General features: G+C 46.9%; 9 protein-coding genes and 2 long non-coding RNA genes across 26 annotated transcripts; 5 read left to right on the forward strand and 6 right to left on the reverse strand.

Annotated features, from left to right (window-relative positions):
- Positions 1–270: 270 nt before the first annotated feature.
- On the reverse strand, positions 271–10671 carry NME3 (NME/NM23 nucleoside diphosphate kinase 3). 2 transcript variants are annotated; one of them, XM_074965824.1, is made up of 6 exons: positions 10503–10671; positions 8331–8372; positions 8029–8159; positions 6110–6211; positions 5659–5771; positions 271–2975 (listed from the first exon to the last, which is right to left on the reverse strand). In XM_074965824.1, exons 1-6 carry the CDS (start codon positions 10546–10548, stop codon positions 2858–2860), a joined length of 552 nt encoding a protein of 183 aa, XP_074821925.1. In that variant the 5' UTR covers positions 10549–10671; the 3' UTR covers positions 271–2857. The 2 variants fall into 2 exon arrangements, with proteins under 2 accessions (XP_074821925.1, XP_074821926.1); XM_074965825.1 differs by lacking the exon at positions 8331–8372 and having other exon boundaries at positions 10503–10669.
- A 13772-nt stretch (positions 10672–24443) lies between these two features.
- MRPS34 (mitochondrial ribosomal protein S34) lies at positions 24444–29000 on the reverse strand. Its single transcript, XM_074965826.1, has 3 exons — positions 28493–29000; positions 27737–27779; positions 24444–25831 (listed from the first exon to the last, which is right to left on the reverse strand). Exons 1-3 carry the CDS (start codon positions 28808–28810, stop codon positions 25548–25550), a joined length of 645 nt encoding a protein of 214 aa, XP_074821927.1. The 5' UTR covers positions 28811–29000; the 3' UTR covers positions 24444–25547.
- Positions 29001–29044: 44 nt separating this feature from the next.
- Positions 29045–39712, forward strand: LOC141995054 (uncharacterized). 2 transcript variants are annotated; one of them, XR_012641244.1, is made up of 3 exons: positions 29045–29194; positions 38089–38493; positions 39151–39712. It is a non-coding gene; the product is annotated as an uncharacterized LOC141995054 (long non-coding RNA). The 2 variants fall into 2 exon arrangements; XR_012641242.1 differs by having other exon boundaries at positions 29046–29194; positions 38399–38493.
- A 1563-nt stretch (positions 39713–41275) lies between these two features.
- Positions 41276–72057, forward strand: EME2 (essential meiotic structure-specific endonuclease subunit 2). Its single transcript, XM_074964883.1, is given in 10 exon segments — positions 41276–41287; positions 42319–42559; positions 42591–42845; positions 47619–47755; positions 50664–50756; positions 70767–70821; positions 70931–71057; positions 71682–71766; positions 71769–71809; positions 71811–72057. Coding segments are annotated over 10 exon segments (1293 nt in total).
- A 5213-nt stretch (positions 72058–77270) lies between these two features.
- Positions 77271–94486, reverse strand: SPSB3 (splA/ryanodine receptor domain and SOCS box containing 3). Of its 3 annotated transcripts, none has more exons than XM_074965827.1 (7): positions 94401–94486; positions 84995–85143; positions 83264–83441; positions 81794–81981; positions 79786–79888; positions 78800–78925; positions 77277–78336 (listed from the first exon to the last, which is right to left on the reverse strand). In XM_074965827.1, exons 2-7 carry the CDS (start codon positions 85121–85123, stop codon positions 77984–77986), a joined length of 1077 nt encoding a protein of 358 aa, XP_074821928.1. In that variant the 5' UTR covers positions 85124–85143; positions 94401–94486; the 3' UTR covers positions 77277–77983. The 3 variants fall into 3 exon arrangements, with proteins under 3 accessions (XP_074821930.1, XP_074821928.1, XP_074821929.1); XM_074965828.1 differs by lacking the exon at positions 94401–94486 and adding an exon at positions 90940–91152; XM_074965829.1 differs by lacking the exon at positions 94401–94486 and having other exon boundaries at positions 77271–78336; positions 83264–83385; positions 84995–85002.
- A 324-nt stretch (positions 94487–94810) lies between these two features.
- Positions 94811–128929, forward strand: NUBP2 (NUBP iron-sulfur cluster assembly factor 2, cytosolic). 4 transcript variants are annotated; one of them, XM_074965833.1, is made up of 8 exons: positions 94852–94911; positions 98774–98843; positions 100870–100988; positions 102469–102667; positions 103875–104029; positions 104333–104443; positions 104957–105026; positions 105747–106755. In XM_074965833.1, exons 4-8 carry the CDS (start codon positions 102514–102516, stop codon positions 105890–105892), a joined length of 636 nt encoding a protein of 211 aa, XP_074821934.1. In that variant the 5' UTR covers positions 94852–94911; positions 98774–98843; positions 100870–100988; positions 102469–102513; the 3' UTR covers positions 105893–106755. The 4 variants fall into 4 exon arrangements, with proteins under 4 accessions (XP_074821932.1, XP_074821931.1, XP_074821934.1 ...); XM_074965832.1 differs by having other exon boundaries at positions 94877–94911; positions 98691–98843; XM_074965831.1 differs by lacking the exons at positions 98774–98843; positions 105747–106755 and adding an exon at positions 128578–128929 and having other exon boundaries at positions 94811–94911.
- Positions 114948–120741, reverse strand: IGFALS (insulin like growth factor binding protein acid labile subunit). 2 transcript variants are annotated; one of them, XM_074964697.1, is made up of 2 exons: positions 120615–120741; positions 114948–116815 (listed from the first exon to the last, which is right to left on the reverse strand). In XM_074964697.1, the coding sequence occupies exons 1-2, from the start codon at positions 120655–120657 to the stop codon at positions 115005–115007; spliced, it is 1854 nt and encodes a 617-aa protein (XP_074820798.1). In that variant the 5' UTR covers positions 120658–120741; the 3' UTR covers positions 114948–115004. The 2 variants fall into 2 exon arrangements, with proteins under 2 accessions (XP_074820798.1, XP_074820799.1); XM_074964698.1 differs by having other exon boundaries at positions 114948–116812; positions 120615–120657.
- A 7779-nt stretch (positions 128930–136708) lies between the features above and the next one.
- LOC141995058 (uncharacterized) lies at positions 136709–152189 on the reverse strand. The gene is made up of 7 exons (XM_074965834.1): positions 152137–152189; positions 149419–149527; positions 147663–147783; positions 146541–146630; positions 141822–141908; positions 140699–140794; positions 136709–136779 (listed from the first exon to the last, which is right to left on the reverse strand). Exons 1-7 carry the CDS (start codon positions 152187–152189, stop codon positions 136709–136711), a joined length of 627 nt encoding a protein of 208 aa, XP_074821935.1.
- A 47201-nt stretch (positions 152190–199390) lies between these two features.
- On the forward strand, positions 199391–226812 carry CCDC78 (coiled-coil domain containing 78). The gene is made up of 15 exons (XM_074965836.1): positions 199391–199489; positions 199767–199898; positions 206058–206144; positions 206465–206644; positions 209969–210142; positions 210424–210474; positions 212690–212778; positions 214233–214311; positions 215203–215328; positions 216581–216792; positions 217587–217761; positions 218754–218797; positions 223518–223584; positions 225016–225116; positions 225846–226812. The coding sequence occupies exons 1-15, from the start codon at positions 199412–199414 to the stop codon at positions 225970–225972; spliced, it is 1722 nt and encodes a 573-aa protein (XP_074821937.1). The 5' UTR covers positions 199391–199411; the 3' UTR covers positions 225973–226812.
- On the reverse strand, positions 226631–232393 carry ANTKMT (adenine nucleotide translocase lysine methyltransferase). 4 transcript variants are annotated; one of them, XM_074965840.1, is made up of 7 exons: positions 232257–232363; positions 231913–232076; positions 230825–230929; positions 229735–229875; positions 228512–228562; positions 228118–228164; positions 227278–227397 (listed from the first exon to the last, which is right to left on the reverse strand). In XM_074965840.1, the coding sequence occupies exons 1-6, from the start codon at positions 232345–232347 to the stop codon at positions 228153–228155; spliced, it is 564 nt and encodes a 187-aa protein (XP_074821941.1). In that variant the 5' UTR covers positions 232348–232363; the 3' UTR covers positions 227278–227397; positions 228118–228152. The 4 variants fall into 4 exon arrangements, with proteins under 4 accessions (XP_074821940.1, XP_074821939.1, XP_074821938.1 ...); XM_074965839.1 differs by lacking the exons at positions 228118–228164; positions 232257–232363 and adding an exon at positions 232372–232393 and having other exon boundaries at positions 226631–227397; XM_074965837.1 differs by lacking the exon at positions 228118–228164 and having other exon boundaries at positions 226632–227397.
- On the forward strand, positions 232382–241645 carry LOC141995061 (uncharacterized). Of its 5 annotated transcripts, none has more exons than XR_012641246.1 (4): positions 232382–232640; positions 237727–237825; positions 237922–238301; positions 238873–241645. It is a non-coding gene; the product is annotated as an uncharacterized LOC141995061 (long non-coding RNA). The 5 variants fall into 5 exon arrangements; XR_012641248.1 differs by having other exon boundaries at positions 232382–232595; XR_012641245.1 differs by lacking the exon at positions 232382–232640 and adding an exon at positions 234170–235685.
- Positions 241646–285163: the final 43518 nt, after the last annotated feature.

The raw sequence follows: 285163 nt of genomic DNA on the forward strand, positions 1-285163 counted from the left end.
AGGGATACCCCTATCTCCCCAATCTATAGAGCAATGATTGGAGTCTCTGTCCATACTTTCTCAGAACATTATGTGATCACTGAAGATTTGGCCACTGACGCCATCTTCAACTCCACAGTACTCGCCGTAGTAAAAGACTCTGCTCCGAAGTCCCAGCCTCCAGTGGTGGGTACTGCTCCGGAGTCACCTGAAGTGGAGCACCCATAGGGACACTACTTGAAGAAGAAGAGGAAGTTACTCACCTTGTACAGTAATGATGGTTCTTCGAGATGTGTGTCCCTATGGGTGCTCCACAACCCACCCTCCTCCCCTCTACTTTGGAGTTCTCTATAGGGCTCTGTGGTAGAGAAGGAAGTGAGGGGGGTTCACCTGTGCCGTGCTAAATAGCCTCGAGGCAGACCACGAGGGAGGGAGAGCACATGCACGGGCTCAACGGGACACTGCTACCAAAAATCTCCAATTAGAGGTGCAGGGGCACACAGACACCTAAAGTGGAGCACCCATAGGGACACACATCTTGAACTATCATCACTGCACAAGGTGAGTAACTTCCTCTTAATTGATTTATCTCGTTAGACTGACCGAACACTTGGTAAAGCAACCCACATCCTGTCATGTATTTATACCTGCTCCTGAATCTTTTACTTCATACATCTGATGAAGTGGGTTCTAGCCCACGAAAGCTTATGCCCAAATAAATTTGTTAGTCTTTAAGGAGCCACAAAGATTCCTTGTTGTGTGTGGTGTGTGGTTTTTTTTTTTGTTTTTTTTTTTGTTTTTTGCTGATACAGACTAACAAGACTACCACTGAAACCTATCTTTATTAATGATCTGGATGATGGGATAGATTGCACCCTCAGCAAGTTTGTGGATGACACTAAGCTGGAGGGAGAGGTAGATATGCTGGAGGGTAGGGATAGGGTCCAGAGTGACCTAGACAAATTAGAGGATTGGGCCAAAAGAAATCTGATGAGGTTCAACAAGGACAAGTGCAGAGTCCTGCACTTAAGAGGGAAGAATCCCATGCACTGCTACAGGCTGAGGACCGACTAGCTAAGCAGCAGTTCTGCAGAAAAGGACCTGGGGATTACAGTGGATGAGAAGCTGGATATGAGTCAGCAGTGTGCCCTTGTTGCCAGGAAGGATAACGGCATATTGGGCTGCATTAGTAGGAGCATTGCCAGCTGATTGAGGGAAGTGATTATTTCCCCTCTATTCGGCACTGAGGCCACATCTGGAGTATTGCATCCACTTTTGGGCCCCCACTACAGAAAGGATGTGGACAATTTGGAGAGAGTCCAGCAGAGGGCAACAAAAATGATCAGGGGGCTGGGACACATGATTTATGAGGAAAGGCTGAGGGAACCTGGGGTTCTTTAGTCAGCAGAAGAGAAGAGTGAGGGGGGATTTGATAGCAACCTTCAACTACCTGAAGGGGAGTTTCAAAGAGGATGGAGCTTGGCTGTTCTCAGTGGTGGCAGACGACAGAACAAGGAGCAATGGTCTCAAGTTGCAGTGGGGGAGGTCTAAGTTGGATATTCGGAAACACTATTTCACTAGGAGGGTGGTGAAGCGCTGGAATGGGTTACATAGGGAGGTGGTGGAATCTCCATCCTTAGAGGTTTTTAAGGTCCAGCTTGACAAAGCCCTGGCTGGAATGACTTAGTTGGTGTTGGTCCTGCTTTGAGCAGGGGGTTGGACTAGATGACCTCCTGAGGTCTCTTCCAACCCTAATCTTCTATGACACAATGTGGGGGCATATTATCCTACATCTGCCTACTGAAGGGTTCTAATACCATCCTCTAAAGCAACTTATTTTGGCCCCTGTCAGAGATAGGGTACTAGAGTAGCTGGACCAGTGGTTGATCCAGTCTGCAGTTCCTATGAGCTAGAATGTTCCCTGGCTGTATAAATAGGACTATTTACTATGAAGATAATGTTACCTCTGTATGTGGGATTAGTAAAACCACTAGTGGAATACCGTGTCCAGTTCTGGTGCCACAACTTATGAAGGATGTTGGAAAATTGGAAAGGGTTTGGAAGAATGCAACAAGACAGATTTGAGGGCTTGAAAACCCACCTTACAGTGAAAGACTGAAGAAGCACAATCTATTTCACTTGTGAAGAGGGGACTTGATCACCACTGCTAAGTACCTGCCCAGAGAGACTTCCGACAGTAGAGCAGTCTTATCTCACAGGCATAACAAGATCCAGTGTAGGTACACAATTTGAGACTGGAAATAAGGTACACATTTTTAACAGCAAAAGTAATCTTTAAATCAAGATTGGATATGCTCCAGCTCAACCAGAAATTATGGGCTTGATGCAACAATAACTTGATGAGGTTTCCTGGCCTGTGTTATGCAGGAGGTCAGACAAGATCATCCCATGGGTCCCTTCTAATCAAAATCTTCAAATTGCTCAACTTTCACTCTCTTACTTCTTGTGATGTCGTCATATCAATAGTTCTCCAATCACCAAAGAGTCTTCCATAGTAGACAGGACCTAAAATTCTAATGTAACTTTCAGGCCTTTTCTATACATTATAAAGATGCCAAAGGCACAAGCTCATTTTTCTTTCCTTTGCAGGTCATCTTGAACCCCTTGGGATTTTAGGATGCTGCAGAGCATCGACAGAACCAGACCAGCAGCACCAAGTAGCTACTATCCCAGAGAGCTGCAATTTAGTCAATTACCAGTACAGAATAGACTTCCCACTACCCTTTCACCCACCCCTAGATAGAAACACCCAATGAAAAAACCACACTATCTCAAAGTCCAGTGTGACTCTACAGAAGGAAAAATGGAAATAAATGAGTTTTTACTGTGCCTGAGTGTCAGCAAGATACCATTCTTATTACTCATAGATCCAGTGCTCAGTGCTGTCCGCCCAGCAGGTCAGCTTGTCTGTGTGGAACCAGAGCGAAATCTCCCGCTGGGCACTCTCAATCGAGTCGCTGCCGTGAATCACATTCCTGTGAGGAAAGAGAATGGGTACTCTCCAAATCAGACACAGCAAGGAACTAGAGCCGGAAGTAATTTCATCTTGGCTAAAATAATAAGTTTGCTGAACAAGTGCCATCTTGTTGCATTCCTACCTGAACGATCCTCATGTTCCTTACCATTCCTCAGAGCCCTACCCCAGAGCCACCCATCTTCTGGCTGAGAGCAGGACTTGCCAGTTATCCTGTGGCATGTGGGAGCTGCCAGTTCCCATCAGTCCCCTCCCCTAGATCATGTCACCAAAGCAGCAACAGTGCCTACAGCTAACCCATCTTCTGACTTTCTTAGGGTGCTCCATTTTTTTTATACAGTATAATCTCTTCTAATCTACAGTAACAGCTGCTTCATGAAAGGCTGAAAGTGCCTTTTTTACCTGTAGTGCTGCTTGTTTTTACATTAGAAATTCAAGTCTTCTGACCCCTGTTTTTCCCCTCCTGGAAGACTCTATGGAGAACTGGTAAGTTTGACATCAGATGCCAAGGAAATGAAACCTATATAAGGAGGGATGTGAGCTTCATTTAGGCATTGGCTACACTGAGAATTAGCCCTGATTTCAACCAATTGGTGTAGCTTCATTGCTGCAAACCCCTAGTGTAGCCAGGGCCTCAGACTATTCAGGACTCTTGCTTGTCTTTTAACACCTAACTAACTCATATGCCTGACTAAGGGCTAGGAGAACAGCTCATCTATTACACTGAGCACTACCACCACGTCAATTAATGGCTGGGAGTGCTCCTCACCATGGTTCCCCACTCCTGGAGAACAGGAATTAAAAGCAGCAAAGATAGGCTGATTGAGGAAGGCAGCCACACCTGTGGACCGCTCAATCAGGGCCTAGCTGGCCCTTATAAGAGGGCTGGGGGCCAGGAGCTGAAAGAGTTTCACTCTAGCCCTGGAGTGGGAAGGGCTAGCTGCCTGGGAGCAAGGTACCTAGAGCCAGAGTAGTGCTGGGGAAGGGCAAAGGGAGCTGGGGAGCTCCAGCCTGGTAAACCCCCAGGCTGCAGACCTTGGTGAAGGCTACAAAGTTACTGGGGCTGCAGAAGGGCAGCCTGGGAATAGGCAGCGGCAGCTGGTCCTAACCCCTTGCCAATGATGAGTGGCCATTACACTGCAGTCTGCCCCAGTGAAGGGTTAGATGATGACTGGTAGTAGCCACTGAGGCAAGGTGGGTTTAGAGGGTTGGGGGTTCCCCAGGGAGGGGAGATGCAGAGTGGGGGGGTATTGCTGGGGCAGAACCCCAGGGTAAAGGGCACTGGGGTCTGAGAGGGACATACCAGTGAGATACCAGCCTGCACAGGGCGCTCCGTAAACTGGAAAAGAGCTAATTGCAAGATGACCAGCAGGAGGCGTGCACCGGTGAGTCGTCGCTTCACTACAGGGCTTCAAGAAGCGATGGCTTGACATTGCTGATAGTTATACGGTAAAAGCCAAGCAGAACACCCCTCACTTTTTTGTTTTAATAGGAAAAAGCATAAAGCACCAGGAAAGATCTCCTCTGCTCTCCTCCACAGCTCATCCTGAGACCAAAGAGGCAGTTTAAGCATAGTGCTCTTCATGGCCAAATGTACTATGCAAACTGTTTTGTCACAGGAGATGGGCATGGTCTGAGCACAGGACTGGGAGCCAGACACTCCCAACGTCTAATCCTGGCTCTGACGCAGATTCCTTCTGTGGCCTGGGGCAGGTCCATGCACTCTTCCTGCCTCATAATCCCCACATGTAAAAAGGAGAGTATCCTTCTCTCCCTCAGTAGGGTGTTGTGAGGATCAGTTGAGTGCCCGGGCAGCATACTGAAGATGAAAATTGCTATGGAAGTGTGAAGCAGCGTATGATGGGGCTGTCTCAGTCTAGAAGGGGTTAAAGAGCTCCCAGGGGCACAATCAGCCCCACCCCAACGCACCACACCAGTGAGTCTTGTCAAGCCTGGAGAGAGGCAGGGTCCCAGTTCAGTTTGGGTGGCACTCAGAAAGAAGAAGGGCTGGAACTCAGAGCCTCCCCAGGCTGAGGAAATAGGAGTTGCTGCCCAGGCCCTCTTCTCCTTTTGCCTTCAGAAGGCTCTGGACTCTGCCTTTTGTGAGATATGACAGCATCCTGACTTTTTTTATTTGGGCTACTTTATGTGGCCTCCCAACCACCCCACTCCTAAACAGCACAGTCAGAGGACTGGACTCTGGGATGACCCCACAGCAATGCTGTGGTCCAGGGAGGGACCACTGACATGAGAGGTGCCTACCCTCTCCTCAAGGGGGCACCAGAGAGTTATGGTTACAACATGGTGGTGTTAGTTTTGGTCCCAAACAAGAAGATCTCAGGTTTAACTCCAAACTGACCATACCATTAGGGTAAAAATCCCTAAAATGCAGCACAAGTGTGGCTACTTTACACAAGATGATGAACTCCACCCTGCCACAGACCGTCTGGGCATTGTTCTCTTGCTGCCTAGGTTGGGAGCCAGGCAAGGTAAGGTGTGCTCATCCCTCACAAGTGATCCTTTGACAGGAGCATTGAGAGCTGACTCTAAAGGCACTCCCCCATCTTCCCCCTCAGTCAGTGGGAGAGTAACTGGGACATGGAACAGAATGCAGAAGGAGCCTCCTCCCACCTGCAACAGGGACACAGAGGATTCCCCAGCAAAAACAAACCCAAGGCTCTCACTTGCTGACTTCAATGCAGAAGTCCCCTCGGATGGTGCCAGGTCTGCAATCGGCCGGGTTAGTTTCTCCAATCATTGCGCGAGCCGTCTTTACCACATCCAGCCCCTGCCAGACCTACAAGACAACACAGCAAGAGTCAGCTTCCGCAGCTTGCTGAATAGCAAGGCCAAATCCTACCCTAAGCACCCTCCAGCTAACTCCACTTCCTTGTATGAGTACGCCTAGAGGTAAGTCAGGGCAGAATCTACCTCAAGAAAGCCTATGATTATCTGTTTGAATAAAATAAAGATATGCACAGGTTTCACTTTTACATGCAACAGTATAACGCTTCAGCCAGAGGATCTGGCAGAAGGGTATGAAGGGAAGATGGAATGGCCTCAAGTTCAATGCTAATTGCACTTGCATTTGATATCCGTTTCAAGGCATGAAAGGGGCCCCTGGCCAGTACTCACCATGGCTACAATAGGACCCGATCTCATGTACTCCACCAGACGGCTGTAGAAGGGGCGATCACAGAGGGCTATATAATGCTCCTTCAGCAAGTCTTCCGAGGCCTGGGCATAAACACAGCATGTGATCTAGTCTGCTAGATGGGACTGTCCTAAAATAGCTTATAATGGCTGTTCTAGTGGCCCAAAGAGTCCACTTTAGAAGTGGCGTTTAGGGACCTCTCCCTGCTCTGAGGGCTGGATTCCTAAATTCTGCAGTGCAGCTGGGAGGAGGAAATCAAGCTCACCAGGAAGGAACAACTGCCAGGTGAAACTGGATCAGTGTTCATTCCTCATCTGGGGAATCCCATTTTCCTCCTTCAGTTCAGTTTGCACTCGCTTTCTGTGTATAGCCTCACAGGACCTTTAGGGATTCAGGTAATCAACAGGGGCAGAATTCAGGCTCTGTTCAGAAAAGGCTATTTGCAATGCAGCCCTTTAGATAACAGCAAGTGTCTATTACACTGATGATGAAAAAATAGTTTCCATTATAGGTCCATAACAAATGCTGCAAAACAGACTTACAATGGAACAGCCTATAGGACAGTCCATTGCACAAGACAGATTGGGGCAGGGTGCTCCAAAGAAAAGAGAGACAGTAAATTCTCAAAGGTGACTAAACGATTTTGGATCCTAAGGTGCTTCAAGTTGCTTTTGGAAATGAGACTTAAGAGCTCAATTCCCCTGACTGACAATGAGATTTAGGTGCCTAAGTCATTTTTGAAAATAGGACTAAAGTGCTTTGGAAAACTTGACCCTGAATGGTGGTGGCCAGAAAAAGATCCAAATTAAATTCCTCTAGCTGGGCTGGCTACCTGCAAGGAGACAGGAGTAGGGAGCTTTCCTTTCGTTTCCTGTCTCCATCTAGTGGTGGGAGGATATCATAGAATATGAGGGTTGGAAGGGATCTCAGGAGGTCATCTAGTCCAACCCCCTGCTCAAAGCAGGACCAATCCCCAATTTTTGCCCCAGATCCTTAAATGGCCCCCTCAAGGATTGAACTCACAACCCTGGGTTTAGCAGGCCAATGCTCAAACCAAAGATCTATCTCTCCTCCATATATATATATATATATATATATATATATCACTAAGCTGAGCTCCCATAGGAGGGATGTTGGAGAAATGGCCTCAGCAAGAGACTTTGCAGCAGCTCTGATACCAGGCATTTCTGAACTTTGTTATTGGTGGTCTAGTGGATAAAGCACTAGACTGTGACTCAGGAGGCAGGCATACTTAATCCTGCCCCAGAGCAAGGGGCTAAACTAGATGACCTCTTGAGGTCTCTTCCAGCCCCACATTTCTTTGCTTCTATGGATTCTATTGCCAGCACTGCCTCTGGGTGGCTGGGTGACCTTAGACCAGCAGTTCTCAACCTGCAGCCCAATTAGCCCACGGTCTGGGGTGGGGATCCAGGGTCAGGGCAGCCAGCCCACCCCACAGGAGTGGCAGGGGTCCGGAGCGGGCTGTTGGCTGGCCATGCACAGCAGGAATCTGGGGCGGGCTGCTGGCTGGCCCCGACACCCAGCCCCTGCAGCCCAGTTAGCACATTGTGGGCCGCATATGCAGCCCACAATGTGAAATAAGTTGAGAACCACTGCCTTAGGCAAGTAACTTCCCCATTTTACATATGAGGAAACTGAAGCACAAGAGAGGGTATCACGATACTGACCTATGCAAAACGCTTTGAGATTTACTGATAAAAAATGCTATATAAAAACTAGGTATTATTTACAAAGCACCATCAGCAAGCAGGATGCAAGCAGGTCCCTGCTGCAAAGATCTAAAGCCCCAAGACAGAGCATACACAGAGTGAGGCAGCATGGACTGGACCTTTAGAGACAAGGGTGCCAGGGCAGCCGTTGCTCTGCCAGCTCCTCTCACCTGCATGAGTTTCATCCCCACCAGTTTGAAGCCCTTCTTTTCAAAGCGCCTGATGATTTCCCCTATGAGATGCCGCTGCACCCCATCTGGCTTGATGGCTAGGAAGGTGCGCTCATTTACTCCAGTGCAAGCTGAAAGCAGATGAGGAGGAACACTTAGGGCTAGAGCAAACCTCAGCATACATTCAGGATCAGAGGGGTCACTACAAGCAGGATCAAGGAATTAAAAAATAAAACCAGAGATAAGGGAAGAGGCAGATGCTGCTAAGGTAGGGACTCAAATAGGAATGGGGCATAGCTTACCATCAGTTTGGATTGTAAAACTGGTTTCATATATGGCAAAGGCTGGTGGAGACAAAAGTCAGAGGTTTGCAGACAGCCCCTTTCCCACTGAGAGACAGACAGTCCAATACTGGACTGAGACAGGAGCGCTCTGGGGGTTAGTGGCACACATACAGCAGGGACTCTGGAAGTTAGAGCAATGGAGATAACCTCTTTCCCCATGGCAAAGACAGGGAACTCTGGGAAGGAGTTGTTTCCAACCATGTAATCCTTTGCAAGGGGTAGCAGGCAGTCTGGTGGGTAGGGGGGTGGAGCAGAGGGATGGAGAGGACATCCTCCTGAGGTGGACGGGGAAAGCCCTGGTAGCTACAGAGAGCAATATCCAACCACAGACTTGCATTAGATTTTAGTTCCTTTGCTCCTAGAGAATCTGGGTCCACTTGTCAGGACGACATCCCTCCTGATACCCAGCAGTGAGCTTTCCTGCTCCAGTTCCAATCCTTCTTGGACTGAACACAGAGAAGATGAAGAGTCAGCAGCTGTTACATTTATCAGCATTTAGTGCACCCTAATCAAGTCCCACATATTTTAATAAATCCACTTCCCTTAATTAAAGAAACAAAAATAAAAGCCACTGAATGCATGGCCTTTTTAATTAAAAAAATCCACCATCACAGACAGACTTGCTCTGGGTTTCAAAATGTGGGCAAAACATTATGCTATGTAATCTCAGTGAGCATCTAACAAGTCTGGGAATTTTCCAGCCCTAATATTGCCTTTGAATTTGAAATCAGGCCTCCTAAAGGGATATGAATTTGAATCTAAACAAAAAAGCTTGTGAAAATAATCAGGGGATCTGACTGAATGATTTTTTTAAACCACACTAGAGAGCTGATTTCACCTATTTGGCTGTCCAGTGGTCTACACTGGTTTGTTAGGCTGTGGATATGTTTTCTTTTACAACCCTTTAAGTAAGTGGAAAACAGCCTAGGGAAGGCAGTCAGGGATATTCTTTTACACAGAACACGCAAGCTGATAGTTGGGACTTAACCTTGCAGAGCATAGATCAGGGGTGGCGAAAGTGTGGCTCATGAGCCACATGCAGTTCTTTTACCATTAAAGGTTTCAGAGTGGTAGCCGTGTTAGTCTGTATCAGCAAAAACAACAAGGAGTCCTTTTGGCACCTTAGAGACTAATAAATTTGTTAGTCTCTAAGGTGCCACAAGGACTCCTCGTTGTTTTTACCGTCAAAGTGCAGCTAATGGAACCCCCCACATTCCTCCCATTTTCCACCTACCCAATGCTGGGGAGCTTGGGACCTCTGCCTTGCAATGGGGTGGTGGGGTAGGGGTCTCTGCCCAGCGGGCAGGGGAGTCTCGGGGCTTCAGCCCCACAGGGCACACTGGCCAGGCCTCATGGCTTCAGCAGGAGTGGTGCTAAAGCCCTGAGCCCCAGAGGCACCTCCCATGGAGCTAAAGCCCAGAGCCCAGTCAGGCTCTTGAACTTCTGAAGATTGTTATACGCAGCTAGGAGGATCAGTAAGTTTGGCCATTCCTGTCATAGATCACAGAGGCAGGCAGTGTGTGGGCTCAGAGTTAGAGATAGGAGTCAAGAGAGACAGACTATTTCCAGCTTTGTTAAGGGATGACTATGGGACCTTAGGAGACTCCCTTCCCTTCTCCGTACCTCAGTTTCCCCACTTGTAAAATAAACTCCTATGGGGCCTCTTTGTTCCCTCCCTGAGCTTGATTACATGCTTTATTCAGAGTGAACCAGCTGCAGTGAAATTCACTGCCACAGAGCAGGGTTGGGTACCACTCTGCTCTCAGTAGTGTCTCATCAGCAGAGCAGGCACCTTGCCCCAAGCAGCCACCTCTGTGTCTATTCCCCCCTCACCCCCGCTCCGTGGGAGTGAGTGGAGGCAGAGCTGTGAAAGCTGAAGGAGCTGAGTCAGGGGAGGCAAAGGGTGAGGAAGGGAGGGATCAGTGCCCCCACACCTGCTGTGTCCTCCCCCTGCCTGAGGGTGCATCCTCCGAACAACCCCTCCCCCTGCTGGTAAAGGACATCCCCTGACCCCGCCCTCCCCTTGCCTGGGGGGGGGACAACCCCCGAACTGCCACCCTCCTCCTCACCCCGCCCCGGGAGGAGGCATCCCCCGGACAGCTCCCCCACGCCCTGGGAGGGGGCACTCACCGCTGTGGAAGATGTTGGCGAACAGGATAAGCACCGAGCAGATCATGGTGGCAGCCGGTCACGAAACGCGCGCGGGCCCGTGGGGGAGGGAATGAGGGCGCGCACGTTACTCCTAGGGTCCGGACTTCTTCCCGCGCTCTGCGTGCTTCTGTCTTACCCAACCGCCCGGTCTGCCCATCCCCACAACCAGACCGGCCGATGTGGTGGCGCCCCGCCCCCCATCCAAATGCCCTTCCGCCCAGACCGTGGCAAACCCCATAGGGGCCTGCAAGAAACTGGCGGGTTGATTTTGGAGTGGGGTTCTTATGTTTTTTGAGCACTACCTTTCCTCCGCCCCCCAGCACTGTGCCAAACAAAGCCCAAGAGCAAACTCAGTTTATTGTACACTACACTCCCTTTAGTCCACTGTCAGCCCAGATCTCAGAGGGCCAGGTCTGTCAAACGCTCCAGCCACCAGGCCACAGCTAGGGTTGCCAATTTTCTAACAGCACAAATCGGAACACCTTGCCCCTCCGCTTCCCTGAGGCCCCACTCCCTTCCTCCAGGGATTTCGCTACACACACACCCCGAATTCCCTCCCCCCCGCGTTTTGTGAACTAGTTACATGCTGTGTTGCCAATGTAGTGATTGGTCATATGAATTGAAATTGAAACATTAATACACACTTATACACAATATAAAAGCATATAAAGTGTATGATACAATATGTGTATCTGAAAAAATATAAAGAACAGGAGTACTTGTGGCACCTGTGAAAGTAGAATGAATTATATTGAAATTATAATTCATTAAAGAAATGCTGCTTGAAGGGTTTGTTGAAATATAGTTGTAAGGAAGAGAAACATTAAGGAGTGTGAGACAATGGGTCCTTAAGCTAATTAACTTAGAGCTCCTACTGAGCTAGGATATTGGTAAACGTTAGTATGCAAATAAGATATGTATGTTTCTGCTTCCTTTTTTCTCTTATGTTAAATTGGCTTTCCCTTATCTGTTTAAATAAGTTAGCTTGAGCTTTTGCAGGAGGCTCACATATCTGGGTGTACTGGCAAAGCGCTTTGCTAATAAACAGAGTGGTCTGACAAATTTTGTGAGTCTTGAATCTGACTTTGACAATTTGGAGGTTCCACCGAGATGGCATCCGTCTTCAGTGGGGCCGTGTGACTCCTGACCGTTCTTAGGACGGCCCTGGCAAGCCGGCACCTGGGCATTTGGCCCGAGCGGTCCTCCGCCAGAACGGAAGGGTGCATGACCACAGTGAAGTCTATGCCATCGAACCTGTTGGTTCCCACTCTGTTTTGGTAGGGATCCCGGGATCTGACATCAGGAATCTGGTCAGGTAATTATTTCTGTGTTTTGTCCGGACTGAGGACTGTCTTGTCTCTGTGTCTATCCGTCCTCCCTGTGGTGTGTTTGAGTCTCGGCGCCGTCTCTGTCCTGGGATCGGCTGACCAAAGGGTTCCTGTCCCCATGGTCTGAGTGAGTGAAATCTGCACAATCGCAGCCGCACTGCGCCTTGGGTAAAACCCTTGGTGTGAAAGCAAGGGCGATTGAGGCAGTAGCCTGTGGGCTCCTTTTGTGTGTTGCACCGGGCAACACACAAAAGGACGAACCCGACTTTCCTTCTTGTGTGATTGGTGTGTAAAGTCCTCCTGTATGGGTAACCAGACATCTAAGTCAGGACAGTTCCCTAAAGGAACACCGGCTCATTTTATGTATTTTAGGAAGGGTCTGGACTCCAGTAAATTTCTGGAAAAATGGTCTAGGCTAACTCAGGAGAATCCCAAAATTCAGTGGCCACTGTTAGGGTCTTGGGACAAAGACCGAGTAGACGTCTTAAAAGACAAACTCGGCCAACCTAAAACTAAATTGGCAAAAGGAGAGGTTGATTGTTTCATGCAGTGGTGGGAAGAGGCAAATCATAGGTGGACAGAATCAAAACTTGCCTCTCTCAAAGATTCAAATGATAAGTTAAAAGCTTTATTAGAAGCCTCCTCTCCTGCTGCCAGACCGAGCGCTCCCCTTTATCCCGTTCTCCGAGAAGACCAAGATCGATCCCATCCCCCTTCATACTCCCATCTCATTGTGGGAAAGGACGAAGAAAACCCCTTGTTAAATTCTGGGGATGACGATGAGGAAGATGCATTAATTGGCCTGGCATCCTTGCATTGGATCAATAGGCGGTCACAACAACTTCCAGGGGTCTCCAGTTCAGACCAGTCCGGATCATCCAATACCACCCAGGCCCATTCCTCCGGTACCACTCAGACCTGTAAAGAAAAACCCCCCATTCCCCTGAAACCCTCCAGTCTGTCTGACTCCTCTGTTTTTCCCCATACATACGAAGACAGCCTGGACACTGACTGGGCCCAACGCTTATGCTCTGGCTCTAAACCTATCCAGGCTCCCCTCCGAATCCTGCATACTGGGGGCCAACAAGAGGGTCCCACTTGGAGCTATTAACCCTGGACTCGTACAGAGCTCCTTTCCATTGTAAAAGACTTTCCAAAGCCCCTGGAAAATCCTACCACATTTGCAGAGGAATTTTTGTTAGTGTGCGACACCTATGAACCCTCTGAGGCAGACCTCCTGCAGCTGTGCAAGCTACTTGTAACCCCTAGCGAGCATGAAAAATGGTTCACAGCAGCCAATTGGCCCATCAGTGAGCGCCATTCAACTTTACCAGACACCGGTCCTGACGCTGAATACCAGAAAAAGTGTAAAGACCGAGCTAAAAACCTACATGAGGCCATCCCTCGAGTATGGACTCCAAAAACAAACTGGACAGTCATACATTGCTGTAAACAGCAACAGGGAGAAAGTCCGGGTGACTATCGCACCCGACTGACTGATGTTTTTCTGCAACATTCTGGTATACAGCAACCGGGTGAAAATGGGAAGGGCGCCCTGGCTCATGCGTTTGTTAATGGCCTCCTACCTGCTATTGGCAGTATGCTAAAGCGAATAAGTGTTGGGTGGGAAACTGAAACCATGGATAAATTGCAATCCGTGGCAGAACACTGCCATCGCACTCTAAAGGGAAAGGAGGAACAATCTTCCCAAAAGTTAATGGCCCTGCAAATACAGCATTATTCAGGGCAAGGTAAACAGTACCGGGGAGGGGGACGTGGTCACGGGAGGGGCCGTGGAACTGGATTTTTGGGTTTTGGGGGTGTTTGTAATTACTGTAAACAACCCGGACATTGGAAAAACGAGTGTCCGTGCCGGCCTAATAGCTCTGTAAACAACCAGCTAGACCCCCTTTTGGCACAGCCCAACAGTCCCCAGACTTACTTTGTCCCACAGCCATGACAGAACACCAGGGAACCTCAGGAAATTTTAGCTCCTTTACTACGTCTCACTCCCATGGGTGAATGTGTTTTGACTATTAATGATCTTTCTCTCCCTTTCCTTGTTGATACGGGAGCTTCGCTCTCTGCAGTTCATACTGCCGACCTGCCTGAGGTTCCCCTCTCTGAAAAAAACCATATCCGCTGTGGGCATTACGGGAGTCCCAACCCCTTATCCCCTTTCAAAACCTCTACCAGTCCAGGTTGGTCCCCTTTCCGCGGACCATGCATTCCTCCTCTCGGATTCCACTCCGGTGAACCTTTTGGGTCGGGACCTGTTATGTAAACTTGGCTGTACCATCTACTGTTCCCCGGATGGTGTCTACTTACAAATCCCCCAGTCCTCTCTGAGTGATTCTGTAGCCTCCCTGCTGTCTGAAACTCCCCTTTCCACTCCGGTCCCCTGCTGCCCATTGGTCCCGTCCCTTGAACACCTAGTTTCACAGGTCCCATCCTCTCTGTGGCCAACCCACCCGTCTGAAGTGGGCCGTTTACATACTGACCCTGTCTGCATTATTGTTGATTCCTCCAAACCTCTGCCTCACCTGTCTCAATACCCTTTAAACCCCGAAGCAGAGGCTGGAATTGCTCCAGTCATGACCGCCCTGTGGGAACAAGGCATTATTATCCCTGCTCCAGCCCCTGTAACACCCCTATCTTCCCAGTTCGAAAAGCTGATGGTAAATCGTGGCGGTTTGTTCAGGATCTTCGGGCCATTAACCGCATTGTCATACCTGTCTTTCCCATTGTCCCTAACCCAGCGACGATTCTGGCTTCTATCCCACCAGATGCAACTCATTTTACTGTTGTTGATTTGTGCTCTGCTTTCTTTTCTGTCCCGGTTCACCCTGACTCCCAGTTCCTGTTTGCCTTTTCTCACAAGGGGCAACAGTACACATGGACCACACTGCCCCAGGGGTATACTGAAAGCCCGTCATATTTTTCCCAAGCATTAGCCTGAGACCTTGCTGACCTTGTTTTCCCGTCCAGGTCCACACTAGTCCAATATGTAGATGATCTACTCCTCTGTTCCCCTTCATTGTCTGCCTCTGAAACTGACTCTTTAGTGCTCCTTACTGCCCTAGCAAATATGGGTCACAAAGCTTCTCGCTCTAAACTACAACTCTGTCAAGCTTCTGTCACATACCTTGGCTTTCTCCTCTCCCAGGGTTCCCGTGCACTTTCTCCCACCCGCGTCCAAGCTATCCTTAGCTTTCCCCGACCCCGCTCCCCACGCCAGGTCCGGAAGTTTTTAGGCATGGCTGGATTTTGCAGGCAATGGATTCCCCAATATGCCTCCCTTGCAAAACCTCTCCAGGAACTCACTCGATTCTCTGTGCCTGACCCCATGCCGTGGCCCCCTGAGGCCAATTCTGCCTTTGTTTCCCTCAAACAGGGTTTGGCTTCTGCCCCTGCCTTAGGGCTGCCTGACTATTCTAAGCCTTTTACCCTTTTCTGCCACGAACAATCTGGGTGTGCACTTGGAGTTCTCACTCAGATGCACGGAGAAAAGAACCGCCCAGTGGCTTATTTCTCTGCCACTTTAGACCCTGTTGCCCAAGGCTTACCCCCCTGCCTGCGTGCTGTGGCTGCTGCAGCGCACCTAGTCGAAATATCTGATTCCCTTGTTCTCCACTCTCCTCTTACCCTCCTGGTCCCTCACTCTGTAGAAACTCTCCTGCTACAACGTAACACAGGCCACCTCTCCTCTGCCCGCCTTACCAGGTATAAACTTTTACTACTATCAGCTTCATATATCACCATAAAGCATTGTTCTCAGTTAAACCCTGCCACTCTCCTTCCTTTGTCTAATGACGGTGATCCCCATGACTGCCTTGCAACTGTCTCTGCTGTCACCGTCCCGCGCTCTGACCTTTCTGATGTCCCTCTCCCTAACTCTGACTTTGTTTTATTTACTGATGGTTCCTGTTTTCGAGACGACCAAGGTTGTCTCCTTGCAGGATACGCTGTAGTTTCACTCTCTGAAACCCTGGAAGCTGCGCCTTTACCTTCTGTAACCTCAGCACAAGTCGCTGAATTAGTTGCCCTCACCCGTGCCTGCTTTTTTGGCGGAGGGACGCTCCGCCACCATTTACACTGACTCCCGCTACGCTTTTGGGGTTGTACATGACTTTGGTACCCTCTGGCAAACTCGGGGTTTCCTTACCTCTGCCGGTACCCCTATTAAAAATGGGCCCTACATCCCTGCCCTTCTGTATGCAGTTTTACTTCCGTCTGCTCTAGCTATTGTTAAGTGCCCTGGCCACTCAATGGCGGATACTGATGTTGCTAAGGGTAACGCATTTGCTGACGCCTCTGCTAAACATGCTGCTGCCATAGAACCTTCCCCAGATGCATTTCTAGGTTCCCTTTCTGTTTCTATACTGCCACCATCACTCACTGACCTCACCCTGCTCCAAGACTCTGCCCCAGAAACCGAGAAAGAATCCTGGGTTGCCCAAGGTTGCTCTCTACATCCCGATTCTCTTTGGCGCTCGCCTACTGGCGCCTTTGTAGCCCCCTTTTCACTCTACCCGTCTCTGGCTGCCCTGCTACACGGTGTTTCACATGTCGGAAAGGAGGGGATGGTCTCTGCTGTAACTAAGACAGGATGGTGGGCCCCCCATTTTAGCTCTGTTGCAGCCCGCCACTGTGCGGCCTGTACCATTTGCCAAAGCCATAATATTGGTAAACCTGTAAAAGTGGTCCAGGCGTTCCAGGGCCTGCCTCAAGCACTGTTCTTGCATTGGCAACTTGATTTTGTACAACTGCCTAAGTGTCAACAATATGAATTTATATTGGTTATGGTATGTTTATTCTCCGGTTGGATTGAAGCCTTTCCTTGTCGCAAGGCTGACTCACTGTCTGTTGCCAAATGTTTGTTAAATCATATTATGCCTGCCAAGGGAATTCCTGCTACTCTGTCCAGTGATCGGGGTACACATTTTACTGGACAACTTGTTCAACACCTGGACCGTATATTGCATATCAAATACCTGTTGCACTGTTCTTACCGCCCACAGAGTGCAGATGCAGTTGAAAGACGAAATGGTGTACTTAAGAATAAGCTTGCTAAAATTTTGTGACTCTACAGGATTAAGCTGGCCAGTAGCCTTACCATTAGCCCTTATGGACATGAGATCCACTCCATCCCAAAGGCATAAATTAAGTCCCTTTGAAATTGTTATGGGACACCCTATGCGAGCTATGTCTACCATTACTCCCATTCCAGATTTGAACTTGACTCACAGTGCGCTCCTTCAGTATTGCAAGGGACTAATGCAAGCTGTAAGTCACTTCCATTCACAGGTTCGAGCCGCCTGGCCCACGGAACCCACCTCCGACGCTTGCCACAACCTCGAGCCAGGTGATTGGGTCTACATACGGCGCCATCATCAAAAGCACACCTTGGAGCCCCGGTGGAAGGGTCCTCATCAGGTACTGCTTACTACACAGACGGCTGTTAAACTATCTGGCATCGCAGCGTGGATACATGCTTCACAGTGTAAGAAGGCACCATCCCCAGAGAACCAATCATCACCTCAGAACAACGCAGAGTCAATTTTGACTCCAGAAGACGATGTAGAGGAACTGTCTGCAATACCTTACAATCTACGCTCTTGTAAGGGTTGCCAGATGCAGACGACGAACAAAAAAAAGCAGTAGCAAGCCTAGCGCCTACTGCCTGGTGGGCGTAAAACCGTGACTGCGGTTCCCTCAGTTGAGGTTGTCAGAACCAGAAGAGCCTTGCCTCCAACATGCGCCTCTGCCTGTTCCTCAGCTGCTGGTATCTTACGGTTTGGGGAGACCATGATGACAATTCTTTTATCCAGCAGCAGGTGTGGATAGCTCAGACCCTTAATATTTCTAATTGCTGGGTCTGCAGCCACATCCCAGCCCACTCTCAAACTGGTGTTCCTGTCCTGGCTGTCCCACTCAAGTCCCCAGACCTCACTGGAGGGCCTCGTCCGTTTAACAAAATATGGAACAGCAATGTCACTTGGAAAGCGGTGGGAATAAATGCATCTAAATGGATAAGTGTGGTGGAGGGAAAAGGTCATTGGTGTTGGGTGTGTAATGGGACAGGGCTGGACCTGGGGAAAAGCCGTTGCCTTCAGCATATTGTGGCCAATGGTGTATGGGATTATTCAAACAAAACTAAAAAGTGGCGGGACGGGTATGGAGATATGAATTTTTTCTCAACCTGGGATCAAACAGAGAAATCAATCTCATGTTCCCCCTACAGTAACCTTAGTGAAAACAATACAACTTTTCAATGCCATGCAAATAACACCACTCCTTGTAAGGAGAATTACCCTGTACCCTTTGGGGGATACTACTCCTCCTTTGCAAACACCTATATGACAAATGGATGCAACCAACCCTTCCCGGCCTTAATAGGCCATCACTGGGTGTGTGGGACCAGAGCTTATACCATACTACCAGCTAATTGGTCAGGAATCTGTTATCCCGCCCGACTCTTCCCAAAATTCCAAGTGCTAGGAACCTTCCCTCGAGAACGCCTCCGCAATTTAGGCAAAAAAGAAGGGACTTAACAGATGCCCACTGGTATGTAAATAACATAAGCCCCTTAACCTGGGAAGAGGCCATTGGTGGTTCCTTAATACCATTGGGGGAGTAATACACCATGCAAAAAGGCTCCTAAGGTTACAAGCAGTAGTTGAAATAATGGCAAATGAAACTGGAGAAAGTTTAAGAGCCCTGGCCAAAGAAACAGGGGCAATCCGACAGATGGCCCTCCGAAACCGTCAGGCATTGGGCATAGTGCTGGAGGCAAAAGGAGGGACTTGTGTTCTCATTGGAAAAGACTGCTGTGTGTATATACCAGACAACACCAATGAGATAATAGATCGTGCTAGCCACTTAGAACAAATCGCATATCTTCCCCACGAAGAGCCAAGTTCTTTATGGAAGTGGCTAAGTAACCTTTTCAATTTCTCTGGCATAGGAAACTGGTTGTTTCAGGGAGCCCTAACTCTCCTGTTTGGAATCCTAATAATTTTTGTATGTTTTCAGTTACTTTCCTGTTGTATCCAAAATTGTGTCAGGCATGCTACACAGATAGCTGCCCCAAACCAGAGTGCTAATTTGATGATTTTAAATATCACTGATGAACAAAGAGATAAAGAACGATTGATATGTGGAACCCAGTAATTGTTGGTCATTGCGTAGCTTGACTAAAAGGAGGGATTGTGAAAGTAGAATGAATTATATTGAAATTATAATTCATTAAAGAAATGCTGCTTGAAGGGTTTGTTGAAATATAGTTGTCAGGAAGAGAAACATTAAGGAGTGTGAGACAATGGGTCCTCAAACTAATTAACTTAGAGCTCCTACTGGGCTAGGAGATTGGTAAACGTTAGTATGCAAATAAGATATGTATGCTTCTGATTCCTTTTGTCTCTTATGTTAAATTGGCTTTCCCTTATCTGTTTAAATAAGTTAGCTTGAACTTTTGCATGAGGCTCACGTATCTGGGTGCATTGGCAAAGCGCTTTGCTAATAAACAGAGTGGTCTGACAAATTTTGTGAGTCTTGAATCTGACTTTGACACACCTTGGAGACTAACAAATTTATTTGAGCATAAGCTTTCGTGGGCTACAGCCCACTTCATCGGATGCATAGAATGGAACATATAGTAAGAAGATATTTATACCTACAGAGAACATGAAAAGGTGGAAGTACCCATACCAAGTGTAAGAAGCTAATTAATTAAGAGGAGCTATTATCAGCAGGGGGAAAAAAACCTTACAGTTTTTTTTAACAAATTTTTTAACAAATAAATTTGTTAGTCTCTAAGGTGCCACAAGTACTCCTGTTCTTTTTGTGGATACAGACTAACACGGCTGCTACTCTGAAACCTGAAAAAGTATAATATTTGAAAAGTATGAACATAGACTAGCTTCCTTATACAGCTATTGTTTTTATGACAATGTCAGTGCATTCATTTCAGTGATGTTGGCCAACCTAATAATTTCAAATTATGATTTGTAAGCAAAGTCTAAATGAGCTCTCTCTGACAGCTAGTGATGAGCTGGGGGCTGTGGGGAAAGGTTTCAGGACTAGATTGTATTTACATTCACACCTAATCTAGGTATACAGCAAACAGAGCTGTGTTGCCCAAGTGATAGATTTTGGCTGGGGTTGGGTTACAAATCACTTGAATGTGGGGGATGGGGGCTAATTAAATGTTATTATTCTTATTGTATGAGTAAAGGGCAGTAGAACTGTACTTAGCCTGTGCTGATTGAGGGCATCAAGAGAGAGGGTGGGGACAGGTGTTTTGCTTGATGGTCTGCCTGAGTCACAAGTACTATTTGACCTGCCCCTCTCCACTGTTTAAAGACAGAGCTGAGTAGGCTCCATAGATAGTCTTTTGTTTTGTTAAGTGACCACTACAGTTGAAATCACTGATAATCAGCTCTAAGTGCTTAGACCTGCTGTGGGACAGTGTTTCTGTGGAAGAGACGGCCCAGTCTGCACTAGCAGTGAAGTTCCCCCACTGAGAGCTCAGCTGAAATCACTGAGAGCTGGGTGGAACCTCAAGAGACCAACTCACAGAGGTCACAGTGGCAGGTGACAGCAGAAGGTGACGGCGCAGGGCCATTGGCAACAGATCGATGGAGTGAACGGTGGCACAATGAACAATAGTGTCCAGAGTGAACAGTGAGCAGCTGGAGGACTGAGCAAGGTGCCTTCTTGCCCCCCACCTGGGAGGTGAACTCATGTGAAAGCACCTCTGAGTCTCCACTGGGTCTCCACCAAGTACAACACTGGTGAGTGTTAATGAGCCTGTTAAGAATCCTGGAGACACAACACACTTCATGCAAACACACATGGCTGTGGCATCATACTTTCTATTTAAGCAAGAGATACCACACACTACAAACTGGAGCCCAATGTTAAATGCATTGTCACTTGTTCATCCTGAAGTTGAACACTGGCTCCGAACAAGACCAGCAAATGCTCACTATCTTTCTGCAAGAAACTCAACTGACTGGCTAGAAGCATATCGTGCAACAGTGAAAGACACAACAGTTGAAAAACTGAAGAACTCTCTCACCACATTCAAAAAATTTGCATACATGGCTGATGAATGCACCAATGCAAATAGGCATCAAGTATTAAATCATTGTGTATGTTATCCTGATGTCCATGGTAGGCCAATAGATTCATTTCTAGATGTTCAAGTTAGAGAAAACACATTGGCTGCATCTGTGACAACCCACATCTTAGAATGCTGTCATTACAATGCTTGTCAGTTGGACCCCAAACAGATGGCTGCTTGTGCATTTAATGGAGTTGCAAACTTCTCTGGAAGACATGGTGGACAAGCTCTGCTCAGAGAAAAGTGTAACCCTAATCTCTCCTATACATCCTGCAGAGGCCATCTACTCCAACAAACGCTAGTATGAGCTGCAGACTCTTCAAAAGACATTTTAAAAGCTACAAATTTAATGTTTTGTTATATTCTTTTTTCCACAAAAAAATATAGAAAATACACTGGAAAATATAGAAGATACACTGGGACTGAAGTTCAAATTAGTCCAACCTGGGAAAGCCCTCTGGCTTTCTCATGAGCGATCCTTGGCTGTTGTCTTGTTACTCCAGCCGTTATTACTGGCTTTGGAAAGTATCAACCAAGATGGGATGGATCTAAGTAGTGAGGCTGGTGGATTACTTTTGCTACTATGGTCAGAGAAGACTGTTGCCATTCTCCCTCTTGTAAGTCTACTGTTGAAACCACTTGGGTCATTAAACAATGCCATTCAGGCATCTGCTACAACAGCAGTAGATCTTTGATCCAAATGTAGCTTCTACTGCTGGACAATCAGAGAGCTATCCATTGAAAAACTACTGGAAGAAGCAAAGACTTAAGTCCAGAAGTTGACTAATGAAGGCATTTATATTGAATCCTTAAGTGAAGAGGACAAGAAGTGTTTGTTAAGACAACTGAAAAAGTACACAGACTTGATTCTTAAAAATCTACAACAACGACTTCTAGATTCTACTCAACCTCTACATAGCTTTTACAGATCCCTCTCCTGTAAAACACCGACAGTTGAGTGGAGTGAGGCACTACCAGCAATGGGGCTGCCATGTGCTCAGGACAGAATAGAGAATTTGAACACAGAGTGGAATATCATACGACAAATGAATGAAGATTTGACTTCAACTTCTTTTTTATCATCACTAGTGGCTTGACCCGATCTTTGTGCTATGTTTTCTGGGATGAAAGAAGTAGGAATTCATCTCTTGCTACTCCCAGTCACAATAGCTACAGCTGAGCATTCTTTTTCATCACTGAATAGAATTTTGTGTTCTGAAAGAAGTTGCCTTCTGCCTGATCATGTGAATGAACTAAAGAGCATATCAACTGAAGGAATGGAAGTACCGGACACACAAGAAGCCACCAAAGATGAACGCATTGCATTCAAGAAGTTCATTAACAGAGTTGTGCAAAATTATAACAAGAAACCAGGAAGAATGTAGATGTAGTGCTTCATAGAAGGCTTGAGTAGCCAACTTTAAGTTGTGTGATGATTTTTAAAACATGAGTTAAATCTAATAAAATGGTCATGAAACATTTTTCAGTTTTTACTATGGTGCCATACAGCCCACCTTCACCCTCACAGTCTCACCCCCGCCTTTCAATTCCTGGGGAAAACACTGCCTCCGTTCCTCCCAAGCTCCTCCAACCTCACTCACTTTCACTGGGCTAGGGCAGGGGGTTGGGGTGCGGGAGGGGGTGAGGGCTCCAGCTGGGGGTGTGGGCTCTTGGATGGGGCCAGGAATGAGGAGTTCCGGGTGCAGGCTCTGGGGTGGGACCAGGGATTAGGGGTTTGGGGTGTAGAAGGGAGCTCTGGGCTGGGGCCAAGGGGTTTGGGGGCTCAGGATTGGGGCAGTGGGTGGGGGTGCAGGCTCTGGGGTGGGGCCAGGGATGAGTGGTTTGGGGTGCAGGAGGGGGCTCAGGGCTGGGGCAGGGGGTTGGGGTGTGGGCTCAGGGCTGGAGTGCAGACTCTGGGAGGGAGTTTAGGGTTCAGGAGGGGGTTCCAACCTGGGGCAGGGGGTTGGGGTGTGGGAGGGGGTGAGGCCTCCGGCTGGGGGTGTGGGGTTGGGCCAGGAATGAAGGGTTTGGGGTGCAGAAGGGGGCTCAGGGCTGAGGCAGGGGGTTGCAATGCAGGAGCAGGTGTGGGCTAAGGGCTGGAGTGAAGACTCTGGCAGGGACTTAGGGTACGGGAGGGGCTTCTGGCCTGGGGCAGGGGGTTGGGGTGCAGGAGGGGGTGAGGGCTTCAGCTGGGGGTGTGGACTCTGGGGTGGGGCCAGGGATGAGGGGTTTTAGGTGCAGGAAGGGGGTCAAGGTTGAGGCAGGGAGTTGGGGTGCGGGCTAAGGGCTGAAGGCTGGGGTGTGGACTCTGGGAGGGAGTAGGGTGCGGGAGGGTTTCAACCTGGGGCAGGGGATTGGGGTGGGGGTATGGGCTCCAGCCCGGCGGTGCTTACCTTAGGTGGCTCCCAGTAGGTGGCGCAGCGGGGCTAAGGCAGGCTCCCTGTCTTTCCTGGCTCGGCTTGGCTCCCAGAAGCAGCCACCATGTCTAGGTCTAGGGGCCAGGGGGCTCTGTGCACTGCCCATGCCCCCAGCTTCCCTGATCACCCCTCTGCCTAGGGGCTGCAGGGACATGCCAGCTTCTTCCAGGAGCTGCGCAGACCCAGGGCAGGCAGGGAGTCTGCCTTAGCCCCACTGACTGGACTTTTAACGACTTAGTCAGCAGTGCTGACCGGAGCCGCCAGGGTCCCTTTTCGACCGGGCACTACACAATGGGAATGGTTTGATCCAGGTCACAGCAAAAGAGCTTTCCAGCAAGTAGATATAAAAGGGGGACGGAGCGCAGAATGCCATCATGGGGGCTCAGTATCCCTACAACACCACACCTGGAATCACCTGAGGAAAAAAGACTGGGAAATAATTGTCTCAGGCTAGAGGGATTTCTAACCTATGAAAACCTGGAAAATCCAAGCTGCAGAGCCAAGGCAGCTTGTGCCTTAAGAATCTTCCGGCCTGTTTATCATTCAGGGTGATTAGTATGTTAAGATCAGTTTGTTGTTTTGTTTATTTACTAGGTAATCTGCTTTGATTTGTTTGCTATCACTTATAATCTATTCTTTTGTAGTTAATACACTTATTTTATGTTTTAATCCAAACCAGTGTGCATTCGACTAAGGTGTCTGGGGGAAATCGCAGCTTGGTTACCACAAGTGTGCATGGTCCTCTTCACATTGAGGGAGAGGTGGACCAGGTGTTAAACCGGTATACTGGCCAGATTTAACCAGGGCAGGACGGTACGGATCTGGGGTCCCAAGCTAGGAAGCTGGTGGTTAGAGAGCCTGCATGTAACTGCAGCTGGGTGTGTCCCTACCTCTATGAATGCTGGTGAAAGTGCTGGCTAGGGGGCTTTGCAGCTTGTCACAGCAGTACAGGAGGGAGCCCAGGCTGGTGGGTCATGGGGCTCAGTGGTACCCGAGTACAGGTGAACCCATCCACATGCCCCTTTTTTTGTTGTGAAGAAAAATGTTACTGACATTTCTTTATTGTATCACCAATACCACATAAGATCACAGAAAACGATAGTAAAAATCTAATATATTTATCATCATTTATGTTATTGGTTTAAATATATCCACTTTGCTCTTCTTGGTTGGTTTCTAGCAAGGGCTGAAGTCTGATGGCCTAGAATGCTGCAAACGCTGCAGGGGGAGGGTCTAAGAGTAGTTTTGTTCTCATAAGTGACTCCAAAAATAGGATTGGGGCATTCCATGTTTATTGTCTCTGTGACTTCCACGGCAAAGTGCTCCCACTGAAGCAAATGGTAGCTTGCCACTGACTTCAAAAGGAGTTGTACCTTTTACTCAGTTTACAAGAAAAAAAGATGGGTTCTTCTTTCCCACTGCCAACTTGGCAAACAATGTGGCATCAGAAAGTTAAGGTGGGTTCTCTTCATTTTGCCCATCAACTTCACAATCCTGGCTGAAGTGAGTGGTATTTATAGGCTTGGTTCGGGTGCAGCTGAGGTGATGCCTTTATGTGTCAAGGCAAAGGATTCTAAAATTGGAATTTAATTAACACTTCTGCTGATGGTCCACAAGACAGACTAGAATCCAACTCGTGTCCTTGCAACTGTGCTAGAGGGATAACAGATGTAAAAAAGAAATAAACATGTATTTACTGAAGTCATTAGACGGGTAGCAAGGTCTATAGATAAAGAAGGTGCCATTTTTAGAGTCATTCTTCTGACCATTATTGTGCTTTAAATTAATTGTGGGGCTAAACTATGACAGTGTCCTTTCAAAAAGAGTCTCATTTGTGGTCTTCCTGCACAGAAGGATGGTAGCTGTCATTGGGACCTGGACACCAGGAGGCATACATCAGGAGAAAAGGCAGGGAACCAAAAGGGAGGACACTCTGCAAACAAAAGATTGCTAGAAATCCTGAGTGTCTCTACATCTTTCTGAATATATGAGAAAGTCGCACACCTGCATGTGCACGGTACTGAGAAACCAAGGTATAGAAGTGGGCATGTGGCTTATGGTCCTATTCTTCATTAAGGAGATTGTATGAGCTGTCAACACAGAGAGTATTAGAGAGCATTTCAGAAGCTCCATCACACTCAGCTCTAGACCTTCACACTGGTGTCCCCTTAGCTTTTTTCTGATTTTGAAAGTAGTCCTTTGTGAAGGAGATGATTTTCTCCAGATCAATCAGTGGTTCCTCTGTGTTAAGGTTTCCTTCCTTCTGCCTTTGCGCAAGGATCATGGCTCGGAGTAGAGGGGGGTATGGCACACACTGAATGGTTTCCATGCACACTGGAGTACATTTCTTGAAGGCCTCCTCTTCATGTTTGGGCACCATCCTCCAGTCATGATACATCACCTTGTCAATCTCTTTCACTTCATTATACGTCTTGCCTAAGGAAAGATGATGATGAATAGGTAAATAATGCTATGAACAACAAATCCCATATTGGTGACTATGCCAGTGCAATGTCTCCAATGCTTCAGCTGGCCATAGCACTGGATATTTTATGGTAGTTACACTATCTCCTAAACTACACACTCCCACTACAGGTTGTATAGCAAGTAACACAGGCAACTGACTGACAGAACATCTGGATAGTAGTCCTGACTTTGCTGTTGACCACTTCCGTTAGCTTGAACAAGTCATTTCACCTCTCTCTGATTTAGTTTCCATATCTATAAAATAAAGATAATTCTTCCCTGCTTTACAGGGATGTTGAATTCATTAATGTTTATAAAACACTTTGAGATCCTTGAATTAAAGATACTAGAAGTGAAAAATTTTATTAAATAAATTATAAACCTCATACATGGTCTAAAACAGCTTTCAGAAAGTGGGGAATTTCCCCTCTTCATCTCAATGAAGTACTCATTCTGAACCCTAATGATGCAACTTAAAGGACAACACTGCTATTTCATTATTGATTTTACCAGGAACATTCAGCTAGCATGTTTGTCCACTGTTTTTAGCTATTATAGAAGTTAGAGATGGAAGAGACCTGATTTGTCATAGACTCCATTTCTTTGCCAACACAAATTGTTCACTATGGTATAGCCTCCAGGGTTTTCTTCAAGCTAGTTTTAAATGACGAGAGTAATTGGACTTAGAATCATAGACTATCAGGGTTGGAAGGGACCTCAGGAGGTCATCTAGTCCAACCCCCTGCTCAAAGCAGGACCAAACCCCAACTAAATCATCCCAGCCAGGGCTTTGTCAAGCCTGACCTTAAAAGCCTCAAAGGAAGGAGATTCTACCACCTCCCTAGGTAACGCATTCCAGTGCTTCACCACCATCCTAGTGAAAAAGTTTTTCCTAATATCCAACCTAAACGTCCCCCACTGCAACTTGAGACCATTACTCCTTGTTCTATCATCTGCTACCTGAGAACAGTCTACATCCATCCTCTTTGGAATCCCCTTTCAGGTAGTTGAAAGCAGCTATCAAATTCCCCCTCATTCTTCTCTTCTGCAGACTAAACAATCCCAGTTCCCTCAGCCTCTCCTCATAAGTCATGTATTCCAGTCCCCCAATCATTTTTGTTGCCCTCCGCTGGATGCTTTCCAATTTTTCCACATTCTTCTTGTAGTGTGGGGCCCAAAACTGGACACACTACTCCAGATGTGGCCTCACCAATGTCTAATAGAGGGGAACGATCACGTCCCTCGATCTGCTGGCAATGCTTCTACTTATACAGCCCAAAATGCCGTTAGCCTTCTTGGCAACAAGGACACACTGTTGACTCATATCCAGCTTCTCATCCACTGTAACCCCTAGGTCCTTTTCTGCAGAACTGCTGCCTAGCCACTCGGTCCCTAGTCTGTAGCAGTGCATGGGATTCTTCCATCCTAAGTGCAGCACTCTGCTCTTGTCCTTGTTGAACCTCATCAGATTTCTTTTGGCCCAATCCTCTAATTTGTCTAGGTCCCTCTGTATCCTATCCCTACCCTCTAGCGTATCTACCACTCCTCCCAGTTTAGTGTCATCCACAAACTTGCTGAGGGTGGAGTCCACGCCATCCTCCAGATCATTAATGAAGGTATTGAACAAAAAGCTATTGACTTCTACCATTTTCCTTGTAAAATTATTCCACAGTGGACTAGATCAAACTGTTAGGAAGTTTTTCTTTTCTTAATTTCATCCTATTAGCAAGGTGAGTGGCAAGAGAGAGCTACCAGTGGAGGACTGCTGAGTGGCAACAAAGCCACCACCTTTTTCCTCCCATGTCAGTCCCTGTCCCTATCCATTAACTTTTTTCTCTAATCCTGCTTGAGAGACATACACCAAGCTCTATTTACCTCTGAATGTCAGGTATCCCCAGGCTTTCCCATGATCCAAACTCTGCAAAGGAAACAAACACAAATTTGCTCTGATCAGTTGAAGAACTATTTCCATTCACAAGAAGGACAAACTCATTTTACAGTCTTATTACTCATGATCTACAAAAAGTGAGTCCTACACCTGGGACCTGAATAACTGCTAATCGTGGCCACTACTATCCTTCAAGAATACTAAGCAAATGCCATTAGACAATCCCTGTAATGAATTTTGTGATGAAAAATGCAGCATAATGTGTCTCAATACTATATACTGCCTGCTATCAGCCCTGTAATGACTCCATGTGCCACCATTAAGGTCCTGATCCTTATGTTCATGCATAATCTGTATTACAAATACTAATCAGTGTTCTGAACTCTGAAGCATAGTGGCTCAGACTGATACCATTGTTTCTACAGTGCTCAGGTACTATCATACCCTCCCTCAGGCCTTCCTAAATTGTAGGTTTTCATTACATGGTGCCTGCTCTGAATCCATGACCTGGTGCTTCCTGGGGCACGCATGACGAGAGGAGATTCAAGCGTTTGAATATGGAGTTGTGATATAAGAGAGGCAACAGGGTTGCACAATAGTGTTTTGAGAGCCAGCTTTCAGGAGAGCAGGTCTCACTGGAAGGCCTCACTTCCACCGGCCTTGTCTCTATCTATGGTGCCTGTTATCATAGTACAGTATCTGAGTACCTTCAAACCTCAACGCCAACAGTCAAGGGCTCTCACCTCAGCTGTGTAGTCCACCCTGACCTTGGTAACGACCCAGTAGCAGGGCTCGTCATACTGCCAGAGCCAATACTTGCGGGTGACCATGCGGCCGATGCCAAAGAGCCGCAGCTGGCAAAGCAGCGTGAAGAGGCGGTTCTCGTTCTTCACATCCTCCCAGGCCAGCACGGGCAGGCGTTTGTTCGTGAAGGGTCGGATCATGGTCTCGTAATCCAGGGCGAAGCGCTGGGAGTCTCGGGGACGGTTCTTCAGTGCCCGATACTCACGAATCTTCTTGGCCATGGCGGCGATTGGGCGGTACAGCTTCTTACGAGCCATGGCAGTGGCAGCTCACGGGCCAGACCGGCAGGCTCAGCACAGACGGCACCAGAGAGATGCTGATGCTACTGCCCCCCCGGTCTCCTCTTCCTCCTCCCCCTTCTTTCTTTCCTCCACTCAGGCACCAAGCTCCCCAGCCCGGACTAGTTCCCAACGCACGAAACCTCACACGAGTCTCCGCCGCCCTAGGGCGTACACCGCCCTAACCCGGAACTTCCCGTAGCAATGGAAACACACCCGCCGCCAGCTCCCCCGGAAGCGCTCGGCTGCTCAGCCGAGGGGCGCGCTCCTTGGGCTGGGGCAGAGCCAGGCTGCTGTACGGAGAGGAACGTTTCTGCTGCACCGGGGCAGCGGGGGACTGCTTGAAGCGGCGCGCTACAGCTGGTGCCTAGATCTGTCTGAGTTGGGAAGCGGAGTCCGGGAAGGGGGACCAAGGAGAAGGGGGCTCCCTCCGTGGGAAGGGGTCCGTAGGGGGATGTATGTCGGGGCGGGAGTCTGTGTCCATCGGTGAATGGGTTCCCGCCGCCCGCCCTTAGGCTGCCCGAGGACTCTGTTTGGGAGGAGCTGGCGAGCAGTGGGCCCACCTCGAGCTAGAGCTCTTCGGACGCCCAGTCTCCTTGCGGGCAATGTCCCCGAGGCTCTGCATAGCCCTGTGCGTCTCAGAGCGGACACGGCTCAGATATGCCCCAGATCTGTGTTTGGCGCTTATTGGCACCACTTCAGGCTATTTTCAGTCGTAATTCTAATTTCTAAAAATGATCTTTCCCTTGAATATTGTAATGTGAATTGAGCACTTGTGACAGGTGCCTAATGCCAGGCCTGGACGCTACAGGAGCGTTGCCCGTGATTTTATTGCAGAGTTTCACAATATGTGGTGTTTTTCTTAAAGCTCTAGAACCTGGGGTTATGGGAGAATCTCAGCTTTCCTTTTATTTAAAAAAGAAATGTCTTACCCTTGTGATTACAGATTAAAAACTTGAAAACATGACCTGAATGCATTCTGTATGATCAAAAACCACAAAGAAAAGGTTTCAGAGTAACAGCCATGTTAGTCTGTATTCGCAAAAAGAAAAGGAGTACTTGTGGCACCTTAGAGACTAACCAATTTATTTGAGCATAAGCTTTCGTGAGCTACAGCTCACTTCATCAGATGTGTCACTCTCCCTAGCACATACCTAATTTTTGGGAAAAAAACTTTTGTATGTAGCACATTTTCAAAGGGTTTACCATTACTATTAACATCTTTGTCTTCACCCATAAATGGAGTAGCAAAAGACACAAGATTAACAGCCAATTTATGACAAACAGATGCTGTTCACACAGTTTGGCTTGTTCAGTGTCTATTGCATTTCCCAATCCCTTTGTGTACCCCAGTGGGTGGTCAGATACAGATTCTCCTGCCTCTTTGGAGAAGGTTCTCAATTCAGGCACGTTTCAGAGTAGCAGCCGTGTTAGTCTGTATCCGCAAAAAGAAAAGGAGTACTTGTGGCACCTTAGAGACTAACAAATTTATTTGAGCATAAGCTTTCGTGAGCTACAGCTCACTTCATCGGATGCATGCAGTGGCAAATACAGTAGGGCGATTTTATATACACAGAGAACACGAAACAATGGGTGTTACCATACACACTGTAACGAGAGTGATCAGGTAAGGTGAGCTATTACCAGCAGGAGAGAGAGAGAGAGAAAAAAAACCTTTTGTAGTAATAATCAAGATGGGTCATTTCCAGCAATTGACAAGAACGTGTGAGGAACCGTGGGGGAGGAGGGGGAAACATGGGGAAATAGTTTTACTTTGTGTAATTACACATCCACTCCCAGTCTTTATTCAAGCCTAATTTAATGCTGTCCAGTTTGCAAATTAATTCCAATTCAGCAGTCTCTCACTGGAGTCTGTTTTTGAAGTTTTTTTGTTGTAATATTGTGACTTTTAGGTCGGTAATCGAGTGACCAGAGAGATTGAAGTGTTCTCCGACTGGTTTTTGAATATTATAATTCTTGATGTCTGATTTGTGTCCATTTATTCTTTTACGTAGAGACTGTCCAGTTTGGCCAATGTACATGACAGAGGGGCATTGCTGGCACATGATGGCATATATCACATTGGTGGATGTGCAGGTGAACGAGCCTCTGATAGTGTGGCTGATGTGATTAGGCCCTATGATGGTGTTCCCTGAATAGATATGTGGACACAGTTGGCAACAGGCTTTGTTGGAAGGATAGGTTCCTGGGTTAGTGTTTTTGTTTTTCTCTCCTGCTGGTAGTAGCTCACCTTACCTGATCACTCTCGTTACCGTGTGTATGGTAACACCCATTGTTTCATGTTCTCTGTGTATATAAAATCGCCCTACTGTATTTTCCACTGCATGCATCCGATGAAGTGAGCTGTAGCTCATGAAAGCTTATGCTCAAATAAATTCAGGCATGTGTTTGAGGTTTTGGCAAGGAAAGGGTTCACTGCAACCATGCCTGCCCTTGGCCCCTCCCTCTGGAATCTCTTTGTGTTGGGCCCCACCCCCTTGTGAAGCTTCCCAAATGCAAAATTTTTCTCCCCCTGCCTTGAAGAGATAGTGTTATCTGTTACACGTGTAGCGAGAACAACATCTTTCAATGGAGTTGTCAGGGTTCCCTCCCCACTCTGAACTCTGGGGTACAGATGTGAGGACCCGCATGAAAGACCCCCTAAGCTTATTTCCACCAGCTTAGGTTAAGACTTCCCAAAGCACAAATCCTTTCCTTGTCCTTGGACGGTATTGCTGCCACCACCAAGTGATTTAGGCAAAGATTCAGGAAAAGGGCTACTTGGAGTCCCCGTTTCCCCAAAATAGTCCCCCAAGCCCCTTCACCCCCTTTCCTGGGGAGGCTTGAGAATAATATACCAACCAATGCCTTTAATAAAAGTACAGATCAGACCCTTTATCTTTAGGACACTAAAATCAAGCAGGTTCTTAAAAGAAGAACTTTATTGTAAAGAGAGGGTCTTTGACCTGGTCTTGGGATTTTCCCACTCTTTGGCACACCTCACAAGACCGGACATAAGTAGAAACATCCTTGCCCATTCCCTCCCAGTGGAAGGACTTCCCCAAACGGTCTTTGGTCCTGTTCACCCCAGCATAGCCACTAGGATCATTGAGGACTAAGCACAAGAGCTTTACCCAGTACTTAGTTGGAACTACCAACTCTCTTTGAGGATGCCAGTTCTCCTGGTGCCCACCAGAAAGAGTTTCTTTGTATAAAAGTCCTCTTTCTACAACAAACCGGGATAAATTAGAAGAGCTGAGAGGCGGTGGGTTGCTCTGTGCCACCGTCCAAGCTCCCTGGAGGCTTTCATCTGCTTCCTTCTCGGACTGGAGCTGTTCCATTGATGCTGGAGACATCAGTTCCTCATTGGATTGTGGACTTGGGCTTGGTCCCTCTGGAAGCGATGTAGGAGATGGGGGTTGTTTCCGTTGTCTGTGGACCGCTTTCTGCTCGTGCACTATGTTTCATTTCAGGCTCTGGCTGAGCCTCTTGCGTAGGTTTATCTGCTGCTGCCGGGGCAGGCTCGGTGGTGCCCTCTGGTGTTGGAGTTGTAGATGGGGTTGCAAGTGCTGGATTCAGAGCTGGCAATGGTTCTGATGCTGGTTGCTCCGCCCATTTTGGTTCTAGGACTGGTTCTGGTTGGGTCTCTGGGACTGGATCCACTACGGCTGTTGCAGTCGTTGGCAGGGTATCCGGTTCAACCACCTCAGTTTAGGGCTCTGGTAACACAGACGGGGCCCGGGTAGAACGCTCAGAAACAGCGGTAGGTGTGGAGGCTCGCTTAGCCTGGCTACAGGTGACCATTCCCACCCTCTTGGCTAGTTTCACATGGTTGGCCAAGTCTTCCCCCAGCAGCATGGGAATGGGATAATCGTCATAGACTGCAAAAGTCCACATTCCTGACCAGCCCTTGTACTGGACAGGCAACTTGGCTGTAGGCAAGTTTAAAGAGTTTGACATGAAAAGTTGAATCGTCGCTTGGGCCTCTGGGTTGATGAATTTGGGGTCCACTAAGGATTGGTGGATAGCTGACATCTGTGCTCCAGTGTCCCTCCATGCAATAACCTTCTTCCCACCCACACTCACAGTTTCCCTTCGCTCTGAGGGTATCTGGGAGGCATCTGGGCCTGGAGACCTTTGGTGTGATTCTGGTGTAATGAACTACAATCTGTTGGGGTTCTTGGAGCAGTTGGCCTTCACATGCCCCAGCTCGTTGCATTTAAAACATCGCCAAGCTGACTGGTCACTGGGGCGAGGTGGGTTGCTGGAGACTGGTGTGGTGGGACAATAAGGTGTTTGGGGTTTTCCTTGGGGTGTAGGTGGGGCCTGGGCTGCCCCCAGTGGTAGGGTGTTGTTTCGGGTTGCCCCTTCTGATATCCGCTCCAACTGCTACTAGCTTTTTTCTTTTCGGCCACCTCCACCCATTTGGTTCCGATCTCTCCCACCTTGATTTCAGTTTTGGGCTTCCCATCTAGGATATGTCTTTTTATTTCCTCGGGAATACCTTCTAAGAACTTCTCCATTTGCATTAGGAAAGACAGATCTTCCAGAGATTTAACACTTGCTCCTGATATCCAGGCATCCCAATTTTTTACAATGTGGTAGGCGTGTCGGGAAAATGCCACATCTGTTTTCCACCTTAGGGCTCTGAACCGCCGATGGGCATGCCTGGGTGTTAGCCCCATTCTAATTCTGGCCTTTTTTTAAAAAAGTTTGTAGCTGTTCATGTGTTCTTTAGGCATTTCAGCTGCCACCTCTGCTAAGGGTCCACTGAGCTGCAACCTCAGCTCCACCATATACTGGTCTGTAGAGATGCTGTACCCAAGGCAGGCCTTTCGAAATATTCTAAGAAGCCCTCTGTATCATCGCCTACCTTGTAGGTGGGGAATTTTTTGAAATGGGGAGCGGTACCTGCAGAAGGACTGTTAGGGTTATCTGGTAGACCTTAGATCTAAGCACTTCAGCTCTAACTCAGTATCCAAGCGTTTCGCCTCTGCCTTCAAGCGGTTTGCCTCCATTTCCATCTCTAAGCATTTCACCTCTTTCCTCTCCTCCGCTTCCAACTCCAAGCACTTTAGGGCCATTTGTCTTTCATGTTCTTTCTGTCTCTCTTCAGCTTCCAATCTGGCTAATTCTAGTTTCTTTTGGACCTCACTTTCCATCATCCTAGCCTTCCTGCACTTAGCCTAGCCTAACCCGAGAGCTAGAAAGAAAGAAAAAAAAAACAGCTTGTGAATTCCCTTGCAGGAACTTAACTACTCTGCCCTCAGGCAAAGAAAAAAAACTCCAGCTGCTCTCAGCTTAAAAAAAAAAAAAGTGTCCTTTTTAAAAAAACCTCCCTGGTTTTCAAGTAGCTAAAAGAAAAAAATGTGTCCTTTTAAAATCCTGAGGTCTGTGCTTCTGGTTCAAAATGATCCCACCATGTCAGGGTTCCCTTCCCACTCTGAACTCTGGGGTACAGATGTGGGGACCCCCTAAACTTATTTCTACCAGCTTAGGTTAAAACTTCTCCAAGGCACAAATCCTTTAATAAAAGTACAGACCAGACCCTTTATCTTCAGGACAGGTTCTTAAAAGAAGAACTTTATTATAAAGAAAAAAGTAAAAGAAGCATCTCTCTAAAATCAGGATGGAAGGTAATTTTACAGGGTAATAAAAAGATTTAAAACACAGAGGATTCCCCTCTAGGCTCAACTTCAAAGTTACAAAAACAGGACTAAACCTCCCTCTTAGCATAGGGAAAATTCACAAGCTCAAACAAAAGATACTCTAATGTCTTTTCTTGCCTTACTTACAATTTCTGTAATTTTAGATGCTCATTTCAAGTATGTTTTTAGATGTTTTTTCCTGCCTGGCCCTGGCCCCTCTCTCCATCCAGCGAGGTAACAAACAAAAAGAGCACAAAGAAAACCTCTCCCTCCCCTCTTGAAAGTATCTTCTTTCCTTATTGGTGTCCTTTTGGTCAGGTGCTAACCAGGTTATTTGAGCTTCTTAACCCCTTACAGGTAAAAGAAGAATTTTATGCTATCCTTAGCTATGTGTTTATGACAGGAGTGCTTTGGATTGGTAAGATCCCCTTGGTCACCTCATTCTCTGTTTCCAAAAGGTCAGCTGGGTGGACTGTCCCCTCCAGGAGATCTGACCCCCAGTCTTCCCTTAAAACCTGATCCACAGGTGAGGGGTCTGGCATTTCAGATGCAGATCCTTCACCCTCCTCCTGGGGAAAAGCCTTCCAACAAAAGGTGGGCAGACCTTCCTGTCCCCCCTCACCTTCCATCTGGACTTCCCTCTCTGGGCTCCCCTCTGAGGCAGACACTGCTGTGTCCCCCGAAAGGGAATGTGACCCTGACCTAGTTGTGGGCTCACAGCTACCAGCTATGACAGACCCTTCACTGGCCAGCAAAATCCCCCCTCCCCTTTCACTCAGGTTGGGCTTGCTTCCAGCTACAGAGTCCTTGGAGTCTGTTCCCACCACAGCAGTCACCAGGACCCCAACTTCCACCTCCAGGATACATGTCTCTGTGCATCTCTTCCACTCCATTACAGCAAGTTCATGCTTTTGGGTCTCAGTTTGTGCTTGTCTCTGGACCTCAATTTCTTTGTCTTTTAAGTCCAGGATTTGCTGGTGAGCAGCCTTTTCTTTTTCCAGGCCAGCTTTTTGTGCTTCAATTTGAGCCTGTTTCTGGGCCTCAAGATCTTTGTCATTTAAGCCCAGGGCTTGCTGGCTCTCTTTCTTTCATAGCAATTTTCAACCTGTGCAGTTCTAGCTTCTTCTGAGCTTCAATCTCACCTATTTTGCGTACTTTTCTGTCCCTATTCCCTTACCCGAAATAAGCAAACAGAAAATAACAAACCAGTAACCACTTTGTCTGTTCTCCAGGCACCACACTTAAAACTCACTTAAAATCACTACCAGCATCTTAAAGCAATCAGCTGTGCACAGATCCTGCCAACTATGCCACTGTGACATGGTTCGGTCATAGAGACCCCCTTGGGACTGTCACCTGATGTACTGGAAATACCTCTGATCCCGTTTTCCCTGCCAGCTTGGGACTCCAGAACCCTGCCTTGTTGAGCCAGACACGCTAGCCTGCTGCAACACAGACCCAGGTCTGGTCCATGCCCACAAAGCTGCAGACTTTAACCAAAAACTGGTCAGCAGGTCACCTATCTCCAGCACCCAGACACCCAGTTCCCAATCGGATCCAAACCCCAAATAAATCCATTTTACTCTGTATAAAGCTTATACAGGGTAAACTCATAAATTGCTCGCCCTCTACAGAGAGATATGCACAGCTGTTTGCTCCCCCAAGTATTAATCCCTTACTCTGGGTTTACTAATAAACAGAAGTGATTTTATTAAGTACAAAAAGTAGGATTTAAGTGGTTTCAAGTAATAACAGACAGAACAAAGTAAGTTACCAAGCAAAATAAAACAAAACATTCAAGTCTAAGCCTTATACATTAAGAAATTGTATTAAGGTACAATCTCACCCTCAGAGATTTTCCAATAAGCTTTTTTCATAGACTAGACTCCTTCCTAGTCTGGGCCAAATCCTTTCCCCTGGTACAGTCCTTGTTAGTTCCAGCAGCCATCTTAGGTGTTAACTAGGGGTTTTCTCATGACTGGTAGCCCCCTTTCTTCTCTTCCATCCCTTTATAGCTTAGGCACAAGGCAGGAATCCTTTGTCTCTCTGGGTCCCCACCCCTCCTTCTAAATGGAAAAACACCAGGTTCAAGAGGGATTCCAGTATCAGGTGACATGTTCACATGACCTGTGAGACCCTAGCCTCCATTCTTCCTGGGCTGGCTCACACAAACACAGGAAGGCTTGCAAGTAAACAGAGCCATTTACAACCAGTTGTCCTAGTTAATGGGAGCCATCAAGATTCTAAACCACCATGAGTGGCCCACACTTTGCATAATTATAATAGGACCTCTGAGTTATACTTTATATTTCTAGCTTCAGTTACAAGAATGATACATACATAGAAATAGGAGGAATATATTCAGTAGGTTATAACCTTTGTTATGATACCTTACAAGAGACCTTTTGCGTAAAGCATATTCCAGTTACATCATATTCACACTCATAAGCATATTTCCATAAAACATTATGGAGTGCAACATCACAAAAGGAACCCATTTATTTTTTTTATTTTTAAAAAAATCATGATTTGTAAGCAGTCTTGATTTAAAAACATTTTTTTTAGGCCTGACTCATAATTTTTGAATGCGTGGAGTTGGCAATACTGTTGAAATATTCGCAAAAAGAAAAGGAGTACTTGTGGCACCTTAGAGACTAACCAATTTATTTGAGCATGAGCTTTCGTGAGCTACAGCTCACTTCATCGGATGCATACTGTGGAAATTGCAGAATACTTTATTATATACACAGACACCATGAAACAATACCTCCTCCCACCCCACTCTCCTGCTGGTAATAGCTTATCTAAAGTGATCATCAAGATGGGCCATTTCCAGCACAAATCCAGGTTTTCTCACCCTCCGCCCCCCCACAGACAAACTCACTCTCTTGCTGGTAATAGCCCATCCAAAGTGAGCACTCTCTTCACAATGTGTATGATAATCAAGGTGGCCCTTGATTATCATACACATATTATTCTCATAGGCTATTTCTTGATTGGGTCTTGGTGAATTTCAGTCAGAGCTGACTTGCTGTGGATTTGAATGAGTGGCAGACTCAAAGTGAAAGGCTCCATAGCCTATCACTGAGCCCTGGTCTACACTAGGAATTGAGGTTGAATTTAGCAGTGTTAAATCGATTTAAGCCTGCACCCATCCACACGACGAAGCCCTTTTTTTCGACTTAAAGAGCTCTTAAAATCGATTTCTTTACTCCACCCCCGACAAGGGGATTAACGCTGAAATCGGCCTTGCTAGGTCAAACTTGGGGTAGTGTGGACGCAATTCAACGGTATTGGCCTCCGGGAGCTATCCCAGAGTGCTCCATTGTGACCGCTCTGGACAGCACTCTCAGCTCAGATGCACTGGCCAGGTAGACAGGAAAAGGCCCGCAAACTTTTGAATCACATATCCTGTTTGGCCAGCGTGGCAGGTGAGCGCAGAGCTCATTAGCAGAGGTGACCATGATGGAGTCCCAGAATCGCAAAAGAGCTCCAGCATGGACTGAACGGGAGGTACAGGATCTGATCGCTGTATGGGGAGACGATCCCGTGCTATCAGAACTCCGTTCCAGTTTTTGAAATGCCAAAACATTTGTCAAAATCTCCCAGGGCATGAAGGACAGAGGCCATTACAGGGACCTGAAGCAGTGCTACGTGAAACTTAAGGAGCTGAGGCAAGCCTACCAGAAAACCAGAGAGGCAAACGGCCGCCCCAGGTCAGAGCCCCAAACATGCCGCTTCTATGATGAGCTGCATGCCATTTTAGTGGATTCAGCCACCGCTACCCCAGCCGTGTGCTTTGACTCTGTCAATGGAGAGGGAGGCAACACGGAAGCAGGTTTTGGGGATGAGGAAGATGATGATGATGAGGTTGTAAATAGCTCACAGCAAGCAAGCGGAGAAACTGTTTTCCCGACAGCCAGGAACTGTTTCTCACCCTGGACCTGGAGCCAGTACCTCCCGAACCCACCCAACGCTGCCTCCCAGACCCACCAGGCAGAGAAGGGACCTCTGGTGAGTGTACCTTTTTAAATAGTATACATGGTTTAAAAGCAAGCGTGTTTAATGATTAATTTGCCCTGGCATTCGCGCCAGTATAGCTACTGGAAAAGTCTGTTAACGTGTCTGGGGATGGAGCGGAAATCCTCCTGGGACATCTCCATAAAGCTCTCCTGGATGTACTCCCAAAGCCTTTGCAAAAGGTTTCTGGGGAGGGCAGCCTTATTCCGTCCACCATGGTAGGACACTTTACCACGCCAGGCCAGTAGCACATAGTTGGGAATCATTGCAGAACAAAGCATTGCAGCGTATGTTTCCTGGAGTTCAAACAACATCCGTTCTTTATCTCTCTGTGTTATCCTCAGGAGAGTGATATCATTCATGGTCACCTGGTTGAAATAGGGTGCTTTTCTTAAGGGGACATTCAGAGGTGCCCATTCCAGCTGGGCTGTTTGCCTGTGGCTGAACAGAAATGTTCCCTGCTGTTAGCCACGGGGTGGGGGGAGGGCTAGCCACGGGGAGGTGGGGGGAGGCAAAATGCGACCTTGTAACAAAAGCACATGTGCTATGTATGTAATGTTAACAGGAAGGTTTACCATGAAAGAGTGTACCCATTGTTCTATAAAATGTGTCTTTTTAAATACCACTGTCCCTTTTTTTTTTCTCCACCAGCTGCATGTGTTTCAAGGATCACAGGATCTTCTCCTTCCCAGAGGCTAGCGAAGATTAGAAGGCGAAAAAAATGCATTCGCGATGAAATGTTCTCTGACCTCATGCTGTCTTCTCACACTGACAGAGCACAGACGAATGCGTGGAGGCAGACAATGTCAGAGTGCAGGAAAGCACAAAATGACCGGGAGGAGAGGTGGTGGGCTGAAGAGAGTAAGTGGCGGGCTGAAGAGAGGGCAGCAGCATGATGAGAGGAGGCAGGATTCAATGCTGAGGCTGCTGGAGGATCAAACTAATATGCTCCAGCGTATGGTTGAGCTGCAGGAAAGGCAGCTGGAGCACAGTCCACCACAGTCCACTACAGCCTCTGTGTAACCAACTGCCCTGCTCCCCAAGTTCCATAGCCTCCTCACCCAGATGCCCAAGAACATAGTGTGGGGGCCTCCGGCCACCGAGCCACTCCACCCCAGAGGATTGCCCAAGCAACAGAAGGCTGGCATTAAATAAGTTTTAAAGTGCTGTGTGGCCTTGTCCTTCCGTCCTCCACCATCCCTCCCGGGCTACCTTGGCAGTTATTCCCCTATTTGTGTGATGAATTAATAAAGAATGCATGAATGTGAAGCAACAATGATTTTATTGCCTCTGCAAGCAGTGATCGAAGGGGGAAGGGGAGGGTGGTTAGCGTGCAGGGAAATAGAGTGAACCAAGACGGGTGGGGGGGGGCGTTTCATCAAGGAGAAACAAACAGAACTTTCACACTGTAGCCTGGCCAGTCATGAAACTGGTTTTCAAAGCTTCTCTGATGCGCACCGTGCCCTCCTGTACTTTTCTAACCACCCTGGTGTCTGGCTGTGCGTAACCAGCAGCCAGGCGATTTGCCTCATCCTCCCACCCTGCCATAAACGTCTCCCCCTTACTCTCACAGATATTGTGGAGCGCACAGCAAGCAGTAATAACAATGGGAATATTGGTTTCACTGAGGTCTAAGCGAGTCAGTAAACTGCACCAGCGTGCTTTTAAACATCCAAATGCACTTTCTACCACCATTCTGCGCTTGTTCTGCCTGTAGTTGAACAGCTCCTGACTACTGTCCAGGGTGCCTGTGTATGGCTTCATGAGCCATGGCATTAAGGGATAGGCTGGGTCCCCAAGGATAACTATAGGCATTCCAACATCCCCAATGGTTATTTTCTGGTCTGGGAATAAAGTCCCTTCCTGCAGCTTTTGAAACAGACCAGAGTTCCTGAAGATGCGAGCGTCATGTACCTTTCCCGGCCATCCCACGTTGATGTTGGTGAAACGTCCCTTGTGATCCACCAGTGCTTGCAGCACTACTGAAAAGTATCCCTTGCGGTTTATGTACTCGCCGGCTTGGTGCTCCGGTGCCAAGATAGGGATATGGGTTCCGTCTATGGCCCCACCACGGTTAGGGAATCCCATTGCAGCAAAGTCATCTACTATGACCTGCACATTTCCCAGAATCACTACCCTTGATATCAGCAGATATTTGATTGCGTTGGCTACTTGCATCACAGCAGCCCCCACAGTAGATTTGCCCACTCCAAATTGATTCCCGACTGACCGGTAGCTGTCTGGCGTTGCAGGCTTCCACAGGGCTACTGCCACTTGCTTCTCAACTGTGAGGGCTGCTCTCACCTTGGTATTCTTGCACCTCAGGGCAGGGGAAAGCAAGTCACTAAGTTCCATGAAAGTGCCCTTACGCATGCAGAAGTTTCGCAGCCACTGGGAATCGTCCCAGACCTGCAACACTATGCAGTCCCACCAGTCTGTGCTTGTTTCCCAGGCTCAGAATCGGCGTTCCACCGCATGAACCTGCCCCATTAGCACCATGATGCCCACATTGCCAGGGCCCATGCTTTGAGAGAAGTCTGTGTCCATGTCCTCATCACTCTCGGCACCACGCTGACATCGCCTACTCACCCGGTTTCACTTTGGCAGGTTCTGGTGCTGCATATACTGCTGGATAATGCATGTAGTGTTTAATGTGCTCCTAATTGCCAAAGTGATCTGAGCGGGCTCCATGCTTGCCATGGTATGGCGTCTGCAGAGAAAAAAGGCGGGGAAAGATTGTCTGCCATTGTTGACAGAGGGAGGGGTGGCTGACGAAATGGCTTACAGGGTTGGCTTACAGGGAATTAAAATCAACAAAGGGGGTGTCTTTATATCAAGGAGAAACAAAAACAACTGTCACACAGAATGGCCCCCTTAACGATTGAACTCAAAACCAATAGGACTACTAGCCATCCTCATCTCCTGGCTGCTCGCCAGAAGATGGTGCAATACGACTGCCAGCAGAACTAAAAAGAATGACCTGGTCAAGTCATTCCTGTTTTAGTCCCTGCATCCATGTCTGCCCAGGCGCTCATTACCGAGGCAGCCAAGAGCACCTCAGACATGATGACGATGGTTATCAGGCCTATTGCACCCTCTGCTGCCACAAGGCAATGAGCTGCTGCTGTGTAGCAATGCAGTACCACATCTGCCAGCACCCAGGAGACGTACGGTGACAGTGAGTTGAGCAGGCTCCATGCTTGCCGTGGTATGCCGTCTGCACAGGTAATTCAGGAAAAAAGGTGTGAAACGATTGTCTGCCGTTGCTTTCACGGAGGGAGGGAGGGAGGGCCTGACGACATGTACCGAGAACCACCCACGACAATGTTTTTGCCCCATTAGGCATTGGGATCTCAACCCAGAATTCCAATGGGTGGCGGAGACTGCGGGAACTGTGGGATAGCTACCCACAGTGCAACGCTCCAGAAGTCGACGCTAGCCTCAGTACTTTGGAAGCACTCTGCCGAGTTAATGCACTTAATGCACTTAGAGCATTTTGTGTGGGGACACACACAATCGACTATATAAAAACGATTTCTAAAAAAAGACTTCTATAAATTTGACCTAATTTCGTAGTGTAGACATACCCTGAGCCACTTGTTTGTCGTAAACTAGGATTTACTTCCTATGAGAGGAATTTAGGTTTTTAATTAATCCTTTTTTCTTCATTTTTAATTAAAACTAACCTAAGCAAAACAAAATGTATCACTTAGGTAAATATTTTTAAAATAAATAAGTTTAGTGCATTCATATATTAGAAATTGGTACAGAATATTGAGTGTGTCTGCATTTTCTAAGCAAACAATGTTAGTCTTTTAGGTAATTCGAAATGCTGAAGAGAAAAATAAAACCATGGAGGAAAATTCAAAGAATCAATCCAATGGCAAAACCAACAGAGTTATCAAAAGAGCTGCTGCCTGGGAAATTTCAGATTCTGACGCAGACAGTGAGGTTGAATCATGTCAAACCAGAAATGTTACCCTGATGCACCCAGCTGCTGATACACTGGATCATGGCATTTGTGATCATGATGCACAAGAAGAGCCGAAAAGCTGTGTGTGTCAGTGAGTCTAAAGAGCTAGTTTTGCCAGCCTCTCCTCAGCAAGTAACTACATCCTCTCCAAGCCCAAATAAAAGGAGGAGAAGGAGAACTCCAGAGGAAATAGAGGCAGGTCAGGCAAGAGCAGAACCAAGGAAACTCAAAAGGGAAATCAAGAAGACAGAAAAAGAGAGGAGAAAAGCAGAGGAGGCACTAGAACAACAGAGGCGAAGGGAAGCTGCTGATGCCTTGAAGCTGCTTCTGCCAGACCAGTGTCTGAAGTACATGACTGTCTGCATAGACCTAGGTAGGCAGTCTCTGAATTAGCTTTGATTTTTCTCCTGGCATTTATTCTAGGGATCTCACTGTGCTAATACCACCCTCTACTATGAAGGTGGAGATTAATTTAAAATGGGAGGGAGTGCTATCTTATGGTTAAACTAGGTGACCAGGGTTTCCAAGTTCTATTCCCAGGTCTTCCATTAACTTGCTGGACGACCTTAAGTAAGTCATTTATGGGCACATTTGTCAATGTTAGCTACTGATTTTGATTGCCCTCATTTTGGGGTGTCCAACTTCAGACACCATTTCAAGGTGATGAGTAAAGCCAGCTCCTGTTAGAGTGATGGGTGCTAAGTACTTGTAACAGTCACATCCAAAGTGCCTTTAGATGTGCACCCAAATTCAGTGGCCACTTGTGAAAAATGAAGCTTTAACTTCTCTGTGCCTTAATTTCTCAGTGAGTAAAATGGGGATGATAATGCTTCCCTACATCATGACAGGGGCTGCAAGAGTTAATTAATGTTTGTAAAACACTTTGAGATTGTCAGCTGGAAGACACTGTAAAAGGGTAAAATATTAGATTATTATAATCGGTTCTTTGTTAAAGTCACATTTGCTGGAATTCACTTGTTTGTGTGTTTTGGCGTTTACATTTTCAAGTGTTACAGCTTGTTCAAGTTCATACAACTAAACACTGTCAAAGTGTGTCTTGCTGAAGTAGTGCTTGGGTTAGCAAGAAGATAGAGATAAATTCAGGTTAGTTTGACTGCATTTTTAAACTCTCAGGCCATCAGGCAGTGTGACTCTGATCTAGTTTCAGTGCATAGGGCTTCTATGCCACTGGGTAAGTAGTTAATGTTCTTTCCCCCAAAACTGGCCATTACTAGGCACAGACTATTAAAAAGACAAGGAAGAAAATGTGAGTTTCAGAGCTGATTGCCTGTGTTATATCTTATCTAGAGTCCACATCTGGGGACACTTCCAAGATAATTGTAGATAACTCTCTGTCTGGAAATGTTAACTCCTGACATGCCAGGCCAGACCATCTTTTGGGCCCAGTCCTGCTCCCAGTATCTCAGAGGAGAGGATAGTACCCTTCTGCTAGTTTCTATTTCCAGCAATGTTATCTTAGACCAAGCAGTGCACAGTATATTCAGAGAGCTCTACAGGTGCCTGTTTCCTGGGTGTAATACTTATTTTAGAAGCACGTCATGAGGATTTAACAAAGTCCATCCACTTGCACTGGCATTTAAAGGGTTAAATAAGCTATCTTATTTGGGAGGCAGGGAATTAAAATGTGGAGCCATTATGGACATAGGATCATAGAAAATCGAGAGGGCAATGACTTATGAGGTGCCCATCCTCCTGTCCCTGCAGGATTGGTCCCTGTTTCTTACTTACTAGAATTTTGTCTTTCCTGGTTATAAAGTTTATTCTCTTGGTAGTAAAAAGTCTTGTCTTATTTTAGCTTTACAAATGGTCACAGTATTGACTATTGTTGTGCCGATTGCCATTCTCCACCCCAGAATTGGCTGCATTTCATTTGCTGTAGGTATGTATACAGAGCTCAATACTGCAATATTAATCAGGTTGAGTGGGGCAACTTTTGTGAGTTAAGGCTTGCAGATGTAGCATGGTTCAGAAGAAACAAATTGAATGTGATCATTGTAACTCTATCATAATACATAAGCACAAGGGGCCAAATTAAGGTTGCACAGACATTCAAGCATTTCCTAGCTTTTGAGAGCTTCACTTTGCAATTTTAACATTCTTTGAATGGAGGGTTTTAAATGTAAATTCTTACGTTTTTCTTTAAATTAAAAAAACAAAAATTCCATCCTGTAAACCATATTGACTCCCCACAAGGTCATCAGCATCAGAGTTTAAGATCCACTGCGCAGTGCTCTACTAGTTAAGATAACAGAGTAACTGGTACCAGGAGAAGGCTGTATATTCTGTGGGGACTTGCAAGTAGAGGAGGATGGAGATCCACTTTGCCGTTGGGTTTCACAGCTATTTTCTGGAGAGCAGAGGAATGGTGAGATTCAGGAATAATAAATGCAGTTCTAGGTTCCATAGGAGAGCGTTCCCTAGTGGTTATGCTTTAGTGCAGAGGCGGGCAAACTATGGCCCGTGGAGCCTAGCCCCCAGCCCCTCCCCTGCTGTCCCCCATCCCCCGCAGCCTTAGCTTGCTGTGCTGCCAGTGCTCTGGGCGGCAGGGCTGCGAGCTCCTCCCAGGTAGCACAGCGGCATGGCTGGCTCCAGCCAGGCGGGGCGGCTGCCAGTCCTGCTGCTCTGAGCAGCATGGTAAGGGGGCGGGGAGTGTGGGGGGGTGGATAATGGGCAGGGGGTTCCAGGAGGCAGTCAGGGGACAGGGAACAGGGGGCGGTTGGATGGGGTGAAGGTTCTGGCGGGGGACGGTAAGGGGATGGGGAACAAGGGGGGTTGGATAGGCGTGGAAGTCCCGGGGGGCCTGTCGTGGGGGGTGTGGATAGGGGTTGGAGCAGTCAGGGGACAGGGAGCAGGGGGGGTTGGATAAGGGGTGGGGTCCCGGGCAGGCGGATAGGGACAGGGGATCCTGGAAGGGGGCGGTCAGAGGACAAGGAGCAGGGGGGGTTGGATGGGTCGAAGGTTCTGACAGGGGCAGACAGGGGATGGGAAGTGGGAGGGGGTGGATAGGGGGAAGGGGCCAGGCTGTTTGGGGAGGCACAGCCTTCCCTACCTGACATTCCATACAGTTTCGGAAACCCGATGTGGCCCTCAGGCCAAAAAGTTTGCCTACCCCTGCTTTAGTGAAAAGAAAAGGAGTACTTATGGCACCTTAGAGACTAACCAATTTATTTGAGCATGAGCTTTCGTGAGCTACAGCTCACTTCATGATTTTCATGCACGTTGTAAGGAGAGTGGTCACTTTGGATAGGCTATTACCAGCAGGAGAGTGAGTTTGTGTGTGTGGTTTTTGGAGGGGGGTGAGGGGGTGAGAGAACCTGGATTTGTGCAGGAAATGGCCCAACTTGATGATCACTTTAGATAAGCTATTACCAGCAGGAGAGTGGGGTGGGAGGAGGTATTGTTTCATGGTCTCTGTGTGTATATAATGTCTTCTGCAGCTTCCACAGTATGCATCCGATGAAGTGAGCGGTAGCTCACGAAAGCTCATGCTCAAATAAATTGGTTAGTCTCTAAGGTGCCATAAGTACTCCTTTTCTTTTTGCGAATACAGACTAACACGGCTGTTACTCTGAACCCTGCTTTAGTGGTAACTCTTCTGCCTGTGTCTCCTCCAACTTTTCTCTGTCAACCCTCTCCAGTTCCTGCCCCTTTCTCCCCCTGATGCTGTTCCTCCCAGCTCCTGCCTGTTTCACCCCATCTTCGGCCAATATCCCCCATGCTCCTATCTTCCCCTCCTACTCTGCTCCTGCCTCTGTCCTCCCCACCCCTCTTGTTCCTCACCTCTCTGCATTAGAATCAGGTGGCTTCCTCCCCTTCCTCTTTGGTGCCTGGCTGCCAACAGGGAGAACATTGAGGGCACAGGAAAAACAGGGCTTGGTTCCTGTGGCACAGTGTCCCACAGCAATTGCAGGGAAGGTCCTGGTCAGCCACAGGAGGGAGCATGCTCAATTGTTCCACAGGGATGGCATATGCATAGCTCAGTGGCCATGTAGGAACAGTGAGGAGATGAAGAATGCTCAAGGTAGAGGGAATCTTTGGACATACTTAGGTGCCAAATTCAGACAGGTCTCTAATGAGCATGTGCTAACTGTGACTTTTTTTTTGATGCTTATTACTTGGCCAAATTGGGTGACTTTTCACAGGAATAGCAAAAGGCGTGTCTCTGACACCTAGGGTAACGCTCCTACCAAATTTCAAGCCCCTGTGATGAAGGATGGGGCATAAGAGCTTCTCAATGAAAATGGTTATAGGAAAATTTCTAATATGGATAACAATGTATTTTTCCCTAGTCTTGTTCTTGGAAATGGCTGAACCATTTTTGCTGAAACTTCCCATATAAAGTCAGCCTGAGACAGGCTCCAGATGTGAAAAATTTCATCTCTGTATGATTTAAGATTGGCAAAGTTATAAACAACTGTAAATGGGGTCTTCTAAGGGAAAGAATAAGGCAACATTAAGTATTGGTGTCCCTACTTGTGCTGATTGTAATTAACAGTGTGTTGTAAATTTCTCTATGAGATAATCATGTGACATGCAGCATGCTGTATTCAGAGACCTGCTATTCAGTGTTCAGGCTTGAAATAATGATAAGAATGGTCATACTGGGTCAGACCAAAGGTCCATCTAGCCCAGTATCCTGCCTTTCGACAGTGTCCAATCCCAGGTGCCCCAGAGGGAATGAATAGAACAGGTCATCATCAAGTGATCCATCCCCCGTCGCCCATTCCCAGCTTCTGGCAAACAGAGGCTAGGGACACCATCCCTGCCCATCCTGGCTAATAGCCATTGATGGACCTATCCTCCATGAATTTATCTAGTTCTTTTTTGAACCCCATTATAGTCTTGGCCTTCACAACATCCTCTGGCAAAAGGTTCCACAAGTTGACTGTGCGTTGTGTGAAGAAATACTTCCTTTTGTTTGTTTTAAACCTGTTGCCTATTAATTTTGTTTGGTGACCCCTAGTTCTTGTGTTATGAGGAGTAAATAACACTTCCTTATTTACTTTCTCCACATTAGTCGTGATTTTATATCAATCATTTCTCTTCTTTGTGTGGGTTTTAGTTGCTATTTATTACCACTCCCTTTCCTCACCTGATGTCTGGCCTGTTCTCTCTCTCCCTTCAGGTCTACTAGAAGATCCTGGATCAGATGCTTTGATGGAGGCTTTTGGTTCCTTGGAATGTAAATACTACATTGAGTCTCAGGAAGTTCCCTGCAGCATAACCTGGAGGAGAAACACTCCTAACAGTTTCTCCAGTACTGTGATTATCTGAATCCAATTTGTCCTCTCTTCCCTTAGGGGCCTCCTCATATGCCTTATAAATTTAAACTGGCAACAGCTATGCTGTGGGAAAGAAGTTTTGAATTGCATTAATTATTAGTGCTGTGATTTCCAGTAGCCTTTCTAGGCAGGGCTATGGGGTCATCAGCCTCAGATATATAAATTCTGTGTGACCACTGTTAGTTCAGGGAATGGAGTTGAGTTTGATTGTCCTATAGTTTATTTCAAAGTGAGTGACTTTCATGCAACTGGGTGTCATTGTCCCAAGCACATACACATCCAGGATGGACTATGAATCTCTGCAGCAAACATGATGGAGGTCAGAGTGAGTCATTGATTGTGGAGAGGTTTCATATAGAAAAAGATTTCTAAAACAAATTCTGTGTTTGCGAAGCATTCTTGATGGCTGCTGAGGATGTGAACTGCATTGCTGGGGAAGACAGACCGGGCCAGCTGCAGGCTCCCTTGCTGCTGAATGAAGCCTTTGAGCTCTTTAGAAAATCCTGTGGCTGTTTCTGAACATAGGCTGATGGAAATCCTAGGGTATGAAGTTATCTTCTCTCTGATACCAAATGCCACCATAGCAGGAGATCATAGAATCATAGAATATCAGGGTTGGAAGGGACCTCAGGAGGTCATCTAGTCCAACCCCCTGCTCAAAGCAGGACCAATCCCCAATTAAATCATCCCAGCCAGGGCTTTGTCAAGCCTGACCTTAAAAACTTCTAAGGAAGGAGATTCTACCACCTCCCTAGGTAACGCATTCCAGTGTTTCACCACCCTCCTAGTGAAAAAGTTTTTCCTAATATCCAACCTAAACCTCCCCCACTGCAACTTGAGACCATTACTCCTTGTCCTGTCATCTTCTACCACTGAGAATAGTCTAGAACCATCCTCTTTGGAACCACCTCTCAGGTAGTTGAAAGCAGCTATCAAATCCCCCCTCATTCTTCTCTTCTGCAGACTAAACAGTCCCAGTTCCCTCAGCCTCTCCTCATAAGTCATGTGTTCCAGACCCCTAATCATTTTTGTTGCCCTTCGCTGGACTCTCTCCAATTTATCCACATCCTTCTTGTAGTGTGGGGCCCAAAACTGGACACAGTACTCCAGATGAGGCCTCACCAATGTCGAATAGAGGGGAACGATCACGTCCCTCGATCTGCTCGCTATGCCCCTACTTATACATCCCAAAATGCCATTGGCCTTCTTGGCAACAAGGGCACACTGCTGACTCATATCCAGCTTCTCGTCCACTGTAACCCCTAGGTCCTTTTCCGCAGAACTGCTGCCTAGCCATTCGGTCCCTAGTCTGTAGCTGTGCATTGGGTTCTTCCGTCCTAAGTGCAGGACCCTGCACTTATCCTTATTGAACCTCATCAGGTTTCTTTTGGCCCAATCCTCCAATTTGTCTAGGTCCCTCTGTATCCTATCTCTGCCCTCCAACGTATCTACCACTCCTCCCAGTTTAGTATCATCCGCAAATTTGCTGAGAGTGCAATCCACACCATCCTCCAGATCATTTATGAAGACATTGAACAAAACCGGCCCCAGGACCGACCCCTGGGGCACTCCACTTGACACCGGCTGCCAACTAGACATGGAGCCATTGATCACTACCCGTTGAGCCCGACAATCTAGCCAACTTTCTACCCACCTTATAGTACATTCATCCAGCCCATACTTCTTTAACTTGCTGACAAGAATACTGTGGGAGACCGTGTCAAAAGCTTTGCTAAAGTCAAGAAACAATACATCCACTGCTTTCCCTTCATCCACAGAATCAGTAATCTCATCATAGAAGGCGATTAGATTAGTCAGGCATGACCTTCCCTTGGTGAATCCATGCTGACTGTTCCTGATCACTTTACTCTCGTGTAAGTGCTTCAGGATTGATTCCTTGAGGACCTGCTCCATGATTTTTCCGGGGACTGAGGTGAGGCTGACTGGCCTGTAGTTCCCAGGATCCTCCTTCTTCCCTTTTTTAAAGATTGGCACTACATTAGCCTTTTTCCAGTCATCTGGGACTTCCCCCGTTCGCCACGAGTTTTCAAAGATAATGGCCAATGGCTCTGCAATCACATCCGCCAATTCCTTTAGCACTCTCGGATGCAACTCGTCCGGCCCCATGGACTTGTGCACGTCCAGCTTTTCTAAATAGTCCCTAACCACCTCTTTCTCCACAGAGGGCTGGCCATCTACTCCTCATGTTGCGATGCCCAGCACAGCAGTCTGGGAGCTGTCCTTGTTAGTGAAGACAGAGGCAAAAAAAGCATTGAGCACATTAGCTCAATTGAGATGGGGAACCTTGCCAGTAAGATGTAATGATCAGTACAGTGGCATTATTCTCTCCCGTGTCCCACTGCAAGGATTTCAGGTTGGTAAGTTGAGGTCAGTCCTGTACTTGGATGACTGGTTCTCTGAGTAACCCATTAAATGTTGTGGGAGAAAAGCTGGCTGGAGCTGTGACCCAGTGATGTGGTGTGCAATCCAGATGTAGTGTGAACTTTTTGCTTGCTTTCCCACCTTGATCTGGACCTTCCCATCTGTGAATAAGTGGCTGTTGTCCCCAATAAGCTGAATTAGGTGATGCTGTAACACAGACTGCAGCACAGCCAAGTCCAGTTTCAACATCTCTGTCTAGGTTCATGAGTTTTGTAATTGTCCTGCTCTGTTCCCTGCACCCTCAGTGCTCTGTATTTATGTGATCTGCCTTTTAATCAAGCCATATGGCTTTTTCAGCTCTAACTTCAGCCATTACCTCTTTCCATTCCAGATGGTATGACTGGGCTGAGACCCACCCAATTTAATTTCATTTTGAGCACATCCCAGTTTCAAAAAGTGAAAAATGATTGCCCATATCCCATGAAAAGTTGTCTTTGTTCCCCTAGGATAGTCCCCTGGTGAAGGCTGAAGAGGAAAATGAGGTGCTGGTGCTGGTAGATCCAAGGGACTTTCTCAAGGGTCTCTTTTCTATAACTCAGGTAGTGTAAATCTCTGAACTTGTGTCTAAAGAGAAGTCTGAGGAGAGCTGCCTTTTAACAGTAACACAGGCAGAAGGGGGTTATTCCAGAACTGTATTACAGAATGCACAAATGTGAATGTAAAGAGCTGTGGGCTGGAATAGCCTCTTCTTCAGCAGTTTAGATTTGACCCTGGTACCAAGTATTGAGAATATTTGCAAGAAAATGAGCTGGAGATAGTGCTTGTCCCATTTGTTTTTTTAATGGAACTCTGTCATTGCATATTTCTTTTTTTAAGATCTCACTCAGTTCCTTCCAAATTTCAACAGCATCAGGAATAAAACAGCTGTTTCCCTGCATTTTGTTCAAGGCTACAGAAACAGGCTTCAGGGCACTCAGCATGTGTTAAACATTTCTCTTAAGCCCCATGTTGAGAACTTTGGCTGTGACCAGGCCAGCTATTTTTTTATTATTTTGTTCACAAACTGTCATCAGATTAGGCCAGTTCTTGATATAGTGCTCAAAACAGTCCACTACTGAGTTCCATCGCACGCCTTGTGGGAGAGTTAGCTTGGTTCCTCCCACTTTTTTCAGAGCAGCTGCTGCAAAGTGATTGTTACGGAAGTATTTTGCCATTTCAACAACATTAGCCTTTATTTCTGGAACACTGACGTCTTTGGCTAGGAGGTGCATCAAATAAGCACTGCAACCATATGTTATTAGCTTGGGACTCTCTTCACTCTCTTCTAAATAATTTCTTCTCATCTTGGATACATTTGCAGTCTTGTCTGTGACCAAGCTGTATACTAGACATTTGAATTTTTTTTCACAGTTTGTTATAGCTTTTACTGCTACTTCTTGTAAGTATTCTGCTGTGTGTGCATTTCCTGATGTATCCAGGCACATTGCATGCTAGGGGAGGTGACAGCTCACCTGAAACGGACAGTCTACTCCACCTTAGAAAGCCCTTAGGTGTTACCCACAAAGGGGTTGGGGAGGAACATGGATGTAGGAGCAGGATTTTATAATTGTACTATGAGAATTAATGTATAGTTTTATTTTATTTTGAAAGTTACCCTTAGAATCATAGAATATCAGGGTTGGAAGGGACCTCAGGAGGTCATCTAGTCTAACACCCTGCTCAAAACAGGACCAATCTGCAATTTTTGCCCCAGATCCCTAAATGGCCCCCTCAGGGATTGAACTCATAACCCTGGGTTTAACAGGACAATGCTCAAACCACTGAGCTATCCCTTCCCCATCTTTTTGAATAGCAGAAAGGAATGACCCTTTGGGACTATGGGATTTTGTTGCCCGTACTCATTACAAATTGGGCCCTTTTAGTTTTTTGTTTTAAGGTTTAGTTAGTAAGAGACAGGATTTTGTATTGTGTTTATGTTAAGTATAATGTTGAAGTTCTGGGCCTCAATGTGAATTGTTTTGGTTATAAAATTTAACAAGGTTTAAATTACTGTGTTTTTTTGCTTGATATAAAATACTGCTGTTTGTATTTTTAAAGGTCTTTGTAAAAGACTGTTTCTGTGAATGAGAAATGCATGCATCAGAAAAAGATAAGGTGTGAGTGCCATTGTTGGAGCCAGATGGTCAAGGGAGGAGGAGTAAAGAAATTTAACAGACTTATCGACGCCAAAGAACCATCAATCTGCATCCATGACTGAGGGAAGGCAGATTGATGACCCTGAGGTGGAGGCTGGCACCCCTAAAGACAAAACAATTAATTAAATCAAAAGGACAGAATGGCCCTTTCAGAGGTGCTTTGGAATGTTAACATCAGAAGATAACATCGATTAAGGAGTAACCAGTCACAGACTGACACAGCAAAATCCATAAACTTCAACAACAAAAAAGACTATAAGAACAGGGTGCTTTGCCATGGGAGTTTGGGTTCATCTTGCCACTGCTCCAGAAGCATCGGATTGCGACCGACGGAGCCTGGCTCCCCTCTGTGACCAATCTGGCTGGCCACTAGATTAATCCAGACTTTGGACTGGTAACTATAAATATCGACTGGCAGTACTGTGTGCATGTGTGTGTGTGTGTGACTGAAAAGCATATGCTAACTGCTGTATTCTCAACAAATGCAGCATTTTGCCTTCTCCCCTTTAAAGGATCTCATGTGCTTTGTATAGCATAACATTTTTGGTGGCAAATTGTGAAAGGGGGAAGAATAATGTGTTGTAATTGTTGAGAATACTGCTAAAAGGTATACCATACACTCAAAAGCGATCAGTCATTCAGGTGTGCACACCCCTGGTCATAGAGATACCGGGCAGTAAAGAGGGAACCATTTGTGGTTAATATTGTATTCACTGTTGGTATTCTGTGAACTGAGAATTTTGATGATTAAAAGGTATACACACCCTCGGTCATAGCAGAGCTAAAAAAAAAGGAGAAAGGTTTAGCATTCCTCTCTCCACCCCGGACTGCTGGGGGAGAAATAATTGAAGGTGGGTATACCCACAATCGTAGCAGGGTCGGGCAATAGGGGGAGGATTAGAGTCCTCACTCCGACCCGTCGGTCGGGGAAAACTATACAGATAAGATACATACAAACTGTCTCGGTATATACACCCCCAGTTGTAGAGGTGCCAGGCCATAAGGGGGAGGGTTAGAGTCAGGGGTGAAAGTAAGTTGAGTGACTTACCAGTACTCTGGGGCCAGCTCTGGCCCCCGGAAGGGGCGGGGCCTAGGGCAGAAGGGGCAGGGATTGAGGGGGTCGGAGCCAGCCCCAGCCCTCCCTGTAAGGTAACTGCCCCCCCCCCGGGGTAGCAGCAGCAGCCTGGGGCTCTGGGGGCTATTTAAAAGGCCCTGGGCTCCCCTCTTCTACCACCCTGGCCCTTTAAATAGCCGCCGGAGCCCTGGGGAAACGGCGGGGCTCCAGCAGCTATTTAAAGGACCGGGGCGGCAGAGGCAGCTGGAGCCTCGGGCCTTTAAATAGCCCCTGGAGCCCCCACTACCCCAGGGCTCTGGGGGCTATTTAAAGGGCCCACGGCTCCTCTGCTTCTACTGCCCCGGTCCTTTAAATAGCCGCTGGAGCCCTGGAGTAGCAGCGGCGGGGCTCCAGTGGCTATTTAAAGGGCCCGGGGGGTAGAAGCAGAGGAGCCCCAGGCCCTTTAAATAGCTGCCGGAGCCCCGCAGCTGCTACCCCAGGGCTCCAGCAGTGGGGCTCTGGAGGCAATCCTCGCTCCTACCCATCTGTCGGGGAAAAATTGCATAAATGAATATACCCTCGGTCGTAGCAAAATTGAGCCCAAAAGGTAGGGGGCTTAGAGTTTCCCCTTCCTGCTCTGTCAGGCAGAGTTCTTTTTAGTGGGTACAGACTTTTGTGTTTTGTAAGTCCCAGCATGAGCATGGGCACAAAAGAGTTATAAAGGTAAAAAATATTCATAAAGAAATATGTTCGGGTGGTATATTCTATGTGAGACCCAACTCTGAAGGATATAGGAGTGTGGGCAAATAGTGGCAGCACCTATGTAAGAAATGTTTAAAAGGAAACAATCCAAAGATGATACTTTGTTCAAGAGATTATGCCTTTTAAACAAATCTTGCTCTGTTAAACCAAACTCTGAAGGATATAGGAGTTTGGGCAGTGTAGTATTTTTTGTGAGTGATATTGTGGTGATTTCACAATTTTGAAAGAAATGTTTAAGGAAAGGGATCAGGAGGGGTGGGGGCTAGTTGAGGAGCCCATTCTCCTTGCTAAATTGGTAGTGGAACAAAGCCTGTGTCCATGAAAAGGGACAGTTCAGCAAGGAAAGCAGAATCGGGCCTAGACAAGCAGGCAGGCAGGCAACAAATTAAAAAAAAAAAATTAAAAAATGGAAAACAGGTTGGAAGCCCTGAGGGCTTAGTGGCGAAAGTAAAAAAAAAAATATAAAAAAGTAAGTACAGGCACGGGTATTTCAGATGACCGGAACAATACTTGAAATGGTGAAATCTGAGAGATAAGCAAGTGATTTAAGGAAAGAGAGTGAAAAGTTAACTCTGCAGAGGCTGGAGGGAATTAAGCAGTTAAACTTTGTAAAAATGTTAAAAAGAAAAAGTGTTAGAGAAAAAGAATTCTTGGTTTCTTTGCAGCTATTCTGAAGGAACAATGGGCCCTTTTCCAAAGGAATGTCTGTATATAAGCCAGGAAAAAAGACAATCTGATTTAAAGCTTTAGGAATGAAACAAAAATTCCATATATCATACCGACCACAATCCTTAGGTCAAGTAGAGCGCATAAACAGCATCATTAACGAAGCATTACAAAAAGTAGTAAGCCATACCGGAAAGGATTGGCCAAACAAGCTGCCTCTAATTCTAGCAGCTATCCGCAGCAGCTTTTTCAAATCATGTTTGGACACTCAATGCACCTTATGATTGACCCTAGCCACCTAATACAAAATCAGAAAGAGATCCCTAATGTAACACAGTGTGAATATTTGCAGTGGCTTAAACAACTGCAAAAAAATAAAACCACTCTTTAATATAGGGTCAATCAAGCCATCAAACAAATAAATAAAAAAATCCATGCACAAAGGCATTGTAAAACAGTCCTGTGGGAAACAGGATCAAGTCATGTATCTCAAATTTTAAAAAAATGGGCCACTCACTGAAATCAAAATGAACAGAACCCTATTCCATAGTGGACTGCCTCAGCCCACTGGTATACCATATTAAAAAGGATGGAAAATTAAAATAGGTACATGTCTCACAAATTAACCTTTTTACATCAATAATAATGTCTTGAACTTTTTACAGAAAAGAACTTCTGGGATTCGGAACGTGAGACGCAGCTCGACCACTACTGCCCTCCAAATCCATAAAACCTCAGTATAAGGTTTGGCAGTCCCTGTTCTTGGGGGCCTGTGTGTCCCAGATATTTAAAAATATCTTGGGGGAGCCCACTGCAATCTCTTCCCTGGTCAAAAATATTTCTCTCCTAACTAATCAATCGTGGATCCCTGTCAGGGAACCAGAAATCCTCTTAAAGAATTTTAAAGAATCCTTATTGAGGTTACAGGGACAAACCATCCCGATGTGTAGAAAGAATAGTAAATATGGCAGGCAACCAGCTTGGCTTAACAGTGAAATCCTTGCTGATCTTAAACACAAAAAAGAAGCTTACAAGAAGTGGAAGATTGGACAAATGACCAGGAAGAGTACAAAAATATTGCTCGGGCATGCAGGAGTGAAATCAGGAAGGCCAAATCACACGTGGAGGTGCAGCTGGCCAGAGATGTTAAGAGTAACAAGAAGGGTTTCTTCAGGTATGTTAGCAACAAGAAGAAAGTCAAGGAAAGTGTGGGCCCCTTACTGAATGAGGGAGGCAACCTAGTGACAAAGGATGTGGAAAAAGCTAATGTACTCAATGCTTTTTTTGCCTGTCTTCATGAACAAGGTCAGCTCCCAGACTACTGCACTGGGCAGCCCAGCATGGGGAGGAGGTGACCAGCCCTCTCTGGAGAAAGAAGTGGTTCGGGACTATTTAGAAAAGCTGGATGAGCACAAATCCATGGGGCCGGATGTGCTGCATCCGAGAGTGCTAAAGGAGTTGGCGGATGTGATTGCAGAGCCATTGGCCATTATCTTTGAAAACTCATGGCGATCGGGGGAGGTCCCGGACAACTGGAAAAAGGCTAATGTAGTGCCCATCTTTAAAAAAGACAAGAAGGAGGATCCTGGGAACTACAGGCCAGTCAGCCTTACCTCAGTCCCTGGAAAAATCATGGAGCAGGTCTTCAAGGAATCAATTCTGAAGCACTTAGAGGAGAGGAAAGTGATCAGGGACAGTCACCATGGATTCACCAAGGGAAAGTCATGTCTGACTAATCTAATTGTCTTCTATGACAAGATAACTGGCTCTGTGGATGAGGGGAAAGCAGTGGACGTGTTTTCCTTGACTTTAGCAAAGCTTTTGACACTGTCTCCCACAGTATTCTTGCCAGCAAGTTAAAGAAGTATGGGCTAGATGAATGGACTATAAGGTGGATAGAAAGCTGGCTAGATTGTCGGGCTCAACAGGTAGTGATCAATGGCTCCATGTCTAGTTGGCAGCTGGTATCAAGTGGAGTGCCCCAAGTGTCGGTCCTCCAGCTGGTTTTGTTCAGTATCTCCATTAATGATCTGGAGGATGGTGTGGATTGCACCCTCAGCAAGTTTGCAGATGACACTAAACTGGGAGGAGTGGTAGATACACTGGAGGGTAGGGATAGGATACAGAGGGCCCTAGACAAATTAGAGGATTGGGCCAAAAGAAATCTGATGAGGTTCAACAAGGACAAGTGCAGAGCCCTACTCTTAGGATGGAAGAATCCCATGCACCGCTACAGACTAGGGACTGAATGGCTAGGCAGCAGTTTTGCAGAAAAGGACCTAAGGGTTACAGTGGACAAGAAGCTGGATATGAGTCAACAGTGTGCCCTTGTTGCCAAGAAGGCCAATGGCATTTTGGGCTGTATAAGTAGGGGCATTGCCAGCAGACCCAGGGACGCGATCGTTCCCCTCTATTCGACTTTGATGAGGCCTCATCTGGAGTACTGTGTCCAGTTGTGGGCCCCACACTATAAGAAGGATGTGGAAAAATTGGAAAACGTCCAGCGGAGGGCAACAAAAATGATTAGGGGACTGGAACACATGACTTATGAGGAGAGGCTGAGGGAACTGGGATTGTTTAGTCTGCGGAAGAGAAGAATGAGGGGGGATTTGATAGCTGCTTTCAACTACCTGAAAGGGGATTCCAAAGAGGATGCATCTAGACTGTTCTCAGTGGTAGCAGATGACAGAACAAGGAGTAATGGTCTCAAGTTGCAGTGGGGGAGGTTTAGGTTGGATATTAGGAAAAACTTTTTCACTAGGAGGGTGGTGAAACACTGAAATGCGTTACCTAGGGAGGTGGTGGAATCTCCTTCCTGAGAAGTTTTTAAGGTCAGGCTTGACAAAGCCCTGGCTGGGATGCTTTATTTGGGGATTGGTCCTGCTTTCAGCAGGGGGTTGGACTAGATGACCTCCTGAGGTCCCTTCCAACCCTGATATTCTATGATTCTATGATTCTAAAATCGTACAATAAAAATACAAATCGAATTCTGAGGCCACTAGGAAATACCAGTACAGTATTTATGCCTGGGATGGGGAAGTGGGACTTAGGGTTCACCTTATGAACATCACAGAAACAGCTAAAATTGCAAAATAAAACTGCCTTATCCATGGGATGCACTGAAATGCAGATTCTCAGTTTAGCATCACTCGAACATGAGGTGTTCTGGGTAATATCAAAAAATGTTAAAAGTATTGGAACACCTTTTAAAAGAACAACAAAAATCTTTATTTAATACATGTAAACATAAATAAATACAGTACGTCTCCAGTAAGGTTAAGCCTGAATTGTTACTAGAAAAAATGATTGTTAAAATTGCCCATCAACAATCTGTGGAGGCGAAGCTATAAAAAGTCAGTCTACTACTGAAAATGGCCATGGGATCTTTCTGGTTACCTTGCATTATGGGGCAGTGGGCTGGAAAAAAAAGAAAATATTATTAAACACACAATAGTGTACAGAGTGGGACCCTCGCAAATGGGTATGCCTCTCCCTGCCTGCCACCATAGAACCATGCAGTAGGGACACATCACTAGGCACATGTGTCTAAAATAAACTAAAAAAATATAACCCATGTGGTATATAATGGACAATGTGTATGTGTTGTATCCTGGGAAATAAAATTTTGGGAGAATGACAGTATTAGCCAGCCACCAGTAAATAAGTGTAGATGCAATGCAAGCATTTTATACACTAAGAACCACACTTATTACCTTCCTAAGCTAAAAAAAAAAGCCCAAAGTACCGTGATTGCCCCCTTGGTTAATTTCTCCATGTCATCTGCTTTTAAAAGCCAAAGTAACGCAGTTTTTAAAAAAAAAACCAAAAATATGCAAAAAAGCAAGTTCTCCAAATAACACATACAAATAAAAATATAATTAAAATTGCTAATGCTAAAAGGGAGCTTACTGCATATCACTGGTATGATGTTTTTATGGTTTGGTCTCCCATCTCTAAAGGCATACTATCAATCATGCTTCATCCATTGCTAATTGTATTGGTATTATCCTGCATTTGCCTAATTAAAATGTTATGTATGTGTTGCTAAATAAAAAAAATGTTTGTTAAATTGCAACCGCAAACTCAAATTGCCTCTCAATATGTGGCTATAAAACAATTATATAAAATATGACCCACTCAAAAATTGTTCTTGAAGGGTCAAAAGGGGGATATGTCGGAGCAGGATTTTATAATTGTACTATGAAAATAAATGTTTAATTTGATTTTATCCTGCCAGTCACACTTTTTGAATAGCAGAAAGGAATGACCCTCTGGGACTATGGGATTCTGTTTCCCATACCCTTTACAAATTGGGCCCTTTTAGTTTTTTGTTGTAGGGTTTAGTTATTAAGAGACAAGATCCTATATTGTGTCTATGTTAAGTAGATTAGAAGAACGTTGAAGGCCTGGGCCTCAATGTGAATTGTTTTGGTTATAAAATTTAGCAAGGTTTAATTTACAATGTCTCTTCGCTCTATATAAAATACTGCTGTTTGTATTCTCAAAGGTCTCTGTAAAAGACTGTTTGTGTGAATGAGGAATGCATGCATCAGAAAAAGATAAGTTGTGAAGGCCATTGTCATAAATATAAAGGGAACGGTAAACACCTTTAAAATCCCTCCTGGCCAGAGGAAAAACCCTTTCACCTGTAAAGGATTAAGAAGCTAGGATAACCTTGCTGGCATCTGACCACAATGACCAATGAGGAGACAAGATACTTTCAAAGCTGGAGGGGGGGGGGGGAAAAAACAAAGGGTCTGGGTCTGTCTGGGTGATGCTTTTGCCGGGGACAAAACAGGAATGGAGACTTAGAACTTAGTAAGTAATCTAGCTAGATATGCGTTAGATTATGATTTCTTTAAATGGCTGAGGAAATAAGCTGTGTTGAAAGGAATGGATATTCCTGTCTTTGTGTCTTTTTGTAACTTAAGGTTTTGCCTAGAGGGATTCTCTATGTTTTGAATCTAATTACCCTGTAAGGTATTTACCATCCTGATTTTACAGAGGTGATTCTTTTTACTTCTATTAAAATTCTTCTGTTCAGAAACTGAATGCTTTTTCATTGTTCTTAAGATCCAAGGGTTTGGGACTGTGGTCACCTATGCAAATTAGTGAGGATTTTTACCAAACCTTCCCCAGGAAGTGGGGTGCAAGGGTTGGGAGGATTTTTGGGGGAAAGACGTTTCCAAACAACTCTTTCCCAGAAACCCAGTTAGATGTTTGGTGGTGGCAGCAAAAGTCGAAGGGCAAAAGGTAAAATAGTTTGTACCTTGGGGAAGTTTTAACCTAAGCTGGTAAAAGTAAGCTAAGGAGGTTTTCATGCAGGTCCCCACATCTGTACCCTAGAGTTCAGAGTGGGGAAGGAACCTTCACATGGTGGCAGAGTGGTGGGATTAACTTGAAATCATTTTGAGATCAATTTGAGATTTTTTGAACCAGAAGCACAGACTTTGGGGCCAGAGCAGAGACAAAAGGGAATTGTCTTTTGTGAACTGGAGTTTTCTCTACCTAAAGGCAGGGTAGTTAACCTCCTGCAGGGAAATTCACAAGTCTTCACAGACCTGAAGTTGTTTTTACCTAAGAGCAACTAGAGAGGTTTTCTGCCTATTTGCCTGGAGACAAAGGTGTTAGTTTTTGGTTTTTTAGGATTTTGATTTTTTGAACAAGGAGCACAGATCTTAAAAAGGAATTTTTTTTTTCCTTTGGGCTGCTGAAAAACAGGTTCTGGGCTTAAAGCAGTTAGAGGTGGGGTTTTTTTTTCTACTTTGGGGCCAGAGCAGAGACAAAAGGGAATTGTCTTTGGTGAGCTGGAGTTTTCTCTACCTAAAGGCAGGGTAGTTAACCTCCTGCAGAGAAATTCACCAGTCTTCACAGACCTGAAGAAGATTTTTTTTTTTTACTTAAGAGCAACTAGAGGGGTTTTCTGCCTATTTGCCTGGAGACAAAGGTGTTAGGGTTTTTGGGGTTTTTTAAAATTTTTGTTGTTGGTGGTGGTGGTTTTTTTTTGTTTTTTTGTTTTTTGATTTTTCTGTAGGCTGACAATCACTATCAAAGAATATAGGTATCATATTACAGCACAGCAAAATTTTACAAGCCAAATTTTTGTTTGTTTTATTTCTAACTCTCGGGTGTAAAGTTAGTTAAAAACAGAGAGGTAAAGATGACAGAAACCAAGACACAACACAAATTGGAGTTAGCCAGACTGGCGGCAGCGAAAGAGGCAGAAAAAGCCCTAGAAGCTGCCCACAGGAGAGAAATGGAGGCAAAGGACAAAGAAATGGAGGCAGCACAACACCAAGAGGCTGCTCACAGGAGAGCTGTGGAGGCAGAAAAACACCAAGATGCTCCTCACAGGAGAGCTATGGAGGCAAAGGAAAAAGAAATGGAGGCAAAGGAAAAAGAGAGGAAGCATGTGGAGGAGGAGAAGGAAAAAGAGAGGAAGCATGCACTGGAGATGGAGAAGGCAAAGGCTCAGCAGAATACACCAACAAACCCTAGCAATCCTTCTCCAGGTACCACTTCCCATCCCAGAAAGTTCCCCACCTACAAGGCAGGCGATGATACCTGTTTCTTAGAAAACTTCAAAAGGGCCTGCTTTGGGTACAGCATCTCTACAGACCAATACATGGTAGAGCTGAGGCCGCAGCTCAGTGGACCCTTAGCTGAGGTGGTGGCTGAAATGCCTAAGGAACAAATGAACCAGTATGAACTGTTTAAAACCAAGGTGAGAGTCAGAATGGGGCTAACACCTGAGCATTCCAGTCAGCGATTCAGAGCCCTAAGGTGGAAACCAGACGTGTCATTTACCCGACATGCCTACCACATTGTGAAACATTGGGATGCCTGGATATCAGGAGCAAGTGTTAAATCTCCAGAAGATTTGCCCTTCCTAATGCAAATGGAGCAGTTCTTAGAGGATGTTCCTGAGGAAATCGAAAGATACATCCTAGATGGGAAGCCCAAAACTGTAATCGAGGCGGGTCGAGATTGGAGCCAAATGGGTGGAGGTGGCAGAAAAGAAAAAAACTGGTCGCAGTTGGAGTGGATACCAGAAGGGACAACCTCAGACCACCCCCTACTACCGGGGGCCACCCAAGGCCCCAAATACCACCCAAGGAACCCTCCAGACACCTTATCGTCCCGCCACACTGTTCTCCAGCAACCCACCTCGCCCCAGTGATCCGTCAGCTGGACGATGTTTTAAATGCAATGAGATGGGGTATGTAAAGGCCAACTGCCCCAAGAACCCCAACAGATTACAATTCATTGCACCGGAATCACACCAGAGGTCCTCAGGCCCAGATACCTCCCAGATACCCTTGGAGTGGAGGGAAACTGTGAGTGTGAGCAGAAAGAAGGTCACCGCATGGAGGGACACCGGAGCACAAGTGTCAGCTATCCATGCTTCCTTAGTGGACCCCAGAGATCCAAGTGATGATTCAACCCTTCAAGTCAAACTCTTTCAATTTGCCGACAGCCAAGTTGCCTGTCCAGTACAAGAGCTGGTCAGGAACATGGACTTTTACAGTCTATGATGATTATCCCATCCCCATGCTGTTGGGGGAAGACTTGGCCAATCATGTGAAGCGAGCTAAGAGGGTGGGAATGGTCACCCGCAGCCAGGCTAAACAAGCCGTCATGCCTAGCTCTGTTCCGGAAACTTCTACCAGGACCCGGTCAGAGGTGATGGACCCAGACCCCAGGCCAATGTCTGTAACAGCAGTAGTGGATCCAGCCCCAGAGACCCAGACAGAGCCAGTCCCAGAACCAGAACTGGCGGAACAACCAGCACCAGACCCATTGCCAGCACTGAATCCAGTACTTGCAACCCCAACACCAGAGGGCCCCACCGAACCTGAACCAGCAGCAGCCGATAACCCTACACAAGAGGCTCAACCGGAGCCTGAACCCCAACATAGTGCATCAGTGGAGAGCGGTTCACAGTCAATGGAAACAGCCCCATCCCCTACATCGCTTCCAGAGGGACCAAGCATAGGTCCACAATCCAATGAGGAACTGATGTCTCCAGCATCAAGGGAACAGTTCCAGACCGAACAGGAAGTAGATGAAAGCCTCCAGAGAGCTTGGACAGTGGTACGGAGCAACTCACCGCCTCTCAGCTCTTCTAATCAATCCAGGTTTGTTGTATAAAGAGGACTTTTATACAAGGAAACTCTTTCTGGTGGACACCAGGAAGACTGGCATCCTCAGAGACAGTTGGTAGTTCCAACTAAGTACCGGGTCAAGCTCTTGAGCTTAGCCCACGATCATCCTAGTGGCCATGCTGGGGTGAACAGGACCAAAGACCGGTTGGGGAGGTCATTCCACTGGGAGGGAATGGGCAAGGATGTTTCTACCTATGTCCGGTCTTGTGAAGTATGCCAAAGAGTGGGAAAACCCCAAGACCAGGTCAGAGTCCCTCTCCAGCCACTCCCCATCATTGAAGTTCCATTTCAGCGAGTAGCTGTGGATATTCTGGGTCCTTTTCTGAAAAAGACACCCAGAGGAAAGCAGTACATACTGACTTTCATGGATTTTGCCACCCAATGGCCGGAAGCAGTAGCTCTAAGCAACACCAGGGCTAAAAGTGTGTGCCAGGCACTAGCAGACATTTTTGCCAGGGTAGGATGGCCCTCCGACATCCTCACAGATGCAGGAACTAATTTCCTGGCAGGAACTATGGAAAGCCTTTGGGAAGCTCATGGGGTAAATCACTTGGTTGCCACTCCTTACCACCATCAAACAAATGGCATGGTGGAGAAGTTTAATTGAACTTTGGGGGCTATGATATGTAAATTCGTAAATGAGCACTCCAATGATTGGGACCTAGTGTTACAGCAGTTGCTCTTTGCCTACAGAGCTGTACCACATACCAGTTTAGGGTTTTCACCATTTGAACTTGTATATGGCCACGAGGTTAAGGGGCCATTACAGTTGGTGAAGCAGCAATGGGAGGGATTTACACCTTCTCCAGGAACTAACATTCTGGACTTTGTAACCAACCTACAAAAGACCCTCCGAACCGCTCTAGCCCTTGCTAAAGAAAACCTACAGGATGCTCAAAAAGAGCAAAAAGCCTGGTATGATAAACATGCCAGAGAGTGTTCCTTCAAAGTAGGGGACCAGGTCATGGTCTTAAAGGCGCTCCAGGCCCATAAAATGGAAGCATCGTGGGAAGGGCCATTCACGGTCCAGGAGTGCCTGGGAGCTGTTAATTATCTCATAGCATTCCCCACCTCCAACCGAAAGCCTAAGGTGTACCATATTAATTCTCTAAAGCCCTTTTATTCCAGAGAATTAAAGGTTTGTCAGTTTACAGCCCAGGGAGGAGATGATGCTGAGTGGCCTGAAGGTATCTACTATGAAGGGAAAAGTGCTGATGGCATGGAAGAGGTGAACCTCTCCATGACCCCTGGGTGTATGCAGCGACAGCAGATCAAGGAGCTGTGCACTAGCTACGCGCCGACGTTCTCAGCCACCCCAGGACTGACTGAACGGGCATACCACTCCATTGACACAGGTAATGTACACCCAATTAAAGTCCAACCTTACCGGGTGTCTCCTCAAGCTAAAACTGCTGTAGAACGGGAGATGCAGGATATGTTACAGATGGGTGTAATCCGCCTCTCTGACAGTGCATGGGCATCTCCAGTGGTTCTAGTTCCCAAACCAGATGGGGAGATATGTTTTTGCGTGGACTACCATAAACTAAATGCTGTAACTCGCCCAGACAGCTATCCAATGCCATGCACAGATGAACTATTAGAGAAACTGGGACGGGTCCAGTTCATCTCTACCTTGGACTTAACCAAGGGGTACTGGCAAGTACCGCTAGATGAATCCGCCAAGGAAAGGTCAGCCTTCACCACCCATGTTGGGCTGTATGAATGTAATGTACTCCCTTTCGGGCTGCGGAATGCACCCGCCACCTTCCAAAGACTAGTAGATGGTCTCCTAGCGGGATTAGGAGAATATGCAGTCGCCTACCTTGATGATGTGGCCATATTTTCGGATTCCTGGGCAGAACACCTGGAACATCTACAGGAAGTCTTTGAGCGCATAAGGGAGGCAGGACTAACTGTTAAAGCTAAGAAGTGTCAAATAGGCCTAAACAGAGTGACTTACCTTAGACACCAGGTGGGTCCAGGAACTATCAACCCCCTACAGAACAAAGTGGATGCTATCCAAAAGTGTCCTGTCCCAAAGTCAAAGAAATAGGTTCAATCCTTCTTAGGCTTGGCCGGTTATTACAGATGATTTGTACCGCAATACAGCCAAATTGCCGCCCCACTGACAGACCTAACCAAAAAGAAACAGCCAAATGCTGTTCAGTGGACCGAAGAATGTCAGAAGGCCTTTAACCAGCTTAAAGCGACACTCATGTCTGACCCTGTACTAAGGGCCCCAGACTTTGACAAAGTGTTCCTAGTAACCACAGATGCGTCCGAGCGTGGTGTGGGAGCAGTTTTAATGCAGGAAGGACCGGATCAAGAATTGCACCCTGTAGTGTTTCTCAGCAAGAAGCTGTCTGAGAGGGAAAGCAACTGGTCAGTCAGTGAAAAAGAATGTTACGCTATTGTCTACGCTCTGGAAAAGCTATGCCCATATGTTTGGGGACGGCGTTTCCACCTGCAAACCTACCATGCTGCGCTACGGTAGCTTCATACCGCCACGGGAAATAGCAAAAAACTTAGTCGGTGGTTTTGACATCCAACACATCTCAGGAGCTTCTAACAAAGTGGCTGATGCACTCTCCCGTGAAAGTTTCCCAGAATCAACTGGTTAAAATTGTCCTTGAGATGTGGAAAATATTGTTAGTCTTTATATACTTACTTGGTAGTATATACAGAGGTGCATGTGTCTTATTAACTCTGTTTTTTCTTAGAGCTCCAGGAAGAAATCCCACCCAGCGTTTCATCCTATCTGTGATTTGGGGGGCGTGTCATAAATATAAAGGGAAGGGTAAACACCTTTAAAATCCCTCCTGGCCAGAGGAAAAACCCTTTCACCTGTAAAGGGTTAAGAAGCTAGGATAACCTTGCTGGCACCTGACCACAATGACCAATGAGGAGACAAGACAAGATACTTTCAAAGCTGGGGGGGAGGGGGGAGAAACAAAGGGTCTGGGTCTGTCTGGGTGATGCTTTTGCCGGGGACAGAACAGGAATGGAGTCTTAGAACTTAGTAAGTAATCTAGCTAGATATGCGTTAGATTCTGATTCCTTTAAATGGCTGAGAAAATAAGCTGTGCTGAAAGGAATGGATATTCCTGTCTTTGTGTCTTTTTGTAACTTAAGGTTTTGCCTAGAGGGATTCTCTATGTTTTGAATCTAATTACCCTGTAAGGTATTTACCATCCTGATTTTACAGAGGTGATTCTTTTTACTTCTATTAAAATTCTTCTGTTCAGAAACTGAATGCTTTTTCATTGTTCTTAAGATCCAAGGGTTTGGGACTGTGGTCACCTATGCAAATTAGTGAGGATTTTTACCAAATCTTCCCCAAGAAGTGGGGTGCAAGGGTTGGGAGGATTTTGGGGGGAAAGACGTTTCCAAACAACTTTTTCCCAGAAACCCAGTTAGACGTTTGGTGGTGGCAGCAAAAGTCGAAGGGCAAAAGGTAAAATAGTTTGTACCTTGGGGAAGTTTTAACCTAAGCTGGTAAAAGTAAGCTTAGGGGGTTTTCATGCAGGTCCCCACATCTGTACCCTAGAGTTCAGAGTGGGGAAGGAACCTCGACAGCCATTGTCGGAGCCAGATGGTCAAGGGAGGAGGAGTGAAGAAATTTAACAGACTTATTGACACCAAAAAACCATCAATGCGCATCCATGACTGAGGGAAGGCAGATTGATGACCCTGAGGTGGAGGCTGTTACCCCTAAAGACAAAACAATTAATTAAATCAAAAGGACAGAATGGCTCTCTTGGAGGTGCTTTGGAATGTTAACATCAGAAGATAAACACCGATTAAGGAGTAACCAGTCACAGACTGACACAGCAAAATCCATAAACTTCAACAACAAAAAAGACTATAAGAATAGGGTGCTTTGCCATGGGACTTTGGGTTCATCTTGCCACTATTCCAGCAGCATTGGATCACGACCTACAGAGCCCGGCTCCCCACTGTGACCAATCTGGCTGGCCACTAGATTAATCCAGACTCTGGACTGGTAACTATAAACATCGACTGGCAGTACTGTGTGCATGTGTGTGTGACTGAAAAGCATATGCTAACTGCTATATTCTCAATAAATGCGGCGTTTTGCCTTCTCCCCTGTAAAAAAATCTCGTGTGCTTTGTATAGCATAACAGGGATACTCAGGAGATTGGTAGTGAGGATTTGGAGCTTCTGAGCCCTAGGACGCTGGCTCAAGATCTAGCCCAGGTTGGTGGAGGCCACCCCCTCCACAATGCTGTGCAGTGGCCTGTGTGAAAGGAATTGTCAGGCTCAGCCCAATGCCTAATGGCTAGGTGTGGCAGAGTGTTGCTAGAGAGGCCTTAATCAGCTCCTGCCACCCCGGCCCCAATCACGGGGATTGGACTGGGGCTGGGTAGATAACTTAATGCTTGCCTGGTAACAGACCACACCTGCCAGCCTTGTTAGCAGGAGCTATAAGGCTGGGAGGAAGTGGAGAGCAAATGGGATGGGCAGGGGCGGGCAGGGAATGTCAGGCTCAGAGGGAGGTGGGAGTCTCCTATTCTGTTGCTGGCCAGCCTTGTGGTAGGCCAAGCTGTTGTAAAAAGCCTGTATATAGGTGGAAACTAGTGGTGGGGACTTGATCACAAATAAAGAGCGCAGGTGTTGCACTAGCCTGAAGTTTCCCGGAGTCTCTGAGAAGAGGGGGAGAAGGGCTGAAACAGAAGGGCACGGCGTGCACCCCATTACACGTGGGGGCTCATCTGGGATCCAAAACCACTGCCAGTGCATGGCTACCCAAGGATGGAGGGAACCGTGTGGTGGCTAGCTCAACAGCAAGAAGAGCTGCAGAAAACCCTGCAGGCCTTCCAGAAGTCCCACCACGCAGAGCTGCAGGTCCTACTTGCCTTGCAGGCCGAACAACAGAAGAACCACCAGGATTTCATCCGGGAGTAGGCCAGTGTACAGCAGCAGCTCCTGCACCAATGGGTCAGTCCCCCTGGAGGTGATGGCAGCCACGCACCAGGATTGGGGCTCTGTAAGATGGGCCCCGCCAACGACCCTTCCTGTGTACGTTTGAGTGGGTGGCCATGAGTGCCCAATAGGACAAGGCAACCTGGGTCCTAAGACTGGCCCCCTATCTGGCCAGTGAGGCGCAGGCTGCCTAGATGGCCTTAAGTAATGAACAGGCCAAAGATTACGACGCGGTGAAGGCGGCCATCCTAGACCGGATGGGACTGTCCGTGGAAAAAGTACAGACAGAAGTTTCGGACGGCCCGGTGGACAGGGGGTTTGCGGTTCTGAGCTTTTGCCCAGAAGCTCACAGACTGGGCCATGTGGTGGTTGAGACCGGACACCCAGATGGTGGGAGAAATGATGGACAGGGTGCTTCTGGAACAATTTGTGAAGGGCCTCCCAGAAAACATGTGAGTCTGGGTCCAGTGGCATCAGCCAAATATGGTAGAGGCTGCTGTCAAATTGACCAAGGAATATGCAGAGGCAGATGTTCCTTGAAAGGAGGGTTGAACAGGCCAGGACCTAGACTGGGGAAGAAACCCTGAGAAAAGAAAGGAGGAGATTAAGGGGGCCCCTACTTGCCCAGGACAGTTGGTCTGCTGGCGATGTGGGCAGCCGGGACAAAGATGCAGAGTGCCCAGATATGGAGTATGGGCTAGCGAGTTTTGTGGTTGGATGAACGGTGAAGGGAGGAAGCAGCGGTGAACACTGGCCATCATCTCCGTGCGGGTGGGGAGGAAGTATTTTTTCCCCACTGCTTGTGTCCTTTCCTCTGATAGACATTGTGACGGGTTCAATCACAGAAACCCCCTTGGGATTGTCATCTGATGTGCTGAGATTACCTCTGAGCCCATTTTCTCTGCCAATTTGGACCTTCAGAACCCAGCCTTGCTGAGCCAGACATGCCAGTCTGCTCCAACACAGACCCAGGGTCTGAACCACGTGCCCCAAAACCACAGACTTAACTGAAAACAGCTTAAGAAGTGCTCCTTTCTCTAGGACCCAGACACCCACCTCCCAGTGGGATCCAAACCCCAAATGAATCTGTTTTACTCTGTATAAAGCTTATACAGGGTAAACTCAAATTGTCTGCCCTTACCCATACACAAACTATGTAGCTGTGTAGGGCACTAGGAAATTTGGGGCATCAAATTGCCCCAAATTTCCTGGTGCCCTACGCAGCTGCGTGCTGCTCTAGTAGCCAGCCTGATCCCGCCAGGAAAGATGCCCCCACTCCTGCCACGTGCCCACTCCACCCCTTCCCCATAGCACCTGCTCTGCCCCCGCCCCGCCTCTTCCCACCACTGCTCTGCCCCAGCTCCGCCCCCACTCCACCCCTTCCCCTGAGCTACGGCCCCAGGGGATTGCAGCAGGGGTCAGGCACATCCTGCACTCACCAGGTGGCGGGAAGTGGAGTGACCTGACCCCAGCCTGCTCCGGCTCATGCTGGGGGGGAGATTCCCCCCTGCCCTCCAAGCCTGCTCCTGCCCCGCACAGACCTTGGGCACAGCCCCCACGGAGGCCTGGGGCCAAACATCTCCCCCCCTCATGGGAGGGCTGCGTAGGGCACCACAATGTCTAGGGGATGGCCCTTCTCTGGGTCTCCACCCCTCCTTCTAAATGGAAAAGCACCAGGTTTAAGATGGATTTCAGTACCAGAAGCCTCCATTCTTCCTGGCATGACTCACAGGAAGACTTGCAAGTAAGCAGAGCCATTTACAACCAATTGTCCTAGTTGATGGGAGCCATCAAGATTCCAAACCACCATTAATGGCCCACACTTTGCATTATTACAATAGGACCTTAGAGTTATAGTTTATATTTCTAGTTTCAGATACAAGAATGATACATTTATACAAACAGGATGACCACACTCAGTAGATTATAGATTTGTAATGATACCTTTTGCATGAAGCATATTTCAGTTACATTATATTCACACTCATTAGCACATTTTCATATAATCATATGGAGTGCAACATCACAGACGTATTTTCCCCTACTCCCCAGCCATTTCTGTAACAGAGCAGAAGTCAGCATTCATCTGTCTCACTTATGGTAGTCGCTGTCAAAAAGCCAGCATTTGCTAGTGATGATAGCATGCTTGTATCTAAGATAACCAAAATCTTTCTCCAGTACTTACAATTGGAGATAGCTGTGGTAATTGTTGGCAAATGTTGACTCTGTGATGACCCTTGCTGTAGTTCTTTGTATCTGTGCCATTTTATTGAGGTGCAAGCTCAGATAATACAGTGCCTAGGAAGATATTTTGTGATTGGAGCTTATGACTCTTCCATTACCACCTCCAGGCCCCAGCGGGGATCAGAGCCCCATTGAACCCTGTACATATACAGAGCAAGAGTCAGTTCCTGCCCTAGAGAGCATACAATCTAAACAGACCAGGCAGCCAAAGGGTAGGTGGGATCTTAACTGCACACCCACTTCTTGGTGTGCCCTGTGGAAACCATGGCCACACAACGGGTTTATAAATGTCTTGGTGACCAAGTACGTTCTTGTCTAATGAGAGACTTATAATCAGAAGGTTCCTCACAAAACCTTGTCATTCCTGGGGCACTTGTCAGTGTCCCTTGAAATGAATTCCATGCCCTGGAGTGGGTTATGACTCACTGGCTCACTGGGAACTAAGAGGGGATAAGCAGGCTTTACTGCTGTGCTGTGTAAACAGAGATAATGCACTTAGCCCATCCCTTCAAGCATAATCTGGTGGAGGGCCTTCTTGTGCCCAGATATATGTTTTCCTTCCTTGCTCCTCTCTCTCAGGGTCAGAGAGGGGCCTCTAAAAGGCTGACCCCTGTGAGCTGGAAGTCTGAGCAGGGTGAGTGCCTTTGGTGAAGTGTGGTGAGGTGCCTGTGGCTGGTATGCACAAGCCTGCTCTCAGCTTGGGATCGCTTTGCTCTGTGTCTTGCATGTTTCGCTCATTTTAGTTCTCCTCCAGGGGCTAATGGTGCTACAGCTCTGGGGTAACATTGAGGTCTGGTTCCTGGACACATGGCATGAGTTGAGCCAGCATGTTTCTGCGCTGACCAAGACAATAGCAAAACGCCCATACAAGTAAGTTTGTGTCACCCAGGCAGGTGCTCTTAACTCTCAACCAAATCCCAAGCCCAGAACATCAGCATCACTCTTTGTTCTGGTTGTGACTCTGACGCACTGTGGGAGCAGGGTTGATGCTGCTCCTGTGGCAGATCCTTATAGAGAAAGCCTTACACCCTGAACTCAGTGCCATGATGTTTCAGAGGGCTCCATGTGGAGGGGGTGAGGGGAGGGGGGAACCCAGGTTGTCTCCTGTCAGGGTATCCAGAATAGACTGGATGTAGGAATGTTCATTTCATGACTGTTCCTGTCCGGTTATTCGGCTCTTTCCCCTCCCCCATTGCCATTCACACACTCAGTACAATGTGCTCTGCCATCTAGGTGTTTGAGGGATAAGAGGCATAGGCTCAGAAATAAGAGCTGATGAGGAAAGTTAGGTGACAGTAGGACATGCCCTCTTAGCAGCCGGAGGGAAGGGGCCATTCTGAAGATGGAGAGGGTTGTGAGCTAATGGAGGAAAAATGCTGGTCCTGGAGGAACAGAGGTGGACTAGCCAGAAACCCTATTACAGAGGCTGCAGGAAAGATGTGATCTCCCAAACATGCACCACTGCGTGTCCTATCCTTGCATCTCTTCCTGCAGGAAACAGCTGGAGACCCAACTATTCCCCTTCTGCACTAATGGGGGCTGGTGCAGTGGCGTACATGGGGAGAAGGACAGGACAGGACTGCACTGCAAGAGGCGTGGAAGAGACAAATCCAGCAGTTTAACAGTCAGCCCTGTTGTGGCAGTAGCCATAGCAGCAGCATACCCTTCCCCAAGCCCAGTGCCAGGTTTACAATGGCACCAGTGGCTCCATGGAGCCGGGCCTGTGCCCAGAAGGGGCCCTGGCCTGCTCCACTTGCACTGCATCCTGAGACCCCACTGGCTCCCCGCCACCACTTGCTCCTCTCGGCCTGCCTGCCCGCTGGCCGAGAGCTCCTCTCTGCCCCCTGGGCCCACCCGCCAGCTTCTCTGACCCCTGGCAGAGGTCTCTGCTTCCCACTACCTGCGGGGCCCCACCTGTCTCCCTGGACCTGAGCAGCTTGGGACTGGTGTAGAAGCCTGGCCAGTCTCAGCTGCAGTGGGGGGAGGTGTGAAAGTCTGGGGGGATCGGCTGGACCCCTCCAGGCAAGTATGTCCTGAGGGGGCCTGGCAGGGACAGGCCCTGGCCTGGCTGATCACACCACTCCCGCGGAGATGGAGTGATTCCCCACCCCAGGACCAGCCCTGGCTGCGTTGCCAGCTCAGCCCAGCAGACATAGTCGCCTCCCAGGAGGGCCAGAGTGTGGCCGGGAGGCAGGGCATGGGGGAGTGGGTCTCTGGGGGGTGCTGGGTAGTGAGAGGGCAGGGAAGAGCCTAGTGTGTTGGTGAACTAGGGAGTAGGGTTGCCAACTTTCTACTTGCACAAAACTGAACATCCTTGCCCCCCCTGCCCTGCCCTGCCCTGCCCTGCCCCTCCTCAGAGGCCCCTCCCCTTCTCTAAGGCCCCTCACTCCCCCCTCACTCCATTCCCCCTCCCTCTGTCGCTAACTATCCCCACCCTCACTCACTCGTTCATTTTCACCAGGCAGGCTCCTCATGGCACTTACTTCAAGCAGCTCCCAGAAGCAGTGGTATGTCCCCCTTCTGGCTCTGATGTGGTGGTGAGGCCAGGTGGTTCTGCACGCTGCCCCATTTTCAGGCCCCACCCCTGCTGCTCCCACTGGCCAGGAATCGCAGCCAATGGGAGCTGTGGGGGGCGGTGCTTGGCATGGGGTCAGCGTGCAGCACTCTCTGGCTGCCCCTACATGTAGGAGCCAGAGGGGGGACATGCCAGCTGCTTTCCGGGAGCTGCATGGCGCAGAGGCTAGCAGGGAGCCTGCCAGCCGCGCTGCATGGCACCACCAACCGCACAGTCAATGGCCTGGTCAGCAATGCTGACAGGAGCCATCAAGATCCCTTTTTGACCGGGTATTCCGGTTGAAAACCGGGCACCTAGGCACCTTAGGGCAGTTAGGGAAGGCTATTGTCTCCCAAGTGTGGTATAACTGCTTAAAGGGGGGGGGGGGGCGCGTGGAGAATTAACCAGTGGTCTTGACTCCCTAGAGGGGAGTAGCTTAGCTGAGAGAGCAGACCAGACTAAAATCATCTGCATTTGGATAGCTGGGCACCCCAGCCCAGTCAATGCCAGACTAGCTAGAGAAAACTCTTGAACAAAAAGGGAGTGTGTATTATTCTCTTGCCTCCCACCCCAGAGATGTTAAGGTCAACAGCTTTAAAAATGGCCTCTCATTGGGTTCCTAAACTTTGACCACTTGTGTTTGAATTTTGGTAGGTGCTTGGTAGTCCCAGCTCCCCTTGACTCTAGGAACTGTGGGTTTTGAATGTTTCTGAAAATAAGACCCTAGCTCTTTACATTTGGGTCTCCATCTTGAAATGAGAATCCCCTCTTGCTTCAGTGGGACTCCAGGTAGCATTGCTCACTTACTTGGAGGAGGGAAACTAGGAAGGGACAGCAGATGCATAGAAATCCTTGTTATCAATGGCTATTCCATGGTGATAAATTAGTTTATTGGAAGAATGTAAGTAAACAAGCCGGTCAGGTCATTGTGTTGCCAAAGAAATTCTTTGTTCAACCACACTAATGTGTCCTAATGTAGGAGAGCAAGTGGTTAAGCTTCTTATCTAACAGATGTTCCAGGTCCCGTGACTGGAAAAGCAAGTCCAGTTCTCATTAATGATTTCATCACATTGGATGGTATTGGGCTCATCGCAGAGAATGCATGTAGCTAGTATGGGAACTTTTAAAGGAGCATCACTGTGGACATGTGGGTACTTCATTTCCTCCCACATCTGTTCTTAGAATGTTAAAGGGCACTCTGCAGTGCTTTCCAGACTTAGTTCAGCACAGCTGATATTGAAAGCTGAAGGTCTCAACCTCTACCATATGCATGTAAACTCCTTCATGATAGCTCCAGTTCAGACAAGAGTCTTCCAAATCACCTGCATCTAGCTACTTCAGGGGTAAGATTAGAGCTTTGCAAGAGGAAGAACCTTAACCAGAAGTCATTTGCTAACTGAGCTCCATCTGAGGAGAGGCTGGAAATGAGAGGGAGTTCATTTCCTGCTGCCATTCAGTACTGCTGAGGAGTGAGATTGTGGATAATGAAGACAGCAGGCTCCACAGCTCTTGCAAACAGGCAGGAGAGGAAGGAGGAGCATGCAAGTTTTTCCTGGTGCTGTACCTCCCCATGTTTGGTGGGAGGGGAAAGAGTTCACTTGCCCCAGCCTTGGGGCAGGTCTGATGTTACTTTGCCACAGGGAGCATAAGCATTAGACAGCAGAAGAGAACCACTTACCATTTCTATTTCAATCTAGCACCCTAATTGAGATCAGCTTTATTATCTTAGTACCCTGAGCCAGTCAGTCCTTACAACTCCAGGCACAGTACTGTTACAGGATGTTAGGATATAGATATTCAGGCCTGTCTGTAAAGGCCTGTACTTTAAGAATTTAGGGGTATTCTTATCACTTGGCTAGTTCTAGAAGTATAAAAGAAAGAATCAAAATCACTGTCTGCTGGTGTAAGGGCCTTCTCTTACTGTGACAGTCTGAGGCCCTGTGCTTAGGCTAAGGCCTTTGGCTAAGCAGCAGAGGCAGCCATAAGCTAGGAAGCGACAGGTCACATCCTCACATTCCAAACTAGTCACATTGAAAGAAGGTGCTATTGGGCTGTTAGGAATACAATCCTGTCCTGATAATGCCTATCACCTCCAGAGAAAGGGAAGTGCCTAGAAAATGTAAAAGGAAACAGCATCATGTCTGGCAAGAACTCACTTATCAATACTGGGATGTGAAATCCTCACTTCTGTATTGTTTTGTCATTATAGTTCCCACTTTGTTATTGTTTGTCTGTATAATCTCTGTCTGGTTCTCTGATTGTTCCTGTCTGCTGTATAATTAATTTTGCTGGGTGTAAACTAATTAAGGTGGTGGGATATAATTGGTTACATAATCATGTTACAATATGTTAGGATTGGTTAGTTAAATTTCAGGAAAATGATTGGTTAAGGTATAGCTAAGCAGAACTGAAGTTTTACTATATAATCTGTAGTCAATGAGGAAGTGAGGGGGCCTTGGTGGGAGGGGGTGGGTGTGTGTAAAGGGGGAAATGGGAACAGGGAATGAGGGTAAGGAAATTGGAACCATGTTTTGCTAAAGGGGGAAATGGGAACAGGGAATGGGAGTAAGGAAACTGGAATCCTGTTTGGTTAAAGGGAGAAATGGGAACAGGGACACAGGTGTAAGGCTCTGTGGTGTCAGAGCTGGGAAGGAGGATACTAAGGAAGGAAACTGGAATCATGCTTGCTGGAAGTTCACCCCAATAAACATCGAATTGTTTGCACCTTTGGACTTCGGGTATTGTTGCTCTCTGTTCATGTGAGAAGAACCAGGGAAGTAAGTGGGTGAAGGAATAAGCCCCCTAACACAGGATATGCCTGATGTTTTACCATGTGTTTCTGTTACATGTTCAATAACCTGTTCCCACCACTTTGTGTCCTGACTTGCTAGTTACCAAGATGGTGCCTATAGTTACAAGGTAACAGGACACTTTTTCCTCACTGATGTTTAAAGTCTTATAGATCAGGGTCACTTCTGAGCTGAGAAAGAGGTTCTTCCCTGACAGAAGGTCCGTGGGAACAGTTTCAGGCCACATGTGGATTATTTGCTGCCAAAAGAACCAGCCCCTTGTCAGTCCCTAATCCAGGAGTATTTCTTTCTGATACCCAGAAAAGGAACATACTTTCTGGCCTGCTACAGTCAGCTTGCAAATCTTGCACGATGATTATGCAAAATTACTGCTGATAAAGCTGTGTTGAGTTTCAAATCAGGTACCTGACACCAGGCCTGTCACACTAATAGATCAAGTGAGAGCTGTGTGGATCCCCCTGTCTGACTTACTAGGAGCCCTACATTATTCATCCATTCTTTGGGGCAATAAAACCAGAGTCTCAGTTATTAATTTGATTAATAGAGGAGGCAGCAAGTCAGATCCCTCCTTTCTCCTCACCTTACATAAAAGGTGCACCTAACTATCATAGTGTATCAGCCCTGAGATCCATCTAATCCAGTATCCCGTCTGACAATGGCCAGTACCAGATGCTTCAGAGGAAGAAACAAGACCTTTACGAGGCAGATGTGAGATAATCTGCCTCCAATACATCTTTGACACTACACCCCATATTCTTCATAAAAATAGTTATATGAATATGGCATAACTAAGATGTTTTATGCAAGATAGGTCATGTAAGGTATAATTGGAAAGGTTATGATTTGCTGATTATCCAATTTGCGTGCATGTATCATTTCTGTATCTGAAGTTAGGAATATTGACTATGTAACAATCACAACTGTGTGTGTACTTAGGGAATGCTCACCAGACAGTATGCACTCCCCCTGAATGGGCCATTAGGAAGAACAATAAGACTTTGAAGATACTAATAAATCCTGCCTTCCTGCAAAGGTTCCTGGGTTGCTGCTTTGACACTACAGGGTCAGGCGATTGTGTCACCTGGTACTAGACCCCCATCTTGGACTTTTAGTGTTTTTCCATTAAGAGGGCATGTGGGGGTCAGCCTGGGAAACAAAAGATTCCCACAATATGTAAATTCTATTTAAGGCTGGAGCATGTGTTAATTATGGTTGCTGGTTCTTCACTGAGTCCTGCTTTATAGGATGACTGCTGTAAACACCTAAGACTGATTAGGGGAGAAGGAAAGGCAAGCCTCTGAAGGGTACACCTGGAGATTTAAGCTGCAAACAGTGTAGTTTACCTTCAAAAAACTCTGCAACCTGCATAGAGCAATATTTACAGTGAGAAATTACTGTTTTATTAAGCCTAGTTTGCATGTTTTGTTTGAGTTGCTCAGTAATCTGCTTTGATCTATTTGCTATCCCTTATAATCACTTAAAATTTACCTTTTGTAGTTAAGGGGCTTGAGAGCCCATCACAGCAACACAGTGCAAGGGAAACCCAGGCTGGTAGGACAGGCAGCCTCAATGGGACCCCAGCACATTCAGTGGCAGCCCGAAAGGGGGGATCCAACCTGTCACAGTCTCCTCCTGGTTCTAATAGAAATTGGCTTAAATCCTGAAGCATGAGGTTTAATAGCCCTTCCAAGACTCATTATGATACTTTCAATATTCTTGAGAGCCACACTTTGTGTCATACCTTCATGGGCAGTTAAAGTAAACAGTATGTTTATTACCAGTTAATAGTCTTTGATACAGGAAAAGCAGCAGTACCCAACATGCAAAGCAGTTAAACAAGTCACAGGACTCAAATGAGATCATTTACAGATCAGCGCTAGCAAGTAAGCGCTCGTTCACAACAGTGCCAACAGTAAAGCATATAGATGCAATTTTAAGAGCCTCTCTCTAAACACTGCTGTTCTAGATCACGTCCCAGTGACCCGATGCCTTCATTGCAGGTGCCAAACCAACACATAACAGTTAGAAGGGTGGAGTGGCAACTGGCTTTGTCTTTTGATGGGATCATAAAGCCTGCTAGAAGAGACGCACATTTTGAAGCCAGGAAGCCGGTTTGAAAGCTTGCGTCTCTCCTGGAACAGTCTATTCCCTAGAGATCAGCTAGTGATGGTGGTAGTGAGTAGGAGAACGAAGCTAGAAAATTTTGCTGTAGGTTATCTGGGCTGCCTATTTCAAAGAAGTCACTCTCTCCTCAGTTGGGATAGGTTTTCAATGCAAGTGGCTGATGCGTGTAGCTTAAAAGATTTCAAGAGGGCAGAAGTCTTTGCAAACTTGATTAGAAGTTGGTGTCCCCATGAAGAGGTGTCTGGCCTGGATCACCCTCAGAGATAGTGAAGGAAACCACCCCCCAAGGCAGTTTGTTTGAAAGTAACTTATGTCCTCCTGCACCTCTTCCTTTGGCATGCCTCTGCATCCGAGCCACAGGAGCTATCTGAGTCGCTTCCTGACAAGGAGGAGGAAGAGGTGGAAGGCTTCAGTGTGCTACAGTTCATACTCAGCACCCAGCCTAGTTTGTTGTGTAGAACTTGCTTAAGTCCTGGGGGCAATGGCAGCACTTCCAGCGTATCCACATAGTTGGGCACCAGCTGGCGGAGGCGGTAACAGCAGAGGTACTGGAGCGACGTGTAGCTGGCGCATGAACGGATCACCTTCATGCTGCTTTTGGCTGCAGTGGAGCACACCATGGGGTAGAATTTCTTGTTCTGCAGTTTGGTAGCTGCAACTCCTGGGAGGAAATAAAATCAAGGAGGCTGGTGTTAGTCATAGGCAAGGGCACAATTAGGTAATTACCTATAATGCAGGGATATAGTTTCTAGGATGCCCTGTGATCTGAACTATCACCCCTTCTCCCACCTAAATGTGGGGTCTACAAACATATGGATAGAGATCTGGAAAGCAGGAGATATTTGAAGGCAGGCCTGTTGAAGTGAATAGTTGTTTTAGAGACACTCTGCTTTATGCACTTAATCTTCCTACAGTTTGCCATTTACAGAAGCCCACTATCCCCATCTTCAAACAGTCAGATGGCACTGAGACTTCCAAGAGGCAGCAACAAGCTGAAGACCCACCCAAAGGGTCAATGTTCCATAATTCATACACCCCTCCCTCCCTGGATGTTTTGTCCTATCACTTTGTTGTGCTTAAGGGTGGGTTTGGCTGGATGATGGCCACTTTGTCCCAACTCTTACCTATGCATTTCCTGTTTTTGAAGAAAGTGAGAGTTCCATGCCACGTGTCCAGATGAACCCCAATGATGGAGCCTTGGCCAAACCTTGAGGAGAAGTTCATTTTATCTCCCCTGTGGTGGAGTAATCCTTAGACAGACACACAGCAGATTAAGAAGCAATCCTACACTCTTTAGATCCATCCCACCTTCCACAATCTCTTCCTATTTTGTATAGACTGAAGGAATCAGCCATTTAATTAAAAAAAAACCCTAGATTTCCCCATGACCACCATTTTGCTGCCCCCCATCCCAGAGCATGTGAAGGGTCTTTGGCAGCTCAGGAGACAGCCAATGGTGGAATATACTCTTGCCTCTAGACCCATGGTCAAGTATAGGCCAAATGTGTTAAAGACTGAAAGTTGTTGCCCCTCTGTGGTGTGACAGCCTAAGTGAAATGAGCTAGGTGTTCTCACCAAGGCAGTGGGGAGGGAACCTTATTGGCAGTCTCAGCCATGGAGCAAACACAGAACAACAGAGATTGGACTTCCTTCACTCCTTTTTCAGGTGGAGACACTTTTTTTTTTGGGGGGGGGGGGAGGAGTGGTGGTTTTATGCTGTTATCTACAGAGGAGGTTGGGCATGGACAACGTTCAGCCTCTAGGTCAGTCTATGTATCTGGCTAAGGAAGTTACTTCACTGTATTTATAAAAGGAGAGAGAGACAGACCGACAGACTTTAAATGACAGAGGCAATCCTGATGGGAAAACAGCAACACCGGCAATATGCATTGATTCTCTCCACTGCCCAAATGGAAGGCTGGCTATGGGCAGCAGTTTCAGTCCAAGTCCATTAGGGATATCAGAGCAGATTCACAGTCCGGGTGACCATTTCAGTCTTATTCCCATCACTCAGAGCACTTCCACAATTGCTAGGATTAGGTTTCTTCATATCCATGAGCCTTCCCCATGAACTCTAAAGGCAGCAGTCCTCCTCCCTACCCTGCATTACCTGTGTATGAGAGTCCCCAGCTGTCTTCATCCTTGCCCAGCAGACTACAAAATGTATGGCGGTACTTGTCAAGATTCACATCTGAAGTCCCAATTCCCACCATCTGGATGGAGGTAGCCCATGCCAAAGAAGAAAACAAGATCTTTGTTTCTGCCATGGAACCACTCAGGGCTTTAAGCACAGCATAGCAGTGACACACAATACAGGAGTGTGACGCTCTGTATCTCGGAGAAACATGCTACACCCCCCATGTTCATCTTTATAAAATGATTGATTGGTATCCAATGCAAAGTTGGTCACATTGGGTGTCTTAGGAAGGCTCATGATGCACTGAGCATAGCTATTATAGTAACGTTATAGGTTATAATTTCATGTATGTAGTTATGAGGATGAAAATGTATCCTCATGGCTCAAAATAAGCCCTGGCAAAAACTCTCCAAGAGCAGAGAGGTAGTTCACACCTCACCAGGGCAGGTACGGGACAAACCCAGCCCAGCCTCACAGGAACAAAGGATCCTGGCCTAGGCAGCAACAAAAGAATCTGTTAGACTCTCAAGGGAGTCAACCCCCTTCCTTTGGTCAGTGTGGAACTGCAATGAGGTAATGCTCACCTGACTCTGAAAGGGGGGGGGGGGAGCCAAGAGGGAAGGAAGGACATGATAAAAGGGAGAGACGTTTGCCATGCTCTTCCCCTCTCTTCCACCTACATCTACAGACACCACACCAAGCAAGTGAAGTGCTGATCAAAGGGGAGAGCCTGGCTGAAAAGCAACCAGCCAGCCTGTGGTGAGAAGCATCTAAAGTTTGTAAGGACATTGAAAGTGTTAAGATCAGCTTAGAATGCGTTTTTATTTCATTTGACCAAATCGGATTTGTTATGCTCTGACTTATAATCACTTAAAATCTATCTTTATAGTTAATAAATCTGATTGTTTATTCTACCTGAAGCAGTGCGTTTGGTTTGAAGTGTGTCGGAGACTCCCCTAGACTCATATAAGCTTGCAGTGTCCAGCGGGCATAACTGGATACTGCAAGACAGAGGTTCCTAGGGTTGTGGCTGGGATCAGAGATATTGGCTAGTGTCATTCGGTTGCACAATCCAAGGAGCAGCTTACATGCCAGAGGCTGTGCGTGAACACCCCAGGAGTGGGGTTCTCACAGTAAAGCAGGGTAAGGCTGCCTCCCAGCGTCAAGGATTAGAGTCACCTAGCAGATCACCGGTCCAGACAACACGAGGGGAACGTCACAAGGAGTTTCACCTTTGGGTCTCTCCCTCTGCTACTTTTATTAGCATGTCCCAATAGGCTCCACTGGAATCTCTGGGCAAGTTACAGGTTTTATTCCTGCACTCTAGGAGTTTACTATTTATCTGAGTGAGGCAGGCAAAGCAGGAGATGGTCACATCAAAAGCCAACCAAAGGGGGAGTGGAAAATGGTGATTGTTAGGTGAATAGTAACTTCTTTATCTACATGCTCCAGTGCTGTTCCAGCGTTCATCACGTTAGGAACTAGTCAGAAAACCGTGCATCTCTGACTGGACAGGCATCTGGCATTTCTCTGCATTCTGTCACTCCAAGCACTGTGCGGCAGGGCCCCATCTCTCTATTTTGTCATGTTGAGACAATCACTGGTGACCTACAAATAATAATGTAACAAAAGGCATGAAGGAGAGCCAGGAGATGCGAGTCCTATACATGACCTCCACTGACTCCGAGATCTCAAGTAAGTCATTTAACTTCTCTGCTTCAGTCTAATTGAAGTTCTTGGGCTCAATATTGGGGTATTGTGATGACATTTAATGGCCTGTGCTACGCAGGTCAGAACAGATGATCTAATGGTCCTTCAGCCATTAAACTGTTAGTTTCCCTGTCTGGTAGCTGAGGAGGATTCCAGTTTTTGTGAAGTACTTTGAGAGCTATTGATGAGGCATGCTGTCAAGTACTGTTTTGTTAAAAGCTCATCTATATCTGTGCACCTACGTGTTCCTAAACAGCTTGGCTCAACATACCATGTCAGTGCCATAGACTGGAGAGGTCATCTTGATCTCCCAGAAGTGCTGCCCCTCCGCCAGCTCCTTGTTCCCACGGATAGCAGCAGTGCCACAGCTGTACTCCATGTGGAAGTTCACCTTGCGGTTGTCACAGGTCAGGAGGGTTGCAGTTGATTTGTTCACGTCATCCCACACCCACTCAAAGTCTGTTCAGAAAAAAAGACAGCATCTTTAGGAGGTGGGGCTATATGGGATCACACCAACCCAGAAATGTAACAGTTTAACAGCCTTTAAGATTTTTATAATCTAGCAGGCTAAATACCAAGCTGGGTTAGTTGAACAGTCAGCTTGCTAAAACCCAAGACCTTTTTGCTGTATTCTGGCTAGGGATGTCATGCCAGCGTGGTCCATCCTTAACCACATCTGTCACTATCAACAAACAATAGTTCTCATTTTGAGGTAACACCAGAGCTCAGATGTGCAAGCAACTTGTCCTACAACTGCAGTTACCTAACACTGTCACATACATAACAGCTGTCAGCTAGCATGCGAGGTTGGGATGGAATCCAGGCCATGAATGAGACAGAGTAATGTTGCCTTTAGTATTTATTACAAACAGCAACGTCAATCTGAAAGACAGGCAGGAAATGACCCAGATGATGTCTAATCTGGGAAAATGAGAATGTAAGACACTTCTAGAGCATCCTTGAGTTTTGGAGAATCCCATTTTTATTCCCTTTAGGCTCATGAAATTACAGCCAGAGGGCAAGCAGTGTTCTGCCTTCTCATTCCTGACATATGAACACCCCCACCATCTGGCCAGGCCCAGATTTTATCTAGCTCTCCTAAGGCACAGTAAGCCTGATCTTAAATACTCCTTACTGCCTGACCAGTTTGCTAATTGTGCTGAGTTTGATCCTTGTTACATGTACACTGCCCCACAGTTCAGACTACAGGTGTGTGAACAGCAATGCACACTGGATTACATTCATATAAAGTAGGAACCATTTCATTTGTACCTGCAGCATCCACATGTGGGAGTTATAGCACGTTGGTGTGCACTGCTATTCGCTCCCCAGAAGTTCATGGCGGGGCAGTGTAGACATGCCCTGGGATGTACCCAGGAAGTTCAGTTTCACTTGTGGCCTAAGCCAGATTTGAAACCAGGCCCCCCACACGTGAGATCTGGTGTATTAACATCTTTAGAGTTTAGCCTGTGAATCATGCAGGATAATATACTGGTTATCTTCCCAGTTTCCCTACGGAATGTGTCATAAGAACAAAACAGCACACCATGCAGGAATAGCACAGGTTATATTTTCCCCACTAAGCATGCAGTGGTAGTCCCCTCCCCATTCTCTACAGATGAGCAAGTGGCACCACCATCTGCATAACATGAGGGGACCCTGAAACATATGGGCAAAGAGAAAGCAGCACAGCTCAAACCCCAGAGGAATAGCAAGAGCAGTTTAAGAGCTGCTTCCTTACACTCATCCTCTTCACCACACTGGCAGTCCTTGACACGATGGATGGTGTGCAGACTGGAGCAGTACGGAGTCTCATTCTGGTTCTCACAGTTGCAGTAGGACTCTCCTGTCACAGGGATGGCGCTGGGGATGGAGGGCGAGAGGGAAGGAAACTCTGGCTCAGAGTCAGAGTCACTGTGCTGCCATGGAAAAGCAGAAGGATACCATCAAAGCTAAAATTTGAGGGCCATCCCATAGCTTGAGCAGTGCTTTACAAAGCCATGGCTTGACACTCCTTGTATTGCAGTAATACCCAAAGGTCCCAGCGGGCACATGCCCAAAAGAGCCCACACAGATGAGTGGATGGGGAAGGATGCAAAGTTCAAGCGAAGTGAAGGAGGATGACAATAAGCACACTGCATTCTTGATTTTACATCACTGACATGATTTAGGGATGTATGAGGTTGAAAGGAGGAAACAGGACAGACACAGGGTAGGGAGAGCGAGATTGGGCAGCTGAGGGATTGACATGGAAAAAGGGGCTAGGATGCTACCAACAGTAGTACAGCAAGCAAGGGGGAAAATGTAGAGTGCATTTCAGGAGTGAGGGAATGGTGGCTTCAAGCAGTAACCGCTGCTGCTCCTCATGTGGAAGAGAGGGCAACACTCCACTTTGGCTTCTGTCTTAGGGGACAGATGATTGGAAGGCCTCACACTTAAGATACTTTCATTAAAAAGCTTTTGCTTACTGTGGTGTATGGACACAGAAGACAAGTAGTTACAACAGCATCTAAACATTACTATCCCTATATGCCAGCAGATCAAACAGCTGAACCTAAACCGATTTCTTTTATGCAGTGTTTGTACTTCATACAAGATACAGGGCCAGACTCTAATCTCAATGACTTCAGTAAATTACTCTAGATTTACACTGGTGTTAGATAATTAGCCCACTGTTTCCTATGTATTCCTGCTCCATTGCCCAGATTGAAAGTCATGCTTAAAGGCTACAATGACTCTTGGATTTTGTACGACTCTGGCTCATTTGTGCATAGCCCACCCCAGTGCTCGCTTGTCCTTTGCAAATTGTTTCAATGTTCAGGCCAAACATCTAGAAACACACAATTCTGCCTTTTCTCTTCTCCGCTTTCCCTTTCACAGAAGTGACCTTGCAGAATTTATAGAGAACGTTACCACTGTAGAAACTTTAAGTCACTCTGACAGGACTGAAGGAAAACATAATTATACATTGTCCCTCTGAATTCACTGGGCCAATCAGGTGTCTGAGTCAATCTTACCCTCATACCAATGTGCACCGTGCTAGGGAGTTTAACCTGTATAACTAGGAGCTGAGGGAAAGCCAGCTGAAGGAGGTCAGCAGCTATTTTAATTTATCCCTTCTTACATGGTTCTATTTCTTTTCCTCCTTCATTCCCACCTTCCAGCTCTTCTACATCAATTTATACCAAGTGAGACAAATTCAGAGGTGGTGTGTCAAGGGGACTTGTAAGTTACAGGCTGGTAACTGGGTGAGAGTCCAATTTGCATCAGCTTAGATGCCCTGTAAGCTTAGGTTACTGGAATCTTGTCTGAATATGGTCCACTGTGCATACTATTGCCACACTGGGCACCTAGCCCTCAAGCCACTAGTCACCTGCATCCTGGGAGGAGGAAAGGTTTCCTTAATGGGTGTTTAAAAATATCCTCTTCTAAAGCATGTTTTAACTTTGGGATCCTTAATATTCCAACCTACCTGCCCATCAGAGTCATAGCCCCACCCATGTGCTCCAGAGGCCAAAGCTACTGCCCGTGCATCTGCATCCCGGCGTACCCCATTCAGGACAAAGTGCCAGGCCCTGCTGTTGCGTGTGCGTCGTGCCATGGTGTTTTGATACAGATAATCTGCAAAATGGGAAGGGAAGAAAATAAGATTACCCAGAGCAGCAGAGTCAACCGGAAAGGATCTATTTGGGCACCACCTCCTTCCAGTGGTCATCAGGCTCTACCCCCTCTCCTGGCCACCTTGTGAATAGGTTTGGGATAGCCAGGCTCAGGTCAAACCAGGGCCTTCGCCATGGCCTTATGGAACCTCTCACACCACTACTCTCTGGCTAGACTAGTAAGACACACACCTTTCACAGCATGGTCAATGCTACACCTGTTGGCCAGCAGGGGTTGCTGCTGAGCAATACAAGCATAAACCTACCCTCAGGAGCCAAGCTCACCACCTCTGCAGAGCTCCCAGCCCAAACTGGCTGAAAGAAATACTAGGATCTACTTCACTTTGAACTCAGCATGTTGAACTGGGTTACCAGAAATACTCCTAGAAGCACAAAGGGTGGAGGCAGTGCCACCCTGCACTAGCACATAAGGGAGAACTGCTACTGCACGAACCACCCAACACCCTCACCTTTGTCCTGAAAAGAGATGAAGATCAATAATTGATATATGCAGGCTCCTGTGGGTCCAGTAACTACACCATGCATAGCCAAGTTCTGATATTAAACTCTCCCATTCTTAGCTGTCTATGGCATTGCCGCCTGGCTCTACAGTCACTACACAAGTTGATGTGTGTGTGCGCCTGTCTGCTCATCTTTGACTAATTGACTATAATGGGAAGAGGAGAAGAGAGACCAACTTCTTGCTGTACAGGGACAATGATCTTTTCATCAGCTTGTCCTGACTTTCCTCAAGAACAAAACTTCTTGCGTGTTTCTGAATTCTAGCCAGCTGCGTCTCAGAGACCAGGTTTGGGGAGGTTCTATTTCCCCCAGACAGATCAGAACAAGTTTCTAGCCATTACAGCAAAAGCTCACATAAGAAAACAGAAGAGCTAATTCTTGTTGCTCAATCCCCTCCTTTCCCCCCTAGAATCTCCTTTTAATATGTCACACACAAAAAACCCCTCCCTCCTCCTTAGAGCTTTCCATGGGGTTCCACACCTCTTCCAAACATCCCTTAGCCCTGGTCTACACTACGAGTTTAGGTCGAATATAGCAGCGTTAGATCGATTTAACCCTGCATCCGTCCACACAACGAAGCCATTTTTGTCGACTTAATGGGCTCTTAAAATCGGTTTCTGTGTTCCTCCGCAGCGAGGGGATTAGCGCTGAAATAGACATCACCGGGTCGGATTTGGGTTAGTGTGAACGCAATTCGACGGTAGTGGCATCCGGGAGCTATCCCAGAGTACTCCATTGTGACTGCTCTGGACAGCACACAGGAAAAGCACCGGAAACTTTTGAAGTTCATTTCCTGTTTGGGCAGCGTGGCGAGCTCATCAGCAGAGGTCACCAGGCAGTCCCAGAATCGCAAAAGAGCTCCAGCATGGGCCAAACGGGGTGTACGGGATCTGATCACTGTATGGGGAGAGGAATCCGTGCTATCAGAACTCCGTTCCAAAAGACGAAATGCCAAAATATTTGAAAAAAATCTCCAAGGGCATGAAGGACAGACGCTATCACAGGGACCCGCAGCAGTGCCGCGTGAAACTTAAGGAGCTGAGGCAAGCCTACCAAAAAACCAAAAAGAGTCAAACCTCTGCTCGGAGTCAGAGCCCGAGCCCCAGACATGCTGCTTCTATGATGAGCTACATGCAATTCTAGGGGGTGCCCCTACAACTACCCCACACCTGTACATGGACTCCTGCAAGGGAGTCTCATGCAACAGGGATGAGGATTTTGCGGACGAGGAAGATGATGAGGAGGGGGAGGCTGAAGATCGCTTGCCTGGTATGCACTGAGAAACTGTTCTCCCTGACAGCCAGGAGCTGTTTATCACCCTGGAGACAGTACCCTCCCAACCCGGGCTCCCGGACCTTGAAGGCGGAGAAAGATTAGTTTGCCCTGAAGACTTGGGATTCATTCGCAGCCAGTACAGCTACTGGAAAAGTCTGTTAACGTGTTTGGGGATGGAACGGAAATCCTCCAGGGACATCTCAGTGAAGCTCTCCTGGTGGTACTCCCAAAGCCTTTGCAAAAGGTTTCTGGGGAGGGCAGCCTTATTGCGTCCTCCATGGTAGGACACTTTACCACGGCAGACCAGTAGCACGTAGTCTGGAATCATTGCATAAGAAAGGATGGCAGCGTGATCCCGGTGTTTGCTGGCATTCAAGCAACATCCGTTCTCTATCTCTGTGTTATCCTCAGGAGAGTGATATCATTCATGGTCACCAGGTTGAAATAGGGGAATTTTATTAAAGGGACATTCAGAGGTGGCCGTTCCTGCTGGGCTGTTTGCCTGTGGCTGAAAAGAAATCATCCCTGCTGTTAGCCACGTGGTGGGGGGAAGGGTGAAGCAATCATCCCAGATAATTGGGTGGCTTAGTTGGGTTTGTGCTGCATGTTAACCCGAAAACATCAGCCCCTCCTTTTAAATGGCCAGTGTCTCTTTTTCAAATTTTACTCTCCCTTTTTTTCCCCTCCCACAGCTGCAAAGGTTCCAACGCTGCAACTAGCATCTCCGTCCCAGAGGCTAGTGCAGATAAGAAGGCAAAAAAAAAAAAAAAAAAACAACGCACTCACGATGAAATGTTCTCTGAGCTCATGCAGTCCACCCAAACTGAAAGAGCCCAGCAGAATGCATGGAGGCAGACAATGGCAGAGTCCAGGAAAGCACAAAATGAACATGAGGACAGGAGGGACGCATGAGAGGACAGGTGGCGGAATCATGAGGAAAGGTGGCGGCAGTATGATGAGAGGAGGCAGGATGGAACGCTGGAGGATCAAACTGATATGTTCTGGCGTATGGCTGAGGTGCAGGAAAGGCACTGACCGCCACTGCAGCCCCTGTGTAACCAACCGCCCTCCTCCCCAAGTTCCATAGCCTCCTCACCCAGACGCCCAAGAACGCGGGGGGGGGGGGGGTTCCCCCTCCGGGCACCCAATCACTCCACCCCAGAGAACTGCCCAAGAAACAGAAGGCTGGCATTCAATAAGTTTTGAAATGCAGTGTGACCTTGTCCTTCTCTCCTCCTCCCGCGCACCCCACCCAGTGCTTCCCTCCTCCCCCACCCCTCCCGGGCTACCTTGGCAATTATCCCCCTATTTGTGTGACGAATTAATAAAGAATGCATGAATTTGAAACAAGAATGACTTTATTGCCTCTGCCAACAGTGATCGAAGGAGGGAGGGGAGGGCGGTTGGCTTACAGGGAAGTAGAGTGAACCAAGGCCGGGGGGCGGGGGGGTGGTTCATCAAGGAGAAACAAACAGAAGTGTCCCACTGTAGCCTGGTCAGCCATGAAACTGGTTTTCAAAGCTTCTCTGATGCACAGCGCACCCTGCTGTGCTCTTCTAACCGCCCTGGTGTCTGGCTGTGCGTAAGCCAGACGATTTGCCTCAACCTCCCACCCCACCATAAATGTCTCCCCCTTACTCTCACAGATATTGTGGAACACACAGCAAACAGTAATAACAATGTCGCCTTAGAGACTAACAAATTTGAGCATAAGCTTTCGTGAGCTACAGCTCACTTCATTGGATGCATCCAATGAAGTGAGCTGTAGCTCACGAAAGCTTATGCTCAAATAAATTGGTTAGTCTCTAAGGTGCCACAAGTACTCCTTTTCTTTTTGCGAATACAGACTAACACGGCTGCTACTCTGAAACCAGTAATAACAATGGGAATATTGGTTTCGCTGAGGTCTAACTGAGTCAGTAAACTGCACCAGCGTGCTTTTAAACGTCAAAATACCCATTCTACCACCATTCTGCACTTGCTCAGTCTACAGTTGAACAGCTCCTGACTACTGTCCAGGGTGCCTGGGTATGGCTTCATGAGCCATGACATTAAGGGGTAGGCTGGGTCCCCAAGGATAACTATAGGCATTTCAACATCCCCATTCTGGTCTGGAAAGTAAGTCCTTTCCTGCAGCTGTTCATCCTGAAGATGCGAGCGTCATGTACCTTTCCCGTGTTGATGTTGGTGAAACATCCCTTGTGGTCCACCAGTGCTTTCAGCACCATTGAAAAGTACCCCTTGCGGTTTATGTATTGGCTGCCTTGGTGGTCTGGTCCCAAGATAGGGATATGCATTCCGTCTATTGCACCACCACACAGTTAGGGAATCCCATTGCAGCAAAGCCATCCACTATGACCTGCACATTTCCCAGAGTCACTACCCTTGATAGCAGCAGCTCAGTGATTGCGTTGGCTACTTGGATCACAGCAGCCCCCACAGTAGATTTGCCCACTCCAAATTGATTCCTGACTGACCAGTAGCTGTCTGGCGTTGCAAGCTTCCAGAGGGCTATCGCCACTCACTTGTGAGCTGTGAGGGCTGCTATCATCTTGGTATTCTGGTGCTTCAGGGCAGGGGAAAGCAAGTCACAAAGTTCCATGAAAGTGCCCTTATGCATGCGAAAGTTTCGCAGCTACTGGGAATCATCCCAGACCTGCAACACTATGCATTCCCACCAGTCTGTGCTTGTTTCACGGGCCCAGAACTGGCGTTCCATGGCATGAGCCTGCCCCATTGCCACTAGGATGGCCAAATTGCCGAGGCCCGTGGTTTGAGAGAAATCTGTGTCCATGTCCTCATCACTCTCCTCACCGCTGCCATTGCCTCCTCGCCTGCTTTTGCAGGTTCTGCATATACTGCATGATAATGCGCGAGGTGTTTACAATGCTCACAACTGCCGTGGTGATCTGAGTGGGATCCATGCTTGCCGTGGTATGGCGTCTGCAGGAGAGCAGAGTTTCAGGGGAAGTGGTGGTTGGATGACCAGTTTTTCAGACCTACTGCACCGTCTGCTGCCAGGACACAACAGCTGAGTGGGCTGCACACTTGCTGTGGTATGGTGAGACAAGAGCAGCCAAGCAGAGTTGCAGTGGAAGCGGCCCTGCGAGACCACCAGGAGAGCAGAGTGCCAGCGGAAGTGGTGGATGATAACGGTCATATAGAGGATCTGCGAGGTGGATTCATGAGAGGAGGAGAGCAGAGTTGCAGCAGAAGCGGTGGATGACGACGACGGTTAGCAGTCCTACTGCACCGTCTGCTGAAAGCAGTATGGAGCTTGCACAGAAAAAAGGCACGAAACGATTGTCTGCAGTTGCTTTCACGGAGGGAGGGACAACTGACGACATCTACCCAAAACCACCTGCGACAATGTTTTTGCCCCATCAGGCATTGGGAGCTTAACCCGGAATTCCAATGGGCAGCGGAGACTGCGGGAACTGTCGGATAGCTACCCACAGTGCAACGCTCCGAAAGTCGACGCTAGCCTCGGTACTGTGGACACACTCCGACTTAATGCGCTTAGTGCATTAGTGTGGGGGGACACACAATCAACTGTATAAAATTGCTTTCTAAAAAAATCGACTTCTATAAATTCAACCTAATTTTGTAGTGTAGACATACCCTTAAACTCATGTGCAATCCCTCTAGTTCTGAAAATGCCAAGTTCCTTTAGAGCAAACATGCTAGAGGGCTCCTTGCCCCACACAGCCCCGCTGTTGAGGGGTCTCCCTGGCCTATGCAGCTCTTAATTATTTTTTGCTAATGAAATAAAAAGGTACTGGCCTAAGCCTGCCACTTTATCATTCACTGTACTCTCCCACCCCCATTCTAAGAGAGAAAGATCCATCTCTTAGCCTCTTTAACAGATCTGTGGAAAGGGGGCTGCCTGTATATTGTACTGCCACAGACTCCTCAGTTTTGAGTTAGAGGAAAGGAGTAAAGAAAAATAAGTGGTATTTACCAGCATTTTACACAACACACACATCTGAGATTCAGGTGATTTTCTGTTCTTCCCTGTGACCTATTTCTACCTCCCTGTGGGATGCCCAGAGATTTGGTTCAGAGCACTGCTGATAGTGAGGGAACTGAGAACGATTGGTCTAGATAATACTTAGTCCTGACATGAGTGCAGGGGACTGGACTAGATGACCTTGCAAAGTCCCTTCCAGTCCTACGATTTCTGTGAGTCTATTCCCAGTCTACCCCTTCTGAAATACAGGCACTCCGATTCCTCATTCTGTTCCTAAAGCAGGAAAGAAAGTGCTGAATATCGGACCAGCCCTGCCCCAGGAGACCCTGTGGAAACCCTTATGGTATAATACCAGCTTCCTCTTCTTTCCACACACACCTGATTTTGGAGCAGCTCATATGATTTGCAATCTATGGCCAGAGTTCTAAATGGGAGGGGAGACATATTTTATTCCTGAGAATCAGTTCTAAGTGTAAATACACCTCTACCCTGATATAACGCAGTCTGTGCCAAAAAACTGAGCCAAACAAACAAACAAAAAAAGCTTACCACATTATATGTGAAACCGTGTTATATCAAACTTACTTTGGCCCCCCTGCTCCTTGTCCCCTGACCACCCTCTCCAGAGACCCCCATCCCTAAACACCCCCAGGACCCCACCCCCTACCCAACCCCCCTGCTCCCTGTCCCCTGACTGCCCCAACCCCTATCCACACCCCCGCCCCTGACAAGCACTCACTGGCAGCGGCGGTAAGCGGAGCAATGTGGCCCCAGCCCGCTCCACTTCTGCCAGCTCCCAGCTGCGGTGCTCCACTTCCGCTGTCGGTGAGGTTGGGGAAAGGATGCCCCCAGCACTCACCTGCAGCAGGAAGCAGAGCGACGCGGTCCCAGCCCGCTCTACTCCTCCAGCTCCCAGCCGCGGCACTCCACTTACCAAAGCCGGTGAGTGCTGGGGGCATAAAAGAACACACCCAGGGACGGGTGGAAACGTGGAAACTGAGATTGAGTCAATCTGTACCTCTAGACTAACACCCAATCAGGTACCTTTGAAGGAGGGGAGAAAGAAGAGAATGTCCATATCCAAATGTGATTTACTTCTAGCCCAGGGAGACTGCAGGCAGCAGGAAGTACATGAGTCAGACAAAGCCTAATTATTGACAAACAACCCCAAGAACCAGCTTAGTCTTTATTCAGCAGAGACTTGAGAACCATTCTTCTTCCTTTTTATAAATTATAATTGGATCTAACCTGTGATGGGGAAGGGAGAGCAAGTCTCAATTAGTGAGCAAAGATTAAAGGCCCAACCCCGCTGCTGCTGAGGTCAAGGAGTTTTGCCAGAGGTTCATGTGGGAACAGGATTGGACCCTAAATAGATTAATGGAAAACCTGCACCCACCGTTACTTGTTAAGCATCAGCAGAATGCCAAGTTGTTTAAACATTGCTACTACACAGAAAGAGGAGATCAGAGATCTCCAGGGGAGAATGGAAAAGATTCATTATTGGTGCCCAAGCTGATAAGAGAGTGAAGTGCTAGCATGACACAGAAAAAGTTAGCCTGATCTTACACATCAGAAGTTAAGCCTGTTTGAAAGCAGAGCCTGTGAGAAGAAGAAAGATACTAGGGTAAGGCTAGAGGGCCAATAACCCAGAAGCATGGATTTAGCCCATAGGTAAGGGAGAATCGTGGAGGTGTGGGAGGGGTGATACTCCACAGGGAAGGGCAAAGATTGACTTCCAGTGTAAGACACAAAAACAGTATTTGTAAAGACACTGGGCAATACAATATATTTTAAGCCACTGCATAAAGCATTAAAAGCCATAGTCATAAAAAGAGAGAAATAAGAACAATTTGAGGCATCTTAGAAGCAGAAGAAACAGAAAACAGCACAAGAGAGGGAAAGGTTAATATAGACTCAAGAGTGGCTATACTCAGTCATCTAGGACGGAGAAAGAAAAGTTTAGACACATTTTTAAAAGTCATGCACAAAGAACTCAGACAGATTTCAGGGAAGAGACAGTCCCATGGCCGAGGGCCCATCAGAGCACAGGCCCATTGTCATACTGACCCAAGACAGGGGGATTGCCACAAGCCAGGCGGCGCATGATCACAGATATCTGGGGCAGTACAAGGTCTGAGGAAGTCTAGAATGAAGCTTTACCTGATTTGCATGCAAGGTTCCAAGGCCCAGCAGTACCAGTTTCAGGTCTATGTGGCACTTGATTGGCAGCTAACAAAGAATGCCAGGATCAATGTAATATGATGATGGTTGCTCAGAGCAGCAAGCAAATTACCTCCTGCAATCTGCTCAGCAGGTAAGTAAGTGACAGAGTTACCCTGTCAGGAAGGAATTAGAGTAACTGAGCTTCCTAGTCAGGAGGGCAGGTGATGCTGCTGCTGCGAGGTCAGCATGGGATAAACAAAGGAGCAGCCTGCACAACTACAAGAGCCAGGTTGAAGTCACACTCAACACACCATGAGGGCAAAAAGCGATGCCATGCTGCACAGTACCCCATAGAACGTTTCCCAAATGCACAGGGACAGTAAGGAAGAAAGAGCAGCTCAATAACAATGACCCCATCTACCTAGCTACACAGATTCTGTTCCCTTAGGATGCAAACAAGGTAGCCACAGGGCTACAGCTGGCAGAATCAGCCATTTGTCCAGGCCAGGGCTCTAACTGCAGAATCCCTGGGGCACAAGAGGGGTAGGGTGATGTCACTAGTGTGCAACTGACACTCAAGTCTGTGGGTTTGAAGAGTGACTTTGCCTAGAGCTCTCAGGTACAGACCAGCACCACAAACGGCAATTCTGTACTTCTGAGGTTCTTACACCAGACTCATCTCTATGGTATCCAAGGCAGCATCAATCCCTCAGCGATGACACAGAGGTGACACAGATTGGCTCCTATCTGCTAGAGATGGCCGGGACCAGACCAGTTCCAGACACCACCCCACTCCCTTATACTCATAGGAAGCCCAGCCTGGCCAGACACGACTGACCCCAGTACAAACCCAGCAGGCGTTCGGAGAACCAGGGACTGAGCCCAGACTAGAATCAAACCTGGCTATGCCAGGGGAGGGGAATGGGGGTGGCTAGCGAGCAGTATGGGGTCCCCCGTCGTCCCACACAGGACAAAGACTGACCCCACAGAGGGGGACAGTTTTTAAAGCACCCACAGATCTACATCCGCTTCCCTAAACAGACACAGATTTATTCCTCCTCCCACAGACAGCAGCCCCCCAACAGAGCACAGATCCCCCCGCCCAGGAACAAGCTGCTGGCTCACCCTCCCTGTACAGATTCCCCCTCCCCCCACCCAGGGACCGGCCGCAGGCTCATCCCCCTCCCCAGCCTGGGGACAAGTCGCAACCGCATAACCCGCTTTGGAACAGGCTAACCCCACTCCCTCGGCCAGGGACCGGCCGCAGCTTCATCCCACTTCCCCCTTACCTACTCCGCAGCGCCCGCCTAGCAGCTAGGCCACCCTCGCTCTCCTTCTGACCTACTTTCCCCCTCCCAAGATATAAACAATTCACCCTCTGCACCGCCCCTTCCGCGCCCATTGGCCGCGACTTCCCCGGGAAACGGGGCCTCTCCTCATCCGACATTCTCAGTTGGACCGTGCTCCCCTCGCTCACAGATCAGAGGGCGGGGATAAAATCATTAAGTTCTGATACCATTGGTCAAATGGGCTGTCAGTCCTCAGAGGGCTGCACCATTGGAGAAAAGTTTCTAACTCAGACACTGAGGCGCTTAGAGCGTGATCACGTAACAGAAACGCAGAGGCCATTGGCTGAGAAGAACGTCAGTCAGCAAGGTCAAGTTGGGCCAATATTAGTTCACGGGGCGGGATTACAGCCAGAGCTCAGTTTCCCATTGGTCGCGGCGCTCCTCGGCGCGTGATCTCGGGGCACTCGGAAGTGCAGGAGCACTGCTTAAAGCAGCATGGAGGTAGTCGGGGGTGAGTAGTGGGGAGCTGGAGGGGCAGAAGGAGCGGGGCCATTCTGCGGGGGGTTGTAGCGAGGGCTCCCGCGGCGGCCTCTCCTGACCCCCCTCCCTAGCTGTGCTGGGACGGAGCCCCACGAGGCTGGGAAAGCCCCGAGCCGTGGGGACTGCGAGGCTCAGCCGCTCACGATGGCCCTCCTCCCCCGGTCCCTGCCCGACACTATGCACGGGGAGCGATGGGCTCCCGGGAGCCACCCCCCAAGGCGAGGGGCGTCGCTGTACAGCGGCTGCTTGGACCGTGTTTCTGTGGCACCCAGCGGCCATATGCGTGACTCGGAGCCGCTGCTGACCAGGCCTGCTGTGCTTTGCTCCGCCAGCCATGGGTGGGGCGGGGCTTTGGCTGCGCTGGGACTGGGGGTGGCTCCCAGCCGGGGTCCATCGCTCCCCCCTCCGCTTCCCCGTGACAGCAAGGACATGTCATCCTTTGGCCAGTATGTGTCTGCTTCTGGAGAGGGAAGGCCTAGGTATAAAGACCAGACACGTGCTCTTCCTGGCTCGGTACTGTGGTGTTCGGCGGCTGGGGGCTGCGCCGAGGATGCTGAGACCTGGCTTTGGCCAGCTCTCTTCTCCCGATTGACCGTAGCAGTCTGGGAGAGGTGTGGCGTTAGAGAGATTCCTCTGTACTCCCCACTCTGACCTGAGGTTTAAAGATGAGGACTAGGACAGTGAACTGCATCTAGTATTGCACGGAGAATAGATGTAAAACAAAGACAGGGATCATTGATGTGCTGAGAACTATGAATAGTTCCTTTACTCATTGTCTACAATTTGGTACAAAATCAGCTGTGTCAGGGACATGGCTGGTCACCAGCATAGTTAAAACACAGCCTTTCAGAGCAGATTGTGCCTAACTGTATCTTGGGGACAATTATACAGTAGGTGTTAGGTGTTTTTTTTTTTTTTTTTGTAGTGTAGACAGTACCTAAAACAGCACAGCACCAGTTCCCATGTGCAAGGAGACTATCTTTCTCAATCCTACCACATGGACTTTGCAGAAACTGATGAAACTGCCAAGAATTTGTGGCGTGACACACTACTAGTAACCTAACTCAGTCCGACTCCTGCTACATTTTCTCTTATGACCAGCAACTTGGGACTAAATCCACAAAAGGGCTTAGATGTTGCAACACTGAGCATTGCAGCACCTAACCTTTAGGTGTCCTGTTACCCAGTGGAATCCTCATCCCAGAGTTAGGTGCCCAGGCCTGGGGAGAGTTAGGCACCTAAGAATAGGACTGACAGAATGGGGCTTAGCATGCTAAGCTTGAAGCTGAATAAATTAGCCCATCAAAAATGTTAATAGGTACCTACTCTGGTCTAGAGGGAGGCACAGATCTCCGCTTGGGATTCACAGCTGTCATCCTACTCCTGGACTTAGGCACCTAAGGGCTGGTCTACACTAGAAAATTAGATGGACCCAGTTATGTCGACAAGGGGTGTCAAAAATCCACATTCCTGAGTGACCTAGTTAAACTAGCCTAAATCCCCATGTAGACAGGTCAATGGAAGAAATAGATTACATATGCTGGATTGCGTACTCTAGAAAGGAGGTGGATTACATACGCTGATGGGAGAACCCCTTTCGTTGGTGTAGGTAATGTCTACAATATAGCATTACAGCTGTGTTGCTGCAACATTTCAAATATAGATAAGCTCTAAACCAGGTCAGCCCTCTGTCTCTGTTTTGCTCAGGTGTGCGTGCATGAGAGTTGGAGACTGATGGTCACCCCATTATAAACAATAGCCCAGAGGTTAGGGCACTCAGAAGGTGGGGGACCCATTTTCAAATCCCTGCTCTGCCTGATTTGGGCATCCATCCCTGAGGAGGATTGACCCCCATGCTATTGGATGTTTTGGGGTGGGCCTCTCTCAATCTCTCTGGTTGTATAAATGATTAAATGTTCATTGGAGCAGGAAATGGCATTTAGGTCACTCACCCAGGATGTGGGAGCCCCAACCACTAGGCTGTAGAATCAATCTCTTTCTGGTCCAATGAATAGTTTATTATTCATACAAAGTGGTCCAGTTCCAACAGGAGTGGCTGTGGGAGACCTGCCACAGAACACCCCATCACATGGGGATGGGCACTTTCCTGGACTATGAGTGATCCTGATTCAGGTCCTTGCCGTTTCACAGGTGAGAGCCCTGACCACTGGGTTATTGGGCATTCTCCTGCATGCCACCCAGCTGTCTCTTGTGTGAGGGCTTCAGAAAACACCTGTTGGATCAGGCCCTGCAATTGAGATGGGGGGGAAGGGGCACCTAGCTTGTGAATTCCACTGGGACTTGTGATAAATGAAGGGGCGGAGGTAGATCCCTTTTACAGACACCCAGACACCCAGTTAGCTATAAAATCCCTGTTGGTAGCAGTTCTCTATTTGTTTTACTTGTAAAAGGTTAAAAAGTCTGACTGCATGCATAGGTAAAAGGAAGTGAGTGGGCACCTAGCCAAAAGAGCCAATGGGAAGGCTAGAACTTCTTAAAATTGAAACAAGACTCCCGTTTTGTCTGTCTGTGGTTATGCTCCCAGAGAGCAGGGACAGGGCTGGACTATGCTGTAAGAGCTTGCGCCAGGTATGAAAAATCATTAAATCATACCTAGAAATTACTCATTTGAAACCCCAGATATGTAAGGAGATCAGGAAATGTCTAGGAAGACACGATTAGGTTTATCTCTTTTATTTCTTTATGGCTTCCACTTCTCTGTGCTAACACCCAGATGCTTTTGTTTTGCTTTTAACCATTAAGCTGGACCTCAAGAAAACCATTCTTGATGCTTAATTATTATATTTGCTCTTTTTAAATCTAGCATTAGCCTAAATTCCAGATGTATTTTCTTTCTTTTTGTTTTTAATAAAATTACCTTTTTTAAGAACAGGATTAGGACTTTTGTGTCCTAAGAGATTTGTGCACATGCTGTTTAATTAGCTGGTGGCAACAGCTGATTTTCTTTGTTTTTTCTTTCTCAGCTCTTCCCCAGAGGGAAGGAATTCCCAAGTGCACCTTTCTGGGTTCTCAAAAGGGGGTTTCTGCACTTGGGTGATGGTAGCATCTACCCATCCAAGGTCAGAGAAAAGCTGTAACCATGGGAGTTTAATACAAGCCTGGAGTGGCCAGTATTAATTTTTAGAATCCTTGTGGGCCCCCACTTCTGCACTTGACATGCCAGAGTGGGGAATCAGCCTTGACAGGGCTTAAGCATGACCTAGGGCACTGAGCAGCTTGGCGGTGTCAGGACTGCAGTGGTTTTGTGTGCGTCCACCAGGAGGGATGTAGGCACCTATGCAGTTAGACAGCAGCTGAATAGGGGGTTTGAGGATCTCGGAGTCCCCCCACATGTTAGCTGCCATTTTAGGCACCTAAGGCTATGTCCTTTTGTGGATCTAGCCTTTGGAACTCGCTGCTTTCTCTAGTCCTTGGCCCCTTTGAGAGAACAATAACAATGCTAACCTTGTAAATGCCACCTAATATGCTCCCCAACTATATGACAACAGACAATTCATCTGTATACAACCAAAGAGGTTTTTAAAAATTATGGGGGAGAGAGAGAACCTACATAAAAGGATGTTAGATATTAAACACCTATGGAAACGTCTTGCAATTTCTTCCTTTCATGACAAAGGAGAAAGAAAGCAGAGATCTGTGCTATGAGTTACCTTTGATTGAGTTCCTGATTACTTCTCCCATGATCAAAGCAGGCTCCATCTCAAGATGAAGTCTGTTTTTCTCACGCAGCTTGTTCTTCAGTAAAATGAAGTCTTCCTCTTCCTTGATTGCTATTTTATATTTCCTGAAACACTGGAAAATTCCCTCTGAAGCAAGAGATCACATCTTCCTCTCACATGCTGCTTCTGACGGTTCAGGTTCAGCGAACAGAACCAGTCTGAGGTACACCCCACTTTGATATGTGAAGCTTTAGGAAATTCCTTGATGATTCATGTTAACTATTCCTAGCTATTCCTGTTTTTTCCTGGACTTACTAAGGATTGTGTTTACCTTTATGTCTGAGTCCTTAGGGTTTCCAGAATGTGTTACTGATCATTCAGGAGTGTTAGGAGCCATTGGAATTCAAATAGTCCTCAGTTACCTCTGAGTCAGGTGAGGGAGTTCTCCATTGGACACCTGGTCCTACTAGTGCAGAAGTACAGATAATGTAAAGATTCATGGAGATAGTTTATCTATAATTAGGGCCTTAGAAAAAATCTTCAGGAAGCTGTGCCAAATTTGCAAATTGCGGCAGAGGTGCTGATATTAACTTTGTTTATGAAACACTTAAAGTAACAATCCATAACAAAACATACCTAAAACAAAATTAGGTAACATTCTTGCTGTAAAATCAGGTTACTCTCATTGTTCCCTTGCTTCTTTTCCCCACTCCCACATAACAATCCAGATTTGATTTTTAGCAGTAAAGGCCTTTGCTGGAACACAAGATCCCAGAGATCTGCCTTTGGAAAGATGGGTTTATTGGAAACCTGTGGTGTATAAGCTTTGTTTCATGTGGTTCATGAGACATTGGTCCTTAAAATTGTCAGTGATCTTTGGTCCTGGAGGTACAGCAAGTTCCAGCCCTCTACCAAATATAGCATGTGAGTTCAGAAACTAACCAAGGTCCCTAATTTGCCAAGAGGCAGCGTCATTTGCCCTGAGCTCCAGAAACCTGTAACAATACCCATCCTCCTCCTCCTCTCATGTATAGAGCTGGTCCCCTTGGGTCAAGGTTGAATTCCATTGATGAGGAATCTTGCACTGCCACTTATCTGTGCTGTGACTCAATACAGAACTTCAGTCTTGGGATGGTTCAAAGGTGTAATTTCCCTCTGGTGTCATTACAGTGGTGAAATGAGTGTGTTAATGCAGGTTTGCTGGGGCTTTATCTCCATTTTGAATTTTTCTTGCTTTCAGAGCTGTGTAGTTCTTGTCTCTAGATGGATCTTTAGATCACAAATTTCAGATTTTCTCCCAGCTCTGCCTCTGCCAGTACCCCTTGAGGCCCTCTAGCTGTACTCCATTTAAAGAATCTCAGAAGAATGTGTTCACACCCCTTCCCTGGGGACTGAAAGCACACTGTGTATGAGTCATGACTCATAAACAGAGGTTGCGTAGACCAGAGCAAACACTGACAGTGCAGCAAGCAAACCAAAGAAAATTTAAAACAAGACACTGACACATCCAGAAAAACAAGATCTACACAGCACAGAAAGCAGGAAACTCCTAGGGGACTGGATGGCTGAGGAAAGGGAAGGCCCAGAGCGTTTCACTAGGTTCCAAATTGCAGTCTGGCCCAGAGCATTAGTGACAAAAGCATTTAAGCATGTGCTTAAGTCCCACTGAGGTCAATTTAAGTACTTTGCTGAATCAGAGCCAAAGTCCTTACCACCCACTGGCTGTATGTTGAGCTGATGAGTCACAGCCCTGTTCCTAGTGGATAATTGTCTACTCAAAATCCACCATCACATTTTGACTCAGGTTGCCCCACTGTTTTTAAACATTTTGCAACACCTTAGCCAAAATGTCTTTTCTGTACTTTACATGATGATAACTCCTTTAGTGGGAATGATGTCCTAGCTGTGAAATGTTTCAGAGTAACAGCCGTGTTGGTCTGTATTCGCAAAAAGAAAAGGAGTACTTGTGGCACCTTAGAGACTAACCAATTTATTTGAGCATGAGCTTTCGTGAGCTACAGCTCCGATGAATGCATCCGATGAAGTGAGCTGTAGCTCACGAAAGCTCATGCTCAAATAAATTGGGTAGTCTCTAAGGTGCCACAAGTACTCCTTTTCTTTTTAGCTGTGAAATGTGAGGAGTCACTCAGCTGGCTGCCTATGGCATTGCTATTCATACATCCTCAGTGCAGCATGATGCTGTGTAGAGGTGCAGGGATGCCTCAGCGTTGTTCTGTTGTCCTTCACAGAGAGAGGTAACCTGGCTGGAGTTGGACACATCCTTCTGGTGCTCTCAGGAAAAGGAGGCGTGGGAAAAAGCACCATCTCCACCGAGCTGGCTCTGGCTTTACGGCATGCTGGGAAGAAGGTGAGCAAGCTACCATGTGGCAGTTATGAGTGTATTCTCCTTCCCCAAGATTCTAGTCTGGGGTTGTACGTTCATAATCTAGGTATTAGCAAAAATGCTACAAGATGTTTATCTAGTCATTAAGATCCTGCTGTGGTTGAGCAAAAGTTATTTTTACTATAAGATTTCAGATTTTTCTGCATTTATTTGACAAAAAAAAGCTGCAAAGTCCAGCTTTAAGGTCCTCTGTTAAAGATGCTATATATGTGCAAAATATGATGAAAGCGCTGTGCAAAGCTTGTTCATTATAATTGTCCACATTATGCTAATGGGAAAATAGGCACCGAGTGGGGAAGTGACTTGTCTAAAGTCACACAGTGAGACAGTGGAAGAACTGGGAGTAGAACGCAGGTTCCTTGACACCTGGACCTCAATGGAGTTGCTAGGCCATGTTGCCTCCCTTTCCTAAGTAATGTCTGCCCTGGGCTTGGCAGGCTTTGATATACTACGCTCTAAAAAGCTACTGGGATACTCTCACTTGCTGTGTGGATGGAGACCATGAAGGTTGAGTCCTTGATCTTTGCTGTCATTGCTCTCCAAGGCCTCTTGTTGTCTTGCCTGACCTGCTTCATGGCAGCTGTTGTGTGGGCTATGCCGATTTATAGGGCATGAGTATGAGTAGGAAAAAGAAAGGGGAGGTAAAATCCCTCTAAAGGTTTCTAGGGGTCTGAGAGGACATTGGGCTTTACTTATGGAAAGGCAGAGAGAAAGATTTGGAACAGGGAGGGGCCCTCCTGTGCATATAAGCAGAACATGAGCTATATGAATGTTTACAATTTACATTGTGGTGAAAAGAAAAGGAGTACTTGTGGCACCTTAGAGACTAACCAATTTATTTGAGCATGAGCTCAAATCGATGCATCCGATGAAGTGAGCTGTAGCTCACGAAAGCTCATGCTCAAATAAATTGGTTAGTCTCTAAGGTGCCACAAGTACTCCTTTTCTTTTTGCGAATACAGACTAACACGGCTGTTACTCTGAAACCTGTCATTGTGGTGAAGGCTCTCAAAGCACTTTACACACCCACCCACCCTAAAATGTGGCCTCTTGCGGGGAGGGAGGGACAGCCACCCAGCATAACGGCAGTGGGGAATTGTGGCTGAGGACACCGGGCAAACAAAATGTCCCAAAGGCTCTTTAAAGTCCTGCAGAGCAGATGGGCCATGGTTTTTAAGGTCTCATTTGAAAGATCTCTGTCCAGGAAGTTCAATGACAACACACTGATCTCCCTTGGAAAGGGGAAGGGTTGTGTGAACTCATCCGGGATTTGAACATGTGGTTCCTGTGTATTTCAAATCTGATGTGTAGGCTTCTAAGCCATCCTTTCCTTAAGATCTGGGCTGTAGAAATCAGCGAAGAGTTATGTTTTGCCACTGTAGTGGCCCTCTGTGCTGCCTTAGTTTAAGGGATTGTCTGAATGGTTCCACATATTTACTGGCAGGTGGGGATCCTGGATGTGGACCTATGTGGCCCCAGCATCCCTCAAATGCTCAAAGTCCAGGGCAAGGGTGTGCACCAGTGTGACAGTGGCTGGGTGCCTGTCTTCGTCGACCAGGACAAAAGCATCTCTCTCATGTCGATTGGCTTCTTGCTGGAGAAGCCAGACGATGCTGTGGTTTGGAGAGGACCCAAGAAAAACGGTACACACGGCTTTTACTCTTGGTAGTGACCCTACAGCAGTGGTGCCCAAACTTCTCCTCTTGCACCCCCTCGCCATTACTGCACAGCCAAGGCTTGCATCCTCAGTGAAGGAGCTCAGGCTGAAGCAGAGCTGGGGGGAAACAGGAGGAGAAAGCTGAGGCAAGAGGAGGAGCGGCCTGGGGGCAGGGTGGAGCTGCAGCCGGGGACGGAGCAGAGTGGAGCTGTGGCTGGGGGTGGAATGGGTCTCAATGCCCCCCTTGGGGGGTGTGGGGTGCCCCACAGTTTGGGGACCACTGCCCTACAGCAAGGGCACCTCCTGCAAAGATGAAGCTCGTTGAAACACATGCTTGCCTTACTTACAGGCTGGTCTTGTCTTGCATATTGCTCATTATCCCCTTGTGCTTCGGCATGGGTTGCAGTCTGTAGTCCTTGCTATGTTTGAGCAGGTGAACTAGGGCTGGATGACAGACTAGGTGTAGGTAGCCTTTGACCTCTAGGTTGTTGCTTTCAGTCTAGGCTGGTCATCATCTGAAGCTCCCCTTCCCCCCCGGCTTTTTGCCCTGACTCCCAGCTGGGATCGGCGCCCGAAGCCGCCCTGGGCTTCATACCTCAACTCCCAGCCAGGAGCATGGCTCCTGCTGTGAAATTGACAAGACAGCTGAGGTAGGGGACGCAGTGTCTACACAGACACTGCATTGCCCTAACTACATTAACATAAGCCTTACGCCTCTCATGGAGGTGAAGCTATTAGGTCGGTATAATGAGGCTTACATCTGCAGGAGCACGGCTGTAGTGTTATAATTATATCGACATAAGCTGCCTGATGTCGATCTAACTAGGTAGTGTAAACCAGCCCTGGGGAATGAGCTGTTAGATCTGTCCTGTGCTCTCTGGACAGGCCTCTATAATGATCACTATTGTTGGCACAGAACAGAACCTCCATGGTCTTGGAGACTGAACTACCCTCTTGCCACTCCCTGTAGATGCACTCCCTGTAGGGCAGGATAGAGACCCTGAGGGAAGATGGCACTGCCACTGCTTCTGTTGATAGAGGGCTTCTCTTCCTACTTAAGTCTTATTCTTTTGAACCTATCTGTTCACACAATGTGGTGATCTGATATCTAACAACTGCTGCTACCACACTGTTGAGATTGCAGACCACACCTCTGCTGAAAGCAAAGATTTTCCTCCGTTTTGTTTTGGCAGCTTTGATAAAGCAATTTATCTCCGATGTGACCTGGGGAGAACTTGACTTCCTTATTGTGGATACACCTCCGGGGACCTCGGATGAGCACATCTCCACGGTGGAATCCCTTCGCCAATACAAGCCCCTCGGGGCAGTCCTGGTCACGACGCCACAGGTATGTGATGCTTGCTGGGGCAGATGTTTCCACACCCTGCCCTGGGGTCACACCAAACTAATATTTTATCGACCCCATTATGCCTTTAGGTTTGTGTTTACATGACCCTGTATGAATGTCAGTGTCTCTCTATGGCTATTGGTTCTGCATTTCTACTCCCTTCATCCCTTCAACCTGTGTCTGTGTACCCTGACCTAATCTCAAGGATTGGCCGCACTGGATGAATGGGCAGAAAGACGGACATGCACCTCTCTGATTTTGCTGGCCCTTTATCACTGATACCCCATGACTCTGTGCCCACAGGCGGTGTCTATAGGGGATGTCAGACGAGAGCTGACATTCTGTAAGAAGACAGGATTGCGAGTGATCGGGATTGTAGAGAACATGAGTGGTTTCGTCTGCCCGCACTGTTTGGTGAGCTCTTTAAAACTGACCCACGGCTGAGCACCTCCTGCCTCAAGGGTATGCTAGGCAATCTGCTACATTGTTCTGCTTGAGGCCTGGGGTTTGAATTGACTTTTCTTGACTGTGGTCCGTTGGCTGTTGAGAGACCAGGGAATGCCACGAAGGTAATGTGGTAGGTCTCTGGAGGCAAGCGGCTGACTGTACCGCTTTGTGGACCCTGCCCTCCTTCATTGGCTGGCTGTTGGGGTAGGTTCAGGAGAGGCAGCTCTTTTGTCTTCCTAGTGGGTGATGTGGGGTAAGAATGTCTTTGAGGAAGTGCATGAAGTCGGGGGGGGGGGGGGGGGGAAATCAGCAGCTGCCCCAGGCAAATGAGCATTGCTTACTCAGATAACTGTATCATTCTCTGCATTAAATGTATCCAGATTAACAGTCATGTTGGCCATCTTTGATGCCCAGCCGTCTGCAGAACTGCTGCTCTGGGAAGTTCCTGGTGACTAAATGCTGTTTCTTCTGCTCTCCCAGGAGTGCACAAACCTCTTTTCCAAAGGGGGCGGTGAAGAGCTGGCCAGGCATGCCGGAGTCCCATTCCTAGGTGAGTGTCTTTTGAATGCAGAGCCCTCCCTCGGGGGAGGGGTAGATCAGAAGAGCAAATGGTTGGTGAGTGGTGAGAACACAGTGCCACAAGGAGCATGGAATGGGGTCCAGAAACCAAACTGCAAGCTAAGCAGGGGCATCTCCCCTTGAGGTCTGAAGAGAACCTAGTTTGGGAGAGGAGCATAGAGCTGCCAAAGGGATGTGGTTATTGTGTGTCTGGCCGGCAGAGAACCTGGCAGTCCAGTCTGGCTTTGCATATGATGGGAGATTTGGAGTGATCCTAGTTGCCTGCTGTCAGGTAACGGCAAATACAGGCAGCACCACTGAGAGTCCAGCAGAGCTCCTGTGAGGGAAATGAGGAATTTATTTAAACCTCCTTAATTATTTATTCCTCCCCCTAATCAAGGAGCAATAGTCTCGACAGTGATGCCAGGGTGAATCTCTGCTGATTGTGGTGCTAGAAGCACTTATAGCTCCTTTCTACCAAGAAAATGTCTGGTATGGTGTTGCTCATCTAGAATGTAGTCTTGCTGGTGAGCAGTAAGGAGGTTAATAATGCTCAGTCCTGTTTGTCTTGTCTTATTCTGTCTCTCCTTTGGTTGATGTGGGTGTCTCACTCCCACCTTTCTGTATCTCTGACTTGCATGTGTGTACTCTCATCTCTGTAACTCGTCCCAATGGTCTCATGGTCACTTTCTCCCTTTGCCCTCCCACACAGGGTGTGTTCCCCTTGATCCCCAGCTCACCCAGAGCTTGGAGGAAGGCAGAGATTTCATCCAGGAGTTTCCCAAGAGTTCTGCCTTCCCTGCCCTTGCTCACATCGCCCAGCAGATCTTGGACAGGACATCCCCTCAGGGCTCCTGAGTGTGTTTCTAAGGCTGGACTCGCGTTGGCCGCCTCTTTGCAGCACTGTCAGCCGTGGACCAAGCCGATGGGGAATGTCAAAGCTATTTTAAAACATTTTGTGGGGGAGAGGGTGTCATTGGTACCAGTTTGCAGAGATCTGGGAAAGGGAAGTGACGCCATCACTACTAAAGCCTTGAAGAGACCTTGCTAGAGCTTACCATTGCTCTCTAAGGGGGCGTGTACATTTGCAACACCATTTGCCTTCTGAATAGATGAGCACTATGGCCATCCTGGAATGGGCTATGGGGGCACAGGTGGTGCAGCTTTTTCTAGCCACACAGAGAATGTTTCATCTGCCCATGAACTCCTGCAAAGTTAGTACACTGTGAAGATGGCCACTCCCAGCTGTGGTGCTGCTGCTCATTTCTGCAGCATTCTTGGCTCTGTAAATTGTGTGTGGCCATTGGTCTCTGCGGCAAATACTGGTAGTGATCCATGACAGGAAATTCCTTCCCTTATTGAACAGAATAGCACCAGCAATCTCCACCCCCCGACTCCTGCTGCTGCTACCTTCCCCCAGTTGCTTCTGTAGTGCTGCACACATGGTACTTCCTAGTTCACAGTGACTGCTGTCAGCTTCATGCCAGACCCTCTGACCCTAGATCCTAGCTGAGCCATTTCACTCTGAAGCCACAAGTATTTGGTACAGAATATGCCTATGAAGGCGTGTGTGATGACATCAAGTCTCTACAGGAGCTCTGAAGTCTGTTTACTGAGTCTGTGTCTTATCACTTACTTAAGGAACACACCATCTTTTGGCTCCCTGAAAGGTTTCAGGGCTCAGGAATATTTGTAAAGGCTACAGACATTAAATAATGTTTTCTTACCATCTAAATGTCTCATTGCATTTTGTGTGTGTATGTGTGGTGGTGGTGGGGGATTTGTCCTCCCCCCCCCCCCCCCAACTGAATCCTAGTTTCTTTCCTACACCCTGTCTGTATTTGGTAGCAAATAATGGTTCCGCTCTGCTGGCCATTTTGTGTGTTTTGTTTGTGTTTTGTTTTGTTTTTTAAGATTAAGGAAGTGCTACATTGGCCTTTATGGCTAGAGAAGATGGTCCTCTCTAAATCAAGTCTAGCATCACTTCTGTCCTAGTCTCAAGATGCATCTGGGCTACCCGATCAAAACAGTCATTGGTCTAAGTGCAAGGGAGGTCCTGAGTCACTGCCTCCACAGAATCTCTGAACAGCATCCTCCTCTCCCCTTCATGATGGATGTTCCAGAGGCTGGTGACTAACCATTGTAGTGCTCCTGGGAGCGAGATGATGGATATGCAGATGTGGAACTCATATCGTTGATCCCAGCTTGCCTTCTCACTAGAAGTGCTGCAAAGGCAGGCAGTAAGCTCTGATGTGCCTTGCTGATCGGCTTTCCTTTGTGACATCCAATCAAATTGGTATTGAGGGGCTCTGAAGGGAGCCATTCCCCGCCCCCCGCGGGGGCCCCCTCCCACACACAGCAGGGGTGAGAATTGCTCTGATGAGAAGAAGGAAGTAAAGGGTCACAGGAAATGGATTGCATTGAGGGGTATACTGAGCATCGGTGGATGGATTTCCATGATAAGTATGTCCCCTTGAGGATATTTAGAGTAAGTAAGATTCCAAGGGGGCGGATGAGGAAGCTGCTGTCAAATGCTGGTGACTGTCTGAGGTTGTATCTCAGGGCTTGTCTACACAAACATTTAGTTCGGGACAAGCTAGGGTGTGAATCGGAGCCTTGCAGCAGGACTGGGGTCCCACAGGACCCACTGCCATAATAGGGCAAAATAGTGCTGCCAAAATGTACTTTGCGGGTGGGATAGGGTGGGCAAAAAAGCCAGACTGCGGTAATTTGCAGGAAAACACTTGAAAACTTAAATGTAAGTGAGGGATAGAAAGAGATTTGATGTCTATTATAACAGGAGCTAAAAGTTTTTTTTGGTATTTTTTACATGGTTTAAGCAAGATTTATTCTATTCTTTTAGTGGTAAAAATTATGTCTAAATTCTGTTTGTTTATATGCTGTCAATTTAATCGCAATTAACTCACACGATTAACTGAAAAATTAATCGTGATTACTCACTGTTAAGCAATAGAATACCTATTGAAATTTATTAAATATTTTTGAATGTTTTTCTACATTTTCAAATATATTTCTATTACAACACAGAATACAAAGTTGCTCACTTTATATTTTTATTACAAATATTTGTACTGTAAAAATAAGCAAAAGAGATAGTATTTTTCAATTCACCTCATACAAGTACTGTAGTGCAATCTCTTTATTGTGAAAGTGTAACTTTAAAATGTAGATTTTGTTTTTGAGAACAGTTATGTAACAAATATGTAAAACTTTAGAGCCTATAAGTCAACTCAGTCCTACTTCTTGTTCAGCCAACCACTAAGACAAACAAGTTTGTTTACATTTACAGGAGATAATGCTGCCCGCTTCTTATTTACAATGTCACCAGAAAGTGAGACCAGGCATTAGCATGGCACTTTTATAGCTCGCGTTGCAAGGTATTTACATGCCAGATATGCTAAATATTCGTATGCCCTTTCATGCTTCGGCCACCATTCCAGAGAGACATGCTTCCATACTGCTGATGCATTTTTTTTAAACAAGCATTAATTAAATGTGACTGAACCTGTGTTCCCTCTAAGTATGGTTGGGCAGCTGCCCAGAAGGGATTCAAGTGCCACGCACTTGATTAGCAGAGCTGCGCACATCAAGCAGTGTGTGTTCAGGTGCCCCTCCCCCCGTTGCTTTGCAGCCACGTTGCTCCCAGGACCCTCCTGCTGGCTGTGCAGAGCGGGGGGGTGGGGAGGTTCTGATGTCAGGGTGTCCCCCCTCCCTGCCCTTGTACCCCATCTCCACAGAGTAGGGGAGAGGGGAGGGCCTGGCTCAGGACCAAGGGTGAAAGTAATATTAAATTCTTACAGGTACGGGGGCCGGCTCCAGCCCTCAAAAGGGGTGGGGTCTCAGGCAGAAGGGGCGGGGTTGGGGTGGGTCAGCCTCCCCCAGCCAGCCCATGTGCGCTGCCTGGCCCCTGGGGCTCTGGCAGTGATTTAAAAGGGTCCGGGGTTCCGGCTGCTGCCGCAAGCCCCAGGCCCTTTTAAATCGCTGGCCTCGGGGCAGCTGCCCTTCCTCCTCTTCCCCCCCCCCCCCCCCCGCCCCGTTGGTGGCTGCGGCAGTGCTTTAACATTGTTGTGCCTTTTGCCGCTGATGGGAGCGGGGGCAGCAACGTTAAAGCACTGCCTGCCACAGCAATGCTTTAAGGAGGGTCCTTTGCCGCAGCAGCGTTTTAACATCACTGCCCCTTCCCCTCTGTTGGCCGCCCTGCTGGTATGGACTCTACCGGCAGGGCTGCCGATGCGGGAGGCAAAAGAGGCAGCAACATTAAAGCTCTGCTGCGGCAAAGGACACTCCTTAAAGCGTTGCCGTGGCAGTGCTTTAATGTTGCTGCCTCTTTCCCCCACCAGCGCTTTAACGTGGGCTGCGTACAGGCTGGTACCAGCTTGTTACTGGTACACCATACCAGCCCACTTTCACCCCTGCTCAGGACTCAGCAGGAGAGAGCTGCTGTGGTCTGAGGTCTGAATGAGCCTTGAAGCCTTCCCTTCCCAGTGAGTGCCTTAAAGAGACAGCACATGGTCTCTGAGACTTCCCCAGCACCACTTGCTCTCTCCCTCCCTGTCCCACTCCCTCCTGCCCATGTACCCCATCTCTGCAGAGCTGGGGAGGGGAGACAGGGCTTAGGACAGAGCAGGAGAGCTTTCAGTGAGTGCCTGGCATCTCTCATAAACTTCCCCCACAGCCAACACACACACACATTTTAGTTTTTTGATGGGTCTATGCATTTCATAATTTTTATTTCTCTTACACTTAAATTTAGTTCTTTGAGTAGTGAGTTCTAAAATGCCTAACCTGTCCTGGATGGAGTAATTATCTCGATGGTAACTTTTTAAAAATATATATATCTAGGTTTTTTGTTTCTACTGGTGGTGAACATACCTTGGTGCACGTAACAAAATTTATTCTGCACATGGATGGAAAAAATTAGAGGGAACATTGGACTGAACTCTTTGGGGGAGAATTGTATGTCTCCTGTTCTGTTTTACCTGCATTCTGCCATATATTTCATGTTATGGCAGTCTCAGATGATGACCCAGCACATGTTCGTTTTAAGAACACTTTCATAGCAGATTTGACAAAACACAAAGAAAGGTAGCAATGTGAGATTTCTAAAACTAACTACAGCACTCAACCCAAGATTTAAGAATCTGAAGTGCCTTTCAAAATCTGAGAGGGACAAGGTGCGGAGCATGCTTTCAGAAGTCTTAAAAGAGCAACACTCTGATGCGGAAACTACAGAACCCAACCACCAAAAAAGAATCAACCTTCTGCTGGTGGCATCTGACTCAGATGATGAAAATGAGCATGTGTCGGTCCGCTCTGCTTTGGATCGTTATCGAGCAGAACCCATCAGCATGGACGTATATCCTCTGGAATGGTGGTTGAAGCATGAAGCGACATATGAATCTTTAGTTGATCTGGCACGTAAATGTCTTGTGATGCTGGCTACAGCAGTGCCATGCGAACACCTCTTTTCACTTTCAGGTGACATTTGTAAACAAGAAGTGGGCAGCATTATCTCCTGAAAATTGTAACCAAACTTGTTTGTCTGAGCAATTGGCTGAAGTAGAATTGAGTGGACTTGTAGGCTCTAAAGCAGAGGTGGGCAAACTATGGCCCGCGGGCCACATCCGGCCCACGGGACCGTCCTGCCTGGCTCCTGAGCTCCTGGCCCAGGAGGCTGTCCACGCTGCCGTGCAGCGCAATGCTCTGGGCAGCAGGGCTGCAGAGCCCAGCCTGACCTGGTGCTCTGTGCTGCGCGGCTGCCTGTCCTGGTGCTGCCACACCTCCAGCCACTGGTGCTCCAGGCAGCGCGGTAAGAGGGCAGGGAGCAGGGGGAGGTTGAATAGAGGGCAGAGGAGTTCGGGGGGTGGTCAGGGGCAGTCAGGGGCGTGGATAGGGGTCGGGGCAGTCAGAGGGCGGGGAACGGGGGTTGAATGGGGGCAGGGGTTCTGGGGGGCAGTCAGGAAGGAGAGGAGGGGTTGGATGGGGTGGCAGGGGGTGGTCAGGGGGCAGGGGTCCTGGGGGGGGCGGTCAGGGGACAGGGAGCAGGGGGGGTGGATGGGGTTGTGGGGGGGCAGTTGGGACGAGGAGTCCGGGGGTGGCCAAAATGTTTGCCCACCCTTGCTCTAACATTTTTTTTTACATTGTTTTACTTTTAAATGCAGTTATTTTTTCTACATAATTCTACCTTTGTAAGTTCAACTTTGACGATAAAGAGATTGCACTACAGTACTTGTATTAGGTGAATTGAAAAATACTATTTTTTTGTTTTTTACAGTGCAAATATTTGTAATCAAAAATAAATACAAAGTGAGCACTATACACTTTGTATTCTGTGTTGTAATTGAAATCAATATATTTGAAAATCTAGAAAACATCCAAAAATAGTTAAATAAATGGTATTCTATTAACAGCATGATTAAAAAAATTAATCACAAGATTAATCACTTGATAGCCCTAATATATATAAAAAAAATTTTTTTTTAAGTAGCATGAGGGAATCTCTCTCTTGTGGGATTTGCGGGATCTAAGGTTTTTCTGGGTGGAGCGGGATAAAAATACAAGAAACAAAGCGGGAGTGGGTGGGAATGGGTATTGCAGGACGGGAGCAGGATTAAAAAAATAGTCTCAGGCAGGGCTCTAGAGTGACTCTCCACCACCCTAGCCTGCTGTGGACTGACTGACTACGTGGACCCTGCTGCTGCTGCATGGTAGCAGTTCATTAATGTGCTTTGATTTGGTCCTCTTTGAAACAGGACTAGACCAAAGTGCATGTCACCAGGGTTCACACAGACTGTAAAAATGTGGTAGGCTAGTGTGGGGTAGATTTACACCCCAGCTTGCAGTGAATTAAATGTTTGCGTAGACAGACCCTAAGTCTGCATTTCTATCATCTGTCTGGTTTCAGAGTGGTAGTCTGTATCAGCAAAAAGGAGGAGTACTTGTGGCACCTTAGAGACTAACAAATTTATTTATTTGGGCATATTTAATCCTGCTCCCGTCCTGCAATGCCCATTCCCACCCACTCCCGCATATGCCCAAATAAATAAATTTGTTAGTCTCTAAGGTGCCACAAGTCCTCCTCGCTGTTTCTGTCATCTGACTGTTTCATTGCTAGCTTAAACTGAACTTTACCTTCTTTCAACTCCTCTCTGCTACCCCACTATCTACCACCAGCCTCTGCTACCTCAAGCCTATAATCTCTGGTTCTCTTTGCCTCCTCCCTTTACCCTGCTCCACACAGCCAGGCTGGGTCTGAATCCTTCCTCTGTAATATCGCTAAGATCCAGCCTTTTCTTTTTGTCCATGTCACTAAAATTCTAGTCCGTGCCTTGGCATCTTTTTGCCTTGAGTACTGAAACCTCTCTGGCTTTCCTGGCACACACCTGGTTCCCTCCGTTCCAGACAAAACACTGCTGCTAAGATCCTCTTCCTTATCTGTTCTGTGTATGTTGCTCCCTTTGTGGATATTCCCATTGTCTCCCACTCCATCAAGTACAAGCTTCTCATCTCCTCCTACAGAGTCCTGCACATGTCAGCAGCGGGCATTTCTTTCTATTACCAAGAGATTGTCAAGCACCACCTTGCCCACTCTACTTATTCAGTTTGTTGTATGCTTTTACCCTTTGTCCTTGGGGCATGACCTGGGCCTGCTGCTTAGAAAGGGCCAAGTACATAATGAGTACTCCCTGAAATAAACCAACAGAGTAAAGGGCTGGGGAGTGGGTTTAGCTTTTATCAGGAGTAAGAAGCAGCTGAGTGAAGGGGGCAGGGTACTAGTTAGTAGGGGTGAGTCAGCTATTTGTATTGAATATGTGCAGGTGGAGTTCTGTGAGCAGCTAGGAGAAACAGCATTGCAGATACCCGCACTCTATTAGAGCACATTGCAGTTATAAAAAAAAAAAAACTATTATTGCAACTCGGACTTCCTTTACCAATCAAAGTGCAGGGATTTGCATAATTAAACACCTGTGGGCAGTAATGAGACAAGTATCCCTACACTCTGGTTAGCTGAGATCATTTCATTACAGTTTCCACCTTTTTATAGCCCATCGGGTGCAACCTAGGTGATCTGGCATCTGCCTGGCAATCTGCATCCAAGTGTGACTCCTTGAGGAGCTGATTTTGTAAACTGTCATGGACTCCAGTGGGAGCAGGATCAGACCGCTCTCATCTTTTTGATTGCAATTGAACTCAGGATAGGATTTTCAGAAATACCTAAGTGGTTTAGGAACACAAGTCCCACTAAAAGTCAATAGGATTTGTGAACCTAAGTCACTTCACCACTTTGAAAAAACCCATCTATCAAACTTGAATAATGAAGTCTGAAAGCAATTTCACTGTAACAAGCTCTAGCTTTGCTTGTGGTGGAGTTTTTAAGGTAGGCAGGAAATGGCAAGAGACTGACTTTAAACAGTATCTGCTGCTCATTAGCGCAACTTGTTTTTTTATAAGAATTCTATCTACGTGAGGCACAAAATTAAAAAAAAAATCACTTACAAGATGAGCTCCAGTAGCTTCAAAGGTTTATTTGCCTGCTGTGGTTTATCAGGGCGTTGATGTGCATTGTTTTTCTCAAACCTGCCTAGATCTGCCATTGCAAGGAGCTGTTAAAAGCTTGTCACGTGCGCTTTGCTCTCCTAAAACTACAGGTTGGGTGTCTGCTTTTCAAGCCTTTTCCCTAAGCTTTACACTATACCTGGCTTCAGTGACCAGATATTACAGATGAGGCTCTGCCCTTGACTTCCTCTCCTGTGAGCCATGGGTTCTCAACTGGAATTCAAGAACAGATTTTTGTGGGGTCATGGTCACCCTCCCTTTATTATTTCCATTATGGTAGCACCTGGGGCCTTAGTTATGGATCAGGCCCCATTGTGTTTGGTGCTGTACAATCACAGAATTCTTTATGGGTTCATGAAACTTTTTTGCATTGTAACACAGAGTTACGCAGAATGGAAAAGGTTGACAACCACTGCTCCAAGCTACTGCAGTACGGATGGGATGAAGCCCCTGCTTGCATTAGCTAGTCACAACTGGGCTGATTCCAGGGCAATGATACTTAACTGTCAGCATTCCCAATAATGATCACTGTGGCCCAGACTTTTCTCCCCTAGCTCAAGAGGATCTTGGTTTCTCCATTTGCTCTCCCCAGCCTGAGGTCCTCATGTTGCAGTGATATTCCTTCCATTAAGGAGGGTTGTCTCCATGATCCATTGACAACAGCACCTCTGCCAACCAGGAGTGGTTGCTAAAAAACTGGTATGAGATGTTCTTTGCTCCTTGGTGGCTAGACAGGTTGCCTATCCATTGCTCCCAGCTCAGGAGTGAGACCCAAATGCTGGACCTTAGCGGGCAATACCCTTTCAGGTTGGCTTTTCAGTCAGACTCTTATTGTACTATCATAGTTTATTTGGGTTCTTTAAAATCAGTTTTAATTTTGGAATTGGAAAAGAGAGTCCTCGGAGAAGGCTTCTGTCCACCCATACCTTCACACACACCCATTCTTTCCTTCACTTTTCAGTGCTGGGCAAAGGAATGCTGGCTCTGAATCGCAATGCTAAGTTCAAATAGCCCAAAGGTAATTGCAAAGTCCAAAGAACCTGTTTACCCCGACTGCTCAGCCAAAGCTGGTATGCTGGTTCTCTTGAAAACTGCAGCTATACAAATATAGTAATGGTACAGCATGGAGAGAGAAAGCTAAAGAGTGCTGTACAATCGTACTGGTCTCCTTGGGTAATGGTGAATGGTGGAACATGTTATTTTGGACTGCTGCCCTGGTGAGCTTGGTAAAGAGATCAGGGAAGGTGGTTGAGATGCCAGATAGCTATATCCTTTTACTTATTAGCCCGCAGGAAAGTAGTTCTCCAGATTCTACCTGAACTTGTGCAAGTATGTGTCTAATGCTGCCAACTATAGAAAGCAGAAAGTCCTCTGTAAAGAGGAAGCGTGTTAGTTAGCAGTGAGCAAAGTGATCTTCACTGATTTCCCTCAGGTCAAGGCCTGCCAGGTCTGGCGGGCTTAGGCAGGTCAGGTTGTTGTACACGTACACGGGTGTGTGGGAATCGTCCACTTCCATAAGGGACTGTACAAAACGTGGAACAACTGTGGGATGCTGCAAGGAAAAGTCTCTCAGTTCCTTCAGTGAGCAATTACAGTGCCACTTGTTTCCTTCCAGCCACAGCTGCTCCAGCACAGGTGAAGGGCCCAGAGAGCCAACTGAGAAGGTTTCCAGAGAATTGTTTCTGATGCTAAGATACCGCAAGTTTGCTAAGGGGGTAATTGTGCTGTTGTCTAGCATCTCCAAATAGTTGCTGGAGAGGTCGAGCCAGAAGAGACGCTGAAGTGGGCTGAAAGCATTGTGAGAGATCTCCAAGAGCTGGTTGGAAGAAAGGAGAAGGTATTCCAGGTTATTCAGGCCTACAAACATGTTGGGGGAGAGATGAGTCAGCCTGTTGTGCTTAAGGTCCAACTCCAAAAGATCATGCAGGTCATTCAAACTCTCGTCTTCAATCATGGATATGGTGTTGTGCTGCAAGAAGAGCCTCCGGAGGCAGGAAAGGCTGGAGAAAGTTTGTGGCCTGATTCTGCTGAGACAACTGTTTTCCAGGTGAAGGCTATGCAGCTTGGTTAGGCTCTTAAAGACATAGTCGGGAAGTGCCTTGAGGCAGTTACCGGACAAGTTCATCACTGCGACATTAAAAAGCCCAAGGAATGCCCCTACCCTGATCTCTTGAATCTGGTTGTTGTTCAGCGTAAGGACCTCCAGCTGGCCTAGCCCATCAAAAGTCCTTTCTGCCAGGCTCCTGATCCTGTTGTGTCCCAACTGTAGCTCCTCCAAGAATTGGAGGTCTTTGAAAGTCCTTGGCCTCAGGCTGGTGATAGAATTACTGGATAAACGCAACACGTGCAGGCTCAAAAGGCCCAGGAACGTTTCTTCAAAGAGCAAGATGAGACGATTGTGGGAGAGGTCCAACCACCTGAGGGACTTCATTCCCATGAATGCACGTGGGGCGATGGCATTGATCTGGTTGTGGTTCAGGTACAGCTTCTGTAGTTTCTGCAGCTTGACAAAGATATTGAGCTTGATTCCCTTGAGCAAGTTCCCACTCAAATCCAGCTCCTTCAGCTCACTGAGACTGCAGAAGATTTGGTGCTGCAGGTAGGGCAGCTTGTTCCCAGCCAGGACCAGTTCCCTCAGGTTAGGCAGGTTATGGAACACTCTGTCAGGCAGCACCACTAGAGAATTCCACCCAAGGTTCAGGTACCAGAGGTTGGAGAGCCCAGAAAACAGGCCTTCCTCAATCTTGTTGAAGTGGTTGTTGTTGAGGCTTAAGGAGGCGAGGTTCTGTGTGTGAAGGAAAGTGTTTGGTGCCAAATGCTTCAACCTATTTCGTTCCAGGTGCAGGTGGTAGAGGCCCTTTAACCCATGGAAGGCATGCTGCTCAATGCTCGCCAGCTGGCTGCTCTGCAGGTTAAGGAAGTCCAGGTTGGAAAGGTTCATGAAGGCCATAGCTGGCACAGAAAGGAAGTTGTTCCCATCCAGCCATAATGATTTAACGTTGCTGGGAATGTCTTCTGGGAGGTGTGTGAGGTTCCGGGAGCTGCAGAAGATGTTGAGCTCCTCGCTGTAGTCATCATAGCTGCAGGCACATGACCTGGGGCATTTTAGGAGCTCTGTGTCAGGCTCCTGGGGCGCTTCTCCGCTGGGAGATTGGGACCCTGCTGCCAGCACCGAGACCAAGAGTAACAAGAGAGCAGTGTCTGCTGGGGGAGTGGAAGGGGAGATTAAGACAAAACAAATGGAAAATATTAGCTGACAACACACGGCAAGAGGAAATGATGCAAAGATGACATGGCTAGGTACACTCAATGCGCCCCAAATGCCAGTACCATGTAAGGCACAATACTGGGGACTGAGCAACCATAACATGGAAGAACATAGTCTTATTGTCTGTCTTCAATGCCTGCTGATGTTTGCAGGAGCTAATCCTGCTGAACTTGGTGACTGTTTTGCCATTGATTTCACTAGGAGCAGAGTTAGGTCCAGGGTCTGTGGAGCAACTTGGGTTTTCTCTCTGTTCAGTTATATAGGCCAGACTCACCATTGTCCTGGGCTTGTGCACTCATTTACACTAGTGCAAACATTCTTGATCCTCTTTGTACTGGTATAAATGACTGCACAAGGGGCAAGGCAACAATGAATTGGGGCCATCATTTTGAAATGTGGGAGTGACAGTCTTAGCACATAAGCCAAGAAGCGCACCCTTGGGAGCATGTTGTGTGTCTGGGCTAACTTAGTCAGGTTGTTCACATCCTTCTGTCTGTATCTATTTACAATCTGTTATCATTTGGCTGAATAGGCTTTTCACCTTGACAAGAGTGGGATTGCAATGGCTGGGTAGGATTCCCTTTTGGTATGTCTGGTAATTGCTTCCTTCCCCTGACATGGGCAAGTTGCTGACTCAGAGAATCAGTCTGTGACCAGAAGTTGGTTTCCTCTCCCTACTCCACTGAGCTTTTAAAACTGGGGTCTGCTATTTCTTTTTCACCCTAGAAACAATTCCTGGAGGACCAGTGATGATGACTTTCATTAAGGCTGTCCTAGCTCCGCCCACATGCAGGCTCACATCATCTAAGAGGACGGGACATGCTTTCTAGAGCTTGATCAATGCATCTCCTTTGATTAGCCAATAACAGACCAGTGCAGTTAGTAGTTCATCTCTCCTCCTCCACTGTGGAGTGGAAAGCATTGCCTGCGGGGATCCCATTCCAGGCATGTCTGCCAAAGCATCTCAGTCCTCACTGTCATCTTTGCTGTACTATTCTTGGGCCCCCAAGCAGTTCTGCCAGCACAGCTCAATCTGGAACTGCAGCCCCCATCTTTACTGACCACATTCAGGACTGGTGCAGGTGGTCACAACCCTTCTTCGATGTCCGTGGGAGCTATGCCCACTTACACAGGGCTGGACTCTTTAACAGAGGCCTTCAGTTGTCTGTCAAGAGGTTAGGCTGGTGCTTGGAAATCTTTTACGTGTATCTCAACCTGCTGTAGATCCAAGCCCAGAACACTGACGCTGGCTGACGAGCACCCTAATCCGTTTTCCCAACCAGATGCCTTTTTCTGTTCAAGGACACGTAATTCAGCAAAGAGAAAGAACTGCTCCCTTAGCTGCAGCCATTGTGCTTACAGGGGGAAATGATGGCTTTATCAGCATGGAAGGCCATGGGTATGTCCTAGAAAGAGAGCAAAGCTTATACAAGATAAAGTGCCAAATTCAGACCTGGTGTCATTGGAGATACAGCCACTGAGGTTAACACAGTTGCACCCATTTTGAGCAAGGTCTGAACTTGATCTTGATAATCAACTCCTCCCTCCCCCTCCCTCACCACTCCTGAGAAGCAAACTCCATTTCTGAAGTTCCTTTCCTACCCTGCGCTTCCTTGTCCGATTGCTTGTGCACCTAACTTGTGCTTCACGCTTAAGTGTCATGAAGGGGGAAAAAATATAGGTCAGCACAGGAAGCAGTGCATAACAAAGAGAAATTGTTCAGTACAATTCAGGTGTGCACATACCATATTGTGCTGTAGCGTCACAGTCCCTGGCATTAAGGCTGTCTCATTTCTTTTAAAAAAACTCTTTTCGGAGGGGCTTACTTCAGCTTTTAAACTTGCTTTGAGGAGTGGGGGGCTAGCAATTTTAGTGAACAATGTGAATGACTGAAATCTGCAAACCTTTTTATCACCTGTAATTTAAATGCTTCCCTCTACCCCACATTGGTTATTCAATAAATCATTATGAAGAGCACTGTGCTCTCAGGGTTAGAAGACCCCTCTAAATGCTTAGCATACCCTGTGTGGGCCCTGTGTACAAGAGAGATGTTGTCTTTATTAGAAATGTTCTTTCTCTACTCCTTCCCCCCCCCCCCCCCAGTCTCTCCTAAGTGGCAGGCACTGGCAGTGTTCAGTTCAAACTTTCAAACACAGGATATTCAAGTGGGTTTGAAATTAGGCCACATGAATTCATCCAACCCCATTTACAAGGGAGGGGAGAATATAGCAAATTAGAGTTAGATAGTTCCACTGTTTTGAAGTGATGGGAAAACAAGAAGAGGAGAAGTTGGTGATTTCAGATGATCTACTGCACTCTTGCAACGAAGCAGTGGTTTCATTTTAGTCAGGAAAATGAGGCTATCTGTTTTGTGATGCACACCAGTGCCTGGTTCTGGTTCTGTACTTTAAAACCGAAACTTGTGATGGTAAGGTACTGATCCTATGCCCATCAAATCCATCCATTGCTTTTCAGCATGACTTCCACGCATCATACAGCAGGCATACACTGTAACATTATACTTCCTCATCTCCAATTTATTTGGGGGAAGGATAAATCAGGAATGGCCAAGCTATTTGGGCAAGAATATTGGCTTCTCATTTTCTCAGGGTTTCTGTGCAGGTTTAGAGCAGACCCAATTAAAATCTGCACCATTACTACTTGTGAGAAATGAACATTACTGCAGCATTTCTTATTAAGAATTAACAATGAATATTGCAGTTACATGAACTAACTCTAAGTGGCGATTTACTTGCAAGTGCCCTGTGAATAGTGTTCTAATGGCACCTACTGCATTTGATCCTGCCTTCCCATGTATGACACACATACTTCTGCCCATGGGTGCTGACCCAGAGATTTCTAGGGTGAGCTCCAGCACACCTGCTTATTGGGGTGTGATGGGGGAGGGGCCAGATCAATTCCCCAAAGTACTGATGTTGCAGTCACATAGTCTGCGCTGCCAATGATATCTCTCGAAAATGAACTCTGGGCTTATTCATCTCTAGCTATCCATGCCCATCGCTGTGGCATGTACAGATCTCCTCTATCTAACCTATAGTATCCACAGCTAGGTTAATAATGCATCCTTTATGTACTTAATTTGCATTTTAGAAAGCCCATAGTTATGTGCTCATAGGGTAGCTCTGGTCTATTGTCTTTGTTTACATGTCTGCCAATGTAGTATTCTTTTTTTGTGTATGCTTGTTTCCAACATTATTAGCCCATACATTCAAGATCCTCTTGGATCAGCAATTAGATTTTCTCTGCATGTTTCAGCAGCATTTTTCTTCTTCTAAAATTCCAACAGTAGATGCACCCTGTTCCCCAACCTCTCAGAATTAATCTGATCTTTCAAAAAGTAGGAAAGTCCAGGAGGTCTTGCCGTAATTCATTATTTGGAAGCTCTTTTTGCAAAAGAACCAATCTGTTCCTCCAGCTGCAAAGTTATTACTCTAGCAGAGACATGTGCACTGTGCATGCAATCTCTAAAGCTCCTTAAAGTAGCACACGGGGAATAATAAAGCCTGAACATTATCCTATAACAGCAGAGGTGGCAAAAGAAAAAGAAGTTGTTGAGCAAAACAAGTAGAAAGTTTCCAAGAATTCATCGATCTGCTCACCCTAAACTATTTACCTGCCCTTTCTTATGGAACTTTTGATACTCTGGTGCAGATCCATGCTATCCTGCTCTGATGAGATACTATTGGAGGAATGTGGGAAGTTGCTTCCACTTACCTTTCCTTGTGTTCATTGCAACAGAAGCATGGGAAGGAAACATTCCGTGGAGCAGCCGATTCTGTTCTCTGTATTTTCCCCCAGCTGATAATGTAGTGATACAGCAACCACCTTGATGCCTGTCCAGCACTCTGTGCTCGATTGGTTTTAACCCTTGTGCTACCAGGCAGGAATGCTGGGAGGTTTTTATTACTAAGGCAAGGGATGTTGATTGAAGGTCTTGAGCTGTGTGTGTATATTCTTCTCTGAGTCTGTCGTTCTGGGAGTCAGATTTTCCTGACATCTATAACTGGGAACAAATATACTGAAAATACTGGTGAAGGTAAGCTAATGGCTCCCCCCTCCTCGCCCCCGCTTTAGGTCACTGTGGTAATTAATTTAGATGCCCATGTGAGGTTTATACCCCGTCTGGGAAATGACGAGTAGGGTTGCTTGAGAAGTGAGTAAACAGTCCTGGAGAGAACTTGACTTGACTACTGAATGGAGATGAGCTGAGGAAGCAGCGTTCTGATCGGGATTAAGTTTTGATGAGGATTCAGGTTCAAGGCCGATCAGTTCTAGGGTTTGAGTTTGATGGGGCCAGATGGTGGGAACCTTGCAATGCTGGATTATCCTGTGACATTTCCGCAATCTTGAATGATCCACATCTCATGAGACTGTGAGATTTCTGCCTTCTTGTGAGATGTTCTTGTGGCATGCTGGCTGCATCTGAACCAGGCCTAGCAAATAGAGGGGTTCTGAGTTGGAACCAGAACCATATGGGCAGGTTCAGATTTGGAGGTTCAGATCCAGGCCTTCCCTGTAATCTTAAAGGGATTGGATTTGAAGTTCCAGTTTTGGCCCACCTCTAGTTCCAAATTCCCATGGTTTTTCAGGCTTGGGTTTCTACCAGCATTAGAGGTGAAGCACATAGTGGGGAACAAAGCACTTGGGTTCTAAAGGATTTGGATGGTCTTGGTTACTGGGGCCAGCGGATGGCAGAGTAGAAACATGTAGGAACAAGAGAACAACGTGCTAAGCGGAATGTATGTCTAGCCCATGGTTAAAGAAAAGGATCTGGAGTGATTAGTGTGGATAACTGAATTGAGACGAGCAAAACAAAAAGTACCTTACTTAAAAAGAGACAACAAATGGGTGATACTGTTTCCAAAAGAGCCCTGGCTAGAGTGACTATCTGGAATACTACATTCTGTGTTGGTTTTACAATGCAACAGGAAATATATGCTTTAGGGCTGCATCAGGAGTGTTGCGGAGTATGGGCTCTAGGATTTGGTTCCTACAGGGGATGGATCTGTTTTTACAAAAAATGCCTGTGGGTCTCAAAGTTCTACATTATGAAGAAAGGTTACAGGAGCTAGGACTATCCTCTGGAAAAGGATAGTGAGCCAGTTGAAGTTTTTAAATGTTAGAGGAATGAATAAAGTCAAAGGATGGGGTAGAATTTTCACATTAGTGTGAGATTCAAATCCTCAGGAGTATTATTTAAAGATAAAGAGAACTCAGATTGATTTTATATACATTTACTTCAGTGATGGAGACTTTAGTAATGTGTCCAGTAATCATGGCAAACATAAAGTTACCGAGTGATTGAAGGCAAATAATATAGAATGAAACCTGTCTTAGATGACTGCTCATGGGACTGGCAAAATTAGTTGCTTAATAGAACTGGCTGCCTCATAAAGGTGATGTAACTTCAGATATGGAGCAATACTTACTCTGCAAGTAGTCCCATTGAAATCAATGGAACTTCTCATGGAGTAAGGCAGGAGTAGTCAATTATTTTTTGTAAAGGTCCAAATTTCTTGATCAAGGTATAGACTGCAGAGAAAATCATTTTTAAAATATAATAATAATAATTAATAATAGTTAATAATAAAGTAAAAATATTTTGGGGTCCATTCAAAAGCATCTGGTGGTCTGGATTTGGCCCATGGTCTTCCTGTTGACTACCCCTGCAGTAAGGTAATACTGTGAATATGGGTGGCAGAATCTGGCCCTATGATTTGTACAAATTTTACTGAAATCAAGACATTTGTTTTAGAAGAAGATTGAAGAGTTTGGTGAAAAAGCATGAAGTTCTTTATGATCTATTTTATTTAACTAGTGGGCTAGGTTCTTTATTGGTTTTGTTGCTCCTCAGATGGTAATTAACTGATGTCTACAAACATGTAAAGCACTAATACATTTCAAAATTTATTATGCTAATAATTTGAAATCTTTGGGATCATTCCTTGGAATTTACATCCTAACTTGACAGAGATCTAAAGAAGGAAGGGAAAATTAAACAGAATAGCTATGTAATAGAGTTATGGAGACAGCTTCATTTGAATGTTATTTTATAGAGCTAATGAACATGGCTGCACAGATCTCCCCTGAAGTCTTTGCTACACAGAGTAAACAACCTTTAGTTCCCAAAGAGAACTGCTTTTAAAGGTGATGTGCAAAGGTTGGTCAGCTCTTTTTAAAAGAGCTTGTGCCCTTTTATAAGGCCTGGAAGGTTTGTGTGCTGAATCTTTAATATAAAGACCTCCTTTCTCCCACGTTTGTTAGGGATTGGAGTTAAATGCTAATGAAAACAGAAAACAAAGCATTTTAATTAGTCTGCTGGCAAATCTCAGTTGCTCAACATTCACTTTCTTGTGATGTCATTTCACTAGTTTCTCTATTTGCCATAGAATATTCTAGGGTAGATAATACCTGAATTTGTAATATCAAAAGCAAGCAGATTTTTTGTCAGGGGGTAGAGGGAGGCAAACATTTTCAGATCTTCATTATTAAAGGAGCATAAAAAGAGTACAAACCATTGATAAAACTTTAAAAGGGGACAGGGATTTTTTTATGGACTTATCAGGGTCTTTGGGAGTTCTTTTTATCCCAGCTGTTATGGGAGCTGTTTGGCACCTCTGACAGGGCTAGGGGCTTGGGTGGGAGGGATAAGGTTGACAGATCGTCCTTAGAAGCTGACTTATGACTGGAAGACTGTGGCTTCCTGCCAGAGTCATTTGGCAGATGTTCAAAACCACTCTGTAGGGGTCATGAATTTGCTCTGTGTTCCAGGTCATTTCCCCATTAGCACAGTTCAGCCCAGCTCATGAAGAAACTTTTACCAGTTTCCAAGAAGAAAAGGTCACTGCTGTCTAGGGTAGAGGAGGCTAATTGGCTCATCTGCCTTCAGTGCTGGCCTAGGTGGATCTTGAGGGTAATCCATGTTACATACTCACTCTGATAATATTGCAATCCTGTTTCTATATGAGGGTTGCTAGTGAGAGGGGGTTATTGCAGTGTAAAAATCTTTTTCTTAGTCGTACTGCTTCTAAGTTTGACTTTTATTTGTTTGTTCCCAATGACCATTTTATGCTGAAGATCTTTAAGACCCAGGTGCCAGATTCAAGAGACCAAATTCACTCCTGGGCGTCAGTGGATACAGCTCCACTGACTTCATTTTACAGCAGGGCTGACTTTGGCCTGTTCTTCCTTTGGATGACTCTTGCTCCTCTGCCTGGTGAGGAGGCAGCTTGCATGCTGATGATGGAGCCTGTTTGCACACCTGGAGTAAACTCAGAGCTGTGCAAGGTGGTATAAATTCTGGGTTGGCAAGTGGGTTTGAGTCTAAACTGGTGTAATTTACACACTGAGGAGCCCAGGGAGAGTGAGTGTAGCAATAGAGGAACTAACAGGAGGATGTAAGACAGTATCAGTTAAAGCATCTCACTTCTACTTTAATTTGAACCATCTTAGACTCACTGATAGACTGTGGCCTTTCCTCCACCCCAATGACTGGCTCTGCTCTGGGGTGTAGCAGAAGCAGACCTATGGTTAGGCTCTTGGCCACATTGCTTTATCCTCCTTCCTACTGAACTCTCTTGATAGAGTGATCATCCTTTTTCTTATCTTGTGTAGATTCACATCCACTATTATTTTTCCAGGTAAACAGGTTGCAGATAGAAACGGGGCTCACACACCTCCCAGCCACAGTGGGTGTGTCTACTGGGAAGGGCAGGGTCAAGCATCTTTACAGGGCCTGGTGGGCCATAAAACATAGGACTAAAAGTCTCCTTTAGAAAAATGTCCATGACCTGCCCATAAAGTGGTCCAGAGACCACTGAAAATTGCTTGACCAAACAGATCTGTTTTAAGCTGTGTCTTAAAGCTAGCCATTCTTGAGCCCCCTCAGGAGGAGCAGATCCCAGAGGTGTGAGCCCTTCACCGAGTATATGCTTCTGCTAGTCTCTGAGTGCTCAGTCCCAAGGAAGGGCATCCTGCCTGCCTTGCTTGGGCCTAGGGGCAGAGGCGCATCCTCAGATAACTAGGTCCCTAGTCATGTATGTCTTTCTCCAGTAGTAACTGCCCTTAGTATTGGTGTTGCTGTGAAAGATTTCTAGCACCAGATTCTTGGGAAGAGAGGCTGCTTCTTTAGTTAGCTATATGTTATCTTACTTGTGGGCTTTTCTTTCGTTTCACCAATGCTGCTTCTGCCTCTAAATCTAACTGAGGAGTGAGAACACAGGAGAATGGGCTGTTGGCTGCATTGCTCCTGTTTCCCAGACACAGTGCTTTTTAAAGGCTAAGAGGTGACTAAAACTTAGTAAAGCACAGCTACAGTGTGAAGGATGAAAAAATGTGTAGCCAATAGAGGTTACTCCAGGGGACTCACTGCTGCTAGACATGTCCTCTGATCTGTGGGAAGTGACATGCTCTCTAGAGTACTGTGAATTCTTCCTTCAGTGTCAGTGTTACAATCATAAGGAAACTTGAGATCCTGTATTGGGTCTGGGCCATCCATGGATTTGCATCGTTGCCCAACGTATTTAAAATGTTCTGACTCCTTCTCTTTATTATATAAGAACAGGAGTTTTCATACCAGAACAGGCAAGTGATGCTTCCAGCTAGATTCCTGGTTTCTGATACACCCAGCACTGGCTGCTATCTGAATGGAAGGCATAAGAGCTCAGCACTGACAATGCCTCCAGTTGTACTGTGCTGTATTCCACAGTGGGAGGGTCCAGATTTCTTCCTGACTCCCATGAGCCACAAGGTTCAATAACCATTATGACTTTTCCCCTTCTAGTATAGCTGCAGCTACTGTCCTTAATCATAGAAGTGTCTAATCCATTCTTCCATTTTGCTGAACTATTTATATCTCAATAATGCCCTAAATATTATGATTTTCAATAACCTCCGTAATATCCTGCAATCTTGAAACTTACTAAACGATTGCATCAGATATGCCCTGCAGCAGTGAGTTCCACAGGTAAATTATACTAGTATGTGGGATAATGAAGTATTTCTATCTCTCTATATCAGTTTTGAGTTAGGGCTGGTGTGTCCCTCTCATAATACAGCAGTGAGCATTTCAGGTTGTTGTTTAATTCTGGCAGAACTTTTAAATAAATGTTCTGGTTGGCAAAAAAATGTGAACACACACACAGGAGCCAGAGTCACAGAAAGAACAATCTGATTCTGATATTCCTTTGCTCAGTACATTCACTGGTTACCGTGATATGACTAGATGAGGTTTTTGTTCAGTTTCTTTCTTTATTTAATTCAGACTTCCCCCTCTCCCCCTCTATTTTAATGTTCTATTCTGGGAAATTATCGATCAAAAGGGAGAAATGAGAGACACACACACTAATAGGCGCTAAGTACATATTGACACAAGGTGTAATCAATGTGGAAGCTTAAAAAGAGCTGAATCAGCAGGGACATCCCTGCCAAAAACCACATGACCTGTAATTTAATTTAAAAAGAAAACCTCCTCAATGTCCAGAGAGAGTTTATGCCTCTGCACAAAAGCCCCTTTGTGTGAAAATATTAAACCAACTCTGAATGAAACTAAACAATAGAAGGGATCTATTTCTAAAGCAGCTGCAAAGCGACTGACTTGTTAACTTCTAGACACCTTTCCAAGCTCAAAGCCAGACATGAAAGGTACCAGAGAGCTGGATATACTTGCTGTAAAGTATTTTGCCACTTGATTTGAAATATTAGTGAAAATTAATTAGGGAAAGATTATCTTATTATCACTTTTAATAGGTCCTTGTATTAAATCAAACATACACACACACACACACACACACACACACACAGGGGAGTTACAGTTGAATAGCAGTGCCTCATACCCTTGCAGAGCACTGATTGCACCTATACTTAAACCTTGTAAAACCACGAGTTAAGGAAACATCATCCCTGCCACACAACCTTAGCTCTGCCCACTGGAGTTGGCAAGAGCCACTGAGGATATACAGTAAGTATATTTCAGACAGGGCTGCCCTGTAATAAGCAGATCCGAGGAACAACTAAGCCAATGTGCATTTTTCTGTCCCCCAGAATTGTATTCTTTCATTTGTCTGCATGAGCTCCAACTGCCCTTCTCTGCGTTCAGGACAGCTGGATTGCCTGGTGTAGCAGCTCATGCTGCAGTATGAGGAGGGGTGCATCTGCACCCAGAAGGATCATGGACCCCTCATTTCTGTGCTGCATTCCGTGGGCTGGACAATAGAAGAGCACGGTAGTCTATTCTTGCCATGTGTCTCTGGAGTTGTCTGGTAGCTCATGACAGGATGCATGGAAGTGCAGATGATGTCCCAGAAGGCATCCTTTGGACAAGGGGGAGGGGGCAGTTTGTGCAGAGTAGGTGCAGTGGAGGAGTGTAGTGAGGCCACAGTCTGATGGTTTCTCTTGCTGTCCCCATGTCCTGCGTGCCCCAGCGCACCATGTCATCTGGAAGGATAGAGTGCTATGATGGGCAGGGAATCCCTCAAAGAGAGCAGAGTTAAGGTTGGTGGGTGGCGCTGGTGTGTGCCTTAACCCTTTGGTCCCTGCTTTTCAGAGGTGCCCTTGACATCCTGGAAGGGTATGAGGCACTTCCAATCAACCTTCACAAAGTTTTTGGGCAGTGAATTTCCCTTGTTTTTGAGGAAGTGATGGTAATGAGGGGGACATGATTGGGGGCACTTGTGGAGGGCACAGGGAGGCTTCCTGGGAACACTTCACTGCCATTCAGCTACCAGCTGTACCCTACCCCTGGCCCTCCATACCCCTAGTGAGGCTGGAGGAGCCATGGGGAGAGAAGAAGGTGGTAAACAATGGGAAGTAAGGAGCACTAGAGGCGGCAGCACTGGAGGGAGCAGAGGGAGTCCCAAACTCCACACTTCCCTGTTAGAAAAGTGGAAGAGGATTTGCGTAAACCTCTGCCACTGAGAAGGACTGCAGAGGTGTGACGTGGCTCATTCAGCCCAACTGATATTCTTCTCCCCCATTCCCAAAGTCTACCTCAGCCCCTGCTGTGCAATACCCATGTTAGAGCGATTTGAATATTAAACTCAGCTCCTTACTGCAAAGAGGGGCATGATATTCAGAATCCATGGACCAAATGACTCCAAGGCCAGGGCTAGAGTTAGTGGTGCAAATCTGAAGTGGCACCACATTGTTCTAGAGGGCTGGTTCTACCACAACAGTTCAGGTTGTACCAGGACTTCCATATGAACAGGGGTGGAAAGGATCTATGCTATCATTTTAAAATGTTTGGTGTAGTTTGTGCACTGCTTGATTTTTCTTTAGCAGTTTCCAGGGATATGAGGGGGAGGAATATCATTTGAGGTTTGCCATGACTGTTTTAAACAGGGCCATCTAACACCAATTTTTCTACAGTCGGACAATTTCTTTCAGCCCCCACTTTCACAGAAATTGCAGCACTTTGAGGGGGGAGCTAGACAAGTGCCTGACTATTATAAAAAGGCAGTCAGCTGCGAACCAGCTGAGTGGCGAACAGCAGAGAGGCTAACAGAGGGAGTTTGCCTGGGAGTTTGCCTAGGGAGAGTCCACTGAGGCTTTCATCTCGCAGGCTTCTCTGAGTAGTTACTACAACACCTGAGGAAGCTCTTAGAAGGAAGGTTATATGGATAGGGAGTGTTCAGCTGTGGTGACCTGCACTGGATGTGCCATGTTTGTCTTTCTTCCACAGGACAGAAGCGACTTTGTCTGTACAAAGTGCAAGCTGGTCTCCATATTGGAAGAGAAGGTTCAAGGTCTGGAGAAACAAGTATCGACCCTGCGTTGCATAAGAGAAACTGAAGATTTCCTGGACAGACATCAGGATATGCTTCTACAGGCACAACATTCTGAAGATTCAGAGCTGGCTGCACAGCAGGAACAGAAGGACGGTGAAGAAATTTTGGCAGCATGTGACCTCCAGAAGAAGAAAGCAATGTACCAGCATGTACCATGTACCAGCAATGCAGATACAGGTAAACAACCGTTTTCATGTTCTCTCCACGGGTACTAATGTGGAGTGTGGACTAGATGATACATCTGAGGGAAGGGAGCAGAAGGAAACTCCGCCGATTGGAAGGCATGAGATGCACTGTCTTAGGGAAAGGAGTTCCACGACCACTGCTCCCAAGAGAAGGAGGCGGGTGGTGGTGGTCGGGGACTCCCTCCTCAGGGGGACTGAGTCATCTATCTGCCGCCCTGACCGGGAAAACCGAGAAGTCTGCTGCTTGCCAGGAGCTAAGATTCACGATGTGACAGAGAGACTGCCGAGACTCATCAAGCCCTCGGATCGCTACCCCTTCCTACTTCTCCACGTGGGCACCAATGATACTGCCAAGAATGACCTTGAGTGGATCACTGCAGACCACGTGGCTCTGGGAAGAAGGATAAAGGAGTTTGAGGTACAAGTGGTGTTCTCGTCCATCCTCCCTGTGGAAGGAAAAGGCCCAGGTAGAGACCGTTGAATCGTGGAAGTCAACGAATGGCTACACAGGTGATGTCGGAGAGAAGCTTTGGATTCTTTGACCATGGAATGGTGTTCCTAGAAGGAGGAGTGCTAGGCAGAGATGGGCTCCACCTAACGAAGAGAGGGAAGAGCATCTTCGCAAGCAGGCTGGCTAATCTAGTGAGGAGGGCTTTAAACTAGGTTCACCGGGGGAAGGAGACCAAAGCCCTGAGGTAAGTGGGATACCAGGAGGAAGCAGGAACAGGAGAGCATGAAAGGGAGGGTTCCTGTCTCATACTAAGAAAGGAGGACGATAAGTCAGTTATCTCAAGTGCCTGTACACAAATGCAAGAAGCCTGGGAAACAAGTGGGAGATCTGGAAGTCCTGGCACAGTCAAGGAATTATGATGTGATTGGAATAACAGAGACTTGGTGGGATAACTCACATGACTGGAGTACTGTCATGGATGGATATAAACTGTTCAGGAAGGACAGGCAGGGCAGAAAATAGGGGGGAGTTGCATTGTATGTAAGAGAGTAGTATGACTGCTTAGAGCTCCGGTATGAAACTGCAGAAAAACCTGAGTGTCTCTGGATTAAGTTTAGAAGCGTGAGCAACAAGGGTGATGTTGTGGTGGGAGTCTGCTATAGACCACCAGACAAGGGGGATGAGGCGGACGAGGCTTTCTTCCAGCAACTACGGGAGTTACTAGATTGCAGGCCCTGGTTCTCATGGGAGACTTCAATCACCCTGATATCTGCTGGGAGAGTAATACAGCGGTGCACAGACAATCCAGGAAGCTTTTGGAAAGTGTAGGGGACAATTTCCTGGTGCAAGTGCTGGAGGAACCAACTAGCGGCAGAGCTCTTCTTGACCTGCTGCTCACAAACCAGGAAGAATTAGTAGGGGAAGCAAAAGTGGATGGGAACTTGGGAGGCAGTGACCATGAGATGTGTCAGGATCCTGAACTCGACCAAGGAAGAAAGGAGAGCAGCAGAATATGGACCCTGGACTTCAGAAAAGCAGACTTTGACTCTCTCAGGGAACTGATGGGCAGGATCCCCTGGGAAAATAACATGATGGGAAAAGGAGTCCAGGAGAGCTGGCTGTATTTTAAATCTTTATTAAGGTTACAGGAACAAACCATCCCGATGTGTAGAAAGAATAGAAAATATGACAGGTTGACTTGGCTTAACAGTGAAATCCTTGCTGATCTTAAACACAAAAAAGAAGCTTACAAGAAGTGGAAGACTGGACAAATGACCAGGGAGGAGTACAAAAATATTGCTCAGGCATGCAGGAGTGAAATCAGGAAGGCCAAATCACACTTGGAGTTGCAGGTAACAAGAGATATTAAGAGTAACAAGAAGGGTTTCTTCAGGTATGTTAGCAACAAGAAAAAAGTGAGGGAAAGTGTGGGCCATTTACTGAATGAGGGAGGCAACCTAGTGACAGAGGATGTGGAAAAAGTTAATGTACTCAATGCTTTTTTTGCCTCTGTCTTCACGAACAAGGTCATCTCCCAGATTACTGCACTGGACAGCACAGCATGGGGAGGAGGTGACCAGCCCTCTGTGGAGAAAGAAGTGGTTCATGACTATTTAGAAAAGCTGGACGAGCATAAGTCCATGGGGCCGGATGTGCTGCATCTGAGGGTGCTAAAGGAGTTGGCAGATGTGATTGCAGAGCCATTGGCTATTTTTTAAAACTCATGGCGATCAGGGGAGGTCCTGGATGACTGGAAAAAGGCTAATGTAGTGCCCATCTTTAAAAAAGGGAAGGAGGAGGATCTGGGGAACTACAGGCCAGTCAGCCTCACCTCAGACCCTGGAAAAACCATGGAGCAGGTCCTCAAGGAATCAATTCTGAAGCACTTAGAGGAGAGGAAAGAGATCAGGAACAGTTGGCATGGATTCACCAAGGGAAAGTCATGCCTGACTAATCTAATTGCCTTCTATGACAAGATAACTGGCTCTGTGGATGAGGGGAAAGCAATGGACGTGTTATTCCTTGACTTTAGCAAAGCTTTTGATACAGTCTCCCACAGTATTCTTGCCAGCAAGTTAAAGAAGTATGGGCTGGATGATTGGACTATAAGGTGGATAGAAAGCTGGCTAGATCGTCGGGCTCAATGGGTAGTGATCTATGGCTCCATGTCTAGTTGGCAGTCGGTATCAAGTGGAGTGCCCCAAGGGTCGGTCGGGGCCGGTTTTGTTCAGTATCTTCATTAATGATCTGGAGGATGGCGTGGACTGCACCCTCAGCAAGTCTGTAGATGACGCTAAACTGGGAGGAGTGGTAGATATGCTGGAGGGTAGGGATAGGATACAGAGGGGACCTAGAGAAATTAGAGGTTTGGGCCAGAAGAAATCTGATGAGGTTGAACAAGAACAAGTGCGGAGTCCTGCACTTAGGACGGAAGAATCCCATGCACTGCTACAGACTAGGGACTGAATGGCTAGGCAACAGTTCTGCAAAAAAAGACCTAGGGGTTACAGTGGACGAGAAGCTGGATATAAGTCGACAGTGTTCCCTTGTTACCAAGAAGGCTAAAAGCATTTTGGGCTGTATAAGTAGGGGCATTGTCAGCAGATCGAGGGATGTGATCATTCCCCTGTATTCGACATTAGTGAGGCCTCATCTAGAGTAGTGTGTCCAGTTTTGGGCCCCACACTACAAGAAGGATGTGGAAAAATTGGAAAGCGTCCAGCAGAGGGCAACAAAAATGATTAGGGGACTGGAACACATGACTTTATGAGGAGAGGCTGAGGGAACTGGAATTGTTTAGTCTGCAGAAGAGAAGAATGAGGGGAGATTTGATAGCTGCTCTCAACTTCCTGAAAGGAGGTTCCAAACAGGATGGATCTAGACTGTTCTCAGTGGTAGCAGATGACAGAACAAGGAGTAATGGTCTCAGGTTGCAGTGGGGGAGGTTTAGGTTGGATATTAGGAAAAACTTTTTCACTAGGAGCGTGGTGAAGCACTGGAATGTGTTACCTAGGGAGGTGGTGGAATCTCCTTCCTTTGAGGTTTTTAAGGTTAGGCTTGACGAAGCCCTGGCTGGGATGATTTAGTTGGGGATTGTTTCCTGCTTTGAGCAGGGGGTTGGACTAGATGACCTCCTGAGATCCCTTCCAACCCTGCTATTATATGATTCTATGAGAGGATCAGGTATTGTAGAAAGCTGAATTTGTTTTGTGTTTCTTTTTCATGAGAAACATAATTTACTGTTTTGATTGATGACAGTATCCTGGCACTGCGTTAGTCAATATTGACCTTACCACCAGCCTTAATTGCAGCCCTCCCAATGAGAAACCAGGACCAGCTCCCACTTTGGAATATAAAGCATTAGCCACCTGTCTGCCCCCAGGCAAAATCAGTGTTTGTTTAACTGAGAGAGCCAGCTGGGCCTGGTGGATAGAGATATGGACTAGAACTCAAGGCCTGGATTCTATTCCCAACTCTGCTAATGGCTTGATGGGCGACCTTAGGCAAGTCACATCACCCCTCTATACCTCAGTTTTCCCATCTGCAAAATGGATAATATCCATTGTAAAGCACTTTGAGAGCTACTTATGAAAACACTAGATAAGAGCTAGGTATTTTTATTAATAATAAAAAAATTATTAGTTGATCCTAATAAAAAAATAGAACAAAATACCACAATGAGCTGGCCAGGGCATTAGAGGCTGGAATGAGAAGTGTCCACTCTGCATCATAGACCCTGTACTGCTGTCATGTAATAGAGAGTCTCCTTTAGCTCAAACAAAAGTCGATCTTGGAGCAGGAGAATCTGAGTTCTCTCCCTGCCGTGGCCATCAAGTTCTGCATTGCTGTGGTGGCCAGCCTAACTGACAGCTGTGAAGTTCAATACACTTTGTTTTCACTGATCTTTACATTTAAACTTTTAAATTGTTCTGCCAAGTACATGTCATTGAGTTGATTTTTTTCTCTCTTCATTTAATTCTTGCTTTCTTAGATACTTTATACTTCTTCCAGTATGGCCAGCATTGTTAATATTTTTCATTAGCTTAGCCATCCACACTGCTGTGCCCTGCCTGCCCCAGATCACAATTTTAGTCCTCATAGCTAACCTCTCAGGCCAGGAACAAAGTCTATGATGTCTCAACTGGTTGCTATGGAGAGGGCTGTAATGGTATTAGGAAAAGCAGCAAAATATTACAGAGGTTTTCAATCCTATTTAAACAATTATAAATCATTCCCTCCCCATAGCAGCCAATCAGCAGTCAACTTCCCATATGTTCTCACAGATTTCAAACAAGTGCATTGTCTTGGGCACCGCTGAGAACTCATCCCTGAGGAGATTTCCCCAGGGGAGGGTTCCTTTACAGCAGTGACAAAGATCACCTGGCATTTGCCACTTGGCTAAGATTTGTTAGTGACTAAAAGTCATTAATGGCTGACGGGCACTTGAGAAATGAGTTAGTGATCTCAGGCCTCTCATTTCTGGTGACAGTGTCCACCTCCCCCATACAGCTGGCATTAAGTTGTAGAGAGACCGAGGATGCTGAACTAATAACACTTACAGAATAATCATAGGCCTCCCTCGCTCTGAAACTAACAAAGCTACAGTCTCCATGTGTGTGTTAGTAATGCCCCTTCTGCCCTGAGAGATGATCCCTCCAGGGCAGGCATAGAATGTGGAAGAGTGGGAAAGACTGCATGGTCACTGCCTCTTCTGTACCTACGTGGTGGACAGAGGATTTCCTTCTCCAGGGCTTTCAATCTGGTATCTGGCACCAGCATTTAAGGAATAATTCATAGTAAATTATGTAACCTGCACTAAGAACAACCTCTAACTGGGAGTCCAAATAAATCTGTTAGTCTTTAAGGTGCCACTGAACATAAATTTTCGTGGGTAAAAAACCCCACTTCTTCAGATGCAGCTGGCTACTTCCTGTCTACAGGGACCACATAATGATATGCCTAAGGTTTCTAGCATCATTTTGTTCAATCTTTATTTAAACACCCTGTGTTCCATCTCTCTGATTCAGGGGCAACCCGAATTTACACTCGTAGAAGACTGGGCATAGTGGAGCCTCTTGACCATACCTTGTCCCTTACATATACCCTCAGTTCTCATGTGCTGGGATGCTGGGGGTAACAGCTGACACAGCTGCTTCCATTCAGGGATAATCCTCCACTGGCCACCTCTGGCTGCCTTGTGCCACTTACATGGTGCAAAGTCACCTTTGAAGACTGGAGAATCTGGCCTTTTCTCTTCAAGGCAACTGATTTTGCTGGCTCCTGGTGTGGTCATTTATTAGAGGGTTCACTGTACTGTAGTGAAGTACCTCTTATAACAGAAGAGGTTCTGTTGATTGCATGGCCTGGATGTCAGAGTTTTGAAGCACCCACAACTGTATGCCACCATCCCTTCCCCTCAAAACCTGTTCATTTATAAGCAACTAAAAATTGAAATAATGACACCTGGCATTTCTCTAGGGCTTTCTATCTAAGAATCTCAATGCAATTTACATACATTCATTGATTCTTACAATCCTCCTCTGCAGTCACTATCATTATCTTCATTTTATTGATGGGGACACCGAGGCACAGAGAGATAGTGACTTGTCCAAGGCACAGCTGAGATTAAAACCAGATCTGTCTTCCAGTCCAGTATTATAACACCTAGTACTATGATCACCTCCTACACATTGTGTGCTTCAAAATGGTGAGCTCTAAGGCGTTTCTTGATACCCATGTTCCCCCATCCTGCCTGGTTGAATGGAGAAGAATGACTGAAAATCCATCAGAGCCCAGGAATCAATTCTAATTTAATAGTCCACAGGGATGCATGGCCCCAGCTCCATGCAATCTGGAAAGAAAAATAATATAGAAAGACACTGTTAAAACATAGTGGCCAGTCCTATATCAGCTAAGATCACATGAGTGACATTGCTGAAACACCAGGTACTGGCTCTAGGCTTACTCAGCTGAACCACGCTGCCTGTAAATTCGGGTTCATAGTTCAAACAGGACCATCAGAGTTTGACAGTCAGGGACTCGACTCTGCACAAACATAGCCACTTTGGGAAGCCTATGTTATTACACAAACCCCAGGAGGAAAACCGTAGTAACACTTTGTACTTACATAGTGGTTTTCTTTTGAGGCTCTCAAAGTGCTGGAGCTACCATTAGCCTGTTTTATAGATAGGGAAACTGAGGCACAGATTCATTCCCTTCTCTATAGATTAGGTTGATATGAGCCCAGGCTCAAGTCCTTCCTTCCACTGCGTGCCAGGCAGTTTTTGATGCCAGTTTAAGGCCTTTGTCCTAATTTTCAAAGCAATTAATGGTTCAAGCTGTAGCTACATTAAAGACCCACTTTTGATCCAATAACCAACACAACAGCTGTGATCCTCTGGGACATAGCTTTGTGAGCTGCACAGGATGAAGCAATCTTGGTAAAGGGGGCCTGGCTATGGAACAAACTTCCAGAGGTGAATGCAGAGTCTGACCATTTTTAGGAAATGCTGCAAAACCTTCCTCCTTGAAAAGGTCTCTCTACCACCCTAAGAGTGATGTGGCAGCATCGACACACTCCCTTCTGTCCAAAACCCTCCCTGAAACTAATCAACTTAAAAAATCCAAAATAGAAGTAAACTAATGCATGTTTAAAAATAAAGAAAAACTAAAAACCCTACCCAAAGACAGAATTTCAAAAAGACAGAAACTCCATGAAAACCACTACAGACTTTGCTATTGCTATTGATTTTTACATGGCAGGTACTCAGATATTACAGTGATGGGTAGCAGGATAAAACGCTATGGCAGGCAGCTAAACAGAGAGGGGGAGTGACATGCCTAGTCACATCATGAGTTAATATCAAAGCAGGGAATACAACCCATGTCTTCTAATTTCCAGTCACTGCTATACTCGTTAAATAGCAGTGCCTTCCTCAAAATGCTTGTCCTCTTTACACTTTCATGCTAGAAGCTGGTTCTGTTAACACGACTTTCAGTGATATGGACTACAGGTGTTCATAGGAACAGGAGATACGTTCCAATCACATTAGATAACCACAGGCCAGTTTGAAATTTCCATGTGAAGCACGTGGGGCTACGCTCCCATCGAGATCATGGTGGCTGGCTGGCTGAGTTTTCTGGATATGGTTTGGGGTTGAAAAAACCAATCACAAAGACAAGTGTGGGGAGAAAATCTGAGCTTTTACTGCTGCAGGAAGCACAATGAGATGCAGGGTAACAGAGCAGCTTGTCAGGGACTGAATCGGGCTTTGACAGTGGAATTTTGCTTCGTTGCCCTCACAGAACTGTCATGCTGGGGGGAGTCGAGGGAAAGAAGAAAGCAAGGGACACAAAGGTTTTATGTCCATACGTTTCTGGGCTGACTCCTCAGTTCTGCCTGTCTGTCTGTTCTTGGGTTCTCAGGGCCCTGCAGTGGCAGCAGCCCTCTTCTTGGCTCTCTGAGAAATGAGAGAAACGTGGAGACAACATTATTATCCTTCACAATTGCTCCTATATACTATCTTGAAAAGTGGAGCTGGGCCTGCCCCACCGCAGAGGAGCCAAACAGCCCCACATCTGGGGTCTGTAAGGGGCCAGTGTCCTGCTCCAGCCTTTCTAGTGGGCTGAACCAGAACTCTGCATCCAAACAACATCCTGAATTCCTGGGAAAGAAAAAGAACGGCAAAGAGAGATCGATTTGCAAGCATGGCGTGCCTGCCATGTACATAGGCCCTGGGCTGAGCCATGTGAATGGACCCCAGATATAGCCTGGGACTGACTTGGCTACAGTTACACTGCACACAGATATAGGAAATGGCATGCATCCCTCCTACTGTGCTGCCCATAGTGAAGAATTATACTTTCTGGAGTCAATGGCAGCATTTCACCGAGAGTGTTCCGTCCTGCCAGCCTTTGTAAAGATCCCTTTGATATTATTTACTGTTATTGGGCTTTTACGTTAGGGCCTAAGACATCTCAAACTTGGCTCTCAAAAATCTCCTCTTTGTCCATATGGCACCCACCTCACTAGGGCCCTGAATCCAACTGGGCACTCTGGGCGCTATTATAATATAAATAATGAATAAGAATAATGAATTCATAGTCAATGAAAGACTAGTAAACAATAGCTCAAAATTTGGGATACAGTTCAAGGATGTGAACCAGCTAATCAGAACTTCATAGGCTGATTCCCCCCACAACATTTTGGCATCTACCCTGCTCCAATCTCTCTTCCACAAAGTCATATCACACGAATGGTCACCCAAAACGCAAAGGATGGTTCAACATTGGTGATATTATCAAGATGTCTCTCTCATTTCTGTGTATATGGTTAGTAACAAATAAGTAAAGTGCTCGGTTGTATTAAATATCAGTGGGAAAAGTGACTAGGAGGATGGTGGTTTCAATATATTTTAACGTCTGAGTTAAACAAGTATAGAAAATCTCACAAAACATTTTCTGTGGCTGGAAAATAACTTATCAGGGAAACTGGAGATGTCACTGGTTACAGTGAGCTAAAATGTAAAAATATGTTAGCATTTTTTCAATGCATTTCTCTAACATATATATACTTTACTGTAGATCTTGCTATGTTTATTATGTCTGTTTTGCTCATGATAGTGGTTGTGACACTGAACCCCATATTCTTCACAGTGATATTATGATATGATTATGGCATAATTATGATGCATTTTATGCAAGGTAAGTCATGTGAGATATCATTGGAAAGGTTATGATTTACTGAATATGATTATCCTATTTGTATGCATGTATCATTTTTGTATCTGAAGTTAGGAATATTGACTATATATCTGTATTACAAATGTGTTTACACCTGGGGAACGCCCACTAGGCAGAATGTACTCAGTCTAGATGGCTGGTTGGGAAGGGCCATTAGAGAAAACAATAGGCCTTAGAAGAAGTTTTTCTCTCACTGGGGGTGGGGGGTGTCCTCCTGAGGATGCTGGAAGCAGTCTCTGACTTATGGCTGCTGTAACACTACAGGGTCATGTGACCAGGTCACCTGGTACTGGATTCCATATTGGAATACCAGTGTTTTTCCACTGACTGGCATGGGAACTAAGCTTTGAGACAAAGGGTTCCCGCCATATGCAAAAGCTATTTAAGGCAGGGGAGTGACGTCATTATGGTTCTTTGCTGACTCCCCGCCCAAAGAGACTCCTGGAAACACCTGAGGAACAAAGACTGAACTGGGGGGAAGTGCTGGACCCAGGCTAGAGGGATTTTTAGCCTATGAAAGAAACACCTGGGGTTTCTAAGCTGTAAGCAAGTGCAGCTGGCCTGCTTCAATCATCATTTAGGGTGAGAATTTGCTACTCATATCTAATCTCTTTAGTATATTAAGCTTAGTTTGCATGTTTTGTTTGTTTGCTAGATAATCTGCTTTGATTGGTTTGCTATCCCTTATAACAATGGTGTGCAACCTGCAGCCCATCAGGGTAATCTGCTGAAAGGTCATGAGACAGTTTGTTTACGCTGAGCATTTGCAGGCACGGCTGCCTGCAGTTCCCAGTGGCCGCGGTTTGCCGTTCCCAGGCAATGGGAGTTGTGGGAAGCAGCAGCCAGCATGTCCCTGTGGCCCGTGCCACTTCCCGCAGCTCCCATTGGCTGGGAATGGCAAACCATGGCCACTGGGAGCTGCGGGCAGCTGTGCCTGCGGACGGTCAATGTAAACAAACTGTCTTGTGGCTTGCCAGCGGATTACCCTGATGGGCTGTGTGCAGCCCGCGGGCCGCAGGTTGCCCACCACTGCCTTATAATCACTTAAAATCTCTCTCTTGTAGTTAATAAGTTTATTTTTTCTTTGTCTAAAACCAGTGTGTGGGAGTCATAACTTAGGGCAGAAAGCTGTTGCATATCCCTTCTCCACACTGAGGGAGGGGGCGAATTTCATGAGCTTACTCTGTACAGATCTCTGAGCAGCACAAGACGGTATAACTTTGGGTTTACACTACAGAGGGGGGGTGTGCACTGGAGCAGCTGGACAGTTCCTTAGATGAAGCCTCCCTATGCAGAGCTGATCACAGTGTCTGTATCCCTATCTGTACGTGTGCTGGAGCCTGGGAAAGGGCTTGGCAGGCCAGTGGGTCGGGGGCTCAGTGGTACCCCAGTTTCAGGTGGCACCCTGGGGGGAACACATCACAGTAGCCTCCTTTGTAAATTATTGAGAGCTACTGATGAAAAGTGCTAGATAAGAGTTAGGTTATTATTATGTTTCGCTCAAATAGATTAGGGCTTTTACAATTATTCAAGCCAATGACTCCCGCTTCTTGATAGATGGGTAAAGTGACGTTAAGGCCCAGGTCCTGCAAACACCTATACATGTGCTTAGCTTTAAGCACCTGAGTAAGCGCACTTGTCCCATCAAGTATAATTCAGTAGTATGTAAGTAGTCCTCTTGCCCAGGCACTGCCTGTGGAATTCTGGCTAGTCATTCACTGTACATGTACACTACACCGGGGAGGCGCGATTCCCAACTTGGGTAGATGTACATGTGCTAACTTTGATCGAGCTAGCACAGGGCATCATAGGTAAGCTGCCTGAGGACAATCCCTTCTGAGATCCTAGGCATGCACTTGGGTGGTCAGCCTGAGCTACAGCCTGTCTTGCTGTGGCCACACCACTATTTTTAGCTCACCGACTGGATCAAAGCTAGCACATGTACATCTAGCAGAGCTGAGAATCGTACCACTCAGCCGCACTGTAGATGTACCCTAAGGCTCTCATCATTTGAACACTTAGACATATGCTTCACTTTAAGTATGTGAATGAGCCTATTGGCTTCAATGGACTAGCACATGAATAAGTGCATGCAGGATTGGGGCCTTAGTGGCTTGCTCAGCATTACACAGAGCAGTGCCTAAATTCTCTCTGCATTGGTAACTCTGCGGTGTCGTGTGGAGTGGAGTATGAGCTGCTTTGTGCTGACTGAGACTTCTGTGGTGGTAATAAACTGCATCCCCTGGGGATCTGGGAGGTCTCCCCATTTGCCAAAGCTCTAGATAAGGCTTCAACTAGGTCCTCTGAGTACCTGTGTACAGAGAACATCCATCCCAAACTCCTTCCACAACACGCATGTCATATTATCAACCATGCCATGGGTCTGAACCTCCCCCATTGGCATAGGAGAGGAGTTTGATGCAGAAGTCACAGGGAGGATTCCCCCTGAATCTTAGTTCTTGCAGCTTGTGGGGGCAGGTGGGTGAAGAAGGCTGCTGAGGTGTTTGAGCCAACCCTGCAGTCGTGGATCACGCTGGGAGGAGCTGAGCCTTATCTAGCCTAGGGAAATGGAACCAGGAGAGCCAGCGAGGTGACTTCCAGCTGTGTGACACCCTGTGTGCCCTTGTGCTAACTTACCTCTTGGACTTGTCGACTCCACTTCGGAGTAGGGTGGAGGTAACTCTGGTGGGCCAGGATAGGGGGGTGGCCAGTGTGGAAGTGTGCTGAGCGAACCTGCCAAGGGAGAACAGAAACCTTTCAGCATCTGAGGTGTGAACAAAGATCCCACCTTAGCTGAAGCCTCCGCCCAGCACCCCCTTTCAGTCTGGTGCTGACATGCTACTTGCTCTGGGCCATAACATTTGAGTGCCTGAGCTGAACAGTCCAAATGGAACTCTTTCTCTCTCACATTCTTCATTTTCTATTCCTTACTAATTTCCAGGCTTCAGAGGAGTTCCTTGGTGAAGATCTAGCTGATCCCAGGGAATAGCTCTGAAGGAAAAACTGAGCTACCCCAAGGCAGTTTCACCAAATGACTATGGAATAGAAGTTCCTCTACTGGTGCTGGGGCTCCAATTATGCACTTTATTACTGCTCTGAGGTCCCAATCCTGAGAGGTGCTGAGGGTACTGTAAGTCTCTGAGTGCCCTCAACTCCCCCAGACTCCAACGGGAATTGAGTGCTCAGCATCTTGCAGGACTGGGCCCTAATTATGAGTCATTGATTACAACAGATATGTAACAGATTTAGTTATGTTGCTTAATGTGCTACTGGAAGGCGCTCAGATACTACAATGATGAGTGCACTATGGGAACCTACACAGAACAGAACAGAAGAGAACATGGGCCAACTTTAACAAATGTTAAGGGCAGACTGATGATCACTGAGAGCAACGGGAGTGGCACAAACACAGCCTAGGGAGGAAGTTAACCCTATGATAGTTAAGGATTCGTGTCAGAAAAGGGTGGATGGGGAAGCCCAGGCGTGAATGAAGAAGGTAACTGAGCTCTTCTCTCATCTGAGGAAGGCTGAGCCCTTCACACCAGCAGGGATACTGCTAGTGGAGCACTGTGTGGGGTAACCCAGGAATGAAAGAACCTGGATATAGAAGGCCTGATCCAAAGCCTTTGAAGTAAATGGAAAGATTTTGACTGACTTCTGTGAGCACTGGATGGGCCCTTGGTTCTCTCCTCTCTCAGGCTCCAGCTGGAAGTCTGGAGGACATTTCATGTAACCAGGGTGAAAACATTTCAGTGCTTACGTGGAGTTCGAGGTGCTGATGGGTGGGCGTAGGTATAGATGGAGGCCGTTGGATAGTCCTGGAGATTAGCATCCTCTCTTAATGTATCTGTATATTTAACAAACAGGAAGAAAATCATGTTAGTAAAAATAAATCCTTTGCATGTGTCTCGTACCTTTCATCTGTGAGTCTCACAGAGCTTTGCAAGTATAAATCTAGCTGTTGGAAGGATTTACGAGGCACTAATACCCATGCTACCAAGGCAGTGAATCTCCCCAGCCACTGGGAGCAGGAGTTGGACTCAGCCAGGGCGCTGTACCGACACTCCTCTAGTTGCTCTAACCGATTCTTGCAGAATTTAAATTTTCACTTAAAAGGTAATTACATTTTCTAGACATCCTAGTTTTGAAGGCAACCTTTTGAACAGAAGCCAGTTCAGTAGTGCCTCCCTGAGTTTGCATGCAGCCTGAAACCATACCTTTGCTCCTGGCATCTTACTAGGTTATTGACTCTGAAGCTTAATGATAACAGTGATGGCAACATTGTTAATTATTTCATCACTGAGCCTGTGTGCAGAAACATCCAGCTACTTTAGAACTGGTGGCAGAGTGTGGGGCCACCACTTTGGGACTTATTTTTCTATGAATTGAACTAAGGTACAGAGAGGGGAAGTCAGTGATAGGGAAGACACTAGAACCAAAGGAATCCAGATTCTAACCAGGCAAAAATTAAACACTTTTAATTAAACATACTGACAGAATTCACAGGTGAATTCTATCTGCACCAAAGCAGCATCAGGCAGGAGAATATGAGGTGGAAAACGCAGAGTGTAGATCAGTGCTGGGAAGAGGAGCCTTGTATTAAGGACTGGAGCTAAAGTTCTGGAAAAAAATCCCAGTCTACACTTAAAAAATCAGGTTGACATAGCTGCGTTGGTTAGGGGCGTGAAGAAATAACAGCCCTGACCACTGTTATCCATGGACGTCATGTTCCTATACTGATGGAATACCTCTTTCCATTGACATAGGCTGCATCTACACTTACAGGGTTATGCCAGCATAGCTGCAGTGACACAGCTATGCTGGTATAGTCTCTGTAGTGTAGACATACCCTCAGTGTTCTCCAGTAAGCAATCCTGATAGGATTACAGATTTGTGCAGCATTGTGGCCTGCTGATACAGTTACTAGGATTATGTCCAGTCTAGTTTCACCACATCGGTTGTGAGTTGTAACAGGGTGACTTGCCCCTTAAGGGCTGGAGGACCTGGAGCTAATCAACTCTGATTACTGAAGAGGTACACCTGGGTTGGATCAGGTAGTTCCCTAGAATGAGCAGCAGGTGGCTGTAGTGAAGGGGGAAGCTTGGGAAACTGCAGGAAGTAATAGAGGCTACTTTAGGGAAGACCCTACCTGGTGAAACCTGAGACTCCAGCCAGGTAGTGGCCTACCGTAAACAGGTAAGTCACCAGCAGGAAGGACTGGGACTGGGACTGGGACTGGGACTAGGACTAGTGTGAATTGGTGTTGGCTGGGGGTGAACAGGTTCCAGCAGAAAGACCTGGGGTTTACCCACGAAGGCTACAGGTAGGAAAAGCCTGGGAGGGTAAAACTGATGGACTGGGTTTTGGGATGTTGAGTTTCATTTTGGGGCACAATTTCTGTGAATAAACTGGGACCCTTGAGAAGGGGTGGTGTGAATGGCAAAGAAAAGCTTGTGTGGAGTCTGTTTAAGAAGCCCTTTGAGGGACATTTTGTTAGCGTGGCACTGTAGAGCCACTCCTTGCCACAAGGGGGTGCATAGGAGATGACTGACTGAGTTATTCCTCAGGCTAATAGATCCTTCAGGGTCAGAAAGTTTTTCCTGGTAATGTAAATTTTACCTGACTTAATGTTATCATATCTCATAAGTACTAGCTATACTCAACTGTTTGCTCTAGTTCTGGCCCTTACTTTATCATGCTAACTAGTTTGTCCTCTGTGGGTATTTACACCCCTCAGATATCTGGGGATAGAGATCCATATATTTAATGCTTAGCCAAGGGTTTCAACAGCTGTTAGCCAAATTCCTAATTGTCTCATCTGCAGGTATGATCATTATTATGTAGTAATTACTGTCATGTAAATTACAGAATCCTAAATACCAAGGACCAGATCCCCAAAGGTATTTAGGCTCTTCACTTCACTTGAAATCGGTGTTGTGGCCATCTTGGTCCCAGGATATTAGAGAGACAAGATGGGTGAGGTACAGTAGAACCTCAGAGTTACGAACACCTCAGGAGTGGAGGTTGTTTGTAACTCTGAACAAAACATTATGGTGGTTGTTTCAAAAGTTTACAACTGAACATTGACTTAATACAGCTTTTAAGCTTTACTATGCAGAAGAAAAATACTGCTTTCCCTTTATTTTTTTTAGTAGTTTACATTTAAAACTGTACGGTATTTGCATGTTGTTTTTTTGGTCTCTGCTGCTGCCTATTGTGTGCTGTACTTCTGGTTCCAAATGAGGTGTGTGGTTGACTGGTCAGTTTGTAACTCTGGTGTTCGTAACTCTGAGGTTCTACTGTAATATCTTTTGTTGGACCAACTTCTGCTGGTGAAGGAAACAAGCTTTCAAGCTTACACAAAGCTCTGGGTTCTGTGAAGAAGAGAAGGGGCTCGGTGTAAGCTCAAAAGCTTCTCTCTTTCACCAACAGAAATTGGTCCAAAAGGTATTACATCACCCCTCCCCCTCCTTGTCTCTCTACTGAAATCAGTGGAAGCTAGGAGCCTAAATGTGTGTGTGGATCTGGGCCCAATTTCATGCAGGAGCTTGGGAAATCCAGTCAACCCTTGGAGCGTTAATTATCTTGACGGATATTCTATACAACCTCTGTGAAACTTCATCACCTGCCTGACCAGTCCTACCATCTGTACCCATGGAAAGATAATGGGTTTCCTGAAACTTGCATCATACCATAAACAAAACCAAAGATGGAGCATAATATATAGATAAGGGCTGGGAAATTTCAAGATGTCTTAGGGAGTTAGGCACCTTTTGAGACTAGGGGATGGGGTAAAAGGGTGCTGGGTCATAGTTCAGAACAGGAACATCACCCATGACAAGTCTGACCACAAGGTGTGAGAAGCAAAACGGGAGGAATCTTTAGAGCTCCACACTGCGAAGGTCAGAAAAAATTGGTAGCAGCATCTGCCTCAGTCCTTTGCAAGAGGCAAAAGAAACTGAGGGCTTGGCTTCACTTGCAGATGTAGAGCGCTGGGAGTTAAACCAGCCTTCGGAGACCGCAGCAGGGAAAATGCTGCCATGTGTTTACACTGTCAGCTGCAAGCGCCACATTAGCAGCACTTGCTACACCACAAAGAGCAGTGCATTGTGGTAGCTATCCCAGTGTGCAAGTGGCTACAATGTGCTTTTCAAATGGGGGGTGGAGTGTGACAGGGAGTGTGTTGTGTGTATGTGGGGGGGAAAGACAGTTTGTTTTAGGGGGTTGAGAGTGTGTCAGCATGCTGTCTTGTAAGTTCAGACAGCAGCAGACCCCCCTCCAACCGCCCCCACACTCACAACAGCAGCATTCCACACTAATGGTTTGCTTTGTCCTGGAGCAGATAAGCATGCTGGCTGTCAGAAACAGAGCTTTGAAAGGGGATAGCCACATGCCTGCAGCCGATTTCAAAACAATGAGAAGAGTGGCCACTTGACTTCAGGGGATTATGGGATGTTTCCAGAGGCCAATCAAAGCGCAGTAATGTAACACCTCGTCCACACTGATGCCTGGGCATTTCAGCCAGGGTGCAGCAAGCTTTATGCTTCTCGTGGAGGTGGATTACCAGGAGTGCTCCAACTGTAGAGTCCAGGCGCTCTACGTGCCTTGCTAGTGTGGACACCTCAGGAGTTAGGGCACCTGGGGCTGCTTTAATGCGCTCTAACTTGCAAGTGTAACCAAGCCCTTAGAAAGGAGATGAAGAGAGGGGAACTGAGTGTGCATGGCAGTTGGGTTCAGGCACTAGGTTGACTCAATATCCCTGAGCACAGTGAGTGAGTGCTGATGGCTTGCTAGTTCCACAGTTCATAGAATATCAGGGTTGGAAGGGACCTCAGGAAGTCATCTAGTCCAGCCCCTTGCTCAAAGCCGGACCAATCCCCAGTTGTCTCTTCCTGGCTGTTTCACATGTGGGATGGGATCTGTGGTTGTGAATGAAGAAGGAAGAGGAGAGAGTTATTCACTTGGGATGATGATAACCTACTTTAATGGTGCTGGGAGAATAAAGTCATCAATATACATGAGATGCTTCAGCCCAGATCCTCAAAGGTCTTAAGGTACCTAACTCCCACTGATTTTCTAAAGACCCTTAATAGTGTTGACAGTCAGACTCCATAGCTGTTATATTGGTAACATAACTATTAACACAACTCCTTGTGTTTATGTAGGGCATAAGAGACACAAGGCCTGTACCAGCCCACACTGATCAATCATTTCGCTTTTATATTGCATCCTTTTGTCTGTACTGCCCTTATAGGGCCCAGTTGTGGTGACCTTGTTCTGATTTAGAAGCACACTGCTCCACAAGTATTTTATTAGCTTCAGGACTGCTCTTGCAGTAAGGTACTGTATAATGAAAGGAGAGGTATCAGAATCTGGTAGGTACATTGTAAGCCCTTTGCAGCTGGGACCGTGCCTTCCTACATGTGTATAAAGCAACCACCAGACTTTTGGCATTATGCAGAACCATCAAGAGCCTCACCTGCTGAAGACAGGGTTTTGATCATATTCAGGCAATCAGTGGCTCCATACAGGAAGATGAATTTGAAGGTGAGAACACCTTGACTGGAAGCTAAATGGATGAGATTACAGTAAGCTCATGAGTCAAATCAGCTGATGTTCCTTCACCAGAGATATTTCATTTTTCTCCAGTTTGCTCTATTGTTCCTGTTTCCTCATCTCTTTGAACTCTGTTATTTTTCCTACTCCCATGCTCTTCCCTTCCACGGTTCCTTTCCCTGTCATTATGCTGACATGACTACAACACAGAAACTACACCTGTGAGGCAATCCTTGCACTGCCATCAAATGAACCTGATAAAAGGGAGTGGTCACTCTTATATAATGTCTGTCCTTTTAGTGCTACACACAATGATCCTTTGCAGTTCTCCTCCCAGGATCTCAAAGCAAGAGGTGGGGATAGAACACAGGATTCCTGAGTCCAGTCACCTGCTGTAAGTAGTTACTTGGGCCCAGATCCTCAATGGTATTTAGGCACCTAACTCCCATAAAAACTAATAGGAGTTGGGCACCTAAATAACTCTGAGGAACTGATAATATGGGGAAAACCCGTGACACCCAGTTAGCCAAATAAAGTCATCTGGGATAAATATCCTCTGAAGGTGGGTGGGGTGGGTGGTGGTGTGGTGTGTTTTTTTTTTTTTTTTTTTTTTTTTTTTTTGAGGGATGTATGCATGTGTGAGTAAGGTATTTTCTATCCTAGCTAAAAATGGTGGCTGGTTAATCCAAGATGTATGGACATTCTGGGTTTTATTCCAGCCCTCGCTTCCTATTTCTAGGGAAGGGCCTCCATTGCCCTCTGCTGAGTGCAAGGGTGTTGGGTGCAGATCCCCTGGAAATCAGATGTAATCCTGGTATTATATTTTGTGATGAATAATTCAGGCCCTGTTTAAAGTGATCATCAAAATGATAGCGGGATATGGCCTTCTCCTGGTCAATACATCTACATGTGGGCCTCTCTATAGTCACACAGGCAATATCTGCTAATATCTATCTGCTTCTCCTCATTCAGAATAAGTGTGACAGGAGACACAATGACGTGTGGCAGCAGTAGGGTCCTGGGTATGGAAAGGTATGACACATACTAATAGTCCCTTTGATATATTGCTGTCTGGAGCTCAGCTCCTCCCCTATCACACAGTCCCCCAGGAGCTGAAGTGGAAAGCGGATGGTCGTGGAGCCCTTGTCCTTGTGCTGGAATATCATCTAGGGAAACAGAGACAAGAACTGGTTCAGGAACAGTATTGCTTTGAGCTTTGTTGCTTATTTGGGGAGTGGGATCAGAAAGGGAAGGGAGAGACCTAGGGAGGTGCCAATGCTGGAGATGATAAGCAAGATGCAGCAGAGACCAATGCAAATCTGTAACCCCACTGCTCTACTAACTATACTGGATCCCTCTGCAAGTTCTAGAGCTTCATACTAATCTTCATGGCAATCGGTGGGCTTTGCCTACCTTCTCAGGGATCACCTCTCTCCCTGTCAACAGTAGTTACTACAATAGCTTAGCTCACCGGCAAACATGGAATTGGTCATGAAATGAGCAAGAGTCATGGAAGTGTGAAATGGAAATTTCTCAGCTGCTGGCCCACTACGACCGAATCCCTTCCCTGAGAGATTACAGGATTGAAAGAACAAGGAGTAATGGTCTCAAGTTGCAGTGGGGGAGGTTTAGGTTGGATATTAGGAAAAACTTTTTCACTAGGAGGGTGGTGAAGCACTGGAATGCATTATCTAGGGAGGTGGTGGAATCTCCTTCCTTTGAGGTTTTTAAGGTCAGGCTTGACAAAGCCCTGGCTGGGATGATTTTGTTGGGGATTGGTCTTGCTTTGAGCTGGGGGTTGGACTAGATGACCTCCTGAGGTCCCTTCCAACCCTGATATTCTAAGATTCATCAATCTCATCGTTGCCAGGAAGAAATGGAAAATCCATCACTTTGCAACAGCATGTGTATGATGATACCTGCCCTCCAGAAATAATATATTCTAAGTCATGTGGGCAGAAAGGAAAGTGACATTAGGGTGTACCAGTATGTTGTGTTTTGCCTTGACAAAGAACAACCATACATTCAGTAGAAATGACTTTTTTTTTTTTTTTAACATGAAAGGAAACCAACAAAACAAGAAAGGAAAAAAAGGAAAGTCTCCAGAAGAGAGGATGGTATGTATGTTTCTTTTGTAACAGGCTGCATCTGAAATTAATGCAAAATGGCAGCTGCCTCCAGAAGACTTAAAGCACACAGAAAGCAAAATTATAGAAGTTGTTTCATGTACTGCATATTGGGTAATAACATGGAAGAGTTGTTTTATTAGGCCTGATTTATGCTAGCTGGGTTTTACCAGTACAGTTAAACCAGCACAACCCTCCTAGTATAGATGCAATTATAGAAGTACTTACACCAGGATAGTGTATGCTGTTTCCCTTAACTGGAAAAAGCTATACCGGTATAATGACTTTTGTATTGCTATAATTGTCTAAACTAGGGCTCTTACCTGTGTAGTTATGTTAGCAAAAACTATCATATCCCTCAATAACATGCTGGCAAAATTTTCTCATGTAAACTTGCCCTTTTTAAACTAAACTGGATTCTTTATTAAAGCAGTAATTTACATAGCTGCTGCAACTGCAGATTAACAGTCTATCCACGTGAACACAGACAGACAATCCAGGCTCCTCCCTTCAGCTGCCATGCAGTTTGCTAAAGCAGTGATGTAGCGTTTGTGACACCCCATACTAATTTCCTGTTTGTGTGGCTGGCTTATGGCTTTTGTAGTTTGCCAGGTGTTCAGATGCAACGTTGTTTGGCATGATCTAAATAATTAGATTTAGAGTCTGGATCCTTACTTTGTACTGTGTGAGATACAGAATCCCTTTCTTTGCCCCTTGGAGCTCTTCAGGGAAGTTTGGCCTCTCGTCCAGCACTAGCAGTATGTTACTGAAATGAGCTAGAACCCTGGAAACAAAACACCCAGATATATTACCCCACAAAGAAACACACACAACAGGGAAATCAGAGGAAAAATGCAGAAATGATATGCTTAGGCCTTTCCCTTTGCATATCACCTTTATGAATGTTTGCTGAGAAGGGGCCTGATCCCATGAGATGCTGAGTAACTCCCACAAGGTGTTGAGTGCCTCCCAAGTCCCACTGATGTTGAAGCTCACTCAGTACCTTATAGGATCAGGTCCAAAGAGAGGAAATGAGGATTTCTGCATGGTTCCCTGTGGTCTATTCTCCAGTGTACACACGGCATGGAACCCTTGGTAAATGAAGCAATTAAGGTTGTCAAGCGATTTAAAAAAAAAATTGTGATTGAATCATGTGATTAACAATAATAGAATACTATTTATTTAAATATTTGTGGATGTTTTCCACATTTTCATATATATATGAAATATGAATATATATTCATTTCAGATACAACACAATACAAAGTGTATAGTGCTCACTTTGTTTTTGATTAAATATTTGCACTGTAAAAAAACAATATTTTTCAATTCACCTAATACAAGTACTATAGTGCAATCTCTTTATTATCAAAGTTGAACTTATAAATATAGAATTATGTACAAAAAAACCCTGCATTCAAAAATAAGACCAATCAGTCCTATTTCTTGTTCAGCCAATTGCTCAAACAAGTTTATTTACATTTGCCGAAGATAATGCTGCCTGTTTCTTGTTTACAGTGTCATCTGAAATTGAGAACAGGCATTTGCATGGCACTGTTGTAGCCGGCGTTGCAAGATATTTACATGCCAGATGCGCTAAAGATTCATATGTCCCTTGATGCTTCAACCACCATTCTAGAAGACATGCGTCCATGCTGATGGTGGTTTCTGCTTGATAACGATCCAAAGCAGTGTGGACTGATGCATGTTTGTTTTCATCATCTGAGTCAGATGCTACCAGCAGAAGGCTGATTTTCTTTTTTGGTGGTTCAGGTTCTGTAGTTTCCACATCAGAGTGTTGCTCTTTCAAGACTTCTGAAAGCATGCTCCACACCTCGTCCTACTCAAATTTTGGAAGGCACTTCAGATTCTTAAATCTTGGGTCAAGTGCTGTAGCTATCTTTAGAAATGTCACATTGGTATCTTCTTTGCATTTTGTCAAATTTGCAGTGAAAGTGTTCTTAAAATGAACAACATGTGCTGGTCATCATCCAAGACTGCTATATCATGAAATATATGGCAGAATGCGGGTAAAACAGAGCAGGAGACATACTATTCTCCCCCAGGGAGTTCAGTCACAAATTTAATTAATAAAATGTGTCATCAGCATGGAATGATGGCTGAAGTATGAAGGGGCATATGAATCTTTAGCACATCTGGCACGTAAATATTTTGTGACTCCAGCTACAACAGTGCCATGCGAATGCCTGTTCTCACTTTCAGGTGACACTGTAATTAAGAAGTGGGCAGCATTGTTTTTCTTAGCTGTTGAATGGGTTACCTAGGAAGGTGGTGGAATCTCCTTCCTTAGAGGTTTTTAAGGTCAGGCTTGACAAAGTCCTGGCTGGGATAATTTAGTTGGGGATTGGCCCTGCTTTGACCAGGGGGTTGGACTAGATGACCTCCTGAGGTCCCTTCCAACCCTGATGTTCTATTGGCTGAACAAGCAGTAAGATTGAGTGGACTTGTAGGCTCTAAAGTTTACATTGTTTTGTTTTTGAGTGCAGTTATATAACAAAAAAAAACTACATTTGTAAGTTGCCCTTTCATGATAAAGAGATTGCACTACAGTACTTAGTATTTTTCAATTCCCCTCATACATTTCTTTTATCACTTTTACAGTGCAAATATTTGTAATCAATAATATAAAGTGAGCTCTGTACAGTTTGTATTACAGTTGAAGTCTATTATATTTGAAAATGTAGAAAAACATCCAAAAATATTTAATAAACTTCAATTGGTATTCTATTGTTTAATTTTTGAGTTAATCGTGAGTTAACTGCGATTAAGCAACAGCCCTAGAAGCAATGGTATACTGCCAGTATAAGTGCTGACAATGCAGTGCATCCATGCTAGTTCAGATTAGAACTACGGCACTGATGATAAACACGTGAGAACTATATATACAAGCAATAGCTAGAAGATCTGATCCCACAAACTCCCATTGGGGTCAACAGAAGTTCCACACAGGATTGGGCCCAACATTTCTAGGCTTGTTTATGATATAAGTACATACCATCTGTCTTTTCTGATTATTGTTTGCAAAGCTCTCTGAGATCCCATTGGAGGAAGTTTTGCTAGATAATTGACTTTATCAGCATAATTATTACAATAAAAAAATCAATTAAACAGCTTTAATTTTAAAATATTAACAATTCTATTCAACACCTGATCCTCGCACACAATATTCAACTGAGCTGTCATGCACTTTATGTTTCATAAAGGGAATTAATTTCTAGAACATAGATAGATGCCTTAAATATCTGCTTTAGGTAACCAAGTGGGGATTTTAGCTGCTAAATACAGGTGTCAGAACTCGACAATTAGACCCCCTGCGGGTTTGTTGCTAAAGCTATACCCACCCACCCCACTTACAACATTTGCTGGTTTTACCTTTCCTTAGAGTTGTTGGTTGTCCTGGAGAATTGATACCTAGTCACTTCCATTCCCTGTCACTGAAAAGTGATCTGCCTCTTGACTACAGTGCCACACACTCCCTAGGAGTGCTGGAGGCAGTGAAATGACTCTGTGAGTGACCAGCAGCTCTTTGTGATGGCAATAGATGAGGTAACACAACTGTCATAAATATAAAGGGAAGGGTAAACCCCTTTAAAATCCCTCCTGGCCAAAGGAAAAATCCTCTCACATGTAAAGGGTTAAGAAGCTAAAGGTAACCTCGCTGGCACCTGACCAAAATGACCAATGAGGAGACAAGATACTTTCAAAAGCTGGGAGGAGGGAGAGAAACAGAGGGTCTGTGTCTCTCTGTCGGTATGCTGCTTTGCCGGGGATAGACCAGGAATGGAGTCTTAGAACTTTTAGTAAGTAATCTAGCTAGGTATGCGTTAGATTATGATTTCTTTAAATGGCTGAGAAAAGAATTGTGCTGAATAGAATGACTATTTCTGTCTGTGTGTCTTTTTTGTAACTTAAGGTTTTGCCTAGAGGGATTCTCTATGTTTTGAATCTAATTACCCTGTAAGGTACCTACCATCCTGATTTTACAGGGGTGATTCCTTTACTCCTATTTACTTCTATTTCTATTAAAAGTCTTCTTGTAAGAAAACTGAATGCTTTTTCATTGTTCTAAGATCCAAGGGTTTGGGTCTGTGGTCACCTATGCAAATTGGTGAGGATTTTTACCAAACCTTTCCCAGGAAGTGGGGTGCAAGGGTTGGGAGGATTTTTTGGGGAAAGACGTGTCCAAACTACGTTTCCCAGTAAACCCAGTTAGAGTTTGGTGGTGGCAGTGGATATTCCAAGGACAAAAAATAAAATTTAATTTGTACCTTGGGGAAGTTTTAACCTAAGCTGGTAAAAGTAAGCTTAGGAGGTTTTCATGCAGGTCCCCACATCTGTACCCTAGAGTTCAGAGTGGGGGAGGAACCTTGACAACAACAAAGGCCTTTAATACAGCAGGAGCCTTGAAATATACAAGGGCTTTGTTCTCCATAGGCCACACTCTCTCTCCTGGTGAGATTACTGCAGACATAAGCACGTTGAGCCCCCAAAGTATGTGCAGGGACTCTCGCACATTACTGGGAGTCCCATCTCAGACCCATCAGCCCTTTAGTAACACACTGTGCATCTGATTTTTCATTAATGGATTCTGTTTTTGTAATTAATTCTTTAAGCTGTATAGCATTTCATGAAGAAAAGGAAATGATAATGGACAATTCCAATGCTACTCAGAGAGGGAGATACAAAATAAATAGCCTTCTAGAGCAGTGGTTTTCATCCTATTTTTTTGTTTGTAGACCCCTAATTTTTTTTTGCAAATGGTGGTACATCCTTCTGCAATTTCAGACATACTGTGGTGTTCTAGGTGTCCATGGACTATAGATTTTGAAAACCACTGTTCTAGTGTGTTTATAGAGCCTTTAATTTCTTCTGGGGGTGAGGTTCAGACATTTACAAGTAAAGGAGAGTACGCACTGTATTGTCAGTTCCTTAGGGTACAAACTATGGCTGCACTAGAAATGCTGCAGCAGCGCTGCAGGGTAGATACTCACTCCCGTGACAGGAAAGGTTTGCCTGTCCCTATAGTTAATCCACCTGCCCCAGAGGTGGTAGCTAGGTTGACTAAGAATTCTTCTGCTGACCTAGCAGTCTGCCTGGAAGTTCCCGCCGCGGGTTGCTAGGAGGCGAGAAAATGCCCGGCCTTTGGGGTAGTTCGTCCCTCCGTCTGTGCCGTCCCGCCCACATCCCCTTCCACTGATTGACTTTCGCTTCTGCCCCGCTCCCGGAAGTGATCCCGCCCCTGTGTTGTCATGGAGAAGGGACGCTGCCTGCGGCCCATTTGCTGGGAGAGATTCAGGTAGGAACGCGGCGGGGCTTGCGTGGGAGAGAAGTGCAGATGCCACCGGGCCGGCCCTCCGAGGGCCCCCAGGGCTCTGGTGATGGTGCCCGGAGCCCCGTCCCAAGTGACCCCCCCACCCCCAGGAGCTACCGCAGCAACGGGGCCCCCAAGGCACCCAGTGCCGGCCCCAAGCGGCCCCGCATGGGATGGTACCCCCTCTTCCCCCTCCCCCCCCGGCGCTGAAGGCCCCATGGTCGCAATGTCAACCCGCCTTGGGCACCCAGTGGTAGGGTTGCTGACTTTCTAATGGCAGAAAACAACACCCTAACCCTGCTCCTTCCCCAAGGCCCCGCCCCCCCCTCACTACATCCCCCCTACCTCGGTGGCTCATTCTCTCCCACCCTCACTGATTTTCACTGGGCTGGGGCAGGGGCTTGGGGTGTGTAGGGTGACCAGACAGAAAATGTGAAAAATCGGGATGGGGTGTGTGTGGGGGGGAATAGGAGCCTATATAAGAAAAAGACCCCCAAATCAGGACATCTCGTCACCCTAGGGGTGCAGGAGGGAGTGAGGGCTCTAACAGGCGGTGCGGGCTCTGGGGTGGGGCCAGAAATGAGGGGTTCAGGGTATGGGAGGGGGCTTTGGGCTGGGGCAGGGAGTTGGGGTGCAGGAGGGGGTGAGGGCTCCAACTGTGGGTGCGGGCTCTGGGGTGGGGCTGGGGATGAGTGGATTGGGGTGCAGGTGGGGGCTCTGGGCTGGGGGCATGAGGGATTTGGAGTGTGGGAGGGGGCTGCGGGTTGAGCCAGGGAGTTGGGGTGTGGGATGGGTGCTGGCTCTGGGGTGGGGCTGGGGATGAGGGGTTTGGGGTGCAGGAGGGGGCTTTGGGTTGGGGGGGCTCAGGTTGGGGCACAGGCTTAGCTCAGGCAGTTCCTGGTCAGCGGTGGAGTGGGGCTTAGGCAGGCTCCCTGCCTGTCCTGACACTGCATTGCGTGTGCCCTGGAAGCAGCCAGCAGGTCCAGCGTTAGTAGGTGGGGGTAGGGGGAGAAGGAGGTACTGTGTACTGCTCTTGCCTGCAGAGACCACTCCCCCAGCTCCCATTGGTTGGAGTGCTTGAGGAGGGGGCAGTGCGCGGAGCCCTGTGTGGTCGTCCGCCCCCTGCGCCTCCGCCTAGGAGCTGGATCTGCTGGTTGCTTTCAGGGCGCAGCCCAGTGCCAGGACAGGTAGGGAGTAGCCTGCCTTAGATCCGCAGCACTGCCGACCAGATCTTTAACAGCCCAGTTAGCAGTGCTGACCGGAGCCACGAGGGTCCCTTTTTGACCTGGTGTTCTGGTCGAAAACTGGACACCTGGTCACCCTACCCAGTGGCCTCGTGCGCTGAAGTCAGCACACTCTGCCAAGCCACCCCCAGGCCCGATGGTGCCTGGGTCTAGCCCCAAGCAGCCAGCAGGGGCCCGGTCCTGACCTGAGTGCCCTGCCCAAGGCGGTACGATGACAGTGCATGGCTCTGCAGTGCATGGCTCTCATGGGAGACCACAGGAATGATGTACTGCAAGGCTGGTTCCGACCTGTGTGCTCCGTATGGGGGCGTTGTGCTGCAATTACGGAGGCCTGGTGCCTTGCCAAGGCTGCTCCCAGCAAAGCCTATATTGGCTTCCTTGTTACTTTAATTGCCTATTCATTTCTTTAAGTAGCCTGTTGCTTGTTTTGGGGCTTTCCTGGGGGTGGGGCTTCTGCTTTAGCAAGCCTATGTTAGCTTCTTTGTGTATGTAATTGCCCATTCATTTAAATTAAGTAGCCGGTTGCTTTTCAGCTTTGTCTACACTACCCAGCTTTTAGCAACATGACTGTGTAGACACAGTCGTGTCCCTAAAATTCGGGCAGTGTTTGCCAGCTCTTTTGCTGACAAAATACTTCCACCCCCAACAAGCGGCATTCACGTTTTTGGCAGGAGAGCGCTCCTGCTATTCACACTGGCACTTGCCGTGGCAAAACTTTTGTCTTTTGGGGGGGTGGGGGTGGAGGTGTAGACATAGCCTTTGTCATTGAAGTGTGTGGCTTGTTTTTGGCTTGGTGGTTGGCAGTGGGCGATGCCTCCAAAATGGGATTAGGCTTGCTGTAAAAAGGCAGTGCAGCTTTTTTTATCTTGTAGACCTGGGAGCCTGAGATCAGAAGGATTCTTTCATCAAACTAGCTACCGCCTCTTGGAGAGGCAGATTAATTGCAATGAGGAAAACCCCCCCTCCGTCCATGTAGGATTATAGAGGCCACTCACCTGCCCCCAGAATACTGGACTCTGGTACTTCTGGGAACAGCAGCGTGGTCTTCAAAGTGGCATCCCACGTCCAGCCAAAGCCACATTTGGTTTTATCTCTGTATTGGACGGGGACAAACCTTAGAAAAACAGTGTCTACACTACAGCTGCAGCACTGTAGTTGAGCTGCTGTAGGGTAGATATAGTGAGTCAGGTGGTGAGGCCACACTGCATTCTGAGAGCAGTAGAGCCAATTGGGGTGGGCACCATGGCTGCAGGTGTGGCACAAATACTGATAATTATCATTACCTGTGATTCTGCCTCTCTGAAGAGGCCCTCTTCATGTCTGTAGAGAACATGGGATTATTTGCTTACATTTCAAAAATTACTTGCTGTCCAATATTCTGTGCCTCTTGAGGTGAGCCATGTCTGGGCTGTTCTGTCGTGCCCAGAGCGCCAGTCACAGAGTGATCATCAGATGTCTCATTCACACAACTGCTCAGTTCTAGATTTCTCACATGTCAGTAGTAAGACACTTCTCCAGGCTGGAAACAATGCTCAGGCTGAGCACCACTGGTTTCTGAGGAGGCCCAATATGCCCCTTCATAGTGGAGCATCACACTTGGGGCCACAGGGCACTTTCCATTTAGCAGTCAGTTCCCAGTAGTTCCCTTCCATTCCTTTACCTGCATCTGTAATGAGTCCCAACAAAACAACATAGATAGAACTGCTGCTTCCCCTATTAAATGCTGTAACGTAAATGCATTGCAAACATGACTTTTTATTCCAGGGCAAATAAGAGTCTGAGACAAGCAGGTCCATTTTCACTTTACCATTAGTTCCAGGGCTACAGGCACACAACATCAGCAACAATGTACTAGAAGAATCTGTGGCCAAATTCAGCTCTGGGGTAAACATGAGCCGCTCCATTGATGTCAGAGGAGTTGCATCTTTCAGTAATAAATTTGGCTACTGGATCTTGCTTCAGGCAGAAATAATCCCTGATTAGTTCAATTGGTGCAAACCCTACCTTTCCCTTGTCTACCCTAGTACTTTTGTTGGCCAGGGGTGTGAAAAAAACACACCCCTGACTGACAGAAGTTTCACCAACAAAAGCACCAGTGTGGATAGTGCTATGTCAGCAAGAGACGCTCTCCTGTTGACATAGCTACCACCACTCATTGCGGGTAGTTTAATTATGCTGGTAGGAGAGCTCTCTCCTATTGGCATAGAGTGGCTACATGGGAGACCTTACAGCAATGCAGCTGCAGTGGTACAGCTGTGCCACTGTAAGGTCTGTAGTGTAGACATAGCCTTAGGAATCAGCACTGGAGCAGCTACGCTGCTTGCTGGCCACTGGTTGCTTAATCATTGCTATTCCTAAGTGTAGATAATACCGTAAAAGACAGCACCATTACAGTTTTCCAGTGTAGACATAGTCCTGGATTCTGTTAGTGTGTTTGCTACTAATTCATTGCATCACTTTGGTAAAGTCAGTTAGGTCTTGTCCAACTCCACTGGAGGGAGCAACAGTTGTATTACTAGTGTAACCAGATGCTGAAGGCCACTGGCATTTTAAGCACTATGTTGTGGGGACCTGCTCTGAGCTGAGTAGATAACTTCATGCTTAAAATGCCTGTGGCTGCCTGGAATCTTACCTGTAGTATTACTCCCATAGTTGCTACCACTGCTGGAGCAGCACTACTCTTAGCAATTATGGAAAATTTTAGTGTAGTGACAGCCTTGTAGTTTGAAAAATGTCTGTGCACTTAAATTGTAAGCTCCTTGGGGTAAGGACCGCCTTTTGGTTCTGCTTGTACAGCACCTAGCACAGTGGGGGTCCTGCTCCCAAGGCGTGTACAGGGTACCACAATACAAACAATTCATAACTAATAAGAATAGTACAGATCTGGTGATGGAAAGTTTCACTTATCAAAAATCCCCTGATTTGCAAAAGTATTTTGAAATTTGTCTACTTTATATTGAATTGTTATGTGCGTGAGGAGGTAAACTCTCACACAATTACACTTATTTATTATTAATCAGTAAACAATAAATATATATTAATAATTAGCTCTTATATAGTGAATTTCATTCATTTTGTATTATTCCAGCCTTTTATATTTCTATAGAAAGCCCAATAAAATATAGAGTTACAATAAAAATAAATTGCTGCATTATAGAAATAGTTTGTTTGTTGGTTGCATCTTTAAATGAACTGTCATAATCCTTCAAACTAAATCTAAAAAAATAAAAGACAAGATCGTTCATGATCTGCAGAGATTTTTTTTTTTTTTTTAAAGTGTACTGAATACAGTTTTCTACTGGGAGATGTTATTGAGTGTCCTTTCTGTGCAATACTCATAGCTTGTGAAAATGGCAGAAGGTTTTCAAAGCAATCAGCAACCACTCCTACATAGAGTGAACCTTGGAAATGGATTTTTGGAGAATACTTATGTCCACTTATACGAAACAGACATTCAGTCTCCAGATACAGAGCCTGACCCATAAAATGATGGTCTGGATTGTAGAACGGGGAGGTGCTAGATCAAGCAAGGCTGTTTTGTGAAATCAACCATCACGAAAGGAGAAGATATGGTAAAGAAATTAAGCAAACAAAGTATTTCTTAGCTGGAAACTGATTCTAATATCTCAGGTAGGTGAACACCAGTATTTTAAAAAATATAACAAATTATCTTTGTCTTCACTGGAAAAAAATGGTGTGTTTTTACATTGAGATAACTAACTCAAGTTAGTGATACTGATGTCAAATTCTAGTGGAGACAAGGCACTGTAGTTTTTACTTTTATTTAGCTAGTCAAGGTCAACCCCAGATATAAGGTATTGTGGTAACAACTACCTGTGCCTTAGCTCCTCAATGTAAAATCCTTGTGAAGATATCTTGAGTTAGCTATCTTGATTTAAAAACACATAATTTTTGCTCTGGTGACATAGCCACAATAATATATGTGTAAGTTACATGGCTGTCTTGGGTGCAGACTGAGGGTCATCAAACACACTGATGATTTCTAACTTCCTTGTGTGACAAAGTCAGGCTGGATGGCTGCAAGAGGGTTGTCCTGTTGGGTTCTGGGAAGTGGGCAGGCACCAGCCCACCCACGGCTAAAGGCCCCTCCCCCAGCCTAACGGGAGGGCCCACTGAGCCTGGGACTCAATGGGGGACAACAGAAGAAAAAACAAGGGCACATGTGAAGGTCAAAGGGTCAAAAGTAGGGAATCTGAAGGCGACACTGAGCAGAGAACCCCAGGCAGTGCCCACTGCTCCTAAAAGCATCCAAGGAGCCAGGGAACACCGCCCAGAGGAACTATGCGTGAACAGATGAAAGAATGAAAACAGGCCCCACAGTTGCAGGCCCCCCCGGCCAATCAGCCAACCTCCTCTCCCTGGTGTTATAGATGGCCACTTTAGCCATCGCTAGGAGAAGGTTGATGAGGAGGTTGCAAGAGGGTAGTGAAAGGGATGCATATTAGCCCTAGGATGATAAAGGCCCTTTTTCCTACAAGCTGAGAAGGGGATAGCTCAGGTCAGTTGGGGACCCCTGAATCCAATGAAGGAATGCCTGAGACCTTTTAAAACCCCCTCCTCTGGGGAGAGAGACAAGCTGCTGCCAGGCTTGTGGCAACAGGGAAATACTGTAGGCTTCTCCAGGGTGAGAGGCAGCTCTCCATCCCATAGAGGAAACAGCCAAAGCTGAGTATCTGCTAGGGGAAAGACTGACACCCCAGGGCAAACAGGACAACACCCTACCCCAGCAATGGGGCAGGGAAAAGTATCCCCCTTTGTTTTTCTGTTTGTGTGTTTGTTTCCTCTTTGTTTGGTGGAGGTCTACCCTGAAAATATGGACAAGTAAGCACAGAGGGGAAGACAAACACTGTCCAAGTGGGGCTGATTTACCCCAGGCCCTATCACTGCTAGAGGGGGAAGTGCTAAGTGTGGCAAGATGGAGGAAATGCCTTGCCACACTTGCTGAAAGTAGAGAAAGTTCAAGGAAAAGTCTCTGAAATAATATTAACATATATAAATTCTCTGGCTTTCACTAAAGCCTGAGAGACTCTCAACTGTTCTGGCTGTTGCATTCTTCAAGGTGAAGAGGTTCTGAAAAGTTCCTAAGTAAAGGATGTTTAATTGACCCGGGGCTGATATGTTTCTCCTCTGTTTTTCCTCTGTTTTCAGAGCTGTATATGGATCTCCTGGTAATGCCTCAGGTTGCAACCATACCTGTTGGCAATATCAGCTTTTTCCTTTTTTTCCAGCCTCCAGTGTCTTCAGGATAAATGTTGGTGTAATTGGGAGGATCCGTCTGAGCCCACAACGGGGGGCTGGATCTCCGTCTACTTATTACTTCCTGGTCAGGAAAGGCCATGTCTGTAACCTCTGCTGGGGAAGGGGTTGCCTTTAGGTATGGTGGAGTCAATGCTTTGCCTTCTCTTTTCTCCAGCCTGCTCTCTTTCATCATGCCAGTTGTCTGCTGGGCCTGTTGCTGTGGCACTCTATTACACTGGACAGGGAGCCAGAGGAACACAAGATCCTTATGTGTCACCAACAGTGCTGAATTGGGATATTTGGGTGCAGGAATGATCTTTGCCACCTGGTCTCTGGAGGAAGGCAAAAGTAAATTCCTCCATCTCTGGCAGCCCCCTGCGGGTCAGCGGGACAATAAATCTTTGTTTCTGGCAGACTGTGACCATTCCCCTATTCTGCAGTTCTTCATCTTGCTGCCACTCTCAACTGCTATTGTACCTTCAGGATCCAATATTCCATGTGTCTAATAAAGGGGCCTTCACTTTCAAAATTCTTTTCCTGTTTCACTAGCTTAGATCCAGAAAAGATTGTCACACAGTGGGTCAATGTTGTGCTCTTTTTAATAAGCTGACTCTTACCTTCACAGTACTTCCAGCCCACTCACTTTGGGAAGCCAGAGTTTAAGCCTGACATTAGAACTCCGCTCTCATGCTCGAGGACTTGGCTCATTGTATTATAATTATTTTTTTCTTTTCCCACATGTTCTCATTAACTGAGACATGGGTTCCCAAAGCTGTGACAGCCAAGTTCCCATCACTGTTATGAACGGTCCCCCAAACAATTGCCCCTTGCTATTTCCCTGTCTGTGCTTCGTTTCCGGGAGCTTTTTCATGGCAGAGCCTCAACATGAGCTGTCTTCGCCAAGACCCCGGAGCTACTGATGAGTGTATTCTCCAAATGGATGAATGTGACCCTCATGACCTTTGGAGAGTTGGATACCAGGAAGTGGCACTTTCTGACTGGTGACAGGAGTGACCGCTCTATCCCTCTGGCTATCGATTACCTCTTTGGGGAGCTGTTGACTGAGAAGAGATTAGCAGCTGGTGTTTGGAGACTTGAACAGAGCACCAAAGAACTCAAAATAGTTTAACTGTTCCAGCACTGAACCACTTGTCTGAGTCCCACCCAGCAAATGTTCCTGTTTAATATGACTGAGTCCAGCAGACATTCCATTATTAACAGAATATGCACTCCTACTTGCAAATGCAAAGGGGACACACATTATTTTCAGAACTCCTTGTCATGTGTACATAGGGCTTAGGTATGTGTAGTACACTGGGTCAGAGAAAAGAGCAGGGAGATGGGTCCAAGCCACAAAATTTGAATCTAGATTTCAAACACTCCAAAATTTGGGCTAGGGTGCCTCACTGGGGTTTTGGCTCAGCCCATTATAAGGGTAGGGGCCATTTGCACATTTCAGATCCATAGCTGGCGTTCAAATTTTTATCACCCCAAAACACTTGTTGGCGTTCTGATCAAAGATTTTGATTTGCAATCACCTGTAATTTTGGAAAGACTGTAATTCAAAGCCCTCTCTGATGGACTGCAACCTTCTCTTGGTGGAGAGGCTTGTGTGGGCTAAAGACCCTCAGTGCTGTGTTGTCCGGACCTTTCATATTCCTGATAGGGTCACCCTTGCCAAGCAGATCTGAGGCGAGGCTCCTGACTAACTGTGGTCCAAACTTCACAGGACCCCAATGAAGGATCAGGCATATAAGAGGACCTTCTAGTACTCTGTGGCTGTGTAGACGGATGAGGGCTGCAGCAGGAGGGAGGCCCCTGGTTGTCTTGGATCCCCTTGCCACTGAGTCAGGGTTTTCCTTCTGTCAAGTTTCATGTGGTTACTGCCTGCACATCAGTTTCCCCATGCTAAAAGATTTCACATGCAGGCCTCTGCCAAAGGGCTCACACCTGCTCAAAGCCCTGTGGTGGTGAAGACAGGAGCAGTGATCTCTGGGAGTCTTCAGTCACAAATCTGCACACAGGCGGCAGCCATGTAATGGTCATCTTGTGTTTGGATGAGACAGAAGTGCATTTCGGCAGCAGCGGCTGTGACTGAGCAGATCTTTTCAGGATCCTCTCTGCTCACCCCAAATGGGGAGGGGGCTAAAAAAGGTGCCCCAAAGATAGGCTGTCTCATACTCTTACAACTGGATGGCCGCATCCAGTGGAATCGCTCAACTCCGCGGCCAAAACAAGAGATACAAGACAATGAAATTCGCCACCTGGAATGTCCGCACCCTTATGGACTTTCAGCACAATGAATGCCCAGAAAGAAGAACTACCATAATTGCCAGAGAGCTGGCAAGACTCAACATTGACATTGCAGCCCTTAGTGAAACCCGCCAGGCTGATGAGGGTCAATTAAAAGAGGATGGAGGTGGCTACACCTTCTTTTGGAAAGGAAAACCACCTGAAGAGAGACGCATTCACGGGATTGACTTTGCCGTCAAAAATAAGATTGCTAGTCAGCTTTTGGAACTTCCTGTGGGGATCAGTGAGTGTCTCATGACTCTTCGGCTCAAGCTCTGCAACAATCAATATGCTACGGTCATCAGTGCATACACCCCAACGCTCGATGGGGAAGACAACAAGGAGCAGTTTTATAGCACTCTCGATGCAGTCCTCACAGCCACACCTAAGGCAGACAAACTCATCCTCCTGGAAGATTTCAATGCCAGAATTGGACAGGACTGCTAACTCTGGAGTGGCACAATAGGCAAAGAAGGGGTGGGAAATGTAAACACCAATGGTATTCTCCTCCCCAGCAAACGTGTGGAGCATGACCTGCTCATCACAAATACCATCTTTTGGCAGAGCAAGAAATTTAAGACCACCTGGAAACATCTTCGGTCCAAACTCTGGCACCTCCTTGACAATGATACAGTCAGAGCCTGAGATTACACTGACGAGCCATGAGAGGTACAAATCATTGTTGGAGAGACCATCGATTTGAGTTTACTAATCCATGTATCTGTAGCTTGCGCACCACACCGCAAACACCCAAAGACTTAAGCGAAAGTGGTACAACATCAAAGCACTTCAAGACCAAGCCTGCTGTGAGACTGTCCAGTAACACCTGTCTGAGGAAACTCTCTAACTTGCCTGATAACATCATTTGACATTTAAGAGCACTGGGATCAATTTAAAAATAACATTCACAGTGCATGTGCTGAAACCATAGGATATTCCACTCATCTGTACCCATACTGGCTTGACGAAAACAATAAGGAAATCCTAGCATTAATTCAACAGAAAATAAATGCATTCTGTAACTGGAAAAATGATTCCTCTAATAAACAAAAACATGAGGCCTATCACCTGCTCAAAGCCGAAGTCCAAAGGAGGCTACGGTGACATCAAAAACAAGTGGTGGCTAGAGAGAGCCTCTGAGATCATAGAATCATAGAATATCAGAGTTGGAAGGGACCTCTGGAGGTCATCTAGTCCAACCCCCTGCCCAGAGCAGGACCAATCCCCAACTACATCATCCCAGCCAGTGCTTTGTCAAGCCTGACCTTAAAAACTTTGAAGGAAGGGGATTCCACCACCTCCCTAGGTAACGCATTCCAGTGTTTCACCACCCTTCTAGTGAAAAAGTTTTTCTTAATATCCAACCTAAATCTCCCCCACTGCAACTTGAGACCATTACTCCTTGTCCTGTCATCTGCTATCACTGAGAATAGTCTAGATCCATCCTCTTTGGATCCACCTTTCAGGTAGTTAAAAGCAGCTATCAAATCCCCCCTCATTCTTCTCTTCTGTAGACTAAACAATCCCAGTTCCCTCAGCTTCTCCTCATAAGTCATGTGTTCCAGACCCCTAATCATTTTTGTTGCCCTTCGCTGGACTCTCTCCAATTTTTCCACATCCTTCTTGTAGTGTGGGGCCCAAAACTGGACACAGTACTCCAGATGAGGCCTCACCAATGTCGAATAGAGGGGAACGATCACGTCCCTCGATCTGCTGGCAATGCCCCTACTTATACATCCCAAAATGCCATTGGCCTTCTTGGCAACAAGGGCACACTGTTGACTCATATCCAGCTTCTCATCCACTGTAACCCCTAGGTCCTTCTCTGCAGAACTGCTGCCTAGCCATTCGGTCCCTAGTCTGTAGCGGTGCATTGGATTCTTCCGTCCTAAGTGCAGGACTCTGCACTTGTCCTTGTTGAACCTCATCAGATTTCTTTTGGCCCAATCCTCCAATTTGTCTAGGTCCCTCTGTATCCTATCTCTGCCCTCCAACGTATCTACCACTCCTCCCAGTTTAGTGTCATCCACAAACTTGCTGAGGGTGCAATCCACACCATCCTCCAGATCATTAATGAAGATATTGAACAAAACCAGCCCCAGGACTGACCCTTGGGGCACTCCGCTAGATACCGGCTGCCAACTAGACATGGAGCCATTGATCACTACCCGTTGAGCCTGACAATCTAGCCAACTTTCTACCCACCTTGTGGTGCATCCATCCAGCCCATACTTCTTTAAATTGCTGACAAGAATACTGTGGGAGACCGTGTCAAAAGCTTTGCTAAAGTCAAGGAATAACACGTCCACTGCTTTCCCTTCATCCACAGAACCAGTTATCTCATCATAGAAGGCAATTAGATTAGTCAGGCATGACTTTCCCTTGGTGAATCCATGCTCACTGTTCTTGATCACTTTCCTCTCGTCTAAGTGCTTCAGAATTGATTCCTTGAGGAATCCAGGATTTTCATAGACCAAGATGATATGAGAAGCTTCTTTCAAGCAACAAAAGCTATATATGGGCCAAGCTCCAAAAGCCCAACCTCTTATGTTCCCAGGATGGCTCCACCCTCCTCAAGGACAATGTGGCCATTAAACAATGCTGGAAGGAGAACTTTGAGAGCGTACTAAACTGCAATTCCACAGTCTCTGAAGACACCATTGAATTCATTCCACGATGCTCAACAATGGAACTGTGACTGTATAGATCATTTTTGCAACCAAGGCTCTATAGTGACACCAAATATTTTACAAAGGAGGTCAAGTAAGGTGTCTATGACAAGGTTATGATTATGCTATCTGAATGCATGTATCATTTTGTATTTAAAGTGATAAGTATTGGCTCTATACTGTCTGTATTTCAAACTTGTGCTGTGCTTCTGGGTGACACCCCAGACAATTTGGCATCAGCACCCATTAAGGACTGTCAGCTATACAAGTGACCCATTGAGAGAAGGCAGATACACCTTGTGACTCAGCAAGGGACATGCCTATGGACAGAACTCTGTTTTTCCATGCCATGTGCTGGGTAGCTTGTGTTTGGAACAAAGAAGCACAAGCCACATGGCAAAAGGACTATAAAAGGCAGCTGCATCATCTCCATCTTGTCTTCAATCCTGCTTCTTACCTCTGGAGGAACTTTGCTACAAACTGAAGCTCTGAACAAAGGACTGAATGACCCATCCAAGCTGTGAATGTACTCTAGCAACTTGATTTGAACGTGCAGTTTATTCCATCACTGCTACAAGCCTAAACCATGCCATTACTGTATGTAATTGATTCTATTTAACCAATTTTAGCTCTCATCTATATTTCTTTCTTTTTATGAATAAACCTTTAGATTTTAAAAGATTGGCAACAGCGTGATCTGTGGGTAAGATCTGACTTGTATATTGACTTGGGTCTGGGGTTTGGTCCTTTTGGGATCGGGAGAACCTTTTTTCTTTTACTGGGATATTGGTTTTCATAACCATTCGTCCCCATAAGGAGCGGTGCTGGTGGTGATACAAAGGAACTGGAGTATCTGAGGGAATTGTTTGTATAACTTCTGGTTAGCCAGTGGAGTAAAACTGAAGTCCTCTCTGTTTTGGCTGGTGTGGCGTGCCTTAATAGTAAAGGAACTCCAGCTTTGGGTTGTCACTGCCCTGCTCTAAGCAATTTGTTCTGAATTGATGCTCTCATTTGTGTCCCGCCAGAGGCTGCATTGTTACAGGAACACGTTGCTGATCCTCCATCTTTTGAGGAAGGCCGGCATGCCATCACAAGCAAAATCACAAGATACCAGGCCCAGATGCATCCTAGCTTAGGTTTTTAAAGCTGGTAGAACAATACTCCAGCACAAACTTTGCCAACTCCTCGACAAAATCTGGACCTGCGAAGAAATTTCACCTGACTTTAAGAACACCAACATTGTTTCAATATTCAAGAAAGGGGACAAATCTTTGTGTGGGCACTACAGAGGTATCGCCCTCCTCTCCATCACAATGAAGATCCTTGCCCGGATCCTACTAAACTGTCTCCTCCCCCTTGCTGAGGAACTTATTCCGAATCACAGTGTGGCTTCAGGCCATCTTGATGCACAACCGACATGATTTTTGTGGCACGACAGATTTAGGAGAAGTGCAGAGAGCAACACCAGGAACTGTTCATGGCACTCATCGACCTAACCAAGGTATATGACTCTGTCAATCATGATGCCCTATGGAAGGTGCTGTGTAGGTTTGGCTGTCCACAGAAATTCATTTCCATCATCAGACTACTCTATGATGGGATGACTGCCACCATTCTGTGCAGTGGCTCAGAGACTAAACCATTTATCATTTGCACAGGTGTCAAGCGAGCCTGTGTCATTGCTCCTACACTCTTCTCTATTTACCGTGCCGTGATACTGATTGTCATCCATGACCGCCTTCCTGATGGAATCGTGATTCAGTATTTTATGGATGCCCAATTCCTCAATATCTGACGTCTCCAAACAAAATCTAAGATCACACCAACCTGCAAATTACCCTAAATCTTTTTGCAGATGCCTATCACAGCCTGGGTGTCTCTCTCAACATCGGGAAAACCAAGGTACTCTACCAGCCCTCATCTGCACAAACTACTCTTCATACTCCACAAATCACTATCAGTGGAGAACCCCTGGAAAGTGTGGACCATATTCCATACCTTGGCAGCCACCTCTCTCAAACAACTAACATGGACACAGGATCTGCTGTGCCAGCACATCCTTTGGACGACTACTCAAATGAGTCTTCAATTATAGGGATCTGCAAACTGGCACCAAGATCTTCGTTTACAAGGCAGCTGTCATCCCCATCCTTCTCTGTGTGTGAGACCTGAGTAACCTACAGCCCATATCTCAAGTGGCTGGAGTGGTTCCAGCAGCACTGTATCAGGAGGATTCTCTGGGAAGACCAATGCGCTAACATCAGCGTTCTCTCTGCAGCTAACATCAGCAGTGTAGAAGTGCAGATCATGAAACACCAACTGCGCTGGGCTGGCCACTGTGTACATATGCCTGACACTCACCTCCCACAGCAAGTACTCTTCTCTGTTAAGTCAGGGAAGAAGGGCTCACAGAGGGGAGCAGAAGCCGTTCAAAGACATATCTTGAAAAGGGAGGCATCAACCCAACAAACTAGGAAGACTTGGCACGGAACAGAACACACTGGTGCCACACCATACACCAAGCCACAGCCCACTTTGAGGAGAACAGACATGCTCATGAGACAGAGAAGCAACAAAGGAGGAAAGAAAGGGTGTAATGCTCTAGCCAACAACTATGTCTCCTCCAAGATCACACCCGTCACTTCTGTGGGAAAAACTGCAGGACTCTTCAGCCACCTAAAACCCACCAATGAACCCCCTTGGCAGACATCATCCTCGCATTGAGGGATAGCCAAAGAAGAAGAATTAAAAGTACAGTGCAGGAGGGAAAGCCCAGCAGGAAAATGTAGTTTTTAGCTCTTGATCGGGAGAAAACACATTAATTAGCCTTTTTTTTTTTTTTTGCACTTGAGAGTGGATGGAGATGTCACCTACAAGTAAATGTTAAAATGCTGTGACTACAAAAGGACAAATTCTGCCCTGATTTACTCCCTGTGGTGTAAATTAGGACAGAATTTGGCCTCACATTTCTAAACCAAAAGAAAATATCAGGGTAAAAATATCTTTTTTACTCTGTTTTGTATAGCACCTAGTACTATGGGGTCCTCGTCCATGCATGGAACTCCTGGGGGTTGTGGTAATACAAATAATAAATAATAGAAATAATAATCCAGTCAATTTTGATTTAAACCGTGAGTCAGGAAGACTTAATTCAATCATGGATTTCTACATAAAAGTGCATTCTTGTTGGTTGTTATAACCTTACTACATATTCTTCACAACTCAGAGATAGATGTATTTTTCATTTTTAGAAAGTACACACTATACATTTTTAAAGTGATTTATTTTGAAAACTTTTTTCAGATTAGTTTTATAGCTATATCAGAAAATGAATAATTGTTTGGTTATTTCATTTACCAAAGGTAATTGAAGCAGATAGTTCACCTTCCAATGACTTCATAAATATCTCCAATTCAACAGGTTAATCGTTAGTATCTGAAGGATTTTCTTGCCATGCTGTATTAGGAGGAGAACATTACCAGACAGACACTTAAATTGTTTTATTTTAATAAAACAACAATGTTATGTATTCTGGATTTTTTTTATAGCAAACATATAATATTTTAACAAAACAAGCATATGAATTTTTGAATTTAAACATTCAAGTTCTTTTTAAATCAGGTTTGTTTTTGTTAAAATTAACTAAAATAGTTAAATGAAATTAAAAAACAAAAATTAAATAGACTATGTCAGCCAGGTCAACATGAGAAACGTAAAATATTGGCTTTTGCAGCTAAATCGGTCGTCTTCACCTTCATTTTCCTGTTTTGTTCATAATCTGGAAAAGAAAAACAAGCTTTCCTGCTTTTTCAGGTCCCAAACGATTTCTCAGTTTGGAATGAATTAGTCTGAAGGAAGAAAATAATATTCTTTCTACACCGGCAGAAGAAGCTACTGCTGTTAAGTGAGATTATCACTTCAACAGTCTCTGAATCCAACTGCTTAAGTGACTTTCACCAGTTCACTGGTGTGACTTTCTTTTAAAACATTATCAGCAAACATATATTTCTTGAATGATTCACCCTTAACTCTGAAGTTCGTTATAGTTGGCATTATGGAGGGATGATTGCTGGATGTCCATGTCATAGCCAACTCCTCCTCTTCAGCACTTAAGGTTTGACCCCATTACCAAATATTGAGAATATTTGCAAGAAAATGAGCTGGAGATAGTGCTTGTCCCATTCATTTTTTTTAATGCTTGTAATTTAAATCTGTTGTTGCATACTTCTCTTTTTAAGATCTCACTCAGTTCCTTCCAAATTTCAACAGTGTCAGCAATAAAACAGCTGTTTCCCTGCATTTTGTTCAAGGCTACAGAAATAGGCTTCAGGATACTCAGCATGTGTTCAACATTTCTCTTAAGCCCAATGTTGAGAACTTTGGCTGTGACAGTGCCATCTATTTTTTCATGATTTGGGTCACAAACGGTCATCAGATTAGGCCAGTTCTTGATATAGTGCTCAAAACAGTCCACTACAGAGTTCCATCGCACATCTTGTGGGAGAGTTAGCTTGGTTCCTCCCACTTTTTTCAGAGCAGCTGCTGCAAAGTGGTTGTTATGGAAGTATTATGCCATTTCAACAATATTAGCCTTTATTTCTGGAACACTGAAGTCTTTGGCTAGGAGGTAAATCAAATGAGCACTGCAACTGTATGTTATTAGCTTGGGACTCTCGTCTAAATTTCTTCTCATCTTGGATACATTTGCAGCATTGTCTTTGACCAAGCTGCATACTAGACATTTGAATTTTTTTTCCACAGTTTGTTATAGCTTTTACTGCTACTTCTTGTAAGTATTCTGCTGTGTGTGCATTTCCTGATGTATCAATTGTTTTTGTAAGGAAGACATTCCCTTCTTCTGTTGTCACACAAGCACTTACAACAGGATCATTGTGGATATTGCTCCACTCATCAAGACTCAGGTTAACAATTTTACCCTCTAGACCTTTTGCACACTCCTCAGTTTCTCTTTCATACACTTTATGCAGCAATTTGTCTGCTACATCTGCTCTGTTGGGTCGACTGTATCCTGGTCTTAATAACTGAACCATGTTAATGAAGTGTGGGTTCTCAATCATACGGAAAGGAGAGTTTGTTGCATAAACACAAACTTATCTATGGTTGTTTCTCGATGATGGAAGTTTTTTTTTTTTTTTTTTTTTTGCTGCAGGTGATATACTGTGGCTATGTGACATACATGATGTGACTGAAACACTATCATTGGCAGATAACTCTGAAACTATAGAAAATGATGGTGATCTTGAAAGTGGATAGTCTTCATAGAATCATAGAATATCAGGGTTGGAAGGGACCCCAGAAGGTCATCTAGTCCAACTCCCTGCTCGAAGCAGGACCAATTCCCAGTTAAATCATCCCAGCCAGGGCTTTGTCAAGCCTGACCTTAAAAACCTCTAAGGAAGGAGATTCTACCACCTCCCTAGGTAACGCATTCCAGTGTTTCACCACCCTCTTAGTGAAAAAGTTTTTCCTAATATCCAATCTAAACCTCCCCCATTGCAACTTGAGACCATTACTCCTCGTTCTGTCATCTGCTACCATTGAGAACAGTCTAGAGCCATCCTCTTTGGAACCCCCTTTCAGGTAGTTGAAAGCAGCTATCAAATCCCCCCTCATTCTTCTCTTCTGCAGACTAAACAATCCCAGCTCCCTCAGCCTCTCTTCATAAGTCATGTGCTCTAGACCCCTAATCATTTTTGTTGCCCTTCGCTGGACTCTCTCCAATTTATCCATATCCTTCTTGTAGTGTGGGGCCCAAAACTGGACACAGTACTCCAGATGAGGCCTCACCAGTGTCGAATAGAGGGGAACGATCACATCCCTCGATCTGCTCGCTATGCCCCTACTTATACATCCCAAAATGCCATTGGCCTTCTTGGCAACAAGGGCACACTGTTGACTCATATCCAGCTTCTTGTCCACTGTCACCCCTAGGTCCTTTTCCGCAGAACTGCTGCCTAGCCATTCGGTCCCTAGTCTGTAGCGGTGCATTGGATTCTTCCATCCTAAGTGCAGGACCCTGCACTTATCCTTATTGAACCTCATCAGATTTCTTTTGGCCCAATCCTCCAATTTGTCTAGGTCCTTCTGTATCCTATCCCTCCCCTCCAGCGTATCTACCACTCCTCCCAGTTTAGTATCATCTGCAAATTTGCTGAGAGTGCAATCCACACCATCCTCCAGATCATTTATGAAGATATTGAACAAAACCGGCCCCAGGACCGACCCCTGGGGCACTCCACTTGACACCGGCTGCCAACTAGACATGGAGCCATTGATCACTACCCGTTGAGCCCGACAATCTAGCCAGCTTTCTACCCACCTTATAGTGCATTCATCTAGCCCATACTTCCTTAACTTGCTGACAAGAATACTGTGGGAGACCGTGTCAAAAGCTTTGCTAAAGTCAAGAAACAATACATCCACTGCTTTCCCTTCATCCACAGAACCAGTAATCTCATCATAAAAGGCGATTAGATTAGTCAGGCATGACCTTCCCTTGGTGAATCCATGCTGACTGTTCCTGATCACTTTCCTCTCATGTAAGTGCTTCAGGATTGATTCTTTGAGGACCTGCTCCATGATTTTTCCAGGGACTGAGGTGAGGCTGACTGGCCTGTAGTTCCCAGGATCCTCCTTCTTCCCTTTTTTAAAGATTGGCACTACATTAGCCTTTTTCCAGTCATCCGGGACTTCCCCCGTTCGCCACGAGTTTTCAAAGATAATGGCCAAGGGCTCTGCAATCACAGCCGCCAATTCCTTCAGCACTCTCGGATGTAACTCGTCCGGCCCCATGGACTTGTGCACGTCCAGCTTTTCTAAATAGTCCCTAACCACCTCTATCTCCACAGAGGGCTGGCCATCTTTTCCCCATTCTGTGATGCCCAGCGCAGCAGTCTGGGAGCTGACCTTGTTAGTGAAAACAGAGGCAAAAAAAGCATTGAGTACATTAGCTTTTTCCACATCCTCTGTCACTAGGTTGCCTCCCTCATTCAGTAAGGGGCCCACACTTTCCTTGGCTTTCTTCTTGTTGCCAACATACCTGAAGAAACCCTTCTTGTTACTCTTGACATCTCTTGCTAGCTGCAGCTCCAGGTGCGATTTGGCCCTCCTGATATCTTTCCTACATGCCCGAGCAATATTTTTATACTCTTCCCTGGTCATATGTCCAACCTTCCACTTCTTGTAAGCTTCTTTTTTATGTTTAAGATCCGCTAGGATTTCACCATTAAGCCAAGCTGGTCGCTTGCCATGTTTACTATTCTTTCGACTCATCGGGATGGTTTGTCCCTGTAACCTCAACAGGGATTCCTTGAAATACAGCCAGCTCTCCTGGACTCCCTTCCCCTTCATGTTAGTCCCCCAGGGGATCCTGGCCATCTGTTCCCTGAGGGAGTCGAAGTCTGCTTTCCTGAAGTCCAGGGTCCGTATCCTGCTGCTTACCTTTCTTCCCTGCGTCAGGATCCTGAACTCAACCAACTCATGGTCACTGCCTCCCAGATTCCCATCCACTTTTGCTTCCCCCACTAATTCTACCCCACTAATTCAGTGGCTGAGTTGGGATTATTCCCAAGCATAGATAATACTTTAGTCAGAATGGCAGTTGAGATGTGAGACCATAATGGTGGTGTGCAGGCCATGATGGTTAAAGCTGGGAGAACTTGATGAGTGATTGTCAAGAGTTAAAGAAATGCAAGTTCTTAATCCCCGTGTTTTGTTATCCTTTTCATTATCTCTATTATTCCTATTGGTCACATGAGTTTAGATAAGAACCTGTCTCTTATGTGTGAATAAAATGCAATGCTCTGAGAGAGCCAAAAGTCTGAGCAACTTCTCAATGTCTGTCTAAACCTAGACTCAAAAAGACAGGGAGTGAAGAAAACAGAGGAATAGGGGAGGGATGTGTGATGTTGCACTCCATATGATTTTATGAACATATCCTAATGAGTGTGAATATAATGTAACTGGAATATGCTTCATGCAAAAGGTCTCTTGTAAGGTATCATCACAAAGCTTATAATCTACTGAGTGTGGTCATACTATTTGTATAAATGTATCATTCTTGTATCTGAAACTAGAAATATGAAATATAACTGAGTTCTTATTGTAATTATGCAAAGTGTGGGCCATTAATGGTGGTTTAGAATCTTGATAGCTCCCATCAATTAGGACAATTGACTGTAGATGGCTCTGTTTATTTGCAAGCCTTCCTGGGAGTCAGGCTGGGAAGAATGAAGGCTTGGGGTCTCACAGGATATGTGACCATGTCACCTGGTACTGAAATCCATCTTAAACCTGGGGCTTTTCCATTTAGAAGGAGGGGTGCGGACCTAAAGAGACAAAAGATTCCTGCCTTGTGCCAAAGCTATATAAGGGGGTGGAACAGAACAAAGGGCGCTGCAGTCATGAGAAATCCCCTAGCTACCACCTGAGCTGGAACAAGGACTGTGCCAGGGGAAAGGATTGGGCCCAGACTAGAAGACGGCTAGTCTGTCAAAGAAGCTTATTGGAACATCTCTGAGGGTGAGATTTGCCTGCATTTAGTTTCCTTCTGTATTAGGCTTAGACTTGCGTGTTTTATTTTATTTTGTTTGGTAATTCACTTTGTTCTGTCTATTATAACTTGGTACCACTTAAATCCTACTTTTTGTATTTAATAAAATCACTTTTTAATTTGTTAATTAACCCAGAGTATGTATTAATACCGGGGGGAGGGGCAAACAGCTGTGCATATCTCTATCAATGTTATAGAGGGCGAACAATTTATGAGTTTACCCTGTATAACCTTTATACAGGGTAAAACGGATTTATTTGGGATTTGGACCCCATTGGAAGCTGGGTATCTGAGTGCTGGAGACAGGAGTACTTCTTCAGCTGTTTTCAGTTAAGCCTGCAGCTTGTGTGGGATGTGGTTCAGACTTGGATCTGTGTTTGCAGCAGGCAGGCATATCTGGTTCAAACAAGGCAAGGTACTGAAGTCCCAAGCTAGCAGAGAAAACAGGCTCAGAGGTAGTCAAGGCGCATCAGGTGGCAGTCCCAAACAGGTTTCTGTGACTGAACCCATCACAGTCCGGATACCTTGATGTAGGCTCTATCTTGAGCAGAGTATACCAGCTCTACATTAGTGGCATCTGGTCCAGGTTGCTTGAGAAGACCCTTCAGCACCCTCACTGTATATTTCATACATGGACATAGAAAGGGACCGAGTGGCAGAGTCATTCCAGGGCTCATGGAAAGGAGAACCTAATGAAACATGCCATTATGGCTTATTCTTCTGCAAAAGCAATGGACACCACTGAAGTGATTTCACAAGATGATTAAAACAGTGACAGGAATTCATAGTCTCTTCACACCTACTAACCACATCCACACACCAGTGCTGGGATATACAAAAGCTGATAGTGGGTGTTTCAGTGAATGAATGAATGAGACCCACATCCCCATCTGCCAAGCACAGTTGGGCCTATTCTACATCTAAAACTTATGTTGACCTAGCTACATCACTCAGAGGTGTCAAAAATGTGTAGTTAAGCCGACCAAAGTCCCAGTATAGACACCACTAGGTCAATGGAAGAATGCTTCTGTCAACCTAGCTACCACCTCTTGAGGGGGTGGATTTATTACAGAAATGGAAAAACCCCTTCTGCAGCTGTAGCAGGTGTCTAATGCTACAGCGGCGTAGTTGCAGCTGTGCTGATGTTGTGCTTGTAGTGTCGACATGGCATGAGAATCCAAGGCTAGTTCTCCGATTCCAGAATAACCTCTGAGCATAATCAGAGGCCTGGTCTACGAAAATTAAGTTGGCATAATTCCTATGTTCGGGGTGTGAAAAATCCACCCCCCTAAACAATGTAATTAAGCCAACCCGTGTGGAGAGCACTAGACTGATGGAAGAATTCTTCCATCAATCTAGCTACCACCTCTTGGGGAGGGGGACTACTTACTATGCCAATGGGAGAATCCCTCCCATTGGCACATAGGTAGTGTCCACACCGAAGTGCTACAGAGGCGCAGCTGCAGCAACACAGCAGTGCCACTGTAGCACTTTAAGTGTGGACAAGTCCAGAGTCACTTACTCAGACACCAGTTCTGGGATGCATATGAAGCCTTGATTCACCCATCAAGTGATTAACACTCTGCTTCCATCCTACAATCGCTGCACAATCCACATAAAAGCACCAGCACTCTCAACCTCTGAGGGTACATCTACAATGGAAAATAAAATAAAATAAAATAAAAACAAACCATGACAGCAAGTCTCAGAGCCTGGATGGACTGGTTTGGACTCAAGCTAACAGGGTTAAAAATTGCAGTTGTTTGGGCATGGGTGGGAGCCTGAGCTCTGAAACATGGAGAGCTCAGATGCCAGACCGAGTAGGAATGCCTACTGTGCTATTTTTAGCCCCTAGTGCAAGCCTTGCAAACCCAAATCAGTTGGCCTAGGCTCTCGGACTCACTGCAGTGGTTTTTTGGTGGTTGTTTTTCACACTGTACACATACTCTGAGAAACAAGTATCAGAGGAGTAGCTATGTTAGTCTGGATATCCAACGAAGTGGGGATTCACCCACAAAAGCTTATGCTCCAATACGTCTGTTGGTCTATAAGGTACCACAGGACTCTTTACCGCTTACTGAGAAACAAGATTCTCAAGCCTATACAGTATAGCCACCAGTACCACCAGTTCAGACAATTTCACCAAACTACTTCATAAATGCTTTAACACTTGTGCTGAGTTGGAGGCTTCTGGTTCAACTAGATCTCTTTGTTTTTGCTTTATGTTCCTGACTCTTCAAAATGGCATAACATTGAAAACCACAGACAATATGTATTATGGGATTTAATAATTGTAGGTGTTTTAAAACCTTTTAACTGAGCATCCAGGGACCTTACAAATGGTTTTCTCTATCAGCTGTGCTCAGTAATTTCTCCTTCTTAGGTCAGTAAACTGTGATAGTTAGAGAACACATGAGAAGATGATTTTTTATCAGGGTGGATAAAAATCAATAATTTCTTTAGAAAAAATCAATTTTTTTTATTTAAATCAGTTTTTTTTAATAAAATGCTTTTTTAGGAGAAAAAAACACCTATCTAAAGATAGTTTTAATTAAGATACATTATAGCTCAAAGATATCTCACCATGGAATCGGAGTAGCAGCCGTGTTAGTCTGTATTCACAAAAAGAACAGGAGTACTTGTGGCACCTTAGAGACTAACAAATTTATTTGAGCATAAGCTTTCATGAGCTACAGGAATGCATCCGATGAAGTGAGCTGTAGCTCACGAAAGCTTATGCTCAAATCAATTTGTTAGTCTCTAAGGTGCCACAAGTCCTCCTTTTCATCATGGAATAGGGATTATAAATTCTAATTCTATAGTATGAGACAATATAGTCATGTAATATTTAAGAAAAGTTTTGTAAAGGAGTTCCAATAGTTCATGGATTAGGGACCCAATCTTATGGGATTCCAGGGGCTTCTGTATAGATTTAGGTTAATCTTTCAATCTACCCAATGGGACTCAGTGCTCAGTCTAGAAGATACCATCAGAGATGCTCAGTTTTGAAGTTCTCAAACTGTGGATTTGTGTCTCCAGAGATAACATGCTTGTTAATAGCAAAAATGTTTTAAAATAAATAATATATAGGTGGTGAGAAACAACAGACCTCAGCCCTATTGTCCCTCTGCAAATTTGTGTATAGAGTCAATCCCTTACCTATCTCTAGAAGTGAGAAGTTTCAAAAAGTTCAACGAATAGAAGATTCATAGATCTGGACAAAGAATTCTGGAGATAAATGTGAGAAGGGAGGGATAGGCAGTAGAAACAAAAGTGAAACTGTTTGAGCAGCATATTCCAGAAGTCTTGGTCTTTCTGAGTGTAGCCTTCATTGATTTGAGATCTACCATTCCCAGCAGGCCGTAAAAGAAACCCAGTTTGGGAATATTTCAATGAAGTTCCTCTACCTGTGGGTAAGACAGGCATGCATGCAAAATGCAAACAGTGCAACAAAGAAATGCAAGGCCTGGTTGCCCTAATGAAACATCATCATGAGAAGTGTTCCTTCTCAGGAGGAAGCAGTATTGAAGATGATGAAAGGAACATGTCTGAACCTGCAGGATCTTCAGGTTGGTAAACTTTTTTATTTCATACTTCTTCCTTAAGGACTGCCTGTCTTCCTTCTGGACTATTCTTGAATTCTCATGTTTGAGCAAAAATTATAGTTGTTACTCTATGGTACTATCATTTTAGATGCAGTTGTGATAAAAAATAAATAGCTGAAATAGGCAGATCTTCCTTTTACAATTTCATCTTTAAAGTAGTACTGAGTGTTAGTGAATGCAATGAGTAATACTAAATGAGCAGTATGGTAATAATAATTAAATAACTGCATTGACTTATTTTGTTTAGGAGAATCCATCCTCAACATAAAGGACTCTGAAAGGAATGTCTGTGAGGGGAGGGCTCCTGCCTCATACTGGGAATGAGGGGCGATCACCAGGTTATCTCAAGTGCTTATATACAAATGCACAAAGCCTTGGAAACAAGCAGGGAGAACTGGAGGTCCTGGTGATGTCAAGGAACTATGACGTGATTGGAATAACAGAGACTTGGTGGGATAACTCACATGACTGGAGTACAGTCATGGATGGTTATAAACTGTTCAGGAAGGACAGGCAGGGCAGAAAAGGTGGGGGAGTAGCACTGTATGTAAGGGAGCAGTATGACTGCTCAGAGCTCCGGTACGAAACTGTGGTAAAACCTGAGTGTCTCTGGATTAAGTTTAGAAGTGTGTGCAACAAGAGTGATGTAGTGGTGGGAGTCTGCTATAGACCACCGGACCAGGGGGATGAGGTGGATGAGGCTTTCTTCCGGCAACTCACGGAAGCTACTAGATCGCATGCCCTGATTCTCATGGGTGACTTTAATTTTCCTGATATCTGCTGGGAGAGCAATACAGCGGTGCATAGACAATCCAGGAAGTTTTTGGAAAGCGTAGGGGACAATTTCCTGGCGCAAGTGCTAGGGGAGGGCGCTTTTCTTGACCTGCTGCTCACAAACCGGGTAGAATTAGTGGGGGAAGCAAAAGTGGATGGGAATCTGGGAGGCAGTGACCATGGAGTTGGTTGAGTTCAGGATCCTGACGCAGGGAAGAAAGGTAAGCAGCAGGATACAGACCCTGGACTTCAGGAAAGCGGACTTCGACTCCCTCAGGGAACAGATGGCCAGGATCCCCTGGGGGACTAACATGAAGGGGAAGGGAGTCCAGGAGAGCTGGCTGTATTTCAAGGAATCCCTGTTGAGGTTACAGGGACAAACCATCCCGATGAATCGAAAGAATAGTAAACATGGCAAGCGACCAGCTTGGCTTAATGGTGAAATCCTAGCGGATCTTAAACATAAAAAAGAAGCTTACAAGAAGTGGAAGGTTGGACATATGACCAGGGAAGAGTATAAAAATATTGCTCGGGCATGTAGGAAAGATATCAGGAGGGCCAAATCGCACCTGGAGCTGCAGCTAGCAAGAGATGTCAAGAGTAACAAGAAGGGTTTCTTCAGGTATGTTGGCAACAAGAAGAAAGCCAAGGAAAGTGTGGGCCCCTTACTGAATGAGGGAGGCAACCTAGTGACAGAGGATGTGGAAAAAGCTAATGTACTCAATGCTTTTTTTGCCTCTGTTTTCACTAACAAGGTCAGCTCCCAGACTGCTGCGCTGGGCATCACAGAATGGGGAAAAGATGGCCAGCCCTCTGTGGAGATAGAGGTGGTTAGGGACTATTTAGAAAAGCTGGACGTGCACAAGTCCATGGGGCCGGACGAGTTACATCCGAGAGTGCTGAAGGAATTGGCGGCTGTGATTGCAGAGCCCTTGGCCATTATCTTTGAAAACTCGTGGCGAACGGGGGAAGTCCCGGATGACTGGAAAAAGGCTAATGTAGTGCCAATCTTTAAAAAAGGGAAGAAGGAGGATCCTGGGAACTACAGGCCAGTCAGCCTCACCTCAGTCCCTGGAAAAATCATGGAGCAGGTCCTCAAAGAATCAATCCTGAAGCACTTACATGAGAGGAAAGTGATCAGGAACAGTCAGCATGGATTCACCAAGGGAAGGTCATGCCTGACTAATCTAATCGCCTTTTATGATGAGATTACTGGTTCTGTGGATGAAGGGAAAGCAGTGGATGTATTGTTTCTTGACTTTAGCAAAGCTTTTGACACGGTCTCCCACAGTATTCTTGTCAGCAAGTTAAGGAAGTATGGGCTAGATGAATGCACTATAAGGTGGGTAGAAAGCTGGCTAGATTGTCGGGCTCAACGGGTAGTGATCAATGGCTCCATGTCTAGTTGGCAGCCGGTGTCAAGTGGAGTGCCCCAGGGGTCGGTCCTGGGGCCGGTTTTGTTCAATATCTTCATAAATGATCTGGAGGATGGTGTGGATTGCACTCTCAGCAAATTTGCAGATGATACTAAACTGGGAGGAGTGGTAGATACGCTGGAGGGGAGGGATAGGATACAGAAGGACCTAGACAAATTGGAGGATTGGGCCAAAAGAAATCTGATGAGGTTCAATAAGGATAAGTGCAGGGTCCTGCACTTAGGATGGAAGAATCCAATGCACCGCTACAGACTAGGGACCGAATGGCTAGGCAGCAGTTCTGCGGAAAAGGACCTAGGGGTGACAGTGGACAAGAAGCTGGATATGAGTCAACAGTGTGCCCTTGTTGCCAAGAAGGCCAATGGCATTTTGGGATGTATAAGTAGGGGCATAGCGAGCAGATCGAGGGATGTGATCGTTCCCCTCTATTCGACACTGGTGAGGCCTCATCTGGAGTACTGTGTCCAGTTTTGGGCCCCACACTACAAGAAGGATATGGATAAATTGGAGAGAGTCCAGCGAAGGGCAACAAAAATGATTAGGGGTCTAGAGCACATGACTTATGAAGAGAGGCTGAGGGAGCTGGGATTGTTTAGTCTGCAGAAGAGAAGAATGAGGGGGGATTTGATAGCTGCTTTCAACTACCTGAAAGGGGGTTCCAAAGAGGATGGCTCTAGACTGTTCTCAATGGTAGCAGATGACAGAACGAGGAGTAATGGTCTCAAGTTGCAATGGGGGAGGTTTAGATTGGATATTAGGAAAAACTTTTTCACTAAGAGGGTGGTGAAACACTGGAATGCGTTACCTAGGGAGGTGGTAGAATCTCCTTCCTTAGAGGTTTTTAAGGTCAGGCTTGACAAAGCCCTGGCTGGGATGATTTAACTGGGAATTGGTCCTGCTTCGAGCAGGGAGTTGGACTAGATGACCTTCTGGGGTCCCTTCCAACCCTGATATTCTATGATATTCTATGACTGGTAGCCAGTAATCGTGTGGCTGTACCATGTAGACAAGAGCAAACTAGAGTTGGCACTGATTGAACTAATTACGATTTATCTCACTGATATCCAGGGGTACACACTGACTAGTTCAGTTGGTGGAAACTCCTTTAGGTCTTGGTCTACATTTATGAGGCAGCACTGGTGCATCTTCATTGATGGCTGAGCTGGGGCTATTTCTGAGCGTGAATGAGGGCTGAGAAGGACTAGACAGGACTCCCTTTGAAGATCACCACCAGTCAAATGGCTGTTGGGCAGTGGAGGGCCCTCACTTCTCCTGGGACATCATTTAATTTGGGCAAGCAAATGGCTTTTGGAAGAGCTAACTTCAAAATGTGTCTTGCTTCAGAATTTGGCAATCTTTCCACCCCTTGGCTCAGCTGGACAAAGTTAGCTAGGAGGGACCCTCCCAAACCTATCAGCTGCAGCTTGGATAAGGTTCAAGGACCAAGGTTTTTAAGGCCCGGTTTGACAAAGCCCTGGCTGGGATGATTTAATTGGGGTTGGTCCTGCTTTGAGCAGGGAGTTGGACTAGATGACCTCCTGAGGTCTCTTCCAACCCTAATCTTCTATGATTCTATGACATCCTGTTGACAAGAGGATGGGACAGAGGTTGCAAGTATTGTAGAGATCAAGAAAGAAATGCAAGAAAGTAGATTGTCCAACAGTATCTATTACCTATCCTGGAGCATGGAGCTTAAATAAGAGCATGGGGGTGTTTGGGTATGGGTTTTGTTTTAGGTCCATCTCTAAATCAAATGATACTTCAAAGGCTTAAAGTATTATATTTTTACTGGAAACATATTCTAATATACTTCTCCATGTGGTAAGGATGCAGTGGGGCAACTAACTAAAAAAGGTTAAGGGGTGACTTGATCACAGTCTGTAAATACCTACATGAGGAACAAATATTTGATAATGGGCTCTTTAATCTAGAAGGCAAAAAGGTATAACATGATCCAATGGCTGGAAGCTGAAGCTAGACAAATCAGACAGGAAATAAAGTATACATTTTTATTAGTGAGGGTAATTAACCATTGGAACAATTTACCAACAGTCATGGATTCTCGATCACTGATAATTTTAAAATCAAGATTGGAGGTTTTTTCTAAAATATTTGCTTTAGGAGTTATTTTGGGAAAGTTCTGTGGCTTGTGTTATACAGCAGATCAGCCTAGATGATCACAATAGTCCCTTCTGGTCCTGGAATCTATGAATCAGTGGACTCAAGGTTTTATGGGATGGAGAATAAAGAATTCAACTTCCTCTCCTAAATGTAAAGTCACCTCCCTCCATGCCCAATAGTGGGAGAGAAATTTAATATCCCAGAAAGAAGGGATACTGTCCTAGTCATATCGGCCTGTCCTAGAGTGAGGACAGTCATGGGGGATGCCTTGTGGCATTAGAACCATATGATACTGGGATTCCTGCCACATAATTTGGGTCAGATGTAAATCAGAGGACATGGGGGCCATGATTCTAGCCCATGTAGTTATCAGCACTCAAATACCAGCTGTGTCAGCCAGTCATGCTCTCTTGGTTGTCAGGGTCTGTCCCATATGACGATCTCCTCAGCAGCAGAAGCCACCACAGCATTCTGCCAGGGCTGGGCACGCAGAACTGGGGCTGAGAGTGACTATGGGCTGACTTCGAACCATTCCAGCATCATCACTCACTTTAACCTGCAGGTGGTGAGAGTGGACCTAGGGTTTCAGTGTTTGGGTTTTCACATCTGTCTCTTAATGCATTTTCTCATGTTTATTTCTTTGTCCCCTATAAATTATGTTCAGATGTAGCCAACTTACCATTGCTAAGTGTTAACTGAGGAAGTGCTAAGACTTGACCTAGGAATTGTACTTGATTGGACCAGTGGTTCATCTAATCCAGTATCCTGTGCCTCACAGTGGCCAGTACCAGATGCTTCAGAGGAAGGTGCAGGAAACACATCTGAAAGCTTTGCTCTTTTCCATTCTTTCTGACTCTCAAGCCTCCTTTTAGATTGTGAGCCAATCCTTTGTCTACCTAGCTTCTGGTAGCAGAGTCTGCAGAGTCAAACAAGGACCCTGCTCTGCATGACTCTGGAGACTCTCAGATCCTGGCGCCTCTAACTAACTGCCTCAGTTCTTTGAGTTTTAACTGATTTTTCCTGTCTCTCTCACAGCATCTCCATAAATAGCCTAATCCAGTCTGGTGCTAGCTGAAAATTGTGGATCTTCCTGGAGCAGAGAACCTCACTGAGAACCTGTGGGGTGGGAGTTTAAGAGAGAAGCCTCTGCTGAAGAAGTCCTTGGTGGCTTTCTACTGGGTTGTCAATCAGCTGGCAGGTTCCCCATATCCAAATTGAATGATCAACTACAGGTGAATGTTGTCTTAGTGGCCATTTTTCTGCATTCAGGGCCAGTGTATGATCTCTGTCACACTTGTGTAAACCCCAAGTAACTCCATCCTAGTCAATGGATTTACACTGTTGTGACTGAGCTCAGAATCTGGCTCACAGTGTATAAGCTGCACCATGCAGGCCTTTCCTATTATATGGTCTGCATTCATGGAATGCCATGTATTCATTAAAAGGGCTGCACAAGCAGGATGAGAGATGGTATACAAGCAGTTTAAGTAAAAATTCTTTACTGCTTGATGGCCTAGTGAGTAAAATATTGTACTGTCTTGTAAAAGGCCTGAATTGGGGAGGAATATATTGTCTGTTTCTTGAGCAGGCTGAAACTAGGGGTGTTGTGAAGATGATGCTTACGAGAGGGTGGAGGTGCGACAGGCAACCTCACTCAGGCCAGCTCAGGTGTATGCTGCTGGAGCATAGTCAGGAAGACTTGGGACAACACATGCAGGAAGCATCTGATTGAAATGGGGTAAAAGAGATGAAATAGCCCAAAGCGTAACACAGGTGTCCCATTCAGCCAAACTAGCTGTTTCCATAGGCTGGGGTTTTCAAAGGAACCACAAGGAATTAAGTGCTAGAGCTGGGTGGGAAATGGTTTTCCCATCTCAGGAAAATTTTTGAGATTTGGAAAAATTTTCCAATCCCAAATCGGGGTGAAAAATTGAAATCTCAAACATTTTTGCAAACTGAAAATCCAAAAAGTGTTTTGGTTTGGGTCTGTCGAAGTGTTTCCGTTCAATTTTGGCCTTTTGACATTAACATTATTTTTTTCTACTAGAATTAATTTCAATTTCAAAAAACAAATCTATTTCAAACCAAGAAACCTGAATTTTTCATTTTGAATATGTCAAAACAGAACGTTTTGACAATTTGGAAACTTTTTTTCCCAATTTTTTTCCAAATAGGAAATGTTGTTGAAATGGACACGTTCCCATAAATGGTTTCAATTTTGACAAATTGGTATTTTTTGGCAGAAATATGTTGAGTCAAAAAATTCCCAACCAGCTGTTAGGCACCCAACTCCCATTAAAGTTCAGTAGGATTTGAGATTCAGATATCTAATTCCCTGAGGTTTCTTTGAAAATCCTAACCTTTATCTCTAGCCCTGGTGTCTGACACACACCCGTGCTAGGGGTAGCAAAGTGAAGGATTCCCTGTGCTCTGATGCCTGGAGATATACACTACTAGAAAGAGACAAAGGAACAAAATAATTTCTTAAGTTTTCACAAGTGAAATGAGTCTTGACGATATCAGCTGCGGAGGTGAGATTGGATATTGTCATCTGTGTGCCTTTAGTTGGCACTAGATGAGACTTTATAGTTCATTTCAGAAATGGCAGGGAATAGATTCTAATGTCAGTTTTATTTTACTTTTCCCACAGTGATTCCAAGTTGACCCAGCTGCTAGAAGAAGCCCTGGGTGGGAACAGCAAGACCAGGGTTATTTTCTGCCTGTCTCCCACCTCGGATTCTCAGCACCTAGCTGCTGTGCTGAAGACCTGTATAGCTCTCTTGCAAGATAAGAACTTCCCTGTTTTAACTGACTACTTTGTAGAGGTACAGTTTAGATCCCAAATCCCTAGATTCTGGCCTCAGCTGGATCTTTTCTGGGAGGAATCTAAACATTTAATAGGACTGGGCTGCTGAACACTGAATATTAATGGCTGCTTAAACTGCAACATCTATGTCAGTATGATGGTTGGGTTCATAGTGCATTGTTCGTTGGGTTAAAAACAGGGCTGGCTTAATGGGTTGCCAAAAGATACAAACCTATTTTCAACTGTACGATTCAATTAAATTCAACCAGTGGATGTTTGAGTTTGGTGATGTGGTGCTTGCATCCTCATGTTGTGATGATGCCCTGGAAAATTTTACACTGTGGGAGACCAGAACACAGGAAAGATGAGAAGGTTTGCTACTTTCCCCCTGTTGGTGCTTTTTCTCCTGCCACTTCTGCTCCATCCCAAAAACCTCAGTCCTGCTTGGTGGCTACTGCCATGTGATCATGGATATTTTGAATTTTCTGAATTTAGCAGGTAAACTCAAACCTGAACCCAACATCTTTTGATATTGCCCAGCGTTAGGGTTCTCACACCAGCAGGGGCTGGGAACATTGGAGATGATGCTCTGTCCTGAGCATAGAGGCAAAGCTCTTTTCCATCCCCAGTGGCTAGTTATAAAATAGCATTTCAACCTCCAAAGATTTTTTTCCCTTCCAGACACAGGGTAAGTATACTCCATCTATAGGGAGAGGGTGCTTTATAAACCAAGGATTAGGGGGTGGGTGAAAACCCTTAATTCCCCCTCAGAATAAATATTTTGACTCCCTCCTTCGGTGTAATGAGAGTCCCCTTGGCATATGCCTGGCAGTCAGCAAGTGGCACATCAGAAGATGGCAGTCCCAGTTTTGTGTGTTTCAGTTTAGCCTCATTTCTCCAGATCAGAGACATCTCAGTACAAAATAACTTCTTTGTGTTCCACTGGTTCTGGAAAGGTGCAGGCAGTGTTCCTCTTTACACTGAATTCATCCCAGTTTCTACATTTCAGGAATGTCATTCTTCTAGGATATGTCTGTGAGTGAAACCACTTCCTGAGACTGAAGCACACCAACCCATGCCAAACAGCCTGGAGTTCCTAAAGATGCGAGCGTCATGCACCTTTCCCGGCCATCCCATGTTGATGTCGGTGAAGCGTCCCTTGTGATCCACCAGTGCTTGCAGCACCATTGAAAAGTACCCCTTGCGGTTTAAGTACTGGTTGGCAAAGTGGTCTGGTGCCAAGATAGGGATATGCATTCCGTCTATCGCCCCACCACAGTTAGGGAACCCCACTGCAGCAAAGCCATCCAGTATGACTTGCACATTTCCCCGAGTCACTACCTTAATAACAGAACATTAGTGATTGCATTGGCTACTTGGATCACAGCAGTCCCCACAGTAGATTTGCCCACTCCAAATTGATTCCCGACTGACTGGTGGTAGTCAGGCATTGCAAGCTTCTGCAGGGCTATCGCCACTTGCTTCTCAACTGTCAGGGCAGCTCTGATCTTGGTATTCCTGCGCTTCAGGGCGGGGGAAAGCAACTTACAAAGTTCAAGGAAAGTGGCCTTCCACATGCGAAAGTTTCGCAGCCACTGTAAATCATCCCAGACCTGCAACGCTGTTGGAGACCCCAGGGCATGGCCACTAGTTAAGTTGAGGGGATGGAAGGTCATAAGGATCGAGGAAGTCTCCCTGCTGAAGGCCTAAGGGCTTCTTCTCAACCGCCCTTAATAGAATTCAGGCCTGGCTGGTTTAAGTAAGCTCTTTTGCTCTTAAAACGATGTTGAAGCCGCAGATAATGCCTTATAGTGTAAGGTTTGCTGACGCCAAGTTAAAAATAATAGGAGAGAAACAACTACAAGGTCAGACAAAATGTACTGGTTGTTTAAGTTGCTAGAAATGCTTGTTAAAGGTTGCAGGAAATAAACATTGTTGTAACCCATATAAGCAAGGCAGAGTATTTGTGCAAAGTTTTAATTGGCTGATGTGTAGTGCAGTAGCATTAAGGAATATAAGAGTGTGTGTAATGACCTGCTCTGGTGTGCAGGATTTGAGATTCTATTCTCCCTGTACCTTATTTGCAGCTGCAAACAAACTTTTCTGCTTCTCCACCCCGTTGTGATTATTGAGTGAAGCACACCGGGTAACGAACCCCTGCTGTTGTTTTGCCTCTCGGCACTGGGTGCCGGCAACAGCTTTTGGCACCCAACATGGGGCGACGAGGCTGCAATTTAGCCTTGCCCGGATCCCTTCCGGAGGTCGAGGATTGCAGCGACAACTGACGCCCAGCGCGCACCAGTGAGTTCATCGGGGGCCTCGGAGGAGACGCAGTTTGATCGAACCTGGAGGGCACGACGGTGCAGCGCACTCACATAGTGGAGAAGCAGCTGTGGAAAATGGTAAGGAACCGGTCCCTTGGACATAGGGGAGGAGCAGCTGCAGGCGACGGTGGGGAACCGGTCCCTTGGATAAGGTAGGAACCTTTTGAAATCCGGATTGTATGCTCTGTTGGAACCTGGGGATGCCCAGAGTTACTCTGTAGGTATGGGACAGGAACAGAGCACGGGAGATAGGGTACGGTGCACGCCCCTAGAGTTTATTTTAGTAAATTGGAAGGTATTTGGATCAGATCCAATGACTAAGGGTAAATTGAAGCGATTTTGTACGGTTGACTGGCCTCAGTACCAATTAGAGGACCAGGAACAGTGGCCTCCTGGAGGATCACTAAATCATAATACAATCCTCCAGTTACTCCTGTTCTGTCAGCGAACGGGGAAGTGGAATGAGCATTCGTATGCTTACTTGTTTATGACCTTGTGGTCTCGTACTGATATTTTACAACGCTGTAATTTAACCCCGATTGCCCCGGTAGCAATTAATGTCAGTCCCCGGACCCCCACCCCAAATGTAATGGCAGATCCGGTGTCTCCTTCGGCCCCTACACCCACACCGAGCGAGGCTCAGAGTAAGATTCCTAGTGAAGCTCATAGTGAGGTTCGAGCTCCATCTGCTGGAATATACGCGTTACTTACCGAGACTAAAATTGCTCGAAATGCAGCGGAAGGTAGATAAGCCCTTACCATGCAGGTCTATACTCGTGCACCTTTTAATCCTATGGATCTGGCCGCTTTCAAAGCACAGGCTGGAGAATTTTCTATCAACCCAAGCAAGTTTGTATCGGTTTTTGAGGGATGTCTTAGTAGCTACAAGCCAGACTGGGATAATTATAATGTCCTTCTGCGAACATTATTGACTGAGGTTGAACGAGAACAGACCATAGCTAAAGCAAGGGAGAAAGCAAAGAGGCAATATGACCAGGACCGTAACAATATCCCAACCCCAGATGATCAGTTTCCTCTAAAGGATCCTAGGTGGGACCCAAATGACAATCAGGCTATGACCCACCTCACCTCCTATAAGGAGCTGCTATTGTATGGACTCCGTCACGCAGCTGTCAGACAGAATAATTGAACTAAACCATATGAGGTAGTGCAGGACCCAAAGGAAAGCCCTGGAGCCTTTTTACAGCGCATTCGAGACACGATCCGACAGTATACCAATGCAGATCCTAATGATCCGCAAACTGAGGCAATTATTAAAGGAGTATTTACAAGCAGGGCAGCCCCCGACATTAAGAGAAAGCTACAGAAAAAGGAGGATTTGATAGGTATAACCATGGCACAGATTTTAAAAGCAGCAAATCAAGTATATAGTTTAAAAAAAAAAAAAGCAAGTAAAATTAATGGTAGCGGTGGTGCAGGCAGGCACAAAGGGAAGTGAACAAAAAGAAAGGGGCCGTGGACGTGGATGCCCAGGCCCGCGGGAGAGATGACTGGGGCGCAATCAATGTGCCCTGTGTCGGCAAGAGGGACACTGGAAGAATGAGTGCCCAAACAAGAAGGAAAGGGGGGGTACCTCTATGATGGCGATAAAAGAACAGGTGTGAAAGAACAGGGAATAAGAGTGTCAGGGGAGACGGATCATCCTACCCCCGGAACCCCGAGTAAAAATGCGGGTAAAAAATGAAGAAATAAATTTTTTAGTGGACTCTGGAGCGGCGCAAACTGCTGTAAATCAACCCCTTCAGTTGCCAGTAGCAGACTCCCTCACTGTGACAGGAGCCACAGGCAAAGATACCAAGTGCCTAGTGTATGCCCCAGCAGAATGTGCTTTGAGAAACAACCATATCCCATAAGCTGGCATACCTCCCTGAATGCCCGACACTGTTGCTGGGACGGGACCTGCTGTGTCGCCTAGGTGCCACCCTGCATTTTACTCAAGATGAAATAACCCTTACCTTACCCCCTGAAAATGCATGAATTATGGCCCTTGCAGTTGAACCCTCGGCTGTGCAAGCCCCAGAATGGGACCAGTAAAAAGTTCAAGTGTATCCCCTTGTGTGGGCATCAGGGATCCCAGAAAAAGCTACTCACCAAACCCCCATTCATGTCCAGCTCATACCCGGGAAAGGCCCGGTGCGGCTAAAGCAATATCCAATCAAAAAGGAAGCCAGAGAGGGGTTACAAAAAACCATAAATCAATTTCTAACATACGGTATTCTCCGGGAATGTCAGTCAGCCTGAAGCACTCCCATTTTACCCGTACAGAAACCTGATGACACGTACCGGCTGGTACAAGACCTAAGTATACCCATTTTTCAGTTCTTAATTTAAAAGATGCTTTTTTTGCCATCCCAGTTGACACCTCATCACAGGAGATTTTCTCCTTCGAATGGGAGGACCAAAACAGAGTTAAAAAGCAACTTTGCTGGACAGTGTTAGCCCAGGGGTTTAAAAATTCCCCCACCCTCTTTGGCCAGGCTCTGGCCAGGGACCTAGAGGAGTGGGATAATAAGGAAGCCCTCCTTTTGCAATACGTAAATGATCTGTTAATTGCCACTGTGGGCTTAACCCCTTGCCTTAAAGCCACCGTGAGTCTCCTGAATTTTGTAGGACTCCAAGGATATCAGGTAGCACAAAGTAAGGCTCAGATTGCTCTCCTGCAGGTACAGTACCTCGGATTCTACATACGGCAGGGGGAACGCCAGCTTTCAAATAAAAGGAAGAAAGCCATATGCCAAGTTCCTATCCCGAGTAATCGCAAGTGGCTCAGAGCATTTCTGGAAATGGCAGGCTTCTGTAGGATATGAATCCCAGAGTTTGGACTATGGGCTAGACCCCTGTACGACTGTGTAAAAGGAGCAGACCATGACCCCTTTCATTGAACCCCAGAGGCTGACAGGGCATTTAAAATCCTAAAAAAAAAAGCTAATGAAAGCCCGGCTCTAGGTCTGCCAGATCTCTCCAAACCATTTCAGTTGTATGTACATGAACAAAAGGGGGTGGCCCTGGGAGTACTCACACAGCTGCTAGGAGCATGGAAACGTCCGGTGGCATATTTTTCTAAACAACTGGACCAAGTTGCCAAGGGCTGGCCAGCGTGCCTGCGGGCAGTGGCAGCCACCGCCCTGACCCTGGCAAAAGCAGAGAAACTGACACTAGGGGGAACAATACAGGTTTTTACACCACACATGGTACGTGCTTTACTGGATGGTAAGAGCAGCCTCTGGCTCACATAAGCGCGTATAGCAAGATACCAAGCAAAGCTCTTAAAGAACCCTGAGATCACGCTGCAGCCTTGTCCATCCCTTAACCCTGCCACCCTCTTACCAGAAGCTGAAAAACAGAAACATAACTGTTTAAAAATCATAAATACCCAATGTTCTAGCCGCCCGAACTTGAAGGATGTGCCCCTCCCAAATGCAGATTATGAGTGGTACACTGATGGTAGCAGCATAGTAATAAATGGGCAAAAAAAGGCGGGTTATGCTATTGTGACCCTCAATAACACCGTAAAAGCTGAAAGTTTGCCCGCTGGGACCTCTGCCCAGTTGGCTGAGCTAGTGGCCCTGACCCGTGCACTCAAACGGTCCAAAAAAAAAACGGGTCAATATTTTCACTAATTCCAAATATGCTTTTGGTGTGCTGCATGCTCATGCTGGCCTGTGGAAGCAGAGGGGAATGCTGACAGCCCAAGGCTCCCCAGTCAAGTACGGGCCCCAAATTCTCCGGCTTCTAGAGGCAGTGCAACTCCCTTTGGAAGTGGCAGTGGTACACTGTAAGGCCCATCAGAGGGAGGATCAAGATGTGACCGGGGTAATGCCAGGGCAAATAGAGAGGCAAAGCATGCTGCCACCCTGATGTCCCCTCAGACTGAGAACACCTATATGTATGCCCTTATCCCATCAGTGGGGGAGCTCCCAACCCTCAGTATTCTGGAAAAAAGAAACAGCTAGCTGACAAACTTGGTCTCCAGGAAAAGGAGGGATGGCTTCATTCCCCGGAAGGGAAAGTCCTCTTACCAAAGGGCCTAATTCTGCCACTATTACAAAAATTATATCAAACCACTCATGCTGGCAGGGAGGCATTTATCCAACTATTGGGAAAGTACTTCATAACTTCCAAACTCAGACCCCTGGCTGCCCAGGTACAGGCGAAATGCCTAGTCTGTCAAAAAAATAACCCCCGACCAGGACACCCAGTACCACCAACGGCCCTGGAACCCACTCCAGGCCCCGGACGGGTGTGGCAAATAAACTTTACTGAGTTTCCCTGGACCTAAGGGTTTAAGTATCTCCTTGTTATAGTAGATAGATTCAGCGGATGGCCGGAAGCCTTTCCATGTCGCAATTGCACTGCCAGGACAGTGGCTCTCAAGTTTGTTAAGGAAATTATTCCTCGCTTTGGACTTCCCCAGTAAATGGAATCTGACAGTGGAACACACTTCACGTCAAAAATCGTCCAAAGCATCTCAAACGCCTTACAGATTCCCTGAAAACTCCATACACCCTGGAGACTGCAAGCCAGTGGGGTAGTGGAGTGGACCAATCAGACCCTTAAGCGACATCTCTCGAAAGTATGCCAGGAGGCCTCCCTACTGTGGCCTGATGCCCTGCCCCTAGTTCTGCTCCGCATCCGTGGTCTCCCAAAGGGTAAATTAGGGCTCAGTCCCTTTAAAATTATGTTTGGAAGGGCATGGCCTATGAATGGTACACCGGTTGTGTCAGGGGGAAAGTGGAAATTGGGAAATGGGTTTCTGTCTCAGTATATGTGTTCCCTGTCTGCTGTTCTTTTGTCTCTTCACAGGTATACTAAGGATTCCCAGCCTCTACCCTTGGACTCGCCCATCCACTCCCTGCAGCCTGGTGATTCAGTGCTCGTACGTACCTGGAAAGACGAGCCCCTCCAGGAAAAGTGGAAGGGACCCTATACCGTCCTGCTGGTCTCCCACACGGCAGCAAAGGTTGAGGGACACAAGAATTGAATTCATTATACCAGGCTGAAAGTGGTGTCAACCCCCCCCCCCCACCGGCTGAAAGGTGGACCGTGCATTCAGCCCCCTCCACTGAGGATCTTGGACTAAAATTACTATTTAAACAGCAGCCCGCCAAAAAGGCAAAAAAATAAATGAAGGGGTATATTTTATTCCCCCTCTTGGCCATGTGCCTAACCGGTACTGCTGTTTCAGGCATTGTACCCGTAAATACCTGGCTGGCACTGGCCCAGAGTGCAGTGAACGCAACGTCGTTCTCAAAGAACCTTATTCTCAGAGAGTAAAGGCAGCAGCTCTAGCCTTTTCTTTAGTTGGTATCCCTGGGCTTGTGGTGCATAATTATCACGCAGTAGAGCACCTTGCCTGCACGGTGGCAAAGGCCATTAACTTAACCTCAACCGTCCTGGCCCAACTCTCACATGAGTTAGGGGAAGTACGTCAGGGTATGCTACAAAACAGGCTGGCTGTGGACTATTTGCTTCTACGCCATGGTCACCTATGCCAGGAGTTTGCAGGCATGTGTTGCTTTAATATAACAGATGCAGGGCCACCCGTAAAAGCTGATTTACAATGCCTAAAGCAGCTGGTAAAGGGCATTCATCAGCAAACTGGGAAAAATTGGCTAGGCTCTCTATTTTCTGGTTGGGGCCTTTCCCCGTGGCTAACTGGGTTGTTTAGCCTATTTATTTAAGTTTTTTTCCCCCTGTATTAATCATGTTATGTTTACTGTATTATATGTGGTCCTGTGTAAAAATGCTTATTTTGCATAGTTTTAAAAATTTTAATTTTATGCATAGCCCGCTAATAAATAAATAAAAATAAAAAAACTCAAGCAATAAAAATAAGTATTCTCAAAAAAGGGAATTGTTGAAGACCCCAGGGCATGGCCACTAGTTAAGTTGAGGGGATAGAAGGCCATAAGGGTCGAGGAAGTCTCCCTGCTGAAGGCCTAAGGGCTTCTTCACAACCCCCCTTAATAGAATTCAGGCCTGGCTGGTTTAAGTAAGCTCTTTGGCTCTTAAAACAATGTTGCAGCCGCAAATAATGCCTTATAGTGTAAGGTTTGCTGATGCCAAGATAAAAATAATAGGAAAGAAACAACTACAAGGCCAGACAAAATGTGCTGGTTGTTTAAGTTGCTAAAAATGCTTATTAAAGGTTGCAAAAAATAAACATTGTTGTAACACATATAAGGAAAGCAAAGTATTTGTGCAAAGTTTTAATTGGCTAATGTGTAGTGCAGTAGCATTAAAAATATAAAAATATATGTAATAACCTGCTCTGGTGTGCAGAATTTAAAATTCTATTCTCCCTGTACCTTGTTTGCAGCTGCAAATAAACTTTTCTGCTTCTCCACCCCGTTATAATTATTAAATAAAGCATACCGGGTAACAAACCCCTGCTGTTGTTTTGCCTCTCGGCACTGGGTGCCGGCAACAACACTATGCGGTTCCACCGCTCTGTGCTTGTTTCCCGGGCCCAGAATTGGTGTTCCCCTGTATCAACCAGCCCCACTGCTGCCATGATGTCCCAGTTGCCACAGCCCATGCTTTCAGGAATGTCTGTGTCCATGTCCTCACAAATGTCCTCGTGCTGGCGTCTCTTAGCCAGGTTCTGCGTGAGGTGTTTACAATGCTCACAACAGCAGTGGTGAGCTGAGCGGGCTCCATCCGTGCTATGGCGTCTGCACGGATAACCCAGGAAAAAAGGCGTGAAACGATTGCTTTCACAGAGGAAGGGAGGGGAGACCGACGATATGTACCCAAAACCACCCGCGACAATGTTTTTGCCCAATCAGGCATTGGGAGCTTAACCCAGAATTCCAATGGGCAGTGGAGACTGCGGGAACTGTGGGATAGCTACCCACAATGCACTGCTCTGTGAGTCAATGCTAGCCACGGTATTGAGGACGCACTCCGCTGAATTAATGTGCTTGGTGGGGACATACACAATCGACTGTATAAAATCGATTTCTAAAGATCGACTTCTATAAAATCGACCTAATTTCATAGTGTATAAGGGTATGTCTACACTACGGAATAAGGTCGAATTTATAGAAGTCGGTTTTTTAGAAATCGGTTTTACATATTCGAGTGTGTGTGTCCCCACAGAAGTGCATTAAGTGCATTAACTCGGCGGAGTGCTTCCACAGTACCGAGGCTAGAGTCGACTTCTGGAGCGTTGCACTGTGGGTAGCTATCCCACAGTTCCCGCAGTCTCCGCTGCCCATTGGAATTCTGGGTTGAGATCCCAATGCCTGATGGGGCTGAAACATTGTCGCGGGTGGTTCTGGGTACATATCGTCAGTCCCCCCCTTCCCTCCCTCCCTCCGTGAAAGCAAGGGCAGACAATTGTTTCGCGCCTTTTTTCCTGAGTTACCTGTGCGGACGCCATACCACCGCAAGCATGGAGCCCGCTCAGGTAACCGTCACCGTATGTCTCCTGGGTGCTGGCAGACGTGGCACGGCATTGCTACACAGTAGCAGCAACCCATTGCCTTGTGGCAGCAGACGGTACAATACGACTGGTAGCCGTCCTCGTCATGTCCGAGGTACTCCTGGTCGCCTGTGTGATCAGGAGCGCCTGGGCAGACATGGGCGCAGGGACTAAATTTTTAGTGACTTGACCAGGTCATTTTTTTTAGTCCGGCAGTCAGTCCTATTGAACCGTCTTATGGTGAGCAGGCAGGCAATATGGATTGCTAGCAGTCCTATTGCACCGTCTTCTGCCGAGCAGCCATGAGATGTGGATGGCATGCAGTCCTTCTGCACCGTCTGCTGCTAGCCAAAGATGTAAAAGATAGATGGAGTGGATCAAAACAAGAAATAGACCAGATTTGTTTTGTACTCATTTGCCTTCTCCCCTGTCTAGGGGACTCATTCCTCTAGGTCACACTGCAGTCACGCACAGAGAAGGTGCAGCGAGGTAGATCTAGCCATGTATCAATCAGAGGCCAGGCTAACCTCCTTGTTCCAATAAGAACAATAACTTAGGTGCACCATTTCTTATTGGAACCCTCCGTGAAGTCCTGCCTGAACTACTCCTTGATGTAAAGCCACCCCCTTTGTGGATTTTAGCCTCCTGAAGCCAACCCTGTAAGCCGTGTCGTCAGTCGCCCCTCCCTCCGTCAGAGCAACGGCAGACAATCATTCCGCGCCTTTTTTCTGTGCGGACGCCATACCAAGGCAAGCATGGAGTCCGCTCAGCTCACTTTGGCAATTAGGAGCACATTAAACACCACACGCATTATCCAGCAGTATATGCAGCACCAGAACCTGGCAAAGCGCTACCGGGCGAGGAGGCGACGTCAGCGCGGTCACGTGAGTGATCAGGACATGGACACAGATTTCTCTGAAAGCAGGGGCCCTGCCAATGCATGCATAATGGTGCTAATGGGGCAGGTTCATGCTGTGGAACGCCGATTCTGGGCTCGGGAAACAAGCACAGACTGGTGGGACCGCATAGTGTTGCAGGTCTGGGACGATTCCCGGTGGCTGCGAAACTTTCGCATGCGTAAGGGCACTTTCATGGAACTTTGTGACTTGCTTTCCCCTGCCCTGAAGCGCATGAATACCAAGATGAGAGCAGCCCTCACAGTTGAGAAACGAGTGGCGATAGCCCTGTGGAAGCTTGCAACGCCAGACAGCTACCGGTCAGTTGGGAATCAATTTGGAGTGGGCAAATCTACTGTGGGGGCTGCTGTGATGCAAGTAGCCCACGCAATCAAAGATCTGCTGATATCAAGGGTAGTGACCTTGGGAAATGTGCAGGTCATAGTGGATGGCTTTGCTGCAATGGGATTCCCTAACTGTGGTGGGGCCATAGACGGAACCCATATCCCTATCTTGGCACCGGAGCACCAAGCCGGCGAGTACATAAACCGCAAGGGGTACTTTTCAATAGTGCTGCAAGCTCTGGTGGATCACAAGGGACGTTTCACCAACATCAACGTGGGATGGCCGGGAAAGGTACATGACGCTCGCATCTTCAGGAACTCTGGTCTGTTTCAAAAGCTGCAGGAAGGGACTTTATTCCCAGACCAGAAAATAACTGTTGGTGATGTTGAAATGCCTATATGTATCCTTGGGGACCCAGCCTACCCCTTAATGCCATGGCTCATGAAGCCGTACACAGGCAGCCTGGACAGCAGTCAGGAGCTGTTCAACTACAGGCTGAGCAAGTGCAGAATGGTGGTAGAATGTGCATTTGGACGTTTAAAGGCGCGCTGGCGCAGTTTACTGACTCGGTTAGACCTCAGCGAAACCAATATTCCCACTGTTATTACTGCTTGCTGTGTGCTCCACAATATCTGTGAGAGTAAGGGGGAGACGTTTATGGCGGGGTGGGAGGTTGAGGCAAATCGCCTGGCTGCTGGTTATGCGCAGCCAGACACCAGGGCGGTTAGAAGAGCACAGGAGGGTGCGGTACGCATCAGAGAGGCTTTGAAAACCAGTTTCATGACTGGCCAGGCTACGGTGTGAAAGTTCTGTTTGTTTCTCCTTGATGAAACCCCCCGCCCCTTGGTTCACTCTACTTCCTTGTAAGCTAACCACCCTCCCCTCCTCCCTTTGATCACCTCTTGCAGAGGCAATAAAGTCATTGTTGCTTCACATTCATGCATTCTTTATTCATTCATCACACAAATAGGGGGATGACTACCAAGGTAGCCCAGGAGGGGTGGTGGAGGAGGGAAGGAAAATGCCACACAGCACTTTAAAAGTTTACAACTTTAAAATTTATTGAATGACAGCCTTCTTTTTTTGGGGCAATCCTCTGTGGTGGAGTGGCTGGTTGGCCGGTGGCCCCCCCACCGCGTTCTTGGGCGTCTGGGTGTGGAGGCTATGGAACTTGGGGAGGAGGGCGGTTGGTTACACAGGGGCTGTAGTGGCAGTCTGTGCTCCAGCTGCCTTTGCTGCAGCTCAACCATACACTGGAGCATACTGGTTTGGTCCTCCAGCAGCCTCAGCATTGAATCCTGCCTCCTCTCATCACGCTGTCGCCACATTCGAGCTTCAGCCCTCTCTTCAGCCCGCCACTTACTCTCTTCAGCCCGCCACTTACTCTCTTCAGCCCGCCACCTCTCCTCCTGGTCATTTTGTGCTTTCCTGCAGTCTGACATTATTTGCCTCCACGCATTCGTCTGTGCTCTGTCAGTGTGGGAGGACAGCATGAGCTCGGAGAACATTTCATCTCGAGTGCGTTTTTTTTTCTTTCTAATCTTCACTAGCCTCTGGGAAGGAGAAGATCCTGTGATCATTGAAACACATGCAGCTGGTGGAGAAAAGAAAAGGGACAGCGGTATTTAAAAAGACACATTTTATAAAACACTGGCTACACTCTTTCAGGGTAAACCTTGCTGTTAACATTACATACATAGCACATGTGCTTTCGTTACAAGGTCGCATTTTGCCTCCCCCCACCGCCTGGCTACCCCCTCAACCCTCCCCCCTCCCTGTGGCTAACAGCGGGGAACATTTCTGTTCAGCCGCAGGCAAACAGCCCAGCAGGAATGGGCTCCTCTGAGTGTCCCCTGAAGAAAAGCACCCTATTTCAACCAGGTGACCATGGATTATATCTCACTCTCCTGAGGATAACACATGAACGGATGTTGCTTGAACGCCAGCAAACATACACTGCAATGCTTTGTTGTACAATGATTCCCGAGTACGTGTTACTGGCCTGGAGTGGTATAGTGTCCTACCATGAAGGACGCAATAAGTCTGCCCTCCCCAGAAACCTTTTGCAAAGGCTTTGGGAGTATATCCAGGAGAGCCGCGAATGCCAGGGCAGAGTAATCCTTTCACATGCTTGCTTTTAAACCATGTATAGTATTTTAAAAGGTACACTCACCGGAGGTCCCTTCTCTGCCTGCTGGGTCCAGGAGGCAGCCTTGGGTGGATTCAGGGGGTACTGGCTCCAGGTCCAGGGTGAGAAACAGTTCCTGGCTGTCGGGAAAACCGGTTTCTCCGCTTGCTTGCTGTGAGCTATCTACAACCTCCTCCTCATCATCATCTTCTTCGTCCCCAAAACCTGCTTCCGTATTGCCTCCATCTCCATTGAAGGAGTCAAACAACACGGCTGGGGTAGTGGTGGCTGAACCCCCTAAAATGGCATGCAGCTCATCATAGAAGCGGCATGTTTGGGGCTCTGACCCGGAGCGGCCGTTCGCTTCTCTGGTTTTCTGGTAGGCTTGCCTCAGCTCCTTCAGTTTCACGCGGCACTGCTTCGGGTCCCTGTTATGGCCTCTGTCCTTCATGCCCTGGGAGATCTTGACAAAGGTTTTGGCATTTCGAAAACTGGAACGGAGTTCTGATAGCACGGATTCCTCTCCCCATACAGCGATCAGATCCCGTACCTCCCGTTCGGTCCATGCTGGAGCTCTTTTGCGATTCTGAGACTCCATCATGGTCACCTCTGCTGATGAGCTCTGCATGGTCACCTGCAGCTTGCCATGCTGGCCAAACAGGAAATGAGATTCAAAAGTTCGCGGTTCTTTTCCTCTCTACCTGGCCAGTGCATCTGAGTTGAGAGTGCTGTCCAGAGCGGTCAAAATGGAGCACTCTGGGATAGCTCCCGGAGGCCAATACCGTCAAATTGTGTCCACAGTACCCCAAATTCGACCCGGCAAGGCCGATTTAAGCGCTAATCCGCTTGTCAGGGGTGGAGTAAGGAAATCGATTTTAAGAGCCCTTTAAGTCAAAATAAAGGGCTTCATCGTGTGGACGGGTGCAGGTTTACATCGATTTAATGCTGCTAAATTCGACCTAAAGTCCTAGTGTAGACCAGGGCTTAGTTATTTAAAAGAATATGATCAGATAGGAAGAATATGGGAAAGATACAATAAATATACATGTGAGATGTTTACTGAGACCCTTATACAGGAAAGAGGGGGACCTGCTGAGCTTTCCTTTGAAACCTCTGGTACATGCCATGGGAGCAATCAGGATACCAGACTGGATGTGTTATTCATCACTTCTTCTTTGTCAGTTCCTAGGAGCAGGTGTAGTCATTTGCTCCACCTCATAAACAAAATGAAAACCACACCCTCTAGCAACCTGAGTTGATAGCAACCCTGTCTATGCCATCCATAGAGAAAAGAACTATTGGCAGATAAAGATTTTTGTCACCAAGATCCCATCTCTAGTTCTTTCTTTGCTCCTCAGTCATTGCTTACTCAGTACCGGGCAAAGATCCTGGCCCTTCAGCACCGACTGTATGAACACATGGACGTTAGGAGTGCCATGGAGAGTGAGAGCATAGGAACCCTCCGAGAACAGGTCCAGTGCCTCACCAATGAAAACGTAAGTGTGAAATGCAAATTTGTCTTCAGTGCCTTTCCTGCATACTGAGTCAGGTATTTTGAAAACTTGATCCTAATTGCAGGATGAAAATGGCAACTGACAACTCCCTTTCCAATCTGTTAAAGCCACTGTATGCAGAAAGCTGTGTTTTCTTATCATGTAAGCTGTTTGTTCTTCCCTTCCCCCAACCTGCCTATCTGTGCAGTGCTGTGCATGGGGGAGAAGATCTTGTTTCTGCTCAGTATAGGGAGTCACTGACGTTGTTTTGTGTACCCAGGTGCAGCTGCAGGATAGGAACGAAAGACTGTACACAAAGCTTGGAGAACTGCAGGAGAAGATGGGGAATCTGGCTGGTTCCAAAATGGATTTGTCATCCAGATTGGTCTTCAGCGAGGAGGAGAAACTTAAGGTAATGTATGCATCTTGGGAGCTGGAGATACTTGAGCTGTTGAACCCCACTGAGCCCAGAAATATATGGGTATGTAGAATCCTTGGGAAATGTAAAGATATTCTCCCTGAAGGTCTATAAAAACATGTGCACTCCCCAACAGCCAGGGCTACTCTACTTATTCCGTATAGGTTTCAGTGGTAGCCGTGTTAGTCTGTATCAGCAAAAAAATTGAGGAGTCCTTGTGGCACCTTAGAGACTAACAAATTTATTTGGGCATAAGCTTTCGTGGGCTAGAACCATCTGATGAAGTGGGTTCTAGCCCATGAAAGCTTATGCCCAAATAAATGTGTTAGTCTCTAAGGTGCCACAAGGACTCCTCGTTTTTATTCATTATAGTTACTTCTGCTGGGGAAGGCTAGGACTGGTGCACAATGTCAGCTTCCAGATAGCCACTATTGCACATCACTTCCTTCTGGAAAAGGCTGAGACGTCTCAGAATGTGTATCACTTAATCTCAAAGTTTTTACTTGTCCTTTATACTCTTCCTCTTTGGGGTTATGAGGGAATCCAGTCTTTGGCATCTCCACAGTTCTCAGCTGATGTGTCTCCGCATCAGCATATTTTAATATTAAGGTGCAAAACTCTTCTCAGCCTTATCTATGGAGCTGTGGTCAGTGCCTCCATAATAAGCTGGTGCTCAGATCACAAGAGGCATGTCTGCTTGCAGATCTCTTTTGTGCTTATATTTTTGGTCTAGGCCTGTTGGCATAACCAGTAACACTGAAGTGTTCGCCTCAATGGCAGTCCCTGAACTTTAACTGAGGCCTTGTCTACACTACGAAATTAGGTCGAATTTATAGAAGTCAGTTTTGTAGAAAGCATTTTCATACAATCAATTGTGTGTGTCCCCACAAATGCTCTAAGTACATGTAGTCGGCGGAGTGTGTCCATAGTACCGAGGCAACCATCGACTTCCGGAGCGTTGCACTGTGGGTAGCTATCCCACAGTTCCCGCAGTCTCTGCCACCCATTTGAATTCTGGGTAGAAATCCCAATGCCTGATGGGGCTAAAACATTGTCGCACGTGGTTCTGGGTACATATCATCAGGCCCCCCCTTCCCTCCCTCCCTCCGTGAAAGCAAGGGCAGACAATCGTTTTACACCTTTTTTCTTGGTTACCTGTGCAGACGCCATACCGCGGCAAGCATGGAGCCCGCTCAGCTAACCATCACCGTATGTCTCCTGGGTGCTGGCAGACGCGGTACTGCATTGCTACACAGCAGCAGTTTATTGACTTTTGGCAGCAGACAGTGCAGTATGACAGATAGCTGTCGTCGATGTAGTCCTGGCTGCTCTTTTAACCGACCTCGATGAGGTCAGGGGCGCCTGGGCAAACATGGGAGTGACTCAGCCAGGTCATTTCCCTTTTAAGTTTCGTCTCATGGCGATTCAGTCCTACCGGCAGTGCACTGTCTTTTAATCAGCAGCCAGCAGAAGACGATGGCCAGCAGTCATACTGCACCGTCTTCTGCCGAGCACCCAGGAGATGATGATGGCTAGCAGTCGTCATGCACAGTCTGCTGCCAGCAAAATGTAGAAAGATAGATGAAGTGGTCAAAACAAGAAATAGACCAAATTTGTTTTGTATTCATTTTCTCCTCCTTCCCTCCGTAAAATCAACGGCCTGCTAAACCCAGTTTTGAGTTCTATCCTTGAGATTTTGAGTTCTATCCTTGAGGGGGCCATTCTGTTTCTCGCAAAGCCACCCCCTTTGTTGATTTTAATTCCCTGTAAGCCAACCCTGTAAGCCACGTTGTCAGTCGCCCCTCGTTCCGCCAGACCAACGGCAAACAATCGTTTTGCGCCCTTTTCCCTGGATTGCCCAAGCAGACGCCATAGCACAGCAAGCATGGAGCCCGTTCAGCTCACTACAGCAGTTATGACCATTGTAAACACCTCGCGCACTATCGTGCAGTGTATGCAGAACCAGCACCTGAAAAACCACGCGAGGAGGCAACAGCAGCGCGGTGATGAGGACATGAACACACTTTTCTCTAAAATCACGTTCCCCTGCAATTTGGAGATCATGGTGTTAATGGGGCAGGCTCATGCCGTGGAACGCTGATTCTGGGCTCGGGAAACAAGCACAGACTGGTGGGACCGCATAGTGTTGCGGGTCTGGGATGATTCCCAGTGGCTCCGAAACTTTTGCATGCGTAAGGGCACTTTCATGGAACTTTGTGACTTGCTTTCCCCTGCCCTGAAGCGCCAGAATACCAAGATGAGAGCAGCCCTCACCGTTGAGAAGCGAGTGGCAATAGCCCTGTGGAAGCTTGTAACGCCAGACAGCTACCAGTCAGTCGGGAATCAATTTGGAGTGGGCAAATCTACTGTGGGGGCTGCTGTGATGCAAGTAGCCAACGCAATCATTGAGCTGCTGCTATCAAAGGTAGTGAGTCTGGGAAATGTGCAGGTCATAGTGGATGGCTTTGCTGCAATGGGATTCCCTAACTGTGGTGGGGCTACAGACAGAATGCATATCTTTATCTTGGGACCGGACCACCAGGGCAGCCAGTACGTAAACCACAAGGGGTACTTTTCAATGGTGCTGCAAGCACTGGTGGATGACAAGGGACATTTCACCAACAACAACGTGGGTTGGCCGGGAAAGGTTCATGACGCTCGCGTCTTCAGGAACTCTGGTCTGTTTAAACCGCTGCAGGAAAGGATTTACTTCCCAGACCAGAAAATAACTGTTGGAGATGTTGAAATGCCTATAGTTGTCCTTGGGGACCCAGTCTACCCCTTAATGCCCTGGCTCATGAAGCCGTACACAGGCACCCTGGACAGCAGTCAGGAGCTGCTCAACTATAGGCTGAGCAAGTGCAGAATGGTGGTAGAGTGTGCATTTGGACATTTAAAGGGTCGCTGGCACAGTTTACTGACTCGCTCAGACCTCAGCGAAACCAATATTCCCATTGTTATTGCTGCTCCACGATCTCTGTGAGAGTAAGGGGGAGACGTTTATGGCGGGGTGGGAGGTTGAGGCAAATCGCCTGGCCGCTGAATACACGCACCCAGACACCAGGGCAGTTAGAAGAGCACAGCAGGAAGCGGTGCGCATCAGAGAAGCTTTGAAAACCAGTTTCATGACTGGCCAGGGTACTGTGTGACACTTCTGTTTGTTTCTCCTTGATGAAAACCTGCCCCCTTGGTTGCCTCTAAATTGCCTGTAAGCCACCCGTCCTCCCCCCTTCGATCACAGCTTGCTTGCAAAGGAAATAAAGTCACTATCATTTAAAAAACATGTATTCTTTACTAATTGATTACAAAAATAGGAAGATAACTCACAAGGTAGGCCAGGTGGGGTGTGGGAGGAGGGTAGGAGGGAAGGAAAAGACCACTTTAAAATTTGTTGAATGCCAGCCTTCTGATGCTTGGGCTGTCCACTGGGGTGGAGCGGTTGGGTGCCCGGAGCCTCCCACCCCGCATTCTTGGGCATCTGGGTGAGGAGGCTATGGAACTCGGGGGGAAGGAGGGCAGTTAAACAGCGGCTGCAGTGGCAGACAGTGATCCTGCTGCCGTTCATGAACCTCCACCAGACGCCGGAGCATGTCTGTTTGATCGCGCAGTAGCCCCAGTGTTTCCTCATGCCTCCTCTGATCTTCCTGCCGCCACCTCTCCTCACGTTCATCGGCCACCATCCTGTACTCTGCTATTGTGTCCCTCCACACAGGTCTGTCAGTGCCGGATGACTGCATGAGCTCAGAGAACATGTCATCGCACGTGCGTTTTTTTCGCTGCCTTATCTGACATAGCCTTTGGGACGGAGGAGGGAGGCTTGAAACATTTGCAGCTGCTGGAGGAGAAAAAGGGAGTGAAGTATTTTAAAAGATACATTTTACAGAACAATGGCTATACTCTTTCACGGTGAACAACACTATTCACATTAAATAGCACATGTGATTTTGGTACAAGGTCGCATTTTGCATCTTATATCGAGTGCCTGCGGCTTTGGTGTTAGAGATCACACACACAGGGCTGGGCAACAGAATTCGGCTTGCAGGCGGCCATGGTATGGCATAGTCTTTCGGCTTCTGCATCATTCATAACAGCAGCCCCCTCCTTTCCCATACCAAGGAAAGCCTGTTGAGTTGGCCATTTAGTACTGCAGTTTTCCTGTTAACGTGCAGCAGCAGAAACCAAATCAACCCCCTCCCCCCATCCAATTCTCTGGGATGATCGCTTTTCCCCTCCCCCCACCGCCTGGCTGGTATCAGGGAAGATCCCTGCTAGCCAAACACGAACAGCTCAGCGCCAATGGACCCCCTCCCACCACATGGCTAACTGTGGGGAGGATTTCTTTTCAGCCACAGGCAAACAGCCCAGTAGGAACGGGCACCTCTGAATGTCCCCTTAATCAAATTCCCCTATTTCAACCAGGTTACCATGAACAATATCACTCTCCTGAGGACAACACAGAGAGATAAAGAACGGATGTTGCTTGAATGCCAGCAAACACCGGGACCATACGCTGCCAGGCTTTGTCATGCAATGATGCCAGATTACTTGCTACTAGCATGGCGTGGTAAAGTGTCCTACCATGGAGGATGGAATAAGGCTGCTCTCCCCAGAAACCTTCTGCAAAGGCTTTTAGAGTACCTCCAGGAGAGCTTCATGGAGATGTCCCTGGAGGATTTCCACTCCATCCCCAGACACGTTAACAGACTTTTCCCGTAGCTGTACTGGCCACGAATGCATCCCAAGTCCTCAGGGTTACTTAATCATTAAAAAACGCTTGCTTTTATAACATGTATTATATTTAAAAAGGTACACTCACCAGAGGTCCCTTCTTTGGCTTCGTTGGGTTGGGAGGGTATTTCGGTCAGGATAAAAAGATCCTGGCTGTCGGGGAGAACGGTGTGCTATGTGCTCTCCTCACGCTCATCCTCCTTCTCCTCATCTTCCCCATCTGCAAAATCCTCAGCCATGGCAGAGAGTACCCCATCATGGGAGTCCACGGACAAGGATGGGGTAGTGGTGGCGGCCCCCCCTAGAATTGCATGCAGCTCAGCGTAGAAGCAGCATGTCTGGGGCTCTGTCCCGGAGCGTCCGTTTGATTCTTTGGTTTTCTGGTACGCTTGTCTGAGCTCCTTAAGTTTCACGCGGCACTGTGTTGTGTTCCTGCTGTAGCCTCTGTCCCTCATGGCCTCTGAGATTTTTTGAAAAGTTTTGGCATTTCGTTTTTTGGAACGTAGTTCTGATAGCACGGATTCCTCTCCCCATACAGCGATCAGATCCAGTACCTCCTGTTCGGTCCATGCTGGAGCTCTTTTTCGATTCTGGGACTGCATGGTCACCTGTGCTGATGAGCTCGCCTGGCCAAACAGGAAATGAGATTCAAAAGTTTCCAGGGCTTTTCCTGTACACCTGGCCAGTGCATCCAAGTTCAGAGTGCTGTCCAGAACAGTCACAATGGTGCACTGTGGGATAGCTCCCGGAGGCCAATACCTTTGAATTGCGTCCACACTAACCCTAATTCAAAATGGCGATGTTGATTTCAGCGCTAATCCCCTCGTTGGGGAGGAGTACAGAAATCAGTTTTAAGAGCCCTTTATGTCTAAAAAATGGCTTCGTTGTGTGGACGGGTGCAGGGTTAATTCAGATTTAATGCTTCTAAATCCGACATAAACTCGTAGTGTAGACCAGGCTTGAGGCTCCAGACCATTGCTGGAGGCTAGCCTGCTTTCTCTTGGCCACATACTTAGTCCCGATTCAGTCACTGCTCAGGCAGAACAACCATTGTCTTCAGTGGGACATTTATCTGAGTGAGGACTGAATAAAGACTGTAGGATTTGGCCCACAGATTGCAAACATAAATGTGAGGGCTTCTCTTTTTCATACACCTTGTCAGGCTGGCTAGTCTGGCATTACCCTGGCAAACTGGAACAGGCACATACCACCTTTGCAGTGAAGGGGGAGTCAGAGTCTCTTGAACGGATTCTACAGGGTAAAAAATCTCTGATTTCAAAAGTAACTTTTTGAAGAAATCTTACCTCTCGTTGTCTCTGAAACCCCACTTATGTCCTGTGGGCCCTAATTTCAGGAGACTGGAATTTCCTGTTGTGGATTTCTGTACCTGAGATTACAATGCAGTCTTATTTGTGTGTCTCATAGATTTCTAAGGACCTCATTGATCTCCAGATCGAGACAAACAAAATGAGAGAGCAGTATGAGGCAGAGAACTTTGAACTGAAAAATATGGTATGTGACACTATAATACTGCATTACAGTCTGTATGCATTAACCCATCTCTGCTGCTCTTCATACTCGTCCTCTGTCAGATACACTGACTCTAGGGTTAGAATCTTTGGTGTGCACTTAATACCCAGTTTGTCCCGGTCTCTTGCTAGAGCTGTCATTCTCCCTTCACTTGCATGAGCATTAAAATGCACTCCCAAACTTGTGTCACTTATGTGCTAAGCCTGATGAGAACCTGTTTTGCCAAGTGAAAACCTAGAAATGTTACACTGCCCCACCCAGTTCCCGTTGTAGAGTCTAATTGTGCCTCGTGCACACTGTAGATCCTGACCCTGGAGAACCGTATTCTGGAGTTGGAGCTCCATGATGAGAAGGTCACTGGGGAGCATGATGCCCTACAGGAACGCCTGCACACTGTGGAGACCAATCGCAAGGAGCTGGCTGATGAGTACATCATTCTGAAAAGCAATTATATGGCCCTGGGCAAAGAACATGAACAAGAGGTGAGTGAGACCTGCTAACCTGCTGAGTTTTCCTCACAATGCAGGCTTTGCTCTCAGTGATGCTGCCCTCCTCCTCCTCTGTGCACATGCCTGCCTGCTGCCTCTTCAATTTCTACTTTGCTGTTGCTGGAGAACATCCTCCTATTGGGCCTGGGAAAGAGCATGGATGTGAGCTCCTCACAGAGGAGCCTTATTTGTTAGTGCATGAACCAGGATGTGTAATGGACCATGAAGAGAACAGTGAAACTGACTAGACATAAAATATTGTCAGAATAAACATACTGAATGAATGGAGAGGGATTTTTTGGGGTACTTTCTTTTAGTAATCTTAGTTTCTTTTACCCATGGGAGGTATGCAATTTTCATGTGGAAATATGATTTTCAAGTTGGCGGTGTCCCTTTAAAATTTAAATTAGAGTTTTAATGGTATAGTAATAATACTTAGTATATTCATCCAACGATTTAAGAGCACTTTACAAAGGTAGGTAAGTGTCAATAGGTCCATTTTACAGTTAGGGAAATAGTAGCACAGATATTAAGTAATTTTCCAAAAGTCACACAGCAAGTCAGTGGCAGAGTCAGGATTAGAAACCTAGGGTGAAATCTTGGTTTCATTGAAGTCAATGGGGCCAAGATTTCACCAGTAGTCTCTTGGCTTCCTGTCCTCTGCTTTAACCACTGGACTCACTGCCAGAAGCAAGTGATTCTGAATTAGCTAGTTGGGACTAGTCACAATGTGTGGCTTTTGCTCATTATTTTTTCAGTACAGATTTTTCAAAAGGAGCCTCAGGTTCAAAACCCCCAGTGATCTCCTCAGGACACAATGAACCTCTGACACTCTTCTAATTATGAGCTGTCTGTGAATTTGCCAGTGTGTTGTCATGGCTTCTTGGCCCAAAAGCATCTCTGTGAGCTCATTTGTGAGCTCTTGTAAATAACAGGGAGAGTCTCGGAAGCATTATGAAAACAATTCTGTGTTTCTATTCACAAATTGCTCTGTGTCTGTCCAAGGGAAATGAGATTGGCTGGCTTGGCCTTTTTAGCCATATGGCCCTTTTGGAAAAGTCCATCCTCTAAGATGTCAGTCAGTCATTTTGAGGCTGTTAGCAAATTTATTGTAAATCCTCTTTCAAATCAGTTAATCTGTGGCCTGCACGCAGCCCTACCCTTCTTTGCAGATGTGGGTGTGTGGATTTTGATGTTGGCGGTATGCAGATCAGCCATTGCCAGGCCCCCAAATGGCCATGTAAACTGGCTACACACTGGGCCATCCACCCGGAAAGGCTCAGGATTGCTGTGTAAGGGAGACGGAGAAACTTCTATTGTGATAACTGGGCCTACAAATTTACCTTGTGAACTCAGCGAAGGAAGATAAATTCATAAGATGTCCCAATACTAACAAATGATGATGGGGAAAGGTGCAAAAGGGAGATAAAAAGACTGAATTAGTCCGAAACAAAAGGCCTCCTGACATAGCTCAAGGACTGTGCCTGGTAAACAAGAAAATATGGATCCAGAAATCAATTAACCAAAATCGATGTGTCAGATATTAGGCCTAATTGGTGGACAAAAAATGGGGAGATGGGCTATTCCAGCCATCACACCCCTTGTGGGTCCTTGAAGAAAGAGGCTTTGGGAGGAAAGTACAGAAGAACAGACAGGGATTACTGGAGCAAGCTTCACCATAATAGCTGCCATCCCCACTGTTTCCTGGGACTCCAGACCTTCTTCATTCTAGTCCTCAGAGATATCCAGACTGGCCAGAGAGAGAGAGACCCTGATGACATCGCCATCTCTTCCAGTTCCAGCTGAATCCCGAACACTGCCTGGGTTGAAACAGGATTGAATTATAACAACAACAGCAACAATGACAGCTCCAGCCCATCTAAACTAACTTCTTCTCTTTGGCCCCAAGGGTGCAGTTATTTCCATCTCAGATACCATCTAAGAATGTGTCAGACCAGGAGGGTGGGCATTCCTTTTAAAACCTCTCTCCAACGGAAAAGGGAATGGGGATGTTGTTACAATGAAAGTCTTATTTCATACTTTACATTTCGAACCCTTTACCTCTTTGTCCTTCTTTTTTGTCTTTAACAAAAGGTTAAAAGGATTTTTAATGGTGTTTGCCATGGTATTAAGCAGGCTGAGGTCTCTGTATACCAAACCCAGATCTTGTTTAACACCGTTTAATGTTGGACAGTGACTGCATTAACACCTTTGGCCCATGTAGTCCATCTAAATCAATACAACACTTCTCCTGATTTATGGAAGGTGCTGTGGGGTTCTTCAGGGTCACTGGGGGGTTGTGCAACTTCCTCAAAATAGCCCTTTGCAAATCCTGGTCCTGTCTCCCTGTAGCTATCCACATAAAGCAACATCTCATGTAGCCCTTCTGTTCCTTTTACAGCTGTATCTCTCATTCGTCAGTCTCTCTTTTCTGCTCCCATCACTGCCTCAACCCACCATATGCTATCTTTTAATCCCCATTATTGAAATGGATGACTAAGGTTACCAAAGCGTCACATCCTCCAGGATTCAGCGCATTGGTAACAATTACTCAAACTTGTCCCCAATCAAAAACCCCATCAGCGTTTTGTTATTTAATCCTCCCTTGAGACATGAATTCCCTCAATATTCACTCCAGATCCCCTGTAACTGAGCCTTTCTAGTTGAGATGATGTTTATCCTTCCAAAATGTGTACTGGCACTGCATTGAATCTGAATGGTTAGGTGGTGCTGTGGGTTCATCTACTTCTGGAGGTCTGTGTTCAGTTACAATAAAGATCAAAAATTAAATGACTTGGGTGGCATCAGCCTAGATCCTAGAGGACATCTGTCCATTTTTTGTAACACCATTCAATCTGGTTAGGAAAGGTCCAGGACTGGAATAGTAAGGGGCACTGCAGGTCAGGAGTGAGGGGCACTGGCAGAGCTGCTGGGGTCAGGGAGAGGATTAGCAGGAGGACCTGCAAGTCCTGAATGAGGTGCACTGGCAGAGCTGTGTGAGGACTCCAGAACTGGAATAGCATGGATGCTGCAGGGGAGAATTGAGGGACATTGGCAGAGCTGTGTAAGGAAAAATATCACACAGCAACACCTCTGCTCTCTCTAGCTGGTTCTAGTCAATGATACCAGTCCTGCCTTTCCACGAGAATTAAATAGTTCACCACCATATTCAGACAAGTGAGAGAAAAAAATCTGCTATCCAGAGGGATAAAAGTGAATGCTTAGTGTATATAAAGAACTGCATGTGCATGCTGAATAATACACACTGAGAGCTGGAGAGGGGAAATCTCAAGAAATGAAACTTGTTTTACTTTGCAGGTTGCTAAGAACGAAGAGTTGAGCATAGAGCTACTAAACCTGGTCAACACCAGGAGCTCCCTTCCTCAGTCATGGAGTAACTACTCCCCATCCCAAGCCCTGGCCAATGAAACCTCGGCCGAGCTGGAAAGGGTGCGGGCTGTGGTCCACCGCCTCTCTGCCCGGAAAGTGAAGGTATGGAACTTGTCTGGCCTCCTAGGTAGTCTGATCTCCTTGCTTCTGCCAAGGAGGGAAGAAATAGCTCAGTAGTTTGAGCATTGGCCTGCTAAACCCAGGGTTGTGAGTTCAATCCTTGAGGGGGCCATTTAGGGATCTGGGGCAAAAATTGGGGATTGGTCCTGCTTTGAGCAGGGGGTTGGACTAGATGACCTCCTGAGGTCCCTTCCAACCCTTATATTCTATGATTCTAAGAGACCAGAATCTGACCACTGTCCTGTTCTGTTTTTTTAAATCAGCCAGAAGATATAGTTGCCTCTGAACATGAACGTCGAAAACTGGAGAGACATGTGAGTGTGCAAGACTGCATGTGTATCTGAGCTGTGTCCGTCTGATTATTTATTGTGTGGGGCTCATCCTCCCTGTTCACCTTTCCCCCATGCAAAACATCTGTCAGATTGAATTTGGAGAATTGCCTACACCTAGTTTCTTGAGAGCTGTGTAGTTACCAAATGGCATGTACTCTCTCTGGGTTTTTGTTAGAGAACTGGATTTGCATTGTTTTAAAAAGTGACTCCTGCAAGGAGAGGCTGCGACTGGAGGAGCTGGGAGCTTCCCCCAGCCATTTTCACTGGGCAGATATAGACAAGAGTTTTAAAGGAAGTGGGTCTGTGTTACCTGCTAAGTGCATATTCACCATAATCTCTCAGAAGGGTTGGCTCAGTGGTAGCACCTCTGCACTGCTGTGCAAGAGACTTGGGCTCAAACCTCTGGCCCATTCTCTTGCCCCCAGAGCTGGGAGAGCTGCACAATCAATCCACATAGTATCAGAATCATAGAATAACAGGGTTGGAAGGGACCTCAGGAGGTCATCTAGTCCAACCCCCTGCTCAAAGCAGGACCAATCCCCAACTAAATCATCCCAGCCAGGGTTTTGTCAAGTTTGACCTTAAAAACCTCTAAGGAGATTCCACCGCCTCCCTAGGTAACTCATTCCAGTTCTTCACCACCCTCCTAGTGAAAAAGTTTTTCCTAATATCCAACCTAAACCTCTCCCACTGCAACTTGAGACCATTACTCCTTGTTCTGTCATCTGGTACCACTGAGAACAGTCTAGATCAATCCTCTTTGGAATCCCCTTTCAGGTAGTTGAAAGGAGCTATCAAATCCCCCCTCATTCTTCTCTTCTGCAGACAAAATAATCCCAGTTCTCTCAGCCTCTCTCATAAGTCACGTGCTCCAGCCCCCTAATCATTTTTGTTGCCCTCCGCTGGATGCTTTCCAATTTTTCCACATCCTTCTTGTAGTATGGGGCCCAAAACTGGACACCAATGCCGAATAGAGGGGAATGATTACATCCCTCGAGCTGCTGGTAATGCTCCTACTTATACAGCCCAAAATGCCGTTTGCCTTCTTGGCAACAGGGGTACACTGTTGACTCATATCCAGCTTCTCGTCCACTGTAACCCCTAGGTCCTTTTCTGCACAACTACTGCCTAGCCACTCAGTGTCTAGTCTGTAGCAGTACATGGGATTCTTCCGTCCTAAGTGCAGGACTCTGCACTTGTCCTTGTTGAACCTCATCAGATTTCTTTTGGCCCAATCCTCTAATTTGTCTAGGTCCCTCTGTATCCTATTCCTACTCTCCAGAATATCTACCACTCCTCCCAGTTTAGTGTCATCTGCGAACTTGCTGAGGGTGCAATCCACACCATCCTCCAGATCATTAATAAAGATATTGAACAAAACCGGCCCCAGGACCGACCCTTGGGGCACTCTGCTTGATACCAGCTGCCAACTACCCATTGAGCCCGATGATCTAGCCAGCTTTCTATCTACCTTATAGTCCATTCATCCAGCCCATACTTCTTTAACTTGCTGGCAAGAATACTGTGGGAGATCGGATCAAAAGCTTTGTAAAGTCAAGAAATCCCACTGGGGAAAAAAGAGCACAGAAATCACCGAAGTCAAGTGAGCTGTGCCTGCTTACACCAGCAGTGTATTCTGCTGATGTCTCAAGTTGCTCAACAGTGACCCCTTTGGCTAGTTAAGGGAGTATTAGCCTTCATTCCCTGGCTGAACAGGTGGTGTGAATGAGAGGGATCTTGAGAGCTCTGCTAGGGACATAGACAACCCCCTGGAGGTGGTGGTGATAAAGCAAACCGAGAATGCTGTGCTGGAGTAGCCTCTTGCCTCAGTTGCCTCATCATTTGTGTGATATTGACTAGTGCTTCAGTACCAACCATTTAGTTTCTCATGGTAATCTGACTCTCCTATCCACATCTCATCTGAGTCCACACTTAGTGTGATGATACCTATGCAGCCAGGATAGATTTAACACAACCTTCCTATTGTATTAGCTGTATTTTAGTGTATTAGCTGCTCCCTATTCCGTCTGCCCTTTCCCCTGCATTTCACTTCACCCCCTTTAGCACGTATCATTCCAGCGAGTGGCAATCCCTTAGGTAACTGGTAATTTTTTCTTTCTCAGTGAGCTTTCTCTGCAGTTCAGTCATTCTCTTTGCAGGATGCCTTTCATCTTCCCCATTCATTCTTGTCTTTTAGTTGCTTGGAAACCAGGATCACAGAAAAACTGAGATTGAAAAAATGAAGCAAACGTATGACTCTCAGCAACAGAAGCTGGAACAGAGAGTGTGAGTGTTTGAGGCCATCCCACCCCCTAGTAGAGTTGTTTGCCTAGCCCCTCGCACTGGAATATCTCAGCCTCACCAACATGAATGAATTGAATAGCATCCCTATTTTACAGCGAGAGACCGAAAGCACAGAGATAAAGGCTGCAAGTCTCAAGGGGCCCTGTGGATTTTAGGTGTCTGTCTCCTATTGAAGGTCAGTGGAATTTGGGTCCCTAAATCCTTGATGCCCCTTTGAAAATTGGAGCCTAACTGACATGCCCAGGATCACACAGAGAATCTGTGGCAGAGCATGAACTGAGCCCAGGTCTCCTGAGTCCCTGTGTCTTGAGCATATGATCATTCTTCCTTCCATCAATAGGCAGAGACTGAGAAGCTCAGCCCATACTAGGGGAAAGGCTGGGACTAGAGGGGCTTTGCTCTCCCTTTCACATTAGTTGGCTTGGAATGAAATTTGCCTTTGGTTTCAAGTGAACTGAGTTTGATGGTCTCAGCCCAGCATATAGTGGGCCACAGTTTGTAATATTTGCTTAGGAGATACCTGTACCAGGATATCAGGCTTTTTTGGTTGCTCAGCCTTGAGGACATAAATTGGCAAAGTTGCATGGAGTTGTGGGATAGCACAGGTGCATAGCTCCTGCCTGTGCTTTTTCTGGCTCTAATCAATACTATTGGTTCCTTGCCTTAAGCACTACAAAAAGAAAAGGAGTACTTGTGGCACCTTAGAGACTAACCAATTTATTTGAGCATAAGCTGTCGTGAGCTACAGCTCACTTCATCGGATGCATACTGTGGAAAGTGTAGAAGATCTTTTTATATACACACAAAGCATGAAAAAATACCTCCTCCCACCCCACTCTCCTGCTGGTAATAGCTTATCTAAAGTGACCACTCTCCTTACAATGTGTATGATAATCAAGGTGGGCCATTTCCAGCACAAATCCAGGGTTTAACAAGAACGTCTGAGGAGGGGGCGGGGGGTAGGAAAAAACAAGGAGAAATTTTCCCTTGTTTTTTCCTACCCCCCGCCCCCTCCTCAGACGTTCTTGTTAAACCCTGGATTTGTGCTGGAAATGGCCCAACTTGATTATCATACACATTGTAAGGAGAGTGATCACTTTAGATAAGCTATTACCAGCAGGAGAGTGGGGTGGGAGGAGGTATTTTTTCATGCTTTGTGTGTATATAAAAAGATCTTCTACACTTTCCACAGTATGCATCCGATGAAGTGAGCTGTAGCTCACGAAAGCTTATGCTCAAATAAATTGGTTAGTCTCTAAGGTGCCACAAGTACTCCTTTTCTTTTTGCGAATACAGACTAACACGGCTGTTACTCTGAAACTTAAGCACTACAGTATGCCAAATGGCGTGGACAGTATTCTGGGACAATGGAACAGCCATTTATGGAAGAGCACCTCAATGATTAAGGTGACATGTCCCCCATTCTGTGTATGCAGGGTGGCAATGGGGAAAGAGCTGCAGCAGGCCAAAAGAGTGATTCGCAATACTCAGCACAAACTGGTGGAGCAGTCAGCGGTAAGATCCCTAGGACCCATCCTCTGACACTGTGACTCACCGAGATTGTCAGCTCCTCCTTTGGTTGTACAGCACCATACACTAGTAACTTGGAGCCAATAGCAAGATGGGTGAGGCTCTGACCTGGAAGTCTCCCCTCCATGAAGTCTTGTCAGCATCTCATTCTGCAGGAGGGCTTGATCAATCTCGACTGCTGTTTCTGATAGCAGGGTCAGACTATATCAAGGAGAAACGCCTGTGTTCAGCACATTTGTATAGCACTATGGAGCAGGGCCAGCTCATCCTCCATGGATGTGTTAAGTTTTGTGCTTCTGTCTCTAGAAAGCCAGAAACTGTCATTCTTCTGGATAAACGAACCCCTTTAGTACCTGGAAGATTCAGTTTCTCAATACTAAGGAGCCACATAAATGAGTTACTGAGTCTTAGTCCAATTTTTAGTTATTGAACAGCTCCCTGCCTCAGTTTTCCTAGCTATAAAATAGAGGCAATAAGAATTTCCTCCCTCACAAGGTTCTGAAACTTCATTCCATAATGCTTGTAAAGTGTTTTGAGATCACCAGAGGGAAGGTGCCAATCAATTGGTGCCCAGATTCTTTGGGGGATGGGCAGCATATTTGGGGAATGGGTGCAGTAAACATTTCCTGGGTTGTTCTTGGATGACAGCAGAATCTTCCCTCCCTCTCTGCCCTTTATGAACTGTCTCATGTGGTCCCTTATGCCCTGCTTTTTAATAGTGACTTTTTCCTGGGAAAATGGACTGTTTGAGAGTAAAATTTCTAGGTTAACCTTCCTTTTCCTATTGAGTACTAGTGATTAAAGCTCAGCTGGCCAATAGGAGGCCCAGGGAAGAACCTGGTTCCCTGGGGTGACTGTATGCTTCCTGTGCTGTAGGTGCTGCTCACCTCTCAGAGCCAGCTCAAGGAGGTGGAGGTTGAGAATTCCCAACTGCAGCTTCAGCTGAAGGAGCTGAATGAGGAATATCGCTGTCGTCTTACTCAGTACATCAAGGACCTGGTGGTGAGGATCCCTGCCATGTATGGGCATCTGCATTTCCATTCTTTGGGTTTAGTTATTCCTTCCAGTTTTACATGCAGACGTTTGAATTTGGGCACTGCCCACTGCTCTTAAAACTCTACTGTTTCCCTCTTCGAGCTGCAGGCTAGTGGAGTAATACCACTCTGTCAGGTGGCTGCTAGGGAGAGTTGAAGAATGGGATCTTTTCTCCCTCTTTATGAAAGTCTAACTATACCCTGCATGTATTCTGATTGCAGCCCACGAGTCTGGGGGCAGGAATACCCAAATCATTGCCTGACCCAGATTTCCCATGTGACAGCCCAGAACAATCACCGAGTCTCTGCCACGTCTCTCTGTCGGTCAAGTTATTTTAATTGCACGTTCATTTTATTTATTATGGCTACTTTTCAATTGGCTTCTAAATCCAGTGCCCTGGAAGTCTCTCTCAGCAGGCCAGACTGTGCCACTTTTGGCTTCACAGTGTGCTGACTCCATCGTCTGTGGTAAAAGAATCCTCCCTTTGTTCCTCCAGGAGGAAACACTGACACCCTCCATGATCCATGGCCTCTTCACCTTTCCTGCTGTATCACAGAATCTTGTAACATGAGTGGCCTAAGGTTATTATGGGAATACACTTCTCTGGCATGCAACGAGTTTTGCAGGGGATCAATGAGGACTCAGAGCACTGCAGAAGTGTTAGACTTCATGGCATAGGACCTACACTGATCCCTGAGTACATTCTGCAGGACAGTTCATTGAGGAAAATTGGCCATATCTTGGAAGAAATCTGCTAGTCTCTCCATCCTAGGTAGCAGTACAGTCTTTGCCAATAGCTGCAAGAGATTGCAGTGTGGTGATGGATCAAGAGAACAACTGAAAGGAACCTTTGCTAAGAAGAACAGCTCAGTTTCTAATAGAGCTCTGTAATCTTCTGAACAAACAAGGAGTCAGAGATAGTGTGGCCTAATGGAGTGAGCAGAGGAATAGAAGCCAGCATTCTCACCTCTGCCATTGACTCACTGTGTGTCCAAGGCATTAACGTCTCTGTGCCTCATTTTCCCCACTTGCTGAGGGTAATAAGTTTGTATTGGACTTACTAATTGGAAAGTGCTGTAAATGTTAAGCATTCTGATGATGATGAGTTCTCCTGTGCAGGACAGGGAATACACCCTAATACATTGGTTGAGTGTCTTAGGAAACAGCCATTCTGTGTCCAGCAGTCTGCTTGAGCTGATTTCCTTCTCTGTGTTTAAAGGAATATATGGACAGCAAATCAAATGCTTCTAAGGGGCCCAACAAAGTACCAGCTGACCATGCTTACATGAAGAGCTTTGTGGATGGCATGCTGAAGGACATCCGGGCTGCCCATAAATCTCGGGAGGAGCAGCTGGCTGGAGCTGTGCGCAGTTACAAGAAGCGTATGCAGAACCTCATCAAAACACATGAAAACCTGCTGATTGCTTATAGGTAGGTCAGGGGGCTTTTGAGTCTTTTCTGTAGCCATGAAAGATCATCATCTCGCTAAAGCACCCAAATAAGAAGGACTGCTTAGAACAACTTGTGCTCTATAGTCCTTCAGAGCAACACTACACCATCCTCCATTAATGGTGGAGAGGCAACCAGAGGCTAGTGGTTGGAGCAGAGAATTTGTGATCTGGAAACTTGGGTTCTGTTTTTGACTTGCTAAACACTCTTGAAAATCAGGAGCAAAGCTTCTCAACTTATGTACCCAAAATTGGGACTCTTCTCAAAATTCAGGCATTCTTTGTTCCTTAGTTTCCCACTATGTAAAATGTGAATTAAGACACTTGCTAAACTTTGTAAAGCTCTATAGACAAGAGGTGCAGTATAAATGCACAGCACTTACTTTAATTTTTCTAACCAGGGTTACCTCATGCTACATAATCCTTCCATGCAACACTTACTCCATACTTGATGCTGTGTCCTTCTCATTTCATAGAGCCCTTCCCTGAAACACAACCATGTACCATTGTCTTTCCCAGCAGATAGGACTGTAGGTAATGGTTGAAAAGCACTGGCTATGATGGAACTCTGAGTTCCTCTATTCTCTCTGTTAGCAGAAACATGCCAAAGAATAGTATGAATGCTTCTGGCTGGTCCTACTCATCTCAGTGTGTGGCTTGACCTCTCATTGGTATCAGATATGCAGAAACAAGTGGACAGTAATTTACCGAGCTGATGCTGCCTCCCTCATTGTTATTACTTGTTGTTGTTTGACTACCCTGCTGGCTTCTTTTAAGGATGCAGCGTGAGCAGATCCAGTCTCAGGGTGGCAGCAAGATAGACCCAGGCCCTCCTGAGTTCCATTTCACCATCACAGATTCTGAGCTACTGACAAGCACAACCCAGGAGCTAAACCAGCTGCGGGAGGACAAAGCAAAACTAGAGACACAGCTGCATGAACTGCAGGAGAAGGTAACCACATGCTTCACTGCATTGCTGTTGTGCAGGGAGTGGACTTGTCAGGTGGAAAGAGAGGTTCAGTTTGATCTCTCATTTTCCCCTCTTGATCCTCTAGTGCAGTGGTTCTCAATCTATTTACCGTTGTGGGCCACATCCAATACTACCTGTATGGCCCTGAGGATGTCACATGGGCTGCAGCTGTGTGCTGACTGGGCTGCAGGTTGAGAACCACTGCTCTAGTGTTTGTTGTAGCCCAGGCTGCCCTTCTAGGAGGCAGCACCAGCATGGCCCATGCTCTCCGTCCCTTTGTGCCTCTCCTTGTGACAACTGTGAGGAGGTGGGACACCTGATCACAGTTGTCATGTCTAGTATAGTCGCACCTGCTGGACCGCTACAGTGTGTAGGTTTGCACACTGCAGAGAGGTTGTAGGGATGACAGAGATCTGTGGGGGAGGGTTGTTTATTCTTCAGTCTGGGGATTGTGGAGGAAGCTAACGAGTGAACAGGATGGGGAGAAGGGGTCGACTTTGGTAGCAGGTACTGCTGCTCTCACAGTAGTTCTGTCGTGGTAGCAGTGAGAGCTGCTAGTCCATAACTACCTTAAGGATACTATAGTTGCAGCCTCACTTTTTGGAGAAAAGCCAGGGAGGCAAGAGAGGGCAGAGCAAAGATTTCACTGTCCTTAGAGGCTTTACTGTCTCAGCAAAATAAAATATACAAGGAATTGAATGGCAGACAGTACCTGGAAAGGTTCCAGTTTTATCCATTTCCTCTCCTTAATTTTGCCCAAGAGCAGTTATGTTCCTAAGTTCAAATGAGCTAGCTTTACTTCCCAGTAGAGAGGAAGAGCCACAAGCCTTGAGATCATCTTGCAGAGCACTTCCTTGTTAGTGTCAGTGGTGGCCATTTACAACACGGAGATGTATCCAATGCTGGCCCTGCAAAGGAACAGGGATTCCATTGGGTTAATGCTCACAAAGATGATGTTCTTCCTTTGCCTATAGAAAAGACTGCGTGAAAGCTCTGCACTAGGACCATCTCTTCACCAGTAAGTAGCTTCCATTTATGTAATTGGTATTGTAATCTCCGTGTCAAAGGTGGCTGCCTCCTTCATCCCTCTGCATAACACTAAGGATCCAGAGCTGCTTCAGCTGTTTCGGGAACGGAAATAAATAAGGACAGGAGAGGCCGTGCTGGCTGAAATAATTTAATATGTACAAAAATGTATGTAAGTGGAAAAGTCAGTTTTGTCAGGTACAGCATGCTTAGTCTGGAAATGAGGTAGCCATTGAAGCCCTAATTTTAATCATACTTGTAGTGTCATTGATTTAAATGGGACTACCTGTGTCCTTAAAGAATCAGGGAAGTCTTGTTTCTGCTTTCTCACAGTACATGAACACGCTTGCAAGTTTTGGGTGGAGCAGGGGTTGGTGCAGGTGTGCCACAACTGTGTCTGGTACCTCCTAGATTTGGCTGCTTGTCACTTATTCAGTAGTTTTTGATGAGTTATCTTTCTTTCCTCACTACTCAGTTATTCTACTGAGACTCTAATTACCGAGCTCACAGAGAGAGAACAGATGTTAATACAGGGGTCGGCAACCTTTTAGAAGTGGTGTGCCGAGTCTTCATTTATTCATTTTAATTTAAGGTTTCGCGTGCCAATAATACATTTTAACGTTTTTTAGAATGTCTCTCTCTATGTCTATATATTATATAACTAAACTATTGTCGTATGTAAACAAGGTTTTCAAAATGTTTAAGAAGCTTCATTTAAAATTAAATTAAAATGCTGATCTTACGCTGCTGGCCCGCTCAGCCCGTTGCCGGCCTGGGGTTCCATTCACCTAGGCCGGCAGCAGGCTGAGTGGGGCCTGCGGCCGGGACCCTGGCTGGCAAGGAGCAGGCAGCCAGAACCCCAGACTGGCAGTGGGCTGAGCAGGGCCGGTGGCCAGGACCCCAGACTGGCAGTGGGCTGAGCGGCTCGGCCCGCTGCCACTCAGCCTGCTGTCGGTCTGGGGTTCTGTCCGCCGGCTCCTGCCAGCCAGAGTCCCGGCTGCCGGCCCCGCTCAGCCTGCTGCTGGTCTGGAGTCCTGGCCCTGTCCACATAGAGTAGGTACCTACCTTCTCCCTGGTTCTAGCCATTCTCTTCCTCTCTCTGCACTGAGATGAGGGTGGGAGTGTGCTGAGAACAGGGCTGGGGGTGAAGGAGCAGGCTGGGGGTTGGGGTGCAGGGTCTGGTCAGGAGCTAGAATGAGGGAGGGGCTCAGGGTTGGGGCAGGAGGTTTGGGTGTGGAGTGCTTACCTGGGCAGCTCCCATTTGGTGCGAGGGGTGCAGGTGGGAATGTGAGGGGGGGGGTGCAGGAGCTCCCGTTTGGTGCTCAGGGTGGGAGTGGGGATGTGGGGGGTGTAAGAGTCAGGGCATGGGGCTGGGTGTGTGTGAGGAGGGTGCAAGAGTCAGGGCTGGGGGGGCTGGGTATGTGTGGGGGGTGCTGGAGTCAGGGCTGGGGTTGTGGGGGGGAGGGTGCAGGGGTCAGGGCACAGGGCTGGGGTGTGTGGGGGGTGCAGGGGTGAGGGCAGAGGGCTGGGTGTGTGTGAGGAGGGTTCAGGGGTCAGGGCAGAGGGCTGGGGTGTGTGTGGGGGGTACAGGGGTCAGGGCAGAGGGCTAGGGGTGTGAGCTGGGGTTGTGGGGGTGCTCCCAGCCCCCTGCCCTGAGCGGCTCACGGCAGGGGGCTGGAGGGGATATGCCCTGATTCCACCCCCTTCCCCAAGATCCCTGGAGCAGAGAGCACACTGCGGCTCCGCTTTTACCTCTCACCCACTTTTTCCTCTCCCCCTCCATAGCAAGGGCCGTCAGCTGATCGTCCACGGAAAAGAGTGGGCCGGGCCAGGCAGGATTTTTAGTGGCACGCTGCTGTCCGCCCCGGTCCGGCAGACAGCAGCGTGCCATTAAAAATTGGCCCGCGTGCCATAGGTTGCTGACCCCGGTGTTAGTATAAAACTGTTAAGGTTAGAAATATGCCTCCTGCAGGGGGCACTGCAGCTGCAGGAGACACACATGGTCTCATGTCCTTAGGGTCTAAAGAGGACACTGTCCACACTTCTCTCTAAAGGATCCATCTTTCCAGGCAGCAGTGATAGGTAGAGCCCTGTGCGTATACAAAGTTTTTTATCCGCATCTGATCCACAAACATGGTCCGTGGATACAAAGTGGATAGCCGCAGATTTGCAGGGCTCTAGTGATAGTTCCTGAGTCACTACTACTTCCTAAGAGGAGATTCTGGAATCAAGAGCAGGGAAGTATACAGGGTGAGAAGGGCCTGCCATTGCTGCTGTCCTCAGTACTACCACACTATGGGCATGTGTTTAAAGATACTCGCTATGCTGAACTTGAAGAATCAGTAGAAATTCTGATGATTGGCAGATGAGGGGAGAGGGAGAGTAACTTGGAGGGACTACAATTTTTCCACCATGAATAGCCTATTATTTTTTGGTAACTTCACCCTGCTAAACTTGTAAGCACAGAGGACTCTGTCTTCCCAACAGAGAGGGCTAGAAACATATTTCTTTTTCAATGAAAGCTTAGATTACACAGTGGAGCTTGTACTAGACCCCTCCCAAAAGCTATTACATATAAGACCAACAAATTCAGGGCCTGTTTCTCTGTTGCCTAATTCCTCATGCAGTGATTGACACTAGGACAAAGTGGGCGTAAAACACTAGTCATCTGATTTGTTACCATTTCACATGCACTTGGCACTTCCTTTCAACAAGTCTACATAATGGCACCAGGGCAGGGCAGTGGAGTATCAGGCTCTGTCTCTAATGAGTAACAGCTTTTATGCTCCAGCTTGGTCAAGGTGTCCCAGGCACTATTGTCACTGCAGATTAGAGTATAACAGAAGCTAGGAGTTCTTAGATGAAGCTGCTTTGGAGTTATGAGTGGACAGAGAGAATAATTTTCAGAAAAAAATTCCCCCCTCTTCAACACCTCATTCTTGTAAATACCCTACCACAGCAGAACACTACACTGCACACCCAATTCTCTCCTTGGGAAGAGGATGAGAGAACAGACACGTAATAGACCTTAGTAAAATTTCTTAATGCGCTACTGGAAAGTGCTTAGATCCCCTGGTGATGAGGGTAGGATATGAACCTCTATCAACCAGAATACTTGTCCAATTAATCTGACACTTTCCTGAACACTTTTCTGTGAATGACCATGTGAGAAATGGTAGGTGGAAATCATCCTCCCCCCCTCGAAATTGGGGTGTGTGAATGAGAAAGAGAATTCAGTTTATAATATAAACTGTTTTAAAGCCTTACCCATGGAGTCTCTAGTGTGACATATTTCAAACAGAAATTCAGTTTTAAAGAGATCCAAATATGTAACTCTTCTGAATCAGTCAGACCCTAAGCTACATGGTTACCAAGTGTCTCTAGAAATGAGCGCTAGCTCTATGCCTGATTCTGCCATCATTTCCCATGCTGAGCAGTACTTTAATCCTTGAGCGCATCCATTTATTTCAATGGGACTACTTGAGGAGTAAGGGACAAAAGTAGCAGAATCTGGACCTTAGTGATGCATCTTCCTGTTAAGTTTCTTTTAGAGGCTTGTGTTCTATCCATACTTGTAATGACATTTATTTTCTGTTTATATCCTTGCCATGATCTCCCTCCTTTTACTAGACTGACAATGCATATTGTTAGAGACAAGGTGGGTGAGGAATTTTTTTTTTATTGGACCAACTTCTGTTGAGAAGTTAATCCAATAAAAGATATTACCTCATCCCCCTTGTGTCTCATATCCTGAGAGCAATACAGCTACAACACTGCAAATGCATGTTGTTAACAGAGTTGATTCACTGAGAGCTATTGCTGTATTTCCATTACTATTTAGACGTATGTATTTTGCTGTTATTTTTGATCTCTTAACTATTTTACTTATATAAAATTAAAATCCCCTTCTTCCAGAAAGGTTTCAGAGTAGCAGCCGTGTTAGTCTGTATTCGCAAAAAGAAAAGGAGTACTTGTGACACCTTAGAGACTAACCAATTTATTTGAGCATAAGCTTTCGTGAGCTACAGCTCACTTTTTTCCAGTTGTTAACACAGACACCAGAGGGAGCTCTTTCAATCCCAATTAAGCCTTTAACTTCTATATGGGCTAGAGTTTGAACACAATGCATTTCTCATTTCATACCATTCTTTCTATATAATCAAAACCCCTGGCCATCAGATGTGACCTATATTTTGCTTATTCAGTCCAGGACAGAATAGGAAGAACTTTCCCATGGCTTGGCTGCCTATTTCTTCATAATTAGCTCATCTGTCACCGTTTTTACACTCCACTTTAGAATGTGTGGATTTGTGCAGAAGCACAAAAAGAATTAAGTGCTAGTGTTTGGCATTTTTTCTGCCTCTCACCTCTTTTCCCTTAAAGTTCAACCCTAGTGAGTCAGGTTAATGATTATTTCTGCACTGAGTCCCTTCTCATGTCTGTTTTGATGATGTAAACTAAGGGCAAATCCAGCCACCCCAGCAGAGATCCAGGTTATAGGACCTGTGACTCTCATTGCCCAGGCAGGTGAAGGAATAGAGGTGTGCTCTGTAGCCATGCAGGGAATCAGGCTGGAAGATGATCTGAAATTTATGCTTTCTGGGGTGCTGAAAAGGCAGTAGCATGTCTGGCGGCCATGCCAAGCCCCATGGTTTAGGGATGGTCTGGCTTTGTATACATGATTGTAACTAACATCTGCTGCTCTATCCTAGCAAGCTGGATGAGGTGGGCTGGGCAGAGATCAGAAAGCAGCTCCAGGAGTTCACACATACCACGCAGGTAAAATGCTTTCTGTTCTGAGGCAGACTGAAAAGAGGGCTAAGCATAGACCAAGCACTTCTGCAACTGTAATGGTCAGTGCCACCGTTACCATTACATGTTCATTCCCAGGATAGATGCTTTTCTTGATCTAACATGCTGCTACCTGCTGGAGCTCTTCCAAAACATTTCCCAACTGTGCACCAGCAGCAGTGCAGCTCCACTGGGAGATAACACCACTGGCAGCTCCAGAGCAGACAAGCTGCTTGTGGTCAGTGGCAGTTTTACCACCATGTTGTCTAGATTTGCCCTGAGCAGGGTTGGTTGGCATGGCAGTTAAAAACACTAGCGCTCCCTTTATTACTACCACTGGTGAATACAAAGAAGGGAAACGTTCAGGAGGAAAGGCTGTCGCAGAGACCCCAAGCACAGTTTCTGAAACACTGTTGCCTGCAGTACTCTAGCACTTCAATCACTTTCAGTGCTGGGTTGGGGGGAACAACTGCTGGAAGCATTTGCAGCAGGGCTTCTATTTCCTAGTCTGGATTAGCTATAGACACCGAAGCAAAACATGCTTTCCTATCATTTCTTCCGTCCACACAAGTTAGGAGAAATCATATAACACTCTGTGGTCACATGGTTGGTTGTTTTTTTTTAAATTTCATTTAGACAAGGACTAAAGGAGGGAAGCAGTGTGGCCTAGCAGATAGAGCACTGTAATAAAACCTCAGGAGATATAATGCCGGCTTGGCCACTGGCCTGCTGGGTGACCTCGGGGAAGTCATAGCACAACTCTGTGCTTCAGTTTTCCCAGCTGTAAAATGGGGATAACACTCCTTTGTAAAATACTTTGAGATCTACTGAAGAAAAGCACTAAATAAGAGCCAGAGATTATTATTATAAAGGAAAGATCTCTTTAAAAACTCTTGCAAGGGAAGGTGATGGAGGTCATATGCATTCCAGTGCTGCACATCTGGAAGCCACACTACCAATCCCCACACCGCCCTAGTGGAGAGAGTAGGTTGTGAGGTGGTTGTCTGGGGATAACTGGGGGTGTTTTAGGACTAGATTTAACACTCTTTCCTGCTGGTCGTGTAACAGGAGGCTTTGGTATTAAACAGCACCTCCCCTCTCAGCCCATCTCAATGCACCTGACAGTGTCTCCAAGCTGGCTGCACTGGCAGGATGTCATTGTTTTCAGGGCACTGAACACCTGTGGTTTGGCTTTTTGGGAGGCTCATGTGTCTGAATGTTGTTCTGATTTTCAGTTAACCGGGCACCTTATTTAGCTTAATGCCCAGAAATCTCCAGGCTGGAGGATGCGTGCATGAGAAATTCAGTAGCCTCTGATTTGATGACCACTTCAGAGGGGAGAGTCAGCACCAGTCCAGTGCTTCCCACAAAGCACTTCCTTATCACTTCTTGTTCTCTCCTTGCTATTTCTGCCCCCAGGAGGATCTGGAGAGGGAGAGAAGCCAGCTGCTGACTCAGGCAATTGTGGCAGAAGAGCAGGTGCTGGAGCTGCAGGAATATGTAGATAAGCATCTTGCAAGGTGAGATGGGGATCCCTTCATCTGTCCTGTGCCCCATGCAAAAGGCTTACTTCCAAGGCTGATGAATACTGCGATAACTGCTCCAGTGTAGACACCTGACCTAACTGCTGCCTTCCCACAGTGCAGCCCAGCTAATGTTTGAAAGTGAATCCAGCTGTGTGAGCAGCTGGCATTATCAGTAGCTCAGCATGATCAAGGGAGTTTGCATCTGTTCTAAGGACATAATATTTCCTTCCTCTGGGCTGCAGCCCACACTGCAGATGATGAAAGCTGTGTAGGAGGCGGTGAGTGGGGAAGACTCTAGAATTCAAAGCCTTTCCACTCTGTAACTCATTTAACATGTCAGCTGTCAACAACTGGTTCATCACAGCCACAGCAAGGGAGACAAGCTGCTAGTGCTTCCACCACCACGAGGTGCTATTACACTTAGTTTGTACAACTGCAACTAATTGCTCTTAAAAACAGAGGACCAAAATCATGCCTGGTGTAACTCCCAGGCTTGTTGCTGATGGAATCCCTTGGCTGAGTTCCTAGGTATCAGTTCACATGAAGTGTTGGGACAAATGTAGCACTGCCCTCAGCTGTAGTTTTCCCCCTGTCTGGATAGCGTTTGGGAACTTGGCTTCAGCCTCACATTGGCTTTACAATCTCAGTCCTCAGCAGAGTTCTTATGACCACAGCTGATGCAAGGTTGACATTGCTTTTCTTTGTAACCTGTGTTTCTTGCAGGTACAAGCAGGAGATCCTGAGGTTAAGGAAACTTGTAGGGAGTGAGGCACCCAGAGCATTCAGTGCTGGGACTTCTGATGCTCACTTAATGCAGAGATCCAAAAGGACCATCAGCCCTGAACTGTAGCTTTTGCCATGGCCCTGACAATCATAGGAAAGACAAGGACATAAAACTGAGTTGCTGCCAGGCTGTAGTATTCAGTGCTCTGGCACACCAAGAGATAATCCACTCCAGCAAGTGCTCTTCACATTAGGGCCCTCTTACTAGAGGACTAGGACTTGCTGAGAAGGAAATCAGCAGTATACATTTGACTCTACAGAGGTAAATAAATTTACTAAAAATCAAGATCAAAACTCAGTGCTTTGTTCCCCCTTTATCTTGTTTTGTCAAGTTTCCCTCCCTCCAGCAGGCCATAAAGATTTCCCTTTTATTGCAGAAGTGCTCAGTAGCTGCAGAGCACCATTGCTGATACCTCAGGGTAGTGCAGCACCAGAATGGGTTGAACCATCACCCAAACTTAGTCTACTGCAGAGCTGGTGGACTCAGTTTACTACGCACCTGAATTAACAGGTTCCCTTCACCTTCTGCTAGGCGGTTGCCTTTAGCACTGTAACAGCTGCAAAGTGCTGTGCTTCACCAGTGCTAACTCCCACCACCTCACCCCTGTCTGAGCTAGAGAGGAGTAGAAGTAGGGTTCAGGTTAGGATTTGAGCTCAGCTGCTCTTATGCACAGGGCCCTGAAGAGACTTTACTGCTCTGCACTCATGGTGAGTTGTTCCATGGAGAAGGACCTGCTGGGTGGGGATTATGTGAGGAGGACCTACAGGGAATTGATTAGCAGGGAGAAAAGGAGAGACCTGGAGAAGCTACATTACTGAGCCTTCCCCCCAGGGAATTCTGAACACAGTCCAGAATGGCTCTGTCTACAGTGAGGGTCAAGCAGCACCCCAGCTCTGCTAGAAGAATGAACCAAGTCCCGTAGCCCTTTTTATTGTTAGAAAATGAATTGCAAATAAATTAAGAGAAATGAGTTATTTCAAACAAGAATCAAAGATTCAGCTCTTCAGTCTTGTGACAATTCTTTGGGGATTTCCAGCCCAATTCCCCAGCTCAAAGGCTGTCCAGGATTCTGGTTCTAGGGAAGCCACAGCACGTGGGGTACAGTCTGGCAAATCATCACCCCTCCCTTCTCATTGCAACACCCCCCCACCCCCCATGCTTGCTGGGCTGTTCAGCTGAACAGCCACACTATGGCAGCATTTGCCCTCCAGAGCAGTTCTGAGGGGCTAAAAAAGCTCACACATTTGCAGAGGCTCCAATGCTATTGTCCAGGCTGTAAACCCCAGCTGCAGCTGAGCTCTCAACTCATTCTCGGCTTCCCTCAAATTTGTTCTTTGTTTGCCGTACAGTCTTGATATCATAGGCCCAGCTTCTGTTTATACCCTCTCCAACATTGGTGGTTGGCATCCAGGTGGGAAAGGGGAAGCGTCCAGCCACCACACGGGCCTCGTCTGGCAGTTCTGCAAGCAGCTTTGTCTCTAGGAGAGGTAGCTAATGGGGAGGAGGAAGGAGAAGCTGTTACTAACAGTCACAGATATCACAAGGAGGGGAAAAAGGTGGGTGGGGGGGGTGAGAGTGAGAGATGTGTTCTAGAGACTTTTTGCAGGTTTGCCATTGGTTAGCAGAGTTGTCATTTTGATTATTAATATTGATATTGAAGTAGCATCCAGTGGCCCCAGTCAGGATCCGGACCCCATTATGGTGGGCATGGTGGAAACGCATTTATAGACGAAGCCCCAGCCCTGGAGAACTTACAATCCAGGACACATTCATTGAGCTTTGCTTTTATGTCCAAAAATTAATTTTATCTCAACAGTAAGCAGTAATAGCCCAGAAGGGGGCTAGCTCCCTGGAGATGAGAAGTAAATGCCAGCAAGATCTATTCTTTAGTGGTAATATCCACAGGGCAATAAATAATAGCTTCATAGAAACTTATCTCAACACTACCTGGGATGGAGTTCAGTAGCCCCTGTTGCAAGACTTCTAAGTATTGCCAGTCTATCAGAATAAGCAGGGTTTATGATAACCCTTTTTTTAATCTCTGAACTGAGGCCAGATCTGCAGATGCACTGAGTACTTGCTGCACCCATTGAAACAAGCAGGAGGCGCACATGTTCAGCACCCCAGCATGTTTAGGAATTTTGAATCACAAAATGCAAACTTTGATGTACCCATCCCTACAGTTACACAGCGCTGACTGCATTCACCTACCTCTGTAGTCACTGGGCGTGCCGGTGCTCAGCATCTCACAGAGCTGGCTGGGGATATAGTAAGAGGTGTATACTCAGCACACGTGGGCAGTTTCTCAGCAGATCCAACATTTGGACTATCCCCGCTCAAAGAAAACTCCCACTGACTATGATGGGGCCATTAGGAGGTGTTCACAGCAGCCTTGTTATGGCAGTTGCACTAGGATTTGATTGGTTATGTGAAACATATATAGTTCTAGTGCCATTTTCTTAAGGGTTTTTGCCAACATTCAGGATGATCCCCTTAGTCTGAATATCCTCCCTTCTCATTGATTTGCCCAACAAAGTATGAAATTGTCAACCAGCCTTTCACCCTTAACCTCCTGTACCTGTCCCTAGAGCATGCTTGGACTTACCACACTGGGAGCTAGGAACACAGAGACGTTGTAGCAGTCAGACACGTTTACCTTTAAGAGGATAAAGTCAGTCAAGGGGAGAGAAATAACAGGCTGAGGGGACTGTACAATGTGTGCTGGGGAAAGAGGATCTTAGTGGCGTCTTAGATCTGTGCACAAGGGTCAAACTTCACTTGTTGACATACAGGAAGTTATTCTAAACCCCAAAGAGGTCAATAATACTGAGCAAGTGAGATTTTTGGGAGGGCGGAGTTGTGCTGTTACCAGGAGGTGCTGCAAAAACCCTGTTACTGGACTAGATGTAGGCGTGTCTCTGATAACAGATTAAATAAAATCTTAGGGTCCCAAAATGTAGAGACGGGACTGACTTATTAGTTCATAGAGTCCAGTGGTTCTCAACCCATTTACCATTGTGGGCCGCAATGTGGCTCTGTGTGTTATGTGAGCTGCATTCACACAATATATATACTATCTGTATGGCCCTGAGGATGTCACATGGGCTGTAACTGTGTGCTGATTGAGCTGCAAGCGGCCTGTAGGTTGAGAATCACTGATCTAGTCCATCCCTGCCAGTGTTTTCTCCAGCCTAGTTTTAGATGTATGGAGAGGTTCAGCTTTTGCTAACAGATCTTTAGGAGGCTTGATGCACTTCTAGAGCCCCAGCTATAGATGGTCAATATGAGAGGAGCATCTTCCAGCTTGCCCTCCAGCTGCACTGAGAAAGGACATTTGTGCAAGCTAGGGGGCTCTTTCATTATCCCTCTTGTAGAGTTTCCCAGTGCTCCAGACCTCAGTGTTTTCAACATCATTTTCAGCTGTGTGTGTTAAATGTCAGAAGAAGGAAAACAGATGGATGATCCCAGCTAAACACACCTGAGGAACCTACAGAGGTGACTTAACAGTAATTCAATATTATTGGACAGAGAGGGCCAATGTGGCTTTCTTCTCCCTTTTGCCACAGTGCTGCTGATGTAGGAACTGAGGAAAATTTCTAGCACCCAAAGTATATCTGATCCATAAGGAACAGTTCCAGTGGGGGAAAGGGGAAAAAAACCCAGTGCCTCTAATAAGTAGGTTTGGAGGAGAATGCTGAACCTTTTGCCCAGCGTGGCTAAAGCCCTGATGTCTGTGTTTAGCAGAGGTGGTAGGTCCTTTGATCTTAGAGACAATGTAGTCAGGCAGGCTCAAAAATCCAGAGTCCTGACTCCATCACAAGAAGTTACCTTCCATAGATCTTGCCGATGGTAGAAAACCTTCCCGTAACACCCAGCCCTCCAGGCGCGATAGTTGGAGAGTCTCAACAGCCAGGGGTTGAGTTCGTAGCCAACAGCTGGTCTGAAGCCTCGTTTATATGCTTCTAATACCTGGAGAGAGGAATTGAAACCAAAATAAACCTCCATGTTTGTTCCTGAAATAATCTCTGGAGCAGTGGCTGTAGATCAGACAGCTTCCAGCTACTCCATTCCCAGGAGCAGTCACTGTGGGAAATGGGATAAGAGTACTGTCCATAAGGAGCATGTTTACTTGCACTGCATTCTCTAAGCAGCTCTTTTAGGGAATGGGGTAGGAAGGTAAGCAGTAGGTGATTAATGACCAGATGCCAGTGTAGAAGATAGTTGGCAAAGCTCAACATGTAACATGCTACATCCTTCGAGATAAATCAGTGAGGCAGTGGACTAGAGAGACTGGGGGCGTGATCCTGTGAAGGGCTGAGTTTTCAACTCCACTCAGTTCAGTGTGCTCAGGACCTCCCAAGAGGCAGTCAGCACCTTGCAGGCTCAGACTCAGAATGAGGAAAGGAGGAGGGGACAAGACAGGCATGAGCATGGTTGTAAGTACCAGTCTTATCAGAACTTTTTTCTGATAAGCTAAAGCGATTCTCTTCCACTGGCTGTGGGGATACTATAGTTGCTCCAATCCCTTCCTTTCCCAGCAGGAGTCATTCTAAGATGTGAGGAGTAACAGCGGTGTGGGGGCTCTCAACTGCTCCAGTCCCAGATTCGTTAAGGAGTCCAAGTCTAGGAAAGGGACACAGGCATGCTCCTTAGGGAGCAACTCACAGTTACTCCAGTCCCAGGAAGTCTTTGCAGAGAATGGGTAAGAGCAATTGCCTTGAAAGAGCTTCCTGTCTAGGGAGTTACACTGGTGTAAGCCTACTGCAATCCCAACTAAGTTTCTGTAGATATACACTGACGTAACAGGGAGCAGGATGTGGATGCTCTTGCAGTGGGAGATCTACCTTTAACACTATTAACTCTTCAAAATGCAAACCAGCAGCTGTGAATATCGGACACGAGGACTTTTTCCTCTTACAATTCTGCCATCTCCTGACCCTAAATCCACCATCTTCCCAGAGCGTCCTTTCAGCAGCGACATCACATTCTCAACTTGCTTGGCACTTGATGGTACATATGGCACCTGGGTTAGAGAAATGAGAAATATAAGCCCCAGTCAAACACAAGTTACCTTTCTGGTGTTCCAGTCATGTCAGAGTATTGCAGGATTCAGTAAAGCATCCTGCAAAGCATGGTGTTTTGGGACATGTAGTTCCACACATGTGCAGGCTGCACATTCATTACAAACAAGGCCTAATCCTGCAAACACTTGTTATAGCCCAGAGCTCAACTAACTTCATTAGATTTCCACATGGGCACAAGGGTTTGCCTATATGGATTTGACTGCAAGATCAGGCAATAAAGTGAAGTCAAGGGTAGTCGCTTTGGTCACCTACACGTTAGGTCTATCTGAACAGGAGGAAACCACATGAAGAAAGCAAACTGGGGACTGAGACCTAGAGGAGCTAGGTTCAGCCACTATGCTAAGCACAACTGGAAATTAAGAGCCAGATCCACAGCTGGTAGATTGATTTAAATGAAGCTAACCCAAGCAGAAGGTTGGATCCTAAGTAGTTCTCACCAAAACACAGCTGGAGTACTAAAAATGAAGCCTATCATAGAGATCTTTTCACTTTACAGCTTTACAAATATTAATCATGTCAGCTATATTTCAGGTGCAGCATTTGTAAAGTGGTTTGGGAGCCTTCAGAATTAAACATCTTAAAACAAGAGACATTGGCAAGGTTGCTAAGAACAAAAACTGTAACAAAATAATTCTCATGTGGTTTTATTTCCCATAGCAAATGCCTCAAATATCCTTCTGCCAGCAGGCCAGTTCATGAGTGACCCTATAACCAGAGGGTACGTGACAGAACAGAAACACTATAGTAAAGAAATGTTTTATGCACCTTCCAGGATGCCTTTATAAACCACACTGGGGGAACAAAATCATGTTATATAAAAAGCTTGGTAATATTCATCCCCCACACCCCCAAATATGTACTTAATGCCTCTTCTCTTAAACCAGAACAAATCCCCATGAAAAAGCCCTGGAGAACGATCTACCTGTAACTTTAAAGGCACTCTGCGGAAGCCAGGCATGAGAATTCCTGCCCACATAACATAGGCAGCAAAACCTGTGCCAGCTGCAAGCTGCACAAGGCCCCAGCCACCAACAGTCTTCCCTTGCAGCTCCACTGCCAGCTCTTCCAGGTCATCAGGATCCATAGCTGTGAAAACACCAGGATCGGAAGGAGATTTATTCATTAACCAGCTAATCATACTTGGCACGTATTCAACATGCTGTATTTGTATTTACTGCACACACAGGGCGGTATAACCCCCACTATTATACCCTCCCTCAAGAACCTGTACTCATGTACGCCCTTCCCCCGGCCCGTTCCCCACACCTGGCGGGCCGAGGCAGGCTCGAGGCCGCGGCTTCTTTAAATCAGTCGCCCTTACACAAAGGTCATCACGAACTACCCGCATGCGCCCCATAATGCACCGCGTATACTCTCGTACCTAGACGCGCTGTCTTGGCGCGCACGCCGCCCTGGTGATGAGGAGGGGGCGGTGCCCCGCTCGTGGACTCTGGTCACTGTGGCAAGGTGGTCCGTGAGGGAAACACGTCCTTAGCAACGTTAGTTCCGCTGCTGGGTACTTAGGCAGCTGTTAACCCCCTTCCAAAACACTACACCCTGCTCCCCCGCTTGAGACCCACCTAAGGGGATGCCACAGACTTGGAGGTTAAGAACGTAATAATCATCGGCAGTACCGGGCTTGGATGGGAGGTACTGGGGAAGGTTATGACGGGGAGTGGGTGGACTGGGGAAGGTTATGACGGGGGCGGGCACCGGGGCTGGACGGAGGGGGTACTGGGGAAAGTTGTGACGCGGGGTTCCGGGGCTAAACGGGGCGGGTACCAGGGTTGGATGGTGGGATACTGGGAAAGATGACGGGGGGATACCTGGGTTGGATGGGGGGTACTGGGGAATGTTATGTCGGTGGTACTGTGGTTGGACGGGGGCACTGGGGAAGGTTATGACTGGGTTTACCGCGGTTGGATTGGGGGTACCGGGGAACATTATGACTGGGGGGAAGGTTATGAGGGGGCTACCGGGGTTGGATGTGAAGAGTATTGGGGAAGTTTATGAGGGGGGTCACCGGGGTTGGATGAGGGGAGCTGGAGAGGGTTATGAGGGATGTACCCAGGTTGGATGGGGTGGAACTGGGGAAGGTTATGACAGGGAGAACTGGGGTTGGATGCAGAGAGTACTGGGGAAGGTTATGACAGGGGGTACCAGGGTTGGATGTGGGGCACTGAAAAAGGTTATGATGGGGAGTACTGGGGTTGGATGGGGAGAGTACTGGGGAACGTTATGATGGGCACTACCGGGATTGGATGGGGGGTGGGGGTGGGTAGCGGGGAAGTTTATGACAGGGTGTACTGGGGTTGGATGGGGGGGCTACCAGGGTTAGATGTGGAGAGTATTGGGGAAGTTTATGAAGGGAGTACCGTGGTTGGAGCTGGGGAACTGGGGTAGGTTATGAGGGGTTGGATGTGGGGGTATTGGGGAAGGTTATGACAGGGGGTACTGGGCTTGGGTGGTGGGTACTGGGGAAGATTATGACGGGGGTACCGGGGTTGGATGGGGCGTACTGGAGAAGGTTATGAGGGGAGTCCCGTGGTCAGATGGTGGGTACTGGCGTAGGTTATGAGGGGGGTACCGGGCTTGGATGGGGGCTACTAAGGAAGGCTATTACTGGGGGTACCAGGGCTGGATGCAGAGGGGGGTACCGGGGAAGGTTATGATGGGGGGGGGGAAACAGGGTTCAATGGGGAGAATACTGGGAAGATTATGACAGGGGGGTACCGGGGTAGGACAGTGTGTACTGGGGAAGATTATGACGGGGGTACCGAGTTTGGATGGGGAGAGTACTGTGGAAGGTTATGACGGGGGGGGGTCTCCTGGTTGGATGGTGGGTATTGGGGTAGGTCATGAGGGGTGTACCGGACTTGGATGGGAGGCTACGGGGAAGGTTATGATGGGGGGTACTGGAGGTGGATGGGCATATACTGGGGAAGGTTTTGACGGTTGGTACCTGGGTTGGATAGGGTTGCACTGGGGAAGGTTATGACAGGCGGTACCGGGGTTGGATGGGGGGTGTACTTGGGAACGTTATGACGGTAGGTGCCAGGGTTGTATGGGTGGTACTGGGGAAGGTTATGACTGGGTGTACTGGGGTTGGATGGGGGGTACTGGGGAAGCTTACCGGGGTTGGATTGGGGACACTGGGGAAAGTTATGACGGGAGGTTCCAGGGTTGGATGGTGGGGTACTGGGGAAGGTTATGACGGGGGGTATTGGTAATGCTCCCCAAATAATTCCTGGAGACTGGCACCCAACAGACCCCAAGAATTGGTCCCCAGAGCACCTTCTTTGTGCTGCAAGTGGAAAACTGCATCACTGTGTGAACCATATTGCAAGGCCCTGCCTGGGGCATAAAGAGAGTGTGCTCAGTCACATTTGCTAAATATGAGGCAAAGCCTTCTCAGGCCTTATCTTTACTAGAAAAAAAGGTGTTTTTTTAACCCATGTTAGCTGACCCAAGTAGACAAGACAATTGTACTTTTAACATGTGTTAGCTGGTTGAGATAACCCTCGAGTTCTTTCAGCCTACTTTAGTTTGTGCTGATGCACATTTCTCCATTCTCAACCAGTTGCTGCCTGCACTGTCAGCATTTTGAACAGGTTTCTGAACTTCTTGCAGGGCTAGAGGAGGTGTCTGCTGATGGTGGTGATGGTTGTAGGACAGGAAATTATGAGGGAGAACCCCACAGTAGGCAGATGTGGTATAAGCAGTCCCCATGCAGGCCTAACCTTACTCTCTAATACTTTGTGTAAGCAGAGTCTGAATGAACTCTCCCCTGACACCTAGTTCGGGAGCGAGAGAGACTTCAGGAGCAAACTGTATTTACATGAACACATATACTCTGCATAGGTATCTAGCAGACAGGAGTTGTGTAGCTCCAAGTGATCAGCTTTGGCTGGTGTTGGGTGGCAAATCACTTGAATGCAGGGGTAGTGAAATGTTATCAATGTTATCTTCATTGTATGACTAACGGGGAGCAGAACTGTGCTGAGCTTCTCCCAATTGAGGGGTCACCCTCAGCCGAAAGGAACTCGCTAAGCCAGGGGCTCGAATCCAGACCTCTGTGGAAGTAAGAGGGGTGGGGACAGGTGTCCCAGCCAGGAGTTGGGGACTCTCCCTAAGGGTTCTCGGTCTGGTTTAATCTTTTCCTCCCCACTGTTAAAAAAGATAGAGCTAAATAGGCTTCATTAAGAGCCTTTTTTGTTATGTTAAAGTGCCCAAATGAGAGCTGAAATCACTTGTGGTGGGGCAGTGTTTCTGCCTAACCTGCAAAGAGCTGAAAATCACTAAGAGACTGATGTGCAGAGGTCACAGCAGAGAGGCAGGTGGCAGCAGAAGGTGACTGACAGTCGGCTGGTGAATGAGTGGCTGGCGAGGTGGTGAGCAGAACGAGCGGCTGGCGAGGTGGCCAGTGGATGGTGGGGCAGCCAGCAGAGAAGAACAGCAGCTGGTGGGGTGGCCAGCCTGTGCAAGTGCTCAGAGGGCAGAGCAAGCAAGGTACCTTCTTCCCTGGGTGAGAGCTGAGCTCACACAGATGCACCTCTGAACCCTGGTCCTCACTGACCAAGGACAGCCACTGAGAGTGGGATATGGTGAGGGAGCAGGAAAGGAGCTCAGAAAAGGAACTTTTGGTTGTAGAACTCAAGAACATGAGGCAGAAGGCACTGCCCCATGCACTCTAGGGTGGGTGTCCTGCTCACAGTTTTATGTTTATGAATCCTGCTTGTGGCATTTCCCCTAATTAATGTCAGGTGACTTCCCTCCTTTCATTAAAAGTTTCTTTTCTACACTCAGACTCTGTGCTTGCGAGTGGGGAAGTATTGCCTCTCAGAGGCACCCAGGGGTGGTGTGTGATTTTCCCAGGTTATTGGGAGGGGGCTCAAGCCGGTTGTGTGTTGTATTGTTGAAAAGGAACCCCTAGATATTGAACCCGGTCCTGGTTGCTGTCGGCTCTACCTGCTGGAAAGGGTTATATTTGGCTTAAATGCTGAAGCATGGGGTTTTTATCCCTTCCAAAACTCTGCTTTCGCTGTCATTACTCTGGCTATTTTGATCTGTAGAAATGTCGAATCCTCTTGGCCTCATTGACATTCTGTGGCAATGAGTTGCATATTCTTATGTGTTGAGTGAAAAAGTATTTCCCTTTATCAGTTTTGAGTTTATTACCTTTCAATTTAATTGAATGTCTCTTTGTTCTTGTATTGTAAAACATGGAGAATGGATGTTCTCGATCTACCTTCTCTGTGTCATTCATTATTTTATATATGTTCACCATTTCCTCTCTTGTTCATGCCCTTTCTACGGTAAGCACTCCCAGTCTTTTCAAACACTCTTCAAATCAGCGTTTTCCAGGCCCCTTATAATTCTCAGTGGCCTTCTCTGAACTGCCCTCTAGTTCTACAATATCCATTTTGAGATGGGCTGACCCATCAAAGCCTTGGCTGGGATAATTTAGTTGGGGTTAGTCCTGCCTTGAGCAGGGGGTTGGACTAGATGACTTCCTGAGGTCTCGTCCAACCCTAATCTTCTATGATTCTATGACCAGTACTGGTCATAAAAAATCTGCTGAAAACACATTAGTTGTGTTTTTTCTAGGGCTGTCGATTAATTGCAGTTAACTCACGTGATTAACTCACAAAAATTAATCGTGATTCAACACACTGTTAAACAATAGAATACCAATTGAAATGTATTAAGTATTTTGGGATGTTTTTCTACATTTCCAAATATATTGATTTCAGTTACAACACAGAATAAAAAGTGTACAGTGCTCACTTTATATTATTTTTGATTACAAATATTTGCACTGTAAAAATTATAAAAGAAATTGTATTTTCAATTCACCTCATACAACTGCTGTAGTGTCTTCTCTTTATCATGAAAGTGCAACTTCCAAATGTGGGGTTTTTTGTTACATAACTGCATTCAGAAACAAAACAATGTTAAACTTTATAGCCTACAAATCCAATCAGTCCTACTTCTTGTTCAGCCAATCGCTTAAGACAAACAAATTTGTTTACATTTGCAGAAGGTAGTGCTGCCTGCTTCTTGATAACAATGTCACGTGAAAGTGCGAACAGGTGTTTGCATGGCACTGTTGTAGTCTATTGTTTGTATATAGGTCTGTTTGTTAGCCTGGGATAAAATTTTGGATTTGACTTTTTGATACTCTTCTACTAAAATGTGTAAGCAAGGGACAAAGACACTGTGATGTTGCTTCTGCCTAGTCAGCTGGATTTGTTAGTAGAATGGGAACAGATAAGAGCAGTTAAATGTTACTCAAGAGCACACTTTAAGATTGCCTCAAACCCTATCTCAAGGAAGGCAAGGTCAAGCAACCAGTCAGGAGGGTCAAAGGGGCATGGGGCGGGGGAGATATAAAACACTTGGCCCTGGTCTACACTAGGAGCTGAGGTCGAATTTAGCAGCGTTAAATCAATTTAATCCTGCACCCGTCCACACGACGAAGCCCTTTTTTCGACTTAAAGGGTTCTTAAAATCAATTTCCTTACTCCACCCCCAACAAGGGGATTAGCGCTGAAATCGGCCTTGCTGGGTCGAATTTGGGGTACTGTGGACACAATTAGATGGTATTGGCCTCCGTGAGGTATTCCAGAGTGCTCTATTGTGACCACTCTGGACAGCACTCTCAACTCAGATGCACAGGCCAGGTAGACAGGAAAAGGCCCGCAAACTTTTGAATTTCAATTTCCTCTTTGGCCAGCGTGGCAAGCTGCAGGTGACCATGCAGAGCTCATCAGCAGAGGTGACCATGATAGAGTCCCAGAATCGCAAAAGAGCTCCAGCAAGGACCGAACGGCAGGTACGGGATCTGATCGCTGTATGGGGAGAGGAATCCGTGCTATCAGAACTACGTTCCAGTTTTCAAAATGCCAAAACATTTGTCAAAATCTCCCAGGGCATGAAGGACTGAGGCCATAACAGGGACCCGAAGCAGTGCCACATGAAACTTAAGGAGCTGAGGCAAGCCTACCAGAAAACCAGAGAGGCGAATGGCCGCTCCGAGCCAGAGCCCAAAACATGCCGCTTCTATGATGAGCTGCAGCCATTTTAGGGGGTCAGCCACCACTACACCAGCCGTGTTGTTTGACTCCTTCAAAGGAGATGGAGGCAACACGGAAGCAGGTTTTGGGGACGAGGAAGATAGCTCACAGCAAGCAAGTGGAGAAACCGGTTTTCCCAACAGCCAGGAGCTGTTTCTCACCCTGGACCTGGAGCCAGTACCCCCCGAACCCACCCAAGGCTGCCTCCCGGACCCGCCAGGAGAAGGGACCTCTGGTGAGTGTACCTTTTTAAATAGTATACATGGTTTAAAAGCAAGCATGTTTAATGATTAATTTGCCCTGGCATTCGCGGCTCTCCTGGATGTACTCCCAAAGCCTTTGCAAAAGGTTTCTGGAGAGGGTAGCCTTATTCCGTCCACCATGGTAGGACACTTTACCACGCCAGGCCAGTAGCACGTAGTCGAGAATCATTGCAGAACAAAGCATTGCAGCGTATGTTTGCTGGCGTTCAAACACCATCCGTTCTTTATCCCTCTGTGTTATCCTCAGGAGAGTGATATCATTCATGGTCACCTGGTTGAAATAGGGTGCTTTTCTTAAGGGGACATTCAGAGGTGCCCATTCCTGCTGGGCTGTTTGCCTGTGGCTGAACAGAAATATTCCCTGCTGTTAGCCACGGGGAGGGGTTAGCCACATGGTGGGGGGAGGCAAAATGCGACCTTGGAACTATGTATGTAATGTGCTATTTATGTAATGTTAACAGCCAGGTTTACCGTGAAAGTGTACCCATTGTTCTATAAAATATGTCTTTTTAAATACCACTGTCCCTTTTTTTCCTCCACCAGCTGCATGTGTTTCAAGGATCACAGGATCTTCTCCTTCCCAGAGGCTAGCGAAGATCAGAAGGTGAAAAAAACGCACTCACAATGAAATGCTCTCTGAGCTCATGCTGTCCTCCCACACTGACAGAGCACAGACGAATGCGTGGAGGCAGACAATGTCAGAGTGCAGGAAAGCACAAAATGACTGGGAGGAGAGGTGGTGGGCTGAAGAGAGGGCTGAAGCTGAAAGGTGGCAGCAGCATGATGAGAGGAGGCAGGACTCAATGCTGAGGCTGCTGGAGGATCAAACTAATATGCTCCAGCGTATGGTTGAGCTGCAGGAAAGGCAGCAGGAGCACAGACCGCCGCTACAGCCCCTGTGTAACCAACCGCCCTCCTCCCCAAGTTCCATAGCCTCCTCACCCAGACGCCCAAGAATGCGGTGGGGGGCCTCCGGCCACCCAGCCACTCCACCCGAAAGGATTGCCCAAGCAACAGAAGGCTGGCATTCAATAAGTTTTAAACTTTTAAAGTGCTGTGTGGCCTTGTCCTTCCCTCCTCCACCACCCTTCCTGGTGCTTCTCTCCTCCACCACCCCTCCTGGGCTACCTTGGTAGTTATCCCCCTATTTCTGTGATGAATTAATATAGAATGCATGAATGTGAAGCAACAATGACTTTATTGCCTCTGCAAGCGGTGATCGAAGGGAGGAGGGGAGGGTGGTTAGCTTACAGGGAAGTAGAGTGAACCAAGGGGCGGGGGTTTCATCAAGGAGAAACAAACAGAACTTTCACACCGTAGCCTGGCCAGTCATGAAACTGGTTTTCAAAGCTTCTCTGATGCGCACCGTGCCCTCCTGTGCTCTTCTAACCATCCTGGTTTCTGGCTGTGCGTAACCAGCAGCCAGGCGATTTGCCTCAACCTCCCACTCCACCATAAACGTCTCCCCCTTACTCTCACAGATATTGTGGAGCGCACAGCAAGCAGTAATAACAGTGGGAATATTGGTTTCGCTGAGGTCTAACCGAGTCAGTAAACTGCGCCAGCGCGTTTTTAAACATCCAAATGCACATTCTGCCACAATTCTGCACTTGCTCAGCCTGTAGTTGAACAGCTACTGACTATTGTCCAGGCTGCCTGCGTATGGCTTCATGAGCCATGGCATTAAGGGGTAGGCTGGGTCCCCAAGGATAACTATAGGCATTTCAACATCCCCAACGGGTATTTTCTGGTCTGGGAATAAAGTCCCTTCCTGCAGCTTTTGAAACAGACCAGAGTTCCTGAAGATGCGAGCGTCATGTATCTTTTCCGGCCATCCCACATTGATGTTGGTGAAACGTCCCTTGTGATCCACCAGTGCTTGCAGCACTATTGCAAAGTACCCCTTGCGGTTTATGTACTCGCCGGCTTGGTGCTCCGGTGCCAAGATAGGGATATGGGTTCCGTCTATAGCCCCACCACAGTTAGGGAATCCCATTGCAGCAAAGCCATCCACTATGACCTGCACATTTCCCAGACTCACTACCCTTGATATCAGCAGATCTTTGATTGTGTTGGCTACTTGCATCACAGCAGCCCCCACAGTAGATTTGCCCACTCCAAATTGATTCCCGACTGATGGGTAGCTGTCTGGTGTTGCAAGCTTCCACAGGGCCATTGCCACTCGCTTCTCAACGGTGAGGGCTGCTCTCATCTTGGTATTATTGCGCCTCAGGGCGGGGGAAAGCAAGTCACAAAGTTCCATGAAAGCGCCCTTACTCATGCGAAAGTTTTGCAGCCACTGGGAATCGTCCCAGACCTGCAACACTATGCGGTCTCACCAGTCTGTGCTTGTTTCCCGAGCCCAGAATCGGTGTTCCACGGCATGAACCTGCCCCATTAGCACCATGATGCCCACATTGCCAGGGCCCATGCTTTGAGAGAAGTCTGTGTCCATGTCCTCATCACTCTCATCACCGTGCTGACGTCACCTACTTGCCCAGTTTTGCTTTGGCAGGTTCTGGTGCTGCATATACTGCTGGATAATGCGTGTGGTGTTTAATGTGCTCCTAATTGCCCAAGTGATCTGAGCGGGCTCCATGCTTGCCGTGGTATGGCGTCTGCACAGAAAAAAGGCGCGGAACGATTGTCTGCCGTTGCCCTGACGGAGGGAGGGGCGACTGACGACATGGCTTACAGGGTTGGCTTACAGGGAATTAAAATCAACAAAGGGGGTGGCTTTGCGAGAAACAGAATGGCCCCCTCAAGGATAGAACTCAAAACTGGGTTTAGCAGGCCGTTGATTTCACGGAGGGAGGGAGGAGAAAATGAATACAAAAAAAATGTGGTCTATTTCTTGATTTGATCCACTTCATCTATCTTTATACATCTTGCTGGCAGCAGACTGTGCAGTATGACCGCTAGCTATCATCATCTCCTGGGTGCTCGGCAGAAGACGGTGCAGTATGACTGCTGGCCTCGTCTTCTGCTGGCTGCTGATTAAAAGACAGTGCACTGCCGGTAGGACTGAATCGCCATGAGACGAAACTTAAAAGGGAAATGACCTGGCTGAGTCACTCCCATGTTTGCCCAGGCTCCCCTGACCTCATCGAGGTCGGTTAAAAGAGCACCCAGGACTACGTCGACGACGGCAACCGGTCATACTGCACTGTCTGCTGCCAAAAGTCAATAAACTGCTGCTATGTAGCAATGCAGTACCGCATCTGCCAGCACCCAGGAGACATACGGTGACGGTTAGCTGAGCGGGCTCCATGCGTGCCATGGTATGGCGTCTGCACAGGTAACTCAACAAAAAGGCGCAAAACGATTGTCTGCCCTTGCTTTCACGGGGGGAGGGAGGGAGGGAGGGCTTGACGACATGTACCCGGAACCACCCACGACAATGTTTTTGCCCCATTAGGCATTGGGATCTCAACCCAGAATTTCAATGGGCGGCGGAGGCTGCGGGAACTGTGGGATAGCTACCCACAGTGCAACACTCCAGAAGTTGACGGTTGCCTTGGTATTGTGGACACACTCCACCGACAATATGCACTTAGAGCATTTATGTGGGGACACGCACAATCGGCTGTATAAAAACGCTTTCTACAAAACCGACTTCTATAAATTTGACCTAATTTCGTAGTGTAGACATACCCTAAAAGACCAAAGAAATGCCCATCCCTGACTGCAGCACAACCTCACTCCTTACCCCTCCCATGGAGTACAAAAGGGGTGGGATGAAGATCCCAGACCCAAAAATGGAACATGACCCTAAATTGTAAGGGGTGGGACTGTGGGCATGTATTGCAGGTATATTTGGGCCTGCTAAGAAGGAGGAGGAGGGAATAGGGAGAATGGGGACACAGGCAAGGCTCTGCGGCATCAGAGCTGAGAACGGAACACTGGGAAACAGACTGCTGGTGTGTTGAGCTATAGATATGCTTGTTTGGAACTAACCCCAATAAACCTCGAATTGCCTGCACTTTGGACTTCTGGTCTTCTGCTCTCTGTCTGTGTGACAAGAACCAGGGGAGGGAGTGAAGGGAAAGCCCTCTAACACCTGGGTCACAAGTTATTTACATGCCAGATGCGCTGAAGAGTCATGTGTCCCTTGATACTTCAACCACTATTCCAGAGGACATGTGTCCATGCTGATGACAGGTTATGCTTGATAACGATCCAAAGCAGTGCAGATCGACTCATGTTCACTTTCATCATCTGAGTCAGATGCCACCAGCAGAAGATTGATTTTCGTTTTTGGTGGTTTGGGTTCTATAGTTTCCACATCGGAGTGTTGCTCTTTTTAGACTTCTGAAAGCATGCTCCACACCTCGTCCCTCTCAGATTTTGGAAGGCACTTCAGATTCTTAAATCTTGGGTCAAGTGCTGTCGCTATCTTTAGAAATTTCACATTGGTATCTTCTTTGTATTTTGTCAAATTTGCAGTGAAAGTGTTCTTAAAATGAACAACATATGCTAGGTCATCATCCGAGACTGCTATAACATGAACTATATGGCAGAATGTGGTAAAACAGAGCAGCAGACATAAAATTCTCCCCCAAGGAGTTCAGTCACAAATTTAATTAAGGCATTATTTTTTTAACGAGCGTCATTAGCATGGGAGCAGGTCCTCTGGAATGGTGGCCGAAGCACAAAGCACGTAAATATCTTGCTACGCCGGCTACAACAGTGCCATGCAAACGGCTTTTCTCACTTTCAGGTGACGTAAACAAGAAGCAGGCAGCAAGATCTTCTGCAAATGTAAACAAACTTGTTTGTCTGAGTGATTGAATGAACAAACAGTAGGACTGAGTGGACTTGTAGGCTCTAAAGTTTTACATTGTTTTATTCTTGAATGCAGGTTTTTTTTGTACATAATTCTACATTTGTAAGCTCAACTTTCATGATAGAGAGATTGCACTACAGTACTTGTATTAGGTGAATTGAAAAATACTATTTATTTTGTTTTTTACAGTGCAAATATTTGTAATAAAAATAAATATAATGTGAGCACTGTGTACTTTTTATTCTGTGTTGTAACTGAAATCGCTATATTTGAAAATATAGAAAACATCCAAAAATATTTAAATAAATGGTATTCTGTTATTGTTTAACAGTGCAATTAATCATGATTAATGTTTTTAATCACTTGACAGCCCTAGTTTTTTTTCCTAACACTAGTGAGGAAATATAGTTCTGGCCAGCAATTCAAAGAACAAAATCTTGATCTTTAGAAAGACTTGAGACCAGCCAGGCAACTGTCTCAGGCTTAGGGCTGTGTATGCTTCAGCAATGTCCTGCATGGTTAATCAAACTCCCCTTCCGTTGTTCTTTTCAGTCGTCTTCCCCATTCCCCATTGGATAGTGTCTTTCCTGCACTATCAACAGCTCAGTCACCCCAGCCTCTCTAGAATCAGCAATTTATCTCATGTTTTCATGCCTGTTGCTTCTCATTCAAACACAGGTTGAGAACCAGGGGACAGGTTTTGGAAGATTCTCTACAGCTCCAAAACAAATATTCATAATCTTGAATCCAGCATTTCAGTACAATATACTGGAAAGTATAGGTTTATGAGAATCTTTGTGTGCTTCCTCTCCAAATTGATTAAGGTTCTTCTTTTATCATATTGCATCTCTTTGTGCCCATTTGGGGAGTAGGCCAACTGATGAATGAGGAAACCTGGGTGTAGGAGGGATGGATGGACAGTGGTACTGACCAAGTTGCAGTGCATGTCTGGGTTTTCTCCCTCAAGAGCGGGTATAGACACATACAGTATTGATGTCAAGAGGGTCATCTGAGAGAGGATCAAAAACCCTCATTAGTTTCTGACTCTGTTGTATGCATCGGTGGGTGGGTAAGACTCGGACCCTATTTCAGGTGGGCCTGAAGTTCAGTCTGAGATTTCCCCTGTGGCTGTCCCAGTTGAAAGACATTGGCTAATAGCGTCTGGATTAACAGCAGATAGATGGTCTTTCAGTCTTCATTCACCAGTGATGAAAAGCAAAGCCCTGACATGGACCCTAGGCCTACATTGAACAGGCTCCAAGTGCTGTGCAGCCACTGGGAGGGGAAGCACCCACAATGGATTCGGCTGAACATGGATTCGAGTCCTGGCTCCTGCCTTGCCGATGGAGCTTTTGCTCCATTTTAGTAGGTCAGAGCTCCAAGCTTCCTAGCTTTCCCATCTGCACTAACTTTACTGATCTCTGAGCCTTGGCTACACTGGAATGTAAACAGTCAGCTTCAGATTACAGTATACACCACAAAAGCTGAGGAGGGAGATTAGACATGAGACAGTGAGAGACCAGGGGCTTGGGAGGCAAAGCTTCTATAAACAAGAGTGCTAGACCCTCTGCCTGTGCTGGTAAAAGCACCACGCTGTCCTTATGGACTGATACCCGCAGAGGGGAGAGATCCATCATTCTGATGCTTACTAGCCAAAGTGGCTCAGCATGAAGCCTATTGTTCACTTCATTACATAAATAGCTTTATAGCCACATAATGTACAAACAAACACTGGGACTGGGAGAGGGGAGGCGACACACTGGATGAGTGCTCTGGGGAGGACTTCTCTGGGGGAGTTAAATTGAGATGAGCTTTCCTTAATACACCATCTTTTGAGACCAAGTAGGTTAGGTAAACATGTCTCTCTGGCCACAGCATGGCTCTAGCTCCTGTCTGAAGAACTGGCCACAAGGAGGCGTTCCCAAGGTTCCCAGCTTCCTGGTCAGGGAGAATGGTAGAAGAGCCCCATGTTAATCCAGAGCTAATGTGGTGTGTGAGACCCATGAAAGGGGAACAGCTGGTAACAGTGTCCTATAACTATAGCATGCCATGTCAATGGTGAAGAATCAGAGCAAGTCACTTTCTTCTAATACTGAACAAGGAACTCTTTTTTAAAAATAAGGATAACAAAGTTAACACTAAAGCTACTCTACATGGATCTCTGCCTAGAATCTTCCCGAGCCCCACTCCTTCTAGGCTGCCTGCTACAGATTAAAATAAACCGATCATATCAATATAGTTATAGCTATATAGATCTGTACAAATGAAAGGAGATGTCATTCTAGTCTCTCTGTACTGTATTGTTAAATATAAAGAAATATTTTCTGAGGCCTGCTGTTTCAGCTCAGATGCCCACTTACAGAACATTATACACTATGTTAGGACAGGAAGTTAAGAAGAATATTATATTGATTGGAAACTGCAGAAGGAGTTTAGGTAGGTAGGATGTAACTACCCAGTGTGGAATTTAACTAGAACACTGGGTTAACATGGCTCTCTAGTGAAGTGTGCTATTGGATCTTAAATGACTGCAAGTCATCAGGAGCTCTTTTTTAAAAACTTATCTGAACGATTGGACTTCTAGCAGCAGCCCTGCAGGACTGTACTAACTTGGAGGGAAGAGCACCATTAACCAATGTTGCCAACTTGTGACTTTTATTGCGAGTCTCACAATAGTTGGTGTGTTTTTTTCCTTAAAGCCCCTGCTGTTGGAGTCATGTGATTAAATGGGAACAAGTCCCTGCCCCAAAGAGCGAACAATCTAAATAGACAAGACAGACAAGAGGCAGGAGAAAGGAAGGCTGCTATCCTCATTTTACAGATGGGGAAACTGAGGCACAAAGCAATGAAGTGACTTGTGCAAAATGAAATAGGAAGTCTGTGGCAGAGCCAGGAAACAAACTCCATCTCCTGATTTCTTAGCCCAAAGCCTTAACCACCTGGCTGCCCACATCACCGAGCTACTGCAAAGTTTGAAATGACTGTCAGTCTTCCTGGAAGTATAATATAGGGAGTCTACAGGCCAGGATTGAGGTGCGTGGCCATTGCTGCATGGGGAAAGCATGTGCAACACCTGCCTGCATTCCCTGGGGCTCTGCCAGCCCCTCCCCTCTAGGGCACTGAACTGATCCAATCTTAAGCACATGTTTAACATATTTAAAAAACTGTATTCGAGGTTCTGCTCCAAATGTAAGCAGGTGCAGCTCCCATCCATGTCAGTGGGGGCTGGCTTGCCCTCTCTCTAACTTTGAGTGATTCAGGTTTCTTATAACCTTGTCACTGCTGAGAAGTATGCATGTATTATAGCTGACAGGCCAAAGATTTTGATGGAAAATTTTTCCAAAGAAACAGGCAACTGGGATGTAAAATGGACACTGATCCACACTGCAATAATTAAAAGTAATGTTGTGGGTTTTTTAAGGGTTGTAAAATTGCTATAGATTGCTTCTTCTTGATGCCTGTGATTTTTAGTCCATAATCTTTGTGGCTTTGTATCCTAGGTTCTGTCACATTCAAACAAGTTGCCTTAAAATTAACTGTAAAATTGTACACTACTGGGGACTGTTGAAGGGAACTGCCTACTACTGATGTACTACCTTGCCTTCTACTGGACGGAATCAGAATTGCTAAAATGTGTGTTACAGCCTTCATACTGCTCATGGTGAGTGGTGATTCTGCATTAGCTCAAGCGGCAAGTACTTGTCCTGCTGCTGCTATGAAGTGATCTCTGTGAAGCCGGCTAGAGATCTGTTAAAGATGCAATGGGAGTACATGGGTTTGTTTTCTTTCCTTGGCTTCTGTAATGAAGGATATTTATTTAAAATAATGAATTGGAAGGGGAGCTGGCCCCAAGGCTTTAGGGGTGGCTAGAGGTGATCTCTCAGCCAGGACCTGATTGTGAAAGGGAAGAAAATCAATATAGTGAAGGGGCCAATTGGGAACAGATTGCAGCGATCTCGCTCTTCCACAGTATCTATTACAACTCTGTGATGTAAACCAGCTGCTGAGATTAGCCATAGTGTAACCTTGCTCTGAAGCTCCCAGGGGAGTTCTCTGACAATGTAGGCTGTTCCCTTGCAATCTCATTTCCCACCTCCCACCCCCGACTCTTTAGCAGGAAGTGACCCAGGAAGCGCCACTGAGAAAATGTAGTGGTCAGTGTTGTCAGCTTTGTTAATTTTGTGTGTTTTGTGGTATATTGTGTTTCTCCAAAAGCTACATCTCCTGGAGTCCTGTGAATATGTGAAAATCTCACTTTTCATTTAAAAAAATGAAATTTCTTGCCCTCTTGGCTGTGGAAAAAAGTTTGAAAGGGTTCAAAAATCAGAAGGCAAATAAAAAGAAGCTGATTTCTAGTATTATTTAAAAGCTCGTGATTTCTGGGGTTGGGTGATACTATATGTGGCCTTGTCCTATGCACTGCCACTGCTTGGGAGCTTTGGTGTATTACAGATGGACTAAGGAGGTGGTGTTCAGATCTGAGTTAGGCTTAGGCTGGACTTCCAGGGAGCATGCCACTGGGGAGTGGTGCTGTGTTGAGTCCAGGGAGTTGGGCCTCCCAGGGCGCAGGCCCACATCAAGACTGGGTGTGTGGGTTTTCTAGTGCCATAATCTTGTGAGCTGTTCCTGCAAAATGTTAGCACCATGTGAACAAGCAGGTTCAGATCCAGGGACCCGAATCAGAATCCAAGCCTGGTACGTGGAGGGGACCAAATGAGTTTCTTGGTTTGGCCCATCTGCACTATTTTTGAATTGCAAAGGAGTTTTGTTTTCTCTGTGGGTACCACGCGGTTTACACCGCACTTGTCACCATGGGGTCTGGGCTCCTGTTGAAGGGGCTCCATTGCCTTCCTACTTACTCCAGCCCCTGACAGTGTCAGTCTGGCTAACAGACTGCAGTGTTCAGCTGGGCAATGGCCCCTAGGAGGGGCCCCCGCTCTACTCCTCCTCTTTGCACCATAGGGATGGACAAGCTGGTGTGGATAACATAAGAGCTGAACTGAGCTTTCCCCCAAAACTTGAGTCACCATCTGAAATCCAAGTATTAAATCTTGGGAGAAAACCCCATGCTGAGTCAGGTCCTGTCCAACTTCATAGGCTTGGAGGGCTGCATGGTGTGGAAGTTAGCACAAGATTTCGGGGTTCTCCCCATCACTAGTCTCTGCATAATCTTACTTGATGCAACACCACAGCAGCTTGCTGCTTTGCTGCCTACCGGGACATTAAGGGCCTGATCCAAAGCTCACTGGAGTCAATGGAAATACTCTCATTGACTCCAGTGGGCTTAAAATCAGGCCCTAGAACTGTCTGAACTACATTGCCCCCTCTGCTTTCCTGGGTCCCCTAAATCTCCATGGGCCCCAGGATCCCACCTGCCTTACTCTGTCTCTCCTGCTGTGATTTGTTAAGTGAATGGAAGAGGCCGTGACAACTGGAAGCTCTTTGCTCTCACGGATGCTGTTACCCAGGGGGCCTCATCCCCAGCAGGAGTAAATCAGTGCTGTTCCATTGAAGTCAGTGGCGCTTTGCTGATTTAGGCCAGCTGAGGGTTAGGCCCTGAGGAGGGTTAAGAATTCCGGCTGCTGGGCTGTTGGAAATTCTTAGCTTACTGGCAAATGTCTCTAAAACTGCTGGGCTAAAGTGTGGTGGATGTGGTGGGGGTTATGGAAATTAGAGCTTCCATGTATTAACATTCCTCAGCTTCTTCATAGTTACTTATTTTTATTTTAAAGTCATCCTTTTTTTAAAGGAAAGAAAATAACCTTCTGGCTGCAGGAAACCATACCCCATAAGGAGGTGACTGGAGTTTAAGGGGCTTAAATACTTCCTCCCCATTGTGGTCACATACATCTCTGGGACACTTTATCCTGGATGGCTAGCTTTCCTCTCTCATTCTCAATTGGGAACTGTGATGGGTGACTTCAAATTTCACTTTCTGCTTCTGCTGAGTTGGTGTTCAGGCTTGTCATGGTTTGCTTGAGCCTCAGCTGATAGAAGCAGGGCACCGCTCTGAGGAAGTTTATTGGGGGAGTGTGTATGGGCACCACTCTGGGGAAGCATGCAGCGCTGGCAGGCCACTGCCCTGAGGAAGTTCACAGTGCTGGAGTTCCAGATGACTCTCTGGTTGGTCACACTGCTCATGGGTGGGTGGCATTTCAGTGGCTTGGAAATGGAGCTGTGCAGTGAGCCAGGAGACCGTGTGCTGGAGGAGTGTGCTTGAGCGTGTTAGCAGACAGCATGGTTTCATTTAGTCCTCTCCCTAAACTAGACCAGATTTTAGAGCCATGAGAGAAAGCACAAGAAACCCCAGATAGCCTGGAGAGTTGTGCTGCCTCTCTAATGACATGCCCCTCGTGTTCTCTGTTTCCTGGGCCATCTGGCCATTACATGCTGTCGAAGCTGGGATGGATTAAGGCAGGATTCTGGAATCTGGGCCTTGCAGTCAGAGAGCATCCAGCTGGAGCAGTGAGTGAGAAGTGCCTGCCAGTGCAGTTCACAGCTGACTGGTCCCATCTGGCTTTTTGCTGAGGTGGGCTGAGCGGATTGACTTGGGAGAAAGATCAAGTACTCAGGAATGGGAAGGAGAATAATCCATCTTGAGGGACGGAGGTGGGAGCTGAGCTACCGAAGGACTAGTCTGTCTGGTGTGTGGGGAGGGTAATTTGGTGGATCCACACTTAGTCCTAATCCATCTGTATGTGCCCACTGCCCCTTCCTTCCTGCCAGTTGTCAGCAATTGGTGGATACAGACTACACCTGGCAGATAAGGCTTAAAGGCTCCATTTTTGGGGGTGCTGAGCACTTTCCACTCCCATTGACTTCAATAGGAGTAGAGGATCTTCAGCACCAAACAAGATTGGGCCCTATATGATGGACAAATCTCAAGCAAATCTAGCCACACCTGTAATTGAGGGAACTAGGCTACCATGCCCAGGAATTGCACTTCCTCCCTTCCAGTTAGGGCAGCTGAGCCAAATGCAGACAGATGGGCCCATCTCCTTTGTGGAGAGGTTGCTCACCTTTTTGAGGAGCATCCCTTACCCAGCCAGGCTGGGACAAGGTCAGGAAAAGGAAATGTGGACTATTCTGTCAAACTGTTGGGAAAGCTGGTGTCAGGGTTCCTTCCCCACTCTGAACTCTAGGGTACAGATGTGGGGACCTGCATGAAAGACCCCCTAAGCTTATTCTTACCAGCTTAGGTTAAAACTTCCCCAAGGTACAAACTTTGCCTTGTCCTTGAACAGTATGCTGCCACCACCAAGCGTTCTAAACAAAGAACAGGGAAAGAATCATAGAATCATAGAATATCAAGGTTGGAAGGGACCTCAGGAGGTCATCTAGTCCAACCCCCTGCTCAAAGTAGGACCAATCCCCAACTAAATCATCCCAGCCAGGGCTTTGTCAAGCCTGACCTCAAAAACCTCTAAGGAAGGAGATTCCACCACCTCCCTAGGTAACCCATTCCAGTGTTTCACCACCCTCCTAGTGAAAAAGTTTTTCCTAATATCCAACCTAAACCTCCCCTACTGCAACTTGAGACCATTACTCCTTGTTCTGTCATCTGCTACCACTGAGAACAGTCTAGAACCATCCTCTTTGGAACCCTCTTTCAGGTAGTTGAAAGCAGCTATCAAATCCCCCCTCATTCTTCTCTTCTGCAGACTAAACAATCCCAGTTCCCTCAGCCTCTCCTCATAAGTCAGGCTCCAGAGACCACTTGGAGACATCTTCCCCCAAAATATCTCTCCCTCCCGTCAAGCCCTACACACCCCCTTTCCTGGGGAGGCTTGAGAATAATATCCTAACCAATTTGTTACAAAATCATCAAAGACCCAAACCCCTGGATCTTGACCAATGGAAAAATCAGTCAGGTTCTTAAAAGAAGGATTTTATTTTTAAAAAAAAGAAGAAAGGTAAAAATCATCTTTGTAAAATCAGGATGGAAAATACTTTACAGGGTATTCAGATTCAAAACACAGAGGATCCCCCTCTGGGCAAAACCTTAAAGTTACAGAAAACAGGAATAAACCTCCCTCTTAACACAGGGAAAATTCACATAAAACAAAAGATAAACTAATCCGCCTTGCCTCGCTTACCTATACTGGTTGCAATATTGGAGAGTTGGATTAGGATGGGTTGGAGAAGATGGATTTCTGTCTGGCCTCTGTCAGTCCTAAGGGAGATCAACCACGTAAACAAAGAGCACAAACACAACCCTTTCCCCACCCAAGATTTGAAAGTATCTTGTCTCCTTATTGGTCCTTTAGATCAGGTGCCAGCCAGGTTAGCTGAGCTTCTTAACCCTTTACAGGTAACAGGATGTTGCCTCTGGCCAGGAGGGATTTTATAGCACTGTATACAGAAAGGTGGTTACCCTTCCCCCTTTATATTTATGACAAGTAGTCTCTAGTGAATTGTGCACAGACGTCTGGGGGAGAGGCTTCCAAAGGATCTGTAAATAACTCAGTGGGGAAATTACAAGGTATTGCTTGAAATCAGCCCTTTGTGTCCCCTTGAGTCCCAGTCCTACAACTAATGTGTGTGGTTGGAGGGCCTTTTAAGATACATCTTGCAATGTACTCGGCAAGTCATGTCTAGATTCCTTAACAAAGACTGTATATTAATGTCAAAGGTCAAAAGAGTTAAACGTGTTATAAACTCTTCACTGTCCAATATACAAAGAAGTCTGTTTTTTTCCCTCCCTCTACAGAGACCTTGGGGTACTCAATTTCTTGGCAAATACCCAGAAGCACTCATTCTAAAGCTGAAAGTTTATTGATAAAACATAGGAAAGAAGAGGAAATAAAACCAAGCATTTATACTGAAACTGATTACGCAAAACAAACTTAATCAAAACTGTTAAAGTCGCACTCCTTTTTGGAGACAAAAATATTAATCTCTTATTTCTTTGAGTAAAAGGAAAAGGTTAATTTTTACTTTCAAGCCTGATGTGTAAAAGGTCTCCTCAGGGCCGGTGCAAGGTTGTTTCGTGCCCTAGGCGAAACTTCCACCTTGTGCCTCCCCCCCACCCTGCTGGGAGCCCTGCGGCAGCACCCTGCCCCCGCCCCCCCCCCCCCCGCCCTGAGGCGCCCCCCCTGCGGCAGCTCCCCTCGCCCCCCCTCGTTCCCTCCCCTTGGCGCCCCCCCCTCTCCACGGCAGCTCCCCTCGGCCCGGGGAGCCACGTGCGGCAACTCCCCGCCGTACGGCAGCTCCTGGCCCCAGCTCACCTCTGCTCCACCTCCTCCCCGAGCACACCGCCACTTCTCCCGCCTCCCAGGCTTGCGGCACCAATCAGCTGTTTGGCATGCAAGCCTGGGAGGGAGAGAAGCAGAGCAGGGCAGTGCTCAGGGGAGGAGGCAGAGCAGAGGTGAGCTGGGGCGGGGAGTGATTCCCCTGCACGCTGCCCCCCCCATTACTTGCTGCAGGTGGCCCTCCCTGCGCACCCCTACCCCAGCTCACGTCTGCTCCACTGCCTCCCCGAAGCGTGGTTTTGGCCGCCCCCAACCACTTGGCGTCCTAGGCGACTGCCTAGTTCGCCTAGTGGTTGCACCGGCGCTGGGTCTCCTGTGTCTAACAGACAGACAAGGTGCAGGAGAGAGACAGCTTTTCGTGATGTCTTTGGAACACTGGGCAGCCAGTCAACCACAAATGGCTAGCACCTTTTGCTTGGACCCTGGGTCAGGGACATCATCTGGTTGGGCCTTTTCTCCTTAGATGGGGCAGGGTTGTGGTCAGCTCATCTCGCTGATGCAGTGCAGTTGATTTTAGGACTTGATGAAGAGCCAAGAGAGTGAGGTATGGGTGAAGGGGGAACAACATCAAAGGGAGGGAACAAAACAGGAGCTTACATGCTTCTGAGATGCTGGCAATTGGGTCTCCCCACTGATGGGCGGAGGACTGGAAGTCATGGTGATATGATGGTTTTCAGGACTTTCAGGTTCCTTAAACAAAAGCAAGGCCTGCTTTCCTTCCTCTCGGGAAGAAAGTCTTTCCATCTGGTCTGCTCCTTCTCTTTTGGCCAGGGAAGATGAGATGAGATGGACAAGACAAGCTGCGGTGCAAGGTGGGATGAGCGAGGAGAGGTTTTTTTTCAAAGTCTCTTTTTAAGAAACCTGAAAGGGGTGGCATAGTTTATCCCCCTCATTATTTTCTCCATCAATTAGGCCTAATATCCCTCACACCAATTCTGGTCCATTAAGTTCTGGTTCCACATCTTTTGTTTTTACTAGCATGATTTCAACACAGTCCTAAATCATATCAATAGGGCCTTTTTCGTTTACAATAATCTATCTTCTTCCTCTGGTTCTCTTGCACTTGTTTATAATATTCAGTTACTGAAAACAACTCAACCTGTTTTTCATGGTTTATTTCCAGGATGGCAAATATTGTTGGTTAGTATAACGTCTTATGAACTTTCCCTTACTACTTACATTTGAGGCTACACTGGAGTACATTTTATAGGCCCAATAGTCAGAACAGGACTTTGGGACCACGCTTTTCTGTGGCTGTTCCAGAGAATCCATTCAGCCAAATGGGAATTTAGTGAGTGCTGGGTAGTTGGGCCTGTGTCTGTAGAAACTCAAATACAGCCCAATGCCCCAGAGAGAAATTGACGGGGCACAAGATCTGGTCTTCTCACAGTATTTCCACCAGCCCGGGCCTGAGAGACCAATACTAGAACAGTGTGATGAGTGTTCCTGGGGTTGCAACCTGGAACTGGGGTACCACTGAGCCCTCTGTTTTACCAAGCTGGGCTCCCTCTCACACTGTGATAATGTGACAAGCTGCAAACCTCTCAAGGTCTTGCACTCACACAAACATTCTCAGGCAGGGACACACCTAGCTGCTTTTGTAAGCCACTCATGAACCAACAATAGAGAGGCTCCAGCCAGTTCCCCCCAGCTTCTCAGCCTAAGACCCCAGAACTGTACCAGTGTAAGTTATCATCAAGTCCGCCCCTTCCTCAATATGGAGAGGACAATGCAACAGTTTTTTGTTAATTGAGCTAAGATTTTTTTCATGCACTTCACTCAAACCCCACTGTTTTTAGGAAAATATAAAACAGATTTATTAACTACAGAAAGATAGATTTTTAGTGATGATAAGTAATAAGTGTACAGATCAAAGTAGATTACCTAAGAAATAAAACAAAATTGCAATCTGAGTTCTATTAACTAGACAGGAATTGAATCAAGCAGTGTCTCCCCCTGATAGTACAACCAGTTTACAGATCTTCCATACACAGGTTGAAGTCCTGCTTTCCTGCCTGGGATCAGTCTCCCACATTCAAAGTCTTAGTCCTGGAGATGTGATTCCAGGTGTTGAGTCCAAGTGATGATGTTGCTTCCCCTTTTTATAGCTTCTTTCGCATGGAGGGAACTTCATTGTTCCAAGCAAAGTCCTCAGCACAGTTTGTGGAAAAGTACAGGCACAAGATGTAATCCAATATCACATGATCTAGTGACATGCCCTTGCATGTTTCGATGAGTCATAGCAGCCATTATCCATATGCTGACTGAAGCGTCCACAGGAAGGCACATGGAGTGGGGATAAGCTTCTTATGAGGTCTATTGTGTTTCTTAGGCCCGGTCTACACTGCAAGTTTATGTTGGATTTAGCAGCGTTAAATCCGAATTAACCCTGCACCTGTCCACACAACGAAGCCATTTTTTCGACATAAAGGGCTCTTAAAACTGATTTCTGTACTCCTCCCCAACGAGGGGATTAGCGCTGAAATCAACATCGCCGTTTCGAATTAGGGTTAGTGTGGACGCAATTCAAAGGTATTGGCCTCCGGGAGCTATCCCACAGTGCACCATTGTGACCGCTCTGGACAGCACTCTGAACTTGGATGCACTGGCCAGGTGTACAGGAAAAGCCCCGGGAACTTTTGAATCTCATTTCCTGTTTGGCCAGGCGAGCTTATCAGCACAGGTGACCATACAGTCCCAGAATTGAAAAAGAGCTCCAGCATGGATCGAACAGGAGGTACTGGATCTGATCGCTGTATGGGGAGAGGAATCCGTGCTATCAGAACTACGTTCCAAAAGATGAAATGCCAAAACATTTCAAAAAATCTCAGAGGCCATGAGGGACAGAGGCTACAGCAGGGACGCAACACAGTGCCGCGTGAAACTTAAGGAGCTCAGAAAACCAAAGACTCAAACGGGTGCTCCGGGACAGAGCCCCAGACATGCCTCTTCTACGCTGAGCTGCATGCAATTCTAGGGGGGGCCGCCACCACTACCCCACTCCTGTCCGTGGACTCCGATGATGGGGTACTTTCCGCCGTGGCTGAGGATTTTGCAGATGGGGAAGATGAGGAGGAGGAGGACGAGCTTGAGGAGAGCACACAGCACACCGTTCTCCCCGACAGCCAGGATCTTTTTATCACCCTGACCGAAATACCCTCCCAACCCAACGAAGCCAGAGAAGGGACCTCTGGTGAGTGTACCGTTTTAAATATAATACATGTTATAAAAGCAAGCGTTTTTTAATGATTAAGTAGCCCTGAGGACTTGGGATGCATTCGTGGCCAGTACAGCTACTGAAAAAGTCTGTTAACGTGTCTGGGGATGGAGGGGACATCTCCATGAAGCTCTCCTGGAGGTACTCTAAAAGCCTTTCCAGAAGGTTTCTGGGGAGAGCAGCCTTATTCCGTCCTCCATGGTAGGACACTTTACCACGCCATGCTAGTAGCAAATAATCTGGTATCATTGCATGACAAAGCCTGGCAGCGTATGGTCCCGGTGTTTGCTGGTGTCAAGGTTCCTTCCCCACTCTGAACTCTAGGGTACAGATGTGGGGACCTGCATGAAAACCTCCTAAGCTTACTTTTACCAGCTTAGGTTAAAAATTCCCCAAGGTACAAATTATTTTACCCTTTGCCCTTGGATTTTCACTGCCACCACCAAACTTTATCTGGATCCCTGAAAAAAAACGGAGTTTGGACACGTCTTTCCCCCCAAATCCTCCCAACCCTTGCACCCCAGTTCCTGGGGAAGGTTTGGTAAAAATCCTCACCAATTTGCATAGGTGACCACAGACCCAAACCCTTGGATCTTAGAACAATGAAGAAGCATTCAGTTTCCTTACAAGAAGACTTTTAATAGAAGTAAAAAGAAAAGAATCATCTCTGTAAAATCAGGATGGTGAATACCTTACAGGGTAATTAGATTCAAAACATAGAGAATCCCTCTAGGCAAAACTTTAAGTTACAAAAAAGACACACAGACAGGAATATTCATTCTATTCAGCACAGCTATTTTCTCAGCCATTTAAAGAAATCATAATCTAACACATACCTAGCTAGATTACTTACTAAGTTCTAAGACTACATTCCTGTTCTGTCCCCGGCAAAAGCATCATACAGACAGAGCCAAACCCTTTGTTTTTCTCCCTCCTCCCAGCTTTTGAAAGTATCTTGTCTCCTCATTGGTCAGGTGCCAGCGAGGTTACCTTTAGCTTCTTAACCCTTTACAGATGAGAGGATTTTTCCTCTGGCCAGGAGGGATTTTAAAGGGGTTTACCCTTCCCTTTATATTTATGACAGCTGGCATTCAAGCAACATCCGTTCTTTATCTCTCTGTGTTATCCTCAGGAGAGTGATATCGTTCATGGTAACCTGGTTGAAATAGGGGAATTTGATTAAGGGGACATTCAGAGGTGCCCATTCCTACTGGGCTGTTTGCCTGTGGCTGAAAAGAAATCCTCCCCACAGTTAGCCACGTGGTGGTGGTGGTGGTGGGGGCATTGGCGCTGAGCTGTTCGTGTTTGGCTAGGAGGGATCTTCCCTGATACCAGCCAGGCGGTGGGGGGAGGGGAAAAGCGATCATCCCAGAGAATTGGATGGGGGGAGGTGGTTAGTTTGGATTCTCCTGCTGCATGTTAACAGGAAAACTGCCACACTGAGTGGCCAACTCAACAGGCTTTGCTTGGTATGGGAAAGGAGGGGGCTGCTGTTTTGAAGGTTGCAGAAGCCGAAAGACTATGGCTTACCATGGCCGCCTGCAAGCCGAATTCTGTTGCCCGGCCTTGTGTGTGTGATCTCTAACACCAAAGCCGCAGGCACTCTATAGAAGACACAAAATGCGACCTTTTACCAAAATCACGTGTGCTATGTAATGTGAATAGTGTTGTTCACCGTGAAAGAGTATAGCCATTGTTCTGTAAAATATATCTTTTAAAATACTTCACTCCCTTTTTTTCCTCCAGCAGCTGCAAATGTTTCAAGCCTCTCTCCTCCATCCCAAAGGCTATCTCAGATAAGGCGGCGAAAAAAACAGATGCATGATGAAATGTTCTCTGAGCTCATGCAGTCGTCCGGCACTGACAGAGCTGTGTGGAGGGACACAATAACAGAGAACAGGACGGTGGCCGATGAACGTGAGGAGAGGTGGCGGCAGGAAGATCAGAGGAGGCATGAGGAAACACTGGGGCTACTGCGCGATCAAACAGACATGCTCCGGCGTCTGGTGGAGGTTCATGAACGGCAGCAGGATCACAGTCTGCCACTGCAGCCCCTGTTTAACTGCCCTCCTTCCCCCCAAGTTCCATAGCCTCCTCACCCAGATGCCCAAGAACGCGGAGGGGGAGGCTCCGGGCACCCCACCAGTCCACCCCAGTGGACAGCTCAAGCAACAAAAGGCTGGCATTCAACAGCTTTTAAAGTGGCCTTTTCCTTCTCTCCTACCCTCCCCCCACACCGCACCCGGGCTACCTTGTGAGTTATCTCCCTATTTTTATAATCAATTCATAAAGAATACATGTTTTTTAAATGATAGTGACTTTATTTCCTTTTCAAGCAAGCTGTGATCGCAGGCGGGAGGACGGGTGACTTACAGGGAATTAGAGTCAACCAAGGGGGTGGGTTTTCATCAAGGAGAAACAAACAGAAGTGTCACACAGTACCCTGGCCAGTCATGAAACTGGTTTTCAAAGCTTCTCTGATGAGCACCGCTTCCTGCTGTGCTCTTCTAACTGCCTTGGTGTCTGGGTACGCGTATTCAGCGGCCAGGCGATTTGCATCAACCTCCCACCCCACCATAAACGTCTCCCCCTTACTCTCACAGAGATTGTGGAGCACACAACAAGCAGCAATAACAATGGGAATATTGGTTTCGCTGAGGTCTGAGAGAGTCAGTAAACTGAGCCACCAACCCTTTAAACGTCCAAATGCACACTCTACCACCATTCTGCACTTGCTCAGCCTATAGTTGAACAGCTCCTGACTACTGTCCAGGGTGCCTGTGTATGGCTTCATGAGCTATGACATTAAGGGGTAGTCTGGGTCCCCAAGGATAACTATAGGCATTTCAACATCCCCAACGGTTATTTTCTGGTCTGGAAAGTAAGTCCCTTCCTGCAGCTTTTGAAACAGACCAGAGTTCCTGAAGATGCGAGCATCATGTACCTTTCCCGGCCATCCCACGTTGATGTTGGTGAAACGTCCCTAGTGATCCACCAGTGCTTGCAGCACCACTGAAAAGTACCCCTTGCGGTTTACATACTGGCTGCCCTGGTGGTCCGGTGCCAAGATAGGGATATGCATTCTGTCTATAGCCCCACCACATTTAGGGAATCCCATTGCAGCAAAGCCATCTAGTATGACCTGCACATTTCCCAGAGTCACTACCTTTGATAGTAGCAGCTCAATGATTGCATTGGCTGCTTGCATCACAGCAACCCCCACAGTAGATTTCCACTCCAAATTGATTCCCGACTGACCGGTAGCTGTCTGGCGTTGCAAGCTTCCACAGGGCTACTGCCACTCGCTTCTCAACTGTGAGGGCTGCTCTCATCTTGGTATTCTTGCACTCCAGGGCAGGGGAAAGCAAGTCACAAAGTTCCATGAAAGTGCCCTTACGCATGCAAAAGTTTCGGAGCCACTGGGAATCATCCCAGACCCTCAACACTATGCGGTTCCACCAGTCTGTGCTTGTTTCCGAGGCCCAGAATCAGCGTTCCACGGCATGAGCCTGCCCCATTAACACCATGATCTCCAAATTGCAGGGGAACGTGATTTTAGAGAAAAGTGTGTTCATGTCCTCATCACTGCGCTGCTGTCGCCTCCTCACCTGGTTTTTCAGGTGCTGGTTCTGCATACACTGCACGATAATGTGCAAGGTGTTTACAATGGTCATAACTGCTGTGGTGAGCTGAACGGGCTCCATGCTTGCTGTGCTATGGCGTCTGCTCCTGCTCGGGCAATCCAGGGAAAAGGGCACGAAACGATTGTTTGCCGTTGCTGTCGCGGAGGGAGGGGTGACTGACAACATGGCTTACAGGGTTGGCTTACAGGGAATTAAAATCAACAAAGGGGGTGGCTTTGCGAGAAACAGAATGGCCCCCTCAAGGATAGAACTCAAAACTGGGTTTAGCAGGCCGTTGTTTTCACGGAGGGAAGGAGGGAGGAGAAAATGAATCTGGTCTATTTCTTGTTTTGATCCACTTCATCTATCTTTATACATCTTGCTGGCAGCAGACTGTGCAGTACGACCACTAGCTATCGTCATCTCCTGGGTGCTCGGCAGAAGACGGTGCAGTATGACTGCTGGCCATCGTCTTCTGCTGGCTGCTGATTAAAAGACAGTGCACTGCCGGTAGGACTGAATCGCCATGAGACGAAACTTAAAAGGGAAATGACCTGGCTGAGTCACTCCCATGTTTGCCCAGGCGCCCCTGACCTCATTGAGGTTGGTTAAAAGAGCACCCAGGACTTCGTCAACGATGGCTACCGGTCATACTGCACTGTCTGCTGCCAAAAGTCAATAAACTGCTGCTATGTAGCAATGCAGTACCGCATCTGCCAGCACCCAGGAGCATACGGTGACGGTTAGCTGAGCGGGCTCCATGCGTGCCGTGGTATGGCGTCTGCACAGGTAACTCAACAAAAAGGCACAAAACGATTGTCTGCCCTTGCTTTCACAGAAGGAGGGAGGGAAGGGGGGCCTGATGATACGTACCCAGAACCACCCGTGACAATGTTTTAGCCCCATCAGGAACTGGGATTTCTACCCAGAATTCCAATGGGTGGCGGAGACTGCGGGATAGCTACCCACAGTGCAACGCTCCAGAAGTCGACAGTTGCCTCGGTACTGTGGACATACTCTGCCGACTATATGCACTTAGAGCATTTATGTGGGCACACACACAATTGACTGTATAAAAACGCTTTCTACAAAACTGACTTCTATAAATTCGACCTAATTTCATAGACAAGGCCTTAATGGGCCATTACCTTGAATGGTTCATCCACAATGTGTTGGCTAGACTGGCTGTAAACTACCTTGTTGGTATTACCCAGGAGCAAACACATTTGAAATACTGGCACATAGTCATTATTCATAACTTTAGATTAAAAAATGGAGAGGAATTATTTAAGCTAAGTACCAACGTGGACACAAGAACAAATGGATATAAACTTGCCATCGGGAAGTTTAGACTTGAAATTAGATAAAGGTTTCTAACCATCAGAGGAGTAAAGTTCTGGAATAGCCTTCCAAGGGAAGCAGTGGGGGCAAAAGACCTATCTGGCTTCAAGATTAAACTCGATAAGTTTATGGAGGAGATGGTATGATGGGATAACATGATTTTGTCAATTAATTGATCTTTTAACTATTCATAGTAAATAGGCCCAATGGCCTGTGATGGGATGTTAGATGGGGTGGGGTCTGAGTTACTACAGAGAATTCTTTCCTGGGTATCTGGCTGGTGAATCTTGCCCATATGCTCAGGGTTCAGCTGATCACCATATTTGGTGTCGGGAAGGAATTTTCCTCCAGGGCAGATTGAAAGAGGCCCTGGGGGTTTTTCACCTTCCTGTGTTGCATGGGGCCTGGGTCACTTGCTGGAGGATTCTCTGCACCTTGAAGTCTTTAAACCATGATTTGAGGACTTCAATAGCTCAGACATAGGTGAGAGGTTTATTGCAGGAGTGGATGGGTGAGATTCTGTCGCCTGCGTTGTGCAGGAGGTCAGACTAGATGATCATAATGGTCCCTTCTGACCTTAATATCTATGAGTCTTTGAGTCTATGTATACACATAGGATAATCAGATACAACAAATCATAACTTTTCCATTGATACCGTACATGACATACTTTTTATAAAACATATCATAATCATATCGCCATGGTAAATATGGGGATGCCAGGGTGTTGCTTTGGGGTACACAGTGTCACAAACAGATCTTGGGTGACTGAGCTATGAGAGAATTACTCAACTGATGAGAATATCTACACAGCAGGCCACAGGGATCTGTCTGTCCAGGGGTACTTAGATAGGAAGCGCTTGGGTGACCATTGGATAAAATGATGTTACAATTCATCTGTTCGTTTCTTACTCCTTCAAATACCAAATCAGCCTTTAGGGTTGAATCTTACACAGGCCCCCGTAGCTTCACTCTGTTCTTTTGACTCACTGGGTCTGAGATATGCTGGAGGAAGCACGCCTCACTTAGGTCAAGCTGATAATGTCAGCAGGAGTGTTGCAACTTCACCAATGATGGAATTTTGAGAGATTGGTCCAGGTCACAAAATTTGGATGTGAAGTTCCAAGTATCCAAGGCTCAGGAGGGTTCAGAGATGGGTTTTGGGCTGGGTTATTTTACAATTAGGGGCCAGCTTCAAAGGTCAGAGCTGGATCCTTATTTGTGCTCTGACTTTCCCTCTCTCCCTTCACATTTTTGGGTTTGGGATCAGACCCATCCCCAGGGCAGATCCCTTAGAGTGAGCAAGGTCTCCCTGGCTTCTCCAACAAACACCATGGTGTATTTGGAAATCTTAATACATCTTAAAAAAAACCTTGCTGATGACAGATTATGGCCCCCATCTGGCTGCAGGGCTGCCTATAAGTGCACAGGCCATGTGGGCAGTAGGAAAGACCTACTCAAAAGAGAACCTCAGCTGCAGCTTGTCCTCTTGCACATAGTGGGCAGCCAGTTGGTGTGAGAGATGGGAACACATGATGAGGGCCTCGACCACTAGTAAACATCAGCACTCTAGAGCAGAACTCCTGCTGCTTCTTGGCAGGGGACCACACTGCATAGATGGCAAAAGAGAACTCACGGATCTACCAACCCCTGCCAGGCAGGTCTAAAATTAGGAGCTCAGCTACTAGAGGTGATGGGCCTGACAAGGCTGAATCCCCACTCTGTCACTCCGAGTGCAGAAGTGGGGGCCTGCAAGGATTTAAAAAATTAATACTGGCCACTCCAGGCTTGTATTACACTCCCAAGCTTACAGCTTTTCTCTGACCTTGGCTTGATAAACGCTGCCACCACCCAAATGCAAAAGGAAAAAAACTCCTTTGGGCCCAGGAAGGAGCACTTGGGAATTCCTCCCTGTGGGGTACCCTCAAGCCCTTTCACCCCCCCGACCCCCACCCTCCGCCTCTGGGAAAGAGCTGAGAAAGAAAACAAAGGAAATTAGCTGTGGCTACCAGCTAATTAAACAGCATGTGCACAAACCTCTTAGGACACCAAAAATCCAATCCTGTTCTTAAAAAAGGTAATTTTTATTAAAAACAAAAAGAAAAAAAATACATCTGGAACTTAGGCTTTTGCTAGATTTTAAAAGAGCAATTCCAAAAATTAAGCACCAAACTAGCTTTTTTTGGGGTTCAGCTTGAAGGTTACAAACAAACAAAAGCATCTAGGGTTAGCACAGAGGAGATCCACAAGCCAAAATAAACCGGATTGTGTCTAACTAAACATTCCCTATCCAAATATTTTTTTCTAGGTATGGAAGATGAATTTTCATACCTGGTTCAAGCCTTACACAGCATTGCTGCTCTGTTCCTGCAGCCCAAAGAACAACAGACAAAAGGAAAGGGTTTTTTTTTTGTCCCCCCCCCCATTTTAAAAAGTTCTACCTTCCTATTGGCTCTTTTGGTCAGGAGCCCACTCCTTTTCTTTTACCTGTGGGCTTGTTAACCCTTTACAGGTAAAGCAAGCAGAGAACAGACCAAGAGGGATTTTACAGCTAACTGGCTGGCTGGGTATCCATCGAAGGGAGCTACTCTCGCCCCCCCTTCATGTATCACAGATGGCAAAAGAGAACTCACAGATCTACCAATCCCTGCCAGGCAGGTCTAAAATTAGGAACTCAGCTACTAGAGGTGATGGGCCTGGTATAGAAACCTGGACCCCAATCCTGCAATGAGCTGGACCCCTGTGCCCACATGCTGCCTCACTGACTTCAGCAGGGCTTTGCGTGGGCACTGTGGTCTGCCCACCCAGAGCTTATTGTGGGATCAGCACCCGAGACAGAATAGGGGCAGAGACCATTCCTTTCTATTTGTCCTGAAAAGCACCCAGCATACTCTTGAGCACTGGGAAAATAGTGAATAACAATTGTGAGTACTAAATACACTGTGTTCCTAGGCAAAAGACAGTGCTATCTTGGGGATATTCACCTATTTCAAGGCCCTGACAAATTAAAACCGCCCAAACCTCTTTTATTTCTCTAATGACAATATTGTGCATCTAGAGCATAACATGCTCAAAATCTGTTTGTGTCCCCATCTGCTACTCATCCAGAGTGTCAATGTGTCTCCTCTAGGGAGGCAGTGTGGCCTGGTACAGAGCGCAGTTGCTTGGGCCTCAGGAGATCTGGGTTCCATTCCTGGCTCTGCTGCTGGCCTCTGGAGTGACCTTTAGCAAGTCCTTTCACTTCCCTAGCCTTTAATTGCCCCTTCTATAAAATGGGGACAATGATACTACCTTTGTAAAGTGCTTGGAGATCTAAAATGCTAGATTAGCGTTAGGTGATGATGATATTACTGCTGCTAGCTAATGGGTTTAGTTAGCCCTCTAGCTCCAGGTCTGTGCTGAAGGTCCTGGATTCAAACCCCGTTAAAGGGTCATGGTGATGGTTGTTACTTCCATCCAAGGATCTCAAAGCACTTCACAATTTCTGTCGGAGACAGAGAAATATTATTTTTAGGGAAATGGAGTCACAGAGAGGTGAAATGATTTGCCCAAGGTCACGCAGTGAGTCAGTAACAGAACCAGAATCCTTGTACAACTAATACTCTCTGCTAACCCCACTCCCCATAAAATCCTTTGCAATTTTTTTTAAATCTGTGTTTAACTACAGTTGTTATCCTGTCCAAGGAAAGGGCATGAAACCAAAGGCTATGGCTGCTCTCTGGCCATTACTACAGCAGGGAGAGGCCAGCTGGGATGATGACCTCTGCTTTGAATTTCCTGACTTTGGTTGACTTGCCATATTACACAAGCCCCCCATGTTATTTCAGCATAGGGATTACCCCATCCCCCATTTTAAAAGGCCTTTTCTAAGCACAGCAGCATCTGTGCTGGAGGCCAGAGCACTGTAAATCCAGTTTTTTTGACAGGCCCATTTTGACATCAGGGGCTTATGTCTGCTGAGGGCTGTCAGGTACAATTCGGACTCAGTCCTGAGATTTGGATTTGGTCTTGTTCTTGCTTTGACACTTATGTGTGTGAAAGATTGTGATAGTTCGAAGTGCATGTGTGTCTGTCTTCCTCCCCACTGGATTTGAAAATCACACCACCTGTTGTGCTTGTCCATGCAGTGTTACATCCAGAACGGGGCTTAGAATTCATTCTTAATGAAAACAGGCTTGAGAATGAGGCTAAGACTGTGGGAAAGTTTCAGCATGTGGGAAGACAGTGGGGAGCTGGGGACGGGGGTGGGAAGAGGGAGAGGGGGATGGGTTTTGTGTGTGTGATGGGGGAGGAGAGCCAGGGGATGGAATCCAGTTTACCAGCTGCTGTTCTCTTCATTTAGGAGGCAATTACACACCCACAAAATTTTTTTAAAAAAAAGATAGAACAGGAGCACAAAGCACAGGTGCAATCGCTGCTCTTTGCTGACAGTTGCGGACACATCAGCTCTCTATTTGATTGCTCATCCCCATTGGACTAACTCTTACTTAGCTTCCCCATGGCTCTCCTGCAGCAGCTCCTAGTGGTGGAGGCTGCAAGGAGCTGTGAAACCTATCCCCAAGCCAGCACACAACCTAGGTGCCAGGAGAGTAGCTGTGATCTCTTACCCAGACAGTGCATTTCACACCATTCTCTGCAGTTACTCAAGCTGGGACAAGTGGAGCTGTGAGCAATTTTCCATCCACAGCTTTTATCCTGAACTGTACAGTGACTCCTGCTGGGGTCCCCTCACATCCAGTGTTTTTGTAGCTTTCCTTACAGTTGCTGTAACCCTTTAATTGCCCTAATTGCTTGAGGTTTTTCCTCTGCTTCGGAGGGCTGCTGCACTTGACTTTGTTCCCTCTGTCCATCCAGTCTGCCAAGCCATCAGCCAGCATTATATCTCTGGTATTCTCCTCTCTGTAGGAATCCAACAGGGGTATAAGGAAATGCAAGGGGCCCTTTCTATGGCCTGCAAAGGCCTTCCAGCATATGCAAGTGACTATCAAAGCCTGCTTTGGCAGTCAAGTCAGGAGGATTTTGTGGGTCAGTGGACCTGCCTGACAGCTGTTCAGGAAGTAGGAGCAATGGGATTTCCCCAGGCACTTGCAGCACTAGAAGAAACAGTCCAAGATCTGAAGGGCTCCAGAAAGGGACAGCTAAAATGAACCTCTGAGACAGCTGGGTGGGGGGTGATGGGAAATCTCTTCACTTAGGGGAAAAACGTGGTAGATATTGACTCACATATTGTGCTCTTCTTGCACATGCTGGCTAATCCCTGGCAGATCTCTGCATGCAAGGGGAGGAGAATATCCAAGCTGAACTCCACTGAGTGACTCTAAGAGGAGAATTTGTCCTGTCTCTGCATGACTGGGTACATTTTCTGAACAGCACAGAGGGTTCAACCTGTGTGTCTGCCATTGATATTAGTGGGAGTCATGTGGCAAGACCCAGCCTGCTGCTTTGAAGCTGTGTGCATCTCTTCTCCCTCTTCCCAATAATTTATTTGGTTATCAAATGAATGGTGTTGCTCATCCCCACGGTGCCAGGGCTACTTGGTCTCACTTTGTGACATTGGCACCCTAATGTGCTGCGTACACTAAGCAAAAAGAGCACTGCACCAGACCACTGCTTGAATGCCTGGACTTGGCAGTGCCGGGTGACACCTTGTGTCTCTGTGCAACAGCTGTCCCAGGTATTTTACAAATTGTGGTCGTTTGCTGTGTCTGGGACCTTTATCTGAGGTCTGCTGAATCAGTGCAGGCTGCAGTTTTCCTAGGATACTACAAGCATTTCATCTGCACTGGCACATCCCACAATGCAGTGCCTCCTGTTTGGAAATTACCTCAAATCCTATGCTCCCAACACAATGGAATAGGTGCTGCAAGAGACCCACAACACAGAGCTACAACCATACCTGTAAGATGTGGGTTGTTGCAATGCCATTTTTCTTAGTGTAAATGGGGTCCTAATGTCACACCCAAAGCGTCAGTGAAGCTGTGATGCTCTTAGTAACTGAAAGGCACATAAGCGTTGCCATAGTCATATTAAAGACCTTGTATCTGACCTGTCATTAGGTTTATGTCTGCTTAGAGCCCATGACAGACCCAAGCCTGAGAGTTTGTTCTTAACCAGAGAGTGAGGAAGCTGTATTTCCACCTCCTCCTGAAACAAAGATGGCAAGCAGTGCTTTGTCTCCCAAATCAGCTTCTCCCATGAGGATCCATTTTCATGTTAGGAAACCAGGCGGGAACCAAAGAAGCTGCCGAAGCTGAGTGTATATTTCTTTTCTGATCCTTTGCCTACTCACGGGAACAAATTGTCATCTTTCTTGGAGTGAGAGAGAGACAGACCCAAAACAATCAGTAACCTAAACCTAGACAATTGCACAACTGGGTTTCAAGACACCAACCACCAAAACCCTAATTCAATCAGGGGAGACAGAAGAAAAGTAACTTTTTAACAAAGTAAATAAAGAAACAGAGGTAACCTCTCCCTGGCTCTCTTTATGTGGCTGGGTTCTGTGTTGATTTATAAATGTTGTTGCTATGCCAGGAAGGAAAAATATGTAGCAACTGGCTGTGTACACAGAGCAGAAAGGTGCAGCAGGCAGAGGTGTTCTATGTGAGCTCTGCCTGAGACATTAGGAATGAAATTGCCGGGGGTTTGTTCTTATTGGCTTCCCAGCAATGTGTGATTTATTAAATTAAGGCCTTTTGCAGCAAGAGAGCTATCAATGGACGGGGGATGGGTGTGGTTAGGGTTGCCAGGTGTCCGTTTTCGACTGGAAAGTCCAGTCAGTCGAAAAGGGGACATGACATTGTTCAGTCAGAACCACTGACTGGACACCCAAAGTCTGGTTACTGCCTGCAGCGGTGCCAGAACAGTTGGGGCCAAGCAGGCGGGCTGGCAGGCAGGGAGGCACTGCGAGGGGATCGCGGCACAGAGCCGGCAGCGGGGGCAGCAAGCAGCTGTGACTCCCCCCTTTGCTCCCCCAGTGCTCACCCGCTCCCCCTCCCACTGTGTGTGCCCGTGCTGGAGTCTCCTTCACTGCCTCCTCCAGCAACAGCAGTGCCGCGGATGGGCAGCAAGAGTGCGCCCAGGAGCAGCCCGGGTTCTGCAGCTCCCACACCGCCGCCCTCTGCACCCGCAGTCAGAGCCCCTGTCATGCTGCCGGCAGCTCCCGCCTTGCTCGGGTGAATAGCCGGGGCAGGGTGCGCACACCGTACACACCCCTGTGCACCTGCTGTGCCCCCTGCCCGGCGCTCAGGGCAGCCCGCGGGGAAGGGAGTCCCCGCTCAGCCCCAGCAGGAGGATCCCTGCTCCCCCAGGTGGATGGTCTCTGCTGGCCCCCTGATGGGAGAAGTGGGCTGCAAGCAGCATTTCACCTCGCTGCCGACCTCCCGCCTCCCACACACACAAACAGTTCGCACTATGAGTCTATGAACCGTCCGGAGCCACCGTGTCGCCAGCCAACCCCTGCGGCTGCAAACCCCCCACGTGCCCCGCTCTCCCAATGGAGCCACCTTGGCTCTGAGACTCACCTCCCTTTCCCAGGCGTGCACCTTCCCCACCCGCCTCAGGACCTAGAGCCGGCTCCCCTCCCACTCATTCCCCAGGAGAAATATGGAGACCTCAATGCCCTCCCCTCTTCCACCCCACCGCAGATCCCAACACCCTAAATTATTATGTGCTGCATCCTCGCCTCTGGTGTGTGTGTGTGTATGTGTGTGTGTGTGTGGGGGTGCCATTGTGTCAGTATTGGAGTTTATTTAAAGGTCTTTAACTTCTTAGGAACCTTTGCGGGGGGAGGGTGCTGGAGGTTTAGCTCAGTAGAGTCAATATCTTTCCTTCTCCCCATATTCTTCCCTCCCTTTCCCTCCTCCCTCAGTAATGTGTCTTAAAGAGGGTCCTAAATACCCTCTGCCTTGTTGAGGTTATTACAGGACTTGCCTAATTGAGCTGTGGACCTTTTCTCTGTACAGCACAGAGATCTCTGTAGAAAGGAAAGTTTCATTGGATCTAAATGGGATTTTTGGTGAAGGTGGGCCTCCGGTGCTGTCTCTTTGGATAGGGGAGAGGGAAAGAATGAACTTTTCAGCCAAAATGAAAATGCAGCCAGCAAAAGTCCATGTTTTGCTTTCATTGTACAGAGGAGAGAGGGAGAATCATAGCAGGTTTCTGTTGCTGAAATGAATTTTCTGTGTTTATATTTCATGATGCACAGCACCTTGTGTAGTAACTATCAGTATCCCAGCAGTTCTCTGCTGAAGGATTGTTGTGACAGCAGTCTTTTCCCTCTTCTTTTCTATAGCATCTCTGGTTCAGTGCTGTGTTAGAGATATAGGTAATGGTACTTATGTTAGCAGTTGAAGCAACTCCTTGACACTTCCCAAAGTACTCTGACTAATATGAATATAAGTATTGCAGCAAATCTTCACACCCCCACTTTCCTCAGAACATGTGATAATGGTTAAGATTGAAGAAGGGGGTAGGAAACATGCCATTTTCTGCAATAATTCCTGTTTTGGGGTTTAGGTGTTTTTGGTTTGATTGGAGGGGAGAGGAGTGGGTGGAGCAAGGGGTGGGGGCGGAGCAGGGGTTTCTGGTTTTTAGAACTTGAAAAATTGGTAACCTTGGGGTGGGGGCAAATGATCATTCAGACTGGAGAACAACTCCATATTTCCCATCCCCTTCCCCTGAGAGGTACTGAATATGGGCTCATGTGCCTAAGTTGCTCTTTAGTGGCTGGTTGACATGGTGGATAACCTTAATATTAACAGCTAATGCAGATTATTTTTTAGCTCAGTTGCTACAGACTGGTGTTTTTACAGCCGAAGGTCTTGAGTTCTATTCCCATTCATGACCCTGATGTATGTGCAGAGTTCATGGAATTGATTATTAAATTGATAAAGTGTTTAAATATTAATTCTATAAATGCTAGACATTTGGGATGGTGTGGGTTGAGGGATGGAGCAGGCATTGGTACATTTCAATTTACTGATGGGGAAAAATTGTGTATCTATATTTTTCTTTTCCAAAAACTACAGATACATTCCCCTCCCAAACTGGATTTCCCCTCTCATTCGTTTGACCAAATCCACTCCTGTAACATGCACAAAAATAAATACCTGTACCAGAAACACTAAGCATAGTGAGACAAATCCCACCTTCAGTTATTTCCAAGCAACTATTATTATTTATGTGTGTGACAGTAGCACCTAGTACCAGTTAAGGTCACGGCCTGTTGTGCTATGCATTGGAAAAACATTTCCGGCTTGTCCGCATGCATAAATGGAACAGATTTCACTGTTGTTTTCTAAACTGATTTAGTGAAATCAGTGCTACCCTCTTGTGTGGACACTGTTAATTGGTTTGAGCATGGCTAATATCATTTTTGCTTACTTCAGTTTATTACTAGGCTATAGGAAGAGATGGTGCTTGGCTGGAAGGACTAATCTAATAGACAAGACAGACAAAGGGTGGAAGGGAACACAAGTGAATTTACTTGACCAAGGCCACACAGTGGGCTAGATGCAGAGCTGGAAATAGTGCCCAGATCTCTGGACTCTCACTTCAGAGCCTTATCTACTGCATCATGTTGCCTTGGAACCTCAGACTTGTTTTGCATCAGTGTGGTTGCATGTGCATAAGGGTCCAAACCCTGCAAATCTAGCTGAAATCAGTAGAAACTGAGGACACTCAAGATCTGGCCTTATAGCAGAGCAGAACTAAGACTATTTATTATTACCCAGTGTGTTTAGCAGTGAATAAAGAGAACTAAAGAGTACAGTTGGTGTTAATGTTGCTGAGTAATTTAGGTAGTACCAAAACATTCAGGCCACCAAAGAGGAAGGAGGCTCAAAATGGATGGGCCAAGTGGTCCTATGAGTTTTCATTTGAATAAGATGTTGTAATGGCCCAGATAGACGGTTTTGTTTGGTCTCACATACGGCCTAAATGGAAATCCAACCTCTCCACTGAGCTCTGTAGCTCCAATCAGGGCCTAGCTGTGCTAGGCACTGTACACATTCACCCTGACCTGTGCGTCTCTGAGTTTCTCCCCTGCTCCTGTTGCCCCATGTTGGTTCTGTGCTGAGAGTGGAAGCGGGGGTGATGCTAATCTGAACAATCTGAGAGCACGCCATATCCAAATCAGCTGGCCATGGTGACTTCTCCAATTTTATGGAACTCGCTGGAAGGTGGAGCCAATTAGGCCAATAGCAACCTGAAAATCAAGGGCAAATAGAAGCAGGAGAAAGTGGGGGGAGGGAAAGATATAAAGAAACCAAAGGAGAGAGAGAATGAAAATAGGACAAGTAAAAGAGTGAGAGAAATGTGCTGCAAAAAGGGAACAGAGGGAGAGAAACAGGAAGATGGGAGAATGAACCAATGGAGTGAATGTCACTTAGCACTTTCACAGTGCTCTACCCTTTGTAAGCACTGTACAGACAGCGGACCAAATTCATCTTTGGTGTGACTCCATTGACGTCAGAGGAGTTAGGGCTGTTATCTAGTTAATTAGTTAAGCAATCCACAATCAGGTTTTGATTCAAGTTCAGGCTACATTAGGCTTCTAGCTAGCCAGAGAGAGAAATAACCAATGCTGGCTAGAGCCATGAACACAATTTCACCTCATCTGAAATGCAGGAAGAGGAATGGACAGGAGAAGATGAAAATAGAGAGCCCAATCCATCTCCCTTGGGAGTCAGTTGAAGATGCACAGCCATGTCAATGGGCTCAGAGAGAGGAGTGGTTTTACTGTAATGGGTGAGGGATTTTTAAGAAGGCAGGTCAGTTTTTGGAAGCAGCAGGTGGGCAGTGGAGGAAGCTCTGTGCTACTAAAAGCTTCTTTAACTTGCACTCCTTGAATTAATTCAACTTCCTCTCCTGTGGGGAGGCTGCTCCCACCCTCCCCACAGCCCCCCCAGTCAGCCTTTCTCAGAGACTGTAAAGTAGCAGTGAATTTAAGGAATTTGTCGCTATGCACTGGGAAAGCTGTGCCTTCGCCAGCTGTCAGCAGCCCTGCTGCTGGGAAAGCTGGGAGGGTCCAAACAGATGCAAAGAGAGAGAAACTTAGGGTGAAAAACAGCAAGCAAGGCTGGACAGTAGCTGCATGTGCTCCAGGGCCTGCTCCAGCTCCTACTGAAGTCAATGGGAGTTTTGCCATTTACTTCAGTGCAACCAGCATTTGCCCCTAAGTGAGTGATATTAGAGACCAGATGCTAGCACCATCTTAATCTCAAGTAAAAGAACTGACTTGGGGAACCTTCATCCCATGCAAATGTTGAGCTCTCGAACCAGCCACACCCACATCTCCTTGCAGGTAGCACTGAAGTGGCCGTATATGCATAAGTGCCCATTCAATTACAACATCCTGCAGCTGATTGAATTGGGGTTTCCAGGCATCCGGTTTTCGACCAGAACGCTCGGTCAAAAAGGGACCCTGATGGCTTCAGTCAGCACGGCTGATCAGGGCCGGCTCCAGGCACCAGTGTTCCAAGCAGGTGCTTGGGGCGGCAGTTCCTCCGGCCGTAGCGACAATTCGGCAGCAGCTTCTCTGTTCCGTCCGCCACGGCAGCAAATCGGCGGCAGCTTCTTCCTTTTGCCGCGGCGGCAGTTTTTTTCCACTGCTTGGGGCAGCAAAAACTGTACAGCCGGCCCTGCTGCTGACTGGGCCATTAAAATTCCAGTCAGCAGCGCAGCAGGGCTAAGGCAGGCTCCCTGTCTGCCCTGGCTCCGTGCAGTTCCCAGAAGCGACCAGCATGTCCCTGTAACCACTAGGCACAGGGGCAGCCAGGGATGCTCTGTGCGCTGCCCCTGCTCCGAGGAACCACAGCCAATGGGAGCTGCGGGGGTGGCGCCTGTGGCTGGAGCGCAGCGAACAGAGTTGCCTGGCTGCGTCTCCACCTAAGGGCGGCAGGGATATGCCGGCTGCTTCTGGGAGCCACCTGAAGTAAGCACCACCCGCTCTCCCTCCCGCACCCCAGCCCCTAGCCCCCTCCTGCAGCCCAAACTCCTGATCCCTGGCCCCACACCAGATCCTGTACCCCAAGCCATAGCCCTCACCCCATCTCACACTCCAAACCCCTGCCCCAGCCTGGAGCCTCTTCCCACACTCCGAATCCCTCAGCCCCACCCCCCAGCCTGGAGCCCCCTCCTGCACCCCAAGCCCCTCATCCTCGCCCCACCGCAGAGCCCCCACCCCCAGCTGGAGCCCTAACCCCCCTAGCCCATCCCGATGAAAATGACCGAGGGTGAGGAGAACAAGTAATGGAGGGAGGGGGGATGGAGTGAGCGGGGCCTTGGAGAAGGGGTGGGGCAAGGGTGGGGGTGGGGCAGGGGGTGGGACAGGGGGTGGGGTAAGGGTGTTTGGTTTTCTGCAGTCAGGAAGTTGGCAACCCTAAATTGAATACACATTGCATCCCACACAAAAAAACACTACACTCACTTTCCAGAGAGGCACCAATTTGTTTAGATTGTCCCGAAAACTCTGAGGAGTAAAGCCTCAACTGACTGAGTGCATCTGTGCTGACATTCATGGAACCCAGAAGGCAGCATGTACTTTGAAACTGAGTGTCCCCTTTCTGTTCCACCCTACTGCGATGCCCCTTTAGTAATTCCCCCACAGTCTGCCCCATGGGCGGCAGGCGGAGCCCCTCTTTGGGGAGGCTAGCCCAATCTCTGCCCCTTCTGCCTGCGCCTCCCCACGGCTGGAGCCCCGAGACCCCTTCCCCACCCCCCCAAAGCTGGAGCCACAAGCCCCCTCCCCCAGCCTAGAGAAGCCTGGAGCGCCCCCTCGGCCGCAAGGTAGCCAAAGCCCTGAGCCTCCTCCCCACACCCAGAGGAGCCCCGGGCCGGCTGCACTCCCCCCTTGGCTGGAGGAGCCCCGGGCGAGCCGCAGCCCCGAGCCTCCCCACCTTGCCCGGAGAAGCCCCGGCTGGCCAAAGCCTCAAGTGCGCCCCCCGCACACACACATGGAGGAGCCCTGGGCCAGCTGCATCGTGCCTCCCCTTCCCGGACCCAACCCACTCAGGGGAAAAGCATGTTAGAAGAGGAGGCCACCCCACAACCTGAATGGGGCAAAATAAAGCAAAATCTTCACAGCATCTTCTTGGCAGTCGTGGTAGCGCCAGGGGAGGCAGAGCTTCTCCTGGTCTATTATACGTTGCCTTCTGTGATGAGATAACTTGCTCTGTGGATATGGGGAAAGTGGTGGATGTGATATATCGTGATACCGTGTCCCACAGTATTCTTGCTAGCAAGTTAAGAAAGTATGGCTTGGATGAATGGACTATAAGGTGGATAGAAAGCTGGCTAGATAGTTGGGCTCAACGGGTAGTGATCAACGGCTTGATGTCTAGTTGGCAGCCAGTATCAAGCGGAGTGCCCCAGGGGTTGGTCCTGGGGCCACTTTTGTTCAACATCTTTATTAATGATCTGGATGATGGGATGGATTGCACCCTCAGCAAGTTCACAGATGACACTAAGCTGGGGGGAGAGGTAGATACGATGGAGGGTAGGGACAGGGTCCAGAGTGACCTAGACAAATTGGAGGATTGGGCCAAAAGAAATCTGATGAGGTTCAACAAGGACAAGTGCAGAGTTCTGCACTTAGGATGGAAGAATCCCATGCACCGCTACAGGCTGAGGACCTACTGGCTAAGCAGCACTTCTGCAGAAAAGGACCTGGGGATTTCAGTGGACGAGAAGCTGGATATGAGTCAGCAGTGTGCCCTTGTTGCCAAGAAGGCCAATGGCATATTGGGCTGTATTAGTAGGAACATTGCCAGCAGATGGAGGGAAGTGATCATTCCGCTCTATTCAGCACTGGTGAGGCCACACCTGGAGTATTGTGTCCAGTTTTGGTCCCCCCACTACAGATGGGATGTGGACAAATTGGAGAGAGTCCAGCGGAGGGCAATGAAAATGATTAGGGGGCTGGGGCACATGACTTACGAGGAGAGGCTGAGGGAACTGGGGTTATTTAGTCTGCAGAAGAGAAGATTGAGGGGGGATTTTGATAACAGCCTTCAATTACCTGAAGGGGGGTTCCCAAAGAGGATGGGAGCTAGGTGGTTCTCAGTGTTGGCAGATGACAGAACTAGAAGCAATGGTCTCAAGTTGCAGTGGGGGAAGTTTAGGTTGGATATTAGGAAAACTTTTTCACTAGGAGGGTGGTGAAACACTCGAATGCGTTACCTAGGGAGGTGGTGGAATCTCCATCCTTAGAGGTTTTTAAGGCCTGGTTTGACAAAGCCTTGGCTTGGATGATTTAGTTGGTGTTGGTCCTGCTTTGAGCAGGGGTTTGGACTCGATAACCTCCTGAGGTCTCTTCCAACCCTAATATGCTATGATTCTATACCCGCCGCTCATGGTCTGTCCCCAACCCTAGAAATCCTTCCCTAGCCATGCCCCACTATGTTCTTCCCTCAAATGCCTCCTACAGCTCCTGCTCTGCAGGACTGGCAGTGGTCCAGTTGTGGATTGCTATCTAAGTTTGAAATCTCTGCCCCCCAAGCCTCCCCTACAATATACCTTCCCAGCTATGCCCCCCCCCCACCCATACACATGTGCTATTCTCTCCCTTCCCCATCCCAATAATGCCCTCACTCTGGCTATGCCTCTCTTCAACTGGCACTCAATAGCTGGATCGCTGGGTGGGGCTGCAGTGGGAGGAGTGGAGCGCCTCACAGCTCTCCCAGCCCCTCTGTGCCTGTGCTGGGTTTAGAACTCCCACTCCATCTATGGGAGCAGACTCCTTTAATGACAGCCTTTCGGGTCCCCAGGACCTGGGTGATGGTGCAGTTGGAGTGGCCCAGCTACAAATGCTGACCTATGCTGAAAGGCCTTTGTTAGCAGATAGAGGTATTATTGGTGTAGCTGTGTTCCCCCTCCATCAGCTGCCTTTCAGCAAGCTATCACTCGGCTGCTCTGTATTACAGGAATATCTCTCTGTCAAAGAGTATATGGGGAAATGCTTGCCTCCCCCCCGCCCCCCAGAGCACCTCAGAGCTTGCCTCCCATTGTTCTGTAGTGTGACTCTAGTCCCATCCACCCTCATTAGTCTCATTCCATTATGAGCTTCTACTATGCCTCTAGTCTCAGGCACAAGGACAAATTCCCCTGTGCTCTACAAACACCTACTATCCCACTCCCTATTGTACCCCTCTCGCCCCCATGCAGATCCCAATCCCACTCCTCTGTCCGTACTCACCTGCTGCCTTCCTGCTCCGATCCTACCTCCACTCTCCTTAGAGATCTCAATACCTGCAGCTGTCCCGCTCCCTATCCTACCCCCCACTCTCATGACAGACCTCAACCCGCAGTTCTCCTGCCCCCATTGGCAGTCGCTCATTTCCTTTTGCCACTTCCACGCTGTCTGGGATTGCGCAGGCCGGGCTCACTGCACAGCCAGAGGCTGAGTTCAGTTGCAGAGGATCTCAGGGCTGACTGTATCTCTCAGAGCTGGCTGTGCCCTGCCTGTGTGAGGAAACCTTCAGGAAATCCCCCAGCTGTTGTTTTATTTATGATCAGTCCCAGGAGGAGCATGAATACCAGCAGTGGTGTCACAATACACCTCCCCTCACCCCCAACCCTTGTACCTCCACAATAGGGAGCAAAAGGAAATCATCTGCTCTGCCAAAGGCTTTTTTTCAGCAGCTAGGCCCGGCTTCTTTCACAGCCAGGGAAGGGAGGCAGCATGGAAGGGCTCAGCTCTCGTAGCCTTTGTGAGTCTCTTCTTTGGAGCCAAGTGATTCACAAATTCAGCCTTTTATCTCCTCGACAAGGGGAAGAAGGAAGGAAAAGTGGGGGGAGAGGAAAGAAAAGGTCTACAATAGGGAGAAAATGGCGGGAAATGTCTCCTCAGAGGCCCTATTGTGCGGCTTTGCCTGTGTTACAAGGGTAAACACACTAATCATGTGTGAGAAGCAGCCCCTGGGGCCTCGGCAGAAAATTCGCCAACAAGTGGCACATTCTTCGCTGGAGGTTTTTTTTGTAGGGCTTTGGGAAAATCGTTGCACGAGGGTTTCGTTGGTCTTCTGAGAGCACTTTAGGCCACTGGCTATTGAGCTTGCTCCCTTTTCATTTAGCATGAGGGAGTCCCTCGGCATACATGGCATTCTGGGACATTGGGATGCATAGCGGAGCATGGTTTCGGCCTCAAGCTCCCTGCTCTCAGCAGGTGAGCACATCATGGCTTGGAGTGGAAAGGGATGTGGGTTCAGCACCCATGTCTTGCTGCACTGAGGCCCTTCAGCCATTTTGGAGCCTGTGTTCACATTCAGTGACTGTCACAGCTCCTCAGAACAGCACCTCAGGGGAGCAGTCAGTTCTTCTTTGAGTGCTTGCTCATGTCCATTCCATATTAGGTGTGTGTGCTCGCCACATGCACCGGTGCCAGAAGTTTTTCCCTCAGCAATATCCATAGGGGACTAGCTCTGGCACCCTCTGGAGTGGTGCCTGCATGACATGGTATAAAGGGTGCCGCCAGCTCCCCCCACCCTCAGTTCCTTCTTGCCACTAGTGAGGGTGCTGGAACACCTGCCTCTTTGGCTAGCATTGATTCCTTCTCTGTTCTTGCGAACTTTGAAATCCTGTAAAATAGTTATACATAGGTAGTAGTTTTCTTAGTCACCCTTAGTAGTAGTTCTCAAACTCTTCGTTAGTCCCAAATGGGACCCAGCGGGGGTTGGGGCATGCCCCGTTCCCTAGGCTTTAAGCCCTGCGAATGGCCTGTGCCCATCAGCGATCCTCATACCAGTTGCCTAAGGTGCTTAGGCGAGGGGCAAATAAGTGACAAGTGCCATATCTGCAAGTCCTTTAAACCTAGGACGAAGAAGGAGCGTGATATCCATTGAAAGTGCTCCTAATGGAGTCGGCACCCACACTGGCACTGGAGCAGCGGTCCAATTCTGCACCAAGCACTGTGGTCTCCGTGCACAGTGCTCCCCCGACGCCATCCACGAGCCGGCACCAGTCTCCCTCCACGGCTCTGGTCAAGAAGCCGAAAAAGACTGTGAGGGGAAGATCTCCTACCTCCTAGAAGGGAAAGGAGAGGGCAGGGGGAGGGCCAAGACCTGTGTCAGGCATGTTGGGCCCCAGCTCAAGTCGAGCGGTGCAGCCCATCCCACGCCTTGCCCGCAACTCCGGATAGCGGTAGAGACCCCGGCCAGCTTCAGGTGCCGTTGACGCCCGAAGCCTCACCGGCTCCTGTGGTACCCCAGTCTCAGGGAAAACCCGCATTGGGACCTATGCGTGTGTCCCCGCCTCAGCAGTACTGTTCCTCATCGAGAGGGATGTTCCACCAGCATTCACCCGCTTGCAGCTGTCACACTTCAGGATGGGAGAGGCAGGCTCAGCGGAGCCCTCTTCAGTCCCCGCACCGGGAGCACCCATCGAGGGACTCGAGGCATAACTCACCGGTAGATTGGTGAAAACCCTCTGAGGCACGCGCCACCTGGCAAGAATTCCATGACCGGCCCTGACCATCTTCAAGGGCCTGGTACTGATCCCAGGACCGATCAGGCACCAGAGACCGCCAATCACTGGGCCATCATTGCCTGTCTCAAACGGAAGGTCGCCCTACTCAGGACGATCCTCCCAGCAACTGGCTCATAGTAGCTCCCAGTTCGACATCCTGGTACCGGTCGAGTAGCATGAGGCATGGATCACTGGGTATTTGATGCAGATCCGCCAAATGCCGTCGGTCCCCAAGAGCCTGACAAAGACAGTCTCACTCAGGGTATGTCTACACTATGAAATTAGGTCGAATTTATAGAAGTCAATTTTTAGAAAGCAATTTTATACAGTCGATTGTGTATCCCCCCACTAAGCGCATTAAGTCGGCAGAGTGCGTCCATAGTACTGAGGCTAGCATCAACTTTTGGAGCGTGGCACTGTGGATAGCTATCCCACAGTTCCCGCAGTCTCCGCCGCCCATTGGAATTCTGGGTAAAGCTCTCAATGCCTGATGGGGCAAAAACATTGTCGAGGGTGGTTTTGGGTACATGTCCTCAGTCGCCCCTCCCTCCATGAAAGCAACGGCAGACAATCGTTTCACGCCTTTTTTCCATGCAGGCGCCATACTGCTTTCAGCAGTCGGTGCAGTAGGCCTGCTAACCATCGTCATCAACCACCGCTTCCGCTGCCACTCTGCTCTCCTGCTCTTGTCTCAATAGTGAATTTCTCCATGTTGTCTCTCATGGGCTCCCGCTTCCGCTGCAACTCTGCTCTCCTGCTCTCATGAATCCACCTCGCAGGTCGTCAGCCACCGCTTCCGCTGCCACTCTGCTCTCCTGGTGGTCTCGCAGGGCCGCTTCCGCTGCAACTCTGCTCGGCTGCTCTTGTCTCACCATAACACGGCAAGCATGCAGCCCGCTCAGCTGTTGTGCCCTGGCAGCAGACGGTGTAGTAGGTCTGCAAATCATCGGCATTGAAAGACCGCTTCCTCCGCCACTCTGCTCTCCTGCAGACGCCATACCATGGCAAGCATGGAGCCCACTCAGATCACCGCGGCAGTTATGAGCATTGTAAATACCTCATGCATTATCATACAGTATATGCAGCACCAGAACCTGCCAAAGCGAAACCGGGCGAGTAGGCAACGTCAGCACGGTGATGAGAGTGATGAGGACATGGACACAGACTTCTCTCAGAGCACGGGCCCTAGCAATGTGGGCATCATGGTGGCAATGGGGCAGGCTCATGCCATGGAACACCGATTCTGGGCCTGGGAAACAAGCACAGACTGGTGGGAACGCATAGTGTTGCAGGTCTGGAATGCTTCCCAATGGCTGCGAAACTTTCACATGCATAAGGGCACTTTCATGGAACTTTGTGACTTGCTTTCCCCTGCCCTGAAGCGCAAGAATACCAAGATGAGAGCAGCCCTCACAGTTCACAAGTGAGTGGCAATAGCCCTCTGGAAGCTTGCAACGCCAGACAGCTACTGGTCAGTCAGGAATCAATTTGGAGTGGGCAAATCTACTGTGGGGGCTGCTGTGATCCAAGTAGCCAACGCAATCACCGAGCTCCTGCTATCAAGGGTAGTGAGTCTGGGAAATGTGCAGGTCATAGTGGATGGCTTTGCTGCAATGGGATTCCCTAACTGTGGTGGGGCTATAGACGGAATGCATATCTCTATCTTGGGAACGGACCACCAGGGCAGCTAGTACATAAACCGCAAGGGGTACTTTTCAATGGTGCTGCAAGCACTGGTGGATGACAAGGGACGTTTCACCAACATCAACGTGGGATGGCCGGGAAAGGTACATGACGCGCGCATCTTCAGGAACTCTAGTCTGTTTCAAAAGCTGCAGGAAGGGACTTTATTCCCAGACCAGAAAATAACCGTTGGGGATGTTGAAATGCCTATAGTTATCCTTGGGGACCCAGTCTACCCCTTAATGCCATGGCTCATGAAGCCGTACACAGGCAGCCTGGACAGTAGTCAGGATCTGTTCAACTATAGGCTGAGCAAGTGCAGAATGGTGGTAGAATGGGCATTTGGATATTTAAAAGCACGCTGGCACAGTTTACTGACTCGGTTAGACCTCAGCGAAACCAGTATTCCCATTGTTATTATTGCTTGCTGTGTGCTCCACAGTCTCTGTGAGAGTAAGGGGGAGACGTTTATGTGGGGGGGGGAGTTGAGGCAAATCGCCTGGCCACTGATTACATGAAGCCAGACACCAGGGCAGTTAGAAGAGCACAGCAGGGTGCGCTGTGCATCAGAGAAGCTTTTAAAACCAGTTGGAGCCCTATCCCCCCAAAATATTCCCCCAAGTCCCTTTACCCCCTTTCCTGGGGAGGCTTGAGAATAATATACTAACCAATTGGTTACAATGTGAGCACAGACCAAACCCCTTGGTTTTTAGGACACTTAAAATCAATCAGGTTCTTAAAAGAAGAATTTTATTTATAAAAAAATAAGAGAATCACACCTGCAAAATCAGGATGGCCCACCTTGGTTATCGTGCACATTTATGCATCCAATGAAGTGAGCTGTAGCTCACGAAAGCTTATGCTCAAATAAATTGGTTAGTCTCTAAGGTGCCACAAGTACTCCTTTTCTTTTTCAGGATGGAACGTAACTTTACAGGGTAAATAAAAAGATTTAAAATACAGAGGATTCCCCTCTGACTCTGCTTCCCAGTTACAAAACAGGAATGAAATTACCTCTTAGCATAGGGAAAATTCACAAGCTAAAACAAAAAATAATCTAACACATTTCCTTGCCCTTACTTACAATTTTTATAAGCTTAGATGGATCATTTCAGGTATGCTTTCAGGAGATGTTTTACCTGCCTGCTCTCTCTCTCCGTCCATAGAGGGAACAAACAAAGAGAGCACAAACAAAACCTCTCTCTCCCCCAGATTTGAATGTATCTTCTTTCCTTATTGGTCCTTTTGGTCAGGTGCCAACCAGGTTATTTGAGCTTCTTAACCCCTTACAGGTAAAGATTCACTACAGCTGCTCAGGAGGGATTTTATGATACCCTTAGCTGTATGTTTATGACAGGGCCAAATGGTCGTTTTGAGGGTGGGCCCGAGGGCAACCTACCAGACTATTCCCTGGATCTATCATAGAATCATAGAATATCAGGGTTGGAAGGGACCTCAGGAGATCATCTAGTCCAACCCCCTGCTCAAAGCAGGACCAATCCCCAATTAAATCATCCCAGCCAGGGCTTTGTCAAGCTTGACCTTAAAAACTTCTCAGGAAGGAGATTCCACCACCTCCCTAGGTAATGCATTCCAGTGCTTCACCATCCTCCTAGTGAAAAAGTTTTTCCTAATATCCAACCTAAACCTCCCCCACTGCAACTTGAGACCAGTACTCCTTGTTCTGTCATCTGCTACCACTGAGAACAGTCTAGATCATCCTCTTTGGAACCCCCTTTCAGGTAGTTGAAAGCAGCTATCTCATCCCCCCCTCATTCTTCTTTTCCGCAGACTAAACAATTCCAGTTCCCTCAGCCTCTCCTCATAAGTGATGTGTTCCAGTCCCCTAATCATTTTTGTTGCTCTCCGTTGGACGCTTTCCAATTTTTTCACATCCTTCTTGTAGTGTGAGGCCCAAAACTGGACACAGTACGCCAGATGAGACCTCACCAATGTCGAATAGAGGGGAACGATCACTTCCCTCGATCTGCTGGCAATGCCCCTACTTATACAGCCCAAAATGCCATTGACCTTCTTGGCAACAAGGGCACACTGTTGACTCATATCCAGCTTCTCATCCACTGTAACCCCTAGATCCTTTTCTGCAGAAATGCTGCCTAGCCATTCGGTCCCTAGTCTGTAGAGGTGCATGGGATTCTTCCATCCTAAGTGCAGGAGTCTGCACTTGTCCTTGTTGAACCTCATCAGATTTCTTTTGGCCCAATCCTCTATTCTGTCTAGGTCCCTCTGTATCCTATCCCTACCCTCCAGCGTATCTACCTCTCCTCCCAGTTTAGTCCTTCCCTGTGTTCTCAAACCACCTTTCCCTCTTCCTCCCTGCCTGGATGGCTATAACCATGGACCAATGGGTCCTCAGCACAGTGGAACAGAGTTATACCCTCCAGTTCCTTTCTACCTCCACTTCCCACCCGTCTTCCCCATCCCTCTTCAGAGACCCCTCTCACGAGAGTCTCCTTGCACAGGAGGTAAAGGGGTTACTATAGCTGGGTACAGTGGAAGAAGTTCCTTGCGAGTACAGGAACAAGGGGTTCTATTCCCAGTACTTTTTAATCCCAAAGGCCAAGGATGGTCTACAGCCCATCCTGGACCTGTGAGACCTCAACAAGTACCTAAAGAATTTAAAGTTCTGCATGGTTTCCCTGGCTTCTATTATCCCCTCCCTGGATCCAGGAGACTGGTATGCCACCCTCGACTTGAAGGATGCATACTTACACATAGTGATCTACCAGTTTGCAGTCTTCCCGTTCGGCCTGGCAACAGCACCAAGAGTGTTTACCAAGTGCATGTCGGTGGTAGTGGCTTACCTCAGGTGCCGGGGTATTCAGATCTACCCGTACCAAGATGACTGACTCGTCAAGGGCAGCTCCAGGTCTCAATCCAAAGGGATGTCACGGTGCTTCAGGCCATGTGCCGCTCTCTGGGTCTACTGGTAAATGACAAAAAGTCAACATTAATGCTGGTGCAGAGGATAGAGTTCATCGGCGCGGTCCTTGATTCAACCTGCTGCTGGAAAGGTTCCACACGTTGATGAACCTCATTGTGGAAGTCCCCTCTGACTACAGCCAAGGCCTCTCTGTGCCTCCTGGGTCACATGGCAGCATGCATTTATGTGGTCCGCCATGCCAACCTCTGGATGCGGCCCCTGCAACAATGGCTGGGGATGGTCTATTCCCAGTCCAGAGACGCCCTGGAAAAGATGGTTACCATTCCCCAGGCGATACTTACCTCTCTGCAATGGTGGACAATCCTGGAGGGGGTTCCGTTCGACAACCCCCCTCACTCCATCGAGTTGGTGTTGGATGCCTTGGACTTTGGCTGAGGTGCGCATCTTGGTGACCTCCAGACGCAGGGGATGTGGTCCCTGGAGGAGGCGAAGTTTCACATAAATGTCAAAGAGCTCCGAGCAGTCTGACTAGTGTTCGGAGTCTTCCTGCCCCACCTGTCAAGCAAGGTGGTATGAGACCTGATGGACAACACAGCCTTGATGTTCTACATCAACAGGCAAGGGGTAGCGCACTCGTTGACTCTCTGTTAAGAGGCACTCTGTCTATGGGACTTCTGCAATAGCTATGAAATCCACCTGGAAGCTTGTCACCTTCCCAGTGTCAGGAATACGCGGGCAGACCATCTCAGCAGCGACTTCTTCTCTCACCACGAGTGGTCTCTCCATCCAGAGGTAGCCTGCATGATCTTCCAAAGGTGGGGAACTCCCCAAGTGGACCTTTTCACTACCAGACAGAACAGGAAATGCCACTGGTTTTGCTCTCAGCAAGCCCTCAACCAGACTGACTTACCTGGCCAAGTGGAAGAGATTTTCCTACTGGGCGTCTGAGCGTGGCATCTCTCCCTCGCATTCTTCCATACAGGCTGTCATGGACTACCTGCTCCATTTGAGGAAATGGGCTGGTACGCTTTTCCATTAGCATGGATCATGCATCTAGCAGCCATCTCCACTTTTCACCCGATGATCCAAGGACAGACGGTGTTTCCCCATGACATGGTGGTCAGATTCTTGAGAAGGCTCTCGAGACTGTTCCCACAGGTACGGACTCCTGTCCCACAGTGGGATCTTAACTTGGTCCTCTCTAGGCTCATCGACCTGCCCTTTGAGCTGCTGGATTCCTGCTCCCTTTCCCACCTGTCATGGAAGGTCACATTCCTGGTGGTGGTGATGTCGGCAGCTCGGGTCTCTGAAATTAAAGCTTTGACCTCAGAACCTCCCCACATGGTCTTTTACAAAGATAAGGTTCAGTTGCTGCCCCTCCCAGCCTTCCTACTAAAGGTGGTCTCCACCTTCCATATGAACCAGGACATCTTCCTCCCCATGTTCTTTCCCAAACCACACAAGACCAGTGAGCAGAGGCGTCTTTACGCCCTGGACGTCTGAAGGGCTTTGGCTTTCTACTTAGAACGTACCAAGCCTTTCCAAAAATCAACTCAACTCTTCATCGCTACTGCGGATAGGACGAAGGGCCATCCAGTGTCCTCGCAGAGGATTTCCAATTGGATTACCTCGTGCATAAGGACCTGTTACGACCAGGCAGGGGTTTTGCCGCCGCCGATTGTCAGAGCACACTCGATGAGAGCGCAGGCATCTTCGGTGGACTTCCTGGTGCACATCCCTATCCAGGACATCTATAGAGCTGCAATGTGGTCCTCTGTTCACTTTTATCGCTCATTATACCGTCACTCAGCAGGGAAGAGATGACGCTGGGTTTGGCAGAGCTGTGTTGGAATCTACACGTCCGTGAACTCCTACTCACCTCCAGGGGTACTGCTCTCGAGTCACCTAATATAGTATGGACATGAGCAAGCACTCTAAGAAGAAAATAGTTACCTTTTCTGTAACTGGTGTTCTTCAAGATGTGTTGCTCATGTCCATTCCATAACTCGCCCTCCTTCCCCACTGTCAGAGTTTCCAGCAAAAAGGAACTGAGGGTGGGGAGAGATACTGTTGAGGGAAAACTTCCGGCACCAGTGCATGTGGAGAGCACACACACCTAATATGGAATGGACATGAGCAACATGTCTCAAAGAACACCAGTTACGGAAAAGGTAACTGTCTTTTTAGAGCTCCCACCCTCCTGCTCCACAAGCACAGGCCCCTGCACCACAGATCCTGGGACACACAGTCAAGCTGTTCTGCTGCTAAGACATGCTGATAGTAGCAGGAGTGATATTACATTACATTAGCACCTAGAGGCTCCAACTGAGATTGAGTGTTGAGTGCTGTACGTACACATAGTGAAAGGTAGTCCATGCTGCAGAAAACTTCAGTAGACAAAGGACTGGACAGGAACCAGAGTGGGGGAAGTGACTTGCCAGTAGCAGAGCTGGGAATAGAAGGCAGGTCTTCTGAATTCTATCCTAGTGCTCTAGCTACCGGACCAGACTGGCTCTCAGTAATGTCATATCATTTGTACTGTGCTCAAGCCACTGTAGTTTGATT

This window comes from Natator depressus, chromosome 10 (assembly GCF_965152275.1).
Source record: "Natator depressus isolate rNatDep1 chromosome 10, rNatDep2.hap1, whole genome shotgun sequence".
Lineage (NCBI taxonomy): Eukaryota > Metazoa > Chordata > Testudines > Cheloniidae > Natator > Natator depressus.

Coding starts and splice junctions, on each gene's coding strand:
- NUBP2 (XM_074965830.1), top strand. Junction 104,030..104,332: donor TCCTGGTCACGACGCCACAG/GTATGTGATGCT, acceptor CTGTGCCCACAG/GCGGTGTCTATAGGGGATGT. Junction 105,027..105,746: donor TGCCGGAGTCCCATTCCTAG/GTGAGTGTCTTT, acceptor CCTCCCACACAG/GGTGTGTTCCCCTTGATCCC.
- SPSB3 (XM_074965827.1), bottom strand. CDS start 85,123: ATGGCACGACGCACACGCAACAGCAGGGCCTGGCACTTTGTCCTGAAT. Junction 83,442..84,994: donor GCTATGACTCTGATGGGCAG/GTAGGTTGGAAT, acceptor TTTCCATGGCAG/CACAGTGACTCTGACTCTGA. Junction 81,982..83,263: donor GTGTGGTGAAGAGGATGAGT/GTAAGGAAGCAG, acceptor TTTTCTGAACAG/ACTTTGAGTGGGTGTGGGAT.
- CCDC78 (XM_074965836.1), top strand. CDS start 199,412: ATGGACGTTAGGAGTGCCATGGAGAGTGAGAGCATAGGAACCCTCCGA. Junction 214,312..215,202: donor AACTGGTGGAGCAGTCAGCG/GTAAGATCCCTA, acceptor CCTGTGCTGTAG/GTGCTGCTCACCTCTCAGAG. Junction 217,762..218,753: donor TGCATGAACTGCAGGAGAAG/GTAACCACATGC, acceptor CTTTGCCTATAG/AAAAGACTGCGTGAAAGCTC.
- ANTKMT (XM_074965837.1), bottom strand. CDS start 232,347: ATGGGGCGCATGCGGGTAGTTCGTGATGACCTTTGTGTAAGGGCGACT. Junction 230,930..231,912: donor GAGTGCCTTTAAAGTTACAG/GTAGATCGTTCT, acceptor TCTCTAACCCAG/GTGCCATATGTACCATCAAG. Junction 227,398..228,511: donor TGTTCCTAGCTCCCAGTGTG/GTAAGTCCAAGC, acceptor CCTCCCCATTAG/CTACCTCTCCTAGAGACAAA.
- LOC141995058 (XM_074965834.1), bottom strand. CDS start 152,189: ATGGAAGTGACTAGGTATCAATTCTCCAGGACAACCAACAACTCTAAG. Junction 149,528..152,136: donor ACCAACAACTCTAAGGAAAG/GTAAAACCAGCA, acceptor TTTTGTTTCCAG/GGTTCTAGCTCATTTCAGTA. Junction 146,631..147,662: donor ATATATCAAAGGGACTATTA/GTATGTGTCATA, acceptor TCATCCATTTAG/CTTCCAGTCAAGGTGTTCTC.
- IGFALS (XM_074964697.1), bottom strand. CDS start 120,657: ATGTTTCCTTCCCATGCTTCTGTTGCAATGAACACAAGGAAAG. Junction 116,816..120,614: donor TGCAATGAACACAAGGAAAG/GTAAGTGGAAGC, acceptor CCACTCCCCCAG/CAGACACTGCTCTCTTGTTA.
- MRPS34 (XM_074965826.1), bottom strand. CDS start 28,810: ATGGCTCGTAAGAAGCTGTACCGCCCAATCGCCGCCATGGCCAAGAAG. Junction 27,780..28,492: donor GGGTGGACTACACAGCTGAG/GTGAGAGCCCTT, acceptor TTTCCTTTGCAG/AGTTTGGATCATGGGAAAGC. Junction 25,832..27,736: donor GGGATACCTGACATTCAGAG/GTAAATAGAGCT, acceptor ATCTTTCCTTAG/GCAAGACGTATAATGAAGTG.
- NME3 (XM_074965824.1), bottom strand. CDS start 10,548: ATGATCTGCTCGGTGCTTATCCTGTTCGCCAACATCTTCCACAGCG. Junction 8,373..10,502: donor CGCCAACATCTTCCACAGCG/GTGAGTGCCCCC, acceptor TGTCTCCACCAG/CCTTTGCCATATATGAAACC. Junction 5,772..6,109: donor CGGGTCCTATTGTAGCCATG/GTGAGTACTGGC, acceptor GTTGTCTTGTAG/GTCTGGCAGGGGCTGGATGT.